This window comes from Salvia miltiorrhiza, chromosome 5 (genome assembly GCF_028751815.1).
Source record: "Salvia miltiorrhiza cultivar Shanhuang (shh) chromosome 5, IMPLAD_Smil_shh, whole genome shotgun sequence".
NCBI classification, from domain to species: domain Eukaryota; kingdom Viridiplantae; phylum Streptophyta; class Magnoliopsida; order Lamiales; family Lamiaceae; genus Salvia; species Salvia miltiorrhiza.
In genome coordinates this window covers 3,043,562-3,283,976 of record NC_080391.1, presented here as the reverse complement: position 1 = coordinate 3,283,976, position 240,415 = coordinate 3,043,562, and the positions used below count along the sequence as shown (strand labels likewise).

General features: G+C 36.1%; 29 protein-coding genes and 2 long non-coding RNA genes across 49 annotated transcripts; 23 read left to right on the top strand and 8 right to left on the bottom strand.

Moving 5' to 3' along the window:
• Nucleotides 1-5,003: 5,003 nt before the first annotated feature.
• Nucleotides 5,004-6,867, top strand: LOC130985154 (phospholipase A1-Igamma1, chloroplastic). Its single transcript, XM_057907959.1, has one exon. It carries the CDS (start codon nucleotides 5,167-5,169, stop codon nucleotides 6,712-6,714), a length of 1,548 nt encoding a protein of 515 aa, XP_057763942.1. The 5' UTR covers nucleotides 5,004-5,166; the 3' UTR covers nucleotides 6,715-6,867.
• Nucleotides 6,868-21,118: 14,251 nt separating this feature from the next.
• Nucleotides 21,119-23,067, top strand: LOC130985153 (tyrosine decarboxylase-like). Its single transcript, XM_057907958.1, has one exon. The coding sequence runs from the start codon at nucleotides 21,193-21,195 to the stop codon at nucleotides 22,714-22,716; it is 1,524 nt and encodes a 507-aa protein (XP_057763941.1). The 5' UTR covers nucleotides 21,119-21,192; the 3' UTR covers nucleotides 22,717-23,067.
• Nucleotides 23,068-30,263: 7,196 nt separating this feature from the next.
• LOC130985152 (uncharacterized) lies at nucleotides 30,264-31,685 on the top strand. Its single transcript, XR_009088904.1, has 2 exons — nucleotides 30,264-30,495; nucleotides 30,611-31,685. It is a non-coding gene; the product is annotated as an uncharacterized LOC130985152 (long non-coding RNA).
• Nucleotides 31,686-38,229: 6,544 nt separating this feature from the next.
• On the top strand, nucleotides 38,230-40,046 carry LOC130985151 (tyrosine decarboxylase-like). The gene has a single exon (XM_057907956.1). The coding sequence runs from the start codon at nucleotides 38,390-38,392 to the stop codon at nucleotides 39,911-39,913; it is 1,524 nt and encodes a 507-aa protein (XP_057763939.1). The 5' UTR covers nucleotides 38,230-38,389; the 3' UTR covers nucleotides 39,914-40,046.
• A 13,265-nt stretch (nucleotides 40,047-53,311) lies between these two features.
• On the bottom strand, nucleotides 53,312-57,740 carry LOC130985148 (pentatricopeptide repeat-containing protein At4g01570). Of its 2 annotated transcripts, none has more exons than XM_057907953.1 (2): nucleotides 57,538-57,740; nucleotides 53,312-56,112 (listed from the first exon to the last, which is right to left on the bottom strand). In XM_057907953.1, the coding sequence occupies exon 2, from the start codon at nucleotides 55,919-55,921 to the stop codon at nucleotides 53,435-53,437; it is 2,487 nt and encodes an 828-aa protein (XP_057763936.1). In that variant the 5' UTR covers nucleotides 55,922-56,112; nucleotides 57,538-57,740; the 3' UTR covers nucleotides 53,312-53,434. The 2 variants fall into 2 exon arrangements, with proteins under 2 accessions (XP_057763936.1, XP_057763937.1); XM_057907954.1 differs by having other exon boundaries at nucleotides 53,312-57,192; nucleotides 57,538-57,720.
• Nucleotides 57,741-57,864: 124 nt separating this feature from the next.
• LOC130985147 (protein BREAST CANCER SUSCEPTIBILITY 1 homolog) lies at nucleotides 57,865-62,802 on the top strand. Its single transcript, XM_057907952.1, has 14 exons — nucleotides 57,865-58,021; nucleotides 58,133-58,186; nucleotides 58,286-58,356; nucleotides 58,687-58,800; nucleotides 58,927-59,354; nucleotides 59,515-59,625; nucleotides 59,695-60,645; nucleotides 60,756-60,853; nucleotides 61,151-61,337; nucleotides 61,418-61,518; nucleotides 61,640-61,772; nucleotides 61,862-62,027; nucleotides 62,177-62,295; nucleotides 62,382-62,802. The coding sequence occupies exons 1-14, from the start codon at nucleotides 57,966-57,968 to the stop codon at nucleotides 62,727-62,729; spliced, it is 2,937 nt and encodes a 978-aa protein (XP_057763935.1). The 5' UTR covers nucleotides 57,865-57,965; the 3' UTR covers nucleotides 62,730-62,802.
• A 60-nt stretch (nucleotides 62,803-62,862) lies between these two features.
• Nucleotides 62,863-64,353, bottom strand: LOC130985150 (uncharacterized). Its single transcript, XM_057907955.1, has 2 exons — nucleotides 64,016-64,353; nucleotides 62,863-63,921 (listed from the first exon to the last, which is right to left on the bottom strand). The coding sequence occupies exons 1-2, from the start codon at nucleotides 64,098-64,100 to the stop codon at nucleotides 63,110-63,112; spliced, it is 897 nt and encodes a 298-aa protein (XP_057763938.1). The 5' UTR covers nucleotides 64,101-64,353; the 3' UTR covers nucleotides 62,863-63,109.
• Nucleotides 64,354-66,306: 1,953 nt separating this feature from the next.
• Nucleotides 66,307-71,315, top strand: LOC130985146 (F-box protein SKIP19-like). Of its 3 annotated transcripts, XM_057907950.1 has the most exons (6): nucleotides 66,345-66,907; nucleotides 67,849-67,961; nucleotides 67,992-68,010; nucleotides 69,037-69,168; nucleotides 70,297-71,033; nucleotides 71,116-71,315. In XM_057907950.1, the coding sequence occupies exons 1-5, from the start codon at nucleotides 66,414-66,416 to the stop codon at nucleotides 71,006-71,008; spliced, it is 1,470 nt and encodes a 489-aa protein (XP_057763933.1). In that variant the 5' UTR covers nucleotides 66,345-66,413; the 3' UTR covers nucleotides 71,009-71,033; nucleotides 71,116-71,315. The 3 variants fall into 3 exon arrangements, with proteins under 3 accessions (XP_057763932.1, XP_057763933.1, XP_057763934.1); XM_057907949.1 differs by having other exon boundaries at nucleotides 66,307-66,907; nucleotides 67,849-68,010; XM_057907951.1 differs by lacking the exons at nucleotides 67,849-67,961; nucleotides 67,992-68,010.
• A 1,468-nt stretch (nucleotides 71,316-72,783) lies between these two features.
• On the top strand, nucleotides 72,784-75,281 carry LOC130985145 (putative F-box/LRR-repeat protein 23). 2 transcript variants are annotated; one of them, XM_057907947.1, is made up of 3 exons: nucleotides 72,784-73,297; nucleotides 74,253-74,988; nucleotides 75,072-75,281. In XM_057907947.1, the coding sequence occupies exons 1-2, from the start codon at nucleotides 72,924-72,926 to the stop codon at nucleotides 74,956-74,958; spliced, it is 1,080 nt and encodes a 359-aa protein (XP_057763930.1). In that variant the 5' UTR covers nucleotides 72,784-72,923; the 3' UTR covers nucleotides 74,959-74,988; nucleotides 75,072-75,281. The 2 variants fall into 2 exon arrangements, with proteins under 2 accessions (XP_057763930.1, XP_057763931.1); XM_057907948.1 differs by having other exon boundaries at nucleotides 72,828-73,297; nucleotides 74,253-75,281.
• Nucleotides 75,282-77,631: 2,350 nt separating this feature from the next.
• LOC130985143 (putative F-box/LRR-repeat protein 23) lies at nucleotides 77,632-80,026 on the top strand. Its single transcript, XM_057907945.1, has 2 exons — nucleotides 77,632-78,200; nucleotides 79,204-80,026. Exons 1-2 carry the CDS (start codon nucleotides 77,830-77,832, stop codon nucleotides 79,727-79,729), a joined length of 897 nt encoding a protein of 298 aa, XP_057763928.1. The 5' UTR covers nucleotides 77,632-77,829; the 3' UTR covers nucleotides 79,730-80,026.
• Nucleotides 80,027-84,005: 3,979 nt separating this feature from the next.
• Nucleotides 84,006-86,321, top strand: LOC130985139 (F-box protein SKIP19-like). Its single transcript, XM_057907942.1, has 3 exons — nucleotides 84,006-84,527; nucleotides 85,394-86,085; nucleotides 86,169-86,321. Exons 1-2 carry the CDS (start codon nucleotides 84,148-84,150, stop codon nucleotides 86,058-86,060), a joined length of 1,047 nt encoding a protein of 348 aa, XP_057763925.1. The 5' UTR covers nucleotides 84,006-84,147; the 3' UTR covers nucleotides 86,061-86,085; nucleotides 86,169-86,321.
• Nucleotides 86,322-87,048: 727 nt separating this feature from the next.
• LOC130985142 (putative F-box/LRR-repeat protein 23) lies at nucleotides 87,049-88,892 on the top strand. 2 transcript variants are annotated; one of them, XM_057907943.1, is made up of 3 exons: nucleotides 87,050-87,584; nucleotides 88,068-88,599; nucleotides 88,683-88,892. In XM_057907943.1, exons 1-2 carry the CDS (start codon nucleotides 87,151-87,153, stop codon nucleotides 88,573-88,575), a joined length of 942 nt encoding a protein of 313 aa, XP_057763926.1. In that variant the 5' UTR covers nucleotides 87,050-87,150; the 3' UTR covers nucleotides 88,576-88,599; nucleotides 88,683-88,892. The 2 variants fall into 2 exon arrangements, with proteins under 2 accessions (XP_057763927.1, XP_057763926.1); XM_057907944.1 differs by having other exon boundaries at nucleotides 87,049-87,584; nucleotides 88,068-88,892.
• A 729-nt stretch (nucleotides 88,893-89,621) lies between these two features.
• LOC131024789 (cytosolic Fe-S cluster assembly factor NBP35-like) lies at nucleotides 89,622-90,903 on the bottom strand. Its single transcript, XM_057954326.1, has 3 exons — nucleotides 90,564-90,903; nucleotides 89,879-90,009; nucleotides 89,622-89,819 (listed from the first exon to the last, which is right to left on the bottom strand). Exons 1-3 carry the CDS (start codon nucleotides 90,901-90,903, stop codon nucleotides 89,622-89,624), a joined length of 669 nt encoding a protein of 222 aa, XP_057810309.1.
• A 3,011-nt stretch (nucleotides 90,904-93,914) lies between these two features.
• LOC130985144 (uncharacterized) lies at nucleotides 93,915-94,920 on the top strand. Of its 2 annotated transcripts, none has more exons than XR_009088902.1 (2): nucleotides 93,915-94,585; nucleotides 94,674-94,920. It is a non-coding gene; the product is annotated as an uncharacterized LOC130985144 (long non-coding RNA). The 2 variants fall into 2 exon arrangements; XR_009088903.1 differs by having other exon boundaries at nucleotides 94,658-94,920.
• A 10,067-nt stretch (nucleotides 94,921-104,987) lies between these two features.
• On the bottom strand, nucleotides 104,988-109,170 carry LOC130985137 (F-box protein SKIP19-like). The gene is made up of 4 exons (XM_057907940.1): nucleotides 108,579-109,170; nucleotides 107,078-107,209; nucleotides 105,263-105,959; nucleotides 104,988-105,180 (listed from the first exon to the last, which is right to left on the bottom strand). The coding sequence occupies exons 1-3, from the start codon at nucleotides 109,070-109,072 to the stop codon at nucleotides 105,290-105,292; spliced, it is 1,296 nt and encodes a 431-aa protein (XP_057763923.1). The 5' UTR covers nucleotides 109,073-109,170; the 3' UTR covers nucleotides 104,988-105,180; nucleotides 105,263-105,289.
• Nucleotides 109,171-116,049: 6,879 nt separating this feature from the next.
• Nucleotides 116,050-119,228, top strand: LOC130985138 (F-box protein SKIP19-like). Its single transcript, XM_057907941.1, has 3 exons — nucleotides 116,050-117,576; nucleotides 118,288-118,934; nucleotides 119,018-119,228. The coding sequence occupies exons 1-2, from the start codon at nucleotides 117,056-117,058 to the stop codon at nucleotides 118,907-118,909; spliced, it is 1,143 nt and encodes a 380-aa protein (XP_057763924.1). The 5' UTR covers nucleotides 116,050-117,055; the 3' UTR covers nucleotides 118,910-118,934; nucleotides 119,018-119,228.
• Nucleotides 119,229-120,795: 1,567 nt separating this feature from the next.
• Nucleotides 120,796-123,394, top strand: LOC130985136 (putative F-box/LRR-repeat protein 23). The gene is made up of 4 exons (XM_057907939.1): nucleotides 120,796-120,983; nucleotides 121,385-121,731; nucleotides 122,413-123,113; nucleotides 123,199-123,394. Exons 2-3 carry the CDS (start codon nucleotides 121,385-121,387, stop codon nucleotides 123,086-123,088), a joined length of 1,023 nt encoding a protein of 340 aa, XP_057763922.1. The 5' UTR covers nucleotides 120,796-120,983; the 3' UTR covers nucleotides 123,089-123,113; nucleotides 123,199-123,394.
• Nucleotides 123,395-129,218: 5,824 nt separating this feature from the next.
• Nucleotides 129,219-131,303, bottom strand: LOC130985135 (protein kinase PINOID-like). Its single transcript, XM_057907938.1, has 2 exons — nucleotides 130,366-131,303; nucleotides 129,219-130,082 (listed from the first exon to the last, which is right to left on the bottom strand). The coding sequence occupies exons 1-2, from the start codon at nucleotides 130,890-130,892 to the stop codon at nucleotides 129,320-129,322; spliced, it is 1,290 nt and encodes a 429-aa protein (XP_057763921.1). The 5' UTR covers nucleotides 130,893-131,303; the 3' UTR covers nucleotides 129,219-129,319.
• A 7,834-nt stretch (nucleotides 131,304-139,137) lies between these two features.
• LOC130985134 (two-component response regulator 24-like) lies at nucleotides 139,138-140,084 on the top strand. Its single transcript, XM_057907937.1, has 3 exons — nucleotides 139,138-139,368; nucleotides 139,467-139,678; nucleotides 139,769-140,084. Exons 2-3 carry the CDS (start codon nucleotides 139,475-139,477, stop codon nucleotides 139,934-139,936), a joined length of 372 nt encoding a protein of 123 aa, XP_057763920.1. The 5' UTR covers nucleotides 139,138-139,368; nucleotides 139,467-139,474; the 3' UTR covers nucleotides 139,937-140,084.
• Nucleotides 140,085-144,803: 4,719 nt separating this feature from the next.
• On the top strand, nucleotides 144,804-146,748 carry LOC130985133 (uncharacterized). The gene is made up of 3 exons (XM_057907936.1): nucleotides 144,804-145,483; nucleotides 145,565-145,681; nucleotides 146,295-146,748. The coding sequence occupies exons 1-3, from the start codon at nucleotides 144,941-144,943 to the stop codon at nucleotides 146,454-146,456; spliced, it is 822 nt and encodes a 273-aa protein (XP_057763919.1). The 5' UTR covers nucleotides 144,804-144,940; the 3' UTR covers nucleotides 146,457-146,748.
• Nucleotides 146,749-147,537: 789 nt separating this feature from the next.
• Nucleotides 147,538-150,276, bottom strand: LOC130985132 (phosphoribosylformylglycinamidine cyclo-ligase, chloroplastic-like). Of its 3 annotated transcripts, none has more exons than XM_057907935.1 (9): nucleotides 150,065-150,276; nucleotides 149,457-149,653; nucleotides 149,207-149,301; nucleotides 149,033-149,134; nucleotides 148,896-148,955; nucleotides 148,408-148,580; nucleotides 148,195-148,297; nucleotides 147,969-148,127; nucleotides 147,538-147,888 (listed from the first exon to the last, which is right to left on the bottom strand). In XM_057907935.1, exons 2-9 carry the CDS (start codon nucleotides 149,599-149,601, stop codon nucleotides 147,718-147,720), a joined length of 1,008 nt encoding a protein of 335 aa, XP_057763918.1. In that variant the 5' UTR covers nucleotides 149,602-149,653; nucleotides 150,065-150,276; the 3' UTR covers nucleotides 147,538-147,717. The 3 variants fall into 3 exon arrangements, with proteins under 3 accessions (XP_057763918.1, XP_057763916.1, XP_057763917.1); XM_057907933.1 differs by having other exon boundaries at nucleotides 149,457-149,815; nucleotides 150,065-150,275; XM_057907934.1 differs by having other exon boundaries at nucleotides 149,457-149,815; nucleotides 150,122-150,234.
• An 867-nt stretch (nucleotides 150,277-151,143) lies between these two features.
• Nucleotides 151,144-153,534, top strand: LOC130985131 (photosystem I reaction center subunit psaK, chloroplastic). 2 transcript variants are annotated; one of them, XM_057907931.1, is made up of 3 exons: nucleotides 151,144-151,469; nucleotides 152,837-152,914; nucleotides 153,253-153,534. In XM_057907931.1, exons 1-3 carry the CDS (start codon nucleotides 151,386-151,388, stop codon nucleotides 153,478-153,480), a joined length of 390 nt encoding a protein of 129 aa, XP_057763914.1. In that variant the 5' UTR covers nucleotides 151,144-151,385; the 3' UTR covers nucleotides 153,481-153,534. The 2 variants fall into 2 exon arrangements, with proteins under 2 accessions (XP_057763914.1, XP_057763915.1); XM_057907932.1 differs by having other exon boundaries at nucleotides 151,266-151,473; nucleotides 152,841-152,914.
• Nucleotides 153,535-154,367: 833 nt separating this feature from the next.
• Nucleotides 154,368-162,388, top strand: LOC130985129 (DNA damage-binding protein 1). The gene is made up of 19 exons (XM_057907929.1): nucleotides 154,368-154,737; nucleotides 154,913-154,961; nucleotides 155,330-155,389; nucleotides 155,531-155,622; nucleotides 155,916-155,967; nucleotides 156,074-156,136; nucleotides 156,264-156,313; nucleotides 156,530-156,605; nucleotides 157,034-157,243; nucleotides 157,323-157,429; nucleotides 157,556-157,664; nucleotides 158,213-158,413; nucleotides 158,492-158,707; nucleotides 159,529-159,639; nucleotides 159,773-160,048; nucleotides 160,141-160,415; nucleotides 160,602-160,953; nucleotides 161,173-161,457; nucleotides 161,579-162,388. Exons 1-19 carry the CDS (start codon nucleotides 154,634-154,636, stop codon nucleotides 162,158-162,160), a joined length of 3,270 nt encoding a protein of 1,089 aa, XP_057763912.1. The 5' UTR covers nucleotides 154,368-154,633; the 3' UTR covers nucleotides 162,161-162,388.
• Nucleotides 162,389-162,571: 183 nt separating this feature from the next.
• On the bottom strand, nucleotides 162,572-164,901 carry LOC130985130 (cytosolic Fe-S cluster assembly factor NBP35). The gene is made up of 3 exons (XM_057907930.1): nucleotides 164,576-164,901; nucleotides 164,396-164,497; nucleotides 162,572-163,779 (listed from the first exon to the last, which is right to left on the bottom strand). The coding sequence occupies exons 1-3, from the start codon at nucleotides 164,616-164,618 to the stop codon at nucleotides 162,845-162,847; spliced, it is 1,080 nt and encodes a 359-aa protein (XP_057763913.1). The 5' UTR covers nucleotides 164,619-164,901; the 3' UTR covers nucleotides 162,572-162,844.
• Nucleotides 164,902-179,454: 14,553 nt separating this feature from the next.
• Nucleotides 179,455-181,426, top strand: LOC130985128 (salt tolerance receptor-like cytoplasmic kinase 1). 4 transcript variants are annotated; one of them, XM_057907927.1, is made up of 3 exons: nucleotides 179,456-180,271; nucleotides 180,414-180,478; nucleotides 180,780-181,426. In XM_057907927.1, the coding sequence occupies exons 1-2, from the start codon at nucleotides 179,863-179,865 to the stop codon at nucleotides 180,470-180,472; spliced, it is 468 nt and encodes a 155-aa protein (XP_057763910.1). In that variant the 5' UTR covers nucleotides 179,456-179,862; the 3' UTR covers nucleotides 180,473-180,478; nucleotides 180,780-181,426. The 4 variants fall into 4 exon arrangements, with proteins under 4 accessions (XP_057763907.1, XP_057763908.1, XP_057763910.1 ...); XM_057907924.1 differs by lacking the exon at nucleotides 180,414-180,478 and having other exon boundaries at nucleotides 179,455-180,271; nucleotides 180,777-181,426; XM_057907925.1 differs by lacking the exon at nucleotides 180,414-180,478 and having other exon boundaries at nucleotides 179,455-180,271; nucleotides 180,780-181,425.
• A 2,089-nt stretch (nucleotides 181,427-183,515) lies between these two features.
• On the top strand, nucleotides 183,516-199,869 carry LOC130985126 (ABC transporter C family member 2-like). 4 transcript variants are annotated; one of them, XM_057907920.1, is made up of 28 exons: nucleotides 183,516-183,689; nucleotides 184,391-184,834; nucleotides 185,184-185,362; nucleotides 186,012-186,051; nucleotides 186,406-186,562; nucleotides 186,831-186,945; nucleotides 187,049-187,129; nucleotides 187,269-187,293; nucleotides 188,272-188,328; nucleotides 188,488-188,553; nucleotides 189,102-189,176; nucleotides 189,429-189,536; nucleotides 190,216-190,350; nucleotides 191,401-191,507; nucleotides 191,598-191,691; nucleotides 192,205-192,372; nucleotides 192,853-192,993; nucleotides 193,262-193,465; nucleotides 193,626-193,724; nucleotides 193,831-193,983; nucleotides 194,313-194,695; nucleotides 195,806-195,989; nucleotides 196,158-196,481; nucleotides 197,373-198,129; nucleotides 198,225-198,346; nucleotides 198,618-198,863; nucleotides 198,950-199,364; nucleotides 199,440-199,869. In XM_057907920.1, the coding sequence occupies exons 2-28, from the start codon at nucleotides 184,502-184,504 to the stop codon at nucleotides 199,535-199,537; spliced, it is 4,866 nt and encodes a 1,621-aa protein (XP_057763903.1). In that variant the 5' UTR covers nucleotides 183,516-183,689; nucleotides 184,391-184,501; the 3' UTR covers nucleotides 199,538-199,869. The 4 variants fall into 4 exon arrangements, with proteins under 4 accessions (XP_057763903.1, XP_057763904.1, XP_057763905.1 ...); XM_057907921.1 differs by having other exon boundaries at nucleotides 183,526-183,739; XM_057907922.1 differs by lacking the exon at nucleotides 183,516-183,689 and adding an exon at nucleotides 183,734-183,875.
• Nucleotides 199,870-201,175: 1,306 nt separating this feature from the next.
• Nucleotides 201,176-209,655, top strand: LOC130985125 (ABC transporter C family member 12-like). Of its 2 annotated transcripts, none has more exons than XM_057907918.1 (25): nucleotides 201,176-201,547; nucleotides 202,153-202,520; nucleotides 202,602-202,780; nucleotides 202,868-202,907; nucleotides 202,975-203,125; nucleotides 203,217-203,331; nucleotides 203,423-203,503; nucleotides 203,584-203,608; nucleotides 203,683-203,739; nucleotides 203,830-203,895; nucleotides 203,990-204,064; nucleotides 204,140-204,247; nucleotides 204,344-204,478; nucleotides 204,579-204,685; nucleotides 204,774-204,867; nucleotides 204,961-205,128; nucleotides 205,214-205,354; nucleotides 205,439-205,639; nucleotides 205,714-205,812; nucleotides 205,911-206,461; nucleotides 206,537-206,717; nucleotides 207,026-208,106; nucleotides 208,185-208,306; nucleotides 208,703-209,363; nucleotides 209,471-209,655. In XM_057907918.1, exons 2-25 carry the CDS (start codon nucleotides 202,185-202,187, stop codon nucleotides 209,560-209,562), a joined length of 4,866 nt encoding a protein of 1,621 aa, XP_057763901.1. In that variant the 5' UTR covers nucleotides 201,176-201,547; nucleotides 202,153-202,184; the 3' UTR covers nucleotides 209,563-209,655. The 2 variants fall into 2 exon arrangements, with proteins under 2 accessions (XP_057763901.1, XP_057763902.1); XM_057907919.1 differs by having other exon boundaries at nucleotides 201,322-201,557.
• A 4,831-nt stretch (nucleotides 209,656-214,486) lies between these two features.
• LOC131024788 (uncharacterized) lies at nucleotides 214,487-215,641 on the top strand. Its single transcript, XM_057954325.1, has one exon. It carries the CDS (start codon nucleotides 214,487-214,489, stop codon nucleotides 215,639-215,641), a length of 1,155 nt encoding a protein of 384 aa, XP_057810308.1.
• A 5,085-nt stretch (nucleotides 215,642-220,726) lies between these two features.
• Nucleotides 220,727-225,011, top strand: LOC130985124 (uncharacterized). 3 transcript variants are annotated; one of them, XM_057907917.1, is made up of 13 exons: nucleotides 220,727-220,908; nucleotides 221,273-221,359; nucleotides 221,457-221,575; nucleotides 221,798-221,827; nucleotides 221,912-222,048; nucleotides 222,428-222,607; nucleotides 222,687-222,750; nucleotides 222,846-222,953; nucleotides 223,322-223,475; nucleotides 223,784-223,873; nucleotides 224,140-224,195; nucleotides 224,500-224,557; nucleotides 224,691-225,011. In XM_057907917.1, the coding sequence occupies exons 2-13, from the start codon at nucleotides 221,278-221,280 to the stop codon at nucleotides 224,837-224,839; spliced, it is 1,227 nt and encodes a 408-aa protein (XP_057763900.1). In that variant the 5' UTR covers nucleotides 220,727-220,908; nucleotides 221,273-221,277; the 3' UTR covers nucleotides 224,840-225,011. The 3 variants fall into 3 exon arrangements, with proteins under 3 accessions (XP_057763900.1, XP_057763899.1, XP_057763898.1); XM_057907916.1 differs by having other exon boundaries at nucleotides 220,727-221,178; XM_057907915.1 differs by having other exon boundaries at nucleotides 220,728-220,942.
• A 136-nt stretch (nucleotides 225,012-225,147) lies between these two features.
• Nucleotides 225,148-228,817, bottom strand: LOC130985123 (protein ALTERED PHOSPHATE STARVATION RESPONSE 1). Its single transcript, XM_057907913.1, has 6 exons — nucleotides 228,336-228,817; nucleotides 226,976-227,843; nucleotides 226,652-226,836; nucleotides 226,238-226,458; nucleotides 225,808-226,138; nucleotides 225,148-225,711 (listed from the first exon to the last, which is right to left on the bottom strand). Exons 2-6 carry the CDS (start codon nucleotides 227,775-227,777, stop codon nucleotides 225,277-225,279), a joined length of 1,974 nt encoding a protein of 657 aa, XP_057763896.1. The 5' UTR covers nucleotides 227,778-227,843; nucleotides 228,336-228,817; the 3' UTR covers nucleotides 225,148-225,276.
• Nucleotides 228,818-235,843: 7,026 nt separating this feature from the next.
• On the top strand, nucleotides 235,844-239,956 carry LOC130985121 (BTB/POZ domain-containing protein At1g30440). Its single transcript, XM_057907910.1, has 4 exons — nucleotides 235,844-236,891; nucleotides 237,450-237,519; nucleotides 237,778-239,001; nucleotides 239,214-239,956. The coding sequence occupies exons 1-4, from the start codon at nucleotides 236,833-236,835 to the stop codon at nucleotides 239,778-239,780; spliced, it is 1,920 nt and encodes a 639-aa protein (XP_057763893.1). The 5' UTR covers nucleotides 235,844-236,832; the 3' UTR covers nucleotides 239,781-239,956.
• The last annotated feature ends 459 nt before the right edge of the window (nucleotides 239,957-240,415 follow it).

Genomic DNA, 240,415 nt, shown 5'->3' with positions numbered 1-240,415 from the left:
TTGGCTTTGTCTTTGGTTTTGTGGTAAGCTCACGGCGACGGCGTATAACCGGCTGTGTTGCTTATTTTATTTTGTTTCGTTTGTTTCCTTTGCTCGAGCTAACGGCGACGGCGTATAACCGGTCGTATAGTTCCTTTCTCTTGGCAATTTGGCGACGGCGTCTCACCGGCCTTTTGCCTCTGTTCTGTCTGTTTTGCGGGGTAAGAGCCGGGTTGGTTTGGGGACGATGGTTAGGCCGGAGTTCCGGAAACTTTCTCTTCCGCTCTTTCCCCTTTCTTCCTTTTTTATACGGGTACTCTTTTTCCTTTTTACGGTTTTTCCCTCTGGGTTTTCCGTAAAAAGGTTTTAACGAGGCTCGGCCCTTAGTCTGCTTTCTTGTGCTTTCAAGGGTTTTAGGTTTTTCTTTTTTCCTTTTTTAATAAAATTGCATTTTAATAATAATCCTACATTTGAAAGAGATTGTCCCTGATTTTTATTTATTTTCATAGCAAAACAAACACTCACAGAGAATTGTTTTCTCTAAAATCGAATTGAAATTTTAGTGAAATCTGATGGACTCATAATCATTCCAGCTATAGGAAACTATTTGCCTGCATTTTTTTCTGAAATGAATTTGTCTTCAATTACGCGTTCCCCAAGTTTAGTTACTATTAGCCTAGTGTCATTGCAAAGCTCATTAGATGGATCAATATTTCTAAAAAGCATGATTATGCATCCCTCTTAATTTCATGACTCGGCAATCGTGAACACTTGATCGTGTTTAGATATTCATCTGAGAATACATGTTCATCGAGGTCCACTTGTCCATCTTCTTTACGAATGTTGTTTGAACTTAGGCAAACCCTTTTTTTGATAGACATTAAAGACATGACGTCATCATTTATCGTATCAACCATCTCATTGGTGGGGGCCAAGATAACTCTATTCTTAAACATTTATAGGTCAAATGCATGATATGTGTTTTCCACTATAGCTGCAATAGGATTTGTTGCATCACGTATAAGAATATCTTCTGATAATGTCACAACAGATTCTCCATCACCAAGACTTTGATCGGCAGTACAGTCACCTATTTTAAGTATTCATTCTGCAAATTATTTGGTTTCTTCTATATTCGAACCAGAAGCATTTGCCTATTTCTTATGAGAAAATTATTATATGTAATATGTATATTTGAAATCAAAATGTACTTTTATCAATTGTGCACTCATTCATTTTCTGTACAGAGGAAGACAATTAATCAAAACTTAAATAGAAAAATAACGAATTTTAGCTAATGAGAAAAATATATATATTAGACCAACCATTCTGACCATATAAATACATACATACATACATAAAGACAATTAGTAATTTTTATATTTTAATACTTTTTCTATTTTCTAAAATGGAGGATGAACTCAAAACAAAATAAACTTGCATTTTTTTAATTTTCAAAATTAATAGCTATAAAAAATTACACTTTGTGGCAATCTAATGGTATACCGAATCTAGAGCGTGTAGTACTACCCCTAGACAACATTATTGATGCTATACCACTCGAAGCTACCTGGAGTACTACCCTTCCTACGTATGATCGAGTATAAGGTGTTCCAAATATATGTCTTTCATATACCACTATATCCATATAGAAAGAAAAATCCTCCCTACACCACTATCAACCACGACCATTATTTTTTCATAATCATTCTTTGCTTATCTGTCAAAGAGGGATATAGACATATAGTTTAACGTTGTCTTTTTTCATTTCTTCCATATTGTAAAACATCTCTTCTAATATCAGTAGATTCTCTTAATCAAATATGACAGTTTCTTTTGATAACGACATTCTAGGAAAATTGGTTAAACTGGTGAAATTAGAAGCAACTTCTCAATTTCAACCAATGCTAAGTTTTTTATTTGATCATCTGTGAACTACAAATTTGTTAAAGAAAAAGTCATTAGAACAATGTAATATCCAAATCAAAACTATAAACTATAAATCGTAGACATATTCATAAATTATTTTTATTAAAAATTAATTAAAATTTTGAAAAAAAAGAATGAATGATTATTGAAATAAAAATTTAAACTTGGGATATGTAATTGAAACTCAGATGTTTCTGACCATATACATACATACATACATACATACATACATACATAAAGACAATTAGTAATTTTTATATTTTAATATTTTTTTCTATTTTCTAAAATGGAGGACGAACTCAAAACAAATTAAAGTTGCATTTTTTAATTTTCAAAATTAATAGCATTAAAAAATTACACTTTGTGGCAATCTAATGGTATACCGAATTTAGAGTGTGTAATACTGCCCTAGACAACAATAATGATGCTATATCCATATAGAAAGAAAAATTCTCCCTACACCACTATCAACCACGGCCATTATTTTTTTCATAAATCATTATTTGCTCATCTGTCAAAGAGGGATATAGACCTATAGTTTAACGTTGTCTTCTTTCATTTCTTCCATGTTTTTTCATATATCATTCTTTGCTCATCTGTCAAAGAGGGATATAGACATATAGTTTAACGTTGCCTTTTTTTCATTTATTCCATGTTGTAAGACATCTCTTCTAATATCAGTAGATTGTCTGAATCAGATATGAAAGTTCCGTTAACGTTGCCTTTTTTTCATTTATTCCATGTTGTAAGACATCTCTTCTAATATCAGTAGATTGTCTGAATCAGATATGAAAGTTCCGTTTGATAACGACATGCCATGAAAATTGGTTAAGCTGGTGAAATTAGCAATAAGCAACTTCTCAATTTCAACCAATGCTATTATTTGATCATCTGTGAACTGCAAATCCGTTAAAAAAAGTCATTAGAACAATGTAATATCTAAATCAAAACTATAAACTACAAATCTTAGACATATTCGTAAATTATTTTTACTGAAAATTAATTAAAATTTTTAAAAATAAAAGAATGAATGATTATTGAAAAAATAATAATTAAATTTGGGATATGTAATTGAAACTCAGATGTTAACTAATTAGTATTTTGATTTATATGATCTGCATATGAATGTAAAATTCGTTGGAATAAGTTGATGTATATATTCTGCATATTAATGTAAAATTCGTTGGAGCATTATATTGTTATTAATTGTACAACTTGAAACTCAAAAAATGCATATTAATGTTATATTCGTTGGAGTAACTTACATATATTATATAAGTGATATATACTATTGATTGATTTTATAGATTTATATATTATCGATTTTTATAAATTTTTTAATAGATGGAGTTTGATTAGAGGTGGAGATTGATTAGAGATATTGAAAAATATAAGAATGAATGAGAATTGAGAAAAATTGAAATAGAGTGATTATATGCCGCCACGTAGGATATAGTTTATTTTGCTTTTATATATATATAGATTACGCTGTATTTTTTCTTTCAGTATTATTATTATTAATTGTAGTACTTATTTTATACTATTAATTATGATAAATTTCACCTATTAACTAAGAATAGATTAATTAAAATGTAGAGATGAGATCTTTTGTGCAGACGTTCGCATTCAAATTGGATCCAATCCTCTATCCCACAACATATTGTGTCCGACTCTTAATTTAATATATAATTCATTAGGATTCCCTCGTTCAATTAGAGTTTATAACTATTTTTTATATTTATTTGAATTAATAATTTATTAGTGCTTGATGATAAATACAATTAATTAGAGTATAATCTATAATACTAATATTTTTTTTATAATAAACAATTATAAACTATTGAAATTAAAATGAGACACAATGAGACGCAATAAAAGAAACGTTAATGCGTCGGACTTGGGGAATGGATGTTGACGGCGAATTGTACTTTCTTTATTTTATTTTGCTTATTATTATTATTGAAAGTCGCAATCCGTCATGGAAAGTGATTAAAACGTTTATTACGTAATCTAATCTAATTTATCTAAAGCAGAGTGGATACACTTATCAATCATCATGCATACGTCTGCTTACGATTTTTTATTACGTACGCTACGCTAGGGAAGTTGGTGTACTCGCTTTCACTGGTCTATTTATATATGGTTGATTCTGATTTTTTTTTTATCATACTTTGATTTATTTTTAGCTAAAATTAATTGAAATTTTAGATTAAGAGAAGACAAAACTAAAAGCTAAAATTAATTGAAATTTTAGATTAAGAGAAGACAAAACTAAACAAATAAATATAACACATACACAACGATATTAGTTGACTGTCAATTCTATGCATGTGTTGCATTGATTTGTTCATTCTGCTATCTCTTATTCACGAAAATTAAATATACTTATTTTATTAAGTCATATAAGAAAAATAGTCATTCATATAAAAACATATTTCCTCGGCTTCGAAAGAACATGGTTAGCTTATTCAGCATAAATTTTAATATCTGATGAATCGAAATCCAAATATTAATTAATACAAGTATGTCAAAGTTGCTCAAATTTGCAGTTGTATCTTTACTTTTTTTTGTTCTTGTTGGTTGAAGCACACCTTTGTACTACTCCTTCCAATTGAAAGTGACACGTATTTTAATAAAATAATTGAGTGTATTGTGAGTGTAATAAGTGGTTTTATTTTTTATGTAATTTTTAAAATAATTAAAATAGAGTAAGGATCCCATTTATTTTTACTAAAAATAATTTCATCTACCAATTACTCCCTCCGTCCACGAAATGAGTACCCATTTGTGGACGACACGAGTTTTAAGAAATGTATGGAGTGTTGTGTGAATAGTTTAAGGGTCCCACTTTTTTAGTGTATTAATTAAAGAGATGTGTGAGGTACACTTGCCAAAAAGGGAAATGAGTACTTATTTTGTGGACGGACGAAAAATGAAATATGGGTACTTATTTCGTGGACGGATGAAGTATTTAATTATTTTAGTCAACTGTTATAACTGTTTTTTGATTGAGTTCCTCTACAGTGATTGGAGCCTTTGTGCTCAAGTTTAGAATAAGAAACCGAAATTTCGTAGTCAGCCCACGAGCCGTGACCCAACCGCGTTTTTCAATTTGTACCTTCAAACAGCATGACTCCTTCCAATTTCTTTATTCAAAAATCACCCTAATTTTTCACGAGTCAACAAAACAAATTCGCAGTTCCCGTCTCTATATATATATATATACACACCTCTATCAAAACTCAAATAAAAACAAAAATGGCTACAAACAATTTGTTTCTTCTCCACCACCACCTCCCCACCGCCCAAAAATCCCGCCGCGCCGCCAACGCCACCGCCGCCGCCTTCTCCTATCAGGATTTCAAGATCGGTAAGCATCCAGCCTCACACCGCGCCGTCAAACTGGCGGAATCCATCTCACACATGCTGAATCTCCAGATCGAGAAGACGATCCAGAAGAACCTCGAGACCTCAAATTCCAACATCTCGAGCTTCAAGGAGAAGCACGACACCCCGACGACCTCCCCCAAGGAGAACATCTCCGAGAAATGGCGCGAGATCCACGGCTCCGGCGACTGGGACGGCCTCCTCGACCCCCTCCACCCCTGGCTGCGGCGCGAGATCGTCAAGTACGGCGAGTTCGCGCAGGCGACCTACGACGCCTTCGACTTCGACTCCTTCTCGGAGTTCTGCGGCAGCTGCCGCTACAACCGCCACCGCCTCTTCGAGAAGCTCGGCCTCGCGAGCAGCGGCTACGCCGTCACCAAATACATCTACGCCATGTCGCAGATCGATCTCCCCAACTGGCTGAAGCGATCGCGCCTCGCCGATTCGTGGAGCTCCGATTCGAACTGGATCGGGTTCGTCGCGGTCAGCGACGACGCCGAATCGGCGCGGATCGGCCGCCGCGACATCGTCGTGGCGTGGCGCGGCACGGTCGCGCCGGCGGAGTGGCTCGACAACATGCAGCAGAAGCTGGAGACGATCGGGCGGGGCGACGCCAAGGTCGAGCACGGCTTCCTCAGCATCTACGCTTCGAAGTGTGGTACCACGAGGTACAACCGGTCGAGCGCGTCGGAGCAAGTCATGACCGAAATCAAAAAATTGGTCGACCACTACACCAGATTGGGGCAGCGCGTGAGCCTCACCATCACGGGGCACAGCCTCGGCGGCGCCCTGGGCCTACTCAACGCCTACGAGGCCGCGAAGAATTTCCCCACGCTCCCCATCAGCGTGCTCTCCTTCGCGGCGCCGCGCGTCGGAAACATCGCCTTCCGCGACGAGCTCTACCAGATGGGCGTCAAGACCCTCCGCGTCACGCTGAGGCAGGACGTGGTGCCGCGGATGCCCGGGATCGTCTTCAACGAGGGATTGCAGCGGTTCGACGACATCACCGGCGCGTTGGAGTGGGTCTACACGCACGTCGGCGTCGAGCTGAAGGTCGACGTCAGATCGTCGCCGTACCTCAAGAAGGGGCTGAATCTGATAGGCTTTCACATGTTGGAGACGTATCTGCATTTGGTGGACGGATTTCACAGTGCGAAATCGGATTTTCGGATCGAATCGAAGAGGGATTTGGCATTGGTGAACAAGGATTGCGACATGCTTGTTGATGAACTGAGGATTCCTCCGAATTGGTATCAATTGGCCAATAAAGGGTTGGTCCAAAACCATCATGGTAGATGGGTCAAACCGGAAAGAGACCCGGAAGATATACCATCGCCGACGGCGGAATCACACGCAAATAATATTATTCAAGTTCGAGATAATCAAAAGTTTGAATCACTATATGGTAATTCATTATGATTTAGCTAGACAACTAAGTTTTGTACATGAAACATATGTTATAGGGTGTTTGGTTAAGCTTATTTTAAAGAGCTTACCCAGCTTCAAAAACCTATAATAAATATGATCTATGTAGTTTTTTAATAGCTTATAAGCTGTCAAATTATTGGATAACTAAACTTATAAATTAGAGAAGGAATTTATTTGCTAAAGAAAGATAAAATCGAAGAAATATGAACTTGGAAAGATATCTGATGAAAAATAAAAATTATAGCGGAATAATATTTGTTCACTCGATTCACGAAAAGTATGATATGTTTGTCATTTTGAGTGTTCATAAAAACTTTGGTACTTTCTATTTTAAGACATGACCTCACTTTTTTTTTTTAATTCTTACAAATACTTCTTATTAACAAAAAAAAAATCATCATTAATTCAGCTTCAACCACTCATTTTTAATTTTGATGGGTTCCAATCTCCACTATATAAAAATCACCATTTATTTTATTAGAATTTGTGCCCATCAAAAGTATCATATTTTCAGTGGACGAAAAGAGTATAAAATAATTATTATATATATATAAGATTATGAAAAAATAAGTTATAGTAGAGAAACTTATTTTTAGAGTTTATAAGCTGTTTATGAATTTATTTTGTCTAACACTTTGAAGGAGCCGAGCTCCTAAACAACTTATAAACTGTTTTCAAGAGCTTGTAAGCTAAGCTAAACACGGATTGTCTTCGAAGAGATTATACATTGTATAAAAGCATAGAATTTTTGGTGTCCCATAAACTTTTCAAGTTTTCTTATTTAATAGTTTAATGTTTTTATACTATCCATACATATAGATGCTTGATTCAAAATAAGCAATTAACTTGGTGTATGATCCATGTATAATATTACCCGTAACTAACCTTGAAGATTATTTGACGAATAAATTGTATTTTTCTACATGTCCAAATATATAGGTTTACTGTTACAATTAACATCCACAAGTTGATAGAAAAAGCAAAGTTCTTGGTTGATGGCGAAATATGTTTTGACAATTTTGAACTACATTGAAATCTATGAATTTGGACGGAAATTGTACGCCAGCAACTCACGCATTTAAAATATGAAAATTGTCTAGTACACAAATCTAGGTTAATTTAATTTTTGACAATTATCATGCATGAATTGATACTATAATTTTTGTACGGAAAAAAAGGTAAAGTTAATTTGTCAATGATGAAGAAATATGTGAACTAAATATTTTGACAAATTTGGACGGAAATTGCATGCGAGCAGTCACATGTGTGATGTCTCACTCTCACACCTTTATTATAGACCGGATGCCTAGGCTAACAATTTTTGACACGATACGAAATCGCACGAAATTAATTGGTTAGTGACACGAACGATAAGGTTCGGGTCCTTATCGGGTCGACCTGATAATTTCGTATCGGGCTCGTGTCGGGTTCGGATCGAGTTCGGATAACTCGATAGAATTAAATTTTTATTAAATATTTATTTTTAATTTTTTATTCATGATTTATTTCTACACTTTAGTTTAGCCTTTATTAAATGTTTACTTGTATTTATTATTATTATTATTATTATTATTATTATTATTATTATTATTATTGATGTGAATGAACTTTGGCAAATCAGATCAGGTTGTTATCAGATCAGCCACAAATTCGTGTTGTTATCAGGTTGTAATCAGATCGTGTCGTGTCAACACGCTTTGAATCGTGTTGTTATCGGGTTCGTGTTGGATTCGGGTTTAGGTAAATCATGTCAGGTTCGTGTCGGGTTCGGGCATTCTCTTAATAGGTCGTGTTCGGGTTTGACCTTATCAGGTCGGATCGATATCAGGTCTACCCGATAACGATCCGACCCGCACGATTTGACAGCCCTATCAGCATGCCTAATCTACTTTAGATAAATTGTATAATCATAATTAGCTTAAACTTTTATTAGCCAAACAGTTTTTAAGTAATCGAAGACTGTGTTGCACTATGTGGCTATAAATATTCATTGGACTTTACTTTATCATTGCAATTTTAGTTATCATTTACGGTGACAAAATTTGATGTTTGGACAGAAAAGGGGTAGATCCAATAGCAACGATACAGAGTCGAAATCACAGCGTCGAGCAACAAACAACTTGATATTATAAACGATAAATTGAGCAATTGTAGACGTGCGAGGTGGTGTCGATGAAAGAAATCACGAACATGGAGGGAAGAGGGCGGCGACAATAGAAGAACTGTGGAGAGGGAGATAAAGACGACAATTGAAGGAATATTAGTTTATTTTTTAATTATTTTTTATTTATTTTTATCTTTATTTCATTAAAGATATTTTGTCAATTCATTCAAAATGTGAATATATTTTATATATTAAATTTTTAGATGAGTAAATTTTATCTTTACGTTTTAAAATAGACATCATCGGATTATCTACTATTAATTATAATATTTATATATTTTAAATATAAAGAAAAAAAATACAAAATATAATCTGAATATAACAATTATTCTCCATTAAAATTCGACGGATTACATATTAGTTCAATTATAACTCACATCCCTCTAAAAGAAAAACATTCAAATTCATATTTAATAACACATATTGATATCGTGACATCGTTGCATTCGAGTCTTGACTCATTTTACACATTGTATGAAAGAAAGCTATCATCTCTCCCCAAAAGGTAAAGTTGTAGATAATTAGAAAACTAATCCAATTCATGTAATCTAATTCTTATATTTAATTGCGTGAGCGACTAATTAAATTAAATATTTCCACACGTTCCCCTTCTCATAGTAGTGGGGAATGACAAAATATAATTTGGCTTTTACTGATTAAAATATATAGTAATGAAAGTGGGGTAGGATTTTAAAAAATTATACATTTCTAGATGATATAAAAATATATGCCAAATTATCTGACGAATGGACAACCATATATTCAAGAAACTCCATTTCTGTGATGATTCGTAGCAATTCGTTCTACATATATAGTGAGCCCATTCAATTTCAATAAATTTCTCATTAGATTTTCAAGAAGGTAATTTTTCTTTAATGTTTATTTCGCCATTATAAATTTATAATAAATAAGAATTAGAATCAATTTCTTTTAAACGCACGTTTATATTTATCAAAACTTGTATTCACTTATGGCTAATTGTACGTTGGTCATGACTCAAAATTTTAATAGGTGACGAGAATGATTAAACACACAAAATAATAACTAACGTAATCTTTAATGATATTTTCGATAGATTATAAAGTCGGTACACTGTAATTTTGATTATCTTCTAGACATGTATTTTTGTCATTGACAACTATAAGACATTTCTAATTCATTTGAATTTCTCATGTTTGATGTTTTGAAATTTAGGATATAGCTATAGAAAATCTAAATAATTGAACTAAGCTTATCAGAAACTTAAATATCCTCTTCTATTGGGCATATAAAATAAGTTCTCAACTTAAACTCGTACTCCTAAAACTAACCTTAATTAATTTATCTTAACTTGTCATCAATTGCTAACTAATTTTTCTATATCCGGATTTTTGTATATATATATATATATAGAGAGAGAGAGAGAGAGGTAGAGAGAGAGAGGTAGAGAGAGAGAGAGAGATAAAGAAAGGTTAAACAGATAATGCTAAATATTTAGAGAATAGAGAATTCGTTAAACAAAAACGAATAGATCTATAAATTTGATTAACAAATTAATGTACCGCATGAACAGAAATTTGCCCCGGGTTCGAATCATGCTGGGGGCGAGTTTTTCTCTTTTTTTACTAAATACGTCTGTTCGTTATGTATATATATATATATATATATATATATATATATATATATATAGGGGAAGACTAAAATAAAAACGCTTCTTAAAATATAAATTAGGAACCATTTTCAGCCCTTAGATCATCAAGATCTACGGTTGATTCATCACCTTGTTGGATAAATTCATGGTCCTGAGTTCGAATCCCAAAGGTAGCAAAAAATTATTTTTCGCAATTCATACCTTTATACAATTTATTCATGTGCGTTATACATAAAATTCATGCATTTTTGCTGGTTCGTAATTCTTAAAATAAGGGTGGTTTATTGAATAACCGCCCCTATATATATATATATATATATATATATATATATATATATATATATAGGGGGAGGCTAAAATAAAAACACTTCTTAAAATATAAAATATAAACAATTTTCAGCCCTTAGATCATCAAGATCTACGGTTGATTCGTAATCTTGTTGGATGAATTAGTAGTCCTGGGTTCGAATCCCAAAGGTAGCAAAAATTTATTTTTCACAATTCGTAGCCATATTGGATGAATTCGTAACCCTGTTGGATAAAATTCGTACATTAAAAAACGTTTATATTTATATTTTAAGAAGTGTTTTCACTGTAGCCCCTATATATATATATATATATATATATATATATATATATATATATATATATTGTTCGTTTTTTACTGTTAAAACTTACGTAAGAACTCTTCCATTCGAAATAAAACTGCCGCCCAAACATATTTTTACTTAAAGGCCCAGATTAATATAAAAAATATGTGCAGCCCACTTTATTTATTATAAAAGCCCAAAATAAAATTAAATAGATAAGGCCCCAACACCATTAATAAAGCCCAACACAAAAATTATTAAAATGATAGATTTATGAATGAAGAAAGAATTTTATAAATTAAAAAATGATAGATTTATGAATGATAAAAATTATTAAAATATATTTTTATAAACAGATAAAAATATAAATTATGTTCTATTTTCGTAGACGGATGTATTAAAGATGGTAATGTGGAGGAGGCTGGGAAATGGACGGAGGAAGGGTGGGTGTGGGATCTTAAGTGGCGAAGGGAGCTGAGGGAGAGGGAGAAAGAGATGGAGGAAAATTTGCGGTCAGTCATTGGGGCGCTTTCTCCTTGCCCAGACCTCAAGGACGGCTGGAGCTGGAAGGACGCAGCGGGGGGAAAATTCTCGACTAAAGAGGCCTATGAGGAGTGCGCAAAGGCGGAAGGTGATCATTTTGGGAGACACATTGAAGCTAGCGCACAACTGTGGACGGCACCGGCCCCTAACAAAGCCAGAGTGACAGCTTGGAGAAGCATTTGTAACAGGCTGCCAACATGCGAAAACCTTCTCAAAAGGAATGTCCTCATCCCAGCCGAAGAACAGTGGTGCAATGCGTGTGTGTGGAGGGAGGAAACAACTGAACATTCTTTTCTCCATTGTCCGAAAGTCGACCGCGTGTGGGACAAAATCAATCAATGGATCGGAATGAAAACGGCTAAACCCCAAAAAGTCGAACATCATTTCATGTCTTTCATTGGAGGAGGAAGAGGTAAGAGAAACAAGAACTTCCTTAAAGCTCTTTGGATCGGGACTGTTTGGCTGATCTGGAAGTATAGGAATGAGAGTAGGTTTGAGAACAAGAATTGGGAGGTGTCCAATCTTGTTAATGAGGTCAAAGGGAGGCTTTGGAGCTGGAACAAAATCTTTCATGTGGTCGAGTCCAATGTTCCTTTTACCTTGTGGTGCTATAACGAGTACGCACCACTTGTATGATGTTTTTGGTACTTCTGGTACCGCCACAGTTTTTTAATAGATTTTTAATTGATCAAAAAAAAAAAGACGGATGTATTAAATGATGGGCGGTAATGGTATGCAGACTCTCGACGTAGCATAACGCGTCCCTCAATAATGTTATTTTACACTCCCTCAAAAAAAACAAAAAATAATGTTATTTTACACACGTTTAATTATCAACCAAAAACGCACGTCACCAATAAATTCAACCATACAAACTGACATACTTAAATGTCATTAAAGAATGATGATATATATATATATATATATATATATATATATATATATATATATATATTGATTCGCCAAAACCCAGCTAGTTCCCTGCCAAGCAATAAAGGGAAAAAAAAATCTCACACAATACACACCCAAAAAAAGCAATAAATGTAGTTGCGTTCTAGCCACTCACAATTTAATTTAATAGAAAAAATTTTAATTTATTTTTTAAATAAAAATAGAATTAAACTATTATCTTATATTCTTATTTTTTATTTTTCATTTTATTTTATTTTTTAATAAAAATAAAAAAGTTACAAAAAAATAACTACAATACAGAGAATACAATAAAATAACTAAATCTTATTTTTATTTTTAAAAAATAAATTAAATAAATTAATTTATTTCTATTTAAGTAATTTATAGGTGGCCACAATGTGGCTGTTTAGCATCACTCAAAATAAAGAAAATAAAAGGGGAATATTATGACAATTGTTGAAGTAATTACAAAACCTAAATGAGAGCGCTTTTGAAATAGTCATTTTGAAAAAGAAAACACAATATATGGCCACTAATTGAAAAAACACAAAATTTGATCATTTATTACGTGTAAAGACTGTTTTGCCCTTAATTAGGGCGGACCAGATTCAGATTGAATTCGGGTTTGCGCGTGGGTTAGGCACATATGGCACTATTAGTGTCATATGTGCCAACCGGGAAAAAAAAATAAAAATCTAAGTATACGATACTAATGACACTAATGTGGCCATAAGTACCATTCGTGCAGCACATTAAATGGATAATCTAAACCCTAAATGAATAATCTAAACCCTACGGGGAAGTGTTCAAAATGGTCATATAATTATACCCATCTAAATAATACAGTATCTTTTTGTGTCAACCCATCTAAATAATATCAGCACACGTGTATATGACACTAATATGACCATAAGTATCATTCGTATAATACTAATGGCACTAATATGACCATAAGTATCATTCGTGCAGCACTGAGTATATGGCACTAATGACACTAATAGTGTCATATGTAGGGATGGCAATCTACCCGCGGGTAGTGGATATCCACGAAAACCCGAACCCATTAGGGTGGGTTTGGATACCATTTGATATCCACGGATAGTTTCGTGGGTACAATTCACTATCCATTTAGTTCGTGGGTATGGGTTTGGATACTTACTATCCATACCCGCGAAACCCGTTTACCCACGAAAAATACCCGCCAATTATCCGTCAATTACCCGTCAAATATCCACAAAAAATTCTATAAAATATGGGCTTTAAATACATATTTTAAGATTATGGGCGAGTATTTTATATTTTAAAATAGGCCCAAACAATAAGGCCCAAAGTCTAATACTGAGCTAAATGAAAGAAGAAGAGTTCAATGAAGAGGGTTCTATTTCTACTGTCGAGCAATTATAGACATTGTTCTTTGTTGGATTTTATATTTTAGTTGATGAATTTGAACATTGTTCTTTGTAAATTTAAATTTATACATTGTTCTTTGTAGATTTGAACCACGCTATTTGTGTTGATTTTTTTTTTCTATTAAATTTGTTGTAAATTTATATTTAAATTCTATTTCGTGGGTATCCAGCGGATAGTGGGTATCCGACGGATAGCGGGTATCTGTCGGATAGTGGGTGACGGATACCCGTCGGATAGCGGGTTTTGCGGATACCCGATGGGTAGCGGGTATCCGCGGGTAGCGGGTTTGGATACCATTTGATATCCATGGATAGTTTCGTGGGTAGCAACCACTATCCATTTAGTTCGTGGGTATGGGTATGGATAGTCACTATCCGTACCCGTCGTACCCGATTGCCATCCCTAGTCATATGTGTCTAACCCACGCGCAAATCCGAATCCAACCCGAATCAGGTTCGCTCTAATTAAGGGCAAAACAGTTCTAAAACGTAAAAAAAATTGACAGATTTTGTGTTTTTTCAATTAGTGACCAAATATTGTGTTTTCTTCCTCAAAATGGTCATGCAAGTATATTGTTTCAACATAAATTATGTGAGGCTAAGGCAAATAAGATACATTCTGATGCTATTGTGGAAAAAGGAATATGAATAATACTTAACTATTATGCATGTTTTGATATAATTATATAGTGTCTTTCCTCATAATATGAATGTTTTATATTTGTAGTCTCATCATTATACTCCCTCCGTCCACTAATTCAAGGCCTTCTTTCTTTATTGGTCCGTCCATCAACTCAAGGCCTATCTATTTTTAGTAATTTTAATTCATATTTTATTTGATGGGATCCAATAAACAATACACGTTTTCTCCACTCAACTAATAAACAATACACTTTATGGGTCCCTTTCTCCACTCAACCAATAAACAATATATTTTGTGGGTCCCTTTCTCCACTCATCTAATAAAAATGCATTTTTTTCTTAAAACCCGTGTTTGCCTCTTAGGTCTTGAATTAGAGGACGAATGGAGTATAATATAACTTGAGATTTGGGACGGAGGGAGTACAAACATCAAATGAAACAAATTATTGTCTTAAAATAACATTTTAGTATTTTTTTTAGTGGTAGTAAATATTTAGATTATTAAAATATTAATTACATACTGGGTATTATTATCGAGATTGAAACATGAATATAAAATTTTACATAATTTCATATTATTAATACATATATATTATATGTGATGTATTAATGTATAATAATATTATTTAGGCGATATTGTCTTAATATAACATTGTAGTACATTTTCATACTTCTTATAGTAAATGTTTAGATTGTTAAGATATTATTTAAATAGCATATATTAATATTCGTGATTGAAACATGAAATTGATAGAAAAATCACTTTTTAACTGTATTTGGGATTAAATGAATATATAAATTATAAACGAGTAAAAATTATATAAACTTGTAACAATTATATTTATAAATAAATTAAATTAAATGGGTTCGTATAACTAATCAAAATTGGGACGTGTATGAATATATATATTTAGATAGGTACGGACATTTATTGACATGGCTTCATGGAACTTTCTCTAATTTTAAGTGTTTTGTAATTCAAATTATTTGGGTATGAGTAACATACATTATTCACGGGTACGAATATTTATCAACATGCCTACATGATTTTTTTTTTATATATAAGTTATCAATCTTTTATATATATATATATATATATATATATATATATATATATATATATATATATACATAGGGTGCGGTTATAGTGAGAACCACAATTATCGTGAGAACATAAGAACCAATAAAATTACTGCATCTGCTATACAAATTAATGCATCCGCTATTAAATTTAATGCATCCGAAAAAAATAATTTTTTTGCTCCCTTCAGGATTCGAACCCAGCACCTGCATCCATCCACCAAGATGATGCATCCACCGTAGATCTTGATGATCGAATGATTTAAAATGGTTCTCCGTTCTTATTTTATTAGTGGTTCTTATTTGAACCTCTCCCTATATACATATATATATATATATGTATATATATATATATATATATTAATGTTTATAGTGTAATATTCAAGTCTCTGTTGAGATGAATAACCAATTATTGTGAAAAAATATTTTTATAAATTTAAATATATCTAAATAGTTATCACGTATTATTATACGTTTAGTGAATAGTTATCAATCTAATTTAGATATATCGTTGTGATATAAAAATTATTATTTTTATTATAACTATGAACACAACTAAAGTAATTATTCTTCGAATTTTGACGGGTTACACACTAGTTAAATATTAGTACTTTTTTGATAGATTAATAATATTAAATAAAAAAATTTAAAGGTTGCGAAACACACGCACACTACACTAATTAAATATCATGACAACAAAATGCAACTCAGTTGGTAAGATATTTTTCCTCCAACTAGTAAATCGGGGTTCGAGTCATCAAGGGAAGAAATGGTGAACCATATTGATCCTCTTTAATTAAGAGAGAAAAAAATATCTCATTAAAAACCATGTCTTATCTTCATTAGTATAAAATATTATATATTTCAATACAATTATGAAATGAAGAATTATACTTTCTCCGTCCAACTCTAATAGGCTCGTTTTTTTTTTTTGGGATGTCGCACTAGAATAGACTCGTTTTTTATTTTGAGTTAAAAAAAATAAATTTAATTGGTGTGGATAGTGGACCACAACACTTTCCTCCTAAAAAGTAAATTTGTTAATCTTCGTGCCTAAAAAGGAGGGAGTCTTTTAGATTGGGACGGAGAGAATAATAATTAAAAAAGAAATAATATATTCAAAAATACTTTAGAAGCATCTTAATCATAAATTATTTTTATATAATATTAAGGGTACGTATACTATTTTTTGAGAATATTAAGGGAATATTATTATGACAACAATAACTATGGCCCCATAAAAATATCTTGAAGTAAACATTTTTAACATGTGTGATGTTCACTCACACTGTTATTATTTCAACCAACTTGTTGGCTCTGAATGGAAAAGAATCATTCACGTCGGTGCAAACATAAACGTGTCTATAAAATATATATTAATTTAATAAATTATATATATTATTTAAAAATTAAAATGATTAGTATTATTATTCTATAAAATAGTCAATAATTACTCTTAATTTAATCTCGGTCAATTTAAAAAAATTAAAATAATTTTTCTTAATTTATACTCTTAATCTTTGGTTAAGTTGTTTTGAAATTTTGGATTATTGTTTTTTACGGATTTCGAATCTTGTATATATTATTTAAACTTTAAAAAATATAATGTATTTATTTCGGTTATTTGGTTTTAACCGAAAACCGAACCCAAATATTTCGGTTCGGTTTTGTTTGGTTTTAAGCATGTTCGGTTCGAATTTGGATATTAATTATATAATTCGGTTTTAATTTAGTTTTTGTTATTGGGTTCGGTTCGGTTCGGTGACCGAATAACCGAATACTCACCCCTACTCCAAAATAGAAAATGTTGTAATGAGACATGGGCTCAATTGCTTAGATTAATGGACTTTAGCGCTATATTTGTTTTGTAATCTATTAATATGATTCTCATGTGTAAAATTATTAAGTCATTCTCTACGCATTCAGCCCATTCTTCAGATTTTTCAATCTTATTATTTTTCTTAAATTTGCTATTGAGATTCAAACCAGACCCGACTACGTTGTTGTTTCAAGAGTAAAAAATCAAAGTTGGTTGAAGATTTTAGCATGTAAAAAAAATGATAATAACATAACAAGTACAATGAATGTTCTTTTTCAAAAAAAAGTACAATGAATGTTCTCTGTAAAGAAGTTCTTAAAGTATAAATTTACTAATATGTATTACCATGCTTTAGTCAATATTACAAGTAATGTTAGTTTTTTATTTTTTATTATTGTTTCATCATAGACCCCCTATTTATGTACACAATATTTTTTTAGGACCAATTTTTTTTTTATTCATTAAAGATTATGTATTTTTATAGAATATAACACAATATTTAGCACAACACATGATTAATCAATATATAATTAATTCTTTATAAAAAAAATTATATCAATTTACTCCGTGCATACTTATTATGACAACAATAACTATGGCCCCATAAAAATATCTTGAATTAAACATTTTTAACATGTGTGATGTTCACTCACCCGGTTATTATTTCAACCAACTTGTTGGCTCTGAATTGAAAAGAATCGTTCACCTATTCACGGTGCAAACATAAACGTGTCTATCAATTATATGGCAATACTACGTAAAAAAGAGACTTAGCATATTTAATTCCAATAAAAATTATCATTTATAGTTAACATAATTCTTATTTGGTAAAGCATATTGATAAAACTCAGTTTTTATGGTTTTTAATATTATCAAGACGTCAATTTTATATGGAATTCAGTGATTGATGAAATCTACAAAACTATTGAAGTTGAATTTGGATAAATGGTCTAGATAAAAACTGTGGATTGTTTCAATACGAGTTCATGGGTGCAAACGGATTGTAAATTGAAATTTGGACGATGGAGATATGACTGAAATAAAAAAAAAAAAAAAATTGTGCGCAGTAGTAAATAGTGGTCGCTGAGATTTACGGGTTTTTGCAAAATTTTGAGATTTTATTAGTATTTTCGAGTTCTGTACTGTATTTATTCCATGTGTCTATATATAAGTCATTTATTGGCCCATTAGACATTTCTCTTGTCCATCTTTTCATATTTTTTAGTTTTTAACTTTAAAATTTATTACTTTTTCATAGCTTAGATTTATTTAGAATTTATTACTTTTATAGTTTTCATAGCTTAGATTATTTTATGCAAGATTGAAGATTACAACTATTTATCCTGAATTCTTTATGTGTTCTATCAATTTTATTTATTTTAATTTCTTTCTTTTTAACTATGTCTTTTAATTTATTTATTTTATTATGCCTAGCTAGTTTTATTTTATGATACTAGGGTTTGCATGTAGTTGATTAAATTTATATGATTTGATTTATTAATACCTTATTGTCTTCCAATTTTTAATTTACAATTTCTGATGTCTATTTCTTGTGAATTATAATATGCATATTTAGCTATTCTGTTTGAGACCTAACGGAAATAACTATTTAACGGATTTCAGAATGTGTGATATGATTTTAACCTGAAACATAGTGGAGATAGGTGAATCATATTGACTTAGAGCATCTCCAATGGAGATTTTAGCACCTCAATAAGAACTTGGCATTGGAGGGGGGGGGGGGTGCTTAACGTGGGGACCACATTTAAGCACCACCTTAAGCACCTCCCATTGGAGATGCTCTTAGAGGGCTAAGCTTATTTTAAAGAGCTTATAAGCTTTTGGAGCTTATAAGATGTTTCAAAAACTTATAAGATATAGTATTTTCTTAAGAGCTTATAAGTTAACAAAGTGTTTGGATAATGAGCTTATAAACTAGAGAGAATTTTTTTTGTTAGAGAGAGAAAATCGAATAAAATGAATTGAATGATATATGATAAAAATAATAAATTATAGTTGAAAAATATTTGTAAAATGATTATTGCATATAAGATTATAAAAAAATAAATTGGGTAAGAGGAACTTATAAGTTGTTTTACAGCTTATTTTGTCAAACTCTTTAAAAGAGCTTATAAGTTGTTTTGAAGAGCTTACAAGCTCCGCCAAACACCATATTATTCTTATGTGCTTTCGGAAGTTAATAGATTTTGTTGATGTGTGATTATTTCTGTGATCTCTCATCAGGACTGAATTAAAGTGGTAATTAAAATTAATAAGTTAATTGTGTAGATTTAATTAACGAAATTATATTCCCTAGGATAAGTTTTTTATATATATTTGATTTTTATCTGATTTTATTTACTTGCAGTATTTGAGTTTATTATTCATCATATTTTTGTTTGGTTGTCTGAATATTGCACTCAATATTTATTAGGATTGTTTATAATGTTTTTAATTTTTTTAGTCATTGTGGACACGATAATCTGCTTGCTATATATGTTACAATTATAATGTGTGTTGCTATTAAAATAATAATCACATATTATACTTGTTCACGGTGACTAGGTGAACGATTTTGCTGAATTATTTTAGGGTACCGTAATAAGCGTTGTATATATACTGCATGCCTAGCTAATCTACTTTAAATAAATTGTATAACTACAATTAGCTTAATTAAAGTTTTACGTAACGGAACACTAGGTTGCACTATGTGGCTATAAATATTCATTGGACTTTAATTTATCATTGCAATTTTAGCTAGTTATCATATACTGACCAAATTTGACGTTTGGACAAAAAAGGGATAGATCCAATAGCAACGATACAGAGCCGAAAGCGATCTATCAAAACAAATTATTTCAAATATTTCTCAAAAAAAAAAAACAAATTATTTCAAATAGTTATAAAGAATAACAGACGATATTCATTTTCAAATTATTTCAAATAGTCAGATGTGAATATTCACATCTCTTTTAAAAGAAAGAAAAAGTTATTCCTCCCTCCTTCCACAAAACAACTTCTAATTTTTTTTTGGGAGGGATATTTATAAATTAATTTTCTATCTATTTTGTACTACTACATCTCACCACTTATAAATATCTCATTTACCTTTAATTTTTATCTTTTCATAGCTCTCAATTAATGAAAATATCTTTTTCATTACAACATGTGTCGTCCCATTCTATAACTATTTTTTGTGGACGGAAAGAGTAAAATTTATTAATATATACTACTATATCACTTCATAATATACATTTTTAAGAATCTGTTAAATTTTATATTTTATAATTATACCCGTCGAATTTGGTTAGTTACATATTAATTTAATTAAGACTAGGTTGTAAAATAGGAAATTCGGACCGAGTGCCAAGAACGACGAGTTCAATTCAAATTTACATGACATGTCAATTTATTAAAGAAATTAGCAAGACAAATCGAAAGGAAGAAGTGAAAGAAGAAAATATACAAATATAATTAAATTATATATTACCGTCCAACAACCTAAATTTATTATAAAAATATTGCAAATTAAAAATTAAATCCCTCTACTACGTGTATATATACATGCATTCACCACAATGTTTTCTTCATCAACAAACAATTGTTATTCATCTCTCATCAATTTCAAAACATTTTCTCCCGATTTCTAAATCGAAGATTCGAATCCAAACTCATATCCGATGAATATTCCGAACAACGATAAGCCAGAAAACGGCAACGCCGGAACAATCAAGCCACTCGACCCGGAAGAATTCCGGAGACAAGGCCATCTAGTCATCGACTTTCTCGCAGATTACTACGAGAACGTCGAGAAATACCCGGTTCGCAATCAGGTCGAACCGGGCTACCTCAAGGACCGGCTACCCAGCTCGGCTCCAAACAAACCGGAGCCGATCGAAGAAATCCTCCGCGACGTTCAGAGAGATATCGTCCCCGGCTTAACACACTGGCAGAGCCCTAATTACTACGCCTACTTCCCGTCGAGCGGAAGCATCGCCGGATTCCTCGGAGAAATGCTCAGCACCGGATTCAACGTCGTCGGATTCAACTGGATGTCGTCCCCGGCCGCCACCGAGCTCGAGAGCATCGTCATGGACTGGCTCGGCAAGATGCTCAAGCTCCCCTCGGAGTTCCTCTTCTCCGGCGGCGGCGGCGGCGTGTTGCAGGGCACCACCTGCGAGGCCATACTCTGCACCATGGTCGCCGCCAGGGATCGGGTTTTGAAGAGGATCGGGAGAGATAACATCAACAAGCTCGTCGTCTACGGCTCGGATCAGACGCACTCCGCGATCCAGAAAGCAGCTCAGATCGCGGGGATAAACCCTAGCAATTTTCGCGCCATCGCGACATCGAAAGCGACCGCATTCGGGCTCACGGGGGAGGCATTCCGAGCGCAGGTCCAATCCGAGGTGGAATCAGGTCTGGTGCCTCTGTTCCTATGCGCGACGATCGGAACGACGTCGTCCACGGCGGTAGATCCGCTCCGCCCGCTCTGCGCGGTGGCGAAGGAGTTCGATATTTGGGTGCATGTCGACGCCGCCTACGCCGGAAGCGCATGCATCTGCCCGGAATACCGCCATTTCCTCGACGGCGTCGAGGGCGCCGATTCCTTCAGCTTCAACGCGCACAAATGGTTCCTAACCACGCTGGATTGCTGCTGTCTGTGGGTGAAGGATCCGAGCGCGCTGGTGAAGGCGCTCTCGACGTATCCCGAATATCTGCGAAACAAAGCTTCCGATGCGAAATCGGTGATCGATTACAAGGACTGGCAGATCACTCTCAGCCGGCGGTTCCGATCGCTGAAGCTGTGGCTCGTCATCCGCAGCTACGGCGTCGCGAATCTGAGGAAATTTCTGCGGAGCCACATCAAGATGGCGAAGAATTTCGAAGGATTGATCGGGATGGACAAGCGGTTCGAGGTGGTGGTGCCGCGGAACTTCGCCACCGTGTGCTTCCGCATATCGCCGATCGAGATCGCCGGAAACCACCAGATCGTGTCCAAGGAGGAGGCGACGAACAACATAAATTCGAAATTGCTGGAGACGATAAACGAATCGGGGAAGATTTACATGACGCATGCAGTGATCGGAGGGGTTTACGTGATGCGGTTCGCCGTCGGCGCGAGCTTGACGGAAAATCGTCACGTGATTTTGGCTTGGAAAGTTGTTCAGGAACATGCAAACGCGCTCTTGAACAGTTCGTAAATCACCGACTTTACGACCTATATATATATATATATATATATATATATATATATATATATATTTCTTTTATAATTATTTTTGAGGAGGTCTCGTGTACACCGGTTGCATGGTTCGACCGGATGGTGCAAGAAAGCGCATATATGATAATGGCCGGAGGTAATCACCAGCTCAGTATCTAGGTCAGCTGGTATAACCGCGCCTTGTATCAATAAGGTGGCTTGTTCAAAACTCACAAGCACCATATTTTCTCATGCTTGTAGTCCAGTCCAGTTCGGTTCGATTCGGTTCGCCTAGTTCGGTCGAAACGGATTCAATAAAAGTGTGGTTTGTAATGTAATTTATTTTCGGGATGAGATTTAGGTATGCGTTCCATAATTTTATGTGTGCCAATATATATGTCCCACGCTTACAATTATTATTTTAATAATTAATACTATATTTTATAAAAATAAAATTTGTTGTAATACTATGAATTATTCTTAACTTTTATTTAAAAAAAATCATATATTGTAAACTTTAATTTATCAACCTATTATTAGCTAATAAAAGTGAAATCAAATGATAAAAAAATATTATATACCCTAATTAGATGGAATAAACCCTAGTTAATAATCATAAAATTGAACTAAAGCATATAAAGTTGAGATTGGAGGTAAAAATTATAAGAAAATAAACAAAATTAATAAAAAAAATTAGGATATTAAATGTGGTACACGAAATACTTTTTCACCAACATAAGTGAATACTTTAGACCAACGAAAATGTTACATTTACTAACAACAAATGACAATTTTATTTAATACAAATGATACACATCAATGATATTTTTTTATAAAAATAAATGATAGTACATTACAAATAATACTTTTAATAACATAAAATTATATTTTTAATGTATGCAAATAATAGTACTTTGTAAATGATATTTTTTATAAAATCAAATCATATTTATACAAATACGTATACTCCCTCCGTCCCACGAATCTTGACACGTTTTCCTTTTTGGGCCGTCCCACGAGTCTTGACACGTTTCCTTTTTTGGTAATAATTATTACATTCTCTCTCCTACTTTATCACCTTTATTATATTGTCTCTCCTACTTTATCACTTTTATTACCTTCTCTCTCCTACTTTATCAATTTTATATTTTATTAATTACACACTTAAAACACTAATCTACATCTCCTTAATTCCCGTGCCGAACTCAAACGTGTCAAGACTCGCGGGACGAAGGGAGTACGAATTACCAACACGAAACACAATATTACAACCTAATGTACAATAGCTACAAAGTAACTACAATACACAACAGGAATTTACAACGTGAATGGCATTAAAAAAAATCTAAAACGACTCGAAACAATACCTTTACCGTTTGAACGCGTGTACTTTTTGGGCTCGCAGTGATTGTGATTATTGTTCAATGACTACATCGACTGTTGATATGATTCTTCGCAACAACAAATACAAGCGTTTACAATCGGAATTTCTAACGAGACAAATACAACGAAAAACGTTGTAATAATTTTAACACCTGCACATAGCCGCTTGAACAACTGCACATTCTGCACGAACAATAATAGAAAGAAAGTTTCCTAACAAATTCAGCAGATTATAAAAGCAAAACTCACTAGTTAAAAATTAATTATTTTGTAACATGTGTGCGTGTGTTGACCTAACGATAATAAAATATTAATGTTTAAGACCTAAGGTCCTGGATTCAAGTTCTTCCTAGCGCGTTCTTTAAAAATTTCTTTATTTACTAATTTATCAAAAAAAAATTATTCTGTAACATGTCGGCTCGATATATGTTCTTCAAAGATATAACAGCCTTAATGGCTACTACCTATTCTTGCAATTCATGACATCAGCAATTTAACTAAACCTCAGCATACACTAACCATGGTAAACATGCTTAAACCGGTCTGATTTGACATAGCCGGTTGGTTTAATCGATATCAAAATTGGGCGGAGACGCAGCGGCTCGACCTAGCATAAAGTGCCCCTCATTGCCATTGGTGTTATTTTACACACGTTTATCCATTGATTGAAAACGTACAAATTTGGCAAATCTTAGAAGCTCATCATTACTAATTTATTAAATGAGCTAGATACTTGAATATCATTAAAGAGGGTGATATATATTGATTCGCCAAAACCCAGCTACTTCCCTCACAAGCCATAAATGGACAAAAAAATCACAACACCCAAGTTCAAACAAAAAAGATGTCGGCTGGGGAGGGGAGGGGGGTTGGGCGTGTATTGGACTAACGGTAGAAGATTAATGTCCAAAAAATCACATGTGTGATGTCTCACTCACTCCTTGATTATTCCAACTAACTTGTTGTCTTTGAATTGAGCAGAATCGTTCTCGTTCACCTACTTGCTCATCAGTCATGTGGCAATGCCACGTAAGAAAGAGAGTTAATATATTTAACTCCTACTTGGCATTGTCACATCGGTGGTGGACACGTTTATGCTTGCCCACCGTAAATAAGTAAACGGCTATGCTAAATTATAGGTTCCATAATAAGCACCGTGTAATGTATGTCTAATCTACTTTAAATAAATTGTATAACTATAAGAGTTAATTATATAGCATGAACTTTCAACAAATTTCAATGTATAGCCTTAACTTTATTTATTTTTTGTATAACTTAAACTTTGAGAAATTATTTAATTATAGCCATAATTGCACCAAAATTTGTTTGCCTATTCTTTATAGCAATTACAATTAAAATGATGATCAATTGCCACCAAACTAGAGCCTAATGTATTCTACATGAAAAGAGGTTTCCAACAGTAGGTAGCACATCGTCATCGGATCATTGCTGTAGTCGGAATCACGCCTGAAAGTTAGTGCAACGATGCCGACTTTCAGACGTGATTCCGACTTCACAGGTGGTTCGATGACAAAAATCTCTGATAGAGTACAATATATTAGTATCTGATTTCGTGACAATCAATCACCGTTTCATGTGTAATACTATTATCATAATTTTGATGTGATTGTGACTATAATTAAACAATTTCTCAAAATTCAGGTTATATAAAAAATAAATCAAAATTGAGACTATAAATTAAAATTTGCTAAAAATTAAAGCTATAAACAATAATTAACCCTAACTATAATTAGCTTAAACTCTTAAGTAATGGAACACTAGGTTGCACTATGTGGCTATAAATATTCACTGGACTTTACTTTCTTTATCATTGCAATACTTTTAGTTATCATATGGTTACCAAATTTGATGTTAGGACAGTAAAGGGATAGGTCCAATAGAAACGATACAGAGTCGAAAGCAATCTATCAAAATACACCAGATGATATTCATTTTCGAATTTCACACTACCATTCACATCTCGTTTAAAATAAGAAAAAAAAAATGTTAAATATATTCCATCAACTCAAACTCACTTTATACATTAATTACATTTTTTTCTTAATCTCAATGTCCAAAATTAATGAGACATTGCTAATAAAACGGAGAAAGTATTATGTAAATCTATTTTGAAAATGTCACTTATATATGTTGTAAACACAAATTTTTGTATTTCAATTTGATAAAATACAAAACGCGTTACAAAGATAATTTGATAGATTTGAAGATAGATTTATGCGGGTTGTAATCTCTAGTTAATCCTCTGATTCTTCTCTTCCATTTGATTCTTGAACAAACTCGAAGGTTATTGAAATACTTGATTTGATAACGCCAATCCAAGGGACTTAAGTCATGATTTTGGATTGAACGTTGAACTTGATTTGATTTGATTTGAAGAACGTCCTTAGAATTTGTAAGAACGCCTTGAAGCTTTGGGACTTGGTTGATTTGATTTGAGGAAGATCGTTCTTGGAATTTGTAAGAACGCCTTGAAGCTTTCGAACTTGATTTCTTTGGATACTTGAAGATCACTTCAAAGATTTGCAGGAATACTTGAAGAGTTTGAAGGATACTTGAAGATTTGAACGCTCAAATACTTGAAGATTCGAATGATACTTGAAGATTTGAATTCTCAAATAATTGAAGATTCGAAGGATACTTGAATGTTGGATAGAATTCTTCAAGATACTTGAATATTTGAAGGATACTTGATGAATACTCGAAGACTTGATAGAATTCTTTGAACTCCTCAATCTTCCACTTCAACTTGTGATACTAGAGAGAATTCTTTATGCTCTTCGATCTTCCGCTCCTTCACGTTGTCATTTATGAGCTCTCAACACCTCTATTTATAGATTTTAGAGATGGGCTTCGTGGGCTTTATGGGCTTTGGGCCTTCATGCATGGGCCTTAGGGCCTTAAGTGGCCAATAAGCCCATTAATTCATTTTATTAAATATTAATTATATATCTATTTTAATTTAGGAATAAAATCCCATTTAATAAAATAGAAAATATAATTGAATATTTAATTCATGAATTTACACGTGGCGCGATTTAATTCGACGACAATTTAATTGTCTACAAATTGCCCCATCGAGACTTGTTTATGGACGAAATGTCTTTGGTAATAGACGAGTCTCGAAATATATCTTGATAGTTTAAACTCTTATCGCGGAGTTCTTGATTTTGAATTTTGTAAATAGTTTATACTCGTATTTAGGAGTTCTTCATTTTCTTTGAATTTATAAATAGTTTATACTCGTATTTAGGAGTTTTTGAATCTGGCTTTAACTTTGTAAATAGTTTATACTCGTATTTAGGAGTTCTTCATTTTGAATTTGAATTTGTAAATAGTTTATACTCGTATTTAGGAGTTCTTCATTTTCTTTGAATTTATAAATAGTTTATACTCGTATTTAGGAGTTCTTCATTTTCTTTGAATTTATAAATAGTTTATACTCGTATTTAGGAGTTTTTGAATCTGGCTTTAACTTTGTAAATAGTTTATACTCGTATTTAGGAGTTCTTCATTTTGAATTTGAATTTGTAAATAGTTTATACTCGTATTTAGGAGTTCTTCATTTTCTTTGAATTTATAAATAGTTTATACTCGTATTTAGGAGTTCTTCAATTTCTTTGAATTTATAAATAGTTTATACTCGTATTTAGGAGTTTTTCATTTGATTTTGAAATTTTAAATAGTTTATACTCGTATTTAGGAGTTCTTTGAATTTCTTTGGATTTATAAATAGTTTATACTCGTATTTAGGAGTTTTTGAATTTCTTTGGATTTATAAATAGTTTATACTCGTATTTAGGAGTTCTTCATTTGATTTTGAAATTTTAAATAGTTTATACTCGTATTTAGGAGTTCTTTGAATTTCTTTGGATTTATAAATAGTTTATACTCGTATTTAGGAGTTCTTCATTTGATTTTGAAATTTTAAATAGTTTATACTCGTATTTAGGAGTTCTTTGAATTTCTTTGGATTTATAAATAGTTTATACTCGTATTTAGGAGTTCTTCATTTGATTTTGAAATTTTAAATAGTTTATACTCGTATTTAGGAGTTCTTGAATTTCTTTGGATTTATAAATAGTTTATACTCGTATTTAGGAGTTCTTCTCTCTTTTCTTTTTTTTTTTTTTTTTTTTTTAAAAAAAAAGCAATTAAAGATTAATTGCTTAATTACATTTTGAGGTGTGCAACTACCACCCCTAGTTAATATTTGGGACCATTTTCGGTCCAAAACAAATATATGTGGGCTAATAAAATTATCAGCCCAAACCACATTTTCCTTAAGCCCATTTTCGAAAACTTCACATGGCACTTCTCATTTCAAGTTTGCCTTTTTCTGCATGTACTGTAGAATATTAACTGAAGTCAGAATAGCTCTTCAGCCATTTGCCTATTCAACACATTTCATTTAATGCTTTGCTATTTCACGCCATTTCTTATACCACTATTTTTTTTTTTTTTTTTTTTGCAACAACTTTGCCTTTTTAGGCATATCAAAGTCTGCGAAAATGGAGCCTCTGCAGAAAACTATAGAAACAGCTGGGGTGCTTTACTCTTTGATACAGCTGGAGTTTTGTTTTTTTTTTTTTTTTTTTTTCGTGTACAGCTAGAACTCCACCATTTTTTGTACCACCATTTTTCTTTGCAACAACTTTTAATTCATGCGCACAAATGTACCATGCTCAGCTATTGCCAGCTATCATTTGCACCACTGCTAGCTATGTGAGAACTTTCCCTTGCCTATAAATAAAGGAGCCACTCTTCCTTTCTTTCATTCACAAGCCCAATAGCCTCCTTTTCGCAACCTTAGCATTCTTTAGCAGCCATCTCCCTTCAGCTACCCTCCTCTCCTTCTGCAGTAGTTTTATCCTAGAAAGCTATAGCATCCTTTGAATACAATAGCAGTAGAAGCAATCTCCTTCAAAGAAATCCTTCTCTCTTTCTTTCATCTTTCTTGTCGCCATCTTTGATAGAGTTAGCTGTAGCTTGTCTTCCACTAACAGCCCTTCTATTTCAGTCGGCGTCGCTACCTTTTCCGGCTCGGGCTCGGGCTGTGGGGGCACGTCCTTCTCCGGGGCAGTAGGCTTCTCCGCCAGCTTGGCCTGCCTCCTCAACAGGTGCTTCTGTATCTTCCCAGTGGCCGTCTTCGGCAACGGCCCGAAGACGACGGACTTCGGGACCCAGTACGCCGGCATCTTTGCCCGACTGAACTTCATTATGTCGTCCGCCAGGCCGGATACGTCAACGCCCGGCTTGGGCGTCACGAATGCGCAGGGCGACTCGCCCCACCTCTCGTCCGGTCGGGCCACAACCGAGACCTCGAATATCGCAGGGTGCTGGTAGAGAATATTCTCCACTTCGACGCTGCTGATGTTTTCGCCTCCAGATATGATGATGTCCTTCGATCGATCCTTGATCTCGATGTAGCCGTCGGGGTGCTTCACGGCTAGGTCGTTGAGAGAAGCAGCGGCGGCTTGCGGCAATCGCCTGCTTCCTCGTAGTGGGCTGCAGCAACCAGAACCGGCTTGGAGCGCGGAAGGGATGGAGCTTATCGGCACGTGACGGTGGTGATACGAAACGACGGCGGCGGATCCCACCACTACCATCATGCAGAGAAGAAGGACAGGCGATGGCGGAGGCTGTTGCTGCTCATGCCGGGAGATAGCGGTGACCGCGGCCGGAGGGAGAAGGGCCGTTGCTGAAGCTCTTGCTGTCGACAAAGGCGGTCAACCGCGGCGGTGCTCTTTCAGCGGGTGGGCTGTTGTCGGAGCTATGCGGCGGCGCGACGCCGGATTCAAGAAAAGGAACGGATCAGCGTCGTGCATGTATGTACGATGATGGCGGTGAGAGTCTGTTCGTAGACTTTGCTTATCCAGACGCGAGCGGAGGGTCCTCATGTTGCTCTCAAAAAAATTGACGAGGCCATTGAACACACTCCGACTGTCATTGATTTATACTCGGTGAAGAGCCGGATACTAAAGCATGCTGGTGATCCAGTAGCAGCTGCTGCATTGGCTGATGAAGCTAGATGCATGGATCTTGCTGACCGCTACGTGAACAGTGAATGTGTCAAACGTATGTTGCAAGCTGATCAGGTTGCATTGGCTGAAAAGACAGCTGTATTATTCACTAAAGATGGAGAGCAGCAACGTCGGCGGAAGGAGAGTAACGGCGCCAACAGACGCGCCTCGCCGGATTCAGAGGCGGCGCAGAAAGAAGGAACTTGAGGTCTGTGTACGCATCCTTCTGTTTCAGCGTGGATAAAATTAAGAGAAGAGAGGCCCACTAAATCATGTCTATTTGGAGAAAGCCCGTCTCAATTATACCAAGCCCATTTCTATAAATCAAATAAATCGGGCCCAATTTTGGAAACAAAGTATGGCCCAAGTTTTGAATTGATTTTTTTTTTTTAATCGAACCACTTATTGTTATTCAATAATTTGTATTCACTTTTTTTTTTTTTTTTTTTTTTTTTTTTTTTTTTTTTGCAGCTGGTAGCAGCGAAAGCTTGGTGATGGCGATTTTGGAGGGTTATGTTCAAGATTGGCGCAGTCTTATCAACCAACTTCATGACGGATTTTGTCCCAAACGAGATGCTTTGAGTATTTGCAAAGTTTGGAATCTATTGTTATTTTTCTTCCAGCCTTGACATCTCCATTAGCCCGACTAAAGACCATCCTCAGAGAGTTTATCCAAAATCTGGCGGCCACTCATCTAAGACCTTATTTGAGTGATGTTTACTTTGCACTTCAGGTGGTTCAATTGGCTTTTAATCAGATTTCGGGTGCGCTCGGATCTGGGCCATTGTGAGACCAACCTTTGAAGATTGCTGGTTACATCTTCTCTTTGCGCGCATTCGAGCAGGCTAGATGACTCAATGGTGTTCTATTATGTTTGGCGAACATGTGTTTCAACTCCACGAGCGCATTCAACTTTAGCTTGGAGAGAAATGAATTTGTCGATGCATAGCCGACCTCAATGCCAGATGACTCAATTCTTTGACAGGTCTTGGGTGCGCTCAGGCCTGGGATTGTTTGAATCTGGTTTGAGTGAGGTTGTTGTTATGTTTGGCATCTCACGAAGTTGGGAGAATTCTGCACAACGGCTCGAGAAGATTGAGTATTTTCTTCTTGATGCTTAAGCCAAGGAGAATGAAGCCATCGTCCGAATTGCTTTGATCAAGGAAGTGCTTTGCTATGATAGAGAGGTGGAAGACAGAGATGACGTTGTCCTTCAAGCAAGATAGTGCCTCCTTTCATATTGTCCGAGGTGCAATCCCAGAATTCAAAAGAGATTTTGACAAACATAAAGTTGCACATGTTGATGAGGAAATGCTGCGGAATTTTGAAGACTTCAGAGTCACTTTTGATCTCTGCTCAGAGAACTCTGGAGGATCAAGACCCATTTGCTTAGTATTGGTGTAAACCGCAGTTTCTATCATTTCTCTCTTGATGATTCTTATTTGGTTTGTGATGGATATTTTGACATCTTCTCCAAATGCTTGTGCTTCTTTTGATGGCTTGATTTTCTTCCCAATTTGAGACATATTCGGCTTCACATAATCAACTTAAATCATAACTTTGATGATATAAATTGAAAAGAGTCAAACACAGCTTATGACTGAACTTAGAAATTATCTAAGCTGCCTACGTACCCTTTTGAAAGGGATCAAGTCAAAACGTAGTTCATAGGATCAACAAGTGTTTGAGATTGGGTGCCGTGCACAGTTTATACTCATGCGGGCCAGGAGTAACATGCAGTTTAGGCTCGTGCGTCAAGGAGCTGTCTTCATACACTCCATTTTGTTGCTTTTCTTCATTTCTGGTTTTTCATCTGACTATCTTTTTGGCTTTTCTGCTTTTCATTTTTTTTTTTTTTTTGGCTTTTCTGCTTTTCTATTTTTTTGGCTTTTTTTTTTTTTTTTTTAAATAACTATACACATATATACATGCTTCAACTTCTACCACCCTTCAAGGATAGTAGTACTTCAAGAACTTTCCGTTGAGAGTGATAACAATTGGCCTCCTTGCAGCGAGGGCCATGTCTCCAATTTGAAAAGAGGGCGCTCGCACTGCTTTGTTGAAGGATCTTGAAGGAAGAGCTTGATAGTATTCCAGTTTTTGTTGGACTTCTAATCTCTCTTCATCCGGAGTTTTCAGTTCATTGGGGCTCAAGTGTGAATTCCCTTCTCCAACGACCATTTTCTCGCAGGAGGTGATATGGTTTGCTGTGACAACGTCTTCATCTTTTCGGCGAGGATCTTTGCAATCAAAACACGTCTTTATGCTTTCATTTCTCTGGCGTATGAAGGCTATATTCTCTGCAACGCTTGTTGTGATAACGCCACTTCTAACGAGACTTGCAATTTCACGGGGCTCTTGACTTTGAGTAGTATGAGGAACTGGATTACTAGCACTATTAGTAGTGTAGTAAGAGGAAGCCATACTCTCTCTATCTTCTTCATCTATGGCATCTCGTGTGAAGATGGTGGTCTTTATTTGAGCTTTCATTTCTTTCCCACATGGCATAAGCAAAGTGGTGTATCTTTTCATTCGAGGAGGGATCAAACTTCTCCATTTCTCTGTTATGTGTAGTTCATCACTCCATTTTGTCTTGCTTCGTTTCCATGATTTGCCTTTGCCAAGTCTTTTAAAGACAGATACTTGTTGAGCTTCTCTTCTACCCATCCTATTGAAAATAGAAACCCTTTGGGTTCTCCGATTGCTTGAAGATTCCAGGATTTGCTTGGTGCTAGCATAGTTAGCAGTGGCTCTCTTGATGGCAATTCGAATGGGGCTTTGCACTGTATATCCCAAACTTGCTTTGGAGTTTTGGCTTGCGTTATCAGTCTTTTCCAAATGAGACCTTGACATAGAGCTTTCTTGAGGATTGTATCCAGCATTCACGAGGAGTTTATATGCCTTCGGACCAAAGTGCTTTGAGAGTTCTTTGTCTGAGAGATCTTCATGCTCTGTGATGCTACTTTGCTTTGGTCGGACAAACCCTTCAAATGGTTGGTGAATTGGCTTCTTGGCATCAATCTTCGTTAAAGGCATGGTGAATCCTTCCATCTTCAGAAAAGATTCTTCTTTCTTTTTCTCCTGGCAAGATCTCAACTCGTCATGTGATGTATCATCTTTCACCATTGAGACTTTGGTTCTTTCCAAATAGAACTTAGCATCAGCAAAATGTGATTCTGCTTCCGTAAACGGCTTTTGATCACCAACCACTTTTCTTATGGCACCATTTTGATAGTACTTGAAGCATTGGTGCAATGTAGAAGGAACAACACCATTTTCATGAAGCCATGGTCGACCCAGAAGCATATTATAGGACGTCTTGGCATCGATAACATGAAGCAACGCTGTCGAATCCATGTCCTGCATCAGCAATCGCAACCTTATAGTTCCAAGAGCTCTTTGCCCTTCATGATTGAAACCTTGGATCATCAATCGACTGTTTGACAGCTCATCTACTTGGATTCCCAATTGCTTCAAAGTCCTTAGTGGCAAAATATTGACCGCCGAGCCTCCATCGATGAGAATTTGATTGACCTTTTGCTCCTGTGTATAACAACTCACGAACAATGGCCTGTTATGAGGTTCAGATCCAAGCTGCAAGTCTTCATTGGAGAATGTGATTGCCAATGCATCATCGTCTTCATCCATATTTAGCTCAGGTTCTTCATCTACTTGATTGGATGTATCATACAGAGCTCCAATACCTTCTATTATGTCATTCAAGTCGGTGGAGACCATATTTACAGCAGTAGCGTCTTCTTCAAGAGATATTTTCCCTTCTCGAGCTAACCGCATGACCCTGTCTTTGAAGATGAAGCAATCATGTATGGGGTGCCCAACCAGACGATGGTATTTGCAGTAACTTGGATCATTTGTCCTCCCTGCTTCATTTGGTCGCTTCATTTCTGGCAACTCGATAAGCTTTTCTTTGAGCAGGTCATCAAAAATTCCTGAAACATCAGAGTCTAAGAAAGGGTATTGCTTTTGTTGCATTTCTTTCAAGGTAGATCTTCTTTGCCCCATGTCTCGGGAAGAGTTCTGATTGTCTCGTGGAGTGTTCTGGTTGTCTTCTTGTCTAGCTTCCTTTTTTAGAAATTTCACGGAAGTTGCTTTCACTGCCATGGATTCCTTCTTTGGTGCTTTGTCATATGGTTTTCCTTCTTTCTTGAATTCTGGCTTGAATTTGCTAGACTCCTGGATTGGTGGTCCTTCGATCCCGCTTGCCATCATGCTCAACTCCATATCATGAGCTCTAGTGGCTAGTTCCTCGAATGTTCTTGGCTGGATTCCTCGCAAGATGTATTGCAAGCCCCAATGCATCCCTTGAATACACATTTCGATGGCAGATGATTCAGACAATCGGTCCTTGCAGTTGAGACAAAGGTTTCTCCATCGGTTGATGTAATCAATGACTGGCTCTTCTTTGAATTGACGCGAACTTGTGAGCTCCACCATGCTGACAGTTCTTCTAGTGCTATAGAAGCGGTTGAGGAACTCATGCTCCAGTTGTTCCCAACTATCAATTGAGTTTGATTCTAAATCGGTGTACCAATCAAAGGCATTACCTTTCAATGAGCGAACAAACTGTTTGACCAAATGATCTCCATAAGTACCAGCGTTGTTGCATGTTTCAATGAAATGAGCCACATGTTGTCTCGGATTTCCTTGGCCATCAAATTGTTGGAATTTGGGGGGCTGATAACCAAGAGGCATCCTCATACTGTCAATTTGCCGAGTATATGGCTTGGAGTAAGTTAACGATGACTTGGAGCTTCCATCGGAGTTATTCTTCATTGTTGCTTCGATGAACTCTTTGAGTTGGTCAATGGGAATGAGGCCACCAGACGAGAAGAGAATGTCTTTTCCTGAAGGCCTTTTTCCATCACTCTTTGATTTGTCTTTGGAGATTTCTTCATCGTTATTCTCTCCATCTTCTTCGCTTTCTTCGCCTTCCCTATCGTTGTTGGCGTGGCTTGAATCTCCTTTTTCTCCTTTGAGCTTTGCAATCTGGGCATCTTGCTCTTGGATGTGCTTGGTTAGAGATTCAACCATCTTTGTCAAGTTCAAGAGTTGTTCCTCCATGGTGGAAGTGTTTGTCATCATGACACTTGCATGGAGTTGATAATTTTCAGTGGGGAATGTGAAGCTTCTCTCAAAGTTGTCATCTTCTTCATGGATAGATGGAAGATGAAAGATCGGCTTGGACACTCCTTGCAATGATTTCGATTTGCTTCGCGTGATCATACCAACGTTTGCCGAAGAAGCTTTGGATGAAGCTGGAGCAGCTGCATTTGATTGAGTAGACATAGTTCAAGATTTTTGGTGAAGAGTATATATGTGTGTATTTGTTTGTTGTAAATATATTATTGTCAACATAAATATATTAGTTAATATTTTTTAAATAAATTTTTGAGCCCAATGAGTTAGCTCAAAACCCGAACATTTAGGGTTATAGTCGACTAAATTTCTAATTTGAAAAATTTTCAATTCAATGGATTGGCTCGATTGACGTCCCTATCCACGAGGCACAGATTTATTCCAATGTATGGGCTTCGGCAACTTCTTCAATCTTCAGTGTGCTGGTTGCGGCCCATTAACTTTCCGTGGTCCGGCTTAAATACTAATCTGAAATATTATTTATTGGTGGGCCGGCCCATTTATTTTTAAGTTTTTCAGAGGAATATTAGAAAGTGAGACACAGCGCATTCCTCTGCGAAGACTGAGTTTTTATTGGAGTAGTAATTATTTTAAGGGTCTGGTGATTACATTTTTCTGAAAATTTATCTATAATTAAGAAACAAATATTCCTTAGAAATTTAGGTTGTGTGTGTGTGTGAGAGAGAGAGAGACAGCAAATATATGAGTGTCTTCCATTTTTCAATTTGTTGATGAAGTATAAGCTTGCATGATCTTCTAATTTAAGTGTATTTTATGTATCACTAGCTAGGGGTTATGTATTGTATAGCCAGGAAAAATATAAATAACCTTCGAAATAAAATCCAATAATCCTATAATGTGATTGCAATAAATTAATTGGTTTTCCATATATACATTATGAAATTACTATTGGGCAATCATCTTTTAAATTGATCTCCCCTTTGGATGGTTTCAATCAAAATGAAACTAAATGGTTAATTTGATAAATGAGTTGAGTTAATTAGCTTAGATGGGAAATTAAAGGAAATAAATAATTGGTTGGGAAAATGATTAATAGAAAAATTATTAATTTATAACATATATAAATCATTTACTGTATCTGAAATTAAAATTTAGTGGAAATGCTTTTCACCCAAACATAATTAACCCGTGGAAGATTAGTCATATCGTTTTCTCATTTATAACACATCTATATATAAATAAATATAATCGTGAGTCAAAATTAATTTGGTATTAAAAAGCGTTTGACATGTAAACTATATTTAATTAACCCAACCAATTGAATGGAACATTTATATGTACATAATGATCTCAAAATGAAAATAATTAAGCTGTAATTTATTTTGACTGAGGCAAAACGCGTTTGACTGTGCCTCGCCGGTGCATTGCGCAGAATGGTGAAGATGCGGATACATATTTAATGTTGTATAAATTAATTATCCAAAAAAAATTGATCAAATCAAATAAGACATTTCGAAAATTAGTACTACAAATTAAGACCAGGTAACCAATGAGGAACTCAAGTGGCAACGTTGGGACAGTCAAAGATTCTTTTTTTGTGAGAAATCTTGGGTTCAATCTCGTCTGTATGCGGTGTAATTTCTCGACCTTTGTGTGGTATAGTGATCCCGGCTACGTGCGATTTTTGACCTTTATGTGGTATTGAGATGTGGGTGCTTATTTAATTATATTTAGATCCTTATTGTAATTCTAATTAAAAAAGAAAAAAAGAAAAAAGACCACGTAATTAACACCATACATGTCTTGCAAGATTGCTTCAAAGTAGCTTTATTACATTGAAAAGATATAGTCAACTTAGCAGAGTGAGATATATAAGATTTCATCAACTGATTCCTTGTTATTTTATAATTATATGAAATCAAGAAAAGAAGAATCTAGGTCATTAATTACTATAATTTATAACCAAGAGTAATCATCAATATTTATAGTCATTAATTATCGCTCATTATACTAATAAGGTTATTTGATCGTCATTAATTATCTCTCATTACTAATAAGGTTTAATTTGATTGGCAAGATTGAGACATCCAAACTCTTATTGCACTTATTGAAATGATTTCTGTGATATTTAGCCAGTTATGAATTATTTATGATATTGAAAAACTCTCTCATTCTGCTGTGCCAGTTGCTTTGTTTCTATGCTAAAAATAGTTTGTTCACTCTTCATAGCTATAATTATCTATGCTATAATCTATATATATATATACTGCATTGTTCATCGGTATATACTACTATATTATAGACAAATTTTCATCACGAGTTCAAGGAATTTTATAGCCATAAAAAATTCCTTATGCAAAAATAAATAAATATTCAATATATATAAATATTAAATCAGTATATACTATTATTAAAGATAAAAATAATTAAGAACATAATGTGTACATCAAACTTCGAACAAAATACACACTTGTATAATAGTGAAGTACTCTATTCTTTAATAAATAAACGAAATCACTAAAAAATTTGCATTGAAAACTATATACATTTTCATTATTTTAAAATAAGACATATATTCGAGTACAAAGAGATAGAGTAATAAAATAAGTTAATTATACTTATGCACGGTCGAACAAACTATATATACTGCTCTAATTGAAATGGTGTGGGGGAGACTGAATCAAACCAATAACCCCACACCCGATTTTATCATTGTATCCACTTTTATTTTCTGTGTCAAATCCAAAATTAATTAAATACAAAAAATTAAACTCTGACTGAGTGTTAATCCCAGAACAGTTCTAGGGGGATAGTTATCGATACTAACAATTAAGTTAAAATATATAAATATATATATAAAAAAAGAATGTTAAATTAAATTAAATAAAAATAATAATGCCAGTAATGCTGTCCAACAACCCCACTCGATTTTACGACCAAAAGAAACCCCATCTACCAGTACCTCAAATTCCTCTCTCTTTCTCTCACCTCTCTCTATTTCTATATATACATAGCCTCCCATTACACATTCAATTCAAGAAACCCCACAAAAACAACAACATTTTATATTTTTGGCTCCTTAGCTACTCTTTTTCCCTTGGTAGCAAAATTTAAAAAGAAAATTCAAAATTCATGGGCAGTTTACACAATCAGAAACCGGATACCGGCTTCGCCGGTACCATAAAGCCACTCGACCCGGAAGAATTCCGGAGGCAAGGCCATCTAGTCATCGACTTTCTCGCAGATTACTACGAGAACGTCGAGAAATACCCGGTTCGCAGTCAGGTCGAACCGGGCTACCTGAAGAAGCGGTTACCCGAGTCCGCTCCGTACGACGCCGAGCCCATCGAGGAAATCCTCCGCGACGTTCAGAGAGATATCGTCCCCGGCATCACGCACTGGCAGAGCCCCAACTACTTCGCCTACTTCCCGTCGAGCGGAAGCATTGCCGGATTCCTCGGGGAAATGCTCAGCACCGGCTTCAACGTCGTCGGATTCAACTGGATGTCGTCCCCGGCCGCCACCGAGCTCGAGAGCATCGTCATGGACTGGCTCGGGAAGATGCTCAAGCTCCCCTCGGAGTTTCTATTCTCCGGCGGCGGCGGCGGCGTGTTGCAGGGCACCACCTGCGAGGCCATACTCTGCACCATGGTCGCCGCCAGGGATCGGGTTTTGAAGAGGATCGGGAGAGATAACATCAACAAGCTCGTCGTCTACGGATCGGATCAGACGCACTCCGCGATCCAGAAAGCGGCTCAGATCGCGGGGATAAACCCTAGTAATTTTCGCGCCATCGCGACATCGAAAACGACCGCATTCGGGCTCACGGGGGAGGCATTCCGAGCGCAGGTCCAATCCGACGTGGAATCAGGTCTGGTGCCTCTGTTCCTATGCGCGACGATCGGAACGACGTCGTCCACCGCGGTGGATCCGCTCCGCCCGCTCTGCGCGGTGGCGAAGGAGTTCGATATTTGGGTGCATGTCGACGCCGCCTACGCCGGAAGCGCATGCATCTGCCCGGAATATCGCCATTTCCTCGACGGCGTCGAAGGCGCCGATTCCTTCAGCTTCAACGCGCACAAATGGTTCCTAACCACGCTGGATTGCTGCTGTCTGTGGGTGAAGGATCCGAGCGCGCTTGTGAAGGCGCTCTCGACGTATCCCGAATATCTGCGAAACAAAGCTTCCGATGCGAAATCGGTGATCGATTACAAGGACTGGCAGATCACTCTCAGCCGGCGGTTCCGATCGCTGAAGCTGTGGCTTGTCATCCGCAGCTACGGCGTCGCGAATCTGAGGAAATTTCTGCGGAGCCACATCAAAATGGCGAAGAATTTCGAAGGATTGATCGGGATGGACAAGCGGTTCGAGGTGGTGGTGCCGAGGAACTTCGCCACCGTGTGCTTCCGCATATCGCCGATCGAGATCGCCGGAAACCACCAGATCGTGTCCAAGGAGGAGGCGACGAACAATATAAATTGCAAATTGCTGGAGACGATAAACGAATCGGGGAAGATTTACATGACGCATGCAGTGATCGGAGGTGTTTACGTGATGCGGTTCGCCGTCGGCGCGAGCTTGACGGAAAATCGACACGTAATTTTGGCTTGGAAAGTTGTTCAAGAACATGCAAACGCGCTCTTGAACAGTTCGTGATTTTTTTTGCTGCAGAAAAAAACAGACGGCAAATTAAATTACGAATTGTTCATTTAAAAAAAAAAGATTATTCTGATTACGATAATCTGTTTTTAATTTGTGAATTTCAATAATCGATATATATTCTGATTTATATTGCGTTTTTTGATTTCTTGTGTGTATATATATATATATATGTCGCAGTCTCAACTTAAATGACGGGAAAGAAATGGAAATTGATTTGTTGAAATTGTAGATTTCTTATACATTAGCACTTTTACGATGTTACAGCGGAATAAAGTGAATGGTTTATCTATGTTTGGAGTTATTAAGATGAAGTGAAGCTTACTACTCCATTAATTAATTAAACTTTTAATTTTTTTTGTACGTGAATTAGGTATCGTGCTCATGCGACATTAATTGCAACAGTACTAGACGTCATGGTCGTGCTTAGAATTAGTCGTTAATTACTTAATTTTCATAAAAGGTGCCATTTTTTATAGTATTTATTAATGATGTTTAGGAGATAAATCACTATCTAAACTATGAAATTGCAAGAAAATCCTTTGATTGGGTCCATGTAGGTTAATTAATTATTTATTCAATTAGTTTCGTTAATGCCTGCCAGATCGTAGCCCATTCTCTAGTTGAGATTTGATTTGGTGTGATGAATGTGTTTACTAATAGAACTGCTGTGCATGTTCTTCAATTCGTGTGATCAATTATCGAATGAAGTGTGAGATTTAATATATTTGGTGATGAGAATTCAACGAAGAAATTTATGAGTAGGGATGATTAATTGATGAGGTACACTTAATTAGATGTAATGTATATATATAATCCCAAGCATAGTCGACATTAAATTCTGGAGTAGTTGATAATTAATGATATTTTTGATCAATTGAACTGCACCACCCATTTGGCCCAAATATTCAAATTCTTTCTATTTTGGTTGTCATTGGTGAGTGTCGTAAGGCGGGTGGCAGCTGCCTCAGATATGTAGGCTTTTGTCTGTTGATGAAAATTAAATTAAATATTACAATAATATAATATATATATATATATATATAGGGAGATGTTCAAATAAGAACCACTAAATAAAATTAGAACGGAGAACCATTTTAAGTCATTCGATCATCAAAATCTACGGTGGATGCATCATCTTGGTGGATGAATGCAGATCCTGGGTTCGAATCCTGAAGGGAGCAAAATTTTTATTATTTTCGGATGCATTAAATTTAATAGCGAATGCATTAATTTATATAGCAGATGCATTGATTTTAATGGTTCTTATGTTCTCACGATAAGTGTGGTTCTCATTATAATCACACCCTATATATATATATATATATTTCTACGATTCATATTACAGTATACGAATATCACTCCAATCAAGCTAACATATATATGTAGCAAAAATATGTATCATAAGTTCATAACTAATTAAAGAAATTATAATAAATGAGTTATGAAAGGGGTTAGATTGTAAACCATTATTTGAGTATATATAAATTACGAACAGACTCATATATATGACTCATATATATTTAACATTTGGGTAATCGCAGTGCAAATATCTGAATTTGATGTATAAATTTCTTAGCTTTGGGTAGCATAGTAGAGGTGCTGAATAATGTAGAGATGGGATCTTGTGCGTTCAAGCGCACGGTGAGAAGTGAGAACCATCCAAATTAATATTAACTAGTTATTAATAATTAATTAAGTATTATTTATTTTTTTCTTATTTTTAAGGAAGATTACTACGAAATAAATGAATTCAGCTATAATCAATATATTTGCATAGTATCGGGTAAAGAAAATTTCTTAAAGGCTAATGAACTTGGATAAGATTGATGCTTTTGTAAATATTATATATTGACACTTTTCTTTAGAATATTACTCATCTTTATATTTAGTGCGTAAATGACGTTTGTGGATGATTACGCCTAAAACGTTTGGATTAACGCACCGTATATAACAACAAAGTATTATTGTAAATTTAGATTAATTATATATCGAAATTTCGAATTAAAATAAAGAAGTTAATGGAGTACCTATAAGGTGTTAATTCTTTTATTCTATATTACAAATACCAAACTCCAGTCCTTTTTAATTTCGAGGAGCAAATTAATTTTATGATGATGCGTGGTTAGTATGTACGTATAAATAGTCAAATAATCCTAATTAAAATACAAATGTCACCAAACCCATATGTCCTATTTTTTTGGTTTCCGTTGAAACTTTCAAGTGCAGTTGACTTAAAATTAAATAGTCAGCACAAAGGTTTAACTCATAGACCAACTATATATATAAATTTAGATATAAAAGACAAAAATGAATTTTTCTTCGTTTAATGTATATTTAGTGCGCACGATATTGCTTGTCAATTTACGGGACATTATCTTTTATCAATCAATTAATAATTATCATCAGTTTATTTATTTACTGATGTTTATGTTAACAATTTAAGTATGATACTGTGTCTCATTGTGTCTTATTATTATTTTTTTTTAATTTTTTCAATAGACGTGCATTGTTATTAATAAATATTAGGTATTGCGAATTTATAATAGGTTTAATGGCAAAAAAATACACGAACTTTGAAAAAAAATTGCAATTTTCACATGAAATTTCAATTAAGCTTAAAAAATACATGAATTTATATTTTTGTTGCAATTTTCACTTGAGTTTGACTTTCGGCAAAACTAGAGCTTAATTGGCAATTGATTCACTTAATGTTGGTCTAACTTATGATAATGAGGAGTATTTAGAAGTTCGGAGGTCTAAGAAGGCAAAAAATTAATATATTTGACTTAATTTCGACTGTCAATTAAGCTCTAATTTTATTGAAACACAAATTTAGGTGAAAATTGCAAAAAAAATATAAATTCATGTATTTTTTAGCTTAATTGAAAGTTCGGGTGAAATTTACAACTTTTTTCTAAGTTTGTGTATTTTTTTTGCCATAATCCCTTTATAATATATATGCACTTTATATAATTGCAATGAAGTAGACGATTCAATTAATAAATAAGTAGATTTTCACTTTATTTGAAATATATAAATGGTGGTATTTTATAGTGTCTTACGTTGAAATTTTACCGCACTTTTCTCAAAGTCAAGAGAAAAAAGAAAAATAAAAGCAAACAAAATTAAAATATGCAGTCTCGAGTGATTAGGCACGGAATATATTAACGTTAGTTGAACTATCTATATATACCCTCTAAAAATTAGTAAATTTTAAAATTAAAATTATTTCGAATTTTGCTTGATAGCTCAAAGAAATGGAAAAGAACAAGTGTTGAAAGTCGATAGTCGCATTTTAAAAAGAAAAAGGAAAAAGATGGGATGGCTCAACTAACTCATAGGAAGTGAAATTTGGAAAAAGTCGTGCTTGCCTAATCAATAGTCCAAACTAATTTTCATCGAAGAATTATTCAAATTATTGTGCAATATATTTATGGGATATACGTTGATCGATGATGAGCGATGCAATACGTCTTAATACGTGGGCACAAAATATCGATATTTAATTAGACACATAAATAACCTCCATTATTTATTGAAAATGGTATAATGTGAGTTGCCTAGGATTAGGGGCCGGGTGTAATCGAATAGAACTGAATAGCAGTTACGTTTAAATTTAATTTATTTAGTATTGAGTGAAATTTCAAACTCAGTTTACTAAATTTTTTGAGACTCATGAGCCTAAGCAAATCCATACAAACCTTTTAAATTTATATTTATATTTAAAATATTGATTATATATTTTAGTTTGAAAATAAACTATATATTTCATTCAAAATAATATATGTATATATATATATATATTGATTATTTTCTTATAACAGACAAAGTTAGTTAGAGATTTAATAAAAATTTGATTAATTGCGGTAGATAAATATAAGTTGTACATATTAATAATTAAAATTTTTCATGTTGAATCACTTAACGAACATGTTCACAAGTTAACGAGTCGAATATTATAAGAATATAAACCAAGTTTGTAACACTATATTTTGATATGATATTTATTTATCTATATATCAAGATTGATTATGTATATATCGAAATGAAGCTGTTCGAGTTTAAATTCCATCAACACTTTAAAATTGAGCGTAGATTTTTATATTTGTTTTTAATTAGTTAGTCTACTAGAGCACATCTATGAAAATTTTCATTTTAGGATATCCTTACTTGTATAACCTCTATATAAAGAAAGGTAATTTTGATTTAAGAACTCGTACATTTTAATAACAATTTAAAGAGTTAACTAAATTAAAATAATGGTAATTACTTCGTCAATATTGCATTATAATATAACATGCGTGACGCATTGCACTACGGATCATAGCCAAATGACAAATTATTCCCTTATTATTTATATATGTATAGGAAAAGACTATTTCCTCTGGAATTATAGTAAATGTTAATAGAGTTAAATTTCCAAGCAGTTGTACCCGATTATATTAATTATTGTTTAAATATATAAAAGTAGCTATTGTGGATAAAGATACGAGTTTTTCACTGTTGTAAGTTTGGATTTACTATAATTAGAAACTTTATTAAATTTGCAAACAAACCTGAATTTGAACGAGTACACGATCCGTACTTGAATCACCAACTCTTGGAAGTTTCTCGAGTGTCGTTACTCTGTTAATTTATCTATCAATATTTATTACATATATTCTAAATTATTATTATTATTATTATTATTATTATTATTATTATTATTATTATTATTATTATTATTTCATTTAGACTTTTTGGCGCAATCCTCAACTAATTTGAGTAAAGGATATGCAACAATACAAATTAAATTGAAGACTATGTAATTGAAGTATAAATTTATCCGTCACTGTTGAGGATGCGTTGAAAATCGATCAATAAATAGACACACACGCACGCATGTATACAAGGTTGCTTATTTATTTATTTATTATTTATTTATTTCACTCTAATGCCTTAATTGTTAGCACTTAGCAGAGTAAATGGACTTGCGAATAAAATTAGAGGTGAACAAAATAATCAAAACTGAATAATCGAATCAATTTGAATCAAAATATTAAAATATGATTCGGTTTTTTAGGTTTGGTAAGATTTCATTTTTGAAAATAATTTAACTTTCTGGTACAATTCGGTTTGGTTCTGTATAAATTGAACAAAATCGACTATCGAATTATATTTATATAATATATACATATACTTTGTCTTTTCTATTTTTTTCCTTTTTTTTTGAATTATTTTGGTTTTTCAGTTTTAATTCTAAAGATTTCGGTTAATTTGGTACGAATTCAGTTCGATTTTTTTTAATCAAATATAAATTTAATTTGATCTGGTTAGATTTGGTTTTAGTTGAAAATCGAATGCACACCCCGGAATAAAATGTTGTTGTGGAATTGAATTTTATTAATATCCTTTGATTTCCAGTTATAAACTTTTTTATGTGTTTGTGCCACGAAAATACCAACTTTACTATTAGATCGTTCTAAGGGGATCGACACTAATATAAGAAAGGGTTAATCATGATTTCTGCTCTCTCTATTCCAATTATATATATATATATATAGGTTGATTGGAATTTACATAAAAATTAATTAAAAAATTAATGACCAATTTTTCTAATACATTCATATTTATTCTTTGACAATAAATTAATACTAAAGTCATTTAAATAGTTAAATATGAGATGTTAGTAAATGAGTTTTTACTTTTATAAAATTCAGTCTATGTATTTAGGACAAGTGATAAAGGAAAACAAAATTATATAATTAGAACAAGTATCTCTTGTTATATAATTTGCAGGCTAATATAAGAAATGAATGAATTGTTTTTTATGGACCAGTCTTTAGGCCGAATTTTAAAATTGGTATCGCCATTAAAATATATATTTTTTTAAAAAGTAATAATCTTTCAAAAGAGTTGTATATATATGACACAAGATAAAATTTACGAGTTACGACGCTCGAAAAGATAAATTGTATATGCAAACATTTCCACGAAATGATCATGTGATGACGTTCAAATATTTTTGTCTTTAGTTATATTAATTTAAATTACACTCAGCCCCAATTAAATCAGGTCATATAATGTGGTTAGTCTTTATAAAAAATGAATTTATCCAAAATGCATGCACAAGTGTAATATTTAGATAAATTTTGTCACAAAATAAATAAATAAAAAAAATTACACATGTTCACGCGGGGAAATATTTATCCAAGTCATGGCTACTCCACCAACCTCCTACAAAAATAATGACAATTAATTAAAGTGGAAACGTCATATTGCATTTAATTAAATCTAATTCTATACTTTTAACTCTTATCGGTTAGGTTCCTCATACACTCAACAATTACAATAATAAAATTCAATAAATTTTAGTCAATCAATTTGGATTTTGAGTTATAAATATATATATGAAGTTCCTATCATAATTGGGAGTTAAGATGTTCTTATTAATTTTGTTAGCACAACTACTATTATCGAGGGACCCTTTTCATTGACATGAATAATTAGATTAAAATTTGGCAGCATTCAATTAGCAGCTAAACTTGAAAGGCGACCTTAATTTCACATTAATCACTTCCAACAAGAAACAATAAATTCATAGGCAGAAAACTGTCGTCAAATTCCTTTTCCATTAGAAATAATATTTGTGAGCAATTAGTCAATTTAATTTAAGTTAAATGTACACCAGCTAGCTAGGTCAAGAATAAGTAGGTGAAGAATAAAATATGTAAATTATTTTTTGAAGTTGAAATATGGCATGATTCCTTTTGCAAGAAGTTTCTGAAGATATGCTGAATATATACCAACCAACTTAAAATGTTTTCTTTAATTTTTGACATTTGTTTTCTATTATATAATTATATTAATTAACACCAAACTTATAGCTGCAAGAAAGATACAATGAATTTTCAATGATGGCATAATTCAAGCTTATGTATGTATATGTAATATATTCTTCATTTATTATAATGTAAATAATCTTGGATACTAATTCAGGTACAAATACATTACTTATATAGAGGAATGTTATGTTATATTGTTCATATGAGCACCATTACCGTTCTCCTTTAATTCACATTAGCATAATTTTTATTTTATTTATTTATTTTGATTCTAATACCTCAAAAACTATCATTGATGTTATTAATTTACAAATACATAAAAATCAAAGCTCTATTTGTTCTATTATTTATTTATTTGAAATTATAATGAAAGTGAATAAATCAAGTTTTGATATTTATATAATTTATAGATTAATGACACAAATAATAATTTTTGAGACATTATATATATATAGGGATGTCAATCGGGCTAGCCCATCGGGTTTTCGGGCTAGCCCTATGGGGTTCCGGGTTAATCGGGTGCGGGCTAATCGGGTTGGAGGTTTTTTCGGGTTGTAAATCTCCAACCCTAACCCTAAACATTCGGGTTTCGGGAAGAGGATGTTGCTAAAGAATATAGATCATTATAATTTTTTACTTTTTCAATACAACATTGAGAAAATGCAATCAAATTGATTATACAAGTCCAGCATTATATGAACAAAAACTTGATAGTCGACAACCAATATTCAACAAATCAAAATTATATGAACAAAACAATATTCAACAAGTTAAAATTATATGAACTCACTCCACAGTCTACGACTACAATCAATATTCAAGAACAAAAATATAACAATGCAGCAAGCGGCGATGGTAGTTTTAATTTAGTAAGAGACAGCGGCGACGGGAAGCAGCAGACGACGGCGACGGGAAGCAGTGTGGTTGCCCGGTGGGAGACATATTGGATTGGATGCCCCGGAGGGGGGAGGCGCGGCGCGGCGGCGCGACGGCGTGGCTGGAGGTGGCACTCGGCAGTGGCTGAAGGAACAAGGAACTGAGGAAGAATGGAAGAGTGGAGGCGCGCGTGAAGGCTGAAGCAATTCAGTTTCAATTTTCAAGGGTTGAAGCAAACCCTAGAAGTTTAGTATTTTTAATTTTAATTTTTTTTAATAAAAAATTCAGCAGCCCGACGGGCTGGCCCGCTTCAACCCGCCAGCCCGAACGGGCTGGCCCGATTAGCCCGATTTGTAATCGGGTTGCAATTTTTCAGCCCTAACCCTCTAATTTTGTTGGGTTATTCGGGTCGGCCCACGGGTTTCGGGCTGGATTGACATCCCTATATATATATATATATATATAGGGGAGGGATAGAATAAAAATATAAATGATTTTCAGCCCTTAGGTCATCAAGATCTACGGTTGATTCATAACCCTGTTAGATGAATTCATGGTCCTGAGTTCGAATCCCAAAGGTAACAAAAATTTATTTTTCGCAATTCGTAACTCTGTTGAATAAATTCATATGTGTTCTACATAAAATTCGTACATTAAGAAACGTTTATATTTATTTTTATTCTATCCCAACCCTATATATATATATATATATATATATATATATATATATATATATATATATATATAATTTATAAAACATAAAAACAATGCTAACATACATTAATTGAGAGTGGCGATCATAAATGGTACTCGTATAAGATATGTAGTTTTTCCATGAGAGAATTTTCTAGTCATAACTATATTGAACTATCTGTTTATTCAGATAGATTGAAATCCATACATACACTATAAATATATTTAAGGGAGAAGATCAAATGAGAATGGACAAATATATGTGGTGAGAATGAAAAATGACTGCATAAGTCAGTATATATGTTGCATAAAATATTTGTAATTTGCATTAGCTGGATTCGAATCTAGGTAAAAAAAAAATTATGCAGTAATATACTGCAGCTTATGCAATCATTCTCATTTCTCACGAAAGATAGCATTTTCAATATAACACATCCCTATTTATGGATATGTTATTACAAATATAATATTTTATAAAATGATGAAATATACACAAGTATTCCCCTCGTCCCGTTATTTACAATTCATTAACGTGATATGACTCAACTTTTTATGAAAATAAATTATAAATAGATAAATAGTGGGATATATATATCAGAATGAAAACATGTCATGAATAATGAGACATCGAGAGTAATTGCTAATTACTTAAAAAATAAGTGAGTCAGACCATAATGAAATTGATGTCATTTCGATGTAAATTTCAAAGAGAAAAACTAAAAAAATTGACTCAACGTCTTATTTCTTCAAAACTATCAACTCAAACAGTAACAACATCGAACAAGTTGAAAAGGAATTTAACAGAACAAACCGAAAGACAAGGACTCGCCGCCATTCTCGCCAAAATGTCTTCCAAAATGAACTCAATTACTCATTCTATTTATAAATAATATTTAATCAAATTTACATTAGCAACTTTATTCATTGTTTTATTCAAATACTAGAAAAGTATTGAATTAGGGATATGATATGATGGAAAGAATATGGATAATTTATTCTAAAATTTTAAAATTAAATTCTTATTGAAAAATAAAGAAAATAAATAAATAATTAAGACACTTATTAATATAGAGAAGGAGTCAACAAGTTGATTATGAAACACCAATAACTAAAAAAAGCTAATCCCATTGAAATCAATAACCAAATAACCTAAAGAATTAAATAGTACTCTCCCCATTTTATTTTTTATTTTGTTTTAAAAAAAGATAAAATTATATTAAATCACGATGAACAATATCTAAAAGCCAGGATGAGAAATTCGACTTCCAAATCATTACACCATCAGACCAAGCTGCAAAATTAGTTAAACAATGAGTAGTTCTATTCGCCTCACGACGAACGTGCCGGAAATCTAAAACAATGTGTTCCTTGGCGTGCGCAAACGCTTCGAGCAAATCATCACATAGAGAATTCGTTCCTTTGTTTTTTTATATTTTAATTATTTTCTAAACATCGTCAAATTTGATTCATGAAAAAAATATTCAATATGCATCGTAAATTTAATATAGTACTCCCTCCGTCCCAATAATCTTGTCCCACTTTCCTTTTTGGGTTGTCCCAATAATCTTGTCCCATTTCCTTTTTTGGTAATAATTAAAAAATGTTTAGCATTCTATCTCTCTCCTAATTAACACACTCACATCTCTTTCATAACTCTCTCTCTCTAAACCCCTCTCTCCTACCCACCGTCTGGACTCTCTCTCTTTGCCGGAAACTCACGGCCGCCGCCTATCCTCCATCCTCACGGCCGCCGCCCACCCTCTGGACTCTCTCTCTTTGCCGGAAACTCACGGCCGCCGCCCACCCTCTGGACTCTCTCTCTTTGCCGGAAACTCACGGCCGCCGCCTATCCTCCACCCTCACGGCCGCCGCCTCAACACCACGGCCGACGCCTTCTGTTCTATCTTCTCCATCCTCACGGCCGCCGCCTATCCTCCATCCTCACGGCCGTCACCCCTTATGCTTCATCTTCTCCATCGCGCCACTGTGCCCAGATCTAAGCCAAGGGAGGGGAGATCTGTAAAACCGTTGTGGTGAAAAGCCCATGAGAGGTCGACGGAACCCTAATCGGCACCGTAGAAGAGCCTCAATGCACCTGCCGCCCTCTCACCTGAATCTGAGCGCCACATCCGGCGCTCTCCCACCTCCACCCTTTCGAGCTCCTTCGCCCTCTCGAATCCACCCATGCGCCGCCTTCACCCTTCTCCCACCTCCACGGCCAGCGCGCCATGTTCTCCCTTTCCCGCACCGCCGTGTCGCCACCTTTCCTGCTTCATCTTCTTCGGCTGAACAGCCGGAGCCACCGCCGCCGCCACCTGTAGAAATGAGGGTTAGCAATTTGGGGGTTGGGGTTTACAGAAATGGTGTGTTTCTTTAATTTCTTGAATTTCTATAAACACTTCTTTAATTTAGGGGAAATTATGTGTGTTAAATTTATCTGTTGGTTGTTGGAATGATGGTGTGTAAGGGAAGGGAGCGTCGGCGCCGGCGCCGGCTTGCCGGAGTTGAGAGCGGCAGCATAATTTTGAAGAATTAGCTGTTGCTTTGTTAACCATACTTAAATCAATTAATAATATAATTAAACATGTGGGTCATACAACTTAACCTCTAATACAACTCTCCTTAGTCTCCGTGCCCAAAAGAAAGGGGACAAGCTTATTGGGACGGAGGGAGTATAAAAATCATCAAAAATAATTTTAAAATGTATAGGTTATGAAAACTTTAAATTTTAAATTATTTTATTTTCTATACAACTTTTATATTTATGTTTTTGTACAATGAAAATATTTATTTTTTTATTTATTATGACGCGTAAACTATTTAATAATACGCCTAATGCTAATTTTCATTATCGATAATTTTATATTTATTTTATAATTATAATTATCATTACACTCTATACAAAGTTAAAAATTTTACATTTTCAAATTCATAATTTTATTGAACAATTGATGTGGATTATTATATTATATTTTAAAAAATATATTTTATATGAATTTATATTTCGATCTTATTTAATATTTATATTTATTTATTTAAATATACGTAAAGGGTAGTAACAAAAAAATGTAACCACGTGATGTGAAGTTCCATTTACGCACGTGAGCAAGTGGCAACACATTGACCTCTGGAATCCATTTCCACCTAAAAGGTCAATAAAACGGCGTAGTTTCATCGTAGCGACAACTTTGCCTTTGTGCTTTCGTGTAAAAAGGAAAAAGAAAAACGCTACTAGTTTTCGTACGCGTATCTCGCGGCCAGACACATGCGACTTATGTAATAATTTTATGTAAATAAATATACACTTTTTTTTGAGAGGATAAATATACACTTTTTGCTACCAACCCACTTTGTATTCATTGTGCGTAATTTTTATTTATGGAGAAGCCTCCAAATTCATTTAACCACATTTCTTTCTCTTCATTTGTGACATTGATTACATAGCTCTATAATGACATTCGTTAGTGAAAATATAAAATATAGAATCATGATATAGCATCTAGGAAAGTTAAAGTAAATAAAGCAAAAAAGTATGCAAGTTCAATATTGTAGATTCTAATTGTTATCATTATTTGCTAACCTCAATCGCCTTTTCTCGAGCACTAGATACAATCACCATTAAAAAAAAGGGAGACTACTATTAAAATTATTTACTTTCCAACATGTTTTAGTTACTTCCAATTTTTTTTTTTATATATTTTCTCAAAATGAAATTTATGAATTTGAAAGTGCATTGTGATTTAGTGGGCTATGGCTGCTTAATTGAGATATGCTTAAGTAATTGTCCATTAGCGTACAATATATATAATATTTTGGAAGGATTGTAATTATTTATTTATTGGAATGATGCCAAACTTCATTTTTTCTACTACCATTATGACTTTGGTATATCATGTCATGTCGACACATTAGCTTTGTAGGCATTTTTAAAGAAATAGAACGTGGAATAAAACTCTAGGTCAAGTTAAATGGGCAAAGCTACTTTTTTATTTGTAGTTCTTAATTTTTTGTAATAAATATTCACACACCAATGACTAAAAAATCATTATTCTGCATATTATTACAATTTTTTTTTCCTATACGCGTTAAATTGGTTAAAAATATGATTTCTTTTTTATCGATTCCAAATTTAGAACATGTCTTCGACTTTAATATATTTGTACCCAATAGATGTATTTTATTTTCGTTCGTCCACAAAATATTTTACTAGTCCATTTCTAGAAACAACTCCACTAACTATTACATTTATAATTCTCGCGTATTTACACACATTATTTCTAATGGACCTGTCATTCTTGAAATAAACAAATTAATTATTATCATTTTTTCTAATTTTTGGCACCTTTCTTCACTCATTACATAAACAACTTAAAAAAAAAAAAATCAGTTTCCACTCTTATTAAGAAGATGTTTCGGAAGAAAGTAATTTATTTAATTTTGTTATAGCATCTGTCTAAGGTCCAATCGAGTTATAGAAAATTATAAAATGGGCTTGTTACAAAAAAGCGGCCCATTAGACAGTTGGTAGCATAATTATTTAAAATGGGCCATTAGATTCCTATGCTTACCACTTAACACTGTTTATACTTGTATGTAGTAGTATAGATAATACTAATTACGTTTTGTAGCATATAATTATTCATTATTCATCTTTTTATTTAAAGAATATATATTTACTTTTACAAGCCCAAAACCCCCATATTTTGCCTTGCGGAAGGCAGTAATTAGTTATTAATCCAGATATTAATTAATTAGGGGGTATTGGAGTTTTAACTATGATTTAGTATTTAGCAATTAGTGTTCATATCTATGCAGAATTTTTAGCCTTCAAATATCGTATATATCAAAAAACATAAACTCTCACAAAAGGCCCCCAAAAGAACTATGTTTATAAACATAGATGACTACCAAAGAGGCTCATCTACACTATTATAATGGTGATGCTAACTATATATAGCATCGACATTTGCAGTTAAGTTACATATAGCAATAAATCTGGTTTGAGCAGAAAAAAATCAGCTTTTATATAATGTATAAATATAGTGAATGCATTTACATATATTTTGTTACATGAAATTCCAAGATAACAATAAATCTTTGAGGACCAACCTTGGATTGATCCTCAGCAAAGATCATCGGATTTGGACCGTATGATCGAAGCCTTGTCGTACCTCCGTCTCTCGATTTCCTTTTCTAGAAAATCGAGACACGTATCCGTCACGTGATTAGGCGCGCACCCAGCATCCAACATCATCTTCAAGAACTCGTACGCCTCCTTGAGCCGCCCGGCCTTGCTGTGCACCTCGATGAGAGTGTTGTAGGTGAACACGTCCGGATTTATCCCGCTGCTCTTCATCTGCTGAAACAGCTCGACTGCTTCACCAAACCGGCCAGCCTTCCCGAGGGCGTTGATCAAGGTGTTGTACATGACAATGTCGAGGTACCCGCCTTCATCGTTCAGCTTGTCGAGAACAGCCTTGGCGAGATCCGCCCTCCCCATCTTCCCTAAACCTTGGATCACAACGTTGTACGTTGCTATGTCCGAAGGGGTGACCGCCTCCCCCATCGCGTGGAGGACTCCCCACGCTTCCTTGAAATACCCTTTCTTGACAAAGGAGCTCATGATGGAGTTGTAAGTGTAGCTCACAGGGTTCACACCCATACTGGTCAGAATCTCGAACAATTTACATGCTAAACTCAACTTCCCCTTGGCCAAGAAGATGGATAAGTAGGTATTCACCATGTCAACATCAAAAGAATCCTCACCCTTAGCCAAAACACGAACCCCTCTAGACAGCGTGAACGGTTGTGAACCACGGCTTTTGTCAGAGGCGAAGTGATTTGCAAGCGAATCCATGTATGGAGAAGACGACCACTCGTCTACTTCATCACTGAGCTTCTTGGTGTCATCTGCACCATCACCATCACCATCACGATCCGGCTTTGTCAGATTCAAAACCTCGGCTACATCACTTATGGAAGGAAACATTGGTGAAAAGTCTCTCTTCTTGCTTTGTGGACTACTCATTGAAGCTTCCATGGCTGATTTCCACTTGATAAGAGAAGGGACTAAATTCCCATCTCTAATATGCCTCAGGAGCCTCTCAATTGAATCCCACTGACCACGTCTGTAAAGCGCGACCACTAGTGAAGTTATAGTAACCAAATCAACTATAAAGCCCCTTCCTTCCATCTCCTCCACCAGCTGCAGTGCTTCCTCAACCCGGTTTTCCCGACATAGATGCAAAGTGATGATGCTGAACGTGACTCCGTCGACAAAACTATTACCTTTTCTCTTCAAGTCACAAAACATGGTATAAGCTGCTTCTTCTCTTCCATTCTTGTACAAACCATCAATAAGTATGTTATAGGTCCAGCACGAAGCCCTCACTCCGTCATCATCTACCATTTTCTCAAACAGATCGCAGGCTTCCATCAACTTCCTCGACTTCATCAAACCATCAAGAAGGGAGTTGTAAACAACAGTCCCTGCTCGTATGCCGTTGTACTGCATCTCACTGAAGATTCTCAACGCATCATTGATTCTATATGATTTGGCACAACCTTGGATCATAATCCGGTAAGTGAACTCGTCCGGCTCATGACCTGAGGAAGCCTTCAGCTCCTCCCACACGATGAGGGCATCCCTAACCTTCCCAAGCAGGCAAAGCACATGTATGAGGCTGTTATACGTGCACAAATCGGGTTCAAATGGACCATTCCTCTCCTTCATCTCTTTAAACAAGCCCAATGCAGTGCTCAACTCGCCCCAACATCCTAATGCATGAATGCATATGTTGTAACCCCATATGTCCATCGGATAAAGCTTCGTTTTTCGTAGATTACCATAAACTTGTCTGAATTCATCTCTCATGTCCGCCTTCTTGAGACCAACAAGCATCTCATTACAAGCAATCGCATCAGGAATGACCACATTCTCACTGTTCGCCGCGAGCAGTGCAGAATCCATAAGCTTCAAGAAAATCGATAATGCTATTGAAATCTGATCCTTCCTCACGAGTGCAACAATAACAGGGCTATATACATCAGGGCTAAAACAGCTGGAACCAATCAATTCCCTCTCAACATAATCCAAAACTTCCAAAGCAGAATCATACTTGCCAGCCCTGATGAACCCATCAAGAATCATCTTCAAAGTCATTGAATCCAGAGCCACCCCATCACGCCTCATTGAGGCCACAAGCTCAAGAACGTCATCATGATGCTGGTGTGGCAAAAAGCAGAGGACTTTGAACATCTGTGTGTATGTGCACGCTGAGTGTTTGTAGTCTTGCCTGTGAGAGCACCAATGGAAAAAACCCAACTTTCTTGACGAATCAAGAGAGCCACGGCGGAGCACTCGAAGCACAAGCTCTTCAGATAATGGGATGGCATCTCCATTCTTCTCTAGATCGTGAATTCCGCCAGGTTTTGAGAGAGTTTTGGCAATGGAAGCAACAACTAGAAGGTCGCCAAGTTCAGATACACTTGCTGACTTAACAGCTTTTTCTGCCACCGCAGTGAACCTGAATCGTGTGGTGATGGGGAGGAGTGATGCAATGGAATTGTGAAAAATAGTCGATGCTCTTGGTACGCCGCCATGGCGCATTATCCTTATACAGTTAGATTTTGTTCAACGGTGGGCGATGGGGCTGGAAACTACCCGTTGTACGTATGCCCCGGGGGTTGATTTCGAGTGCACAGATCGTCCGAAGGGTTACAAAATCACTGTGGCGCTAAAGACATTTCAGATTAGCAATGCCTGTTGGTTCATGGAGGAGTTCGCTGCTGGTATCAACACTGAAAAATCATGAGTAAAAAGATCAGTAGAACACTCTAGTACTAAACCACGCATGTATGCATATCTTCCCAAGCCTTTCAAATTTGAGAAAAGCTTGTGGAAATATCAGTTTTGCGGCAAAAGCAATTAAAAAATGATAATTGTCATGGCAACAATCTCAACAACCAACACCATCCAAATCTGAGAGAGCTGTACCCCTGCAACCGCAATCCAAACTTTTTGTCAACAGGGAGCACAACAAAGATTCAACCACATTACCAAACCCTGTAAACTTTCTATTTTGAAAAACAATTTTTGTGTCCACAATACGAAAAGAGGCCTGAGACAATGTGCACTCAAGACCTCTCACATTAGACCAAGACTCGGAGTCAAATCCAAATGCTATTCAAGTTCACTGTGGTAAAGAAAATTTGAGTCTTGGGGATACCCTTACCAGTTGCCTTGTGTACTAGAAAGGATGTTAGATCTTTTATACTTATTGCAAAAGTTTGCATAATAATTTTGATCATCAAACATATGTAGGTTATAGGCAACATTTTATCACTTTGAACAATGGGAGAAAATGCAGATTTGAAATTTTCGAGTCGGTGTCAATCTAAGACATTCGTCAGCTGATCATTTCAAGATCAGCAGCATCTTTTACGACTCCAATATCACTTTATCACTGGTTTAAACCTCACGAGAAATCCTAACCACCGTGAGGCTCTGATACACAGTGAATATTTTATAGTAACCTAATAAAAAGCGGAGTTCAGAATGTCCAGATAACTGAAGAAACGTACAATGTGCACATCAACAAATGTATTAATGCATTATTTGTTTGATTATCCACTATGGCTATACATAGGTTCACACATACGAATCTGTATTTATTGTAGTGTGTTACATATCCTACATCTCATGCATTTCTCGGGTGCTAGCGCTTGGATTAGGCCAATGTAAAAAATAGGATTGACTAGGGTTGTCTAATCAGAGCGGGGCAGTAACCCAACTCCGATTTAGGGTACCCAAAATACCCGATTTTTTTTAAAAAATGTGCGCCTCCATGGTAATCTGTTTGCTACTGCAGCTTGCTTTTCCTGGGGAAAGCAATGTATTCCAGATATCCCAATCATGTATTTGACAGCAGAGAAGAATGATAAAATTAAGACTACACGCACAAGAAGTGAAGAATGATATCATAAAACCCACACATTTAGCAAGGCAGCAACACAACCAACCACATTTCTACAAAATATTAGTTATTGCACAAAAATTGCATAATGTTCGGCAGTAACAAACAGTAACAAAAAAAAATTAAGTTTTTGAGCCATAAAACCTAAAGAATTGAATGAGTTGAAATTGTATAATATCGGCAGTAACAAACAGTAACAAAACAAAATTAAGTTTTTGAGCCATAGAGTCTAATGAATTGAATGACTTACCTGCTGGCTGCTGTTGCGAAGGCTGGGCGGAGCCGGACTGCTGTAGGCTTGCAGCGCCGCTGCCGGAGCAGGCGGGGTAGGGCGGTCCGAGCGGCGGCGAGAGAGATGCGCTGCGTTTTTCTGATGACTCACACGAACACGATTTTAGGAAAAGGTATTTCTACAAACAGTGAAGAAAAATGAGTATTAGACTTTAGCGACTTTAGGTATATTAGAATGCGAAACACACGACTTGAAAATTTGGAGGCGGTGAAAAAGCGGAAGCGGGAAATTAGAATTATCCGAATTTATTTTTATTTTTTTTGGCGCGGCTCAGTAAATAATTCAAAAACAAACACGAACTCTATTAACTTCTCAGATACTCACACACAACAGTGTTCATCACTCCCAAAGAGAAATAGGGATAGCGAGAGAATCGGAAGAGAATAATGGCGGACGCATCGCATTTGGAAAGGATGGGAAGGGAGCTCAAGTGCCCTATATGGTGATAATTTTCATACGGTTTCATTATTCTCAATTGAAATTGTTAATCTCTTCTTTTTCACGGTCTGGAATTTCAGATCGTTAATTGATCCTTATTTTCCTCTGTCTACAGTTTGAGTCTATTTAATTCAGCTGTTTCACTCACCTGCAATCATGTATTTTGCAAGTAAGCCATTTAGTTCATGCGAATAAGTTTTTTGTGTATTTAGGGTTGATTTCAACATGTTTTTGCTGCCTATTATATAGTGTTTTCTAATTGATGCAGTTCGTGTATCGAGAAATCCATGAAAGCAGCATCGAGTTGTCCTGTTTGTAAAGTTCCATATCGGCGAAGAGGTATATACGTTTTACTTTTGATTGGCATGTTATTTTCTCAATTGTGCTACCGTACACGATGCAACATTTTCTCATTTGAAGGTTGCCTGTTGAATGATTTTTGAAACTTTTACCAGGAGATTATTCACATGTTAGGTTGGCATTAGAATTTATCACTATTTTTTTCGTGAGATGTGTCACTGTACTTGTGAGATAGTATGATATTGTTCATCTTGATACAATACATTAAGGTATTCTACTTATGTCATGACAGCTAAACCATATTAGTTGTGGATGAATTCATGACTTGTTGTATATAGATTGCTTACATTTTTTGTTTTCATTTAGCAGAAATTAGGCCTGCTCCTCATATGGATAACTTGGTTAGCGTTTACAAAAGCATGGAAGTAGCATCTGGAGTCAGTATTTTCGTCACGCAAACTGAAGCTTCGACTGGACCTTCTGGTAATGATCTACTATTCTGTTGGTTAATGTATGGCAATTTTCCATATTTTTACATTAGATAACTTATTGACAAACCTGCCTCTATATGTTGTCCTGCCATAAATTCATTGTTTGCCTCATTTATAGGGAACAAAAATGATAAAACTGGTGTTAATGTAAATGAAGTCCAAAATAATGTCCAAACAAAACTAGAAGTTTCAGAATTTGGGAATCGGAAACAACATCAAAGGAAAGGATCAAAAAGCGCATCAGTTTTTCCTACAAAGAAAAGGGTTCAGGTATCACCACATACAAGTACAAGGACTGACATGAAGCAAGGCAAGCTGAAAGATGGAATTGCTGAAATCAACAGAAATGAAACTAAAAGCAGTCCTGTTTTACAAAATGATGTGCCTTCTATATGTGAAAATGGGGGACCGAAATTACCTCCATTTTTCTGGCTGAGAGAGCAAGAGGACATGGAGAAATCAACTCAGCAGACAGATGACAATTCGGTCATGTATACACCGCCAGAAGCTCCTTGCTTCAGCGACATCAAAGATTCAGATGATGAGGTTTGCTCCCCCCAGATACAGCTTTTAATATCAATGATTATGAACCGATGGTATAGTAATTAGGATTATGAAATTTGTTAATAGTCTGCTATTGCCTGATTGATTCTATTATTCTTCTTGGCAACACACTATTTTTATATTTCATTTTTGCTTTATGCAGAGAGGAACTTGTAAATTATCAAACAATGCAGATTTCATTGATAGTGAAATGTTTGATTGGACACAAAGGCCTTGCTCTCCTGAACTTTGTTCAAGTCCACCAACAATACAGGTACGTAACAATTTTTACTATTTCAACAATCTGTTATTTACCAAGTTTGATCTAATTATGTTGGTGTAGCTTGAAGAACACACTGCTGAAGAGGATGTGGCCTTAAAAAGTGTAGAGGCTACCCCAACAGAAACTGCTGGTCCACAGAACAGACCTAAGAGCACAGTAGGCAAGCGTAAGAGGACAGAAACTTCTGAAAGCAAAGGCAGAATGAGAACTTCTAATAAGAAAGCCAATTCAAATGAGCCTGAAAAAGACAAGAAAGCTAAAAGGATTTCTAAAGTATCTGCAGTCGATGCTGGATTAGGCAATGTAATTTATCAAGATATGCAAGAGGGCAATAAAGACACCCGATTGATTCAAAAAGGAAAATCCAGAAAAGGCAAAATGGTTCTCTCTGATGCCTGTGTTCAAGAGAAAAATGTTATATCATTATCTGATGGGGGAGAGCCTCTAGAAAATGGTAAGGGTGTGGCATTCACTCATGTTTCACCTTCAGAAAATAGTGGAAATAGCAACAAAGGACGTACAAAGTCAAAGAAGAGTGGTGAAGACAACAAAAACTCTAAAAAACCAACTCAGCTACCAAAATCTGGTAGTAAAGAAAAAACAAAAAAATGCTTAGATACTGATCAAGACAAAGAGGGGTTGATTTCCGAGAGGCATACTAATCTGCATCCACCAGGAACTAATGAAGAAATTTCAGATAGATGCATCAAAAGGAAGGATGGAAGAACATGTAGAAAGGCGCAGCCAAGTTCTTTAAAGAAAGTTAAATTCTCTGTTGAGAGCATATGCAATGACAACCATGATGGTAAAGCTTTAGGTGCTAATGAAAAGGATGCAACCAGAGATCAATCATTTCAAGAGATTCAAGTTGAAAGTGATCGATCGGACATGAAAACTCCATCAAAAGTTGATAAATCAACTTCCTCCCTCAGTGGGCATACTTTGCTAAAATGCAATACATCTCCACGTACAATTCATTGTGCTTTCTGTCAATCATCTGAAGAGTCAGAGGTATATCTGTCTTTTGATATATTGCTTATGCTTTATTATTTGTGTTACATGTTTATTAATTATCCAAGACAGGTAATATTTTTGTGTATGTGGTTTGTTACTGAAATCAGGCTTCAGGGATCATGGTTCACTACGTCAGTGGGAAGTTGGTGATAGATGATGCAAGAAAGAATGCTGCTATACACGTTCACAAGAATTGTGCAGAATGGTATGACATTTGGAACACTTTCTGCACAATTTTCTAGTATAGCAACTAAGGTGGTGGTGGATTAATAAACTTTATGTAGTTTGCTTCATCAACTTGCTGTCTCAGGCTACTATTTATTTGTTTATGCTTTGTTAGTGTAGTCATCAAATTACTAATTTAAAGATTTACTGCTAAACTAATTTGAGAGCTCTTTGTGTCTTCCAACTGATTAGATAGTTATGGAAGTTGTTGAGGTAGAGTTTAATTTGCTATTTTCATTGTAATACATAGCAAAATAAGGTTGTCCATCTTTTGTAGGGCGCCTAATGTGTATTTCGAAGATGATACTGCTGTCAACCTTGAAAATGAACTGTCTAGAAGTCGAAGAATTAGATGCTGTTGCTGTGGCATCAAGGGAGCTGCTCTTGGGTGTTATGAGAAGAGTTGTCGCAAGAGCTTTCATGTTCCTTGTGCTAGGTTGACTCCAGAATGTCGATGGGATTCTGTAAGTATAAACTAACAACTATTTCTTGAAATCTGGGGAAAAAAAATGTAATTAATGTTGTGGTTTTCAATATGTGACAGGAAAACTTTGTTATTCTATGTCCAATTCATAAATCATCTCAACTGCCTATTGATATGCCTCAATCTCAATCAAGGAAGAAAAGTAAATCTTCTGCTGAAAGGTTTGTTCTGATTTCCAGCAAATGTGTATATTGACATTGTGCAGCTTCCAGATTGACTATTCCTCTTTCAGAGTTGTTTATATCATGATTTTCTTTTCTTTTCTTTTTTACTTCCCCCCAGAAAATCTTGCCTCCGTCAAGATAAAGTGAAAACCAAGGAAGAATGCAAAGATAGTTCACCTTCTCACTGGAAGTCCCAGAAGAAGTTCAGGGATTTGGTTTTCTGCTGTTCAGCTCTCACCAATGCAGAGAAAGTAAATAAACCATTAATTACTTTATTTATTATTCTGTATAAAATCAGAGGATAATATTTTTATATATAATCTCTATGGTGTAAATTTAGGAAATTGTTACTGAATTTGAAAACTTGTCTGGAGTACCGATTCTGAAGAACTGGGACTCGACTGTCACCCATGTAATTGCGTCTACAGATGAGAACGGGGCATGCAGACGGACACTCAAATTTTTAATGGGTGTCTTGGAAGGAAAATGGATTTTGAGTGTTAAGTGTGAGTAATTTTCTATGTACAACTGAATTTGAATTGACTGTATATTCTTTATTAGAAGTTCCAAACATATTTCAAAAATTTCTATGTTGCAACTTCAATCTATTTGGTTATTTTTATTTCATGTCGTTCATTTGTTTCCACTGATTCAGGGATCAAAGCTTGCATTGAAGCTGGAGAGATAGTTGATGAGGAGCAGTTTGAGATCTCAGTCGACATTCATGGAATCAGTGATGGACCAAAGCTTGGAAGATTAAGACTTCTAAACAAGGTTAATTTTTCGCTTCTGATCTACCCTCTTCACCATTTCTTATTTCCAAGTTATTCACATGATTTCCACTTTCTTTGATTTTGCAGCAACCAAAACTATTTGATGGTTACACATTCTATTTCATGGGAGATTTCGTGCCTTCGTACAGAGGATATCTTCATGATCTTGTGATTGCTGCTGGAGGAAAAGTTCTAAACAGGAAACCCGTTGCAGGAGACCAGACAGCTGCATCAAACGGAAGCTCTGAGACGAGCTTCATCATTTACAGTGTCGAGCTTCCTGAACAATGCAAGCCATCCAGTGGAAGTTCAGTCATGGACCAGAGACGTACACGCGCAGAAGCTTTAGCCTCTTCCACTGGAGCCCTGATAGCTAGCAATTCATGGATCATGAATTCGATTGCAGGTTACAAACTGCAAGCAGTTAGTAAATAGTTGTGTCTGATCACCTATCCCACTAATGATTATGACAAAAAATAGGTTATTTATGCACCATTATTGCCTCCAATTTTCTCTTGTGAACTTTGGTAAGTGTTCATTTATATATATATATATAAAACAAAGTTGCTAAAACAAAAATATCATCCTTGCCAAAATGCAGTATCATATTCACATATTCACATTGGTTACAGGTTCTTAGCCATATATCTCTCTAGTTGGGAATGCTACGTTCAAGAAATCTCCTCTAAGGTACCTTTTTCCACCTGTTTACATCTTCGTAAATCGTAATGACACTGCCATTTATAGCAAAAGATAAACCATGTGAGAACTGAAGAGAAACATCATAGTATTCCACACACAATCCTCTCCTTGTCCTAACTTGTTTCTTCTTCTTCTTCGAAAACTCCTTGCTTCTTATCATGCTTTGCAACCATTGTCTGGAAATGCTCAAACACATTCTCCAAACTCTCTATATCTTCATCAGCATCAACCGACGAACTGCTGGCCACCACGTGTTCCTTCAACCTCTGCACTCTGCTCAAGCTCGACTCAATCTTCTCCCTCATCTCATCTATGGTGTTACACAATGCCACGTTCTCTTCCCGTGCTTGGCCGAGCTTCTCCTTCATCGATTGGTACCCCTCGTGTGACCTCACGAGCATCTCCCTGAGGAACTTGTTCTGCTCTTCCAAATCCATGCTCCCTTCCGATTCCCCCCCTACACATTCCTGCACTTTCCTCACCAAGTTCTCATTCTGCGCCTTGAGGCCGTGCATGAGCTCCTCCATCTCGGACAGCTCGTGCGCCTTCCTGGAAAGCTCCGCGGCCATGATCTCCTTCTCCTTCCCCAAGCTCGAGCACATCATCTCCAGCCGCTTCCTGGCTGCAGTGCACGCGCTCAGCTCCCTCCTCAGCTTCTCCTTCTCATCCGCCACCGCCTCGACTCTGCCCTTCTTGTCCTTGGGCGGCTGGCTCAGCCGGAGGTCGGTGTTGCACCGCCTCAGGGCGGATTCGCTCGTCTTATTGCCAAATGATTGGCATTTTTGGATCCTTGTCCGAACAGTGTCCAAGATTGTCATCATCGTGGCCACCCTCAGCATTCTCCTGCTGTCGCTTTGCCCTTTGCCGCAGGCATCTTTGTGATCTTGGATTAGCTTTAGCAACAGCTTTATAGGTGCTGCTGCCCCTGCACCCACACAAAATCAATCAAAATCAAATATTTACTTACATATTATCAACCTTAATGCATGCATGCATGATTTTTTTTTTTTTTTTGTTACCATCTAAACCAGAATCATCGTATTGCTGTTCGTATATAATCGGGGCAAATTCAGGAGCTGAATTTGATCGATCCTCGTTTCTCATTTCCTCAAAATATGATGTACCCAAGAATGCAAGGATTTTTTTTTTTTTTGTTCTTTTCAATATGAACACAAAATCATGATAGGGGTGATCAAGGGGAATGAGGTAAAACAGAGGCCACAAAAGAGAAGATAAAATGTTATCTTCTTTTTTCTACATGTATTGCTGAGAGATGCAGCTAAGAGAGAGCGCTTGGCATGCCAAGCCCTCTCGTTCTGTCTCTCTCTCTCTCCTCCTCTCTGTCTCTCTCTCTCTCTCCTTGTTTCTGTATTTATATGTCTGATGAAGAGGAAAGGAAGAGCGGGGAATTTTTGGGCGGTTAATATTTGCCGCATTTTTTGGGAAAGTGTGAGAGGCTATAGTTTAATTTTTAACTTCGATAGATAAATATAGTTGGATTCCTCCATTTCCCAATCATGACTTTTTTCCTTCATGTTTTTTAAAAATTTGATTTGATATGGTTTTTTTTTTTCTTTTTCAAAAAAGCATTTTCAATAATATTACCACCTCTACTTTATATTAAAATAATAATTATTTTAAAAATTCAAATTATTTGCACACTATCAATTACATCTTGAACTATTAGACACAACTTGTTATATATTTAAAGAGGATGTTTAAAATTTAATCCCCGCTATCTAAGGGTGAGCATTTCATATGGGTCGATTCTAAACCCAATTAATCAAAATAAAATTAAATTAAATGGCCAATTAAACCGATCAATGTTTTTTTAAGCCAATATGGATTGAAATTCAATGTATCACATTTGATGTTCCATTTTATGATTTCAATTTTAATTTTGTATGATTTAATTTAAATTTATGATTATTAATTAGAGCTTATTCCATTTAATTAGGTTATATAATTATTTTTTATTATTTAATTTTACTTTTATTAGCTAATAATAAGTTTATAAATTCAAAGATATGGTATACTCCTATAATTTTTAAAATTTTAATTTGTTGAAATAAAAATTAATTATAATTCATAATATTATGATAAATTTTATTTTTATAAAAAATATTAAAATAATCGATTTAATTATGAGACATATTGGTACACATGTAACTGTGAGATGCTGGATTCATGCCAACCGAACCTAACTTCAAATTTTGATAATCAAATTTATCCAAACTGTGAATAGAGGAATCTACCCACTTTTATAACATGTCTTACAAAACTACCCACCCAAATCCAAAGTCAAAAAGTCAAAGCCTGACATGCTTGGTTTTTTGTAATGAGTCCAACTCACGTCACTTTCACAATGGATTTGGTTCAAAATCTGATGAAAAGACAATAAATGCCCAACTCACGTCACTTTCACAATGTATGTATACTTTATGTTTGAAAAGTTATAAAAAAATTAGGTTACGTTTGTGTTATAAAAACATTAGTAAGAGGACTAAAAATTTTACTATTATGTATATTATGCAACAAAAAAATATGTTGAAACAAATGGCGTAATTAGCCGGCGGAAATTCATAGCCGCTACTCAGTAACCGCGCATAATATATGATTCTATAAATTTTTTATCCAACAATTGTTATTATTTTAACGTGTCCTCAGATTTAGAGTCATATTTAACTACCTCTTTTACACATTATCTTACACAATTGTACTTGTGTAAGAAAAGTGTAAGAACTTTTACGGAAAACTATGCAAACCTATCACCATCAATTGCAAAGTGGGTAGTTTTATAAGACATCTTATATGGGTGGGTAATTTTATAAGATGAGTAATCAAAGTGGGTACTTTAAATTTCGACCACAATCCAAAAATATAATAAAATCAAAATGGATTCACATCAATCAAAGAAATAAAATAAATATATTAATATATTATATATCTTAGTCTATAACTATAAAATGTAATAATTAAATATTTTTCAGGCTTGTGCGGAATACTAGTAAATTTATATCTTAGGCTTTGAAAATATCTTTTTTGATTATGGTATATTTTGCAATTATAGACCAAATTCTTTATTCCCAACAAGGATCAGTATGCGTATCATTTGTTGATCATGTATTTGAAATAAAAGATATGTTTTTCAGAATCAGATAAATCTAAAATACAAGAACTGAGGATCATGTATTTGAAATAGAGAGACGATAATTGGTCTCTATTCATTGTATCTAATGCAATCTAGGTAAAATTTTGGTGTTTTTGGGCTTATATTATGCGACTAATCCCATCCAAAAAAAAATGGGCCGTACACTACCAAACACGGCCTTAAATACTTTGCCCCTAAATATTCACCCAAATAAACAAACCTTTTCAAAATCCTCTCCTTACCATTATTCTGCGTTTTCAATCGCCATGGGAAGGAGGAAAAGCAGAAACCTAAAACAGTGGGTTCCAAAGAAAACTCCGGCGCCGGCGCCAGCTGCTTCATCCTCGGCCCCTCCTCCGCCGTCGATCGAACTTGCCAGAGATGTAACGGCCAACAGGAAAAGCAGAATCCGAAAACAGTGGGTTCCAAAGAAAACTCCGGCGGCGGCGCCAGCTGCTTCGTCCTCGCCCCCTTCGCCGCCGTGGATCGAACTTCCCGGAGATGTAACGGCCAACATTCTGCAGAGGTTGGGCGCGGTGGGGATGCTGAGGAGCGCGCAGCGAGTGTGTAGTACCTGGTGGAAAGTTTGCAAGGATCCCGCCATGTGGCGAGTGATCGTTTTGCACTACCCTCGTATGATCGATACGTACACTGCCATGTCTATGTGCCGCCCCGAAGTCGATTGGAACCAGAGGCAATTGGTCGACCTCGCCATTGACCCCTTCGGCAACGATGAACTGCTAAACTACGTCGCCGATCGGTAGATATTACTGCGCTCTTGATGTTCATGGATATGATATGATGTTATAGTTTTATAATGCTGCTTGTGTTGTTGTTGAAATGCGCGTTCATTATCATATTTTATTATTATTATTTTTGGTTCAGAGCTACTCCTACTCGTACGATCGGAAGAAAAATCGTTCGATTATCTCAAGCCTCGGTGTACTACATGTTCGGATTCGTTTGTTCGAATCAAGCCACTGCACAAGCCTTTTATGAGCTCGAGCTGAGAGCTCGAACACTATTTATATGAATATAAGCTTGAGCTCAAACTCGAATATGGCATTATCGAGTATCATACTAGCTGAGCTCGAGCTCGTCTAGTATTCGGCTCAGCTAGTTTGCAACTCTACCCTGGACATGCGATTTGGCATGTTGCATTTGCTTTGTGAATTGTGAAAGGTCTTTGCTATTCTCTTAGTTAGTAATGGAGATAGAGTGTTAACACTAGAGGATAGTGAGCTACTGAAAAATCAAAAAGTTCTATCTCTCTCTCAGAATTTTCACCCTTTTTTGTTTCGTCGTTGCTTTGAACAAGAAAGAACTTCTTGCAAGTATTCACAAGGCTCCTTTTAGCCATGGTGACTCGAAGTTGCAATCTCTGTTAATGATATTTTGTTGGTCTGGAACCTTTTTGGTTGCATTTTGAAGTTGTATTTGCCTGTGTTTCAAACACCTCTAACATAAATTCAATGCTAAAAACATGTGCTGAGAGGCTTATTTGTACAAAAGAAGAGGATATTGTGCTGGATTGAACATTTTGTAATCTTGTTGGATGAAAGCGTTAATATATGTTTGTGATAATATGCTCCTTTTACATCTGAATCATTTTATAGCTTAAAAAAATTAGTTATTGTCTAATCTTGTGCACTTTGCAGATCATGATATCTCAAACGTCTTAAACTTGTATCTTGCATTCAGATATGACGAAATGTCACAAATGGACTTCACTGCCATGTGCCGCCGTGCAGTGGATCAGAGCGTGGAGCAATTTGTCGACCTCACGATTGACTCCTTGGGCAAAGGGAAACTGACGATTGACTCCTTGGGCAAAGGGAAACTGATGAACAACGTCGCCAATAGGTATATATTACTGCGCTCTTGATATTACTTGAAGAATGATGATTTGTCGTTGTTAAACGACTTATATTTGAGGCGTCACTGTTCATGGATATGGTATGATGTTTTGTTTTATACAGCTGCTTGTGTAGTTGTTGAAATGCACGTAGATTATCATTTTTTTTTTTATCATTTGTTTTCTTTTTTTGAGTGATTGGAAAATTTGAGTTGTTTTCGTTCAAAGCTCAAATTTGGCGGTGCCTGCCTTGGACTAGTTCTGTAAATGAACAGAGCTACTTGCAAGAGAGACTCGGCTCGGAAAAAGCTCGTTCGATAGTAATTAGTAAAGGAGTCGGTCTCAAGCCTTGCGGTTTACTACTTGTTCGGATTCGTTTGTTCAAATCAAGCCACTGCACTAGCCTTTTATGAGCTTGAACACCATTTATACGAATATGATTCAAGCTTGAGCTCAAACTCTAATATGACATTATCGAGTATCATACTAGCTGAGCTCGAGCTTGCCTAGGTTACGACTCTACCTTGGACATGAGATTTGGCATATTGCATTTGCTTTTTGAATTGTGAAAGGCCTTTGCTATTTGCTTAGTTAGAAATGGATATAGAGTATTAACATTGGAGGGGAGTGAGCTACTGAAAATTCAAAAAGTTCTACTTCTATCTTTCTCTCAGAATTTTCACCCTGTTTTGTTTCGTCGTTGCTTTGAACAAGAAAGAACTTCTTGCAAGTATTTGAAAGGCTCCTTCGTTTAGCAATTGTGACTCAAAGTTACAATCTCTCTTATTGATATTTTGTTGGTCTGGAACATTTTTTGTTGCATTTTGAAGTTGTATTCAAACACCTCCAACATAATTCAGTGCTAAAAACATGCGCTGATAGGCTTATTTGTACAAAAGAAGAGGATATTGTGCTTCATTGAACATTTCCTAATTCCTTTGTAATCATGTTGGATGAAAGCGTAAATACATGTTTGTGATAATATGCTCCTTTCACGAAATCTCAAACGTCTTAAATTTGTATCTTGCATTCAGATATCGCAAAATCTCAAACGAGGATTACACTGCCATGTGCCGCCACGCAGTGGATCGGAGCCAAGGGCAATTGGTCGACCTCACCATTGAATACTTTGGCGACGGGGAACTGATAAACTACATCGCCGATCGGTAAATATTACTCCGCTCTTGATATTACTTGAAGAATGATGATTCATTGTTGTTAAACGGGTTATATTTGAGGCATCACTGTTCACGTATGTGATATGATGTTATAGTTTTATAAGGCTGCTTGAGTAGTTGTTGAACTGCGCGTTGATTATCTTATTTTTTTGTATCATTTGTTTTTTGTTTTTTAATGATCGAAAAATTGAGTCTTGTTATGGTTCAAAGCTCAAATTTGGCGGTGGTTGGCTTGGACTAGCTTTGTAAATAACAGAGCTACTCGCAAGAGAAACTGGCTCGGAAAAAAATCGTTTGATAGCAAACAAGCCGTTGTCAAATTTGGCAGTTTACTACATTTTTGGATTCTTTTGATTGAATCAAGCCACTGCTCAAGCCTTTTATGAGCTCGAGCTGAAAGCTCGAACACTATTTATACGAATATGAGCCAAGCTTGAGCTCAAACTCGAATATGACATTATCGAGCATCATACTAGCCGAGCTTGAGCTCGTCTAGTATTCGGCTCGACTAGTTTTAAACTCTACCTTGGAGTCTTGGACATGAAATTTGGCATGTTGTATTTGCTCTGTGAATTGTGAAAGGCCTCTGCTATTCACTTTGTTAGAAATGGAGATAGAGTGTTGACAGTGGAGGTGAATGAGCTACTAAAAAATCAAAAAGTTTTTTCTTTCTATTAGAATTTTCGCCCTTTTTTTTGTTTCGCCGTTGCTTTGAAAAAGAAAGAACCTCTTGCAAGTATTCTGAAGGCGCCTTTTAGCATTTGTGACTTGAAGTTGCAATCTCTCTTAATGATATTTTGTTGGTCTGGAACCTTTTTGGTTGGTTTTTGAAGTTGTATTTACCTGTGTTCCAAACACCTCCAACATAAATTCAGTAAAACATGTGCCGAGAGGCTTATTTCTCATTTTAATATCACTAAGGCAATAAATCTTGTTAGTCATCAAAAGAAGAGGATATTGTGCTTGATTGAACATTTTCTAATTTGTACGACTTCCTTTGTAATCCTGTTGGATGAAAGCGTTAATACTTGTTGTGATAATATGCTCCTTTTACATCTGAATCATTTTCTGGCTTAAAAAAATCAATATCTGGTCTAATCTTGTGCTGTTTGGCAGATCACGAAATCTCAAACGTCTTAAACTTGTATTTTGCCATCAGATGTCTGGAGGTCCTTTAGTTCAAGCGATTGAAAAATTTGAACAGTTAGAAGAATTACACCTTACTATGCTCCCATGGATTTCACCTCACCAGATTGAAGCTATTGGCAATTCTTGCCCTAAGTTGAAATCATTCTCATATAACGAACGTGGTTCAAAGTACCCTCATCCGCCAGATTTGGAAGATGATGATGATGATGATGATATTATTGAAGGATTTGATCGGAATGTTACTGCTAGAGCAATCGGAAAATGCATGCCTAATTTGCATCATCTTCAACTTTTTGCACATGAGGAGATGCAAAACGAAGGACTTGAAGCCATCCTTGATGGCTGTCCACGCCTCGAATCACTTGACATCCGGCAATGCTTTGGTCTCGATCTTAGAGGGGATTTAGGGAAAAGATGCCGTGAGCAGATAAAAGATCTGAGACTCCCTAATGACTCGATTAGTGATGCATCATGGCTTGTTGAGGAACCATCTGAATCGGATTATGAATGTTACGGCGACTATGATTACTGTAACTATTATGAAGATTTAGATTATGAATCTTACGACGACTTCACTAATCCTCTTGGCTATGAATCCTTCAACGATGACTTTTCTCCTCTTGGCTACGGATTCTTCAACGATGACGGACCTGGGATTTTCGACTACGACTTCTTCTGAGCTAGGAACAAGATCATAGCAGAGGGTAAAGCTTTCTTAATTTCGTTTGTTAGATTTATGGCTTAAGATACATTGCCAAATAATACTCCTCACCTATTTTTTTGCAGGTTTTTGTGTAGCTAGTTGATTTCAAGTGGTTATGGCTGCATTTTTGGGACTTTGATTCTCTCTAGCGAGATACCAATGGCAGTAGCAACATACATTTTTGGAATTTCACCTAACTTTATGCATAAGAATATTTAATCGCTATGTCCTTCACTGTTTATATATGGTTTAAATATTTGATGATTCTTGCTTTTGTTCTTCATTTTTGTTGTTATATATATCAACGTATCTTTCAAGCACTATTCGAACACCTAATAAAATATTCTTATAGTTAATGAATAATGATTTTGGAATTTCAGGATGCAGGTATGAGATTATGTTTAAGGGTTATGTGCAAATTTTGATGTACTACTATTAATATTATATTGGATTATTATTAGTGTCAAAATATACGAATTTTGAGGTCATTTTGATTTTATCACGAATTTTACAAGTTGTTTGAAATTACATAAATTTTATGTCACTAACAATTTTATAATAAGTTTAATTTATGATCAACCCATCTTTCAAGCAACTATTCGAATGGCTTCTTTGTCTATAGAGAGATGATTAAAATTTAATCCCCATCGTCTAGGGGTGAGAGTGTTTTTTTTTTTTATCGCTCAATTCTTTCTACTCTCAAGTTTTTCCACCAATTTTTCTCTCTTTTCTTTCTCCTTTTAAATTCTTTTCAAAAATTCGTTAACTTTATTCACAAAAAAATATTCAGCAGGGGATGCTAAATTAAAGATTTTTTAGTATTTAGTTTTGAGCTATTTAAATATAAACTCTTAATAATAATATTGTTTGGACTTTGAACTTTGAAGAGTCCAAAATTGTTATACTAAAGTCTTTTACTTTTATTATATTAATGATTTAGTGTTATTTTCTTAAAATGAGATTACTTAAATTGTTTGCTTTATAGTCTATGAATTTAATTATTACACGTATTTAGTTATTATACACTACTCTATAAATGCAAACTTTTTCATGATTGTTAATAATTTTAGATTTCTTTTAGAATTATTTGTATTGAATATAGGAATAAATAGTCAAATACCCAATCAAAAAAATTAAAAGGAATGACAAATAACCCACAATTTATGTTCAAGAAAATGAAATATCAAGAGAGGTGATTCTCCTACAAATGAGTCACCTCAAGCTCAAGAAAATGTCATGAATTTGATTGGTTCAAATAACACTAGTGTACCATTAGAAGATAAAGAATTTATTTATGAGATTATTCTTTGGTATCCACAATTTAAAAATCTTCGATCCGCCACTCGATCGCAAAAAGAACATAAAAAAATCAAAACGAATTCAACACTAATTCAAAGAAATATTACTCCATATTACATATCTTAGTCTATAACAGCAAAATATGGTAAAGAAATATTTTGCAGGCTTGTATGGAATAATATTAAATTTTATATCTTTGGTTTAGATTTATTTATTTATTTATTATCATCGTATATTTTACAATTTTAAACAAATTCTTTATTCCCAACAAGGATCAGTATATGTATCATTAATTGACCATGTATTTGAAATAAAAGATAATGTTTTTTGAATAAGATATATCTAATCTAAAAGAAATCAAGAGATACTATCTTTTCTTAAAGAGTTATATGCAATTATGCATTGTATCTAAAGCGCAATTTAGGCCCTAATTTAGGGTTTTTACTTTTTAGGGGTATATTATGCGAGTAATCCCACCCAAAAATATTTTTGACCAAACACGACCTTATATATTTTCCGCCTAAATATTCACCCAAATAATAAACAAATCTTTTGAAATTCCTCTCCTCCCTATTCTGCGTTTTCAATCGCCATGGGAAGAAGGAAATGCAGAATCCGAAAACAGTGGGTTCAAAAGAAAGCGCCGGCGCCAGCTGCTTCACCGTCGCCCCCTCCGCCGCCGCCGTGGATCGAACTTCCCGGAGATGTAACGGCCAACATTCTGCAGAGGTTGGGCGCTGAGGCGATGCTGAGGAGCGCGCAGCAAGTGTGTAGAACCTGGTGGAAAGTTTGCAAGGATCCCGCCATGTGGCGAGTGATCGATTTGTGCAACATTGATGATATGAATATGTTCGAGGACTACAATGCCATGTGCCGCCGCGCCGTGGATCGGAGCCAGGGGCAATTGGTCGACCTCACCATTGACTTCTTCGGCGACGGGGAACTGATAATCTATGTCGCCGATCGGTAAATGTTACTGCGCTCTTTATATTACTTGAAGATTGATGATTCATCGTTGTTGAACGAGTTATATTTTAGGCATCACTGTTCGCGGATATGATATGATATGATATGATGTTATAGTTTAATAAAGCTGCTTGTGTTGTTGTTGAAATTCGTGTTCATTATCATTTGTTTTCTTTTATTTTTTTATGATTGAATTGAGTCTCGTTTTGGTTCAAAGCTCAAATTTGACAGTGCCTCTTGGAGTAGCTCTGTGAATGCACAGCTATTCGAGGCTCTGCTCGAAAAAAGCTCGTTCAATACTAAACAAGCCGATCTCATCTCATCGTCTCGTTTGACTCACGTTCATGTTTGGATTTATTTGTTCACGAATCTTCAATCTAGCCAGTGCACGAGCCTTTTGTCGAAATAGTGTAGTCTTCGGCTCAACTAGTTTACAACTCTACCTTCGTCATGAGATTTGGCATGTGTATTTGCTTTGTGAATTGTGAAAGGCCTTTGCTATTCACTTTGTTAGAAATGGAGATAGAGTATTAACAGTGTAGGTGAGTGAGCTACTGAAAAATCAAAAAGTTTTATCTTTTTCTCAGAATTTTCGCAATTTCTTGTTTTGCCATTGCTATGAATTGTGACTTGAAGTTGCAATCTCTGTTAGTGAATTCTTGTTGGTCTATAACCTTTTTTGGTTGCACTTTGAAGTTGTAGTATATACCTGTGTTCCAAACACCACCAACAGAAATTCAGTGCTAAAAACATGTGCTTAATATGACCAAGGAAATCATCAAAAGAAGAATATATTGTGCTTGATTGAACATTTTCTAATTTGTACAACTTCCTTTGTAATCATGTTGGATGAAAGCGTTGATACGTGTTTGTGATAATATGCTTCATTTACATCTGAATAATTTTCTAGCTTAAAAAAATTCAATATCTGGTCTAATCTTGTGTTTTTTGACAGATCACGAAATCTCAAACGTCTTAAACTCGTATCTTGCGATGAGATGTCTGCAGATCCTTTAATTCAGGCGGTTGAAAAACTTGAACAGTTGGAAGAATTGCACCTTATTATGTTTCCATGGATAGAAGCTCACCACATTGAAGCTATTGGCCATTCTTGCCCAAAGTTGAAGTCATTCTCATATAACGAACGTGGTTCAAAGATCCGGCTTATGCCAGATTCAGAAGAAGATGATTATTACAGTGAAGGATTTGATCGGAATACTTATGCTAGAGCAATCGGGAAATGCATGCCTAATTTGCATCATCTTCAACTTTTTGCACATGAGGAGATGCAAAACGAAGGACTTGAAGCCATCCTTGATGGCTGTCCACGCCTCGAATCACTTGACATCCGGCAATGCTATGGTCTCGATCTTGGAGGGGATTTAGGGAAAAGATGCCGTGAGCAGATAAAAGATCTGAGGCTCCCTAATGACTCGGTTAGTGATGTACCATGGCTTGTTGGGGAACCATCTGAATTGGATTTTGAACGTTACAGCGACTGCTATGATGATAATAGCTATTATGGTGATTTTGAATATGAGTATTACGACGACTACTTTTCTCCTCTTGGCTATGGATCCTTCAACGATGACTTTTCTCCTCGTGGCTACGGATTCTTCAACGATGATGGACCTGGGATTTTCGACTACGACTTCTTCTGAGCTAGGAACAAGATCATAGCATAGCAGAGGGTAAAGCTTTCTTAATTTCGTTTGTTAGATTTATGGCTTAAGATACATGGCCAAATAATACTCCTCACCAATTTTTCTTGTAGGTCTTTGTGTTGCTAGTTGATTTCAAGTGGTTATGGCAGCATTTTGGGACTTTGATTCTATCTCTAGTGAGATATCAATGGTAGTAGCAATATGCCTCTTATGACTCTGCCCTCAGTTTGCATGTTTTAGTAGCTGATCTAACTCTATGCATAAGAATATTTAATTGTTATGTTCTTCACCATTTATATATGATTTAAATTTTGATGATTCTTGCTTTTGTTGTTCGTTTTCGTTGTTATATATCAACCTATCTTTTAAACACCTATTCGAATGGCTTCTCTATCTACTGATAGTGTATAATATTCTTATAGTTAAGTGATTTTTTGGAATTGGATGTAGATGTGAGATTATGTTTTAACAGTTTAAGGGCATGTGCAAATTTTGATGTATGGTCTGCTATTAATAATAATATTAGGTTATTAGCGTCTAAACATATAAATTTTGGACTCATTTTGATTTTTTTTATGAACTTTGAAAGTTTTATTTGAAAATAAATAAATTTTATGTCTCTAGCAATTTTATATAAAAAAATTAAACTACGTTCAAATTAAAATTAACATGGCATTTCAAAAATTTAATATAGATTAATCGACCAATTTAACAAACGACGCTGTACAATGTATTTGATAGACTAGTTGGATTCCTGCATTTCCCAATCAATCATCACACGCTTACTAGTTCTTTTAAATGACCAATGAAACCGACAAATCAAAGAGAACATAATAAAATAAAAATGAATTCAACATAAATAAAAAAAAATAAAGTATATATTAAAATGAGTAATTCATTTGCAAATTACTCTATCTATCCTATCCTTATAGAAAATAACCATACATGAATAGCACAAGTTTTAATAAGGTAGTTGAATATATTGTGAGTGAAAAAATTTACTAAAAAATAAATTGGATACATTTTATGAGGACTGATGAAAATGATAAATTTGATACTTTTTATAAGAACGAGGAGAGTATATTTTTACCTATTTGATGTGCGAACTTGTTCATGATTTGCTAATAATTTTAGTTTTCTTTTAGAATGATTACATTTGTGTATTAAATATAAGAATGAATAACGAAATACCTACATCGAAAAAAGTTAAAAGGAATAACAAAAAACCCACAATTTATGTTAAAGAAAATGAAATCTCTAGAAGTGAGTCTTCTAAAAATGAGTCACCTAAAGTTCAAGAAAATGCTACTATAAATTTAATTTGGTTCAAGTAGGGTATACCATTAGAATATAAAGAATTGATTTACTAGATTATTTGTTTGTACTCCCAATTTAAAAAATGTGAGTCCACTACTTGCTAAAAGAACATAATAAAATCAAAACGAATTCAACACCAATCAAAGCAATAAAGTATATTTATGTCCTAGTTTAATTGGTCAATTTCTTTTCGACACGTGATTTAAGATAATTTTTAAGTGTGTTTGACAATAAAATGAATAAGTAATTAGATGTTTCATTGTTTATATTTATTCCATGTAAGAAAATTGATCAACTTAATTGTGATGACAAAAAAAATTGATCAAGTTAGTTAGAACAAAGATAGTAATATATTACTCCATATTACATATCTAAGTCTAAAATTGTAAAATATGGAGTAATAAATATTTTTAAGACTTGTACGGAATAATAGTAAATTTTAGATATTAGGTTTTGAAGATTTATTTATTTATTAATATCGTATATTTTGCAATTTTAACCAAATTCTTTATTCCCAACACGGATCAGTATATGTACCATTTTTTTAAAGACGGATCAGTATATGTATCATTAATTGGTATACACAAAATCTGGGTTACACTTGGGTGTACCGTACAATCGGGTTGATCTGTATCCATAATAGTGTTATTTATATGGGTTGGGTCAGGATATGGATTCAAATCAGGATATGGGTCAAAATTTTAGTGAAGATATAATCTGGTTGTTACGTACACCCGGGTGCAGTGGCGGATCCAGGATTTAAAAACTGGGGGTGCAAAAAATAATCTTATAAACATTGACGGAGCCAGGATTTTTTTAAGGGGGTTGAACTTTTACGGGGGTTCGGGGGCGGTAGCCCCCGAGAAATTTTTTTTAGGCCTTCAATATATTTTAGACATTTTTTTTTACTAAAATACAAATATAATTAGTAATAACTCTGCATTCCAAATACAAAATGTGTACATTCAATTTTTTTATTTAATTAAGAATTGTTGTAAAGGATTGATTATACTATGTTAATTTGTTAATTTGGCGGAGCTAGGATTTTTTTGGGGGTATGGGGATTAGAGAAAGGGAGTTAAAATATGTTAATTTGGTGTTTGGTGTCTGTAGGCGTGTAACTTGTAAGTTGCTTAGGGAACACTCCAACCTTTGTATCTAAATATATTATACTATGTATATATACTAAAAAAAAAAATTTTTTTTTTGGGGTACAGCTGTACCCCCTTGCACCCATCTGCGTCCGCCCCTGCCCGGGTGTACCCAAGATTACCTCATTGATATATATGCATTGTATCTAAGTACAATTTAGGCAAAATTTTAGCACAAAAAAACATATATGCATTGTATCTAAGTACAATTTAGGCAAAATTTTAGCACAAAAAAATCGGTTTAATAGGAAACCACCTCAAATTTTACGGGTTTTGGGCGTTATTTTTGGGCCGTACGCGACCAAACACGACCTTATATATTTTCCGCCTAAATATTCACCCAAATAATAAACAAACCTTTTCAAATTCCTCTCCTTCCCATTCTGCGTTTTCAATCGCCATGGAAAGAAGGAAAAGCAGAAAACGAAAACGGCGGGTTGAAAGGAAAGCTCCGGCGCCAGCTGCTTCATCCTCGGCCCCTCCGCCGCCGTGGATCGAACTTCCCGAAGATGTAACGGCCAACATTCTGCAGAGGTTGGGCGCGAAGAGGATGCTAAGGAACGCGCAGCAAGTGTGTAGAACCTGGTGGAAAGTTTGCAAGGATCCCGCCCTGTGGCGAGTGATCGATTTGTGCAACCCTCATGATATCTATATGAACGAGGACTACACTGCCCTGTGCCGCCGCGCAGTGGATCGGAGCCAGGGGCAATTGGTTGACCTCACCATCGACTGCTTCGGCGACGGGGAGCTGATAAAATACGTCGCCGATCGGTAAATATTACTGCGCTCTTGATATTACTTGAAGCATGATGCTGCATCGTTGTTGAACGAGTTGTATTTGAGGCATCACTGTTCCTGGATATATGATATGATGTTCTGGTTTTATAAAGCTGCTTGTGTTATTGTTGAAATGCGCGTTGATTATCATTTGTTTTATTTAATGGTTGAATTGAAGCTCAAATTTGGCAGTGCCTCTTGGATTAGCTCTCTGAATGCACAGTTATTCGAGGCTCTGCTCGAAAAAAACTCGTTCAATAGCAAACGAGCCGATCTCATCGCCTCGTTTGACTCACGTTCGTGTTTGGATTTATTTGTTCGCGGACCTTCAATCTAGCTAGTGCACGAACCTTTTAGGAGCTTGAGATCAAACTCGAGTAATACATTATCAAAAATGGACATAGTGTAGTATTAGGCTCAGCTAGTTACAACTCTAGCGTGGACATGAGATTTGGCATGTTGTATTTGCTTTGTGAATTTTGAAAGGCCTTTGCTATTCACTTTGTTAGAATCAGAAATGGAGATAGAGTGTTAACAGTAGAGGGGAGTGAGCTACTGAAAAATCAAAAAGTTTTCTCTTTTTCTCAGAATTTTCGCCCTTTCTTGTTTTGCCGTTGCTTTGAACAAGAAATAACTTCTTGCAAGTATTCAAACGGCTCCTTTTAGCAATTGTGACTCGAAGTTGCAATCTCTCTTAATGAAATTTTATTGGTTTGGAACCTTTTTTGCTTGCACTTTGAAGTTGTGTTTACCTGTGTTCCAAACACCTCCAACAGAAATTCAGTGCTAAAAACATGTGCTTAGTATCACTAAGGCAATCATCAAAAGAAGAGTATATTGTGCTTCATTGAACATTTTCTAATTTGTACAACTTCCTTTGTAATCATGTTGGATGAAAGCGTTAATACATGTTTGTGATAATATGCTCCTTTTACATCTGAATCATTTTCTAGCTAAAAATAATTAATATCTGGTCTAATCATGTGCTGTTTGGCAGATCACGAAATCTCAAACGTCTTAAACTTGTATCTTTCAATGAGATGTCTGCACATATAGAACCTTTAGTTGAAGCGGCTGGAAAACTTGAACAGTTGGAAGAATTGCACCTTACTATGATCCCATGGATAGAAGGTCACCACATTGAAGCTATTGGCAATTCTTGCCCAAAGTTGAAATCATTCTCATATAACGAACATGGTTCAAAGTGCCGGCTTCCACCAGATTCAGAAGATGATGATGATGATGATGATATTGATGGATTCGATCAGAATAGTTATGCTGAAGCAATCGGAAAATGCATGCCTAATCTGCATCATCTTCAACTTTTTGCTAATGAGATGCGGAATGAAGGGCTTGCAGCCATCCTTGATGGCTGTCCACGCCTCGAATCACTTGACATCCGACAATGCTTTGATCTCGATCTTGGAGGGGATTTAGGGAAAAGATGCCGCGAGCAGATAAAAGATCTGAGACTCCCTAATGACTCGGTGAGTGACATATCATGGCTTGTTTGGGAACCATAGCTATTATAGTGATTATGAATATTACGATGAATATTACGACGGCTACTCTTCTCCTCGTGGCTATGGATCCTTCAACGATGACGGACCTGGGATTTTCGACTACGACTTCTTCTGAGCTAGGAACAAGATCATAGCAGAGGGTAAAGCTTTCTTAATTTCGTTTTGTCGTGTCTTAATTTTTATTTTTTTTGTAGATTTTTGTGTTGCTAGTTGATTTCAAGTGGTTATGGCAGCATTTGGGACTTTGATTATATCTCTCTATTTGGATGTTGAATGGTAGTAGCAACGTACATTTTATGACTGCCCTCAGTTTGCATGTTTTAGTAGCTCACCTGACTCCTTGCATAAGAAAATTTAATCGTTATTTCCTTCACCGTTTATATATGGATTTTGATGATTCTTGCTTATGTTGTTCATTTTAGTTGTTATATATCATCCCATCTTACTAATTTATATTAAGGTTAAATATCTCTTTAAAACTCAAATTACTTTTGTACTATCAATTACATTTTGAATTATTAAAAATAGTGCTGAAGCACGGGGCTAGAGCCCCCAAAATTTTGATTTATATCTATAAAAGAGTCTTGTTTTACAATCTAGAAACATATTAAGATTTATGTTTTATATTTTAATAATCTATATATATATAAAAGTAAAATAAACTCTATCCTACGTGGCGGCATATAATCACTTTATTTCAATTTTTCTCAATTCTCATTCATTCTTATATTTTTCAATATCTCTAATCAATCTCCACCTCTAATCAAACTCCATCTATTAAAATATTTATAAAAATCAATAATATATAAATCTATAAAAATCAATCAATGGTATCACTTATATAATATATGTAAGTTACTCCAACGAATATAACATTAATATGCATTTTTTGAATTTCAAGTTGTACAATTAATAACAATATAATGCTCCAACGAATTTTACATTAATATGCAGAATATATACATCAACTTATTCCAACGAATTTTAGATTCATATGCAGATCATATACATCAAAATACTAATTAGTTAACATTTGAGTTTCAATTACATATCCCAAGTTTAATTTTTTTTTCAATAATCATTCATTCTTTTATTTTTAAAATTTTTAATTAATTTTCAATAAAAATAATTTATGAATATGTCTAAGATTTATAGTTTATAGTTTTGATTTAGATATTACATTGTTCTAATGAATTTTTTTAACGGATTTGCAGTTCACAGATACACACTCTAAATTCGGTATACCATTAGATTGCCACAAAGTGTAATTTTTTTATAGCTATTAATTTTGAAAATTAAAAAATGCAACTTTAATTTATTTTGAGTTCGTCCTCCATTTTAGAAAATAGAAAAAATATTAAAATATAAAAATTACTAATTGTCTTTATGTATGTATGTATATGGTCAGAAACATTTGAGTTTCAATTACATATCCCAAGTTTAATTTTTTTTTTCAATAATCATTTATTCTTTTTTTTCAAAATTTTAATTAATTTTTAATAAAAATAATTTATGAATATGTCTTCGATTTATCGTTTATAGTTTTGATTTGGATATTACATTCTTCTAATGACTTTTTATTTAACAGATTTGTAGTTCACAGATGATCAAATAAAAAACTTAGCATTGGTTGAAATTGAGAAGTTGCTTCTAATTTCACCAGTTTAACCAATTTTCCTAGCATGTCGTTATCAAACGAAACTGTCATATCTGATTAAGAGAATCTACTGATATTAGAAGAGATGTTTTACAATATGGAAGAAATGAATCTATATCCCTCTTTGACAGATGAGCAAAGAATGATTTATGAAAAAATAATGGTCGTGATTGATAGTGGTGTAGGGAGAATTTTTCTTTCTATATGGATATGATGGCATAGGAAAGACATATATTTGGAACACCTTATACTCGATCATACGTAGGAAGGGTAGTACTCCAGGTAGCTTCGAGTGGTATAGCATCAATAATGTTGTCTAGGGGCAGTAGTACACGCTCTAGATTCGGTATACCATTAGATTACCACAAAGTGTAATTTTTTATAGCTATTAATTTTGAAAATTAAAAAATATGCAAGTTTATTTTGTTTTGAGTTCATCCTCCATTTTAGAAAATAGAAAAAAGTATTAAAATATAAAAATTACTAATTGTCTTTATGTATGTATGTATTTATGTGGTCAGAATGGTTGGTCTAATATATTTTTCTCATTAGCTAAAATTCGTTATTTTGCTATTTAAGTTTTGATTAATTGTCTTCCTTTGTAGAGAAAATGAATGAGTACACATTTGATAAATGTACATTTTGATTTCAAATATACATATTACATATAATAATTTTCTCATAATAAATAGGCAAATGCTTCTGGTTAAAATATAGAAGAAACCAAAGAATTTACGGAATGGATACTTAAAATAGGTGACTGTACTGCCGGTCAAAGTCTTGGTGATGGAGAATCTGTTGTGACATTATCAGAAGACATTCTTATACGTGATGCAACAAATCCTATTGCAGCTATAGTGGAAAACACATATCATGCATTTGACCTATAAATGTTTAAGAATAGAGCTATCTTGGCTCCCACCAATGACATGGTTGATACGATAAATGATGACGTTATTTCTTTAATGTCTATCAAAGAAAGGGTTTGCCTAAGTAGTTAAAACAGCATTCGCAAAGAAGATGGACAAGTGGACCTCGATGAACAGGTATTCTCGGATGAATATCTAAACACGATCAAGTGTTCACGATTGTCGAGTCATGAAATTATGAGGGATGCATAATCATGCTTTTTAGAAATATTGATCCATCTAATGAGCTTTGCAATGACACTAGACTAATAGTAACTAAACTTGGGGAATGTGTAATTGAAGGCAAATTCATTTCAGGAAAAAATGCGGGCAAATAGTTTCCTATAGCTGGAATGATTATGAGTCCATCAGATTTCACTAAATTTTCAATTCGGTTTTAGAGAAGACAATTATCTGTGAGTGTTTGTTTTGCTATGAACATAAATAAAAATCAGAGACAATCTCTTTCAAATGTAGCATTATATCTACCGAAATCTGTTTTTAGTCATGGACAACCCTGCGTGTCAAATTTAATAATTTGTTCAAACTTTGATAGTTTAAGTCATTAATGACTTTATTTAATTTATTTATTGTTCTTATTTTTTCAGTTGCTGGTTTCAGCTACATGTATCTAATTTAGGTACGTTTCAAATAATTGTTCCAATTTCTCTTTTAATATCTTGTGGGTTGAAACTATGCTTACATATAAATTTCATAAAGACATTTAAATTAGATCAATTTCAAATAAATATTACAGCCTTTCACTTTAAAGTAATTTTATTAAATTTTCTATTTTAGTGAAAAGAAATTTATAAAACAAAAAATATAATATTAAATAATTTTATAAATTTATATTTTAATAGATCCCGTCGAAATTCGACGGGTGACTTACTAGTTGTTTGAATAGTAACATCTATTAGAACTCTTCATTCATGTGCATAAGTTAGTATTTTTTTTAGTGTGTAAATTTAATAACAATACAAATGATTTATTTAACAATATAAAAAATTTGTGTTGTTAGAGTATAATGTAGTAAAAAATGCTTGATTGTGGTGTTATTTTTTCAAGCACCATAATATTTTCTCAACAATTGATAGTGAGAAAATATTGCAACGTTAAACTAGAGCCTCTCACACTTTCCCCTACAATTGCGGCAAATGTTAATCGCCTAAATATTCCCCGCACTTCCTTTCCTTTTCATCACAATTAAAATACATTGTAGTATAATATTTTCTTTGGCATTTAGAGAGTATATTTTAGATATTTTTTATTAAAAGATAAATATAACAATAATAATAGCAAATAATATTTTATTAAATTATACTTCACTCATGTACGATATCATTTCCATTTTTATAGTATTATTTTTGTTTTTATTTTAAAATTACAAGAGATTTGTATTATAATCAAATAAGTCACTCATACGCACACGGAACCTCTACACCACATAAATGTGAGAAAATAATTGCACATGGACGGGACCTCAACATCACAAAAAGGTGAAAAAATAATTGTAAGTAAACTGAACCACTATCTACATAAAGATGAAAAACTACTATTCAGTATTCACACAAAAGTGAGAAAATTAAGTTAGATTTTGAAGAGTCTTTGGGTGCTATCATATAATTTGAAATAAAAGATAATATTTTTTAGAATAAGATAAATCTAATATAAAAGAAATCAAGAGATACTATCATTTCCTCAAAAGAAAAAAGAAAAAAGAAAAAAGAGAGAGATACTATCATTTCTTAAAGAGTTAGATCATGTATTTTGGAATAGACAGACGATAATTGGTATCTATATGCATTGTATCTAAGTGCAATTTAGGCAAAATTTTAGGGTTTTCAATCGCCATGGGAAAAAGGAAATGCAGAATTCGAAAACCGCGGGTTCAAAGGAAAACTACGGCGCCGGCGCCAGCTGCTTCATCCTCGGCCCCCCCTCCGCCGCCGTGGATCGAACTTCCCGGAGATGTAACCGCCAACATTATGCAGAGGTTGGGCGCGGAGGGGATGCTAATGAGCGCGCAGCAAGTGTGCAGAACCTGGTGGAAAGTTTGCAAGGATCCCGCCATGTGGCGAGTGATCGATTTGCGCAACCCTTATTATGTGGAAGAGACTGAGAAATACACTGCCATGTGCCGCCGCGCGGTGGATCGGAGCCAGGGGCAACTGGTTGACCTCACCATTGACTCCTTCGGCGACGGGGAACTGATAAACTACGTAGCCGATCGGTAAATATTACTCCGCTCTTGATATTACTTGAAGAATGATGATTCATCGTTGTTGAACGAGTTATATTTGAGGCATCACTGTTCATGGATATGATATGATGTTATAGTTTTATAAAGCTGCTTGTGTTGTTGTTGAAATGCGCGTTCATTATCATTTTTTTTAATGATTGAATTGAGTTATATTTGAGGCATCCTTTGGATTTATTTGTTCGCGAATCTTCAATCTAGCCGGTGCACGAGCCTTTTACGAGCTCGAGATCAAACTCGAATAATACATTATAAAAAATGGAGATAGTGTAGTATTCGGCTCGGCTAGTTTACAACTCTACCGTGGACATGAGATTTGGCATGTTGTATTTGCTTTGTGAATTGTGAAAGGCCTTTGGTTTGTTAGAAATGGAGATAGAGTGTTAATAGTAGAGGGGAGTGAGCTACTGAAAAATCAAAAAGTTTTATCTTCTTCTCAGAATTTTCGCCCTTTTTTGTTTTGCTGTTGCTTTGAACAAGAAATAACTTCTTGCAAGTATTCAAAAGGCTCATTTTAGCAATTGTGAATCTAAGTTGCAATCTCTCTTAATGAGATTTTGTTGGTTTGGAACCTTTTTTGGTTGCATTTTGGTGTTGTGTTCCAAACACCTCCAACAGAAATTCAGTGCTTAAAACATGTGCTTAATATCACTAAGGTAATCATCAAAAGAAGAGTATATTGTGCTTCATTGAACATTTTCTAATTTGTACAACTTCCTTTGTAATCATGTTGGATGAAAGCGTTAATACTTGTTTGTGAAAATATGCTCCTTTTACATCTGAATCGTTTTCGAGTTATAAAAAATCAATATCTGCTCTAATCTTGTGCTTTTTGACAGATCGCGAAATCTCAAACGTCTTAAACTTGTAGCTTGCAATGAGATGTCTGGAGGTCCTTTAATTCAATCGGTTGGAAAATTTGAACAGTTGGAAGAATTGCACCTTGCTATGATCCCATGGACTCCTCCTTACCGCATTGAAGATATTGGCAATTCTTGCCCCAAGTTGAAATCATTCTCATATAACAACCGTGGTTCAAGGTGGCAGCTTCCGCCAGATTTGGAAGATGATGATGATGATATTATTGAAGGATTAGATCGGAATAGTTATGCTGAAGCAATCGGAAAATGCATGCCTAATTTGCATCATCTGCAACTTTTTGCAAATGAGATGCGAAATGAAGGACTTGAAGCCATCCTTGAGGGCTGTCCATGCCTCGAATCACTTGACATCCGGCAATGCTTTGGTCTCAATCTTGGAGGGGATTTAGGGAAAAGATGCCGTGAGCAGGTAAAAGATCTGAGACTCCCTAATGACTCGGTTAGTGACATATCATGGCTTGTTGGGGAACCATCTGAATTGGATCATGATTGTTACGGCAACTATGATGATTATAACTATTACGAAGATATAGATTATGAATACTACGACGACTACTCTTCTCCTCGTGGCTATGGATCCTTCAACAATGACTGTCTTGGGATTTTCGACCGCGACTACTTCTGAGCTAGGAACAGGACCATAGCAGAGGGTAAAGCTTTCTTAATTTCGTTTTATCGATTTATGGTTTAAGATACATGGCCAAATATTAATCATCACCAATTTTCTTTGTAGGTTTTTGTGTTGCTAGTTGATTTCAGCTGGTTATGGAAGCATTTTGGGACTTTCAATCTATCTCTAGTGCGATATCAATGGTAGTAGCAATGTACATCTTACTACATAAGATTATATGGTTTAAATTTTGATGATTCTTGCTTTTGTTCTTCATTTTAGTTGTTATATATCAACCTATCTTTCAAACACCTATTCGAATGGCTTCTCTATCCACAGATAGCGTAAACTACTATCTAATAAATTATTCTTATACTACATCTCCACAAGTTCTTACACATATAGAACATATATAATTTCTCCAAAAAAAATTGTAGTATGATAAGTGCTATTGAAATCCACATACTTTTTTTCTAACATCTCCTCCAACAATAATTCAGTCTCTTATCTTTTGAGAGTCCCGCTCCCACTACCTTCATATATCTATATAGACATTTCTCGATTAATTTTATTTGAATTATTATTTACATATTTTAATTATATATTTAGTTTAAAATTTATATTTTAATTACGTAACATAATAAAATAAAATCACTTTAAATTCTAAATAATAACAAAAATTACTACATTAATAAAAATTTGCTAGGAGTGATTCAACCAAACAATATAATTTTTTTTGAATTAACAAAGCAATATATTTATCATACACAAATATTCATGTGCAATCGATTGCATCGTACAACTGATTTTCAAAATAACACTACTTTATTCGATAAATGACACTTGAATATTAGTGTCATTTGTAGTAGTTGCACAGGAGAGCGCCTCTTTATTATAATATGCACATTCCAAAGGAAAAGCCAAAACAAAAAAAATTGGGAAACACTCATATTCAGCTGGAAACAAGAAATTAAAGGAATGGGACCCGCGAAAAAAAGATAGAAACTGAATTTTTTTTTCCCGTTTTGCGCCTAAATATTAATCCAAATAAACAAACCTTTTTCAAATTCCTCTCCTCCTTCGCATTCTGCTGTTTCCAATCGCCATGGAAAGAAGGAAATGCAGAAAAATTCCTCTCCTTCGCGTTATGCGGTTTCCAACCGCCAAGGAAAGAAGGAAAAGCAGAAACCGAAAACGGCGGCTTCAAAGAAAAACTCCGGCGCCAGCTGCTTCATCCTCGGCCTCTCCGCCGCCGTGGATCGAACTTCCAGAAGATGTAACGGTCAACATTCTGCAGAGGTTGGGCGCGGAGGGGATGCTAAGCGCGGAACTAGTGTGTAGTAGCTGGTGGAAGGTTTGCAAGGATCCCGCCATGTGGCGAGTGATCGATTTGTGCAATCCTGATCCTGGGGCTACGAATTTGAGAAGGAAGTATACCGCCATGTGCCGCCGCGCAGTGGATCGGAGCCAGGGGCAATTGGTCGACCTCACCATGGACTCCTTCGGCAACGGGCACCTGATAAAATACGTCGCCCATCGGTAGATATTACTGCGCTCTTGATTTAATTTACTTGAAGAATGATGATTCATCGTAGTTAAACGAGTTATATTTGAGACATCACTCTTCATGGATCATATGATATGATGTTATAGTTTAATTTGGCATGTGAATTGTGAAAGGCCTTTGCTATTCGCTTTGCTAGAAATGCAGATAGTGTTGACAGTGGAGGGGAGTGAGCTACTGAAAAATCAAAAAATTTTACTAACTCCTTCCACAAAAAAATAGGCCTAGTAAGAGATGACACAGTTTTAAGTAAAATGATTATTGCATTATGATTGAGAAAAGGGTACATGTTTGTGATAATATGCTCCTTTTACAGTTCTAATTTGTACAGCTTCCTTTGAAATCATGTTGGATGAAAGCATTAATACATGTTTGTGATAATATGCTCCTTTTACATCTGAATCATTTTCTAGCAAAAAACAATCACTTATCTAGTCTAATCTTGTGCTCTTTGACAGATCACGAGATCTCAAACGTCTTAAACTCGTATCTTGCATTCACATAGCTGGATGTCTTTTAGTCCAAGCAGTTGAAAAACTTGGACAGTTGGAAGAATTGCATCTTAACACGAGCACATGGATTTCTGCTCACCACATTGAAGCTATTGGCAATGCTTGCCCAAAGTTGAAATCATTCTCGTTTAGCGAAGATGGTTCGTGGTGTCAGCTTCCGCCATATTTAGAAAATGGTGGTATTGATGACAAATCTGATTGGAATCGTTATGCTCGAGCAATAGGAAAATGCATGCCTAATTTGCATCACCTTCAACTTTGTTCATGTCTGATGCAAAATGAAGGACTTGCAGCCATCCTTGATGGCTGTCCACGCCTCGAATCACTGGACATCCGGCAATGCTTTGGTCTCGATCTTGAAGGGGATTTAGGGAAAAGATGCCGTGAGCAGATAAAAGATATGAGACTCACTGACGGGCCTGGGTTGTTCAACTTCGTCTATGACTATTTGTGAGCTAGGAAAGGGTCACAGCAGAGGGTAAAGGTTTCTTGACCTTTCTTCTATCGATTTATGGTTTAAGATATATGGCCAAATAATACTCCTCACCAATTCTTTTGTAGGTTTTTGTGTTGGTAGTTGATTTCAAGTGGTTATGGCAGCATTTTGGGACTTCCAATCTATGTCTAGTGAGATATGAATGGTAGTAGCTATGTACATCTTATGACTCTGCCCATGTTTTAGTAGCTGAACTAACTCCATGCATAAGAATATTTCTATATATGATCGTGGTGTTCTTCACCGTTTATATATGGTTTAAATCTTGATGATTCTGGCTTTTGTTGTTCCTTTTAGTTGTTATGCATACATCAACCTATCTTTCAAGCACCTATTCGAATGGCTTCTCTGTCTACAGATAGTTAATTCAATTGATTTTGGAATTTCAGGATGTAGGTGTGAGATTATGTTCAAGGGTTATGTGCCAAAAAAATTACTCCCTCCGTCCCGGCCAAGACGCTACATTTGCTTCTCGGCACGGGATTTAAGGAGTTGTAGATTAATATTTTAAGCATGTAATAATAAAGTGATAAAGTAGGAGAGAGAAAGTAATAAAGTGATAAAGTAAGAAAGAGAATGTAATAAAGTGATAAAGTAGATGAGAGAAGGTAATAAAAAAATATTTAGGGGGGTGTATTCGTTGTGGATTTCCACAGACTTTAAAAAGTCCATGGAATTTAAATTCCATGGAATTCACATAGATTCCAAACGACTTTCAAAGAATTCGTGGTTGGATTTCGCACTGATTTTCACTGAATTTTGAAGACTTTACGGGATAATTTTGGAATTGAATTCCTTGAAACCAGCGCCCGCGGAGTCCCAGCACCTCTGGAAACCCAGCAACCGCTGGGTTCCCAGAAAGACTAAACCCAGCGAGCGCTGATTTTATGCATTGCCACAACCAAATTTAGTATCCCAGAAAATAGTATCAAACACTTCACTAAAAGCAACCAAATTTAGCATTTCTGGGACTTTCTCTCTCATGTATTGAAGAACCCACTCCGTCATGTCTTTTTGTTCACCAGCTTTAGGAATTTGAGATCTGACATGGGTTGGCATAGACCACTCATGTTCTCGACAACTCCGAGAACCTGCAACCCAACCTTCTTACAGAAACTCACTTCTTTCCTTACATCAATAAGAGACACCTGCTGAGGAGTAGTAACTATTATGGCTCCATCTATTCCAGTTGCTTGGAGAAACTGAACGATAGAAATATGCTCGTCTGAGGACCACATATATCAATATCAAGAAGGCCCACCTGGAAACCCATAGCTGCCAGGGCAAAAGATAATTGAGCTGAACCTGTACTCTTCCCAACACCACCCTTTCCAGACAAGACTAGTATTTTGTGTTTAACTGTTGCCATTCTTTCAACGATAGTGACCAAGTCTGCAAAGAAAAATAGCCAGATGTTACAGTGCTAGCATAAGAATGCAATCTGTTGAATGTAACCACAAATCAATAAGCACTTATACCTCGACAACAATAAAAAAGACGAGTCTAAATAATTTTAGAGATGATTTACATCAATTCTATGCAAGATGCCATGAATTAGTCCACAAAAAACAGAGCACCATACTTCACTTCCAATAAAGATACAACAACCGATCAAGTACAACAGATAAAACAATTATCAACAAGATCAAGATCAACAGAAATAACAAAATCCCAGTTGCAACATAAACAACGTGGTAGCTGGACACATTGGATCAATATCTCCTATGCAAATTCATTAACTAAACATATCATTCAGCTTCTTCTATAATAGCATAGTCTGGAAACACCTAAATTAGCTCTACAAAAGTCATAATTCAGTAAAATTCTGGTAGTAGCTTCGATCCTCTCAGACATGAGAGATCATTAATCTGCAGAGCAGGGTAGCATTGCTGAAGAATGCAATTTCGCAAGCAACGAATAACTACTCCATCCTCATCTAATCACACAGTAACAATTATACCACAATTTTTGAATCTCGATTAAGTTCGGCGATTTAGGCATCGAGTTTATCGGGGTCTGATTATTCGCCGGAGAAAGGGTGAAGGACGCAGACAGCGCCGGAGAACCCGATCCAGGGAGGGAAGAAGAGTAAGTAGAGGAAGAATTTGAAGTGGAGCCATTGAAATTCTCGACTTCCACGACGGGAAAAGTTCTTCTAGAAGCTGATCCGGCGCCGATCGAGCTGTCTCTGCCATTAATGGAACCTTTAGGAGAGTAAAACTCTTCGCTCTCATCATCCTTACTCGAAATAACTTCGGCACTGTTACCAAAGTTTTGCCGCTGCATGTTCAGCGGCGGCAAAGGGCGGAGCTCCGGCAAGTCCAATTTCCGCGGATTAGCAGCATTACTGAAGTTGATTGTAGCTGCGGTGGCGGGGGCGGGGGCATGTGAATTGACCAAAGTGCCCAGGTAGAGGAACTCCGCTCTGGATTGTGAAGGTCTCTGGAGCTTCGGAATATGGTGCCGATTCGGAGCCTGATTGAACGAAACCACTCTGCTGGTATCGGAGTTTTGGGGTTTCGATTGATCGAAGGAGGACGATCGGCGGGAGGCAGTGCGGTGGCGGAGGTGGAGGAAGACGGCGAGAGAAACGACGGTGATGGCGGCGATGAGGGTTTGGGGGTGGAGGCTAAGGAGCGGAGGGTGAAGGGTAAGAAGAGGAGAAGGCGGAGGGAGGGCGCTGGAAACTCTCAATGATTGCTGAGTTCCAGCGCTCGCTGGCTTCTTGGCCGCGGGCGCTGGAACTCAGCGCTCGCTTAAAACTTCATGGATTTCAATTCTCGTGGTTCTTGGCCGGATTTTGTCGTGTGTATTTTTTGGATGAAATCCATGAAAGTCATTCCGGATTTTAAGTCAATGGAATAACGAATACACCTAGATTTGTATGGATTTTAAAAAGTTTGGAACGAATACACCCAGATTTATATGGACTTTTAAAAGTCTGGAACGAATACACCCAAATTTCTGCAGACTTTTAAAAGTCTTGAACGAATACACCCAGACTTTTAAAATCCATAGAAATCCATCAAATTCCAGAACGAATACACCCCCTTAATTAGTATTAATTAAGTGTTTAAAATTTCTTATTTTTGCCAAATATAGAAATGTAGCATCTTGGACGGAACGGAGGGAGTATTATATTGAGTTATTAGTGTTTAAAATGCATAAATTTTAACAATAGCCCGTGCTTAGAAGCGACTAATCAGATGCCCTTTCGCGTGGTTTTTAACTTTTTATACTTTATGGTCCGTTATTTTGATTATAATTTATTGAAAAAAAAAAGATGAATAAAAAAAATGTCACAACAATCTTTTTTTATCATGTATTTAAAAGGATAAAAAAATATTGAAAAATGTTTTCATACTTCTATCATGGTGTAATATTATCCAATATTGAAGAGAATATTAAGAGCTGCCGATAAAATGTTTCACCATGTTTGAATAAAATTTTCAATCGTAGTAAACATTGGAAAATGATGAAAACTTGATGAAAATATATTTTTTCTCTTCTTTTCCATCGAAGTAAGCACACTATTAAGCGGTAAATTTTTTATACATATCATGACTTTTTTCCTATATGTTTTTTCAAAATTTATTCATTTCTATTTTATACTTACTTTAAAACTTAAATTATTTTTTCATTGTACATCTTTATCTATTATAATCATTTTTTTAAAACCATGAAATACCAAGTTTGTATCAATTACATTTTTTTAATCATAAATTATCAAGTTTGTATTACTTTAAAATTCAAATTATTTTTGCGTTATCAAAGAATTAATTACATCTATTTTATTTTATAAATTAGCCTGCTATACATGTAAAGAGTGATGCTTAAATTTTAATCCCCACCATCTAGGGATGAGCATTTGATCGATTCTAAAATCCAATTAACCAAATCTATATATTATATAAAAAGCCAGTTTAACAGAATCTAACCTACCGTCATTTTTTAACAGAATATTCCACAAGTTTAAGTCTGTTTGTTTAGATCGTTAACAGATTCAACAAATGCAACAAATTAAATATATTATATTTTTTGTAATGCATATCCAATAAACCACGATCATTAATGGAGTTCAGTTACGTATCACGTACAAAAAAAACTAACCTATAATTGTTTATAAATACCAAATTTATTTACCGCTTCACACTAATCTCTGCACTTCATTTCTGAAAAATCACGTTTCGAAGCAAATCACTTTCGGTGTTCTCAAGATCACAGATTGCTTCAATAAGTCGATGCTCTCAAAGCATAGCAGTCGAAAAAATTCAAAAATTCACAAATCCCCAGGATCACAGCTTCTATGTAGTTAAAATTCGTGGATGAAGAAGGAGAAGGAAAAATGGAATGTTTAAAGACATAAATGAGTTACCCAACTGCTGTTTGGAATGCCGCACAGAGGAGCCGAGGCGAAGCCACAGAGAGTGATAGGCGAGAGAGACAAAGTGAAAGAAAGGCGGAGATAGCGAGGGAAAAAGGGCATGTGTCGTGCTGCGGCCAGGGGCGGAGCTAGGGGTGGGGCAGGGGGGTCACTGGGCCCCCCTGGGATTTTAAAAAATAGTAGGGGTATTTTCATAATTTTATATTAAAAATAAAAAATATATAATTTTGTCTGCATTATTATTATGTTGAGCTATTTTAAATTGTAATTGGTATGCAATATTTAGAGTTAAGACGTTTTGAAGAAGTGAACACATAATTAATTTATATATATCATGATTGGATTGGATTCTAGAGATTTATTTTTTTAATTTGATATTGAAAGTTACTTTGTCTTACAAAGTTTTATGAGATTTTTGCAAATAAAATCACAAACTATTTCAAATTTGTAATTTTAATGTGACTTTTGACTGTGGCGAATTAAATCACTATTTTTTCAATTTTTTCAATTACATCCCCTATTTTTTTTTTCGATCGTCAGAGTGTTGAATTGCAGCTTACGTGGATTAGTAAAGACGACGTCGTTTTTGTGAGGCCTAGACGACGTCGTTTCGTACAATTTCAATTATTTTTTTTTTTCAAATTAGAAAGAGACTGTATCTTGTATTTGCACCATAATTTTCAATATGTAGTAATTTTATTGCAAAATACATCGTAACATGAATATTACATGGAGAAATAATTCACACAAACTTCAAGTCAACAATTCGACAATCGAAAAAATTGGGGGATGGAATTGCAAAAATTAAAAAAGATGAGTGATTTACTTCGCTACACTTTCAAAGTTACGTTAAAAAAATTTTGGACCCCCCTGAATCAAAAGTCTGGCTCCGCCCCTGGCTGTGGCTACTGCCACAGACGGCGGGGCGGGGTGGTCCGTGCGGCGGCGAGTGATAGGCGGATAGAGCGAAGGTTTTTTTTTTGTGAGACAGAGACGGCGAGCGATGACTATAAGTTTTTCACAGTGGTGGCTACCGGATCTTTTCTCCTTACTGCTGCTCTCCTCGGTGCAGAAAGAAGAAAACGACTTGGGATGATGAAACCCCAGCGGCGCTTGATTAATTGGGATGGGTGAAATATGTTTAGGGCTTTCATTATTTTACTTTTTATACTATTTGGATTTAAGTACTCCGTGTTAGGGAATTTTTGTGTAATTTAAACTTGAGAGAAAATATGTGCGGATGACATCCAGTGTACCACAAATTGTGTCCCACTCCATGTCCCACAAGCAAAACTACGTAGTTTTGATTAGTTTTGATTATAACTAAAGATCATACGTATATATCTGTATAAGAAATCTCAGCTCGGCTCATCGGCTTGAAGATCTTCTCTTTTCCTTGATAGATATGCTTCCTCCGTATCTCAAGGAAAGTTTCCAAATTTCTGCCGAAAATTATCTAGCCATGGAAATTAGATATTTTTTCGCCCAGTTCATACGTTCTCCTGCTCAAATCCAAAATTCAAACTTCAATCTGGTTCTACTCTTTTCTCTCGCCATCCGGAGACGACAATCGAAATCACGCCGGTGAGTTTCGATGTATTTTTATTGGTTGATTTTGACATTCGCATTTTTATTTCTGAACCTAATTGTAATTAGTCAATTTTTTTGCAAGAACCCAATTCGAATTATCGGTGAAATGAAGAATGACGACAACATTGGCTTTCGATTTTTTTTATCAGACATCAGTAGAGAAGCACTTTTTATAGTAATTAGAGTCTGTGATTAATCAAGATTCAGCCTTTCTGCTGCATTACATTTGAGTGATGAGACCTTGAATGAGATGAGTTGATCTTGTATTTACAGATTACAGAAACTCTGAAACTTCTACTAACATTAAGAAAGCCTCAACCTTTTTGTGGTGGAATAGTGTTCTGATTATTCTGTTTGGACATGCCTAGCATTATGTGAATCCATCAAATGACCTTAAATTCAACTCCAAACCTGAAGTGATTCGGTATCTCAAGAATGCTGAGAAAGATGTCAAACTCAGGAGCTGAATAAGGTAGAAACTAGCTCGAACCCTTCTGGAAAAATAGTAACTCACTTCTAATCCCCCATCATCAGAGCATTCCACACTACAATCATGAGATTTATACCACTCTTGTTCAAAGATTTTGTATACCTCAGGCGTATAAATACCTGCTGCCTGCTTTAAAATCTGAACCGGATACATCAAATGTGAAACACTTGTACTTGCATCAAATGAGTCCGGCATGAGCATCGAGGAAGTGATGGAGGAGTGCAAGCTCTTCTACTTCGCCGGCCAGGAGACCACGTCGTCTCTGCTCGTTTGGACAATGATCCTTTTAAGCAAGTACGACGACTGGCAAGCCCGTGCCAGGGACGAGGTTCTACAAGTTTTCGGGAGAGGGAAGCCCGACTACCAAGAGCTAAACCATGTCAAAACGGTGAGTTACAAACTTTTTAAAACAACTTATAAATTATTTAGGAGCTTGTAAGCTTTTTCGAAGTGTTTAGCAAAAAAAATATATCTTAAACAACTTATAAACTTTAAATAAGTTTCAAGAGCTTATAAGCTGTCCAAAAAATAAGTTCAAATGTCCAACTTATTTTTTACTCCCTCCGTCCTAATAATAACTGTTGGTTATCCTTGACATCATCTAATGATACGCAGCGGAATATACATTCAAGGATTAGATCTAGATTTACAAATGCATCATGTGTAGAGATAGGCACACAACGAAAAGAATAACTTACTCGTTGTGCGGTATGCGTGCGTCTCGATTCTTGCCGTGAATCCACTACTAAGGTATCCACGTGTATGTCGATTCGATGCAGGAACAATTCCAAGTGCACGATTCAATCTTCGACAGCTAGGAAATCTCCGATTGAAACTATAGTGCTCTCTTAGTGTTTTGCAAGCCAAAGCTCCTTTCTTGTAAGACTAAGACTCATACTTATAAGCCAAAAGGATTGGCTTACCTTGTAAGCCAAAGAGTTGTCTTACTAAGGAAGTCAATCCAACTCCAATTAATAGGTCCAATAGTTCAACTAATTCCCAATTAATTAAGTGTTATTAGAATATATCAAATATATCCTAATCTAGTCCATAATATCTTTCAAAAATATATAAGGTCGTGTTTGGTCAAAAATATTTTTGGGTGGGATTACTCGCATAATATACGCCTAAAAAGTAAAAACCCTAAATTAGGCCTAAATTGCGCTTTAGATACAATGCATAATTGCATATAAGTCTTTAAGAAAAGATAGTATCTCTTGATTTCTTTTAGATTAGATATATCTTATTCAAAAAACATTATCTTTTATTTCAAATACATGGTCAATTAATGATACATATACTGATCCTTGTTGGGAATAAAGAATTTGTTTAAAATTGTAAAATATACGATGATAATAAATAAATAAAAAAATCTAAACCAAGGATATAAAATTTAATATTATTCCATACAAGCCTGCAAAATATTTCTTTACCATATTTTGCTGTTACAGACTAAGATATGTAATATGGAGTAATATATATTACTTTATTTCTTTGATTAGTGTTGAATTCGTTTTGAATTTTTTATGTTCTTTTGGAGATCGGGTGGCGGATCCAAGATTTTTAAATTGTGGATACCAAAGAATAATCTCATAAATAATTTCTTTATCTTCTAATGGTACACTAGTGTTATTTGAACCAGTCAAATTCATGACATTTTCTTAAGCTTGAGCCTTGAGGTGACTCATTTGTAGGAGAATCACTCTCTTGAGATTTCATTTTCTTGAAAATAAATTGTGGGTTATTTGTCATTCCTTTTAATTTTTTTGATTGGGTATTTCACTATTTATTCCTATATTCAATACAAATAGTTCTAAAAGAAATCTAAAATTATTAACAATCATGAACAAGTTTGCATTTATAGAATAGTGTATAATAGTAATAACTAAATACGTGTAATAATTAAATTCATAGACTATAAAGCAAACAATTTAAGTAATCCCATTTTAAGAAAATAACACTAAATCATCATTAATTATTAAATGACGATTTTATATAATAAAAGAAAAGAAAAAACCTAAAAAAACCCTTGAAAGCACAGAAAGAGCAGACTAAGGGCCGAGCCTCATTAAAACCTTTTCACGGAAAACCCAGTGGGAAAAACCGTGAAAAGGAAAAAGATTACTCGTCTAAACACAAGACGAAAGTAGGGAAGAGCGGAAGGAGATACAACTCCGAGATTCAGAATATCAACGAAAAAATCAACTGAATCCCCTAAAGAAAACGTCCCCGATAAACAGAGACAAAAACCAACGGAGTCCGACCAGTAGCGTCCTCTAGCCGAGCGTACACAAACCCGGAAGCACTCTACCGACACTCCATCCCTCACCAAACCAGGGCAGCACAAGCTCAACTTCATCCATCGCCTCAAAACCCACGCCTCCATCAGCGCAAGAACCAACGTTTCTGACGCAGATGGCTATGCGAAGCCATGTCAAGTCGAACCGTAGCCCTAATCTCATCAATCTCGTGCGGCCACCACCCTTCCGAACGTTGTTGGTTAGCCATTATATCTGCCGCCTTGTTTCCTTCTCTAAAGATGTGAGAAACCTGCAGCGAGAAAGCATCTAACATCTTTAAAATCCTATTCCATGCCGCCTTAAAACGCCAAGGCACATTCAAAGAACGAGAATTAAGAATGGATATCACGTAGGTGGAATCGGCTTCAATCCAAAGCTTGTGCCAACCACGATTGTGAGCAATTTGAATCGCCGAGATAACAGCCAGGAGTTCCGCTTCAAAGGCAAAACCCGAGCCACCTTTGAAGTGAAAACAACCACGCACCACATTCCAGTTATCTCTAAACACCCCACCTGCAGCAATAATGCCCGGAGCTCCCGTCGCCGAGCCATCAGTATTCACTTTGATCCACGGCGCCACCGGTGGCCACCAATGCACCTCCACAAACTCCGGAGGAGGAGCACTCCTGGTAGTAACACCCACTGCCCGGAGAATCAGATAATCCGACCAAGAATTCCACATGTATCCTAATTTAGCAAAGTTATCATCAATCTCTTTGAAAGCAACTTTCACAGTGTGGATGACACGACTTGCTTCGAACTTTTGATTATCAAAGATACAATTGTTTCTCTGCATCCAGATGGCCCAGATGACCGTGATGATACCCGCTTTCCAGAAATTACCGGTGAGGGGACTAAGTTTATACTGCCAAGCTGCCACCAAAAAACTATGAATATCATTCTCTTGCAACCCTTGCGTGAAATTAAACCACCCAAGAAACGTAGCCCAAATATTCTTCACGCGTTCACAATTCCAGAAAAGGTGATTCTGAGACTCACTTCCTTTTAAGCAAAGCAAACAGACGTTAGGCGTGATCATACCGTAGCGGATAAGGCGATCATAAGTCGGCACTCTATTATGAAGAAGACGCCAACAGATCAAAGAACGTCGAATCGGAATAAAAGATTCCCAAAGCCAAGAACCCCAAGACACCTTCGGAAAATGATGACAATGCTTGTTGAAGGCCAGCGCAGTAGTGACATTTCCGTGCAACGATGGTTTCCAGAAACGCACATCTCCCTCAGTACCAAGAGGAGTGAGTAAAATATCACACACTATCTCAGGAAAAGCATTAATAAAGGCTTGCGTGAAATGCCAGACCCCATTGTAGAAATAATCAGCCACCGATTGAGTAAGAAACGGAAGCATGAAATGCGGAATACCGCATTTATTCATAAGATTATACCCAAGCCAGTCGTCATACCAGAACGAAGTAGAAGCCCCGTCACCAATATACGAGTATGAATCCGCCACCAAACCATCAATTTCCTCGCGTAAGCTCATCCAGATAGAAGAAGCAGCCACCATAGATTTACTACGCCCAAAACGATCGAGATATCTATCTCTAATCAAATCATATCCGAACTCACGCCCACCAATCACCTTCCACGCCATTTTCATGAGATAGCTCTTATTCATGAGCTCGAACGACCTTACCCCGAGACCGCCCTCCTCCTTAATCGAGCAGACCCTCTTCCAACTCACAGAACAAGATGGCGTCTGCTTGATGTTGCCAGTCCAAAGGAAATTACGGCAGCACGCATCGAGCTCCTTAATAAGAGCAGTCGGCCATCTATAAACCATCATGGAGTGCGTCAGGGAGCTTTGGATAACCGACCTGATCAGGCAAATCCTCCCAGCCATCGACAAGTGTAATCCATTCCATCTCGCGAACTTGTTGATCACACGATCATGTATCGGTCGAAGATATGAGGCATGCACACGACCCTTAAAGATAGGAACCCCAAGGTAAGTAATCGGAAAGTTGCCCTGAGAAAATCTCAATATGCTCCGAATAGCCCTGCAGGTTTGAGAAGGAACTTTGCTAGTAAAAAAAATTTGCGACTTATCCGGGCTCACAATTTGATCAGAAATTTGACCATAATATTCCATAATTTTCTGAATGGTATGAGCATTCATGACCGTGGCGTGACAGAAAACCAGAATATCATCCGCATATAACAGATGAGTGGGAAAATTAATTCCCTGTCTCATTTGCATCGGGGTAAGGGTGCCCGCGCTAACAGAATTTGCAAAGAGCCTACCAAGAACATCCTCGGCGATTCCAAAAAGAATCGGAGAAAGAGGATCGCCCTGACGAACACCCCTTGAACACGCAAAATAACCTTTAAGCTGACCATTGTACAGAATAGAAATCCTAGCCGAGTGAAGCAGAATCTCAATCCAACTAATGAACTTTGAATCATAGCCAGCAACACGAAGAACGTTAAGCAGGAAATCCCAGCTAAGAGTATCAAAAGCTTTTTTGATGTCAATCTTGCAAGCCATGTTTTGACCACGGCTCGTACGATGCATACAGTTCACGCCTTCCGACCCAATCAGAATAGAATCGTGAATGGAACGGCCGCTAATAAAACCAAACTGATGACGGGAAACATAAACAGCAGCAACCTGGCTCAGTCTAGACGCCAACACCTTAGTAATAATCTTGTAAAGAAAGTTGGACAAAACAATCGGTCTCAGATCCGAGACCGAATTGACGACATCTTTCTTAGGTATCAACACCAAGGTATTAGAATTGCAGCCTTGAGGAAGATAAGAATTCCTGAAAAAGGCTTGAACAGCACACCAAATATCCACTTTAATAATCGACCAACAATGATGAAAGAACTTACCCGAGAAACCATCAGGCCCAGGCGAGCTGTTTGGCTCCATCTGAAAAACCGCAGCAGAAATTTCCTCTTCATCCGGCAAACGAATGAGCAAATTATTATAACGATCTTCGACCATCTCCTCAATAACCGCCTCTACCGCCGTAATATCAGTATTAGTATGACTGCTAGTCGAAAACAAAGAAGAGAAGAAATCCACGATATGATCCCCAATAACCTTCTGATCGTAATTCATATCTCCATTGATCTCCATGTGAGAAACGATGTGAGGTTTACGACGAAACCTAAGCATCGCATGAAAGAACTTCGTGTTCCTGTCTCCATCTTGAAGCCAAGACACCCTGCTTTTTTATTGTAAAAGCGAGCTCTGCCTGGAAAGCACAACGTTGATCTTAGCTTGGGCTTCCACTTCTTTATCAAAGAGATCCTCCGTGTAACCATCCCGGGCAATCTGATCTTGAATCTCCAAAAGCTCTTGTTGAGTATTCATGATACAAGAATCAACATTTCCAAAAACATTCCGATTCCACGCGCGAAGAACCTGCCGAAGACGCTTTAATTTATGCATAACTTTAAAAATCGGGCAGCTAATCTCGGTATCCATCTGCCAGGACCCTTCCACCGTATGGAAAAAATCCGGATGTAAGGTCCACATATTAAGGAACTTAAAGAAACGATGGCGAGGAGGAGCATCCACCATGCAATGAAGAACAAGCGGAGAATGATCCGAGGTAATACGTGGAAGAGCTTTAACAAAAACCGAACTCCAGAGATTTGCAAAAGAGTCAGCATTAATCGCTCTATCCAGACGAGACTCCACATGGGTAGGCATAAATCTACGACCAGACCACGTGTAATGCAGACCAACCGTAGGCGCCTCAATGAAACCGGTGGCTTCAATGAAATCACAGAACTCCGCACAAGCAGTAGAGTTAGGCATACAGTCACTACTTCTTTCATGGGCGCCTTTCACCGCATTAAAATCGCCAATAAAGACAACATTACCATCAATATGATCCAGAAGATCCAACCACAAACGCCGTCTGCCAGCATACGTGTTAACGCCATGCACCACCGCGATTTTAAAATTCCACGTCAACCATCTGCAGTTCATGATAACCACCTGCTCCGAGGAGAAAATCACATCATGAGTAACAGAAGGATGAGAAAAAACCCAAATATTCGAACTCATGTTGTCTCTTGAATTTTGAAAACAAGGAATAAGATTCAGAGAACGCCAAAATCTAGAATAAGTCTTCTTGAGATTCGTCTTAGGCTCAATAATCCCAACAATAACAGGGGAGAAGGAGTCGCAATGCTCCTTTAAAACTCGTTTGGACTCGTCCGTAAGGCCCCGGACATTCCATACGAGGACATTCATCATAAAGACTGAGAATTCGTGTTCGGGTTTTCACCCGATTCCACTTCGGCTGCCCAACTCTTGGCCGCCACATTATTCAGGGCTCTATCATTCTTCGAGCTCCCAGACGTAATAATGAAATCTCTAGGTTTATCTCCTGCTTCCCAAGCTTTGTAAAGTTTATTTTTGATGAAATCTTCAGCCTGTTGATTAGGTTGCTGGTTAGGTTGCTGCTCCACCGACTTCCGGAGACGACTCTTGATACTATCTTCCCCACGAATCATCGGTTTGTTTGTCGCCAAATCTTTCGGCGGTCTCCCCCTTTTTTTCACCTGCGCCTCCGCCTCACAATTGCTGAAAGTTTCCACTATCCGCTGAGCTTTGATAGCGCTTTCCATCATCCTTTCCTGTTTCTCACAATTTTTATCCCGATTTACCGAACTTTCAAAAATGACGATCTGTAGTGAATCTTCTTCAGCCCGTGTCTTGCCACCATCCGACTGCCCATCAGACTCCTCTCCCAAATCTATCTCTTCCGAAACCGGCACTGTGATCGCCTGTAAGATATCCGGACCCGACGTCAATCTGTCTCCATTGACATCCTCAAAATCAACATTTCTATCAGTTAAAGCCAACGACTGATTGTGGTTATTAGTTCCCCGCGGTGTCTGAATCTGCTCTTCTTCAACAGCAACCTGTTCCCAAACCCCCAACTGATTTAGAGTCTGCTCTTCTTCGACAGCCACCTGTTCCAAAACCCCAAACTGATTTTCAGTGATAATCTGCGGTCTGTGAGCTTGGGCAGTCCTATTCTGGTCCCAAGATTTTGGGTTCCAGTTAGGTGCCCTAACCTCCTTGGCAGCTCCCTTATTAATTATTTCCTTGTCTTTACCCAGCGACATATCTTTGGCCTTCCCATTCCTGCTGTCCTCCTTGTATTTGTTCTTCATTCTATTGCAGTTATCAATAGAATGTCCAGTGATCTTACACTTAGAGCAGAAGGCCGGTAGTTGTTCGAATTCAAATTCGACGTGAAAGGAACGTTCTTCCCCGTCAACCAGCAAAGCCTCCGGAAGAGGACGCGAGAGATCAATTTCCAACAAAATTCGAGCATAATGTCCAGCAGCACCACGTGCAGAAGCCCCATCAACTTTAATAGGCGATCCCATCGCCCTTCCAATACCCGTAATGACATCCAGAGTCCAAAATTCTAAGGGCAAATAATAAATGCGCAGCCAAACTTCACAAAGTGAGGAAATTTCTTTATAGGGGTCGAAGAATCTCACCCATTCGCGTAACCGCATGGTTCCGAAAGGTAACTCCCAAGAAGTGCTTTTCTGAACTAACGCCTTGTCTTCAGCGGTATTAAATTTAATAGTGTAGAAGCTCTTTCCCATGGGGATGATTTGCCAATCATTGTCAATATTCCAAGCCACCTGAAGATCACGTTTAAGATCCGTGAGAAGACGCGGCTTCTCTCCTTTCCTAAGAAGAAGACGACCAATTAAAGCATGCTCAAATTGGTTTATTTTGGGCAACAGATGCTCTTTTGGCACCCTAAGCATGGGTATTTCACCCGAGAAATCCGGTTGCAGCGAAGTGAATCGATGAACAAGCACATCCGGCGTACGTTCAATTTGTCTGGGTCTCCTCAGAAGCGAAGCAAAAGAAGTGGTGCTCGGCCGGTGAAGCTCCGTCGCCGAGGCCTTCTTAGTATTGTCTTCCTTGATCAAATCCGGAACCTTAGTATTGGATGTAGTGAATTTTTGATCCTGTGAATTTCCAGAAGCTGTACCAGCAAAAGACGTTGGCGTAGATTCCTCAGCCACACCCTTTAAAGATTCAGCATCAATTTTCTCTTTGTCGTGACATTCTCCATGGCTATGACGTTGAGTAGAGAAATTATTGGAAACTTGCGGCAGATTCAGCCCTGCCTTATCAACCATAATCGGCAACTGTTGTTGGTTGATTTGCATCGTTGGCGTCGGAGGCTTGCTCGGCGACGGTGGCGGCATCGGTTGGTTGACGTTCGACGGCGTGCCGGCGATCTCAGCAAAGAACTGCATTTTCCTGAAGCATTGGGAGATCCCTTAAAGATGAAAGCAGAACCTGAATATGCGAAGTGGTTGTTGGCCGGTGTGGAGTCGCGGCCGGCCGGAGCGACCTTCGTGGCAGGCCTAGCGGCGTGGTGTCGCCGCTGACCGGAGCGAGGGTCCAGCGGGCAGTCTGCAGCAGCTGCGGAGTCGGCAGATCGCCTTAGGTACAGCAAAGATCTCTTCTTCAGCGGCAGTCGGCAGCAGCTGCGGAGCTTCTTCAGCGGCAGCGGCGGGAGCGGACCAAGCGACGGCGACGGTAGAAGATGATCCCCTTCCTCTCTCAGATCACCAGATCGCCTTAGGTACAGCGGGAGCGGATCTGTATAGGCGACGGGAGACTGGAGCGGCGACGGGCTGGGTGTTTGCCGGAGGGGAATCGCGTTCAGCCGGAGCGAGATTCGTGACTGCGCTTGCTGCGGAAAGGCGCGAGCGGCGGAGGTGCGTGACTGCTAGGTGCGCCTTGTGGGGTGGCGGGCCGCCTAGCGGCGTTCGTCTCCGCTGACCGGAGCCGGGGTCCAGCGGGCTGCCGGCAGCAGCGAGCGGCCTGATGCGGCGCAAGATTTGGGAGAGAAGTCAAACACGCGTGCTTCTGACTAAATCGTATCTAAAAATATAATAAAAGTAAAAGACTTCATTTAATATAACAATTTTGGACTCTTCAAAGTCCAAACAACATTATTATTAAGAGTTATATTTAAATAGCTCAAAACTAAATAAAAAAATCTTTAATTTAGCATCCCCTGTTGAATATTTTTTTGTGAATAAAGTTAATGAATTTTTTAAAAGAATTTAAAAGGAAAAAGAAAAGAGAGAAAAAAATGGTGGAAAAACTTGAGAGTAGAAAGAATTGAGCGATAAAAAAAAAGATCTTTTTCGATGCTCCTATTATATATAGAATTGGTTAGAATCGATCAAATGCTCACCCCTCGACGATGGGGATTAAATTTTAATCATCACTCTATAGACAGAGAAGCCATTCGAATAGGTGCTTGAAAGATGGGTTGATCATAAATTAAACTTATTATAAAATTGTTAGAGACATAAAATTTATGTAATTTTAAACAACTTGTAAAATTCGTGAAAAAATAAAAATGACCTCAAAATTCGTATATTTTGACACTAATAATCCAATATAATATTAATAGTAGTACATCAAAATTTGCACATAACCCTTCAACATAATCTCACACCTGCATCCTGAAATTCCAAAATCATTAACTATAAAAATATTTTATTAGAAGTTATTCGAATAGTGCTTGAAAGATAGGTTGATATATAACAACAAAAATGAAGAACAAAAGCAAGAATCATCAAACATTTAAACCATATATAAACGGTGAAGGACATAGCGATTAAATATTCTTATGCATACAGTTAGGTGAAATTCCAAAAATGTATGTTGCTACTACCATTGGTATCTCGCCAGAGATAGATTGAAAGTCCCAAAAATGCAGCCATAACCACTTGAAATCAACTAGCAACACAAAAACCTGCAAAAAAATAGGTGAGGAGTATTATTTGGCCATGTATCTTAAACCATAAATCAATAAAACGAAATTAAGAAAGCTTTACCCTCTCTGCTACGATCCTGTTCCTAGCTCAGAAGTAGTCGTAGTCGAAAATCCCAGGTCCGTCATCGTTGAAGGATTCATAGCCAAGAGGATTAGTGAAGTCGTCGTAAGATTCATAATCTAAATCTTCATAATAGTTACAGTAATCATAGTCGCCGTAACATTCATAATCCGATTCAGATAGTTCCTCAACAAGCCATGATACATCACTAACCGAGTCATTAGGGAGTCTCAGATCTTTTATCTGCTCACGGCATCTTTTCCCTAAATCCCCTCTAAGATCGAGACCAAAGCATTGCCGGATGTCAAGTGATTCAAGGCGTGGACAGCCATCAAGGATGGCTTCAAGTCCTTCATTTCGCATATCATGTGCAAAAAGTTGAAGATGATGCAAATTAGGCATGCATTTTCCGATTGCTCTAGCATTAACATTCCGATCAAATCCTTCAATAATATCATCATCATCATCATCTTCCAAATCTGGCGGATGCGGGTACTTTGAACCACGTTCGTTATATGAGAATGATTTCAACTTAGGGCAAGAATTGCCAATAGCTTCAATCTGGTCAGGTGAAATCCATGGGAGCATAGTAAGGTGTAATTCTTCTAACTGTTCAAATTTTTCAATCGCTTGAACTAAAGGACCTTCAGACATCTGATGGCAAAATACAAGTTTAAGACGTTTGAGATTTCGTGATCTGCCAAACAGCACAAGATTAGACCAGATATTGATTTTTTTTAAGCCAGAAAATGATTCAGATGTAAAAGGAGCATATTATCACAACAAGTATTAATGCTTTCATCCAACAGGATTACAAAGGAAGTTGTACAAATTAGAAAATGTTCAATCAAGCACAATATCCTCTTCTTTTGATGACTAACAAGATTTATTGCCTTAGTGATATTAAAATGAGAAATAAGCCTCTCAGCACATGTTTTACTGAATTTATGTTGGAGGTGTTTGGAACACAGGTAAATACAACTTCAAAAACCAACCAAAAAGGTTCCAGACCAACAAAATATCATTAAGAGAGATTGCAACTTCAAGTCACAAATGCTAAAAGGCGCCTTCAGAATACTTGCAAGAGGTTCTTTCTTTTTCAAAGCAACGGCGAAACAAAAAAAAAGGGCGAAAATTCTAATAGAAAGAAAAAACTTTTTGATTTTTTAGTAGCTCATTCACCTCCACTGTCAACACTCTATCTCCATTTCTAACAAAGTGAATAGCAGAGGCCTTTCACAATTCACAGAGCAAATACAACATGCCAAATTTCATGTCCAAGGTAGAGTTTAAAACTAGTCGAGCCGAATACTAGACGAGCTCAAGCTCGGCTAGTATGATGCTCGATAATGTCATATTCGAGTTTGAGCTCAAGCTTGGCTCATATTCATATAAATAGTGTTCGAGCTTTCAGCTCCAGCTCATAAAAGGCTTGTGCAGTGGCTTGATTCAATCAAAAGAATCCAAAAATGTAGTAAACTGCCAAATTTGACAACGGCTTGTTTGCTATCAAACGATTTTTTTCCGAGCCAGTCTCTCTTGCGAGTAGCTCTGTTATTTACAAAGCTAGTCCAAGCCAACCACCGCCAAATTTGAGCTTTGAACCATAACAAGACTCAATTTTTCGATAATTAAAAAACAAAAAACAAATGATAAAAAAAATAAGATAATCAACGCGCAGTTCAACTACTCAAGCAGCATTATAAAACTATAACATCATATCACATACGTGAACAGTGATGCCTCAAATATAACTCATTTAACAACAATGAATCATCATTCTTCAAGTAATATCAAGAGCGGAGTAATATTTACCGATCGGCGATGTAGTTTATCAGTTCCCCGTCGCCGAAGTATTCAATGGTGAGGTCGACCAATTGCCCTTGGCTCCGATCCACTGCGTGGCGGCACATGGCAATGTAATCCTCGTTTGAGATTTTGCGATATCTGAATGCAAGATACAAATTTAAGACGTTTGAGATTTCGTGAAAGGAGCATATTATCACAAACATGTATTTACGCTTTCATCCAACATGATTACAAAGGAATTAGGAAATGTTCAATGAAGCACAACATCCTCTTCTTTTGTACAAATAAGCCTATCAGCGCATGTTTTTAGCACTCAATAAGAGAGATTGTAACTTTGAGTCACAATTGCTAAAAGAAGGAGCCTTTCAAATACTTGCAAGAAGTTCTTTCTTGTTCAAAGCAACGACGAAACAAAACAGGGCGAAAATTCTGAGAGAAAGATAGAAGTAGAACTTTTTGAATTTTCAGTAGCTCACTCCCCTCCAATGTTAATACTCTATATCCATTTCTAACCAAGCAAATAGCAAAGGCCTTTCACAATTCAAAAAGCAAATGCAATATGCCAAATCTCATGTCCAAGGTAGAGTCGTAACCTAGGCAAGCTCGAGCTCAGCTAGTATGATACTCGATAATGTCATATTAGAGTTTGAGCTCAAGCTTGAATCATATTCGTATAAATGGTGTTCAAGCTCATAAAAGGCTAGTGCAATGGCTTGATTTGAACAAACGAATCCGAACAAGTAGTAAACCGCAAGGCTTGAGACCGGCTCCTTTACTAATTACTATCGAACGAGCTTTTTCCGAGCCGAGTCTCTCTTGCAAGTAGCACTGTTCATTTACAGAACTAGTCCAAGGCAGGCACTGCCAAATTTGAGCTTTGAACGAAACAACTCAATTTTCCAATCACTCAAAAAGAAGGAGCCTTTTGAATACTTGGAAGAAGTTCTTTCTTGTTCAAAGCAACGACGAAACAAAAAAGGGTGAAAATTCTGAGAGAGAGATAGAACTTTTTGATTTTTCAGTAGCTCACTATCCTCTAGTGTTAACACTCTATCTCCATTACTAACTAAGAGAATAGCAAAGACCTTTCACAATTCACAAAGCAAATGCAACATGCCAAATCGCATGTCCACGGTAGAGTTGCAAACTAGCCGAGCCGAATACTAGACGAGCTCGAGCTCAGCTAGTATGATACTCGATAATGCCATATTCGAGTTTGAGCTCAAGCTTATATTCATATAAATAGTGTTCGAGCTCTCAGCTCGAGCTCATAAAAGGCTTGTGCAGTGGCTTGATTCGAACAAACGAATCCGAACATGCAGTACACCGAGGCTTGAGATAATCGAACGATTTTTCTTCCGATCGTACGAGTAGGAGTAGCTCTGAACCAAAAATAATAATAAAAAAATATGATAATGAACGCGCATTTCAACAACAACACAAGCAGCATTATAAAACTATAACATCATATCATATCCACGAACATCAAGAGCGCAGTAATATTTACCGATCGGCGACGTAGTTTATCAGTTCGTCGTTGCCGAAGGGGTCAATGGCGAGGTCGACCAATTGCCTCTGGTTCCAATCGACTTCGGGGCGGCACATGGACATGGCAGTGTACGTATCGATCATACGAGGGTAGTGCAAAACGATCACTCGCCACATGGCGGGATCCTTGCAAACTTTCCACCAGGTACTACACACTCGCTGCGCGCTCCTCAGCATCCCCACCGCGCCCAACCTCTGCAGAATGTTGGCCGTTACATCTCCGGGAAGTTCGATCCACGGCGGCGAAGGGGCCGAGGACGAAGCAGCTGGCGCCGGCGCCGGAGTTTTCTTTGGAACCCACTGTTTTCGGATTCTGCTTTTCCTGTTGGCCGTTACATCTCCGGGAAGTTCGATCCACGGCGGCGGAGGGGCCGAGGATGAAGCAGCTGGCGCCGGCGCCGGAGTTTTCTTTGGAACCCACTGTTTTAGGTTTCTGCTTTTCCTCCTTCCCATGGCGATTGAAAACGCAGAATAATGGTAAGGAGAGGATTTTGAAAAGGTTTGTTTATTTGGGTGAATATTTAGGGGCAAAGTATTTTGGGCCGTGTACGGCCCATTTTTTTTTTTTTGGATGGAATTAGTCGCATAATATAAGCCCATAAACACTAAAATTTTGCCTAGATTGCATTAGATACTACCATGAATAGAGATCAATCAATACGATCACCTACCTACCGTGGGCATTCATAACATGCCCATCATGATGTGATAATTATAATTATAGTAAAATAATTTTAATTAGAGTAAAATTTATTAATTCTCTTTTCTAATTAAAATTGTCACATCAGTGGTGAGCACGTTATGCTTGCCCACAGTGGATAGGTGATCGGTTCTGAGAGATCAATTATCGTCTCTCTATTTCAAATACATGATCCTCAGTTCTTGTATTTTAGATTTATCAGATTCTAAAGAACATATCTTTTGTTTCAAATACATGATCAACAAATGATACGCATACTGATCCTTGTTGGGAATAAAGAATTTGGTCTATAATTGCAAAATATACCATAATCAAAAAAGATATTTTCAAAGCCTAAGTATAAATTTACTAGTATTCCGCACAAGCCTTAAAAATATTTAATTATTAGTATATTTTGCAGTTATAGACTATAATATATTAATATATTTTAATTGTTTCTTTGATTGATGATGAATCCAATTTGATTTTGGTGAAACGAGAAACCAACACCTAAACTAGAAAGCAGTAAACGACACCGGATTTACGTGGTTCGGTCGAGAAGACCTACGTCCACGGGGTGTTGGGGATTTTTTCACTATACTTGGAGAGAATTACATTTTACAAGAGATGAATGAATAATGAGATGAATGAATAATGTGAGATGATCCCCTTCTAACCCACTATTAAGTCTCTATTTATAAGCATGTAAATAAGCCTTAGGGCCTCAAGCCCATTCCCTAAGATAATTGGGCCTAAGCCCCTTTAATACATTGACCTTAGTCCGAGTCGCCTATGCTTGCTTGACTACGCCGGAAGCTCTATTATTTCTTTTATTACCCCAAGTCTTCAATTAAACCTGCACTGGTTAGCTTAATAATAATAATACTCCCTCCGTCCACGAAATGAGTACCCATATTTCCTTTTTCGTCCGTCCACGAAATGAGTACCCATTTCCCTTTTTGGCAAGTGTACCCCACACATCTCTTTAATTAATACACTAAAAAAGTGGGACCCTTAAACTATTCACACTACACTCCATACATTTCTTAAAGTGGTAATATATAAAAGTACCCATATTTCTCAACTTATATTTACACTATACCCACTTTTTGTAGAAGATTCACTCCATATCCATCTTAATATTTTATTATTTTTTTGTACACAAAGTTGATTCCCCAATTTCTATGCATGTCATAGTTTTATGTGCATGAACTGACACAAAGTGATTTTCCTTAGAGTGAAGAGGTGGGTAGTTCATTTTGGCATTATTATGTCTTAATTTGAATATTTATGAATATCTTGAGTCCATAATTCAAAATTGGAAAATTTTCTGGGTTTGTTTCTACACACAAATTCTTAGAGTGTTAATTATTTTATTTCCCCCCCCCCCCCAAAAAAAAAATACTACTTTGTGTTGAAATTGCGCAATTTGTTGCAAAGGAATTTTAAGGAGTTTTTGCGCAATTAATTTCAAACACTTGTAATGGGATTTAAGAACAAATTGCGCAAATATTATTATCAATTAAATGGTGTTCAGTTTTTAAATTGCGCATAGTCTATGAATTTGCACATACACTATTGAATTTGCGCATAGTGCAGAAATTCATTTATAATTTGAAAATTGTGTAATTTGAGAATTGTGTAATTTGTTTATTCGTTTATATATTTTTTTTATCTTTCTGAAAATTGTGTAATTTGAGTAATGATAAAATATTCAATATGCGTAGCAAATTAAATATCATGAAATTAGCTTTAATTTTATATATAATAGGTATAAAATAGATTAAAGATAAAATAGATATTGAAATTTAAAGTTTCAAACTAAATTATTTGTTTCTCTCTCATCTCTCCATTTTACTTATTTTTCTTAAATTTCATTTGATAATAATAATAATAATATGTAACGCTGAATTTATCAAATAATTTTTAATTATTTAATAATTATAATTATCATTACACTTTATATAAAATTGTAAATTTATTTTTTTAAATTTAAATTTTTATTGTGTAATTGATGTTGATTATTATATTTTAAATTATTTAATCATTTGATGTTGATTATTATATTTTATTTTTAAAATATACTACTATTTAGCATTTGCTTATAATTTGCGCATCTCGTACTGTATGAATTTGCGCATACTATAGTGTATGAATTTGCGCATAGTATATCAATTGTACATAGTTTATGAATTGCACATAGGTGTTTCTAATTGGCGCATAGGTATTTCTAATTTGCACATAGTAATTGCATAAAGCATAAATTAAGCATAGTAATTGCATTGTTTCGCATAGTAATTGTATTGTTTAAATTTGCGCATTGTTTGAATTATTTCTTGCGCATAGTATTTCAATTTGCGCATAATGTATCTATATTCGTATTTTATTTATTTTTTATTTAAAATTGTTATTGAATTACTTTTGTCTTGTAACAGGGGGCTCATACTCTTTTGAGACCGAGCACTAAATAATGTTTCTTATTTATTTATACATTTCTAATCAATTTTTACATTTAAAAATTATTAAATAATCATATAAATTTATAGATAAATTATATACGATTAAATAATGTATAAAACTATTAGATGAATCCAACATATCTATTTAATTATAAATCCTACATATCCATTTGATTACCAGAGCCATTATATAACTACATTAGTACGTGGCATCGTATAATCACTCAATTCTAATTTTCCTCAATTTTCATTCATTCTTATTTATTTATACATTTAAAAACTATGAAATAATCATATAAATTTATAGATAAATTCTATACTATTAAATAATCGTATAAAACTATTAGATAAAGTCTGTACTATTAAATAATCGTATAAAACTATTAGATAAATCCAACATATTCATCTAATTATAAATCCTACATATCAATTTGATTATCGGAACCATTATATAACTCACGGCCTTCTATTTTTCCAGCCAAATTAAAAAACATTAGCACTTCGAGGGTGCATTCGTCTGTTTTCAAACGCATGAAATCCCTCTTAACCTCATACCAACTTTTCTTATATATATAAACTCAATGACCAACAAGAACTCATCATGTCTCACAATTCATCTTTTTTTCACCCCAAAAATTTAACTTAATAAAATGATGGCATTCAGAATAGGAATCCTTATACCCACTTAATTGAGATTTTTCCAAGTGTGACTAAAACTTAAATAAAGTATACCAATAAATTAATCCACAAAAAGCAATCAATTCAAATGTCAATTCATTTTTTAGAAAATATATTCTTCAACTAAATGTCATAAATAAATAAAATACATGGCTATATATATATATATATATATATATATATATATATATATAATAACAAAATAAACCATATCCTACGTGGTGCCGTATAATCACTCTATTTTAATTTTCCTCAATTTTCATTCATTCTTATTTTTTTAATAAATTTTTAATCAATTTCCATATCTAAAAAAATATTTATATTTGTATTTTATTTTATTATATAATATTAGTTTAAGTTTATCACATCATACTCACAAATTAATATGTATATAATACGTTTATATATAGATGTATTCACTTAAATAATTAACTATATATATATGATTGAATATGATTTCAAATTTGACGATGTTGTATAAAGTTTGAGACGAGATGATACTCGTAACTCAAATTTTTGTCTTTCAAGTTTTAGAGATGATGCTCATAAGTAAGAGGCGAGATTACCAAGACTCAATTATTTCTATTATCATAATCTACATTTAATTGGCGAAAGTGATTAAGATTAATATTATTTCAAATATTGTATTACTAATTTAATTTGATCATATCAAATTAATTAAAGAAATAATTTATATATAAACTATTTCATATGCTATAGTAATAAAAATAACATAAAATAATTATAAATGATGACATAAAATAATTCTCGTCAAATTTCGACGGGTTAAACGCTATTACATGTTAGATACATTTTGCACATAGAAATAAAATGCACGCATAGATTGTTTTAGTTCACTAATTGAGACTCAATTGCGCATTGTCTAATTTTTATGCCTTTAATATCTTTAATTAAAATTCATTTCTTTATTTAGTTTAATTTAAATTACAATTACCTCTTCACCAAATCGCTTCACTTCGTGGAAGGAAGAAACTTCAATTTTTTTGGTTTTCGTAAGAACCGGACAAAAGTTTCGATCATTTACTATGTTTCAATAGAATTACATTGTCTCGTATAGCAAACACCAAACCAATTTATGATAGTATCAAATAGCTAACATGTACTTTTTTTTATGTGGATAATTCATTCACAAGATATTTAATGTAGGTGTTACAGCTACACTACATTTTCACGGAAAAGTTTTCAAGAAATAATTAAGAAAATTCTTTTTTTTTTTAATTCACAACTCATAACAATGCACAACTTAGGAAATTAAGAAATTTCTTTAAAAAAAATGGCGGATCAAAAAATAGGGAAACAAAATTAGGTAATTGTATTTACACTATGCGCAACTAAAAGGTTTTAAAAAAAAAATAATGCACCACTTAGGAATTGAGGGAAACAATTAAGAGAAATTTTTTAACAAAGTAATGCTTATATTAGGATATTGGTTTTCAATTATGCGGAAATTGCTCATAGGACAACAATGAGCAAAAGATTACAACAATGCGCACCTATTATGCGCATAACATTACAACAATGCGCAAATTAAATTTGCAACAACTATACGCCATTTCGAAAAGTGCGGAACTTTGTAAAATTATTTCAAAGATTCTGCACAATTTGTGCAGGAAAAAAAAACAATGTAACAAGTATAGCGCATACTAACTTAATATTTAGAATTAAATGCGCAAGTCAATTGCGCATAACATAGATACATTGCGCAAATAAAGTTTCTGAAAGAAAGTACAATTCTATCTAACACGGAAAACAAAATACTTTCAAACACACCCAATCATTAGCGTACGAAAATGATTGATCGACAGCTTTTAGTAACCGAAGAAGTATTAAAATAATAGCATGGTTATGAGGTAAATGTATTAGAAAAAGTGGGTATTTTCAAAATTGAGTTTGAGACATATGGGTAGAATAGAATTCCTCCCTTTCTTAAAACCCGTGCCGTCCACAAATGGGTACTCATTTCGTGGACGGAGGGAGTACTAATCATAAGCATAAATAGAAATGTTCCCATTATATAGTGCACAGCGCTGGTGCATATTTCAGTCCTCATCAGATTTTCTAATATTTTTGGATAAATTTGAAGTTAGGTTCGGTTGGCATGAATCCAGCATCTCACAGTTACGTGTGTACCAATATGTCTCATAATTAAATATATTATTTTAATATTTTTTATAAAAATAAAATTTATCATAATATTATGAATTATAATTAATTTTTATTTCAACAAATTAAAATTTTAAAAATTATAGGAGTATACCATATCTTTGAATTTATAAACTTATTATTAGCTAATAAAAGTAAAATTAAATAATAAAAAATAATTATATAACCTAATTAAATGGAATAAGCTCAAATTAATAACCATAAATTTAAATTAAATCATACAAAATTAAAATTGAAATCATAAAAATGGAACATCAAATGTGATACATTGAATTTCAATCCATATTGGCTTAAAAAAAACATTGATCGGTTTAATTGGCCATTTAATTTTATTTTATTTTTGATTAATTGGGTTTTAGAATCGACCCATATGAAATGCTCACCCTTAGATAGCGGGGATTAAATTTTAAACATCCTCTTTAAATATATAACAAGTTGTGTCTAATAGTTCAAGATTTAATTGATAGTGTGCAAATAATTTGAATTTTTGAAATAATTATTATTTTAATATAAAGTAGAGGTGGTAATATTATTGAAAATGCTTTTTTGAAAAAGAAAAAAAAAACTATATCAAATCAAATTTTTAAAAAACATGAAGGAAAAAAGTCATGATTTGTATAAAAAATTATGGCTTAAAAATAAATAAATAAAAACACGCAAAAGGGCATCTGATTAGTCGCTCCCATGCACAGGCTATTGTTAAAATGATTAATTGGGAAATGGAGGAATCCAACTATATTTATCTATCGAAGTTAAAAATTAAATTAAAAATTAAACTATAGCCTCTCACACTTTCCCAAAAATTGCGGCAAATATTAACCGCCCAAAAATTCCCCGCTCTTCCTTTCCTTTTCATCAGACATATAAATACAGAAACAAGGACACCAAAATAATACATTTTGGGAAGTGCGAGAGGATCTAGTTTAATTTTTAACTTTTGGGAAGTGTAAGAGGCTCTACTTTAATACTCCATTTCCCAAATCAATCATTTTAAATTTTTAATAGTAGCCAATGCATGCGAGCGACTAATCAGATGCCCTTTTGCGTGGTTTTTATTCTTTTAAGCGATAATTTTTATACAAATCGAGACTTTTTTTCCTACATGTTTTTTAAAATTTTATTTGATTTCTATTTATATTAAAAATAAATATCACTTTAAAATTCAAATTAATTTTATCAATTACATCTTTTCACTATTATAACCATCTTTACTTGGCACAAAAATTGATGTGAAACCGATTTTAAAAAAAAAATCACCTTCATAATAACACTACTTCAATATTATAATGATACTTTATCATTACAAAGTATTATTTATACGTTGAAATAATGTCATTGTAAAAGTAGTTTTTTTTTTAAAATTCTTTACTTAGAACATCAGCAGTGAGGGTGACCTGATAGCTGACCTGATAGAGGGGGGGACCGCATTGGGTGGGTCAGTGAGACTGCAGTGGGATGACATGATAGCTGACCTGATCTTTTTAGTTTTAATTGTTGTATTTTTAATTTAATTTTAATTGCAGAAATTTAAATAACACAACTTACTTCAAATTAAATTTCATTAATTTAAAAAATCCTAAAGATTACGGTTAAAAAGCAACGGTCAAATGGCAAATTTCCTTTAATTTCGAATTTGATTTTTTTTTTAATAGGCGCGTGCATGACACGCACCCGAATTTTTGTCCATCGTATCTGCTCCGACGTATCAGGTCAACCTCATGTCGCTCCAGACTGCAGTGGACGACCCGATAAGAGTCATGACTCGAGACCCCCTATCAGGGCGCCCACTGCGGATGCTCTTAGGCAAGTAAAATCACAAAGTCTAGTAAGATTTCAATAAAACAACAAAGAATACTATTAGCAAACTGCCATTCTCCCGCCAATTTTAGCCGAACAGGTCCCCTTGTTGAATTTCAAATTGCAGCAACAAGATCACCACATTTTTTTCACTCTCAAGTATTTCCATTGTCTTTTCTCTCTTTTCTTTTTTATTTTTTAATTCTTTCTAAAAAGTCGTTAACTTTATTCATTAAAAAAAATATTAATATGAGATGCTAAATTAAAGATTTCTAGAAAATCTTTAATTTGATTTAAAAAGTTTAAAAAATAAATTTGAAATACATAAGTTTTTAATCATTTGAAGGGACATAATTAATTTTTATTTTTTTCTCTCTAACATTAAACATCGTTCTCTTTTTCATTCCGCTATTTCACGGTTTAAATTGGAACCGTGAGAGAGCTTTTCACGGTTAAGTTTTGATTTCAAATTATGAAACTGTTTCACGATTCAAATCGGAACCGTGAGGCAATGAAGGGGCTTTCACGGTTCAGCTCCGATTTCAAATTCTGAAACCGTAAAACCGCCTATTCGATTCTAATTCGAACCGAAATCAGAACCGTGGCCACCTCTACTATCATTTCTTAAAGAGTTAAATCATGTATTTTGGAATGGATAACTGGTATCTATGCATTGTAGGCGACCAAACACGGTCTTGTTTTTTTCCCGCCCAAATAAATATTCACCCAAATAAACACACCTTTCCCAATTCCTCTCCTTCCCATTCTACATTTTCATTCGCCATGGGAAGACGGAAAAGCAGAAATCGAAAACGGCGGGTTCAAAGAAAAACTCCGGCGCCAGCTGCTTCATCCTCGGCCTCTCCGCCACCGTGGATCGAACTTCCCGGTGATGTAACGGCCAACATTATGCAGATGGTTGGCGCGGAGGGGATGCTAATGAGCGCGCAGCAAGTGTGTAGTACATGGTGGAAAGCTTGCAAGGATCCTGCCTTGTGGAGAGTGATCGATTTGTTCAATCCTGATTCTGATTCTAGGACCGTGGAAAAGAAATACGTTGCCATGTGCCGCCGCGCAGTGGATCGGAGCCAGGGGCAATTGGTCGACCTCACCATTAAATTCTTCGGCGACGGTGAACTGATAAACTACGTCGCCGATCGGTAAATATTACTTCACTATTTATATTACTTGAAGAATGATGATTCATCGTTGTTGAACGAGTAATACTTGAGGCATTTATAGATTTATAAAGCTGCTTGTGGTGTTGTTGAAAAAAACGTTGATTAACATTTTTTTTAATGATTGAAAATTTGAGGTCTTGCTTCAAAGCTCAAATTTGGCAGTGCCTCTTGACCTTACCTAAGCATATGCAAAGACACCTTTGACTAACTCTGTGAATGAACAGCTATTCGAAGCTCTGCTCGAAAATAGCTCATCGCCTCGTTTGACTCGTGTTCATGTTTGGATTCATTTGTTTACAGTGGAGGGGAGTGAGCTACTGAAAAATCAAAAAGTTATATCTTTCTCTCCCTTTTTAGTTTCGCCGTTGCTTTGAACAAGAAAACTTTTTGCAGGTATTCAAAAGGATCCCTCTTTTAGAAATTGTGACTTGAAGTTGCAACCTCTCTTAATGAAATTTGGTTGGTTTGGAACCTTTTTTAGTTGCACTTTGAAGTTGTATATACCTGTGTTCCAAACACCTCCAACAGAAATTCAGTGTTAAAAACATGTGCTTAATATGACTAAGGCAATCATCAAAAGAAGAGTATATTGTGCTTCATTGAACATTTTCTAATTTTTACAACTTTCTTTGTAATCATCTTCTAGCTAAAAAAAATCATTATGAGGTCTAATCTTGTGCTGTTTGACAGATCACAAAATCTCAAACGTCTTAAACTTGTATCTGGCAATGAGATGTCTGTACGTGCTTTAATTCAACCGATTGAAAAATTTGGACAGTTGGAAGAATTGCACCTTACTACCCCATGGATTTCTGCTCACCAGATTGAAGCTATTGGCCATTCTTGCTCAAAGTTGAAATCATTCTCCTATAACAAACGTGGTTCAAGGTATTATACTTTTGAAGGATTTGATGAGAATGTTTATGCGGAAGCAATCGGAAAATGCATGCCTAATTTGCACCATCTTCAACTTGTTGCACATAAGATGGGAAATAAAGGACTTGAAGCCATCCTTGATGGCTGTCCACGCCTCGAATCACTTGACATCCGGCAATGCTTTGGTCTCGATCTTGGAGGGGATTTAGGGAAAAGATGCCGTGAGCAGATAAAAGATCTGAGATTCCCTAATGACTCAGTTAGTGATGTATCATGGCTTGTTGGGGAACCATCTGAATTGGATTATGATTGTTACGGCGACTATGATGATTATCACCAAGATATAGATTTTGAATATGACGACGACTACTCTTCTCGTGGCTATGGATCCTTCAACAATGACTGGCTTGGGATTTTCGACCGCGACTACTTCTGAGCTAGGAACAGGACCATAGCAGAGGGTAAAGCTTTCTTAATTTCGTTTTATCGATTTATGGTTTAAGATACATGGCCAAATAATACTCCTCACCTATTTTCTTTGTAGGTTTTTGTGTTGCTAGTTGATTTCAAGTGGTTATGGCAGCATTTTGGGACTTTCAATCTATCTCTAGTGAGATATGAATGGTAGTAGCAATGTACATCTTATGACTCTGCCCTCAGTTTGCATGTTTTAGTAGCTGAACCTAACTCTATGCATGAGAAATATTTAATAGTTATGTTATTCGCCGCTTATAATATGGTTTAAATTTTGATGATTCTTGCTTTTGTTGTTCATTTTAGTTGCTATATTTCAACCTATCTTTCAAACACCTATTCGAATGGCTTCTCTATCTACAGATAGCGTAAACTACCATCTAATAAATTATTCTTAATTTCTTATAGTAATTGATTGTGGAGTTTGAGAATGTAAGTGTGAGATTATTTCTAAGGGTTACGTGCAAATTTTGATGTATTGTCTTCAATTAATGTTACTCCATATTGGATTATCAGCGTTTAAATATACGAATTTTGGGTTCATTTGATTTTTTTATGAACTTTAAAAGTTGTTTCAAAATATAAAATTTTATAATTCTAGCAATTTTATCAAAAGTTTAAATTACATCTATATAATACTCCCTCCGTCCACGAAATGAGTACCTATTTGTGGACGGCACGGGTTTTAAGAAATGTATGGAGTGTAGTGTGAATAGTTTAAGGGTCTCACTTTTTGAGTGTATTAATTAAAGAGGTTTGTGGGGTACACTTGCCAAAAAGGGAAATGGGTACTCATTTTGTGGACGGACGAAAAAGGAAATATGGGTACTCATTTCGTGGACGGAGGGAGTATATAAAAGATGAATTTTCCCTCCATTTTTTCTCTTTTTTTTTTCTCTCTCTTCTTCCACCAATTTTTCAATTATTTTTTCTCTCTTCCTATCAATTTTTTCACTTCTCATTTTTTTTCTTCTAAATATCGTCATATTTGATTAATGAAAAAAATATTCACTATACATCTTAAATTTAAGTTCGTGAAAAGATCTTTAATATGATATAAAAATCATCAAAATAAATAAATTATGAAGTTTTTTTTAATATGTTATTTTCTCTCTCCATTACTTTTTACAACTTTCTTTTTCTATGTTTGTATATGAAATATTTATTTATTAAAATATGTTTTGCATTTATTCATATTTTGATTATATTTAATATTTATATTTATTTATTTAAATATATTAATTAATTTCGATATTCGTCGTGCATCGCACGAATGGAAGTACTAGTACAAATTAAAACTAACTTGATACTAAATAAATCAAACTTAAGCAATTGAGCACAATGTTATTCGGTTCGACTCGATTCGATTAAAGCGCTACCAATATACCAACTCATTAAATTAAAATCGCTTTCTATTTTTTGAGGGGTATTGGCCTATAAATACCCGACTTTTGCATTTTCTAGTTTTGCACTTCAACTTTAAAATGGGCCTATAAATACCCGAACTTTGTATTTTTTCTGATTTTGCACCCGACGAATTTTTACTCTCAAATTGTTGATGAGATGACAAATTGACAACCATATTGGGAGAAAAGTTTGAAGTTCATAACAAAATAGATAAGTTTGTTGTCAATGTGAAATTTAGAACATGTAATTGTGAATTTGGGATGTCAATTCAGCTATCATGTTAACAATAATTTGGGGATTAAAATTTATTGGGTGCAAAATAAAAATAAAAATACAAAATTCGAGTATTTATAGGCTGGTTTTAAAGTTGGGGTGCAAAATCAAAAAATGGTAAAAGTTTGACTATTTACATGCCACTAAACTTTTTTTTTTTTACTTTCCTTTTTCTTTTCAAAATCATTGTATATCCAGTTTATCTCTCTCACAATCCCCATCCCTTTGCTCTCTCTCACTTCTCTCGGCCGTCTGGCGAGAAATCTGTCACCGCCGCTGCGCTCCTCATCCGGTCGCGTCTATCCGCTGACTCCGCCGTAGCAGCAGTTTCCAACGCCCACATTTCGGTATTGCAGGTAAGCCGGCAGCCTATTTGTGTGTTTTAGAAGTTCGATTTTTGAATTTTTTTTTTTCCTTCTGTAAATTAGGGCAAATTTGTTACTCTTTCTAGAATAAACTTTCTTTATAGATATATAGATAAAGAGCTACTATGATATGTGGAAGATAGATATGCATTACTTATCATTTTTTCTTCTTCTCTTCAATTAAGAAAGAGGACAAAAGCTTTTCACAGTAAATATATTGAAATGAATATTGTTGGCTTAAATCTTTGTTTACACATGACTTTGAAATTTTGAAATTGTTGTTAATATCACTGTTGTTTGAATATGCATGAAATTTTGGAAAAAGAAAACTGACAAAATGTTTGCCGAAAAATATTACTAACATTCAAACTGTGGTTCATATATATATATAGATGGAAAGAGGGAAAACTCCGCCGCCGCCGCCAGCTGCTTCATCCTCGGCCTCTCCGCCGCCATGGATCGAACCTCCCGAAGATGTAACGGTCAACATTCTCCAGAGGTTGGGCGCGGAGGAGAAGCTAAGCGCGCAACTAGTGTGTAGTAGCTGGTGGAAAGTTTGCAAGGATCCCGCCATGTGGCGAGTGATCGATTTGTGCAACCCTGATTCTGATTCTAGGACTGTGAAAAAGGAGTACGTTGCCATGTGCCGCCGTGCAGTAGATCGGAGCCAGGGGCAATTGGTCGACTTCGCCATTGACTCCTTCGGTGATGGGGAGCTGATAAACTACGTCGTTGATCGGTAAATATTACTGCACTCTTGATATTACATGAAGAATGATGATTCATCGTTGTTAAACGAGTTACTGTTCATTGATATGATATAATGTTAAAGTTTGAGCTCGGCTAGATTACAACTCTACTGTGGACATGAGATTTGGCATGTTGTACTTGCTTTGTGAATTGTGAAAGGCCTTTGCTATTCGCTTAGTTAGAAATGGAGATAGATTGTTAACTGTGGAGGGGAGTGAGCTACTGAAAAATCAAAAACTTTTATCTTTTCTCAGAATTTTAGCCGTTGCTTTGAGCAATAAAATAACTTCTTGCAAGTATTCAGAAGGCTTCTTTTAGCAATTGTGACTCGAAGTTGCAATCTCTCTTAATGAAATTTGTTGGTTTGGAACCTTTTTTGGTTGCACTTTGAAGTTGTGTTTCAAACACCTCTAACATAAATTCAGTGCTAAAACATGTGTTGAGAGGCTTATTTCCCATTTTAATATCACTAAGGAAATAATTGTTGTTAGTCATCAAAAGAAGAGGATATTGTGCTGGATTGAACATTTTCTAGTTTGTACAACTTCCTCTGTAATCATGTTGGATGAAAGCGTTACTACATCTTTATGATAATATGCTCAATTTACATCTGAAACATTTCTAGCTAAAAACAATCACTAATCTGGTCTACTCTTGTGCTGTTTGACAGAGCACAAAATCTCAAACGTCTTAAACTTGTATCTTGCAATGAGATGTCTGGAGGTCCTTTTATTCAAGCGGTTGAAAAACTTAGACAGTTGGAAGAATTGCACCTTACTATGATCCCATGTATTTATGCTCACCACATTGAAGCTATTGGCAGTTCTTGCCCAAAGTTGAAATCATTCTCGTATAACGAATGCGGTTCAAAGCATCAGCTTCCGCCAGATTCAGAAGATGAAGATATTGATGAAGGATTGGATGTGAATGATTATGCTCGAGCAATCGGAAAATGCATGCCTAATTTGCATCATCTTCAACTTTCTGGGTATGAGATGCAAGATGAAGGACTTGAAGCCATCCTTGATGGCTGTCCACGACTCGTATCACTTGACATCCGGCAATGCTCTGGTCTCGCTCTTAGAGGGGATTTAGGGAACAGATGCTATGAGCAGATAAAACATCTGATGCTCCCTATTGACTCTCTATCACGCCTTTATAGCTCTCTATCTATATGGAATATTGTTAATATTAATGATCTTGATTTTAACCCTGATAAGTTTGCCTTTGTTGGTGAAGATGACCCTTCTGATAGTTATGATTGTTTCGAAGAATACTTTGATCCTTTTATCTATGGATCCTTCAATACTGACTCACCTGGGTTGTCCGACTCCGACAATTTCTGAGCTAGGAACAGGATCACAGCAGAGGGTAAAGGTTTCTTGATCTCTCCTTTATCCATTTATGGTTTAGGATACATGGCTAAATAATACCCCCTCACCAATTTCTTTTGTAGGTTTTTGTGTTGGTAGTTGATTTCAAGTGGTTATGGCTGCATTTTGGGACTTTCAACCCATCTCTAGTGAGATATGAATGGTAGTAGCAATGTACATCTTATGACTCTGCCCTCATTTTGAATGTTTTAGTAGCTGAACTAACTTCATGCATAAGAATGTTTCTATATATGATCGTTATGTTCTTCGCCGTTTTTATATGGTTTAAATCTTGATGATTCTTGCTTTTGTTGTTCCTTTTAATTGTTACTATCTCTCAAGCACCTATTAGAATGGCTTCTCTATCTACAGATACTGTAAACTACCTTCTAATAAATTATTCTTACAGTTAATTGATTTTTGGAATTTCAGGGTGTAGTGTGAGATTATGTATATTTTGATGTATTGTCTAATATTAATATTATATTGGTATTAAAATTTTGGGTTTATTTTGATTTTTTTTTATAAACTTTAAAAATTGTTAAAAAAATATGAACAATTTTATCAAGAGTTTAAATTACATTCAAATTAAAATTGACATGACATGTCAAAAAAATGCGATGCAAATGATATTGTTCAAATGGCATATATAAAATTAAAAACGGGTGTTTCATGGGCAAGTGAAAATAAAGTACTATAATGTTTTTTTATAATTTCTTTCACGTGCTCTCATGAAACGATGCCATTTTAATGAGTATTTTGGTAAACGGATCGTTTCTGGAAAAATTGTTACAATCATTAAAATTTTGTATTATGTAATAATGTTCAAAGTTTGTGAAAAAATCAAAATAGGTACAACATGCTTTGTATTTAGGCCAATTCCTTTGAACAATTCAAACATGGAATTTTATCTATCTATTTATTTATTTATTAATAATTACTTCCTCCGTTCACAAAGTATTGCCCCATTTACAGTTCGGCACAGGTTTTAAGAAAGCTGATAAAGTGGTTGTGAGTGAAATATAAGGATAGTTGACTGAAGTGATAAAGGTAGTTGACTAAAGTGTTAAAGGTGTTGTGTGGTGGTCCACTGGTAATAAAGTGTAATAAAGTAGAATATAAAAATGAAATAAGTTGTTGTATGGTGGGTCCATTAGTGGCAATTGATGGTAAATAAATGAAAGAAAAAAAAAGGGTGTAGTGATACATAAAACAGAGTATGACATTACTTTGTGGACAAGGAAAAATGGGTAAGTAGGGCAATATTTCGTGGACGGAGAGAATATATTATTTTGTACTTCATATTTATATATAATTACTCTCTTTATTACTAGAGTTCTAACTTATGATTTTAATGTGGATCCAACTTTAATCCATAAGCATGAAATTTCAAGTTATTGGTCTCTTTCCATGACACCATCCGTTTAGATTCTTCTCATGGCTCGAAAATACAAAGCTTAAATGCTTAATATAAATAATACGGATTTACTATAAATAATAAAATTGAATATAATTTGTACTAATAAAGTCAAAATTTTGAAATTTGTGTGTAAATGGAGAATAATAGGACAATAAACCTGAAAAAGTGAGATATTTAATCCCAGTAAATGCTCTGGAATTATGTGAGCCCCGAAGCAGCAGATTATTTTTGTCATAGGCCACGTAAGACAACTACGTCCTACACCTAGGCACAAGTTACCAAGCACACAGTACCTCACGTGATGTCCTCTTAAATTTTCTCTCTCCTTGGTACGGCGTCGTATTAGGGACCGCTGCCAGTGGTAGTGTGGACCTTCCCACAGTGGATTTAAGAGCTGACGTGGTGCAGCAGAGCTTTTTCACTTGGGACCTGAGGAATAACATGTTGTACCTCACTGCTTGTACCTTCCACCATATATGTTTTGTTACTGTTAAGCTTATTTCTGGATTTTTGCCTTCAAAATTTGTGATCTAATATCTATATATATATATATATATATATATATATATAGGGGAAGGCTAAAATAAGAACGCTTCTTAAAATATAAATTAGGAACCATTTTCAGCCCTTAGATCATCAAGATCTACGGTTGATTCATCACCTTGTTGGATAAATTCATGGTCCTGAGTTCGAATCCCAAAGGTAGCAAAAAATTATTTTTCGCAATTCATGCCTTTATACAGTTTATTCATGCGTGTTATACATAAAATTCATGCATTTTTGCTGGTTCGTAATTCTTAAAATAAGGGTGGTTTATTGAATAACCGCCCCCTATATATATATATATGCTTTTGTCGCTATTGCAATAAGTGTTTCAATCGTCCAAAAATTTACATAAAAGGAGTCGAAAAAAGTATCCTTTTTAATCCTGATTATTTGAAAAGATATGGAGACTTTGTAAAGTTTTAGTAATATTAGAAAACAGAATAATGATAAATTTGATAATTTGGTTATATTATCTGTATTGAATTCTGAAATAGTGTGATTATTTGATGATAAAATTTCTTTTAAATAGGATATATAATAGGGGCGAATGATGTATATTTCTGTATACTTGAACAGAAGTTGTCGCATATGAAATCATTATTTAGAATATGAAAGATCCATGAAATAAAAAAGTTAATATTTTTTAAAAAAATAGCTATTTGACTGTGTTTCCCTATTATAATTATTTAAAAAATTACAAAAGTAATTATAATATGAACAATATATTAAAATAGCTAAATTATTGTATCATGTAAAAAAATTATATTAATTAAGTCAAAATTTTCTATTTAATTAAATTATGACTGGTTCTATGTGATTGCATAGATTTCTTTTATTACCAAGGATGTGAATGTGATTATATAGATTTATTATTTTGAATTTCTATCCATTGATGTGGAACGTGGATTAGATAAGCGACAGATGGATTAAGCTTTGGAAACTGCAGATATAATATGGCAAATTGTTCTGAAAAGAATGGAAAAAGAAAAAGTGGTTTCTCATTTAACATGAGCCAACCATTCTATCGATTTTATCACATTTCAAGTTCCCACCAATGTGACAATACTACAATACTTATATTCAATGTCAAAGTCAACTCGTCGTCTATTTTCTTCATCGATTTATTTAACAACAGTTTTTTTTTTTTTTTTAAGTAAGAGGAGATAGGGGTTGAGATTTTTAGTTTTTCAAAAAAGGTATTTCTACGTAATGAAGGTAATGTTATTCGTGAGAGGTCTGGTGTTCAATCTCATCTGCGTGCGAGTAGTTTTTCCATTTTTACGCGTGGAGGTTGTTTATTTGATTATATATTAGATATCTCTAATAATTTTTTTTAAAAAAAGTTAATGTAATTGTTAGTGAATAACCTTATGTAATCAATAGCATTAGATAAAAATTATATGCAGCGGGATCTACAAAGACAAATCAATCAGATTCCATGAATTTTTTGATTTGGGGTCAATTTAGTTAACTCAATTTCGCGGGCCAAATTTTCAATTATTGATATATGATAAAAGAAAGAAAAAATTGGTATCAATTTTTTTTTTTTGGACATATAATTGGTATCATTTTTAAATTATTTAGTGGGCCACAATACTAAAAATATGGGCCATGAGAAAAGAGAAAAAGGCATATAAAAAGGAATAGGCTTTGAAGGAAAAGATGCTATTCTTTCACATTATTTCATCCTTCGACAGTTCTTTCTTCTTCCCAATAATAATAATAATAATAACAAAAAAATTACGAAAAAAGTAGAATTCAATACGATTCAAAAGTCGCCTACAAAATCCATACCATGGCAATGTGGCATCATGATTTTAGGTTATTTTCGCCAAGATGAATATAATCGCTTAAAATCTTTAAAAAAAAAGAAAAAAAAAAAGAGAGAATATAATGGTATAAAAGTTGTATCCACGTGGCAGAAGATGGGTGCCACGTAGGAGAGACCTGGCCACGTGGTATTGGGGTTCGTGGGCCCCAGAGTTGCGGTAAGAAGGGGACAGTGGCTTAAAGGGGTGTGGTGGGGCTGCCTGGTGGGCAGGTGCCCACCTGTCCACCCCATGTGTTGTCAAATTTCCCAACTTCCATTTCCTATTTTCCTCTCCTTTTTTGTTTTCTTTGTTTTTTTAGATACTCTCCAATTAATTTCTTAAATTAGCAATTTACTCCCTCCTAGACCTTTTTATTGGACACGAAAATTAAAAAAAATGTATTTTATTTATAGGTGAAAATGTGAAAATGTGTTTAAAGGATAAAATCTTTACCAACAAATGAAAGAGTCTCACTTACAATGGGACGTCTTAAATAGAAAGAGTCTCAGATATAGTGGGACGGACGGAGTATAACATTAAGTATTTCCTCCGTCCCACGAATCATGACCCAATTTCCTTTTTAGTCTGTCCCACGAAGTTTGACCTGTTTTTAAAAATGATAAAAAAAATTATCTTTTATTCGTATTTTCACTTTTTCACCTATCATATATAATACACAAAATATCAATTTTTTAATTCTCGTGCCAAAAAGAAATAAGTCATGTTTCATGGGACGGAAAGAGTACTTTGGATTTTGGAAAACCATCCAAATTCAGAAAACTAGAAATCCATAATCTTTTCATCACAATTTCACCATTCCACTAAAAGCTAGCTCTCTTCTATACTATACTAACTACATTCTCGAATAATTATCGTATATGAAAAAAAAAAAGAATTATTTTTCAAATATAAATCTCATATATTACAATTTTAATAAAAAAATAATGTCACGATTCACGTTGTATACCCGTCCATGATGCAGATTCTTTATTTGTTCGATTTTTCCTACAACAATTTTTGGTAGCAAAGAATATTTATTCTAGAATAGATAAAATCAATATTTTAACCAGTCAACTGCTTCGAGAGAGAGGCTAAAAAATCATAATTGAATTATTTAAAAAGAAAAAAAAAAAAGAAGAAGAATAATTATGAAAAAAGAACAAAAATGTGCAGTTTGACGTCAGGGAATGGGAATGCTCTCCGGTTGTTCAAAAACATGATCCAAACGCGGCACATGGCGGCGATTCCCGCTGTCCCCCGCCGGCGCATCTTAGAGGAGCTCCGAGCCATGACGTGTGCACAACCAAACAAACTATTTCTGGAACAATTTCTGCACACTTTTTTTCCTTTTTTAAATTAATGGCTGAATCAATGGAGTCCCCACTGCCCACTGGGATTTTGGAATCTTATTCGGGAAATTTATTTTTGCCCATATTTTCGTTTTTTATTTATTTACTATTATTATTTGTAGCTAGTTTACCCCACTTGAAACTTACGGATCCCAAACAATTAATGAAAAAAAGATTATCAATTTTGATGTCTTACACATATACTGTCATAAAACATTAATTATCTTCGTTTTGTTTCCATTAGTTTCAGCTTGTAATAGATTTCATTCCAACTGCTGCATGCATGTAAAAATTAGAAAGACATCTCACTCAGTATATGATAATTCAACTCAAATATTTTATTTTATTCCAACTCGACCGCCCAATTAAGGATCCATCTTATTTTATTTTATTTTATTTTATTCTGTTGTTGCTTTCACGATTAAAATTATATATAGAAAAATTATCATTTTACACTGTATGCTTGATTTTTGTAGCGTTTTTCTCTAAGCATTATATATATTTCGTTTTCTTTTTATTTGAGAGAGACAAGTCGTATTATTTGGGATGTTGCTATCCTACACTAAATTATGCCAAGAAAATAAAATATTATATCTATAGAATATTAAATAGTAGTACAAACTTTTTTCCCACTTTCTGATCATAACACAGATATTGTTTGATGCATCTGGCGTGGAAGCATCTAAATAACAAGATTCAAACCGTAAAATATTCGAGATGGCAGAATGTACAGCTACAAATTCAATTAACCAAATGTCACACACACATTATAATAATCATTTATTTATTACTTAACTTTTGGATTTGTATAATATACATATCCACCAATCAAAGTCAAATAAATAATTAAACTAATTATCACCGCCATTATAAGTACTATATATGAAAGATGATGTTCAAACCGTCATAACAATGGCATAATAATGTGGAAATGCTAGTAATATCGCCGCATAATTTACGTCAACTTTCTATACAAACTTTCCTTTTTCTCATCTAATTTTGTTTCAACCTAATAATACATACTAAGTTAATATCATCATCAACCTAATTAATGACGTGGCAATCAGCCACCCCAATCCTAGAACACACCAAACGACGACGGCGCCGCAGTCCGCCGCGGCGCCGTCGTCGTCTTTTGCCGAGGCATCCCCGCTACGCACGGCGGGGAGACCGTCCGGATCAGCGCGAAGTTGAGCCCCTTGAAGAACGGGTGCGTCTTCACGTCGGCCGCCCCGCGCTTCGACCCGAGCCGCCGGGTCGGGTCCTTGGCCAGCAGCCCGGCGATGAGATCCCGCGCGTGCGCCTCACTGGGGTCGCGCGGCGCGTCGGATGGGAACGCGAGGGGGTTTTTCAGGATGTTGCGCAGCGTGGCTTCGTTGTTTGCACCCGCGAAGGGGGTTCGGCCGTAGATCATCTCGTAGATGAAGATTCCGAGGGCCCACCAGTCCACGGCGTTGCCGTGGGACCTACCCGACGCCACCTCAGGCGCCACGTACTCGTGGGTCCCGACGAAGGAGCACGACCGGGCCGCCACCGGCTCGGCCACGAAGAGCCGGTTCGCGGCGAGCGTTTGGATCTTCCTGGACCGGAAGAACCGGTCGGAGATGCATGAGAACGGGGTGAAGGCGCGCGGCGCGCCCCGCGGCGACGACAGCGAGTCCGGCGAGAAATCGGGGGATTCGACGGCGGGGGTCGCGTCGGAGCAGAGGCTGAGATCGAAGTCGGTCAGCATAATGTGGCCGTCGGATCTAACCAGCACATTTTCCGGTTTCAAATCTCTGTAGATTATTCCTAACATGTGGAGATACTCCAATGCTACGAGGACCTCGGCGGCATAAAACCTGCAAATTATTCGATAAAAAATAAAATTCGTAAGATTGCTTGTTGGGGAAGATAAAGAGAAAAGGCGCTTATGTGGTAAATTTGGATCGGATAAATCCAGATACAGAATTTTGCTGCTAAAATTGATTTCAGGAGAAAATTTTGAAACTTTTACAACTTTTATCTTCTCGAAACATCAAATCGGTATAAAAATCCAATATTTGCAGAAATGAGAGGTCGTTTTTGGCAAAAAGAAACAAAAGTAGATTAAAAAATAATGAAATTGAAAGGAGAGAGATTCACCTAGCTGAGCTGAGAGAGAAGCGTTTGTGCGGCTGTTTATGCCTGAGAGAATGCAAATCGCCGCCGGCGCAGTACTCCATGACGACGCAGGAGAAATGAGAAGCCTCGAATTCAGCGAAGAGCGTGGGCAGAAAGGGGTGGTCTAGCAAGCGCATGATTTTCCGTTCAGTCTCCGCCCTCTGCGTCTTCTTCTTCAGCGCCAGCACATCATTGTCCACCACTTTCATGGCGTAGAGGCGCCCTTCCTCCGCGCCGGCGCGGAGGCGGCACAGGTAAACCCTCCCGATATCGCCGCTGCCGATCTGCCTGACGAAGCTGAAGTCGCGGAAGCTCAGGTTCGGCTTCAGGCGGATCGCGAGGAACGAGGAGTCCGACGAGCGGTGCGGCCGCAGCGCCGCCTGCTGCTCCGGCGAGCTCGACGGCATCTCGAACGAGAGGCGGCTGAAGCTCGCGCAATGGCTGACCGTCGTGTCGCTGCTCATTGAACTCTTGCTCGAATACACGCCTTCGCAATCGTCGACTAACATCTTATCCCCGATTTCATCCACAATTAAACAATTAATGGCGCAATTTGAATTTAATTACCTTTGTCTTTTCTTTTGTGGTGTGGAATTTTTGGGGATGAATGAAGTGTGGAAAAAGATGAGAAAGGAGATGCGGCAAGTCAAAATTTAGGCAGAAAAGAGTGAGACAAGGGCTCGAGCTGAGGAAGAAGATATTAATGGAGGCATTTGTGAAAGTAGGAGAATTGGTTGAAGAGAAGCAGGCTTTTTTCTGTGTATATATTAATTGGATTCCGTACACTCACAGAAAACGCATAGGGTAAGCTGTAATGCTATTGCTAGCTTCTGCTTCTTCGAGCTCTCTGTGTGTATTTTTATTTTATGATTTGAGAGAGAGAGAGAGAGAGAGATGGGAAAGGAAGGAAGGTGGAAATTGAAAGTTTTGGTCGTTGGGGACTATTTAAACGAAGTAGTACGGAGAGCTGTAATTTAATGGAGTAATTTCGCTTCAATTTCTATTTTTTTTAATAAATTAATAATTAAATAAATAAATTTATAATTGCCATACAATGTACTCAAAATTTCAAAATGTTTGATTTTAAACATTAACCACTTTATCATTAGGATTAAGTAAAGACTTATTATTAGAATTTTTTAATATTGCCTTTGTACAGAGTGTATCAGGCATGGAATGGTACGAAATTTTAAAAAAATTAATAGATAATATGTTGAGTGAAAATGAGTGGTTCTGATAGAATTAATTAGCTTGAAAGCAAAAAGTATAAGATTAGGATGGAAAATTTTTAGCCCAAAAAAATAAAATTTGAATTACTCTTAATCGAATTGCCTTATAAATCGACAAGATTGGGCCAAAATGTTTGGCCCAATTAATATCCTTAGATAGTGCTCTCTCCATCCTATAACAAATGTCTACTAGGTATACTTTCTAAAAATTAAAAGTGAACTTCATCATTTTTTACCTTTTAATCATTTGCACTTAAATTATATTCTTCTTATTATAAAATGAATATGAGTTCCACCACTTTTAATCTTTCTACTTTTTAAATATACCCATTTAAATTTTCGTGTCGAAAAAAAGTTAGACACTTATCTTGAGACGGAGGAGTTTTTTTGATTTAACATAACAATAGTCTCATATTGCAAGGAAAAAAGCAACATAATTTCTTAAAATACCTTAAATTTTAATAATTTTAGGTACAAGTTTATTATTGTTAAACACCAACGTGTACAAACAATTTCATCTCTATACATATATTAACAACTTACTATTCTCAACAAAATTTGATCTTTTCAATAAAAATAAACTGGCGATTGATGTAGTAATGCTCTTTTACTTTAAAGAAAGCACTTTTAAGGTTGATCGAGGATCAAATTATGATTAGGGGTGTATTTGTAATAAGGGATATAATACTATAAAATAGAAAGATTCACACTTATCAATTCATTAAGACAACTTTGGGACTTCTGCTCTATTGAAAATATCGTACCAATATGCTTATGGGGCATGTGCTCAGACACATGTAGTGTCTTATTGAATAATTAGCCAAAAATTTCAACTTTTGATGAGTAATTATAGTTAAAGTATTGCTCTTTTCTAACCCTCTTTTATGACAACGTAAAATTGTCAATCTCTTCACAATTTAGTTATTATATATGATGGCATGCTCTCGATGTAATAACTAATAAACATAAATATTGTTTTCAAAGAGACACCAAACGATGCAAACTGTTATCTATACACAAGGAGGTCTAGGGTTCAAACCACATTGCTTTCTTTTTTTTAATAAAAAAATGGTAAGACTTCGCTTGTCATCTTCTATCCCACCTTTTCATGTCGAACATATATTTATAAGTATTAATATTTTTTATTTATCTTATTTTAATTTTATTTTATTGTTATTGTTTGGATTCATTGTATTAAAATAGGATTAATTTGTAATTCTTTTTGTCATTTATTTTTATAATTAAATTTAAGAGTTGATTTTTTCGAAAATTTATACTAATTAACTATTATGATCGATTATTTAATTGACATGATATATTTAATTAGAATTAATTATATTATCTTAATATTTTCTTTCATATATAAATACCAAAAACAACAATTCAATTGTGAGAAAATGGACTAGAGACAAAGATAATTGTGGGATAATTTTATGGAGTAGTTCTTTTTTTTTCACAATTCCCCAAAACCTTACTCTAAAAATGTGCACGCAAATAAAAATTCGGATCCTTTTTTTCTTATTATAGTTCCCAATTAAACTACAATTTGTGAATATTACACCTTTGTTTGTAGCTGGCACGTGAGGCACTGCGCCACACGTGCTGAGTCCTTCTTAATTTCGCGAGTGATGACGTAGGTCGCGGCACGTGCTGGAAGGGCATCGAGAAGCGGCACGTGTCGAAGGAGAAAAAAAAAAGGATTTCTTTGCCTTATTTTTTGGTAACTTTCTTATTTTTATTAAAAATAAATTAAAAATAAAAAATGCAAAAAAAAATAAAAAAAAATAAGTACAATGTAGAGAATATAGTAAAATAACTAAATCCTATTTTTATTTTAAAAAATAAATTAAATAAATTAAGATTTTCCTTATTATACTAGTGTGTGGGTGGCCACAATGTGGCTGCATAGATTTATTGATTTTTTTACTCATTGCCTCGTCCAGACAGAATGTACAGTACGCGTGATTTGGACTTGGTGTCTGAAATTTACCTTTTGATACGAAATGACGAGACTACCCCTTGATGTACTAGTGGTTGGCGTTGAAGCTGCGTCGGATTAGCGGTACTGTTTTTGTAATTTTGCAGGGGTCGATAGGGACCTCAAAGTAAGGGCCATATCCGCAGAGAAAAAGTTGGGGCAGGTATTTCAGAGGCAATAAAATTTACAGATTGACTATCTTCATTTAATATTCTTTCATAATTACTTTTATACATTTTTTTTCCCTTCGCATAATTGCATTTTTACCTTTTCCTTTTCCGGATTAAGCAAATCGGTTGTATTATTGAGCTCATGAAATTCTTCTTTCGGTTGCAATAAGTTTTTGTTTACAATTTTAAAGAAAATTTTGATTATGTTATTGTTTTATTCTTTTCCTAAAGCCAAGTTTTAATTTATGACAAACAATGATTTAAAAAATGAAAAACTTTTATATCCCCATAGTACATAATTATGGGAAAATGTCATGTTAAATTTCAAATTATACTTATTTTATGAAAAATGTCTTGAACTAAAAAAATATATATTTTCAAAACTCCAAATATCAAGTTTATGAAAAATTGATTTTTTTTTTCGTTGTTTATGCATGTTTTGAGCAAGAAAGTGTCATATCTATCTCTTTTATGCAACTCTATAAAATAATAAAATATTATCTAATCTTGGAAGAGCCTCGTCACGATTTTTGAAGGCCGAAAAATGGACATGAGACATTTTAAAATACAAACCTGGTAATTTGAAATTTTAAAAATGATTTCTTATAATTTAAGATCATTTTAATCAAATAAATATAATTTAAAATTTCAAGTGATAATTACTCCATAAAATTTACGACAAGCAACAGTTTTATACCATGAGACGAATCTCGGATCAAGGATAGGGGGACGACGGGAAGATAAACACCACGTACTCCGGCCCTCCCATATATTAAATAATTTTAACCTTATAATTTTATATATTATCATAGGTTTTTTAATTTATCATTTTTAATTTGTAGTCGATTTTTTCAATCTTAATTCCCGATAGTCTTTTTTTTTCTCCTTATTCTGCGTGGCCCACCGTGAGGATCTAAGCTTGCATACATACACACTAACATTCATATAATCTTATACTATATGTCAATTAAGTAAACTCATGTAATGAATTGGAAAAAACATGGTGGCAGAAATCAGAACAAATGCATGCGCATATCAGTATTGGGAGGGGAATGAGATATTTAAAGTTGGATTTAGAGAAAAAAGCAATTTCATCATAGAAAGGGTTTGTAGGTCCAATGTAATGAAAATATATTGCCCAACTCATATTATGATGATGGAGTCATTAATTAGAGCAGAAATTAATGGCATTTGTGCTATCATACCATGCAATGATGGTGAATCCATATAGGTCCCATTAAGGTAATTGAAACTAGTAAATGATGTTTTGTGGATAAAATGACCTCAAACATTATGAACCACTTTATTATAAGTATAACTTGGAAAATAATTAAAAGTTAATTTATACTCTCTTCGTTTATGAAAGAATTTTCTGAAGGGGAGTTAACATAAATTTAAAAAAAAATTATTACGTATATTGAAAATGAAGAAAAAAATATCGAGTACATTGAGAATGATGAAAATGAAGTTTTATAAGTGGTGGGTATAATCCAAAAATAAACGGAAATTTTTTTTGTGGATGTCCAAAATTAAAAAAATAAAAAGTTATTTCAGAAAAGAGGAGTAACTATTGTGATCAAATTAATTAATCAAGGTGGGACAAGTTTAATTCCACCCTGCAAATATGAGATGCTATGTTTTTTTGTTTTTTGCTGGTCAATGCCAAAAATTCTTTTGACCTTCGTAAGGAATGGTAGGTTTTTTACTATTATCTGACACGAATTATTATACCTAGCTAGGAATGGTACAATAATACAAAAATGATGATACATGAATCTTCAATCAAAATTTTGTCAATTAAATTTGCAGTATGTGGGAAGAAGCATCCCAAAAGCTAATTATTAAATTGGCCATTCAAAAAACCTTAACTGCTTGATCTTTTTAGCCAGATCACACAATCATGTTAGTGTTAATAGGGAAAAATGCCCCCTTCTTATAAAAACTTGTAAAATTGTCCACTTTTGTTTATGAAAGTGGGCAATTTTACACGTTTTTATAAGGATATGGGCATTTTTGCAAATGTCCCGTTATGTTATCCAACTGCGTTAGAAAATATTAAATTAATTTAAAATCACTAACCAATTGACAATCAAAGTTGGAGTATATTAAACTATATACTATAATGTGCTAAATTAATTCCAACTATTTTAGCTAAAAATTTCACTCGTTTACATTAATCGATACGTTATTCTTGATGTATTTACACATGAATGAATGTAAACGAATTAGATTAACGTTAATTTGATTAATTAAAGCTTAATTGCTACATTTGATAATCCAAATAGGAGATTCTGTGGGATCCGTCGCCTCTTTCATGGATTTGGAATCTTGTGATGTCTCGCTTTGTTATTTCATAAGATCAGTTTGGAACTAATCAACTGCAATTACATATCTAAATATTGTACTAATTAATTACAAAATCAAAGTTAATTAATATTTTGAGAGAGGGTGTCAACTCCTCGTCGTCATTGATGACAAGATACAATTATTGTTTGGATTTTATGTATTATTTTTTCCTCGTAAAGTATCATTTACATACTCCAAAATATCTTTATGTGAACAATAATGTTTTTTAATCTCATTTCCACAACTTTAACGTTTAATTAAACTCTGATTCGATATAACGTTTAATTAAACTCCACGTGGCCTTTTTAGAAAAATGAAAGTATCTAACTTCTTTTTTCCCCTTTTGCATGTTAAACCTATTGCAGTTCAAAGTAAACTAATAAACCAATAAAAAATTTGGAGTGATGTTAAATAACCACGTTGTGACTGTCTAATTAGAAAAAAAATAATAATTTATTTTATAAATAAAAAAATAGTCATTTTATTGTATTTTATTTTAAAAATATAACTACAATGTAGATAATAGAGTAAAATTATAACTATTTCTTTTATTTAGAAAAATAAATCAAACATATTAAGTAGTGTATGGACATTCACAATGTTTAATTCTGCATAACTTTATTAATAAATTTGTCATATTGTGAACTACATAAATTTTAATAAAATATGAATTAAGTTGTTAGTGAAATAAAGATCACACTTTAAATTTTAATGAAATTGGGCGGACCCTATTACTATAAATGAAAGTAACAATTTTTTTTATGGACGGACAAAAAAAGATTATAACAAATTTTTCGGTGTAAAAAAGAATAATAATTTATTGATAGAGATTTTATTGCACCTAACATGATATTCAAGAGAAAGTATAAATAAAGAATCGTATTGTGCTAGTGTCAAAAGCAATTAATGTAGCTATCTTTCTTAATTATTCGCTTCCAAATCTCCCACACATGGAATCTATTTAATATACTTAAGAAATTATCAAATTATTTAATTTGAAGTTACAACAATAATAAAACACAATAGCAATATTCTCGGTGTTTTGATAGGTAGACAAACAGACAAAATATGTTGTCACTTCGACATATCCTACTCAATGCTCGCAAAGACATTAAATTAAATAATTACCATAATCACCAAATCAAGAACAACCCAAAATTAGGAATAAATAAATAGATTAATTTTCGGTGATGAATCCAAGAATTGGAATCTAACAATTTAAAAAATATTTTTGAAACTGTTGGCTGTTGTTTACATGTCCGGAATTTGGCATCACGGTATGAACATTAAATTATTTCTTCATATTATCCCTAGATTTGGTACAACTATTCAGCAAATGTTTCAATTTTTTAAATTTATCTGTAATTCTCTTTAAATATAAATTCGTGCCTTCTACGTATTTTAATTTGATTCTTTGACAGGATTTGCCAGAGTTTTTCATCTCTGTTTTTGTGATGGAAAACTGGCATTTGGCATAAAAAAGTCAACTGCTATGTCTCTTCAAATTTCATGCAATTTTTTTTTAAAAAATAAATAAAATGTAAAAACGTTTAGGTTTGTGTCCTTTTATTTTATTTATGAAATTGGTCTATGTACTTGTCTGGTCCCTCCCAATACTTTTCTTAATATTTTATTCTTTTGTTTTGTGAAAAATAAAGCAGGTTTCCGCAGAACAAAAAATAAAGAATTACCCTTACTTTTTTTTACCTTTTTTAAAATAGGGATGAGAAATAATTCATCTTTATAAAAGGGAGAAATATCAGTAAACTACGATGATAGGATAAAATTGCATTTATTCAAATTTGTATTTATTTATTTATTTGGTTGAAAGTGATAACCTTGAACTATTAATATTCGAGTAATTTAGTATAGGACGAAAAGCGATAATTGACTCCTTTTTTTTCTCTCTATTTTATTACTTTTGGATGAGAATTAATAACCAATTACAATCTTTTATTCGTTTAATCAAACGGTTATTTTTTTTAATTAATAATTGAATCGTGATTTTTCGTAAATTTCGAATCACTCATGCGAGAATCTCACGTAATTAGAAAATATCACATTCATATAACTATTTAATTTATGCATATATAATATATTCATGTGCACCCAAATAACTACTTTATACAATAAGGTATCACAAGAATATCGCATAATCAACATAGGCCTTTAAAAAAAATAAAAAAAATTGTTACACCTAAAGACAGAAAAACACACTCACACTTTAGCCTTCTAGGTGACTTGAACTTTCGACTTATTAGTTGGAGAATAAGCATTTTACCAACAGACTGCGTTTCATCGTTGTAATCAACATACACCTTATTCGTACAACAACTTAACTTATGCAGATATGATGTGTTCATGTGCACGCTAATAACTATCTTTTTTTTCAAGATCATGAATCTTATTCGTCCAATTTAATCTACATGCTGGTTGAACTTTATTCTTAATTCTTATCTAAGTGGATATTATCACTATATCTCAATCTTATAATAATATTTTTTTTATACATACAAAAGCATCAGATAATTCAAAATATTTTTTTATGATAATACTCTCTATAATAATAATAATAATAATAACACTTCTTTTATGTTGATATATAATTTTTTAACAATGATGAACCCAAACTAAATTTAAAACAGTCGAGATCATAAAAACCCAAGACACTAAAAATCAATAAAAAAAAGTAACCAATTATTTATGAAGGCCCAAAACAAACCCACAAAATATAAGCCCATTAGAAACCAATGGGCCCATATTCGGTCCAAAACATGGGCATCACTATCTACATCTTGAATTACGCAGAAATGAAATTATCTTTCAAAGATAAAAAGGAAACAAAAATGATGTGATTTCACCTGTGATTTCCACATGCCACCGTAACAAGATTCTGTTTGAAAAAGTGCTAAATCCCAATATGAAAAATAGATCACACAACATGAATTCGTAAAGCTACAAAAAGTTTCAACTATAAATGGCAGATTTCATAACTAAACACTGCAAATCCACCACACAGATTTCTCCCACACTGAAAAATCATGAATGCCAATCCCCATTCAAATTCATTACATCAAAATCTCCAAATTTTAGACCATAAAATCTTGGAGAAAAATCAGAAAAAATTAACCTAAATCCATCATGCAAAAAGCCAACAAAAGGCAATAAAAGTACTTGACCATAAGCGCAGAAAATTTGGTTGAAGCTAACACTTTCATATCCTCTCCAAAAAGTTGCTTCATCCAAATCTCTTCTTCCAAAGGTTCTCTCTCTCCTCCCTCTCTCTCTCTCTCTATATATATATATATATACATGCCTACATGTATACTCAACATGCATGCATGGTGCTCTGTTTTGCAGGAGGAAAAATGGAGGAAGGGCGAAAAAGAAGGGCGCTCGTCGTAGACGACGATCCCTTGATCCGTCGAGTGGAGGGGATGCTGTTGTCGGGATATGGACTTGAGACGAAAGCAGTAGAAAATGGGAAAGAGGCTATAGATTTGTTCGTGGCGGGGAAGACCTTTGATCTCGTGCTCATGGACATGGAGATGCCGGTCATGAACGGGCCCGAGGTAGAGATATCGTTTGATAATAATGTCACCACCTTTTAATTTTATTTTTATTATTTTTTATTTTATATAATGGTGTGGTGGCCCGTGCAGGCCACCCGTGCCCTGCGGGCACTGGGGGTGAGCTGCATGATCGTCGGGGTGACCGCCTGCGGCGACGAGGCCAAGAAGGCGGCGTTCGTCGCCGCGGGATTGGATAGTTGTTGGGATAAGCCGTTGAACGCTCGGATCGTCGATGAGTTGGCCAAGAAACTGATTTGAACAATCAATACTGTTGTTGTATTAAAATTGTTGTCGTTGATAAAATAAAAAAAGATGGAACATATGTACAAAGCAAAATGAGGCGTGAATAAAGATCAACGAGGAATAGACTGAAAACAACAATAATTTGATTTAATAAATTACTTGTTCAGCGAGGTCAATTTAATTTTGCTTCAGTCTTCTCTTTTCCGTTTTCCCAAACTGAAGAAAAAAAAAATTAAACGGATAATACATAGAGTGTTTCTAAAGAAGTCACTATAAGAAAATGCGTCGATTTTAAATGAAAAAATGGCACGATCAACTTAACTAAACGATCGATTTGATCGATCGTTATTTACATAGTCATTCCGAAAATTAACGATCGAATTTAATTCGGACATTAAAATTAATAGTAAAAAATTTGATCGTTATAAATAACATTATCTCGAAATGACATTAACACTAAATGACACTATCACATTATCGAAATGACACTAATACTTTGAGTGTACCGTACACCCGGGTGTACAGGAGATTTTGTGTAAGTTATTTTAATACGATTTGTATATATTATATCATCTTTAATTTTGTCATATATTTTTAAAATTTGAACGAAATGAAAATTTAGTGCAAATTTTGAAATGGGCTAAAGTTTATGTATTTATATTACAATTTTATATAATTGAAAAAATACCAAAATTCACTAATAGATTGTGGATTTACAGACAATTAACGCCTCAAAAAAATATGTTGTTAAATGAAAATCAGTAAAAATGTAATTAAAAGTTCCAAAAACTCTTTCAAGACTAATAGAAATTTTGAAAGAAAAATATCTAGATATTTTGGTGAGAATTTTAAATAAATAATAATAATCATTAGATAAAAAGTTTTTGTCAAAATCCTCGTCATTCATTTGATTAGCCTCCAACTATAAGATGGTTTCATCTTCATTTAATGTTATTATCGTTATTAGAGCTATTTTATAAAATAATATAAGTAATTTATAGAATTTTATAAACATAATATTTTTTAAAAAAATTACTATTTTAATTAAGTAGATATCACCGTGCATCGCACGTGAGTAATACTATTTTTTTAAATAGATAATAATAATTGTTAGTTAAAAAGGTTTTGTCAAGATATTGGTCATTCATTTTATATGCCTCCGTGCATCGCATAGGAGTAATACTAGTTATGTATAGAAAAAGAGCTTAAGAGATTTTAGATAACATGGATTTGAACGATGTCGTAGATGATTTTGCAAGTAAATTTTTTTACTAGATAAAGTCATTTTTTATAAGTAATGAAAAATTTTATTTTTCAATATATTGATGCCATAATATATTGAGGGCTCGTTTTTATAATTTCGTCCAGGGCCTCATTATTCTCAGGACTGGCCTGTGTGTATCCAGTCGCATCATACCCCAAAAACGAACCGCTCGCTGGTAGATTTGCCACATAGTCGATTCTTGAATCAGTTGAACGTACCGCCGGTAGAATGGATTGGCAATTGCGATGTTGATGCAGGGTTGACATTCCAAGGTTCGACATGGGCAAGCCAAGATTCGATATCGGGAACGGCTGATTGTCCATTATCAGAAAGCTGTGCATGCGCCACCGACGACGAAAAACCCTCAGTCGCATCGTACCCAAAAAACGAACGGCTCACTGGCGGTGGGTTGTCGATTTGATCAGTCGGCAGATTAGGTTGAAGATTTTCCATATCTTGTATTGCAGCGTATCTGAGAAGAAGTAAATGCGCGTATCTTAGAAAAAGTAAATGAGTAAATGCGGCTTGTTTAGTTTTGAGTAGGGCTGTCAAAATGGACCGAAAATGGCCCGGCCCGCCCGTAGTTTTGGCCAGACTGGGCTAGTATTTTCAAGGCCCAAAAAAAAACCGGGCCTCCCTGGCCCGGCCCATGCGGCCCACCGGGTCACCCGGCCCGCGGGCCAAAAAGCCCGCCGGGCTTTCGGGCTAAATCGGCCCGTCAATATAGAAGGTGAAAATTTCGAAAATTTATATCTCCTCCCAAATTCCAATGGACCCAACCCAATCCAAGTCCATTTCTTCAATTGACGACAATGACGAGTCGAAGTCTAACTTAGGATTTAAATTAGCAATCAACAATCAATATTAAAATTATTTTTACTTGAAAGATTTATTTATTTTTGGTGGTTGTTATTTGATTCCAGTTGATTTGATTACTGTATTAATTAATTTGTGAATTAATCGTTTTCAGTTTTTGTTGTTTTTGCAATTAGTTTTTGTTTTTTACTTGTATTCATATTGTTTACATTTAGTTTTAGTCATATTTGTTTGCATTTAATTTTAGTCAATTACGTAATTTAGATGTAGATTGTTTAAGGCCATTTTTGTTTCATCGAATCTGTCTTCAATTTTTTTCTTTAAATTTGATTTAATTTATTTATTTTTGGAACTAAATATATATATATATATATATATATATTAATTTATCAATTTTTGGCCCGTTTTGGCCCGACCCGCCCGACGGCCCGTATAGGCCGGGCTGGGCTTCAATGTTCAAGGCCCGCTGAAATTTTGGGCCGGCCCGACCCGGCCCAAAAAATTGCCTAGGCTCGCTGGGTTGGATCGGCCCGGCCCGGCCCGCAAGGTTTGACCGCTCTAGTTTTGAGTAGTGTATTTATAAAAGCAAAAAAGAGGCGCTATATATTGTTTTTCTCGCACTCTCCCTCTCCCTCTCCCTCTCTCGCACGTAGTTGAGAAGTAAATGCAGCCAAGTGTTTTGTGTAAGAATTAAATCATGCGTTTTTCTTTTACTAATTTTCTAATTTCCAGCACCTCCCTCTCTTGCACGGTCTCCTTCTCACTATTGCCACCAGCTGCTCACCCCAACCCAGCCCTAATCTCTGTTTACCTCGTCGACGTCGAATTCGCCGGTAGTCGACGACTAGCGAGACTCGAGTTTTATTTGAATTTTCGTGCCATATTTGCATATGTATATATATATATGTACGTATTAACATAAACACACATACATATTATTTAACGTTTATAATTTGATAATGAACGAACCATCAATTTTGTTGAACATTTGGTGAACATATCATGGAGTGCAATATTGTTAATTAACAAATTATGAGAACTAAGAAATAATTAAGCACGTTCACTAAATATTGTCTGCATGTTCACAGCACTTGTGAGTTATTTTCATCAAAATCAATATACCAATTGTTTTATCTTACTTTAATGTAATAAATTAAAATGTTAACTATTACAATAATTTTATTTTAAATTTTATTGTATATACTTAGGTGCTACAGGTAACCCGAAAAACGATTTTGTCAAACATATAATAATTTTTTGGAGTTATATTTGTTAATAATAAAACAATATTTAACGTTAATAAATTGATAATGAACGAACAATCAATTTTGATGAACATTTGGGGAACATATCATGGAGTGCAATATTTGTAACAAGTTGCGAAAACTGTGAAATAAGCACGTTCCATATTAAATATAGATTGCATGTTCACATCAATTGTGTATTAATTTCATCGAATTTAATACCAAGTGTTTTGTCTTATTTTAATGCAATCATTTTAAAATGTTAAATATCAGAACCGGTCACCTACCCATCGTGGACAAGCATAACGTGTCCACCATTGATGTGACAATTTTAATTAGGAATAAAAATTAATAAATCTTGCTCTAATTAAAATTATCTTACTATAATTATAATTGTCACATCATGGTGGGCATATTATGCATGCCCGCGGTGGGTAGGTGATCGTTTCTATGTTAAATATTACAACAATTTCATTTTAAATTTCATTATGAGTCGTCATCTACAAGGAAAGACGAGAAGATCCCGCGATTTGATCAAAATACCATATCTGCAATAAATTAGATTGACGAATTTAACCTTGTTCGTATAAAAAATTGATCTGTGATGATATAAGTAATTATTAAGAAAATTCGAAGGAGTAGTGGTAAATGCACATATATAATATGTGCACACATAATTGGACCTTTTTGTGAATTTGCATATTTTTATTGGTTGAGGAATTAATTTAATTTTAATTGAATTTACAATTTACCTCATTACCCATGGTAATTATTAAGGAAATGATTTCTCATAATATTTCCTTAAAATTCAAAATCTTATTGCCTTTCTTCAATAAATGAATTTTAAGAACAAATATTATCGATTTTCTCTACAAGATTTCATTAGTTCATGAACAAGATTCAAAAACATATAATTGGCAAGCTTTTGCAGGCAGGCATGAATCCTTCCTCAAAAGTTACAAGAGGCTCATGGCCGAGGAGGCTGCAGGCATTCGTCTCAGAATTTTGGTTTAGTCACTGAACTTGAGCTTCTCCTTCAATGTGATCAAGCTTGATGACATGATGAATCTTCTTCAAAAGAAGTGTGATTGTGATTAGAAAATTATACTTTAGTGAATTTGAAATAAAAAAATACTAGTATTAATGAATTTTAGCAAGTATCAAAGTTAGAGTTCACAGCTAAGAGTAATCGTGATTGTGAATTCCACTTTCAAAGTTAGATCGAGTCATATGTTAATTGTGAATTACGGGGATAAAATAATAAGAACGATTTTTTTTTTATTTTTTTTGTGTTTTTATATGAGTGGATACTTTTTATTTTTATTTCGAACTTAATTTGGATAATTTTTTGGAGGACAAGTAAGATCGATACGAATAAAAGAATATCTATAAAAATTTAAAATAAACAGTACTAAATTTGTCGAAATTAATTACCAATACTTTTTCTTCATCGATCTAAAAATAATAAAATATCTCCCAAAGTAGCACTCCAATCCAATAGAAAATTTTGATAATTAATTTAAATCGTTATAAGCGTTTTCTTTAATAGTGGGTAAATATTGTACTAACTATATAAATTAATCAAATTTCGAACAAATTTTCTTTTCTTTCCCTCCTTTTCCCCCTCTTTATATTGTTGGCGGTGAAAAAAATTATGAAAAAAATCCAACAAGAAGAAATCATAATTCAGCAGAGATGGGTGATGAAGAAATCAACTACCTCCAAAAAATCCAACAAGAAGACAACATCTGCGACTCCATGCACCACCTCTCCACCGCCTGCGACCAACACCCCGCCGCCGCCGCATGCGGCAACTCCGGCAAGAGACAGTCTCCGCTGTCCCGATCCCTTTTTCAAGAACCGCTTCCCAAAAGGGCCACTTTCAACTCCCCCTCCTCCGCCGCCGGCTACAAGAAACTCTCGCTTCCTCGCTATTCCGCCGCCGCGCCGCCGCTCCTCCGCGCGAATTCCGAGCCCATATATTCTCCGTGCACCGCCAATTCTGCGGCGGCGCCTCCGCAATCGTCGGAGTTTCCTACTTCTCCGGTTCCAATCAGGATCCAGCCGCGCCAAGAAATGTTGAATGTAAATGTTGATCAAGAATCATATCAACTTCAGGAAAACCTGCGGCGGCCTTCTCTATGCCGCACAGTGTCCGCTCCGATTCCCGCCGGCACTCCGCCGCGTCCGCCGGCCAGGAGGAACCCTAGTTCAAGGTCTCCCAACTCCCATACCAAGGTTGGGTTTTTTCTTTACAAAATTGTGAAATTTGATTGGGGAAAATTCAATTCGGTTAATTGGGGTTTTCTATTACTGCAGAGGTTGAAGAGAATCAAAAAGCGGCTGAGAGAGATTAGCGAGTGGTGGAATCAAGTCGCCAGTGAAGACGACGACGATGACGAAAATCTTGAATCTGAAAATGTCTTCACTGATAAGGTCTTGATTCTCTTCACAAACTTGTAGTAGTAATTTTTATTCATGTTTTTTGTGTTGATTCATAGCCCACCAAACAAGTTCATTTGCTTGTATTTCTTTAGCTTAACTCTATCGATGGGAAGAATCTTTTAGTAATTTGTTTGCAAGTATAGACTTAAGATTTATTTATTTCTATGGAAATACTCTGTTTTTCCATAGTATTTCTGTTTGCTTTATCATATTAATATTCTTTGTGGTGTCTGCTTAATTTAGAGCTTTACCTTTTTATGATCAGTTAGTCTTAGCTTACTAGTTTACAAACGAGTTAAAGGAACTTTTTAATATTTCAGGATCTGTAAAAATAAGTTACTACTTTTCAAAGTGATTCAGATTTCTGTTAGTGAACTTTTTAATGTTTTCTTACCTTTGAAAGTGATTGCATTTGACCTTTGATCATACTTTTTACTTTCCTCAACTCTGGATTTTTGCAGTTTTTTCATATTCAGTTGAACTGTGTTAATGTACATTATATTTGAGACGATCTCAGAGCACGCCCGTATCGCCTTTGTGTTTGTCATCGTATATATATGAGAAGCTAGTTATGATTCCGTTGTCGTTGATGTTAACATTGCAGGAAGAGTGTGAAGAACAAGTGGAAAGTCCGTTAGAAGAAGAAGCTGTGCTTGTGGAGAAGACGGGAGAATGCCTAGCCCTCCATTTCAAGTGCCCTTGTGGTAATGGTTACCAGATTCTGCTTTCTGGAAACAACTGCTACTACAAACTCACGACTTTTTGAACATCTTCTTCTTCCCACGAAACCTTTGATCTCGAAGATTTTCTGGTCTTCGACTGACTGACTGACTGCACGAGCTAAACATTAGATATATGTGCTCGGTCTCTTCTGTAATCTAGAGCTCATACGTACATATCTTGTGATTTTGCTGTACAAACAATATTGCTAGAATACTATGATTCAAGATATTTTGTTTGCTTAGGCTCAGTTTATACTTTCTTTGATTTGTTTTGTTTGCTGATAGAAATGTAAACTTGTTAAAATCAGCTAAATTTAGCATTGTGATTTTGCTGTTGATCTGTTTTGTTTGCTGATAGACATGTAAACTTGTGAAATCAGCTACATTTAGCATTGTGATGATTTTGCTGTACAAACAATATTGCTGTTGATTTGTTTTGTTTGCTGATAGAAATGTAAACTAGTTAAAATCAGCTAAATTTAGCATTGAAAATCAAGTGAAGAGTTAAGCTTCACTACTTGCATTTTGGGCATAATTTATAGGCCCTTTATAGGCAGATTTCATGATCAATTAATTGATGAAAGTTTTATAGTTGTTGATATTAGACTAGTATATAATAATAAAACTGTTGTGGGAAAAATAAATTACAATTAAATACTTAAATTATATAAGTACAATTAAATACTTAATACTTAAATTATATAAGTACAATTAAATACTTAATTTATTGATTTTATAGAAATATAGCAAACCATATAATATTATAATTAAACACCTAACTAACAAAAATATTCCAAATTTCAGTTTTTAAGTACAGGAAAAAATACATTGTTTGTTAGAATTATTTTTTGAAAAAAAAATCAATATTTAACAAGCCATATAATCTTTCTGACTTTCTGTGATCAGCAATAAGATTTTGAGATAGTATTTGCTTTTTTGCTAATTTTTGTAATAATTTGAGCATTTAATTATACACATTTTTGTTTAAATGTCAATAATTTGGATATTTTATTGCAAACATGTGTAAATCAAGAGTCAAGATACTTTAAAATTTCTGTTTATTCAATTAAAAAAAGGATAATAGGAACCTTCTTAATCTAGTTCAGAAATAATGACAAACGCGACTTCAATAGTATGTAGTTGATAAATAATAAACACGATTTAAATTTTATATTTCATTTCACCTCAGAATCCTGCAAAAAACGCTAATCACGATGGATTCCATAACTTCAACAGAAACAAAAAAAATTCTGCAATCTCAGCAACCTTAGAGAACTTCTCATGGCTGAAAATTCGAAACATCGATTATCGGTAGCTCACGCCATCTCCGCTTACAACCTCACCAATCCGGTACACCGAGTTCTTGCCATGATCGTCTCCGAGCAGTCTGAGAGCCGCCGCCTCCTTCATCACGAGCACCATCCCGATCCCCATGTTAAAAGTCCGGCTCATCTCCGCGCCTTCTATCCTTCCAGCCTTGAGATTCATCAAAGTTCAAAGGTGTGAGTAAACAGAAAAAGGAGAGATGATGCCTAGACAAATTTGATGATGCTGACCTCTTGAATCCATTTGAAGACAGGGGGGACAGCCCACGAGTTCTCGTATACGAGAGCCCCGAGACCCTTTGGGAAAACACGAGGTATGTTGTCGGTGAAACCACCACCGGTGATGTGGGCGATCCCTTTGACGCCACCTCTGCTAATGATGTCGAGAACCTGTGTCGAGAACGAGTGAGTCGAGTGACAAATGGTATTACGTCGTATGCTAAGCTTGGGGCGTTACCTGCTTCACATATATAACAGTCGGGGCCATCAGAGCTTCGCCCAGAGTAAGAGACGAGCCGGGAAGATTGTCGTTCAAAGAAAGGCCACTTCTTTCTAAAACCCTGGATTAGTGCAATCGGATTAGGCTATTAACTCATTCTGTTTCCGGAGGTGTACAGAAAAGACGACTCCAACTGAAAAAACGAGCAATCTCAGAGAAACGGATGCGAACCTTCTGACAAGAGAGAAGCCGTTTGAGTGCACTCCACTGGAGGGAAGACCGATGAGGACATCCCCAACCTCGATGTTTTTTCCATCGATAACAGAGTCCTTCTTCACGATGCCAACAGCAAAGCCGCTCAGATCATACTCACCATCAGCATAAAAATCAGGCATCTCTGCAGTCTGAAACAGTGAACAGACGTCGGTTTTCTTATTCAAAAGCACATTTTACGCAATAAAGGAGTTTGTATAAATAAGGTCACGACTTTATAACTGAATGGAGCAAATGAAAATTCATAATTTGCTTATCTCGTAAAGAAACACTATGAGTGAACAGAAAAAATAAACATACTTAGCAATTCAGCATAGATACCAGCTAAGTTTTGGTAAACAAACAAAAAAATGTACAAGTTCGAAAACCTTTGAAGAACGATGTAGTTAATTATATCCGGAGCTAGATGGTGGCCGAAACAGATAGAGATAGAAGGCCAAAAGTACCTCTCCCCCTAGAAGAGCGCAATCAGATTGTTGGCAACCGTCTACAATGCCTTTAATGACCTGCATTTGTATATATATAATAAAATTACTGAATTTTCATCGGATAATGCAAGAAGTCGACTGATAACAACCGATACCTTCTCTGCAAGGTCAACATCCAGACGGCTTGTGGCGAAGTAATCAAGGAAAAACAAAGGCTTAGCTCCAGATGTGATAATGTCATTAACACTCATCGCAACCTGAATAAAGAGAATTGCACATTACCACCAGCATAACTAACAAATAACGTCCAAAGACTGAATTTTTTTTACCAAATCAATGCCGATAGTATCATGGATTCCAGTCTCGAAAGCCAGCTTAAGCTTTGTTCCCACTCCATCCGTACCAGCAACCAAATAGGAATCCCCTAGTACATGAGCCAAAGATAAATGCAGGTAAACTCATGCTTCAAATCCAACTATAATCAAAACTTTAAAACGAGGCAATTCATGCAGTTTGAGTGAAAAAAACATCTCAGCATCGACTATTGAACATAACGATTACTAAAGGCGAGAACAATACCCAATGGGAAGAGCCCTCCAAAGCCTCCGATTCCGGGAGCCATCTTAGCTATTCTCTTAACAAGCTCGGAGCCAGCATCGATGTCAACTCCGGCATCCTTGTAAGTAAGTCCATCACTCTTTTCTGCAGCCTCAGTTGTCGACATAGAAACCACACCTCTGCCTTTCCTAGTTCCTCTTCTAATCTTAATTTCATTCCTGCAGTTCTTGGACAAGAAAGGCAAGAGTCCTCTTGTTAACTGGTCTTTACCAATCTTGAACAAGTTATGATTAATCGAACTCGAGATACAGCGGGAGAGCTCTGTATTTGCTTTGCAGGAAGTATTCATGGTTTATTTTTCTTGACAAACAAGCAAATCCCTTCAAACAAAAAGAAGATAACAATTATCTCTGAACACCATGAAATTCAATAAAGGATTTAAGTAACTAACAAAGAAAATATAGCTTTTTTGAATAAATTAACCAAAACACTCGAGATAAAAGCAACCCTTTTTGATAAGTAATTCCAGAGTACACAAATGGATATTAATCTGAGCAAGTGACATTCAATTTAGTAGTAAAGAGAAACAAGCAATAAAGTAATTAGTTAATAATGAAAGAAACGCTAACCTCGGAAAATTTAAAGAGCTTCTTCTGTGGATTCAACTGATAGCTTCCAAGAGTTACCCAGTTAAAAAGTTAAGATTTTGGGGTTGACGGCGGAGGAGAGAGGCGGCGGTCGGCGCGGCGGAGAGGTGCTCTCGCTCCTTTTCTTTTTCTTACTTCTGCAGTATGTATTTTCCACTCTTCTTTTCTCCTTTTTTTTTTTTTGCATTTTCAAAGTTATACAAATGGGCTTATTTTGGACGGGCTTTTGAAGCCCGAATTCAGCCGCAGTAGTGAAAGGCCCAATAGATTAAGCCCACTAAGACTTGCCCATTACAGCATAATCAACGTTTTGTTTTATGTTAACGTAATTTTATTTTATTTTATAACCCTCCAAATATCGTATACACATAATTTTACTTTTTAAATTTTAAATATCATACAAATTTATACACGCCAGATTGTACCTAAATCAGTAGTATTTTATTTTCTATTTCAACAGTGAGATTACCGTCACATTTTTTTTAAATAATTGATATTACCAAATTGTTGTCACATATTTAAACATGAACTTCAATGTTGTAGCAATAGTACCACAAAATCAATTTTCGCTCAAATTAAAAGTTAACGTGGCAAGTAGAAATGTTGACGTGTACTCATCAGACGTTTTAAAAAACAACATCGTATATGATATCTCTAAACCACGTCGTTTTAAGAGGATTTATAAAACACTAAACGTTGTGTAAAGTTCAAATTTCTATAAATTAAATTCATCGTAAAATTGTTACAACATTAAAATTTACAAATTTTTACACAATTCATTTACAAAATCAATAACCGACCCTTAAAATTGATGTATTTAAATGTTAATAACTCAATACATAATTATGTACGATCTTGAAGTCACACATTAAGACTTTACACATATTCTAGTAATGCAATTTTAATTAAATTATCCGCTTTGACTTTGTAATAAAAGTGACTTAGTACTTTTTTTTTAACCTGACATAATACTTATTGTTACCCGCATTATTTTTTAGAAAAATAGTAGTATGTACAAAAACAAGAATATGTAAATGATCATATATGCACCAATTGAATTATTTGTCACACATCACAATCTTATCTATCTAGAATCAGCCAACCATGGGCTCCCACGTCAGCAACAAGTATCTAAGTGTATCCAAATCAGCTATTCTGAGGCCACAAGCTCTTCATGTGGTTGAAACCAGATTTATTTCTCTCTCCCAAAACTTATAATCACTCTACCAATTTCATAAAATAATATTCACTCACAAAAAAAAGAGAGGGGAAAAAAAAAACTAGCATTTTGAATTGGCAAAAAATGGCATCTGTTGTGATGACTTCCCTTCCACAGTTCAATGGGCTGAAGCCCCAAACACCAACTCTCTCTCCTGTCAAGAATTTGGTTAGTTTCCATTTTTATTTTCCTCATATTTTATCTATTTTATTTGGATTTGTTGCGATTTTTTTGGATAATATATTATGTAATTTATTATATTAACCAAAGTTATAGAAAAGTTAGCGTGTGATTATTTAATTAATCTTTTGATGCAGAGTAGAATTATTAAAAGATACTCAAAATCTACTGATGCGAAAATTTGTAATAAGAAAGTATGATCCGGACAATAATGAGCAAAATACTTAATTTATTGAGGTATATGTAAATAATTTACAAGAGGAGTATCGGTTTAACATCAATGTGAAATTATTAGATATTTATTGTTTCATAATATTGTTCTTACATAATGCAAATAGATAGATAATTTGTAATTATTGTAGTTAGTATTTAAAAAAGTGGTGGAGATGTTTCACATTGTAATATGTATGCATGACTGTATGTATACTGCATACAGTGGCGGATCCAGGGGGGGGCTAGGGGGGGCTTCAGCCCCCTCCCAATTTTTGAGTTTTTTTTTTTTTTTTTTTAATTATAGATATATATATATTTATTATTTTGTTTTATATCTATATATATGTGTATATAAATAAAAAAATACAAGAAAAAATATAGTAATACATTATTTATAGTATCCAACTATCCATATTAATTGCTCAACACATTGAGTTGTTACATTTATAGTATTATTTTTATCATTTTTTCTTTCTTAGTTAATTTTTAATGTTAAATTTGAGTCAATTCTAAAGGTAAAAGTAAAATTACTAATTACTAACAATGAAAATTAGTTTATTTGTTTAGAAGATGAAACAATTTTTTTTTAAGAAAAATGAATAAAAGTACGTTTTTATATGCTTTCAATCTACTTGATGTTGAATTAATTGAATTGCGAACAATTATCTTATTATATTAAGTGATTGTTGAAAAAATGTATGAAATGAAGTGTACGGAATGCTCAAAAAAATTTGCTTCGGGGGCTCCCGCCCCCGAACCCCCGTGTAAATATTTTCAAGCACCGTAGTCCAATAGATTCAGCCCCCCCTAACATTAAATCCTGGATCCGCCCCTGACTGCATATGTGGTGGTTTATCTTTTTATTTCATTTCATGCATAATTTATGAGAAATTGGTTATCTAATATCAACACTATATGAACATTTTAAATTAGAAGGTTTGTGTTACATCGCCTTATTATAGTCCAATTTTGTAAGACGAGTTTTGGATTTGTATACTCATTTTAACCCCTCATTGACTTATAAGATGATCTTACACAAATTTTTCTATACCAAAATTGAATATAATGATAGGAGATTTAATCGAGTTGTTTTAATATTGATAACGTGATTAAACGTTAACATGTAAAAATGTTCCTCTCAGGTAGCTGTCCCGATGAGGCGTAGGGGACAGGGAGCTTTGGGCGCTCGATGCGACTTCATCGGCTCACCCACAAATTTGGTAACAATTTTACAACTTTGGTTTATAATTTATATTTGAAATAAATGAATAATAAAGATTGTAAAAATTAAATGTTATACTTAAGTCAAGTTTTTACCATTTTGAGATGTCCACAAAATTTAGCTATTTTCATTTTTGTAATTTTTCTATCACGTGGTGAGCTCCTTTTCCACTCTCACGACACAATTAATTATCATTATTAATATTTTTTTAGGTGAAACCCATTCCCCACTCACATTTTCTTCATAAATTTATTTTTATTAAAACTCATATCGTCTTCTTCTAAGATTATTTTTTGATGATGGATGAAGTATTAATTAATGGTTTAAAATATGCAGATAATGATTACCGCAACGAGTTTGATGTTGTTTGCGGGCCGGTTCGGGTTGGCTCCATCGGCGAACCGAAAGGCGACCGCTGGTCTGAAATTGGAGGCGAGAGACTCGGGACTCCAGACCGGTGACCCGGCCGGTTTTACCCTAGCGGATACATTGGCTTGTGGGACCGTGGGTCATATAATTGGGGTTGGAGTTGTACTTGGCCTCAAGAACATTGGTGCTTTGTAAATCACATATTTCTGAATTGTTTGAGTAACTTTTCAACTATTTGTAGTTGTTCAAGTGTTTTTATGGTTGTGTTATTTTTACATCAAGTCATTGCAAAATCTAGTATAAGATGAATGGGCAAAAACTATTGTATCTAAAATCATTATGGTCTATCATAATCCTAAAATAAGACTTTTCGAAAGTATTTGGTTTGAATGATCAGACACGATTTGATAAAATAATTCATCTTAATTAAGTGTTGATTTATTATTCGGCGTGTGATGAATAACTTGGCTCGCACTGTAATCAATCGATTGAATGATTATTTAATTATTCTCCAACCTCATCAATTCTATCTATCTTATTCATCAAACCAAACACTCTGATCATATTTCAGTATGGATCAAATGGGTCTTGAAATTACCCATGACCTAGGAATGTGCCACAAGCTGACATAAACTTTCAAAACTGATCATCTTAGTAATCTCAACTAAGTACTCAATCATCTTAGTAATCTCAACTAAGCGGCAATAATTCTACGTCGTGGAGTGATTTTTAAATTTTTTTATTTACTTGTGTAATCAAAACAAAAAAATCTTCATAAACGAAGCTAAATTAATAAAACGAGCCTCGATCCTTATAAACTACATTTGCTTTTCAAATAATAATAAGATAGAATAGTCAAATTCAGAAACCAATTTACTACAAACTTTGATAAATGAACAAGTTTTTTGTAACCTTTTTTTTTTCTTTTTTCTTTTTTGGTTTTCTGGTGAAAATTAACGAGTAACCTTATAGTTCTGCTGGCCCAACAGTGAATTATGGGCCAGATAATAACTAGCCCAGATTTAAGCCCATTTAAAAAAGCCCATAATAAGATGGCGCGGTTTTGGGATTTATTTTAGGCAGGAAAACTCCAATGCCCTTTCACCGTCTCTCTTCTCCTTGTCTCTATCAGGCCCGACTGCGACGACGTCGTTTCGCTCATCTCTCACTCTGCATAAATCGATACTGCAAATAACCGCAGCTTCTCTCTCTACATTTCGAGCTGTTTCCGGCTGCTGAACCTTCCTCTCTCTACACTTCACAGGAATTGGAGTGTTAAGGGTTTCTATCCATCCAGCCGAAGTAGGAAGCTACACACACACACACATTACAGATACAGTAGGTGAAGATGAGTACATGGAATTACGTGGTGACGGCGCACAAGCCCACCAACGTAACGCATTCGTGCGTCGGCAATTTCACCGGCCCGCAGGAGCTCAATCTCATCATTGCGTAAGTTTCCCGCTCCTTCCTTTCGCGCGCGCTCTAAACCCTCACATGCACGGGGAGTTTAGCGCATTTGAGGGGAAATCTGAAGTTCGGTTATTTCTTGTGCTAAAATTAAAAATTGTGGTTTTGAGTCTCCTCGCCGAAGTTTGAAATTTTGGTAATTGAAATCTGTTTGCAGGAAATGCACCCGGATAGAGATTCATTTGCTCTCGCCTCAAGGCTTACAGGTATATGTCAAGTTACATTAGGCAGTTAATGAGAGATTGGTGGCCTGTTGTAATGATTTAGAGCCCACATAAGAAATTGATGCGATTCTTCTTTACATTTTATTTTATATGATAAGACCTCAATTTGCGGGTACATGTTAAGTTTTCATTTCTGAAATTGATGAAAATCCCTTTATAAAGGGATGATGGAGAGAGGGAAGCGAGCTTTGTGCTAATTTATACTGAGCTTGTTTTATGTTTAGTTATAAATGAGCGCTTGGGAAGTCTTAGAAGGGGGAAGTGCAGGCTGTTCCAGCCTATTGAAATGATATGCACTTGATCTTCGTTAAGCACGTCTTGTTTAGAATTATTTTGCTCATCTTTTGCAGCCTATGTTGGATGTGCCCATATATGGGAGAATCGCCACGCTCGAGCTTTTTCGCCCACACGTGAGTCTCGTTCATACATAAAACTTTCAGTGGTTAATTCTTGATCTGATAAAAACTCATGCAATCTTATTACTTCTCTCCATATACTTTTGTCATCCAATTAAGAGAAGTGTTGTCTAACGAACTTATCTAAATCAACAGGGAGAAACACAAGATCTCCTTTTCATAGCTACAGAAAGATACAAATTCTGCGTTTTGCAGTGGGACGCCGAATCTGGCGAGGTTATCACAAGGTATGACCTTCTTAAGTCATTAAACTTTATTTTTATGTGCTCATATGTAGTACACTTTGATCCTAACAATAATTTATCAGAAAATAAGTATATCTCAATGGGTGAGTCCGGTCTCCCCGCCTTAATGAGTCTGCATGAAATAAGTTATGCATGAGGCAGTTGAATGAGGACTTAAAACTAGTTTTTGATTATACCCGATCTCATTTCAATCATTATATTTGTTGGTGTGTCTGTCTTTAATAGATGATTCCAACTTACTCTTTTTGTTGGGTTGGCTTCTGTTTCTAAAATAGGGCCATGGGTGATGTTTCTGATCGAATTGGTCGCCCCACAGATAATGGACAGGTACTTTCTTGCATGTTAGGAAAAATTGTGCTATTGTCTTGATCTCAAATTTGTTAGTTTAAGAAAATATAGCCAGCCCGTGACTTCTTTATTGATTTCCTTGTAGATTGGAATAGTTGATCCAGATTGTAGGTTGATTGGTCTTCATCTATATGATGGATTGTTCAAGGTATTGGTCATCCTGATGTATCAATCTTAGTTCTCTGTTTTTAACTTTTGGAGTGTTTAGAACCGAAATTTTTTAATGGTATCCCAGTGGATTTGAACTTTTTGTTTTATATGTTTTTACTTTTTAGGTCATCCCATTTGATAACAAAGGCCAACTCAAAGAGGCATTTAATATCAGGTGCACTCTTTTCCATAGTAAACTCTATAATCTACATATCTAGAACAAAAAATGGAGCCTCTCGTGTTTCATATATGGTTTTGTTGTTTATATTTCATTTTGTCAATAGAAGATAGCTTTTAACTATGCTCATCTTTTTGTTGTGATATTTTAATATTTAGAAGATTTTTGATTGCCATCTCTAACGTACAAGCAATTTATTTGTTACTTCTTCAGGCTCGAAGAGCTTCAGGTTTTAGATATCAAGTTTTTGTATGGTTGCCCTAAGCCGACCATTGTTGTACTTTACCAGGTATATTTTTACTTTTCACTTAAGTAATAGCTAGTGTTTATCTTGTCCTATGGCTTTCCTTACATTGAGGATATGATCTGCTTAAACTGTGGAAGTTCAGAATATATGGTTTATTTTACACATTAATCAGATCTTGTCTTACACATGTCTGCTCTAGACTATGATATGTATGTCTGTCAACATTGATGATTTTTTTTGTTGGGGGTGCTTCAGGAGTAGTACTAAGATGTTTCTAACTAATGTCCCTTTTCATTTCTCACTCTATTCTTTAGACCATATATGCTTGTCCAAGTAAAGTATATTTATCTTGGAGCCTTTTGGATTACGTGGATAATCTATCTTTTGTATTTGTTTGTACTTGAGCAAGGTGTTGGCTGCTTACCTAACACTCTGTTTCTTGTCCTTTGCTATTGTTGTTTGACGAGCAGGATAACAAGGATGCTCGTCATGTTAAAACTTATGAGGTTGCTTTGAAGGATAAAGATTTTGTCGAAGGTCCGTGGTCCCAAAACAATCTTGACAATGGGGCAGATTTGTTAATACCAGTGCCACCTCCACTTTGTGGCGTCCTCATTATCGGTGAAGAAACCATCGTGTATTGCAGTGCCTCAACTTTCAAAGCAATCCCAATTAGACCTGTAAGTCGTGTTTATCTTATACTAGGTCTATGCAAGCCCATGTAGATCATGCCTGATTGTTGTTTGTTTATCCTTAAAGTCTATTACGAGAGCCTATGGAAGGGTTGATGCAGATGGTTCACGTTACTTATTGGGAGATCATAATGGGCTTTTGCATCTACTTGTTATAACTCATGAAAAGGATAAGTAAGTTTCTTCTACTCCATTTTATGCTCAAATAAGTATGTCATTGTTGTTTTCAGGTTTTTTGTTTATATACCACTTTTTGACAGATTCTGATATTTTGTTTGTTTGTTTTTCATGATGTACTAGAGTAACTGGACTCAAAATTGAGCTCTTGGGGGAAACATCTATTGCATCATCCATATCATATCTTGATAATGCTGTTGTTTTTGTTGGCTCAAGTTATGGAGATTCACAGGTTCAAGATACTTCTCTACATATCTATCTAATGGTGTCTAATTCCTCGGAACTGAATATGTGCCCCGTTTTATCATGTAATAATGTGAGACTGATTATGAACTACTGAGATTATGAACCATGTTTCATTTCAGTATTCAGTGGCTTGAAAATTTGTGTCGTTGGCATGTCTTTGTAAACCACTCTTGTGGTCAATCCAAATATATGTTTGCTCCCTTCCTACTTTTTGTTGATCAATGATTTTGTAGAAAATATGAAGTGCACCATTGCTATTGTTTGTCAGATAGCCCTTTTATATTTTCGAGAATGTTGGTTTTGCTTATTTCAAGAAAAAGTGAGGTGAGAAATTTGGTTTTCCTTCGAATTCACATTTGATTTGTTGGCGCTTGAGTTTCTTGCATTACTTGATTTATAGTGAAGACTACTGAGTTCTAGACTCGTCTTGCATAATCTATGACTAAATAACTATAGCTACTGCTCTCACTGCTTCTATTTTATTTTCATATTATACGGTAATTTTAATATATCTATATCTTGTACATAATCCAGCTCATAAAGCTTAATCTTCAACCGGATGCAAAAGGTTCTTATGTGGAAGTTCTTGAAAGATATGTTAATTTGGGGCCAATTGTTGATTTCTGTGTGGTTGACTTGGAGAGGCAAGGGCAAGGTCAAGTTGTAACTTGCTCAGGTGCCTATAAGGATGGTTCATTGCGCATTGTGCGTAATGGTATCGGAATAAATGAACAGGTAATTGTGGCAATTTTCTCTTGCAACAAATTTATTTTCTGTTATTCTCATGTATTTTGTGTTCAATGTCATGCATAGGCATCTGTAGAGCTTCAAGGCATCAAAGGCATGTGGTCGCTGCGATCAGCTACTGATGATGTATATGACACTTTCTTAGTCGTCAGCTTTATCAACGAGACACGTATTTTGGCAATGAATATTGAGGATGAATTGGAGGAAACTGAGATTGAAGGTTTTTGTTCCAATGTACAGACGTTGTTTTGTCATGATGCTGCATTCGATCAACTTGTGCAGGTATGGTTGATGCAGCATTTATAATCCTTCCATAGGCCTTCTAACATTGCACTAACAGTAACAGAGATCTTTGAGACTCTACAGTATCTAAATCCTCAATATCATTATCATATAAAAGTATGAATTCTTATTTGTTTTACAACTGATTAGTATTCTTCTTGCTTTAAATGAATTGGATTTAAGATTGAAAAGAACTGCCGCAATTTGTTGCCACTTGATCATAGGTGAGAACTCAAGTACAGTAAAATAATATATGGGCATTCGTTTGTGTTATTTTTCGAAGAGGGTTATTTATTGATAAAAAAATTCTGACATATACTTCATCTAAAACCTACAACTTTGTCGAGAGAATTAGAACCCAGAGGTTTAAATAAAGTATTTTCAGCTTTCAATGTCTCAAAAAAGTAGTTCAATTTTGATTCATTATCAAGAATTCTGTAGCATACAATATGGGTGACATATAGAATTTGTCTGAGGAATGAGTGAAATACTTTCACCTCTAATTTCCTTAATGGAGTAGTTAAAATAAGTTTCAGTCCTGCATATAGAAATACTAATAAAGTCATGGTAGTGATGTCACTCAAAATAAAATATAAGTTGATATGTGGAAATGTTTAGCAGGAAATAACTGAGTTTTTATCAGAAGAGGACTGCAGTTGAACTTTGTTCTTTCTAGTATTGTGTTCTATCTACTTATTTTTGGTAATTAGAATTGTATCTGTTATGCTACCTAATTCTTTTGTATAGTGGTACTGTTCTGCCCTATTTAGCATTTGAGTTTTTGTCCTAGCTAAATTTTCACTAGAAGATGTATCACATAGGTTACTTCAAGTACAGTGAGACTTGTCAGTTCTACCACCAGAGAGCTTCGTAACGAATGGTTTGCACCGGAAGGTTATTCAATTAATGTTGCCACAGCCAATGTCACTCAGGTATATCTTCCATCTTTAGCTATATGACTAAATTTGGTTATCTGACAAACTTAGAAAAGAGCCTTAGCATCCAATTAAGTTATCAAACATCAAAATTACTTATTTTGGGCCTGAGTGTTTTTCGCTTTAACAGGTTCTATTGGCTACTGGCGGTGGACATTTGATTTATCTAGAAATTGGTGATGGTGTTCTGAGGGAAGTGAAACATACTCAGTTGGAGTACGACATCTCATGCCTGGACATTAATCCAATTGGTGATAACAAAAACTGCAGTCAACTAGCTGCGGTGGGAATGTGGACAGATATTAGTGTTAGGATATTTTCACTTCCAGACTTGAACCTTATAACAAAGGAGCCTTTGGGAGGGGAGATAATTCCTCGTTCTGTACTCCTGTGTTCTTTTGAAGGGGTTAGTTGCATCTTAATTCTATTAATTTCACGCGTAACAGTATATTTATTCTGTGGGACTGATGGACACTATTTACTGCTTTGCAATTTCAGATATCTTATCTGTTATGTGCTCTTGGGGATGGACATCTCTTGAATTTTGTGTTGACTACCAACAATGGTGAGCTGACAGACAGGAAGAAAGTTTCCTTAGGGACCCAACCAATTACACTGCGTACTTTCTCATCAAAGAATGCCACACATGTATTTGCTGCTTCTGATAGACCGACTGTCATCTATAGCAGTAACAAGAAATTGCTGTACAGCAATGTAAATCTCAAAGAAGTCAGTTATATGTGCCCTTTCAATACAGCTGCTTTCCCCGACAGGTACAATATCGCTACATTCTTGTATTATGGTTCGACAAAACTTGCTTTAGTTTTATCTGGTCTTACATAATACCGGCATCATAAAGGGCGTAACTTGCACTTGCAAGACCTATCACTTCTTCCTTCTTGTTAGGATATCATATTAGTCACAATAAGAGTTCTGAAAAGAAAGTTTTCTGATAACAGCCTTGCCATTGCTAAAGAAGGCGAACTAACAATTGGAACCATAGATGATATTCAAAAGCTTCACATACGCTCAATCCCACTTGGGGAGCATGCACGGCGCATATGTCATCAGGAACAAACACGGACCTTTGCCATTTGTAGTTTAAAGTATAACCAATCAGCTGCAGATGACTCTGAAATGCACTTTGTCCGCCTGTTAGATGACCAGACTTTCGAGTTCATATCTACTTATCCGCTGGACCAATTCGAGTGTGGTTGTTCTGTCCTTAGCTGCTCGTTCTCTGATGACCCTAATGTGTACTACTGCGTGGGGACTGCCTTTGTAATGCCAGAAGAGAATGAACCTACCAAGGTTAGTCTTTACTGTTTTTAGCTGTGTCTGCCCACAAGAATGTCCGCTTGTATGTTTTTGGTGCATGTGATTTCCGTCACTTCAATTGTGGTTCAACTTCACTTTTCATTTTCTTCCCCTTTCTCTCCCCAATATCTTCTCCCTGGGATTCATGGAAGTCACTTTGGATATGCTACATCTATGATGTTATCGTTGCTAACTTTTCTTTTGTTTCGTCAGGGTCGGGTTTTAGTTTTCGCTGTTGAAGATGGAAAACTCCAACTAATTGCTGAGAAGGAAACCAAAGGCGCTGTTTATTCTCTTAATGCTTTCAACGGGAAACTGCTTGCTGCCATTAATCAAAAGATTCAGTTGTATAAGTGGATGCCACGAGATGATGGCACTCATGAGTTGCAATCCGAATGTGGACATCATGGCCACATACTTGCCCTTTATGTACAAACTAGAGGGGATTTCATTGTTGTTGGTGATCTGATGAAATCAATATCTTTGCTGATTTACAAGGTGAATTCTTTTGAACTCTAGAATATAGCTAGTTTCCACCTATTTTTTGTATTTCCTATTGGATTGCATGTATTCCATTTTCAGTTTCTTCTTGACATTCTTGGGTTGTTATTATACGCAGCATGAGGAGGGTGCTATTGAGGAGCGAGCTCGTGACTACAACGCGAATTGGATGTCGGCTGTCGAGATTCTGGACGATGATATTTACCTTGGAGCTGAGAACAATTTTAATCTCTTCACTGTCCGTAAAAACAGTGAAGGAGCAACTGATGAGGAGCGTGGGCGCCTGGAGGTTGTTGGCGAATACCACCTTGGCGAATTTGTCAATCGATTCCGACATGGTTCGCTAGTCATGCGGCTGCCAGATTCTGATGTTGGCCAAATCCCAACAGTCATATTCGGCACCGTCAATGGAGTTATCGGGGTCATTGCCTCTCTCCCCCAGGAGCAGTACATTTTCTTGGAGAAGCTGCAGATGAATCTGAGGAAAGTGATCAAGGGCGTCGGCGGGCTCAGCCACGAGCAATGGAGATCCTTCTACAACGAGAAGAAAACCGCTGACGCTAAAAGCTTCTTAGATGGCGATTTGATCGAATCGTTCCTTGATCTCAACAGGAATCGGATGGAGGAGATTTCGAAGTCGATGAGTATTCCTGTGGATGAACTTATGAAGAGAGTGGAAGAGCTGACTAGGTTACATTAAACTCCGCTACTGCTTACTTTTGGCATCTGAAATCGCTTTATGTTCTATTTTTGCAGATCTTGTATGCTTGATTTTTTTTTTGTATGTCATGGAATTCAGTTTAAACACTCTTGCATTTTAGAGTTGTGTAACGGTGCAGCCATTTAATTACTTGTTCCCTTTTTTTTGTGTAAATTATAAGTGGCACAAACAAACGTATACATTGGTAATATATTATTTTATCTGTTACTTTTAGTTCAAAATAAAAAAATCTTTCACCAATTCATTTTATACATCAACTAAACTTTTTTTTTAATTTATGTGCCCAAAAATAATGGGACAAAAGGAGCATCAAGTAATGTTATATATCGAAAAACACAATCACCGATTTAAGATGTTTCTTCAAAATAGCTACCTAAATGGACATCGAGAGAAACAAGACGACAAATATATAGATATGATAGGCCTCAAATATTACTACTCAAACAACATAATACTATACATTAACATCATAATACCGTGCTGAAATGCAACAGTTTCATAAATAATCATCACTCAACTAAGCCTAGTAATCAATCTGTAAAACTGAGACGCCTCAACACAAAAATATGGAGGTGTGGAGATGTGTTGTGAACGATAGCTTTAAATAGAAATCAGAATCAAGGTGAGCAGAGTATGGCATATTTAAACAAATGTGTAATACAATTAAGCTCCACCCTCCATTATTTCCGGTCTCGATACCTTTAGTTCTGACAACAACTTCTCTATGATGGTTTTCAACGCAGGGGCACTTACGCTGCATTTACCATCATCAAAGCAAGATCTTCCTTCTTCGGCGGCTTTACATAGCTGAGGATCTAGAGGAACTTTCCCGAGGAAAGGAACACCCATATCCATACACATTTTAGCACCACCACCAGCACTAGTATCAAACACTTCACTAAAAGCAACCAAATTTAGCATTTCTGGGACTTTCTCTCTCATGTATTGAAGAACCCACTCCGTCATGTCTTTTTGTTCACCAGTTTCGGTTATATTTAGGAATTTGAGATCTGACATGGGTTGGCATAGACCACTCATGTTCTCGACAACTCCAAGAACCTGCAACCCAACCTTCTTACAGAAACTCACTTCTTTCCTTACATCAATAAGAGACACCTGCTGAGGAGTAGTAACTATTATGGCTCCATCTATTCCAGTTGCTTGGAGAAACTGAACGATAGAAATATGCTCGTCTGAGGTCCCAGGTGGTGCATCAACTACAAGAAAATCCAGATCCCCCCAGTAGACATCCTTCAGAAATTGCTTGATGATTCCATTCTTTCGAGGACCTCTCCATATTACAGCATCATCAGGGTTGGGAAGCATGAATCCAATTGACATGACTCCAAGGTTGGACTCGACATAAACGGGGGACCATCCAAGGTTGCTTTGGTGGATCTCTTGTCCCTCAAGCCCGAGCATCTTTGGGATGCTTGGACCACATATATCAATATCAAGAAGGCCCACCTGGAAATCCATAGCTGCCAGGGCAAAAGATAATTGAGCTGAAACTGTACTCTTCCCAACACCACCCTTTCCAGACAATACTAGTATTTTGTGTTTAACTGTTGCCATTCTTTCAACGATAGTGACCAAGTCTGCAAAGAAAAATAGTCAGATGTTACAGCGCTAGCATAAGAATGCAATCTATTGAATGTAACCACAAATCAATAAGCACTTATTCCTCGACAACAATAAAAGAGACGTGTCTAAATATTTTTAGAGATGATTTACATCAATTCTATGCAAGATGCCATGAATTAGTCCACAAAAAGCAGAGCACCATACTTCACTTCCAATAAAGATACAGCAACCGATCAAGTACAACATTCAATGAGTGCCAAATACATCAATTACTCAATCATTAAGTCTATGCACACCAGAACTCAAAAACTAATCTGGTAGATTAGATAACAAAAGAAAATAGCAATCATTTCATTATCAACAAAGCGATTCAAATAATTACAAGTTCACACACGCATACCAGCCAATTACAGAAGCCCCTCGATGACTTATATCTATATGTCCGATATCAGGGCAAAAACAGGGGCACAATTTGACTACACAGAGGCGGCTTAATGATTACAAATCAATCGCCTCTAAATTGATTGCAAATAACATATTAATCATTATCATAATCCTTAGAAACGAGGAAACCACACCGAATAATCCGAGTAAGCAATAACCACCACAACAATAATAATTGAAACCAACCTGGATCGGGTCCTTTGGGAGCAGTAGCACAAGCTTCCTGATTAGGGCATCCCGCGCAAGCTTCGGATTTGCCAGCCGATTCCGACTCCGTTCCTGGGCAATCTGTAATTCAACGGAGAAAGATAAGAGATAGGAAATTCTGCAGCTCGAAAAGTTCAGAATACTTTGGGTTATACATACCTTCATTGGCGTTTTCAGGTACTTCGTAGCCTCCGTTTTCCATGTCTCTAACTCCTCACGAGCTGCCGGCGACGAGTTCCTGCGAAGTATTTCGGTCCAAAGATTTGCTAAAGAGAGAGAAATTAAGCTCTCAAAAACCCTAGAGAGAGAAGGCCGCCAAAGTCAGACTTTTCTTCTTTTGTGGGGTTTGCAACACTTTTCGTTTGTTAATCTTTTTATTGTGAGGTTTAAAAAATCATCATTTAATTTCTTATACGAAAAGCTGTTTCAGAAAAAATTTCCTAAAAGAAAAGGTCATCATTTATCAGAGAAAAAGGGCAAAAAGAAGATAAAGAAACATCATGACCAAAGAAGGGTACTTTGGTCATTTATATACTTCCTCCTTCCATGAAATAACTTCCTGAAAGGAAGTGACACGCATTTTAAGAAAAAGATTTTTAAATGTATTAAGAGTGGAGAAAAATTTATTGAGTGTATTAGGAGTGGTGAAAATATGTTATAATTACTATTGGGAGTTGTGAAAACGTGAAAATAAGAATAATTATGAGTGGTGGGGTATAGTCCAAAAATAGGTAGGAAGTTTTTTTGTGGACGTCCCAAAAAAGAAAGATAGGAAGTTCTTTTATGGACGGAGGGAGTATTATATAAAAGAGCAGTATAACGAATACTTTTTCTAACCAAAATTTCTCTCTCCTTACTTTTTTTTATTCTTTTTTTAAAAATTATTAACCTTGATTCATAAAAAAATATTTAATATAAATGTTAAATTAAAAATGATGATAAGATCTTTAATTTGATGTAAAAATTATAAAAAATAAATTTAAAATAAATAAGTTATTATCGTTTGAAGTCACAAATTTTTTTCTCTCTCTCCTTTCTCATTTATCCTCTCCTCTCTCATGTCTTCTTTCTTTAAATACCACAGTTCTTCATTTTTTTTCTATTTCATTCCTTTTTTTATTTTTTTTATTTTATTTTTTTGTTAGAAATTATTTTTAATATTTTCTATTTATATTTTTTCTATTATAACAGTTTAATATTTAATGCAACTAAAAAGATTAAACTTATATTTGTTCATTTTTATCAATTATAAATAATTAATTGGGAGTTCAAAATTTTAAAATTCAAATATTATCAGATTCATGTGTTTATTGAGATTATGCCGTTCATAACTTCGATTTTTTATTGAGATTTATATTTACATTTATTTATATTTAAATTATATTTAATATATGTATTTATTTATTTAAAATATCGTTTAATTTCAATATTGGTCGTGCATCGCACGAGCATGCATACTAGTTTGCTTAAAATACAACAATTTTTGCTGATTTTTTGGCGTGCGTTTATTGTCCAAGTGGTGAGGGGTTAATGTCTAATATCAAAGGTCTTGGATTTGAGGTTCGAGTCTCCTGTGATGCAGTTTTTAAATTTTTTTTATTTAATATTGTTAATTTAAAACATATCATATCAAGTCGGAGTACAAATTAAAGTAGATATCACACAGGGCCATACCTTTGCTTCACGGGGCCCTGAACAATAATTTAAAAATAGGCTTCTATGATGTAACTTCTTTTTACATAATATTTGATATCTAGAAAAATATTTTAACACACAACTTACAAGAATTGCAAGAAAAATAATAGACAAAAGTTTTTTAGTTTTACACAAATACAATGCAGTTTTAAGAACAAAAGTATCTATCAAGTCGGTGTAATTTAATTAGTGCTGCTATGGGCCAATCGGGCCTGTCGGTTCGACTCGAAACCGACCCGGGAGTCAACGATTCCGACCCGAACCGTTGACCACGGGCCAGTTCCGAAACCGGACCGTCAAAATCAAAGGGCCGGTTCAAGTTCGTAATATTCCAGCCCGTGGCCCGCCGGAGTCAACGGTTCGACCCGAAATCGGCGATTTCTAAAGATTATCAATTTTTAACATTTTTTATACATAAAATTAATTCAATGAAGATTATCAATTTTTATACATTATTTTGATTGTGAATGTGTTAGAATTATTTTTTCCTTTATCATATTTCAATATTTCAACACAAGTCATTTAATTTCAAAAAAAGAAGATTTTTAACACTTGTAAGTTATAATATTTTTAACACTTGTAACTAATTGCATTATTTGGTTATATATGCTAGTTGTATATGTCATATATGATAGTTAATTTATGTTTTTGTTGAATTTACGGCATGCCTCTACGTCACGGTTTCTTATTTCCACACCCTCGGGGCTACAGATTTGGTACATTCTCTTTATTTTTAACTAACAATAAATTTATTACTTTTTTTAAAGTAAATTAATCTCTTTTTTTAATAGTTTTTCATTTTGATATAATTCTATGTGTCCAATGGGAGCCAGACCGTGGATGTTTCACAATCCACGACCTATGGCCACAGCGGCGCGGGAGTAGGCGACGTCGGCGTCGGCACGGACGTCAATTTGACTTGGTATATTAACTTCAAATTTATTTCTTTTTTGTATATTATATAATTTATTTATCTTTTGTACCGTTAGAACATTGTTTCATTTTTAGGATACATGGATCCCGTTAGAGTTCCTTTACGGGATCTACTCAATAAATATTGACCAGATCTATAATTTTTTAACAATGTCGACTTCTGGCAGAAGGAGTGAGATAAACACGGTGCATTTAGCAGAATGGACGGCTACGAGTACTTCTACAGTGCAGTTACCCTTTTCCGGCGCGCGGGTTTGGATTACTCTAATTTTGGCATTCAACGTGGAAATGCTATGAGAGTGAGATAAGCACGGTGCATTTAGCAGAATTAGCAGAATGGACGGCTACGAGTACTACTACAGTGCAGTTACCCTTTTCCGGCGGGCGAGTTTGGATTACTCTAATTTTGGCATTCAACGTGGAAATGTTATGAGTGCACGTAATGTAATCAGGAAAGTTTATGGTCGCATCAGAGCTTATGCTGTAATACCCCGCCCATTTCTATTAAGTTTAGAATTTATTTTAAACTTAGATATTAAGTTGATTCACGCTGGATAAAAGAAAATGAATTTATTTTTAATTCCAACAAAAATGATTTACAAAAACATTTGTAAATTTAGTTATTGAATTTATATGCATTGCATATTTATTTAATTTAGCATTCAAGTATTTTCACGAGATATTTAACGAACCCTGAAGTATTATTACAGTCCCGATATTTTATCCTGAGGGATTTATTTTATTAGTTCAATCAACACCCCATCTCACACCATACCCTATGTTCCTAATAGCCACCCTATATCATGATTATTTTTTTCATACATGTCTTTATGCAGACAATCAAATCTCCCATATATTATCAAATTTCTTTTGCTTTAGGCTGTCCACTTTCTTTTGCTTCCACTTTCAAATTCCACTACACCTAACTTCACCACTACACGATATCTTGTCCAATTTCTTTAGCTTTTAGGCTGTCAATCTTCCTTCTTTAATGATTCAAGGCAGCAACTACTTCACCATTCTTCACTAACTCCACGAGAAGAGCAAGTAGGAGAACTCCATGCATTTTTCTGCCATTATTCAAGGTAAATCTTAGCTTCAATCTTCCACATCCTCTTCATGTTTCACCCTGCATTTGTTGAAGAATACAAATGTATTTCAGAAAAATCCTCATCATCCATCGTTCCCATCAAAAGCAAGCAAACAAGTCAAGAGAAAATTCAGCAAGTGTGAGTCCTTCTAAAGGTTTAATCTTTGAATATTTATACCCGTACCATTTTACACATGACTTACACACCTTGGTCATCAAACCAATTTCAATTACACCTAACATTTTTATACAGTATATTCATGGATTTGTTAGACACATATATATGTATATAATTACCATCACCATTCTGCATATATGAGATATATATATATATATGATTTGAAGAAGATTTATTGTTTTCGTTCTAAACAAGAGCTCGAGTTTTAAAGAAAGGATATTTCTTGAGTTTGTCTCTCTTTTTAAGTTGTTGTACTGAGTCGGGTAAGAGAGAGATTTACCTTGCTGTGGTGTAGAGTCGAGAGGTAGAGGGAGGCTAGGGCTCGGCGGCGGCTCCACCGCTGTTGTCCGGCCGAGGATGGAGCATGAGAGATGAGGGTGGTAGCTGGTCTGGGTGGAGGCCAGAGCGCGGCAGCCTTGCTGTTGCTGTCGCTTGGCCACGGTCGGAGGGAGATGAGAGTCGGAGTCGGCGGACGGCGGTGGTTAATTCTCGCTGCTATCGCCGGAGTTCCAGAGGGAGGATCGGTCGAGAGAGGTCAGAGAGAGAGCTGGTGGCGGCGGCTCGTCGCTGCTACGTCTCCGGCGAGTTTCCACGGCGGCGGGTCAGTTTGATGAGTGAGGATGAGGGAGAAGGGGGTTTGGTGTGAAGCGAGAGATGAGGGAAGAGGGAGAGAAGTTGAGGAGAGGCGGAGTCAGCCGCCAGCGTCCGGCGGCAGCACTGCCGTCCGGCGCGAGGTGGCAGGGAGCCGAGAGAGAGAGAGGAAGGCGCAGCTGCTATGTGTGTGTGAGTGTTGTGCGGCTGAGGGAGATAAGAAGGTGGAGTCAGTGGGCTAGGGTGAGGGTTGGGCTTTGGGGTAGGGCTTTGTTAGAGTGGGCCGATTTTAATTAGTAGTGGGCTCGAGTCATGGGCCGATTTTTATGAGTTTATGGGCCGAGATTTTATTTATTTTTGTTTCAGTTGGGCTTTTAATTTTTAAATCTGCTGGGCCTTTATTAATTTATTCAATTGGGCTGTGCAGCTTCTTTATTTAAAATGGACTATACTATTTTAATTAATTAAACTTTTTAAGTTTGATTAATTATTTTAAATTTTTATAATAATATTAAATTATTATTATGTGCATATTTTAAGTAAATTACTTATTATATGCTAAGCATGACAAGATTTGCATTATATTTTGCAATAAGAATATTTATGATTTAATTGGTTTTATTTATAATTCCAATTATTAAAAAAAGATGAGTAAGAATATTGTTGGTGTTCTTAACTCAAGAGAAATGTTTTCAATTATTTATTCATTAAATTTTGAAAACCCGGCTAAGTGAATCATAGAATATTAAGCACTTCACCATGACTTAAGATTAGAATTCAAGGAGACCTATTAAGAATAGACTTCTTGTAGGCTTTGAGCATCAGGAGGATTAGCACTGCTATTCCGATTCAGAGATAAGGTTAAACGACAGGCTTTGCCTAGACAGGTGGGCTTATTTTTCAAATGTATGCTTGAGTTATTAAGCTCTAAATGTTTCATGAATTGAATACTATTTATCCAATAAATATTTTTGTGCGCTCTGTTATGTTTAAGGCTCGCAATTCATGGATCGATCGAGGTTCTCTTATGACCTAACACGTTGTTTGAGAATTGTGTACACTTGTTAGTTGTTTCGGTGGGTTGATCTCCATCGGGCACTAATTCATGTAAGAGGCGTTATAAGGGTGCTCGGCTGGATGTGTTCTGGAGCATGTATCATGTAAGGCCTGCCCGGGTAGCGTCCCGAGGTCAATTCAACTTGTCTGAGTTACGTCCTCAGGGCAAGTGTCATGGGAGAAAGCGATACGTCGGTGGCTAAAAGGTCCGGTATCACAGCGAGTAACTAAACAGAGTGTGACAATGGCGCGCTAATAAAATGAAATATTTTAACATGCTTAGAAGTTATTTTTGTTTTAAAACCTTCTAAGTTATGTCAGGAATGATTGGATAAACTGCTTTTACGAATTGTGAAATGTTTTAAAAGTTGCAGCCCACTAAGTACATTAGTACTTAGGCCCAAAATACTTTCAAATGTTTTTCAGGTTGATGGCTGGTGCTGACAGGGGAGAGCTGAGGCTAGGGTTCAACTCCGTGTTTTGACTTCCGCTGTAGTACTAGCCCTTATTTGTCTTTCGTTTCCTTGACTTAAGACTTTTATGTTATGACTCTAAATGATATCTTTTGATGAGCTTAGACTCTTGACTCTTAAGTATTACGATTAATGAATGTTGGTTATCCGAGACATGAAACTAAACTTGTGATCCTGAAGTTGTTATGTTTGTCGATTGATTAGTATCATTCGGATATCTGTCTTTCTTCATTCAAAGGGGCGATGCCCGATTTATCATTCCATTATTCGTATTTTACAAGGTTTTTCCCTTGTTCATTTCAATGATTTAGTTGCACCTCAGTTATAGTTATTCTTTCAGAAATTGGGGTGTGACAGAATGGTATCAGAGCATAAGTTTTCTTTCATGTCTCTGATAACCAAAAGCTTCTAATGTTGAGTCTAGATTAGTACCTCTAGACTTCTAAGAAAATTGTTGAACCTCAGCTCGCCGTCACACTGCCGCAAGAAAAAGGTACGATTTAAAAGTTTCAAAGTTATTAAATGTTTTAGAATTTTCAAGAAGTGCGCGCTTCAGTAAATGATGCTATGTGAATTGCTTAACGCTTTCCATATGCTATAAGTTATGAATTGCTAATCGCTTTCATATTGTTATTTTGAGTCTCCGACTCATATAACCAATCTATGTATGTCGTGTTTGGGACTACCCGAGCCCTTAACGAATCAATGAATTTATGGTCGAGTTAGATTTCCTAAATCTTTCCGAATTGAGAAAAGTTTTTTGAAAGGGACATGCACTGTCCAAATGTTTTTAAGGTTTCAAAAGAAACAAATGATTGAATGAATGAAAGGTTTTATGTTATCGTTTTAGGTTCATCGCCTATACGACTTGAATGATAAGTCCTCTTACAAACCGTTTGGGTGCTACCTAAGGATACTTTAGAAATGTTAGTCGTGATAGCCCCGCTTGATCGATTTAAGTAAGGAATGATAAGATAGCAACGTTTAACATAGATATGTTACAACGTAGAAGCCATGTCATGAGATCAAGGATCCACCTAAGTTAAGATTTGTTCCTGTGTTGAACTAGTCTTTCACATGGTTACACCATAGATGCGATATATCTTGTATATATCTATGAATGTATGTATGCAGAATGAGTCACACTGATGTGTTGATATAGTCCGTAAATCAGAATGGAAGACGCACCAAGAGGACGCGGTAGGGGACGAGGACGTGGTCGTGGTCGCGGCAGGGGATTCATCCCTGAAGAGCCAATCCAACAAGTAGCACCAAATTGTACTGCTGAAGAGAAGTTTCGCAAGGAAAAACCTCCAACGTTTGACGGGCTGGGCGATCCAACAGATGCCGAAAAATGGGTTAGGGCTATAGAGCGTATCTTTAACTACATCTGTTGCGATGACGAAGACAAAGTAACTTGTGCAACCTACCAACTGGTGGACGAAGCCGATTTCTGGTGGGAATCAGTGAGACGCACAATGACTGAGGAACAGTGGGAAAATTTCACTTGGGAAGATTTTAAGATTGTGTTGTATGAGAAGTACATACCAGGATGCTATAGACAGAAGAAGCAGAATGAGTTCTGGAATCTGAAGCAGAGGGCGTGGACAGTGACTGAGTACGATAGAGCCTTCAATCAGCTATCAAGATATGCTCCGACGCTGGTGGACACTGATGAGAAGCGTGCAGAAAAATTCAGAAATGGATTGCGCCATGAGATAGCGATTTCTTTAGCAAGTCAAGGAGGTCTCACCTACGCGCAAACATTGAGCAGAGCCCTCACCATTGAATCACTGCTGCCAAAAGAGAAAGGAAAAGCTTCCGGACAGTCTGGATTTGTACCACCTCAAGATGGTAGTAAAGGAAAAAGGAGATGGAATGAGGGAACTGGGGGAAACTCTGGAAATGGAAGTGGGAAGAAACCATGGGTTGCTAATCAAAATCTGAATGAGCATCAGAACGAACAGTCGCAAGCGATAACTCCACCACCTTGCCCAAAGTGTCGGAAACCCCATTTAGGGGAATGCATGAAAGGAACGAATGCTTGTTATTATTGCGGAGAAACAGGGCATTTTGCTTCATCATGCCCAAAGAAAAGAGGAGGAGCGCCACAACAACAAAATCCCGGAAACCGACAGCGACAGAACCAAAGTCCTAGAGGATACCAGGGACAACCACGATACGCTAGGGCCTATGCCCTTAACCAGCACCAAGAGGCCAAGAGAACAGGGAAACCTGAAAGGTTCGATTAATGTTTTCGACGTATCAATTATAGCTTCTTTTTTTATACTGGATGCTAAAGACGTTTCTCGAACTTAAAGCTCGATATAGACGCTCAAACATTTAGATAGACTTACGTGTTAATTCTACGATAGAATTCGACGTAATCCTAGAATCGATAGATTCATACAAGTCAGCGCTACAATACCTTGTAGCGAGAGAAAGACCTCGCTCCAATCTCCAAAAAAAAAAGAGAAGACGAACTCCACCGCATAATGATGTACCAGATTTTTGAAGAGAATTTCTGGTTGAAGAACGATATCGCGCTGTTAGAATGTTAAGACCGTGTATGATTCAATGCCGCCTAAGAGTCATGGAATGAATGCCTAGTGTTCTAAACTAGAAGACTCTTATAAGAAATTTCGAGGACGAAATTTTTATAAGGAGGGAGGGATGTAATACCCCGCCCATTTCTATTAAGTTTAGAATTTATTTTAAACTTAGATATTAAGTTGATTCACGCCGGATAAAAGAAAATGAATTTATTTTTAATTCCAACAAAAATGATTTACAAAAACATTTGTAAATTTAGTTATTGAATTTATATGCATTGCATATTTATTTAATTTAGCATTCAAGTATTTTCACGAGATATTTAACGAACCCTGAAGTATTATTACAGTCCCGATATTTTATCCTGAGGGATTTATTTTATTAGTTCAATCAACACCCCATCTCACACCATACCCTATGTTCCTAATAGCCACCCTATATCATGATTATTTTTTTCATACATGTCTTTATGCAGACAATCAAATCTCCCATAAATTATCAAATTTCTTTTGCTTTAGGCTGTCCACTTTCTTTTGCTTCCACTTTCAAATTCCACTACACCTAACTTCACCACTACACGATATCTTGTCCAATTTCTTTAGCTTTTAGGCTGTCAATCTTCCTTCTTTAATGATTCAAGGCAGCAACTACTTCACCATTCTTCACTAACTCCACGAGAAGAGCAAGTAGGAGAACTCCATGCATTTTTCTGCCATTATTCAAGGTAAATCTTAGCTTCAATCTTCCACATCCTCTTCATGTTTCACCCTGCATTTGTTGAAGAATACAAATGTATTTCAGAAAAATCCTCATCATCCATCGTTCCCATCAAAAGCAAGCAAACAACTCAAGAGAAAATTCAGCAAGTGTGAGTCCTTCTAAAGGTTTAATCTTTGAATATTTATACCCGTACCATTTTACACATGACTTACACACCTTGGTCATCAAACCAATTTCAGTTACACCTAACATTTTTATACAGTATATTCATGGATTTGTTAGACACATATATATGTATATAATTACCATCACCATTCTGCATATATGAGATATATATATATGATTTGAAGAAGATTTATTGTTTTCGTTCTAAACAAGAGCTCGAGTTTTAAAGAAAGGATTTTTCTTGAGTTTGCCTCTCTTTTTAAGTTGTTGTACTGAGTCGGGTAAGAGAGAGATTTACCTTGCTGTGGTGTAGAGTCGAGAGGTAGAGGGAGGCTAGGGCTCGGCGGCGGCTCCACCGCTGTTGTCCGGCCGAGGATGGAGCATGAGAGATGAGGGTGGTAGCTGGTCTGGGTGGAGGCCAGAGTGCGGCAGCCTTGCTGTTGCTGTCGCTCGGCCACGGTCGGAGGGAGAGGAGAGTCGGAGTCGGCGGACGGCGGTGGTTAATTCTCGCTGCTATCGCCGGAGTTCCAGAGGGAGGATCGGTCGAGAGAGGTCAGAGAGAGAGCTGGTGGCGGCGGCTCGTCGCTGCTACGTCTCCGGCGAGTTTCCACGGCGGCGGGTCAGTTTGATGAGTGAGGATGAGGGAGAAGGGGGTTTGGTGTGAAGCGAGAGATGAGGGAAGATGGAGAGAAGTTGAGGAGAGGCGGAGTCAGCCGCCAGCGTCCGGCGGCAGCACTGCCGTCCGGCGCGAGGTGGCAGGGAGCCGAGAGAGGGAGAGGAAGGCGCAGCTGCTATGTGTGTGTGAGTGTTGTGCGGCTGAGGGAGATAAGAAGGTGGAGTCAGTGGGCTAGGGTGAGGGTTGGGCTTTGGGGTAGGGCTTTGTTAGAGTGGGCCGATTTTAATTAGTAGTGGGCTCGAGTCATGGGCCGATTTTTATGAGTTTATGGGCCGAGATTTTATTTATTTTTGTTTCAGTTGGGCTTTTAATTTTTAAATCTGCTGGGCCTTTATTAATTTATTCAATTGGGCTGTGCAGCTTCTTTATTTAAAATGGACTATACTATTTTAATTAATTAAACTTTTTAAGTTTGATTAATTATTTTAAATTTTTATAATAATATTAAATTATTATTATGTGCATATTTTAAGTAAATTACTTATTATATGCTAAGCATGACAAGATTTGCATTATATTTTGCAATAAGAATATTTATGATTTAATTGGTTTTATTTATAATTCCAATTATTAAAAAAAGATGAGTAAGAATATTGTTGGTATTCTTAACTCAAGAGAAATGTTTTCAATTATTTATTCATTAAATTTTGAAAACCCGGCTAAGTGAATCATAGAATATTAAGCACTTCACCATGACTTAAGATTAGAATTCAAGGAGACCTATTAAGAATAGACTTCTTGTAAGCTTTGAGCATCAGGAGGATTAGCACTGCTATTCCGATTCAGAGATAAGGTTAAACGACAGGCTTTGCCTAGACAGGTGGGCTTATTTTTCAAATGTATGCTTGAGTTATTAAGCTCTAAATGTTTCATGAATTCGAAAACTGTTTATCCAATAAATATTTTTGTGCGCTCTGTTATGTTTAAGGCTCGCAATTCATGGATCGATCGAGGTTCTCTTATGACCTAACACGTTGTTTGAGAATTGTGTACACTTGTTAGTTGTTTCGGTGGGTTGATCTCCATCGGGCACTAATTCCATGTAAGAGGCGTTATAAGGGTGCTCGGCTGGATGTGTTCCGGAGCATGTATCATGTAAGGCCTGCCCGGGTAGCGTCCCGAGGTCAATTCAACTTGTCTGAGTTACGTCCTCAGGGCAAGTGTCATGGGAGAAAGCGATACGTCGGTGGCTAAAAGGTCCGGTATCACAGCGAGTAACTAAATAGAGTGTGACAATGGCGCAGCTAATAAAATGAAATACTTTAACATGCTTAGAAGTTATTTTTGTTTTAAAACCTTCTAAGTTATGTCAGGAATGATTGGATAAACTGCTTTTACGAATTGTGAAATGTTTTAAAAGTTGCAGCCCACTAAGTACATTAGTACTTAGGACCCAAAATACTTTCAAATGTTTTTCAGGTTGATGGCTGGTGCTGACAGGGAGAGCTGAGGCTAGGGTTCAACTCCGTGTTTTGACTTCCGCTGTAGTACTAGCCCTTATTTGTCTTTCGTTTCCTTGACTTAAGACTTTTATGTTATGACTCTAAATGATATCTTTTGATGAGCTTAGACTCTTGACTCTTAAGTATTACGATTAATGAATGTTGGTTATCCGAGACATGAAACTAAACTTGTGATCCTGAAGTTGTTATGTTTGTCGATTGATTAGTATCATTCGGATATCTGTCTTTCTTCATTCAAAGGGGCGATGCCCGATTTATCATTCCATTATTCGTATTTTACAAGGTTTTTCCCTTGTTCATTTCAATGATTTAGTTGCACCTCAGTTATAGTTATTCTTTCAGAAATTGGGGTGTGACATATGCTGGGATTGCCCCCTACACAACCTATATTCCCAATAATCACATGATAAAGGACTTGCGTATAAAGATCGACTTGCATGGTAATTTGCATGGTAATTTCATATCGATTTAAGAGCCATACCTTTGCTTCATGGGGCCTTAGACAAGAATTTAAAATTAGGCTTCTATGATGTAACTTCTTTTTACATAATATTTGATATTTAGCAAAATATTTTAACACACAACTTACAAGAATTGCAAGAAAAAATAATAGACAAAAGTTTTTTAGTTTTACGCAAATACAATGCAGTTTTAGGAACAAAAGTATCTATCAAATCGGTGTAATTTAATTAGTGCTATCATGGGCCAATCGGGCCCGGAACCGGCCCGGGAGTCAACGATTCCGGCCCGGACCGTTGACCATGGGCCAATTTCGGAACCGGACCGTCAAAATCAAAGGGCCGATTTAGGTTCGTAATATTCCAGCCCGCAGCCCGCCGGAGTCAACGGTTCGGCTCGAAGTCGACGATTCCTAAAGATTATCAGTTTTTAACATTTTTTATACATAGAATTAATTCAATGAAGATTATCAATTTTTATGCATTATTTTGATTGTGAATGTGTTAAAATTATTTTTTTTCCTTTATTGTATTTCAATATTTTAACACAAGTCATTTAATTTCAAAAGAATAAGATTTTTAACACTTGTAAGTTATAATATTTTTAAAACTTGTAAGTAACTTATTATATTTTTAACACTTGTAAGTTATAATATTTTTAACACTTGTAAGTAAGTTATTATATTTTCAAATTTCAACACTTGTAAGTTATTATATTATTTAAGATTTTTAAGTTAAGTAATTTCAAAATTAAAAAAACACAACATATATTTATAACTTAAAAGTAATTATATTATTTAAGTTGAGTAATTTCAAAAAAATTCAACACATGTAAAGTAAAAAATTTCGAAATTTCAAATTTGGGGCCCTAGGCAGATGCATGCTATGCATATGTCAAGTTACGGCCCTGATATCACATTTTCGACGTTTTGCGATATCCTCCGCCATTGTTATGTATGGCTAATTCTTTAGCCCCCATTCACGAAGTGTCAGTGTTTAAAATCTGGTGGTCGAGGGCGTCATGCTTCACTTGTTTTATATCTCCGAGGTGGTCAATGACATTTTTTCATTGATTGGAACCATTTTTTTTTTCTAAGCTCGTGAGATCGTACCCACCCCCGATTTGAACTCGGAGGCACGGCAGAGTGGGGCGGGATTTATTGGCGTAGGGCTGAAGCCCGTCCAATAAGCCCCCGCTACAGATGTTGTAAAGATTATGGACAAACATTATGGCAATATATACATATTTAATAATAATAAAAATGATTGATGAGACAATTGCATTACATATATAGTATCATTACCTAATGAGATTAATATTTTCAAGCCAATGAAGCCTAGCTTAAGTGGCAAAGCTGAGACATCTAGAGACTCTCTTTTGTGAGAGGTCTTGCGTTCAATCTGCGTGCGGTGTAGTTTTTCAGTCTTCCCACTTTTTATGTGGATAGTGAACGCTGACCGTTAGATTAGATAAGACCAACGGCTAAGATTTGGTCTTATTTCTCTGAAAATATTTGTATTTCTATCGAACTTTCTCCTATATATATATATATAGGAAGAGGTTTCAATAAAAACCTCTGTTAAAATGAGAACTAGGAACCTAATCTTGACCTTTTAAATATTAGATCTAATGGTTAGGATTTAGTCAACAAAAGAAACTGTGCATCTATTATATTTTACTGTACACTTAAAAAATATGCAATTTATGCAATTGAAACCAACAATGCAAAATACTCAAGCAAATCGAAATTGTGCATCTATGCAATTGAAACTGTGCATCTATGCAATCGAAATTGTGCATCTGTAGTTTAATCTCAGCCCTCTATTTTATTTAAATCAAAGGCTTTAAATTGGTTCCTAGTTTTCATCTTAAGAGGGGTTTTTATATTAACCCTACCCTATATATATATATATATATATATATATATATATATATATATATATATATATACATACATACATACATGGTTAGGTTCAATGAAAAAGGCCTAAATGTAAGAAAGAAGAGAGAAGTAATCTCATCCATTGATCTTATTTAATCTAACGGACATGATTTATTCACGCCATGTTCAACGGATTTTTTCGTTGAACATTCGTGAACATATACAATATTTTTGGGGGTTCTGGGTTTCGACCCCCCATATGTTCAACGAAAAAATCCGTTGAACATGGCGTGAATAAATCATGTCCGTTAGATTAGATAAGATCAACGGATTAGATTACTTCTCTCTTCTTTCTTACATTTAGGCCTTCTTCATTGAACTTTAGCCTATACATATATATATATATATATATATATATATATATAAAGAGAATGAGAGAGAAATGTTCAACAAAAAATACTAAATATTTAGATAATAGAGAATTCGTGAAACAAAAACGAACAGATCTATAATTTTGATGAACAAATCAATGTACCGCATGAACAACAATTTGCCCCGGGTTCGAATCCTGCTGGTGGCGAGTTTTTTTTTCTATTTTTACTAAATACGTCTGTTTATTACTTATGTTTATCTATTTGTAAAATGTATAGATTTGTTCATTACTATATATATATATATATATATATATATATATATATATCATGTAACTACCTTTTATCTAACAAAAAAAAGAATTTTGCGTTTCAATTTTAGTTAAACATTTTAATATCAACTTAAAATTCATGTAATAGAAATAGTGAACTTATTAGAGGTCCAAAGGTTGAAATACTATTGAAACACTTTAAAAATTAAGTTTAATTTGCAACAAGATCCAAGATTTTGAATTTAAATGTCATTTATATTTTTGAAAAACTATCAAAATATCTTAAAATTTTCTAAAAACAAATACTAATATAATGAGTAAATATATAAAACTGTCCACTTTCATATTGTAAAGATAAAAAATGTCCACTAAGATAAAAATAATAAATTTTGTCCACTTTATGGTTGAAATGACGAAAATGCCCCTCAGCCTAAAATAGGCCATTTCATCTCACCTCCCTCTTTCACGGTTTCACTCACCCTCCCCCCTCTCTCTCTCTCTCTCTCTCTCTTTCTTCGAGCTCAGATCGCCGGCGAAGCGCCGCTGCCCCGGCCTCGTCGCCTCCGCCATCTCCTGCTTCACCCCCCGCCGCGACTTTAGCCTCCGCCCGCCACCAATTCCTTCGAAGCAGAGGAGGATGAGTGCGGTGGCGCTTCGAGTTCCGCGGGGTTTTCCCCCTTCGCCGCCAGCGATTCGGCGTCCTTGTTGCCGATTTTCAATTTTCCGGTCATCTTCTACGCAGAACTAGGGTTGAGCTTGAAGTGGAGGCACGGCGGTGGCACAATTCAGAGGTGAGGAATTGCTGGCGAAGCCTTTCTCTCTCTGAAATCAAATTCGAATGGGGGAATTGCACAATTCAGAGGTTGAGCATGAAAGACAATTCAGACGTCGACGCCGTGGGAGAGAGGGGCGGCGGCGTCGGAGACGGTGATTGCGAGGGTTTGAAGCGGCGGAGAAGACGTGAGGTTGAGGAGTGGCGGGACGAGGGGGAGGTGGTGCTCGGAGAGGACGAGGCGGCGGTAGCGACGGACGGCGCGGATGAGGTAACGGTGGCGGGGGCTGGAGATGGTGAATTTGGGGGAGAGGCGGATTGCTTGTGGGTGGGGCCACATGATTTGAATGTGAACGGGAAGAAGGAGTTTGAGCAGCAAATGGAGGTGTTGGGCCGCCTACGCCACCCTAATTTGATCGGATTGAAGGCTTACTATTTCGCTAGGGATGAGAAATTGTTGGTTCATGAATTCATGCCTAATGGAAACTTGTTTTGGCTACTTCATGGTAAGAAAATTTCACCTCTTTTGTTTTGGATTAGATGTGTTAGAAACTGCAAATTTCTTGGATTGTGTTGAAAAATGGCTTGTTGTCACATGGGCTTTGAATTCTGATTGATTATGTTTTGCTGTTGTTTCTTGTCTTTCAGTTTGTTCAGTTTGGGCTCTGAATTCTGATTTTATGAGCATCTGGAATAGGTTCCCGTAGGGAAAGGTAATAACTGTGAAACTCTTAGATGGAACTTGGGTTCGGTTCGAGTTGATAGTGAAAGAGGAGGAACATCATTACATAAACAAATTTGTGGCTTGTTGAGTGGCTAGGAGCTTACTTTTCTGATACTAGAAACATGGAAGATCCAAAATTGATTTGGCTTGTGACTTAAGAGTTGAGAGTTAGCATTGTCTTGATGATTTATTCTCCTCTCCCAAGTCATAGTTGCTTGCATTCAATTTTTATTTTTACTTTGAAAAAGAAGAAAAGCTTGTGTGTTACTCTTTCACCGATCCATTAGCAGAAGCAGTGAAGATGAGGACGATGATGAGGCTAACTCTGGCTTTGGCCAACTCTGGAAGCACAAGAGGATTAGTGGGTGGAACTTTAACGAGGAAGGCTTGGAACCTGTTTTCCCAGCTGATGATGCGGCTGCCAAACAAGTTGTAATTCAAGAGGAGGATGAGAGCTATGATGATGCAGGAGGCGGAGGAGGTGGCGGCGGCGGCGGTGGTGCAACGGCAGTCTTGCGGAGAATGCTGGTTTTGAAGGATAGTGTGGATGATCAAAGACAGAGGGTGGGGCAGATTATTGCATTCCTTGGAGGTGGGGAAGTGGTGGAGGCGACGAGGGAGGAACAGCTGATGCAGGAGATTGTGAATCTGAGGATAGAGTTGGAGAATCAGAAGAAGAAGAGGTTTGATTTGGAGATGGATGTGCAGTTCATGAAGATGCAGCTTTCCAATCAATAGAAGCTTGCTCTGCTAATTAAACGTATGACTATTTTGCAATCACTAGTGTATCAATTTTTCATCATTGCTTGAGATTGAGTCTCTTTTGAACTGCAGTGCCCCACCAACCTCTACTTCCCGACATGTGTATATGTATATGTTGAGTCTCTTTTGCAAATTGTGTATGGTTTCAGTTTTTTTTTTTTAATGTTTTTAATGCCGTTTCTTGAATTCACAGCTATATTTATGAATTCACAACTTAATGTTATAAATTCACAATTAGATCTATGAATTCACAATCAGTTCGATGAATTCATAACTTATTGTTCTTGAATTCACAACCAAATTTATGAATTCACAACATAATATTCTTGAATTCACGCTCAGATCTATGAATTCACAACTTAATATTCTTGAATTCACAACCAACTCGATGAATTTACAATTTAATATTCTTGAATTCACAACGAGATCTATGAATTCACAACCAAAATAAATTCTAGTTTTAGTTGTGAATCCAAACTTTAAAAACTCAAATTCACAACTATTTGAATTCACAACCAAAATAAATTCTAGTTGTGAATTGAATTCACAACCAACATAAATCTGGTTGTGAATTAAATTTTGGTTGTGCATTCACAACCAAAAAATTCTAGTTGTGAATTAAATTTTGGTTGTGAATTCGACTGGTTGTGAATTAAATTTTGGCTGTGAATTCGACTAGTTGTGAATTCACAAACAAAAAATTCTGGTTGTGAATTCGACTGGTTGTGAATTCTCAATTCACAACCAGTGTGAATTCACAACCAAAAAATTTTGGTTGTGAATTCACACTGGTTGTGAATTGCGGGATTTTTTAAAGGGGTGATGTAAAGTGGACATTTTTTTAATTTTTAATGTGAAGGGTATTTTGGTAATAGTGGACATTTTTTAAGTTTTTTATTTTAGTGGACATTTTTTATCTTTACAATATGAAAGTGGCCATTTTAAAAATCCACTCTAATATAATTCCTTTTAAATTTTCCATCGAAGGCGGAAAATGAAGTGGAGCCAAAATAAACACCCTCTCTTTGTTTCTACCGTAACTTCCTGAATGAATATCTTTATGCCTTTGAAACAACTTGCATAAATAAAATAGAATAATTCGTCAATATATATGTTTAAAAAAAAACTTTGTCAATATAATTTCGCTGTTAAATCATGTTTATTCACAATCGGTCTTTGTGTTGTGGGTTGTGGCTAGAAGACAAAAAAAATAATTATAAGAAAAAGATAAAATTATAAATAATGAATAATCGATCTTTTGATTATGTATTATTCATGACACTTGTCATATTTATATTGGATGAATAAATTTATTTTAATTAATATTTTAAGTTATACTAGTAATAATTTATTAATAAAAAAATTATATATGAAAGAGAGAAAAATAAATTTTTAATTAGTAAAAAATTGGATTGTGATAGATTATTGAAAGATAGTTTTAGGTCGACGACTCCATTTTTCCACGTGTATTATTTCACTTTCCAAAACTCATCATATTAATGGCCAACAACCACATCTAGATTTGCAATGACTAATGTAAGCGGTGACGCCTTTGTTTTTGTCGAGCATTAAATACTTTAGCATTTACTTACTGTGTTCGTCTCAATTGGTAGTCCCACTTCAATAGTCAAAGATTTTAAATATTTTATTTTTTAAAATAAAAATTAAATACATAACATATACACAACAAATAATTAATTATTTACATTAAGTATTATTGTGATCATAAATAATTACATCTCTTTTATTTTAAAAAATATCTTTTTTTTCTTTCTCATTTTTTGACAAATATCTATAAAAAAGTTGGTATATTATATTTGCACTATTTACTATAGATTATTCATTTTTCAACCTTCATGCTCAGACCTTGTAGCTCATTCAATTGGAACTAAGGGAGTATAATTTCAATGTTTCAAATTAGTCCTTATATTTTAAACTTGATTCATATTAATATTCGCTCTATGTCATTTTAAGTACCTATTTTTCTTTTTGGGTTGTCTCACTTCAAATGTCTTGTTTTATTTTGTAGAAAAAATTATTCTCGAAAATTAAGAATTCTTGGGATCCACAAGGACCACAACACATTTTCAAGTTTCAACTCTACACCAAATAATTTAATAATCTAATTAACATTTTTTTAAACGAGACACTTGAAGTGGGAGAGAGAGAGGGATTTATGGTTTAATAATCTAATTAAATAATTGACTGATTGGTGAATAAATTGTGGAGAAAAAGGGTATAAGATTCCATATTCCTCGACTCCTCAGTCCCCACTCCCCACCCCACGCACTACTATGAAAACATTATTTCTCGATCATCAGCTTTTTCAATCCTATCGTTAAAAAGGAGCATTTTCTCCTTTTTATCTGTGCCCCAGAAAATATTGCCTCACTTTTCATATCTACTGAGTACTGACACGAGTCGCACCTTTTCGCTGTGTAATACTCCATTTTCCTTCCTTTTTTGTTTTTCCTCTTTTGCTGGATTGGTATGTATCATCAATCATTTTTCTTGTTTGTTTGTGTTTCGGCGGAGCTTGCAACGTCCTGTTTTTGTGGGTGTCAGCTTCTTTTTCTACCATATACTTGAGATTGTGATCTTATCTTTTTGTTTTGTTCGTTTCGGTACGGTATTGGATTTTATGTGCTTATTGAAGTTTCGATTGGTTGATGTTCATTTGTTTTTTTTTTTTTTTTTTTTGATTTTTGGGTTTATCCAACGTTGTATTCTCCAGTTCCAGTAGTTGATAGTTGATTTTCCCGCTGTGATATGAGGAAGGCCTAATCTAAAGTATTTTGGGAGGTTGGCGTTTGACTGTTTGGAATGTGGAGATTCATGTAGAAGAATGATCTTTATTTTTCCCCCAACTTTTATATTTTTAAGTTTTTTCCGATGTTAAGCTGCGTCGCTCTGTATTTTCTTGCGTAGTGAGTCGAAATCTTATGCAGTGTGTACTTGATAAGTTGAAACTATAAATGGTTCTTGTCTTCTCTAGTTGACTTTAATCTGGTTTCTGGGAAGTTAAGGCGTGGAGATTTACAACTGGTCTGACTTAAATAGGATTGAGAGTGTAATATTACTGATATGTGCTGAATTTCCAGACTACATATTCTGATGATCTTGACTTGAATCTCGGCAGGAGGACTAGTAGGTTTCATACTGAATCACAGCTTGAGAAAGCTGGGGAGAGTGGAGGACGGGGATATATACATGTGGACTTGAAGAATAGTAGTGGTCATAGTTGATTAAAATGGCTTTCAAGTCATTTGAGTGGTATTGCCAACCTGTTGAGAATGGGGTCTGGGCAAGTGCAGTGGACAATGCATTTGGAGCTTATACCCCATGTGCTACTGACTCTTTGGTTATCTGCATTTCCCATCTGGTTCTTCTGGGGTTGTGCATAAATCGGCTATGGAGGATGAAAAGAGATTTCTCAGTTCAGAGATTCCTCCTTAGATCAAATTATTACAATTATGTCTTGGGTTTGCTGGCCCTTTATTGTACTGGAGAACCTTTGTTTAGATTGGTAATGGGAATTTCAGTATTCAACGTGGACGGTGAGCCCGGGCTTGCCCCATATGAGGTACATTGCTTTCTTTCTCTTACGATAGTGTTTGCAGGGATTCACATAGTCTCCCTTAAGAAATGGTGATTTTTCCCCTTAAATGAAACTTCAGTGTTTTAATAGCCCATGGGTCTTAAGCAACTCAAAATGCCGGATGACTTTTTAAGAAATTAAACTGAAGAAAACTACTAAATATAACTCAGAGTGAGTAAATATTGATCAGCCGTGTAATTTTAGTTCAAATATCTGCAATGAGTGTGTCTGTCGACTGCCGCATGTATTGCTTATTGCAATCTGTGATTTAATTTACGATGAGCTCAACAACTTGCTCTTGTTTGGCTATTTAAACTTATATTTATGCATGTAGATGGCTTCTCTAATCATTGAGGCTGTAACATGGTGCTCTATGCTTGTGATGATTGGACTGGAGACAAAGGTGTACATCCGTGAATCTCGTTGGGCTGTGAGGTTTGGTGTTCTTTATGCACTTGTAGGAGATTCTGTAATGCTGAACCTTGCTCTTTCTGTCAAGGAGTATTATGATTGGTTAGTCTTCTCTTTAGCATTTTTAATGGAGCTAATATCTGTAATGCTAAAATTTAGAGTTTTGTGGCATCTCAATTTACCTTCAACTCTTAAAAAAGACTGTACGGTCTCTGTATTTGCTTCACATTGGTTATTGAATTTCAATGCAGTAGGTGTATTGATTGTACAGTATAACTGTCCTCATCTAGTTTGAATTTTCATTCCAGGCATGATTAAAGTATTTACTGTGACCTTTGAACTATGTTTTACATCTATGTTCCTTATTTTACAAATGTAACTCTATTATGATCAACCCCATATGTAGTTAACCTTTTCTAAACGCAAATGTATTATCCAATCTTTCTATGCAATTCCATGAAACTAGATAGACTAGTCGAAGTTCATTGCTGCACCAATCATGAGAATTGATTGATCAAATTGTGCATGTAAATAATATTACTTGGTGCATCTCTCTTCACTCCTGGATTTGGGACAAACTAAGTGATAGTCTGTCTTAGGGTGGAGGAAACAAAGTGATATAATGTATGAATTAGAGTTTTTCTGCCTCACCTCCCGTATTTGTTTCCTCTTTCTTCCATCTTAGAAGAGGTTGTTGCTTTGGAGTTATATCATGCACAGATTGCATTACAATGTATTTTTTTATTTGCAGGTCTGTTCTAGCTTTGTATGCTAGTGAAGTGGCTGTCCAGGTTTGTTTCACTCTACCTCTTCTTTCTCAAATATTAGTTTTCAATTGGAAATTCGAGACACTTTTATGAGCTGAGGCTTGCTGGCAATACCCTCCTTTCAGATGTGTTGACTGTCAATTTCATTTTGATTCTGCATGCCACAACTTTAAGATTACATGAAGCATTGACATGAACTGAAAAACTAAAAGGAAGCAAATATGAATTAATTTTGGCCTTGGTAAAGTGGGTCATCGATGAGTAGGTTCCATAGAATAATAGGTTATCTGGGCTAAACAGTGACCTGGGAAGTCTTTCTTAATTTCTTATTCTGCTTGTCCCTGCAGAACTCCAGTTTATTCTTTGTTAGCCATGCAGGTTTTATTTGGTGTCCTCTTGCTTGTGTATGTCCCTGACTTGGATCCTTATCCGGGATATTCCCCAGTGAGAAATGAATCTGAGGACAATACTGCATATGAAGAACTTCCCGGAGGGGAGCAAATTTGTCCTGAGAGACAAGCCAACTTTATCTCTCGTACGTTATCATAGTGTGCTTATCAAAAGTTGCTATTACATTTTACCTTCATTGCTTGATGTTTGATGCTCTTCCAGATGCCATTATGCCATTTCATCTATAATTCCATCATCTGTGTGCTTGTATAGCATTTTTCTATGAGATCCCTGCATCACTTCCTTGTATCCTTTTCCCCTCTTATATATCATTTCCTCCAATAGTGTAATAGTAGCCTTGTTTTGAACATGTTTCTTTCAATAATTATTGGTTATTGCTTCTTGTGCTTCAGAAATTACGTATGCATGGATGAACCCGCTCATGAAACTTGGCGCTAGAAGGCCTCTCACGGAGAAGGATGTTTGGCAACTCGATTCTTGGGATAAAACAGAAACACTTAATGACTCGTATGTTTATAAATGCTCATCTCTTTCTTTTATTCTCTTCCTTTTTATCCCCTCTCCCCTCTTTTGCCTATCAGCTGATCATTATGTTTTATAAATTGTTTAGATTCCAGAAATCTTGGGCTGAGGAGAAAAGGAGATCCAAACCTTGGCTTTTAAGAGCTTTAAATCGTAGCCTTGGTGCGAGGTTAGTCTTGGAAGCCAGTGCTTGCAAATTATATGTTCATGACATATGAATCTGTTCATACAATTTTCATATGGCTTCATCTTTTATTGTTTGAAGACTTGATTATTTGCCTTTCTTTGTTTGTCTTAAATTTTCTCAGATTTTGGTGGGGAGGCTTTTGGAAGGTAGTAAACTGATCTTGGCTTTCTTTTTGACATTTTCATCATTTATTGAGACTCAATACATTTTCATATTATGGAAGTGTTATTGCACAATCAGAACCGGAAAATGTTTCAATCATTTTCTACATGCACTTTCTGACCTGTTGTAGACCAAGGAGTAATATGTGGATTCAGCCATGAAACGACACGAGTATATAACTAATATACATGGGCACACAAGTATATACTTCTTGTTTGTCTGTGTTTGTGTTTGTGTTTGTCTCTCTCTATGTATGTGTCAGTGTTAGTGTAAAAAGATATTGTGCCAAGAAGTGTCTTTCAGCGACTAACTAAGTCACTCTGTGCACTTTTATGTTTCACCTAACTTTTTCCTTTTTAGTTAGAAACATGAATCCATAACTTCATTCATGGAGCAAAATTTTAGTTTATTGATTTTGGCTTAAGCTGTAATGATGAAGTCAATGAGCATCATGTTTTTTTTTTTTTTTTTTTAAATTTTATTTTATTTTAAATTGTTACCCCAAAGAAAGGAAAAACACACTCACACTCTAGCCTTCTAGGTGACTCGAACCCCCGACCTATTGGTTGGAGGAGAGAAGCGTCTTACCAACAGACTGTGCTTCATCGTCTCAATGAGCATCATGTTACGTAGGTCAAATGTTGGTTTTGGGCACTTCTCCATATATTGTTTATATTTTGTGTGCTTATGTGATTTGGCTAATTGATTTGACCATGTTAGTTATGTGTTACTGTGATTGTGTAATTTGGATTAGCATATTATCTTTAAATTTGGTTATTGCATAAATCTCTTTCATCCATTACAGTTTTTGGACTCATGTTTCGAATGTAGATTGAAATAATTATCCACAGAATTTGATGTGCTGCTATGATTCACACTAACATGTTATCCTTTGAGTTTGGGGTTATTTGTACAGTACTCCTTTGCATAACATGAGAACTTTTTTTTCCTCCATCATGCAGATAGGGAATGATCTTTCTCAGTTTGTTGGTCCCCTTATATTGAACCTTCTCCTACAGGTTAGTTTATTTGCATGTTACCTTTCAGGACCTGCATGCACACTTTGTTGACCTTCCCCAAGCTTGCTCACTTTGAAAGTTAAAAAAAAATAAAAAAAATTCCTGTCCCCTTGAGCATGTAGGAAGTTAGCTTATTTTTGTTATTGGTGACATCTACAGTCAATGCAACAAGGAGATCCAGCTTGGATTGGTTACATCTATGCATTCACAATCTTTGTTGGAGTGGTACGTAATGATGTCACCATTTATCTTGTCATACTTTAAAATATTTACTGCACTCGTTACTGGTTGATTTTCTGATAACTTTGATATTGATTTTCCATTATGCTTTGCTCGTTATTTTGGAGAAAGTTCACTAATCATGCTTGTGGGTTGTAAGAAGTCAGCTTTATATTTTGTATTATTTCGACTTCTATGTTAATGGTGGTGCCGGGAATCTACATAGGAGGATACCGAGACATAATTAAATAAGCATTCCACTGGTTGTGAGTAACTAGAGAAAGGGGATTCAGGACCTCACCGTACATTCACATTTCATTGGATTAAAGGCCGTCCTTTGTATTCAGATAGAGCTTACTTAGTTTATGATTTTCTGTTGCAGGAAATTTGATACTTTTGCTGCACTAGACATTGTATCCTTCTAAGCAATCATGTATCTTGATGCTCATGTTATATGTGCTTGACACATTCTCTTAGTACCATTTCGCACTTATGAAGATCATAATCTGTTACTGATGGCTTTTTACACCTTTCTTGTCATTCATAAATTTTAGGTACTTGGTGTGTTATCTGAAGCTCAGTATTTTCAGAATGTCATGCGTGTTGGCTATCGTCTAAGATCAACTTTGGTAAGCTACCTTTCTGGAGTTTTTTATTATCTTGTGATCCTCATTGTAGAACCTACTGCTTGAGTTATTTAAGCTTGAGTCCTCGATATTTATTTGGTATGAATATCCTTAAGTTTGGGAGTTATCCTCTCGGTTTCCATATTGAGTTTGGTTTGGGTGGGAGGAGAGTTTTACTGTTTAAAAGGGCACTGTGTTTGCCGTGGGTAGTTTTTCGTTCTGCAAAGCTCTTATTAATTTTAACATGATTTATAGGTTGCTGCAGTATTCCGCAAATCTTTAAGGCTGACTCATGAGAGCCGCAAAATGTTTGCATCTGGTAAAATTACTAATTTGATGACTACAGATGCTGAAGCTCTTCAGGTATATTTCATTTTCCTGTTTGGAAGCATAAGCTTTGGTTCATTATTGCATGCATTGAAATGTGAGGACTGGGTTTTATATGATTAGTAATATGAGTAATTCCTCAAAGCAGTACAATCAATGTTTCTGTAAGGCAAGACGATTCGTCATATATAACGTACAAAGGTAGGACTTCCCATGTGCACCAATTGGTCTTAGATATGTATAAATTTGTTTGCACAACATCTCAGCATGAGGTGAATGAAGCTGAATTTCTTCTTGATGCCTAAAAACTTTTTTTTTTAATTATTTTATTATGATGCCCAAAAACTTCTCTGGAAGACATTTTTTTTTATTTTGTGCTATTTCTTATATTATAGCTCTGTAATTAAGGACTCTTGATAATAATTTTGTCAAAACTGGACGGTGCTGAGGTGAGTTAAGTTATGAATCTGAGATGAAGATGCCTTTTCTGTTGGTTCCATTGCCTTTGTGTTATCCTTATGCTTACCACGCTCTAGTTCTTGAATGTTTACCTGTTCATTAAAGGGTTAATTTTAATAAGTGAGAAAACTCAAAAGGAGCGCATTATACATGAGCTCATGTTTGAACGCATACTAAAATGCTTTAATTATTACTTTGTAATATTCGATTGTATAATTATTGCTTCATATTACTGTACATTCGTTTGTTTTTGCAGCAAATATGTCAATCACTCCACACTTTGTGGTCAGCTCCTTTCCGAATTATTATTGCCTTGGTTCTTCTTTACCTGCAACTGGGTGTTGCTTCTCTTCTCGGGGCACTGTTGCTTGTTCTTCTATTTCCTATACAGGTATAGGGTCTCGAGCTAATGATTTCTTTGACCCATTCATCTTTCCCTCAAGGTAGTCGTGGGTACTGATTATAATATATTGAGTTTTTCTAGGAGGGAGACTCTTACAGTCACTCCTTTCAAGAGTACGTATAAGTCTTAAGTCTCTTTGCAAATGGGGAAAAGGGATATGCAATGTCAGTACAGTCTTCCTACTTAGGAATTTAGTCCTTGTTAGCTTTGACATCAGATAGTAAAATCAACATTTCTTTTGACTGGCAGAGTTTGGTGCTTTGGATTGTAGTCTGATTTGTTTGTCAAAGCCCTATCATTCAGTCAGGTTCTGGGAATATGTTATCATGTTCTAGCTTGTTTAACAGTCGAAGGCAGTCCAATCAGATTTATGTGGATATCATTTTACTAGCAATCTAGATTATTTCATTGTTTGGTTGGATACCTGTTACCTGATAAGTGATCAAAGATATACTGATTAATAGGTTGAATTGATCGATGTTATGGATATGAGTTTGCCATCCATGTTTTGTTGTAAGAATGGAATAATTAACAAGATTAAGAAGGCTATGAGCCTGTAATATTGAAGCCTAGATGTCTTTGCATAAATTGGATGGCCGGAATAACAAGTACATTTGTATTGCATGGGATGCTATTTGTATTGCATGGGATGCTCTTCTTCTTGAAACTGGTTAATTTATTTAACACTGTATTATTATGACTCAGTAAAAGCAATGTTGTTAATTTGGCTTGTGATCTTCATCCATTGAAGCCTAGATGATTATAACTAAAGACATAGTTATTGTCTGCATTAGATCTGGAATTGTTTACATGTCTTTTATGCTTTTAATCTCAGTTGGTGATTTCTTTTCAAATTTCAATTCATTCTTACATGTTGACTGAGGTCTAGAACAAAATATCGCCAGAAAGTTGCCTGTTCTACATGCATAGTTCTTAATATTGCCTCTTTGGTTTTGGGAGCCCTTGTTACTGTAGTCTGTTAAGTCCTTTCATATTTCTTGGGAGTAACTTCTGTCTTCAATTGACTTGATTAAACAGACATTTATTATAAGCAAGATGCAAAAGCTGACAAAAGAAGGATTACAACGTACAGACAAGAGAATTGGGCTCATGAATGAAATATTGGCCGCTATGGATACTGTCAAGTAAGGTCTACACACTGTATAATTTATTAATCAGTGTTTCTTATTATGCATCTATTTTACCAGCTTCTTGTAATGCCAAAATGGATGCAGATGTTATGCATGGGAGAATAGTTTCAAGGCAAAGGTTCAAACTGTCAGGAATGACGAGTTATCATGGTACCGGAAAGCTCAGCTGCTTGGAGCTGTATGATTTCCTCAAAAATCTTTTTTGACACTCAGTATTCTCTTTTATCCATTTCATCCCTTTAGATACAACTTAGATGTTAAGTGAGAAAATAACATTATACATTTGGACTTGAGGCCATTTCATCAAAAGAAATATATTTATCGATCAAAACAGTTGCATAGATGAATTGAGGACATAAGTTCATATGGTTGATTGCGTATTACATATGGACCTCTAGATTATCTAAATTTATCAAAAGTTTATTCTGCTTTTAGCTCTCTCGTCATAACCTGTTTTTTGACACAAACTGAAGTTCTCTCCTCTACCCATGGGTTTCCCGTCTTTTATTTTCCACGTACAATCTGTGTCATTTGTTTCCGTATTTGCTTCTTTATCGTCATGACGTCATCTATTTTATAATGTATCATTTGATTTTTATTGTCATCTATGGTTTATGTTTTCCCCAATTATTCTTTTCATTGTGCTAAATACTTGATTGTTGTTTTCTGACACTATTTTCTTGATTTGCAGTTGAACAGTTTCATTCTTAACAGCATACCCGTTGTGGTGATTGTAATTTCATTCGGGTTATTCACTTTATTAGGAGGAGATTTGACACCTGCAAGGGCCTTTACATCTCTGGCATTGTTTGCTGTCTTACGTTTCCCACTTTTCATGCTTCCAAATATAATAACACAGGTATCTTCTGTCAAAATTTTCTCTACTCATGTGGACTACAATGTCTATTTGCAGTTCCATCTTCTTTATATATCATCAATTCCCGATGACATTCCCTGTGTGAAAATGTAAATTTATGGTTTAGTTCTGATACTTCTGTCTAACTTCTTTCGGGATCCCAGTGACGTTTAAAATTTGTAATGTAAATCTCTGTAAGGATCCTTACGTTTTATTATAGACTTCTAGCTCATACTACCATGGGGTTACAAACTCTTGACATGACATTGTTTGGTAATACTGATACAAGTAGATGTGATTCCATTAGAATTTCATGATTCACCATGTTTTATGAATTTCATTGGTTCAAAATAGTCTAGTATAGTACTATTTGGCTCAAAACTTTTTGAACATTGATGGGATATCAATTCTGACTCTATTTTCATGTTTTGGTTCTAAGACATAGAACCATATTTACAATGTTTTCCTATGTTGATTACCCAGGTTGTTAACGCAAATGTCTCACTGAAACGTCTGGAGGAGCTTCTTCTAGCTGAAGAACGAACTCTCTCGCCTAATCCACCCATTGAACCAGGATTACCAGCTATCTCAATCAAGAATGGAGACTTCTCTTGGGAGGCAAAGGTTTGTTAGATTGACACTTGCTCGTATGGTTGTATCGCTTGTGTAGTTTGAACCTCAATGGTCAATGGTGTACTATTTACTCATTTGATCTATCCTATGAGTGGAACAGGCTCTCACCATCTTTCTACTTTATCATATGACATGATGCTACTAGAGTCATTTTTCTTCAGTTTCTCTTCACGTCCTTCCTTGTTTTAGATAGCTGGTTAACATATACAGAGTAATACTTTTTCTGACCCTTTGGGACTTAATTAAATATCTATTACAGGCAGAAAGGCCAACTTTGTCAAATATCAACTTGGATATACCAACCGGTAGCTTAGTCGCTATTGTTGGCGGCACTGGGGAAGGAAAGACATCACTCGTGTCAGCAATGCTTGGAGAGCTTCCTCCAGTGGCAGATGCAGCAGATGTGGTCATCAGAGGAATGGTTGCTTATGTACCACAAGTTTCATGGATTTTTAATGCTACAGTGAGTTAATTAGTGCTTTGTTTGCTAGTCTCATGCTTGTTCATGTGTCAAGCTTGGTTTTGACACATGTCTGTCAAGTTAGTGACATTGTTACTTTGGAATATGTACCATTTTAACTTTAGTTGACTCGATCTCATCGAATAAAAATTTCTGTTCTTAGGTCCGCGACAACATACTTTTTGGTTCCCCATTTGAACCTGCAAAATATGAGAAGTCGATAGATGTGACCTGCTTGCAGCATGACCTTGAAGTACTGCCAGTAAGATTCTTAGAAACATCATTGCACGGTTAACTTCGTCTATTGATACTGAATTGGAGAAATTTATATTCTGACTTATTTACAACCATGAATATTCCCATGATAGGGTGGTGATCTTACTGAAATTGGAGAACGTGGGGTCAATATCAGTGGAGGACAAAAACAGAGAGTATCTTTGGCTCGGGCTGTATATTCTAATTCAGATGTTTACATATTTGATGATCCTTTAAGTGCTCTAGATGCTCATGTGGGACGCCAGGTAAGCCTTCCAATATGAGCATGTGTCATTCAAAATCACCCAACTGCAACTTGGTCATGACAGGAACGTCATTGTCGTGGTTGTGCACTTTTAATATTTTGGCTGTGATTTCTGTTTTTGCATATGTAGACTGAATGAGTATTTTGTAATCTGAACAACAATATAATCGATAGTTTTGTATAAAGATTAATTATGACCACAAATTTTCTTTTAAAATGCTGATCAAGTAGTAGTATTACTGATCTTCCATCACATTGTCTACTCAATTTGTGTTTTGCTATAGAAACATGTTTTCATGATTTATCATTTGTGCTCATCTGCTTCTCTAGGTTTTCGAGAAATGTATCAAGACAGAACTAAGAGGGAAAACAAGAGTTCTAGTCACGAATCAGCTACATTTTCTGTCAGAAGTGGATAGGATTCTCCTGGTGCATGAAGGTACAGTGAAAGAGGAGGGAACATTTGAAGAGCTCTCAAACAGTGGCGTACTATTCCAGAAATTGATGGAAAATGCTGGCAAAATGGAAGAATATGTTGAAGAACCAGAAGATGTTGGAAAAGTCAATGATATAGATTATAAGCCAACTGTTAATGGTACGAACGACGAGATGTCTAAAGATGAAAATCAAACAAACAAAAAACAAGGGAAGTCTATCCTTATAAAGCAGGAAGAACGAGAAACTGGTGTGGTGAGCTGGAATGTTTTGATGAGGTAGAAAACACAGTTCTCTTACTGACACGAATGCGTTTAAAACATTACATAGAGCTTACATATTTAGCTTGGAAAACACTTTCTTCCTTTCCATAAGAATCATACACGATCCTCTATTTTCTAAGGAGGAAGGTACTCTTAGGTCTAATATAATTAGTAATTAGAAGCTATATTCATTTCTTTCTTATAAAACATTGTTAATTGATATATTGGGAGTTACTACAAAGCACATTACTACTATCTCCATGTTATCAATATTATAAAACACAGCTATGTAACTTAAACTGTACATTTCAACTGATCAATAAGAAATTTATGTGACCTTCTTAGTGAGCACAATGAGGATCCCTAATACATTTTTATCTCCATTTCTTGTAAAACTTTAGCCTGACTAACTGTCTCTCCATGCTTTCGCTACTGGTGAGACTATTTTGACAACATTGAATGGTCATTTTGAAGAACCAAAGTATGCTGAAGGTTCTATTAATTAATCTGGATTGGTCTTATGTTGTTGAGTTTTACTTTCATGCTTTATGTTTTTGGATGTTTTCTACTAAGTACATGCATTAGTGGAAATATGCTTTCCATTTCTTGCTTTGCAATTTTGTGATCTTTGTACGTTTTTCTTTGCCCCCTGCCAGTTGTGACTTTAGATGGCTCTGTAGGTCTTACCTTCTGATCATGAAATGTGATGGTTAATAATCATTGAATGCATGAGAATCTACTAAAGAGTTTTGAGAAAAAAGACTGATTGAAAAATTTAATGTCACTATGGTTTACTTATTAGTATGACTTATGTCTTGTGTCAAGTTATAAATATGTGCTAAAATTGTGGAAACTGCATCTGCTAAAATAATACTCTCTCCGTCCCAATATTCATGGCCTGTTTTCCTTTTTGAATTGTCCCAAGTAACTTGGCCTGTTTCTTTTTAGAGTAATCGTTTTACACTACAAACTATATGGTCCCACACACCTTTACACTCATTTACACTACATTCTTACTCTCCTAAATACTCATGCCCAAAAGAAATGAGCCATGAATATTGGGATGGAGGGAGTAGCATTTCATCTGCTGATTTGTGGATTATTATTGTTTTTTTACTGCTGCAGATACAAAAATGCTCTAGGAGGTGCTTGGGTTGTTATGATTCTGTTTACATGCTATGTTTCAACGGAAGTCCTGCGAGTTTCAAGCAGCACATGGCTGAGTTATTGGACAGATGAAGGCAGCCACCAGGATACGCATGGGCCTTTATACTACAACTCGATCTACTCTCTCCTCTCATTTGGTCAAGTAAGTTTTATGCTAGTCTTTCTGTTTATATTTTAAAGGAACTTCATCATCTTGTCATGCCTACTTATAATGATGTAGTTATCTTTGTTCACTTTTGCCTTTTGTTTTAACATTTGCTATATGATAAAAATTAAATATGTTGCTGGTTCCCTAAATCTCAAATCTCAGGTTGTGGTTACTCTAATAAATTCATTTTGGATGATCACTTCGAGCCTTTATGCTGCCAGAAGATTGCACAATGGCATGCTAGATGCTATTCTTAGAGCTCCAATGGTGTTCTTTCACACAAATCCACTTGGACGAATCATCAACAGATTTGCCAAGGATCTGGGTGACATTGATCGAACTGTCGCTCCTTTTGCAAACATGTTTCTGAGTTCAGTGGCACAGCTTATTTCAACCTTTGTGCTCATTGGAATAGTTAGCACAATGTCTTTATGGGCCATTATGCCTCTTCTGGTCTTGTTTTATGGAGCCTATCTATACTACCAGGTATGTACTTTCCATGTTAAATCACACTTCTGGTGATGGTTACTACTTTGTCATTCAATGTTTAGGAAATGTTATCTATTTCATATTTCATGCTATACCAGACTACAGCATGTTACCACTTTACAGACTGCTGGAGTAGTTAATATTTTTGTGATGTATGGCCACCCGGTTTATCATAAGTTGTTCTAACTGGACAGTGAAAGAAAGTTAGTGGTGTGATCTAGGCAAAGATTAGGCAATACATCATATGCAATATTGATGCTGAGCACTTAGTAGTTGGTGCATTAGGCATATGGAGGCTATCTAATATAGGGGTAGGTTCCAATGAGATTGCTATTTTTCGTGAGATCGTGAGACTAATGAATAAGGCAATATAAAGTGTTGAATAAGGTATATAGTGTTGAATAACAACTTTCGCTCCCTCCAGGATTCGAACCCATGTAAAAATTTTCCCCCTTCAGATAAATATCACCAATAGGATACATTAAATCAACACTTACAAATCAATCTAAGATCTCATCACATATAGAGGATCTCATTGGAATGCTCCCTATATATATATATACATATTAGGATGGCTTATAGTGAGAATTACACATGAACAAACAACTAAAATCCATGAACCCGACCGAGATGAAGAAATCAATGTAACAGATGAACAACTGCATTCAACTAATGTGGTTGTTCATGTCTTACATTGATATGTTCTCAGGTTCATGGATTTTAGGTGTTTGTTCATGTATTCTCATTTCTCATGAAAGATGGCCATTCTCATTTGATCCATTCTCTATACATATATATAAATATATATTGAGATTATGGCTTCTGATTCATTTACTTGTCATATTGACTGGACTCAATATTTATGATGATGTGTTTTGTTGTTTGCAGAGCACAGCCCGAGAAGTGAAACGGTTAGACTCCATTAGTAGGTCTCCTGTGTATGCCCAGTTTGGAGAAGCACTGAATGGTGTTCCAACTATCCGTGCATATAAAGCATATGACCGGATGGCCACCATCAATGGGAATTCAATGGACAACAATATCAGATTTACTCTTGTTAACATGAGTGGAAACCGCTGGCTTGCCATTCGTTTGGAGACGGTAGGAGGCATTATGATTTGGTTTACTGCAACCTTTGCTGTTGTGCAGAACGGAAGAGCAGAGAACCAAGAATCTTTTGCCTCTACAATGGGATTGCTTCTCAGTTATGCATTAAACATTACAAGCTTATTGACTACTGTTCTAAGACTTGCTAGTCTGGCAGAAAATAGTTTGAATGCTGTTGAGCGCGTCGGCACTTACACAGATTTGCCCTCAGAAGGTCCAGCCATAATTGAGGACAACCGTCCACCTCCCGGCTGGCCTACCGCTGGATCCATTCGTTTTGAAGATGTTGTTCTACGATATAGGCCTGAACTCCCTCCTGTTCTACATGGAATATCCTTCAGCATTTCTCCAAGTGATAAGGTTGGAATTGTCGGAAGGACGGGGGCTGGGAAATCGAGCATGCTTAATGCTTTGTTCCGAATGGTTGAGTTGGAGAAGGGAAGAATCTTGATTGATGATTATGATGTTTCAAAGTTTGGATTATTGGACCTCCGACAAGTTCTTGGCATCATTCCACAGTCGCCTGTTCTTTTCTCAGGTTTGTGCAATCTCGAACATTTATTTTACTTTAGTGATATGCATCACTTTTGCATGAATTCGTAGGCTGACGATCCCTTCTTATATTTTGGAAAGGAACCGTTAGGTTTAATCTCGACCCTTTCAATGAACACACTGATGCTGATTTGTGGGAGGCTTTAGAAAGGGCACATTTAAAAGATGTCCTTCGGCGGAATGCTTTGGGTCTTGATGCTGAGGTAGATAAATCTTCATCTCTGCCTCTGATTCCTTTTTCTTTTTTTTAAGGCTTAGTAGAATTACCTCTTTACTTTTACAATCTGAGTTCTTGATCCAGGTAGATTCTGTATTTGTGCGACGGTATCATTTATGCTAAAACCTTAGCACCATCATGAAATTAAGCTATTAGATTGAGTTCAAGATTTCCCCATAAAAGGGCTTTTGATGATTGTTCATTTAGCTTCATTCTTGAACTTTTGTTTTGCTCACTTCTGTACTTTGTGTCTCAAGGTCTCTGAAGCAGGGGAGAATTTCAGTGTCGGACAGCGACAGTTATTGTCTCTTTCTCGAGCATTGCTCCGCAGATCGAAGATTCTCGTTCTTGATGAAGCAACGGCTGCTGTGGATGTCAGAACTGACGCACTCATCCAAAAGACTATCCGCGAAGAGTTCAACTCCTGCACAATGTTGATCATTGCTCATCGTTTGAATACTATCATCGATTGTGACACAGTCCTTCTACTCGATGGTGGCAAGGTGTGTAGCTATCGAGTAGCTGTCCAGTTCGGTTAGTGTTTTTCCTTTTACATGCATCGTGTTGACTTGTCTGCCTCGTTTGCCAGGTTGTCGAATTCGACACTCCTGAAGCACTGCTGCAGCAAGAAAGCAGTGCATTCTCTAAGATGGTGCAGAGCACAGGGTCTGCAAACGCCGAATATCTGCGCGGCCTCGTGCTTAGAGAGGTCGAAAAGCGCACGAGAGACAAACAGCTGGATGGGCAACGGAGATGGCTCGCCTCGTCTCGCTGGGCTGCGGCCGCACAGTTTGCGCTCGCGGTCAGCCTCACTTCATCGCAGAACGACCTCGTGCAGCTGGAGATCGACGAGGACAACAGCGTCCTCAAGAAGACGAGGGACGCCGTGATCACGCTCCAGGGAGTGCTGGAGGGGAAGCATAACAAAGAAATCGAAGAAGATCTCGAAAAGCACAACGTTTCTAGGGAGAGATGGTGGTCGTCTCTCTACAAAATGATCGAAGGTAAATAACTCTTGAAACCACTAGGTTCACACTTTTAACATCGTTGTCGATAAACGTTTTGAGCTCCTCGTACAGGACTTGCCACGATGAGCAGGCTCGCTCGCAACAAGCTCAATCAAGGGGATGATTTTGATGATCGGACAACGATCGACTGGGACCAAGCCGGCATGTAGGCCGGATCTCGGCCCCGATGCCGCCTGCACGGACGATTTCGGATCGAATGAAACCTCCTACCCACCGGATAAGTGGCGGTTCTTGCAGGGAATTATTGAACGTGAGATGAATCTGTTGCTGAGAATTTCCACAGTTGTAACATCCTAATTTTTTGTTAGTGACTTTTTGATTGTTATTATTGTACTAAATTCATGTCATTTTCCACCAACTTTTAAAGGTATGTTTGAGTGACCACTTTTAGATCCTGTCAGAAAATTTTGGAGGGAAAATTGTAGTTCAAGAATTCCCCTATTTTTTTTTTTTTGGTAATTAGAATGAATTTTATTACCAAGTGAAGTAGTGTAAGCAAAACTTTACAATCAACAATCCAACAAACTACTCAAATCTATCATCTACTCTAACCTTTATGACTTCAAATACTGTATCACTTTGCCATATTGATCCCCTACTATGACAATGGATAATTGACATTCCCTTACCACTCTTTCCACTGTACTATTCTCGTCACAAAACTTTCTTCTATTTCTCTCTTTCCAAAACCAATACACCACTGTGGACACAACCAATATGTAAAGGAACTGTTTACTAGATTTGGTTGTGCATTGGGATTTCATATATTCCAGCTCATCCTGTCAATCATAGACATGAGCATGCAACCCACACCAATCAGCAATCTGTCTCCACACGGACCACACCATCGAAGAGAAAGAACACTTAAAAAATAAATGATTATGGGACTCATTTTCTTGTGGACAAAGACAACATTCTTGCTCACATTGAACCCCAAACTTCTCCATACGATCACATGTAGACAATCTTTTCATAATTGCCAACCAAGTTATAAACATGAAGTTGGGAGGAGCAATGTTTCTTGTAATCATCATGTGCCATGCCATTCTTGGAGCTTCTCCCTGCATTTCCAGATATAGTGTCCTGATGGAGAATTTAGCCTGAAACAAAGTATTAGAGCCAATAGTAGTGTTAAAGAAATGAGCTCTAGAACTCAAGATTTTTTGAATTATCCATGAAGCTTGAGTTGGAATTCCCCTATTTTTGATTGTGCTATATTTGACATTTGTTTTCGGTTGAAACCTGTGTTATCATATGATTCATATTCATACCAAAATTCCATTACTATATTTACTTAAATAAGATTTGAATTTGAAGTGATTAATCTGGACTTACTAAAATGATACTTTTAGTTTTAGGCATTCAATTGGAATTAACTACTAGAAAGGTCAATTTTACTAGCTTGAATAATTATTAGTCTCATTGAGCTTGAAATCGACTCAATTAATTCTAAAGCCACCTCTATCAAATAAACAAAATATGATTGATTGGTTTTATAATTTGATATGCGAACTGGAGTTTTGTTCCTGTGTTCTTGACACATTAAAATTGAAATAAATTTGTTATTTCGTATATGTATAACCAGATATCAATTATAAATTTTACGGCAGATTATGAAAAAAATTACTATTATACGCAGCAAGTCAGATTTTTCTGAAGATTTGAGATCTCAAATTCCCATTTTACTATGTAACTGTCACAAGTGTTATTCAATTTTGGGGTGTAGAATTTGCCATCTGTAGCGCACTGTATATCTCTTTATTCATCAGTCTTACCGACCATATCATGATTTTTCGCCTGATTCCGTAAGAAAAAAAAAACAAAACAAAACAAAAAAAAAAAGTCTTTTCTTCTTAATCAATCCGAAGTAGAAATACAAATACTAGTGACTAATCTTTTATGACAATCTCCCAAAAAAGCCTCTATTTTTCAGCGTAGGAGTTCGTAAGCAATGACGCTCGCGAGTTTTTGTCTCTTTGTCCTTTTCTATAGCCTCGTAGTCTTATGTCGTTTTCTTAATTATTTCGATTTTAGCATTGGAAGTATCTTTTGTTTATAAGAGTGTTCCAACCATGTGATCGTTGGCTGTGAAGAAGAAGTGAGACTGCTGCTGCAGCGTTCCCACTTCTCATGCAAACAACTTCCTAAGACTAGTGCTAGTGAGTTTATGTCTGTTTCCTTTTGTTGATAGTTGCTCTTGTCTACCTATTTGGATCATATAATTTTGAATTCTTGGATATTATGAATAGGAATAGGAGTCCTATTTGATTTCTTGAAATCATTCTTGATATTTGGAGGGAAATTTGAATGTGGGGTTGTTCAACTTATCCTTCTGTTTTTTCACTTCTAGTCTATGTTGTTTGAGAGATATTCATCAAAGCTACAGCAATTCTTGATTTCCTGCTGTGGGAGAAAGCAGCTTCTTGATATGGTTTTCAATTAGTATAACTGAATCCTACATTGTGCTCTAAACAACTTCCTAAGACTAGTGTTAGTGAGTTTATGTCTGTTTCCTTTTGTTGATAGTTGTTCTTGTCTACCTATTTGGATTATATAATTTTAAATTCTTGGAGATTATGAATAGGAATAGGAATAGGAGTCCTATTTGATTTCTTGAAATCATTCTTGATATTTGGAGGGAAATTTGAATGTGGGGTTGTTCAACTTATTGTTGTTTGAGAGATATCATCATTCAAAGCTACAGCAATTCTTGATGTGGTTTCAATTAGTATAACTGAATCCTACATTGTGCTCTAAACTGCAGCGCTTATCGCGTTGATTGCGCTCTAAACTTACATGGATTCCGACGGCCCCTTAGTCTGGTTTTGCCGGCCAGTGGCGAATGGCGTCTGGGCTCAAGAGACGGACAGCGCCTTTGGTGCTTACACGCCCTGTGCCGTTGATTCTGTAGTGGGGAATGTCTCCCACTTAGTTCTTCTTGGGATGTGCCTCTACAGAGTGTGGCTCATCAAAGTTAACCCCAAAGTCCAGCGCTACTGCTTGAGATCGAATCTCTGCAACTATGCATTGGCCGTGCTCTTCACTTGCTGCGCTGCTGAGCCTCTCTGCAGATTGGTTATGGGCTTATCGATCTTCAGTTTTGATACAGAGTCTGGTCTTGCGCCCTTTGAGGTCTGCAACGATCTTTTTCTGCGCGTTGTTGTGATCTTCAACACTTCTTGTTTGTGTAACTGCTGCTTGTTTACTCTGCAGATGGTGCATTTGGGCATTGAGATTGTGTCATGGTGTTCCATGGTTGCAATGCTGCTTGTCGAAACCAAGATCTACGTGAAAGAGTTCAGATGGTACATCAGATTCGGGTTGATGTATGTTCTAGTGGGAGATGCAGTGATCTTTAACTTCATCTTCCCCCTAAGAGAATTCTACGGCGCGTAAGCCTCTCAATCCTTCTGCAGATATGCTTTAACTTCCATCAAGAATGTCACATTCATACCCAGATTTGTTTTGTTGAAATGCAGGTCTACACTCTACTTGTTCTTCAGCTCAGTTTTCTTCCAGGTAAAATCTTATGTTCATTTATGTCAAATGCAGAGCTTCCATGTTTGTGTAACTATCTTCAATGCAGGTTTTGCTAGGAATACTTCTTCTTGCATATGTCCCAAAACTGGACTCGTATCCGGGCTACGTTCCTCTACCAGGCTCCGTGGATGACACCAAGAACGAGAAGCCTCTCGGGGAGCAAGTATGCCCCGAGAGAGGTGCAAATTTTTTTTCTGGTGAGTGTGATGATGTTTGAACTTGATACTTGTTTCTTGATTCATCCATGCTAGTCACCTTCTCACGGCTACTATTCTCGTCCGCGTGCAGCAATCTACTTCGACTGGATGACTCCCCTTATGCAGCAAGGCTACAAAAGACCCATCACAGAGAAGGATGTTTGGAAGTTGGACTCGTGGGATCAGACAGAGACGTTGAGCAGAAAGTTCGTGTCTCGACGTTTTCTTTCCATATCCATCTATGCAAGCATGAGGTGAACATTTTTGTAACTTCACAAAATCTTCTGAGTTTTGCAGATTCCAGAAATCTTGGGAGGAAGAAGCTCAGAGATCAAAGCCATGGCTTCTGCGTGCTTTGAATCGTAGCCTCGGTGGCAGGTAGAAGATCTGATTCTGCAGTTGATTTTGTCTGAGTTTAATCAAACCTATAAGCTGTCTGAAACTGTGTTTTTGTGCAGGTTCTGGTATGGAGGCATCTTCAAAGTAAAAACCACTTCCATTTCCTTGCCATATATGGAAAAGATATTCATATTAATTCCTTTTTTGGAATCTTGCAGATTGGTAGTGATCTATCCCAGCTTGCAGGACCTGTTATACTCAACCATCTTTTACAGGTACTTCAAAAAATTGCAATCTAGTTTGAAAACAACATATATTTCAAGAACTACAATAAGCCCACATGCTTTAAACTATCCTTCTTGCAGTCTCTTGAGCGAGGCGAGCCAGCTTGGATCGGTTACATCTATGCTCTGTCAATATTTTTCAGCGTGGTACGCTTCTTTTTCCTTTTCTTTCTCCTTCAATCTAGTGAATTCGATCTTCTGGATAGTTGTTTATCTACTGAGGCGAACTTTTGCTGTTCAGTCAATCGGAGTGCTTTGTGAGGCTCGTTACTTCCAGAACGTTATGCGCGTTGGCTTCAGGCTAAGATCCACTCTGGTAAATTCCTTCACTCGATGAGAACTCTTTCTAGAAACGTTGTACTTGAAAACTCTATACTGTTTTTACATTTAGGTGGCTGCGATATTTCGCAAATCCTTGAGGCTAACACACGAAGCTCGTAAGCACTTTCCATCGGGAAGAGTTACAAATATGATCACCACAGATGCCAATGCACTTCAGGTACTCACACAGAGCTAAGATGCTATCAATATTCATCTTTACTAATGTGATCAGCCAAGAAAGCAATTTCTCTAATCTAATTATTGCATCTTTCAGCAAATATGCCAACAGCTTCATGGTTTATGGTCTTCCCCGTTTCGCATTATCATGGCCATGATTCTTCTATACCAGCAGCTAGGAGTATCATCGCTTCTTGGTTCGCTTATGTTAGTCCTGATGTTCCCTATCCAGGTAACTGCCAACGACATTTCACCCTCGTGCTCTCTTCTTACTATCTGTTTCTTTTATTTTATTTTCAAATTTGCTTATTGCTAATTGTACTGGCAAGCAGACTTTTATCGTCAGCAATATGCGAAAGCTATCCAGGGAAGGACTGCTACGAACTGACAAGAGAGTCGGCCTAATGAACGAGATTTTGGCAGCTATGGATACTGTCAAGTCTGTAAAAAAAAACTGTATTCCCTTAAACCTCAGTGCTGGTGCCAAATTTGGTGCTAACGCCCTTTTTCCTCTCAATGCACGACAGGTATTACGCGTGGGAGAAGAGCTTCAAGTCCAAAATCCATGTTCTGAGAGATGATGAGTTGTCGTGGCTCAGGAAAGCACAGATGCTCCAAGCAGTATGATATGATCTTGATGGAAAATGATTTTTCCTACATTAAACTTTTATCAAAATTGACATTGTGTTTATGTCCCTTCTCATGGCTGTGCAGTGGAATACTTTCATACTAAACAGCATACCAGTCCTCGTGACAGTGATCTCATTTGGAACGTTCACGTTGCTCGGTGGGGATCTCTCGCCTTCCAGAGCTTTTACGTCTCTTGCTTTATTTGGCGTTCTGCGCTTTCCTCTAAACATGCTGCCTAATTTGATCACTCAGGTTTGCCACATTCTTCTCAATGTTTTTTCAATCAGTGAAATTTTTCTTGATGTGTCATAGTTTGCTTTCCTTCTCATCAATTCAGGTTGTGAATGCAAATGTATCCCTTCAACGTCTCGAAGAACTACTGCTTGCAGAAGAGCGATTCTTGTTGCCGAATCCACCTCTTGCACCGGGGCTTCCTGCCATCTCGATCAAGGCTGGAAACTTCTCGTGGGACTCGAAGGTCCTCTCTTTTAACTACTTGTTAGTATTTCTTCTGCTGCAGAATTTTGCTCTGTTTAAACACCAAGATTTTGACAATAAACAGGCTGCACGGCCCACGTTGTCGAATATTAATCTGGATATACCAGTTGGCAGCCTAACTGCAATCGTTGGTGGCACCGGAGAAGGAAAAACCTCGCTGATATCTGCTATGCTTAAAGAGCTGCCTCCACTCGGAGATGCAGAGGTCGAAATCAGAGGCTCTGTAGCTTATGTGCCTCAGATTTCTTGGATCTTCAATGCATCAGTAAGCTTCAAATCTCCAATCCTCTTCTTCATGCTAACTGGTTGTATTCATGTTGGTTTCGATCAACTGTATAGGTACGCGACAACATATTATTTGGATCTGAATTCGAGCAAACGCGGTATTGGAAGGCCATAGATGTCACTGCAATGCGGCATGACCTTGATTTGCTTCCTGTTAAGTTTCTCACTGGTTCTGTTCCGAGCTTCGTTTCTGGTTATTCTTCTTCAGCATCCGTGACAGAAGCTCGTCGTTCTGTTTTCCTTTTCCTCAGGGCCGTGACCTCACCGAGATTGGTGAAAGAGGAGTGAACATCAGTGGAGGCCAAAAGCAGAGAGTTTCAATGGCCAGGGCTGTGTATTCCGACTCAGATATTTACATTTTTGATGATCCGTTGAGCGCTCTGGACGCCAACGTTGCACGACAGGTCTTCAACAACTGCATCAAGGAGGCGTTGGGAGGGAAGACGAGGGTCCTTGTCACGAACCAGCTGCATTTTCTTCCCCAGGTTGACAGAATAATCTTGGTCTCCGAAGGTATGGTGAAGGAGGAGGGCACGTTCGAGGAGCTCTCCGAGAAGGGTGTGCTGTTCAAGAAGCTAATGGAGAATGCAGGCAAAATGGAGGAGCATATGCATGATAACGGAGAAGGGCTCGATCTTTGTGATGAATCGCCTTCGCCTTCACCTTCACCTCCACCTTCAGTTTCTTCCGATCCTAATCCAAAAGATGCAGTCTCAGCTAGGAAAATGAGAGAAGGCAGATCAGTTCTGATCAAGCAGGAGGAGAGGGAGATGGGAATTGTAAGCTGGCATGTTTTGATGAGGTGATGATCAGATCAGAACCTAAGCTTTGGTAGATCTTCTGCAACACCTAACAAGCTTATTGCTTCGTGTTTTAGGTACAAGAATGCGTTAGGCGGCTTGCTGGCTGTATCGGTGCTGCTCACGTGCTACACGTTGACAGAAACTCTTCGCGTTTCAAGCAGCACGTGGCTCAGCGTGTGGACGAAGCAGAGCACCTCGGCGGGTTATAGCCCCGGCTTCTACATCTTAGTTTATGCGATCTTGTCTTTTGGTCAGGTGAGTCTGAGCTTCTTCAACAACAAATTTTTGTTGTTATGTCTTGAATTTCCCGCTTCGCACGTTTTATCTCAGTACTATATATACTTGAGATCTGTAATCTGTAACCCTAGCCGCATAATAAAATCTGTTCTCCTCTCTGCTCGTAGATGTAGCCAAATTGGTGAACCACGTAAACATGTGTCTTCTTTACGTTTTTTGTTTGATTGTGCTCTTTAATCCTATTCCGTCACAACAAATTTGTTTATGTTTTAGAGGTTTCTTGCAACTAAGAGACTGCATTGCATCCCATCCATCACTGTATGCAGGTATTAGTGACACTGACAAACTCCTTCTGGCTGATCAGATCGAGTCTGAAGGCGGCCAGGCGCCTTCACGACTCGATGCTGGATGCCATACTCCGAGCTCCGATGGTGTTCTTCCACACGAACCCCATCGGCCGCGTGATCAACAGATTCTCCAAGGATCTCGGTGACATCGACCGCAACGTTGCAGGCCTCGTCAACGGCTTCCTCACCCAGCTGTGGCAGCTGCTCTCGACGTTCGTGCTCATAGGCATCGTGAGCACCGTGTCTCTGTGGGCCATCATGCCCCTCCTCATCCTGTTCTACGCGGCGTACCTCTACTACCAGAGCACGTCGAGGGAGGTGAAGCGCCTCGACTCCATCACAAGGTCGCCCGTGTATGCACAGTTCGGGGAGGCCCTGAACGGGCTGTCCTCGATCCGTGCATACAAGGCGTACGACCGGATGGCCGGGATCAACGGGAGGTCCATGGACAACAACATCCGGTTCACGCTCGTCAACATCAGCTCCAACCGGTGGCTCACCATACGGCTGGAGACGCTCGGAGGGATCATGATATGGTTGACGGCGACATTCGCAGTTATGCAGAATCAGAGAGCTGAGAATCAGGTGGCGTTTGCATCCACCATGGGATTGCTCCTCAGTTACTCTTTAAACATCACCAATTTGCTCAGCAATGTCTTGAGACAAGCAAGCAGAGCAGAGAACAGCTTGAACTCGGTGGAGCGCGTTGGAACGTACATAGACTTGCCATCCGAGGCTCCGGATGTGGTTGAAGGAAGCCGGCCTCCACCCGGATGGCCGGCCTCTGGATTGGTGAGGTTCGAAGATGTGTTCCTCCGGTATAGGCCCGGGCTTCCCCCGGTCCTCAAGGGGCTCTCGTTCACCATCCATCCGCACCAGAAGGTGGGGATAGTTGGGAGAACTGGCGCTGGTAAATCGAGCATGATCAATGCGTTGTTCCGGATCGTGGAGCTCGAGAGAGGGAGGATCTTGATTGATGACTGCGATGTTGCGAAATTCGGATTGACTGATCTTCGCAAAGTCCTCAGCATCATCCCTCAGTCCCCTGTTCTTTTCTCAGGTACACTTTTTTAGCTGACTTTGTTGCTCTGTAGTTTCTGTTTCTCACCTTCGTGTGGCTCGATTCTGGCCCGGATAGGTAACGTCCGGTTCAACCTCGACCCGTTTGGCGAACACAACGACCCGGACCTCTGGGAGGCTCTCGAGAGGGCTCACTTGAAGGATGTCATCAGAAGAAATCCTTTAGGTTTGGATGCAGAGGTAAACACTACAGTGTGAAGATTACCGTAGAGAATGTATTACTATCCACGCACATACACCGTAGTAGAATAGTCTGTACCGTAGTCTATAATCATGAAAAACACACACTATTGTTTTGGTTCATTGTTGTAGTCTATTAGTATAGACGACCATAGTATAATCACGAAAAACACACTACGCTTCGAAGATCACGTAGAGAAATGTTACGTTTTGAAGATAATCGTAAAAAAAGGCTCATATACTGCATTTTGATCGTAGACTATTCTTATGATAGACTACATTGCAACGACGTAGTCTATAATCACGAAAAATACGCACATACACTACGTTGGTCCACACGTGTAGTCTATTAGTATTGACAACCGCTTGATTAAACTTTGTTTGGGATGCCTCAAGGTTTTGGAAGGCGGCGAGAACTTCAGCGTGGGGCAGCGGCAGCTGCTCAGCCTCGCTCGAGCGCTGCTTCGCCGGTCGAAGATCCTCGTGCTCGACGAAGCAACCGCCGCCGTCGATGTCACCACCGACGTGCTCATACAGAAAACCATCCGCGAGGAGTTCAAGTCGTGCACCATGCTCACCATCGCTCATCGCCTCAACACCATCATCGACAGCGATCGGATCCTCGTCCTCGCGTCGGGCCAGGTGATCGAGTACGGCACCCCCGCGGAGCTCCTCGGGGACGAGGCGGGCGCCTTCTCCAAGATGGTGCAGAGCACGGGGCCCGCCAACGCCGAGTACCTCCGCGGCTTGGTCGTCGCGAGGAGGGGGCGGGGGGAGACGACGACGATGCCCCCGCCCCCACCGTGGCTCGTGTCCTCGCGTTGGAGCGCTGCCGTGCAGCACGCCCTCGCGGCCAACCTCGGCTCCGCGGTGAAGGACCTGCAGCTGCTCGGCCCCGGGGAGATCAGCGGCAATGTGATCGGCAAGACCACGGATGCGGTGGCGCTGCTGCAGGGCGTTCTGATGGGGAAGCACGACGACGAGATCGAGGAGACGCTCGGGCGGTTCGAGGCGTCGAGGCACACGTGGTGGTCGGCTTTCTACAGAGTGATTGAAGGTGTGTTTGAAACAGTTCAAGTGATGCAAAAGAGAAGCATGTTTTGTGTTTTATTTTCTGATTTGGTTTGATGTTTTTTTTTTTTTTTTTTTTCTCTTGCATTTTAGGCCTTGCAGAGATAAGCAGATTGGCAAGAAATGGGATGCAGCAACACAGAATTGGAGTGGAAGATGCCTCTGAAAATTGGGATGATCTTTAACTTTAATGAACTTAGTTACAACTTAGTTATAATGTAACATTAAATTCCAAAAAATCTAGTTATATAGTAAAAGGAAAGCTCATGTTACATAAAGGCTCTGATATTCATTTCTGGTTAATTAGCCACAATACTCACAATACAATTATTAATTAGCTTTTTAGATTATGTAAAATGTGCACAAAAAATAATCAAAAGGCGTGGATATATATTTACACATAAAAATAAGAATTTAAAATATTAATCAATCTTTAGCATATTTTGATTAATTGTGTGATATTCATCTCAAAAGTTTAAATTACAAACTAAAGTAATACTATTAATTAAATTACAAACTAAAGTAATACTATTAATTAAAACTCTATATCTAGAGAGCTAGAGTTGTATCAATTTCTTCTGTTTCATCCCTACATTGGCAGTAGTCATCTTCTTCATCAACCAATGTCGGCATTTTCCCAATATCTCCTTCCTATATTAAAAAAAAAAGATAAAAAGATGAAAATGCATGACAAAAAAAAAAAATAATCATGGCTACATATATTCATATACATGTGTGTTGTGTTAAACCTGTTTCCGATGGATTGTGCCGTCGTGTTCGACGTGCCAACCGGCTTCCTCGCAGAGGGCTTTGAGGAGGTCGTTGGAGTCGGCGTGCTTAGGGAGACTGTAGTTGCCGTGCGCCTTCAAGCCCTCGAAGATGTTGTGCCTCACGGAGCGGCGGTGCTGCTCCCTCCGCTTGTTGTTGAGGCGCTCCTGTTCCGACGGGAACCGGTACCTCATAACGTGGCCGCCGCCCTTGGTGGGCCGTCGCACCACCCACGGCCCCTTGGTCGTCTTGATGCAGCCTTTCAGCTTCACCACATTGCTCCCTCTCTCTCTCTCCATCTCTATGTCTATGTCTCTGCCTGTCTTCTACTTGTGAAACTATGATATTTGCATGAGATATATATGGAGAAAAGGAAAGTTTTTAGGACAAGAAAATAGAAAAAAAGGGAATAAGAAAAGGACAAAATTTTTAAGTACTGTTTGATTCCATTAGTAAAGGTGGTGAGATTTTCATTTTTGTTGCTTTTTGTTTTTATGGGATAGGAAGATCAGCAAAAGTAGCAGTGTGTGTAAGTGTTTGAATTTTGGTTGCTTTAGTGTTGCAATTAGGAATTTCTTAAAATTTGATAAGTTTTTTATTTTATTTGGCAGTTTATATTCCCTGCAGAGAGATATGCAGAGCTTGCTTTTCAGATAGGAACATATTGCTCTTGCTATTAAACACCAAAAACATTCTAAAATATTGAAGGGAAAATAGGACAGGCATGCCAAATGTATGAAAAGGTTGTGTCGGAATTGAGGTTTTGGAATTATCTAAACTCGGTAAAATATTTATATTCTATATGGAATATATAATAGTAAATGCTAGTATTATTTTGGAGTACAATTTTCTCAAGAAAAACGCAATTTACAAATGGTGTATGCCTTTGAAGTAGCACCTTATTCTTCCACATTTGAGAGACTACACAAAAAATAACTACAAACTACAGTTTTCGATTCTCAAGTTAAAGACCCATCAGATCAAACAGATGACTCCTCTAAACATACTCTAATTTTCTCCACCCACATTACTGATCTCCCATATGAACATAATCTCATCACTTGCTGAAGTGATTCTTATTCCGAGAGCAGAGCAGCAACACAAGTTGTGCCGCTTGCGCTGAAACCAAAATACATGTCGTCGTCTAAGGTATTTAGCGACGAAGATGTAATACCGCTGCTAAAGTGGCTTGTCGATTTCTGGGTTGATGGAAAAAATAACAAGTGGGCTGAATTCTACAAATTCGTCAAGAACGATATTTCAAAACCATATTTCAAAACCAGATTTCACGCGCATTCAAATATGTGAGAGGGCAATCTTTAAACTCTAAGTTGTGCATTGAGTTCCATCCACTCGTGCTCAAGCTTCTCTGCATTGTCTCCCAATCAAAACACATTTCTCCATGGCAATCTTGGGATACCTAAACATGTTAAACAAGACCAACAAGTTTGGAGATTTCATTCAAATATCTGAGTGCGCGTGAAATCTGGTTTTGAAATTGTTCTTGATGAATTTGAGGAATTCAGCCCACTTATTGTTTTTTCCATCAACCCAGAAATCGGTGAGCCTCTTTAGCAGCGGTACTACATCTTCGTCGATGAATACCTTAGACGATGACGACATGTATTTTGGTTTCAATGCATGCAGCACAACTTGTGTTGTTGCTCCGCTCTCAGAATCACTTCCTTGCATCTTGCTTTTTTCTGCTTGCTTTCGCATCTCGCTTTCTTCTGCTTTCGCTGCCAGGAAAATACGGAGAATCACATATGCAAACATAAAATAAAGTATAAGAACAAATTAGATCTCACATAATAATATTGCTAATACTTTCTTAATCGTTGTCGTAATTAAAAGAAATTAACTAGAACTCATAATAAAAATAAATAAATAAGTGCGAAGAAAAGATGAAGAGAATATAACCTGAAATATTGCTCCAAGAATTGCGTCCACAATCTGCCTTCAGAAATTGGCGTGAGCCGTGAATAATAATCTAAAGTTATACGATGACTCTAATATATAAACTAAGGAAATAATAAAAACCTAATCTAATTAAGGTAAATAAGAGGCGCACAGGCCCATAAAGCAAAGTTAAAGCTTTAGATCAGCCCAAAAACAAATAAAATAAGTTTAAGCCCATGATAAAGTTAAACACGACAGTCCACTATGTATCTAAGCCAATTCAGCCTTTAATTTCGGACATTCGAGACGGTATGGGCATCTCGTCCAGCGCACGCGCAACAGCTTCAAACTTCATAATTCAAGACTTCAAAATTTTTCTCAAAATCAAGTAATTCCTTTAAAATCTATCAAAAGCCATCAAAATTCATATAAGAACTGAATTCATGCTAAAATAAGATAAATATCAACAATAGGACATAGAAATCACACAAAAATCCCTCAAATAAATGCGTATAAATACGCCTAATAAAAAATATATCAAATTAAAGCTCTTATCGTGATCTTTAATTTGATATGCATATTAAATATTTTATAATTAGCTGAATTTCATAAATTTAGAAAGAAATAAAAAATAAAAAGATAAAGAAAATGGAAATAAAAAGAAAAAAATACAATTTACAAATAATTTTTAGAACTACAAAATTGCCATTAAATTTTGAATTTGATTTCCAATTGAAAGTTGCTTTTTTAATATAGTACTAACATTTGCATCCTGTGCAAGTGCAATACATAGAAAAATATTTTTATATTTATATATTAATATAAAATCAAAATCAACTCAATTATCATATGTATAAATATGTATATAAAACATGCACGAATTTTCTCTAAGAAAAATTCTCTCTTTACTTTGCATTTTTTGTTTTGATTCTTTTTTAAAATTCATCAACTTTTACTTATAAAAAAATATTTTATATGGATGTTAAATTAAAGATAATAATAAGATCTTTAATTTGATGTAAAAATTATAAAAAACAAATTTAAAAATAAATAAATTATTATCATTTAAAGTCACAATTTTTGTTCTCTCTCTCATCTTTCATCTATCCTCTCCTCTCTCCTACCTCCTTTCTTTGAATAACATGTTCAATTTTTTTTTTACTATTTCATTCATTTTTTAATATTTATTTTATTTTTTATATTTTTGTTAGACATAATTTTTAATATTTTCTATTTTTTTTTTGCTATAACAATTTAATGTAACTAAAAAGATTAGACTTATATTTGTTCATTTTAGAACTCTTTAGCTTAAAAATAAATTTTAAAGGTTGAAATTTATATTAATATATATTTATAGATAATTAATTAATTAAATCTTAAAAAAATAATTTCAAATATGATTTAGATTTATTAAATTTTTGTATGAATTTTTATATTTCTTTATATTAACATATTTGTTATTATTATGTCTTAATTAAATTTAATATTAGATTGAGAATTGACGATCTATATCTATCTATATAGTACATAAAAGAGGAGTTTTTCCCCTCCATGTTTTCCCTCTCTTTTTTCTCTCTTCTTCCACATTTTCACTTTTTTTTTTCTTTTTATGTTATTATTATTTATTTTCTAAACGTCATCAAATTTGATTCGTGAAAAAATAATCATATGTATCTTAAATTCAATGTAGTATATAAATAATCAAAAACGAATTTAAAACGAATAAGTTATGAAAAGCATAAAATATTTTATTTTTTGTCTCTTCATTAAAAAGTTACAACTTTTTATTTATGTTTGTGTATGAAAATATTTATTATGATGTATAATACTATATAATAATATGCATAATGCAAATTTTCATTACACTTTGTATAAATTGAAATTTTATAATTTTATATTCAAGATTTTATTGAGTAATTGATCTTAACTATTATATTATATATTTTTAAAACATATGTTGTATTTGTTTATTTGATTATTATTATTATTATTTATATTTATTTATTTAAATTTATCGTTTGATTTCGATGTCCGTCGTGCATCGCACGAATGGGCGTATACTAGTTCTTAATTAATAGTTAAAACTATTAAATGTAACTATAAAATTAAATTAGTTTATAAGTAAATAATTAGTAATAATCTAATATTGGTTCTCAAAATTTAAACCAACAGTTACTTAAAATCTATGGCCCAATTTGCTGATTAAATAAATTTCAGAATCAACCCAACAATGGCCCAATTAATAAAAAATTCCATACTTATAATAGCAATTTTGGGCCCTTAATAAAATTAAACAAACTAAGAGCCCAAAAGAAGAGGAATAAGAATTTTATGCTTTTTTTGGATTTTCTCTCCCTCGTTGAGAGCCGTCGTCCCTCTCTCCTTCGTTGAGAGCCTTCGTTTTTCATTCAAGTTTCTACCAGTTTATCAACCCTTCCACTCATGGAGGAGCGCATGGCCGGACTAAAACTATCTGCTGAAGAGGACGAACTCCTCATTGATGATGATATCGCTGACGACACCACGGTAGCGGTTGAACTATGCTTGGTGGGCCGGTTTCTCACTGAGCAGCCGATAAACTTCAATCTCATGCGAAGCAGACTGGCAAGCATCTGGCGACCCGGGAAAGGAGTCTTCATGAAAGATATTGGGGACGGCAGATTCATATTCCAATTCTTTCATGAACTGGATCTTCAGCGTATCTTGGATAATGGCCCTTGGTCTTATGGAAATTTCCCTCTCATTCTTCACAAACTAAAGAAGGGAGACTTACCATCGAAAGTCCCCCTTGACACCTTACCTTTCTGGATACAAATCCATGATCTTCCGGCAGGCTTCCTAACTGAGAAAGTAGGGAGACTCCTTGGGAACTTCATCGGAAACTTTCTTGAATATGACAGTACCAACTCTTCTGGAGTCTGGAGGCAATACATGCGAATCAGAGTTGGCATAAATGTCACAGAACCCCTCAAAAGATTCAAGAGATTGAAGAACACAGACGGAACCTCCTTCCAGGTTTCTTTCAAGTATGAACGACTCAACATCTTCTGTTTTCTCTGCGGAAGACTTGGACATTCCGAAAACTTTTGTAATCTCCGCTTCACGCTCGAGGTCAAAGAGGTCGAGAGGGAATGGGGTGCTTGGCTTAAAGCAGCTGATCGGCGGAGTGTGTCTCTGGCCGGTGACAAATGGCTCCGAGCTGACGATGGAGGCTCCAACCCTAGCGGGGCGGCGGCGGAAGCTAGGGTTTCAAGCGAGCCGTTACAATCCGACCCGAAACGGAAAGCACGTGATTTCGGGAGCAAATCTCTCCCCATAATGGGATCACGCCACACCAGCGATCCAATCCCTCAAATCACGCACAGCCTGGTGCTACGGGATATCAGTAACGCTCCTACTGATCGGGAGTTAATGCAATTGGATGACTCATCAATTATCAATTTTGAAGAAAGGAAAAGACGACGTGGCACTAACACTCATGCCATGATTACCTCCACATCATCTGAGATTTTCCCGGCTGGAATCCACGTGGATGTCTCTGATGAATCAGACCTTGTATCGGCGGGCTCCAATGGTGGAGTCGGCCAGGCCCAATGAATTGCATCAGCTGGAATTGCAGGGGATTGGGCCATCCCCTTGCGATTCCGACGCTCATCGAACTCGTTCGAGTTCACAAGCCCAATTTTATCTTTCTCTGCGAAACATTATCCCAACGTCAACGAATCGAGGAGATCAGAACTCGACTCAACTTTGAAGGCTGTTTCTCTGTGGACTGTGCAGGCAGGAGCGGGGGTCTATGCATGCTTTGGGAAACCACTTCTTCTTGCAAACTCACAGGCTACTCTCGGAATCACATCGATATGCAGATCAATGATGCTATTGGAAACTGGAGACTTACCGGCTACTACGGCTTCCCCGATAGGCGAAACCGTCGAGACTCCTGGAATTTATTGCGAAGGCTCTCAGGCTTGAACACTCTCCCTTGGATCATCATAGGAGATTTTAACGACCTCCTCGATCCCGGAGATAAACGTGGACGAGTCGACCACCCAAATTGGCTCATGCAAGGCTTTCGAGCTGCTGTTATGGAGTGCGAACTTTCAGACATACCTCTCAGCGGATACCAGTTCACCTGGTCTCGTGGATTGGGGACAAACCATTTTGTTGAGGAAAGGCTTGATAGGGGCATGGCTACGAACAATTGGAAAAATCTCTTTCCAGAGGCGGTGCTGCTCCCGGTCTCGGCCACTATCTCAGATCATGTTCCACTCCTGCTAAAGTGCAAAGGTTCTGCTCATCCTAGGCATACTCGCAGGTTTCACTTCGAGAACAAATGGTGCTACGAACCTGACCTCCCCGTTGTGATCCGCGACTGTTGGACCAACCTCTATGATATCAATATACTTGAACGGTTGACGGCGGTCTCTGAATCTATTTCTGTATGGGCGAAGCATCTGGACAGCAACCAAAGAATGCAAAAGAAGAATCTTGAGCGACAGATCTCCTTCTACCAAGGGAAATTTGATGCGCGTTCCATTGAGAAGCTCAAGAAGGCGAGGAAAGAGATGGCTGAACTCCTCCTTAGAGAGGAAACACACTGGAAACAACAGGCAAAACAACACTGGTTGAGGGAGGGAGATTCAAACACAAAATTCTTCCATAATATGGCTTCGGCGAGACGCAAGGTTAACACCATTACCAGGCTTCAAAGAGACGATAGTAGCTGGGCGACAAACACCAGTGATATAGGCCAAGAGGCTAAGAAGTATTTTGAAAACCTTTTCGATGATTCCACCAGCCATATCAACTTTGCCCAGGTCCTTGATCGGCTTAGCCCGACCATTGATGACTCCATGAATGATGAGCTTACTGCCCCTTTTCGGATGGAGGAGTTCAAAAAGGTAGTGACCCAGATGCACCCCGATAAATCGCCCGGCCCCGACGGCTTCAACCCGAAGTTTTTCCAAAAGTTTTGGAATGTGATTGGAAACGAGGTGTTCCGCAGCTGCTGCGATTGGCTTACAACAGATGAGTTCCCTCCCACCCTCAATAACACTCTGATTACTCTCATTCCAAAAGTCGAGACCCCAACTAACATGAAAGAGCTTAGACCAATAGCTCTTTGTAATGTAGTTTACAAGATTGTCTCGAAGGTTTTATGCAACAGGTTAAAGAAAGTCCTCCCCTACCTCATTGATCGCTCTCAATCGGCCTTCGTGGAAGGGAGAGTCATCCAAGACAACATTCTCATTGCCTTTGAAGCCATCCACACGATGAAGAGGAGAACTAGAGGGAAGAATGGCAATCTAGCTCTCAAGATTGACATTAGCAAAGCCTACGATCGCGTCGATTGGAACTACTTGGACGTTGTCCTACAGAGGTTGGGCTTCTGTGAGAAATGGAGAAAATGGATGAAACTGTGTGTTCGCACCGTTTCGTATGAGATCCTTGTGAATGGCGCCTCTGTCGGCCCTGTCATTCCGGGCAGGGGTCTTCGTCAAGGGGACCCCCTTTCCCCTTACTTGTTTATCTTGTGCACCGAGGGACTTTCGGCCATGATCAACCATGAGATAGCAAGAGGGGATATTCATGGCATTCAACTTGGGCGTCGCGGCCCCGCTGTCTCCCATCTCATGTTTGCAGATGACTGCATTTTCTTTTGCCGCGCCTCGGAGACGGAATGTATGAACCTGAAGAGAGTGTTGGGAATCTATGAACTAGCTTCTGGCCAGGCCATCAACTTCCAAAAATCTGGAGTGTTCTACAGCTCCAATGTTAGTGAAGCTGGGAAAGTTGCGATCTCCTCTATCCTAGGCGTCACTTCGCCACTTGACACTGGAAGATACTTGGGCTTACCATCGCTTATTGGGAGGAAGAAAAAGGAGATATTTCAGTACCTCCGGGATAGATTATGGCAGCGTATACAAGGGTGGAACGGCAAGAAATTATCGAAAGCTGGAAAAGAGATTCTGCTCAAGGGTATCGCCCAAGCAATACCCTCGTACTGCATGGGTATTTTCCTTCTCCCCACCAGCCTTACGAGTGAGATGGAAAGGCTTATGAACAGCTTTTGGTGGAATAACAAGGGCGGATCGGATCGGAGCATCAACTGGATGTCGTGGGAACGAATGTCTGTTGACAAGAAACTCGGTGGCATGGGTTTTCGTAGTATGCAGCTGTACAATCTTGCTTTGCTGGGAAAAACCGGATGGAGATTAATCGAGGAACCAAACGCACTTGTCTGCCAGATTCTCAAAGCCAAATACTTTCCCAACGACAACTTCTTAAATGCAAAAGTGGGGAACAGCCCTAGCTTTACTTGGCGTAGCATATGCGCTGCCCAAGATCTGGTGAGGAGCGGAGTAAGATGGAGAGTTGGCGATGGCGCCATCATTAGAGTTTATAAGGATCCTTGGCTCCGCCGACAAGGAAGTTTCCATGTCTCCTCGAGCTGCCCGCCGGAACTCTCTGATCTCACCGTGCAAGACATCATCATTCCTGGACCTAGAGATTGGGATGTGGAGTTCATTGAATCCATTATGGATGAAGCTGAAGCTCGTGAGATTATTAGCATTCCGCTGCTGCCGATGCCCAACCAAGACAAACTCATTTGGCACTACTCAACCACCGGGCGCTTCACCGTGAAGTCAGCCTACCGGCTGGCCAGTTCACTCACGCTTGACTCTACTTATGCTGCGGAGGGCCAATGGGACCGTCTTTGGAAGATCAGAATCCCACCAAAAGTGAAAAACTTCCTCTGGCGAGCTGCTAGAAACAACCTTCCCACAAAGGAGAGACTTTTATCTAGAGGAATCGCGGTTGGGGGCGAGTGCGGCACTTGTAGGACGGGCTACGAAAATCTCTGGCATGTGTTCTTCCATTGCATTTTTGCGGAGGACTGCTGGAGATCAAGCGATATGGCGCCTTACATTGAAGCCGTCATGAATCGATGCGACTCCTTTCTGCAGGCTCTCTTTGAGATCATTAATGACAAAGATGAAGTTCGCAAGGTCAGAATCTGCATGCTTCTCTGGCAGATGTGGAAAGATCGCAATGCAGCGGTTTGGAGAGGCGTGAATCCATCCCCCGCAAGCTCTATTCTCCTGGCTGTGAGCGCCTATGAGGACTGGTCCACGGCTCAGTCGACAGTCAACAACCACCGCGCCGCGCCTCCTCCCGACGCTGACTGCAAAGGATGGCACCATCTCCCTACCGGGAGGTTCTGCTGCAACGTCGATGCAGCGTTCTTTCGTGAGTCCAATTCCATGGGATTGGGGCTGGTGATTCGGGACCACGAGGGGAATTTCATGGCCGGCAAATCCATCAATGTTCCAGGCTTGCGCGCTGTTGAGGAGGGTGAACTGATGGGAATCAAGGAGGCACTCTCTTGGATTAAAGAGAAGGGACTAACTCAAGGAAGGGTGGAATCCGACAGCAAACGGGCTTGCGACACGATCAGCTCTCAAGAGGAGAATATTTCTGAAATTGGGGCTCTGGCGTCCCATTGTAGAGAAGAGTTGCTGCAGTTACCAAATGTCCGGGTCTATCATATCAGGAGAAATAGAAACGCTATAGCTCATTGCTTAGCGAAGGAGGCGAGAGATATCACTGCACCTCATGTTTGGAATGAACCCCCGTCTCTTGTGGTGGGTCATCTCCACGTCCCATGTTCGTGTGCTCAATAAAATCCTCGCTTTTATCTCAAAAAAAAAAAGAGCCCAAAAGAAAAAGAAAAAAAAGAAAAGAAAAAAAAAGGGAAAATTGTACCTAAATACACAAACTTTGTCGAAAATCCATATTTGACGCGAAGTTAGGATTTTACATTTTAATACACCAATTTAAGAAGTTGTTCAATTTTGACACAATTTTGAATTCTGGCGACCGGAATATTGACGCGGCAGCCGGAATCGCCACGTCACACACACACACACACACTCCACCCTCTCTCTCTCACACCCCACTCTCTCTCTCTCTCCACACGTCAGCTTTCCCCCACCCCCCCCGGTCGGACCCTCCCCCTCCCCCAGAACCGTGTCGCACCGCCTCTTCCACCACCGGCTTCCCCCACCGCACCGCACTTGTTCTTCTCATAAGGCGGCATGCTTCGCGATGATTGGAGTTGGCCCATTTCCGCCGGCAGCTGCGCTCCCTCTTCCCCGTGATTTCCGCCGCCCTCCCTCTTCCCCCGCCCCAGCCACCGCCTAAGCCCTAGAACCCCAACCACTCGATTTTAGAAATCGACGAGCAGCGATTTTAGAACCCCAAACCCATTTCCGCCGCCCGCTGCGCTCCCTCTTCCCCGTGATTTTCGCCGCCCTCCCTCTTCCCCCGCGACTTTTCGCCGCCTCGCACTCTGGGGGCTCGACGGCGGCGGTTCGACGCGGTTCTGGGGGAGGGAGAGGGTCCGACCGGGGGGGAGGGGGGTGGGAGAAAGCTGACGTGTGGAGAGAGAGAGAGAGAGTGGGGTGTGAGAGAGAGAGGGTGGAGTGTGTGTGTGTGTGTGTGTGACGTGGCGTTTCCGGCTGCCGCGTCAATATTCCGGTCGCTGGAATTCAAAATTGTGTCAAAATTAAACAACTTGTTAAATTGGTGTATTAAAATGTAAAATCATAACTTCGCGTCAAATATGGATTTTCGACAAAGTTTGTGTATTTAGGTGCAATTTTCCCAAAAAAAAAAACTTAAAATCCAGACTTCAATGGCGCCCTTCTTCAGTCTCGTCTCTCAGTCTCTCGCGCATCGTTCCTCTCAGCTGAAGCGCCGCAATCTGTCTCTATCATTCTCTCGCTCGTCTCCGGCCTCTCCGCGCCGCCGCAGTAGCAGTGGCATCTGTGTGATAGTAGTTCCCTTGTCTTCTATCAAAGGCAAGCTTCAATCGAGCTGCCCTAAGGTTCACTGGTAAATTTCAGATGGTCCTAGGTGAAGAGCAGCCATGATTTGTGAGAGAGAGAGAGTTGTTGGAGAGAATCAAATTTCAGTTGTGAATATAGATTGCTTTATTTTTCTTGGAGCCAAAGAAGCAAAATTCATCCAATATAAGAGCAGACCCTATTTTGGCGCTAAATTGCTCAAAACATGCATTTTGAATTATAAACAAGACCTTCAGCAACATCATAGCTGCAAATCCAGCGACAGTTATATCACGCGCAATAAGCTGTGTGCATATATAAAATCACTATTCATTTGAAAACTGATTTATTGATTCGGACTGCCTCTCTGAAAATGTAGATTAGATGCCGCGTACAACGACGGTCGAGAGTTCCGGCTGCCCTCCACTACGAGCCCTAACCTTTGACGTTCTCGGCCTTGTCAAAGGTAAACGTGAGCTATCACAATCAGCCAACAACAGTTTTTATTTTTCAAGTTGCGTGCAGAAATTGGTTGATATCTTGATCCGAAATTTATCGCACAGTTTTGGAGGCACGCGGCGGACAGAATGGAGATGCTGCTAAAGTGGTGGAACGATGGGGTGACCCCGACGCCTCCAAATGTGTGCTTTCAGCTTCAATTCTTGATCGGGAGTCTGACCCGGTAACAGTTTTTGACCTCTTTGGCTATTGGTGTTAGGTTGTGATGGGAAGCAAAAGCTAATTCTAGTGTTTTTTTTCTTTGTGTACGGCAGACTTAGTTGAAGCTTGTTTGTTTGCTGGGCTTGTTGTATGTGGTTGAAACTAATCAACAGTGATGCTATTTTTTCATATCTTCTAATCGTTGTCTCTGTATTTGTATTGCATGGAAATTTGAATCTTGCAGATGGTTGGTATTGCAAGAAAATCTGGATCAGTAAGTGTTTATTTTCTCTATATTACAGGTTGCATACTGAACTTTTATGTGATTCGCCGACATGGTAATTTCTCTATATCACAGGTTGAAGTTATTAGTGCTATAAACGGGGATCTTCAAGTTCAGATTCCGGATTTATGTCAGTCTGCAGTCAGTCCTGAGGATGACTCCATTATTGGATTGCATTTGTTGCAAAAACATAAATCACAGTCATCATCTAGGTACCATGGCAATTTAGTGAATGTTACTTAAAGGGTCTATCCCAGTTTCGTTTTTTGAAATTGTTTCCTCAGAGTCCTGTTGTGCAAGTAAAATATGGATCTAACAGTTGTTAACAGCAGAAAAAAAGTTATTCATTATTTGAACTTCATGTAGTGATGGAATACTCCACATCCATTTGCATGTTAATGTGAAAGTTAAGAGTTACTCTTAAATTATCAGAAGCTTAGGAGTAAAATTGTTTATATTAAGCTAAGCAGAAAGATTCTAAACTAATGGGTCAAAACATTTTGCATTAAAACTCTTTCTGCTTCTTATCTGCACATTTTTTTGTGGTCCTCTTCTAATTATTACCTTATGAGAAATTAAATCTTGACTTAGGTCATTTACACTTCTTGCCTCTACAACAAAAGGACATGTGAGAATGGAATCTGTTAAATTCGGCAGAACTCCAGCAGAGTCTGTTCGTGATCCTTCTCCGACATTGTGGAATGTATGTGAATCGGGTAATATTTTGTGCTCAAAAGTGAGTGAAGATGAGAATCATGCCTTGTTTGGAGGGTAAGCTTCTCTTTGAGTTTCCAATCCTAAAAGTGAAATAAGTAGATCATTTACAGTATGCCCCTTTGTTTTATCACAGGAAGGGTGTTGAAGTTAATATATGGAATCTTCACGAATGCGTGAAAATATGGACTGCGAAGTCTGTAAGCATCAACTTTCTCCATTTCCATTATGATTGGGGAGATAAGCACAATTGTTTTAAGTAAACATATAAATGGTTTGATTTATCTTTGTGTAGCCCCCTAAAGACAATCTTGGAATCTTCACACCGACTTGGTTTACATGTGCAACCTTTTTGAGTAAAGATGATCATCGAAAATTTATTGCTGGGACCAACTCTCATCAGGTAATTTAAGCTATATTTTAACTATTTTATTTTTAAATTATTTTAGCTGTGTATTTTTTGTATTCAGTCCTGCTGATTACAGATGATACATCTGCATTTATCTTGCTTTTTGCTGAGCATAGAGCAGATAAATAGCATACAAAGATGTACATGAACCTTAATTATTCTTTTGCAACTTTTGTAAAGCTTTTTGGTTTGCTCATTGCCTTCAGCTAAAACTTTTATACTTGGTTAGTTGAGTACTGGTAACATGTTGCTAATGAAGCAAGTGATATATCTATCTTAATAGTATAATCTTGTGTGAAATCCAAGCTTTGTTCCAGCACATGAAACGTTAATAGCCTGAACTTACTTTATTAATTTGGCAGGTTCGGCTCTACGATATCTCTGCTCAGAGAAGGCCTGTGATTTCAATTGATTTCAGAGAAACCTCCATCAAGGCTGTTTCTGAAGATATTGATGGAAATACAATATATATAGGAAATGGCTCAGGCGACCTTGCTTCCTTCGATATTCGTACTGGTACTTGAATATCTTGTAGTGGTATAATAATGAGTTCTGTTACTTCTGTATATATCTATGTTTCTAAGACTTCATTTTTTTTACTTAATAAAAGATCTTTTTCCGACTCTTCTCTATTGTTGCCTATTTGTTATGAATATTTTGCATAATGTTGTTTTTTATTATCCTTATACACTTGATACTATTAGGTTTGACATCTTACTTCTACTATCACTTCCCTAATATGTGATCAACAAGCCCCGTAATGAAATTTTTTGGACCTATGGTGATGTCATTTTCTAATTTGATCTTTATTTTATATGTTGTAGGGAAACTTCTTGGATGCTTTTTAGGAAAATGTTCCGGAAGTATAAGATCCATAGCTAGGCATCCTGAGCTACCTGTGATTGCCTCCTGTGGTGAGTATTTAAAAATGACTAAGTTTTGTTGATTTGTTGTACTTCTTTTTCTTCTTCCAAGTCCTAGTTAGGCATTGATGTTCATTTTAATTTGTAGAGACTAAGTTTTCCTCAGGTCTGTTTTAGCATGAAAACTTAATGCTCCTTAATGTACTTTTCTTTGTTCTTGTTTCCTTATCACCCTTTGCTCAATAGCAATCTTTTCTTGTATTGTCCTATATGTCTTGGAGATATTGCTGACCTGGATATTTGGCTTTTTGTATCAGGGCTTGATAGCTACTTGCGAATTTGGGACATACAGTCACGGCAGCTTCTCTCAGCGGTATGTTCATGTTATGATTAGTAAAGAAAATGCTCTCTGTAACGGACTCTGTATTTGTAGACTATAGTTAAAGTGGTTCCCGTATATAGAAACTGTAATTTGTCAAATAAGTTGATTGCTAACTCTATAAAAAGATGCCAGTATATGTTTATACAGGTTATTCTGAAAATAAGAATTTCAAATTTCATGTATCTTGAGCTGGATTCAATAACTCTATTGGCTTTATAGGACTGTTTTTATCTAGCTTATGACATTACTTCTAGTTTGATGTTCGGCTAACTATTTTATTTCTAATTGATTGCAGGTTTTCTTAAAACAACATCTTACAACTGTCGTCTTTGATTCCCATTTTCGTAGCGAAGGTCTGTACTAACTCCTCTTACAGTGATGCCTTTTCTTAATCGTTGAATAGGAAACTAGTTGCTCCCCAAGTCTTAAGTTGATTAGCTAACATTTTGATGCTTTCTTGTGCTTTTGCATCAATGGTGGGTTCAGCTCCTGCACCACAAGTCGAAAATACCGCAGAAGAAGAATGCGTAGAAGTGACACCTTTGAAACGGAAAAAGGCGTCTAAAGAGCATCATGGAAGTAAGAAGGTGAAATCAAAGAGAAGTAGCAAGAGGTCGAAAGGTGAAGAAGATTGACACATTCTACATTCCATGAAGGAAAAGTTTTTTACACCAAATTTTGCTGTTGTGGTAAATTTTGTATTATTATGCCTTTGTAAAAGGCATAACTAGTCAGTGAATTCAGATGAGAAATTTGTTTACTTGCACATTTCACAACTATAGTGCTTTAAGATTTGTGTGTATTCCATATAACCATGTTATAGAGTTGGCAGCTAGAAATAGTCACACCATTTCCTAGAAAGGATCATCTTCACATAAGCTTGATTTTTGCAACATATCAAATTAGAGGATCTTTGATACACATAGTCTAAAAGAAGAGAGACTTTTGTTGCATATCAAGAATCCAGTTATATATCAAGAAAAGCTCATGTTACACAGAGAAGGTCTGTCAATTTCTAAGTACAATACTGTGATATTCATGTCTGGTCCTAACCAGAACTGCATCTTCCCAGTTAAAATTCAGAAGCTGTAGTCTGCATGTCGTCGGATTCTGACATCGTCGTGTAGCTGAGGATCGCCTCGAAGCTGTGGCAGTAGGCGCTCGAATACACGACCAGTGCTTGAAACAACTTTGGCAGGCTTGTCTTTAGGTTGCTCAGGATCATGACTCTCGTCGTTTTAACAGAACTCGAGTACTTAGCTTTCTCGTCTTCGGCTAAGCTCTTCAACGCTTCAGCTTTCGCTCGCCTGACTATTAACGGATGCTTGGTATCTTCGATGGAGATGCTCCCTGCAAACTTCATCTCCAATTCTGCAAGAAAAGTGAGTTCCCTCTCCAATTTCCTCACAAGCTTCTCAGATCTCTTGCGTAAGTCGCATTCGTGTTGCTGCTGCAAGATGATGGAGTGAACAACTGACTGTAAACCCCTGATGGCATCAGACACCATCTGCAATACAAAACATTGTGACAAATTATATATATGATATATCCACATTTTATTACAAGAGTTGCATCATTTCACTTAATTCTTCAAGAATTATACCTTATCCGGCAATTTATCCAGTGCTTGCTGCCATTTGTCCAAAAGGGTATGCAGCGTTGGTGATTCGCTTTGACGTGTATCAGAGCCTTCGATGTAGTTAGTGAGCTCAGTCCACTTGCAGAGCGTTCTTACGTATTCACGCTGGTACTTCACGAGCTTGCAGAAGCTGTGGTGCCACGACGTTACTTCTGTCTGCAGCTGACCAGCAGCCTGCCGCTGGGATTCAGTAGTCGGCTCCACGGTCTGCTGATCCGTGAGATGATTCAGCTGCTGAGATATGTGATTCTGAACTTGATGAGAGTTGTACATCGTTCGCCACATGTGCATCAGTCTGAGAAGACGAGATCACATCAGTATACGAGAGAGAATCATGGAACGCGTTACACATCATGATTATCATCAATTGGAATGAAAGCAACCCGGCTTTTACCCTGAAGCCAGCGTGATCAACTGAGGGTGCAATTCCTTGTTCACGAGCGTGAGTATGGTCGAAGAAGACCTGCCAATCGACTCTTGGAGAGACGAGATGTAAGATTGCAAACTTTCAAACGTGGAGCGTGTCTTCTCCGCCTTGGTCCAGTCGTGCTCTTCGTCTTGTTTCTGCAGCAGTAGAGATTTTCTCCCATACTCCACCTTAGAAATCTCTTCCTCCTAGGAAAATAGGAAACATCACAAGAAACATAAATGAAATATCACCACATAATTCCTCAACCAAAAACACAAAACATAACAGCCATCTCAAACAGAAAAGTTAGTAATATTTCTTCTTTCAATCAATGTATATACAAGTATTCTAAGTTCTAAGTGATGACTACATTCATATAGTTTACTTAGGGGAAATCACCTTAACATCCTTATAGAGTTTCTGTTCCTCTGAATAAAGTTTCTCGAGTGTAATACAGTGAGCTCCGGGCTTGCAGGGCTCACCGGATCCAAGCATATCTCCCGTTTCTCTATTGCATTGAAGCGATTTAGACGACCACGACCAATTTAAGGCACTGAAAACTTTTGCTGAATTGCTTCTCTTCCCTGTAAAAACCATCCATGTTTACTAAGCTCAGTCAATGCACAGACATGAAATCATGTTGAAAACACACAGTGCACAAGACATAGAAACATTTACTTGTAAAGTAAACTGATATAACTAAATAGGGACTAAAACAATTACTCTTGCTCTCATTGATGCTCTGGTAAAGGAAGGTGCCTCCTGCATTAATATCTATGAAAACAGCGATATCCTTCACCACAGCGGATGCTTTCAAGAAATACTCGTCCAAGTCCTTGACAACGCCCGTCAAGCTCTTCTTCCCCCTCCAAACCACCATGGCCATATCTGCCGTGTCCTTCGTGTGCCAGCTCATCATAGACGAGCTATCATCAACAAACTCGGTGTCCTGCTGCTCGGGAGGAGGCAGCATGTCAGTGTCATTGTCATCAACAGCAAAAGCTGCCTCTTCCTCATCTTCTTCTATGAACTCAGTGTTTGTATCCTTCCAGTTCTCCTCTTCGCCCTGCTCCACCGTCTCACTTCTCTTCTCACAGTGCACCGAGGCAGAGCCAAAGACGTCCCAATATTCCCAAGACGAGCTAGGAACTGGTGGGGGTGGCGTATGGCCACTCTCCTCATCGACCTCAATGATCTCCTCCACGGCAGATTGAGCCTCCCCCGACTTACTTTCAAACTTCCTTAGGTCGGGGCCGAAAGTGGGCGGAGGTGGTGGTGATGGTGGCAACGGGGGAGGAGGGGACGGAGGGAATCCAGCAGCAGAATTCGTTTCCTCGAATTCCAAAGATTCGGGCTCAGTAAACTGCCTAAGTGTCACTCCACTATTCCTCAATGACCTCAAATATGCTATCTGAGCATCAGCAAATTCTTTCCTATATCTCAACAACTGTTTCATCAGCCTCTTCCTCTCCTTACACATTCTCACCCTCTCTTCTTTATCAATTCTCGATGCAACACAACCCATTTCCCCCAAATCTTGATACAATCAAGAAACCAACCGATTTTCGCCTTTAGGTCTATAACATCCACACTATATGTAATAGTGAAGTTCAATCAATATTTATCAAATATGTTAGAATAATCAGAAACCATGGAAACAAAAAACAAATAATACAACCTAAGCTCAAATCAAAGTACTGCAACTATCCCAAAACACGACCAAACATGTTTGTACTACTAAAAAGTGCATGAAAATGGCATAAAATTCAACTCTCAAGAATTTCATCAACTTCCCAACAAAACATCTATTTTTTTGTTTTGTTTTTTTCCCACAGAATTATTAAGACAAAAGAGCATCATACATTATTACCCAACTCCAAAATTCTGCTGAGATCACAAACCTAGAGGCCATCTATCTAGAAAAATCCTACCAAAATGTGAAAACTCCTCAGATTGCAGACTAATAATTCAGAACAAAGACTACATTTGTGAGCTTAAGCTTGTAATGTGCAATGCGGTTTTCGTAGAGTTTAACTAAATACAAGAAAATGGGCAGTCAAAAAAGAAGTGCAGTGCAGTTCACCTTCTTTTTGGAATATTAAACCTCAAAAAAATCCAAATGTTAGTTGTCAAAGATCAAAGATTTTGGGCCAGATGGACCACTAAAGTTATCCAGATAGTAATTCTTTGTCCTTTTTAATATATTTATTTTCAAGAAACCGAAGAGAAAGACAAAGAAAAGAATGGTTCTGACACAGAACCGTCAAGGGCGACAATGTCGCAACAAGCTGCAACAATAAAATATCAAGAAAGAAAATGGGAGATAAATGAAGTGTAGCAAAAAGCATAGAACCAAGAATCTTGAATGTAGAAAGGAGTTAGAGTAGTCGGGTTTGTTTGTGTAGTGAGTTCATGAAAGAGAGAGAGAGAGAGAGAGAGAGAGAGAGAGAGAGGTAAAGAGGAGAAGCTCGAGACCCGAGAAGAGGCATCCAAAGCACTAGAAAGAAGACGACACCAATTTCCTATTTTTCCTTTGAAGATAAAAACTGTCTTTTTTCGTTTGTCGAATTTCCTATTTTTTCATGTTCATACGTCCCACTTATATAATACACGTAAATTAAAAATATATAAAAATAAAATAAATAAATAAAAAGAAAGATAAAATAATTTTTTTATATTTTTCTGAATTGAGACGCCCAAAAACAATTAAGACATTATAAACAAAACAAATAAAATGATTGTAAGTGAATTTCTTTTTTTAGTGAACAATTTATAAGATTTGTTCGAAGTCCAAAACAACATCTTCTGATAAAATTATGTTTGCTCGAATATGGTCATTTTAGTGTGCGTGTATCGGTCGAGCGGTAAAATGATTAATGTGTAAAGTCAAAAATTTTGGATTCGAGTTAATTGTGCCACGGCCTTTAAGTTTCTCCATATTGATCTTATTGTGATTTTGTATTTTATTAATTCGATATGAATGTTATTTTAAATATTACGTAAGATTATATGAAAATATAAGAACAAATAAATCCAAAATAACGATCCACGTCACGCTAAATATGTTCTATGAATTCTATAATTTCTATGAATAACATTTATGTTGAAAAATAAATACTATTAACATCATGATATAATTGGATAATGCACAACAAATCATGCAACAGCTAGTCATATTAGTTAAAGACAAGCTTAGTGGTGAAGTAATAAAACTTGTAGTAGTATTAATTGGCAACTTAATTAGAAATCCTTCTTTAACAACATTAAAGTAATAAAACTTGTAGTAGTATTAATTGGCGACTTAGAAATCCTTCTTTAACAACATTAAAGTAATGCAAGCTTTTTACGGACACCCTTTTTTACCAATCAAAAACGTTTTTTATTTATTCACTAAATATCCCAAAAAACGTGTGTCACCCAACTCAAAAACCCTAGCTTTTTTCACAGGCCAAACCAGTTGTATATTGTGATGATCTAAAACTTTATTCTTACCTTTTTTTTACTTTTTGGTTTATGAAAAAGGTATGAACATGAAAAACAAAAAAGATGATGAAAAGCGTTTGGTGTGAGTGTGTATGATGTGGCGAAAGTTCGATTTTTTTTTTTGAGATACAACATACATATTATATCATAAAATTATATGTTATATTAATAAATAAATGAGTTATTGGTACTTAAATACATTGAGGGTAGTTTAGTTTTACACATGAACTTTGAAAGGAGTAAGAAAATATATGAACTTTATAAATGTAGCAATTTAATTTTACCACAAAATATTTTTTTGCCAAAATTAAAGCTGGCGTGATAAGTCGAAATGTAGATACGTATTTCATCGTGAGTTTTAAAAATAACTCCGTCTACATATGTACTATACATTTCATTTTTAAAACGTCCGATGAGTATAGATCGACATTATGATTTACCACATAAGCTCTAATTTGGGAGAATTTTGAATTTACGGTAAATTTACTACAATATTATAGTCTGTGTAATTTTTTAAGTTAATGTGCAAAATCAAACTATCCTTAAAATAAATATATTTAGATGCTAATAACCCCAGATAAATTAAAACAACAATCAAATTTATACAAACTAAACTAAATATTCAAACAAATGAAAAGTTTAATATGTCAAAATGTAGCAAAGCGAATAACTAATCATCCAAAACAAAGTTTATATCTTCACGAATAACAAACTTTGTGAATCACATAAGAAAAAACAAAGTTTATTGAAGAAGCATCCAGAAAAATAAGTTGTTCGTTTCTCACCATCATCCTAAAATATTTGGGCCTATAAAAATTATGTGATGAAACATGTGGCCCACGGTTTTAGGAAAATGAAACATTAATTAAAAGGGTCAATAGCCGCCACACACACACACACATAGAAAAAAGTTAATCTTTTGGACTTTTTTTGGATTTCAAGTAATTCGTTTGATCAATTTAATTATGTGTTTGTCTAGTAATAAGTAAAAGTACAGAACTGATCACCTACCCACCGTGGACAAGCATAACGTGCCCACCATTGATGTGACAATTTTAATTTGGAAAGATAACTAATAAATATTACTCTAATTAAAATTATCTTACTATAATTACAATTGTCACATCATGGTGGGCACGTTATGCATGCCCACGGTGGGTAGGTGATCGGTTCTGAGTATACTCAAATTATTATTTAGTGAAAATAAATAAAAATGATAATGTTGAGAAGGCATGGGGTTGTTCAAATTGATTCCATTTTCAAGACGCAGTCCACTAATGAATTGGGCCCACATGAATAATACGGCCCAATATTGATTTATTGGGCCCACTGATGATTAAAAGGCCTTAAGAAATAAGAATTGTTTGAGTAATTAACACTCAAATTTCACAAGCAAAATTCATCCAATAAAAAGGAGTAAAAATCGTTGAATGAAATGAATTAAACAATGATAATAGAACTTAGAAAAGAAATATAATTAAAAATCATTGGTTGACTTCGCAGCGTCGGGTAACAACTTGGGTTCTTTATAATAATTTTAATTAATAGTATTGTTTAATTTTGATGTTTTATAATGCGCATAACGTTGCATGTACGTAAACAGCATGCTTAATCGCTTATTATATTTATTTAGTCAGTTTTCACTTATATATCTATTTTTAGGCAGATTCTCTGATATATTCCATTTAGTCAATGGAGTGACAATTCGTAAACTGAATACCAATACATAACTCACTTCTTCTTCTGAATTTGTGGGGGCTACGAACAGGGATGGATCTAAGAATTTAATTAGGACTGGGCGAGATTTCATCGGATGTTTTTAATGAATTTTTTGTAAAGAAAACAGACCGGGCGACCTCCGAGATTTCATCAAAATATATACATATATATACGTAATAAAAAAAAAATGACCGGGCGACCGCCGAGGCTGCCCGGCCTCTAGATCCGTCTCTGGCTACGAATTTATATTATACAACTACGAATTAATGAATCATTAACCATGTTTTAAAAAACCAGACAAATTTCCTCAAAAAAATAAAATAAATAAATAAATAACAGACAAATCATTGAAGCAAAGAGTAATGGAGGAAGAATTGAAAACGCGGCTAGCCTCAGCTAGATGGAGGAAGTCGATCTAGCCTATGACTAGGATAGTTACCGATTAGTCGGATTTGGATCGGATTTTAGTAGGTTCGGATTTAGATTCGAATTTTATTTGAGTTTGGATATGATCTAAATTTGTCGTGGTTAAAAGAATGGGATCCAGATCCACGAATCCAAACTCAAATTCATAATTTTATCTTTTTTTAATAAATTTTAAATGAATTAAAATTCACAATAACACCATAATAATTGTCTATAATTTATTCAATCATTCAAAACTAAATTTTTAACACCATAACTCATATATAAAAAAAGTTACAATCATCCAACATAAAGAATACTAGTAATACAATCATTCAAGTACTAACCAACACGACGCATTAAAATTCAACAATTTATACTTGTACCGAAAATCGAAACAGTCAAAAGTCAAGAAATAAATATGGTGAGTAATGCACATTTATTTCAATAGCAAAAGCATGAAAAGAAATAAAATTAATTATCATATCAATAAAATTAATAATATTAAGATTAGATTATCTAAATAAAAATAATACTAATATTAAATGGATCCTCGAATCAAATTTGAATATCAAAAATCCTACTCCAAATCTGGACCCGAATTCTAAAACAAAGGTTCAGACATCAAGTTTAATTTTTAGCATACTAAAATCCGATAAAAATTAATTTGAATTCGCAAATTTTTTCACTACCATTTCTACACATAAACAATAAATGGTGAGGGAGGGGAGTTGAAGCCCCCACGATACAAAGATTTTATATTGTATTATTATAAAAGTGATAAATTGTCATTTTTTAAAAAATAAAAACTCATCATCAAATAATCTCAGAGCAAAATTCTTTATAGAAAATTTTGAATTCAATATTTAAAAGATACAATATTGTAAAAGAAACTCTACATTCACCGACTAGATCGAGCCGAGCCGCACGCGTGGAAACATCTTCTCTCTTCCTTTTTCTAAACTATGATTTGATGGCATTGCGTGTGCGGGACGGTCGCGGCTCGTGACTGGCTCTCATCAATGGCGCGCTGATTTCGAGGCGCTTCGGTCTTTGGCCCTCAACACCCCAATTAATTAGTAATAAAATATGTCACTTTAATTAGACACGAGACTTATAAAATGATTATTAATTTTTATATAAGGGAGAAAATATCTCATTATTATATAAAATAAGTGATTGAAATTGAATAAGATGTAATTTTTTTTTTTTGTAAATAATGAATATTTTATAAGGATACATGACCAAAAAAATTATGGGATCATGTCCAAAAAATAAAAATGACACATTTTTTTGGAGATGTCTAAAATGACAGTTGTGATTCTTGTGACATACAGGGGAGTATTATTTAATGCTACTCACTAATTGGTGCGTAACCTTTTTCAATTTCCTTCCTCAATTTTTAGCTTAACAAAACCTGTTTTGCTAATTATTTTGTAAATACAATAAATACATATAGTAACATTATAACTAATCATAATGATTAAATAAAATAATTCAATTTGTTTAAATTGTTTTCAAAGTAATTTATTTTAATTATTTTACTCTATTGCTCACATTATTATTATTATTTTTTTAAATAAGTACAATGTGAACAATATAGTAGACTTCTGATAAAAAAAAAAACAATATAGTAGACTAATTAAATTATTTTTTATTAAAAAAATCAAGTATTTTCCCATTTGACTAGTTTATAACTATCCATGATGTAATTGCATATCATAACTCTTTTAAATATTGCTTTTCCTCAAAAAAAAAAAAAAAAAAAAAAAACTCTTTTAAATATTGCTATAATTCAAAATAATGCATGAACAATGACGTGGTTTAATTGATTTTGTAGTTGTAAATGCCATTACGTAGATAGTGAATGTTTAATTGCTATCGACAATAATTCACATTTAATTCTAGTGTATGGATGGGTACACTCTCCATCCTTAAAAGAATATTTTATTTAAAATTGAATTTTGTATTGAACATGGCGATATTTGGTACCCCAAATAGGTCATGATAGTTAAATATTTTCGTTTTATGTGGACATTTTTATTCAAGAAAGTGAGGGGTTCGAATCTTATTTTATTATTTTATTTTAATTTTATTTTAATAATTAATATCGTTTCACCCCTCGAATTATTTATCTGAGGCGAGATTACTAATTTTTTTCTTTATATTTTTATTTTTATATTAAATTACTTATTTAAATTTATAGTATAAAATTAAAAGGGTTAATAGTGTTTTATGTCTTGAACTTTCAACGTTTTTTATAAAATATCTCAAACTTTCATTTTATCCTAAAAAACTTTGAACTTTCAGTTTTTTTCTATAAAATGTCCTGTTATACAAAGTCTTATGACAAAAAGATGGCAAAAAACTCCGAACTTTCAACATTTTCCAACAATAATGATTCATAATATGATTTTTCAACAATAACAATCCCCGAAGTATTTCATTCGGCGAGATAAATCATCTTTCCGTCACCGAATTTTATATAGCAGGATATTTTATGGAAAAAACTGAAAGTTAGGGTTTTTTAGAGGAAAATGAAAGTTCGAGACATTTTGTGGAAAACGCTGGAAGTTCGGGACATAAAATAGTATTAACCCAAATTAAAATCATATTTTGTTAATTTAATCTACAATAGTATCTTTTCTATCAAATAAAAATATTAATTATGATATAATTATATCATACATATCAGACACATATAAAGAATAACAATTTCACCTAGATCATACTCCCTCCGTCCCTGAAATAAATTCCTCGTTTGCCTTTTTGGGACGTCCCCCAAATAAGTTTCTCTTTCTTTTTTTTCATTTTTGGACAACTAACCCACCACTAATAATACTTTATTTATTCTTACTTTTCACTTTTTCACTACTCCTAATACTAATTATAACACTTTTTCACATTTTCACCACTCTCAATACTAATTAAACATATTTTTCTCCACTATTAATACACTTTACCACTTTTTCTTAAAATCCGTGCCGTCCCCAAAGAGAAACTTATTTTGAAGACGGAGGAAGCATATATTATTTATTTAAAATTTTATTTATCACATTTTATCTCAACTCATATGCCGAACACACCTTAATGGTTCAATTTTAAATTTTCTAGTGAATTTTTTTCTTATACTCAATATTTTTTTTTACTTTTCATGCGTAATAATTAGAATATATGATTGGAGACACATGTCCAAGACAAATTCTGAACGTCTCGTATTTCACAATTTTGCACTTTTAGAGTGTTTCTTTCAACTTTTCATATTTATGGTCCAAAATGCACTAAGAAAGTTGGAACTCATTTTTTTTTTCAGGCACTCAAAACAATCATTTTTTTCCTATTACTTTACCTGCCTCATTCTCTTATTAATAAACTTTATTAGTAGGATGTTTTGGATAATTATCCGACTAACAACTGCAACATCATTCATTGCAAAAGACAAAACTAAAAATAATGATTAAATTTAAAATATAAGCTGTATTGTCCCTATTTGATTACAATAACATGTTTCATAATACGCATAAATTAGTTGAGTTTAGGTTTATCACATAATCATAATACCATAAAGTTCACCCACCAATTAGTGATATAGACAATGGAGGGTAGATAAATGAAATAATATGTTTTTGATTTATTATTATAGCGGCAATAACTTAGATCTCAACTAAAATCATTACAATTTTCACTATTGATCTACACCACCATAATTAATTCCACCATAAAATAAAAATGAAGGCTAACTACTACCACTTATTTTCAATCACATTCCTTTAATAGTTAATTTTTTTTGAAGCAGAAAACATCACACCACCAAATTCAATCAACAAATTTAATTTTCTACAAATCATTTAAAAAAAATTAAACAATTTAAGTGTACGTTATATTCCGAAGAAAAAAATCCAAGAATTCCCCTAAAATTAAAAAAAAAATTAAAGATTGAAGAAATAAAAAAAAAGAAAGCAACGCATCCACATGGCCTAGCTGGACTCGAAGCGGACGGCTGTTACTTTCAAAATTCATGGCAGGTAATGTATAGAAGAAAAAGAAACAAAATCGATTTTTAGTGATATTTCGTTTCTTGCTACAGATTAAGAAATTAAGCCTTTTACACACCATGATGCAGCAAACACTGTGACAAATATATAATTCTAAAATATGGTTACTGACTTTAAAGAATTTGGAATCTCTATGCAATGAGTGTGTTTGAAGGCAACGGACCCACATGGTAATTAATTTGTGTTTCAGAGCTGCCATTGATTACCCAAATCGAGTTTCCCCGAGTCGTTTCAGACTGATGGAAGAAAATAAAAATTTGATCTTTTTTTCAGACATAGTAATACATTAATTGGGGTTTTAGTGCAATTAGATTATGAACATTAGGCGACTTAAAACGGTTTTCTCTCTCCCTCTCTAGATTTTCTTAAATGGGTGTCTCATGTGTCGCAATGGGCTGAGTTTTGGAATCTTCTGGTGGTTAAAGAAGTGGTTTTTGTGTCAGAACAACTCTGTTTTTTTTTGGAGGGGTTGACCTAGATTTGTTGTCTGATTCCAAAATTTTTATAGTATATAATCGAAGGGTGTTTTGCAGTGGGACTGAGATTTTGGGTTGGTTGCATATGGGGCGTGTGACCTGTTGATTCGGGGCTGGGAGAGAGATAGAGAGAGAGTTATGAGAGAGAAGACATCACCTCTCTGCATTTTGCTGCATTGATTGCAGCTTTGATGAAATCAACAACTGGAGCTTTTTTTGCAGTTTTGTGTTTTTCTTGAGTTTTTGAGCTCTGGGATATTCTCTCTGTTCATAGAGAGAGAGAGAGAGAGAGAGAGAGAGAGAGAGAGAGAGAGAGAGTTTAGCTGTTCTTCTCGAAGATCTGTGCAAGAACTTTGGAGTTTTTGAGGAATTAGCTGAATACTAAGTTTGTAAAGTTTAATTTTTTTGTGTTTTGGGATTTGGGGCTGCTGGAGTTGAAGAGATGGCTTGTATGAAGTTGGGATCCAAAACTGATGCATTCCAGCGGCAAGGGCAAGCCTGGTTTGTTCTTCACTTAATCTTCATTTTATTTCTTATATTTTACAGTAGCATAATTATTGTTATTATTATTAATCTTTTCAAAAGCTGTGATCTTTGTCCGAAAATGAGCTGAATTCTGTGTTTTGGTTTATCTATATGAAAAATTTAGATGCATCTGAGATGTCAATCACTTGGCCATATTAGAGATTTAAGGTACTTGTAGTTGTGTATGGGAATATTGACTGATTCATTTGTTTTTAATTGTTTAAAAATGTGAGTTATTTTCATTGACTTTCTGAATGAAACATCCAATTTTGTGTAATAGTTTGGTTCTGTAATATCTGTCTCAGACAAAACCTTTATAGATTACATCTTTTTGGCTGGTAATACTGTAGAAACACAGCTCTTGTGAATGTGGCTTTGTGTAAATACAAATTCATAGGGAAATAGTGACATTAGCTTAGTCTAATGTTAATTCCAAATGTATGCATCTGCTCCTAAATCGCCTCGGTAGCTCTGATGCTTTTCGTTCGAGTAAAATGGTGTTTCGCCTCCTGACCTTTTCCGGTTTACTCGTAGGTTCTGCACTACTGGTCTCCCTAGTGATGTAGTTGTCGAGGTTGAGGAAATGTCGTTTCATCTTCACAAGGTATCGTTTCGTTTATTCATCTAGCCTTGGCTCTTAGGCTCTTGTCGACGATGGATGGAGGAGCAATGGTTTATATTTTGTTTCATGTTACATTGTTTCATAGTGTTGTATTTGTTTTCTGTAGTAATCTAACTTGAAATTGTGAGAAATGGATGTGAAGGAAACCATTGTGCAAGTATTTGATTTCTTTCAAACTTGTTTATTGCTGCTGAGATTGAACATAGCTTGATAGGATGTATTATTGGCTGCTCGTTGTAGTTTCCGTTGCTTTCACGCAGCGGGGTGATGGAGCGTCTCATTGCAGAGGCGTCCGAGGGAGACGAAGGCTGCGTGATCAAGCTCTCCGATGTCCCCGGTGGGGCAAAAACGTTTGAGCTCGTAGCTAAGTTCTGCTACGGGGTGAAACTCGAGCTCACTGCATCGAACGTGGTGTACCTTCGATGTGCTGCTGAGCATCTCGAGATGACTGATGAGTTTGGGGAGGGCAACCTCGTTTCTCAGACCGAGATCTTTCTCAATCAGACGGCTCTACGGAGCTGGAAGGACTCTTTGAAAGCGTTGCAGACGTGTGATGATGTGCTCTCCGATGCCGAGCAGCTCCACATCCCGAGGAGATGCATCGACTCGTTGGCTGCCAAGGCGTGCACCGACCCTGCTCTGTTCGGGTGGCCTATGATGGAGCGTGGTGGCCCGATGCAGAGCCCCGGAGGGAGCGTGCTGTGGAACGGGATAAGCACGGGCGCTCGACCGAAGCATTCGAGTGCGGATTGGTGGTACGACGATGCCTCGACCCTGAGCCTGCCTCTGTACAGAAGGTTGATCTCGGTCATGGAATCGCGAGGCGTAAAGCAGGAGATAGTTGCCGGCTCTCTCGTTTGCTACGCGAGGAAATACCTACCGGGGCTGAACCGGCGCCAGGGTGGCGGTGAGTCGAGCAGTCGTCTTGCGCCGGTGGTGTCGGGGGCCTTGCTCTCGGAGGAGGATCAGAGAGCTCTCCTCGAAGAGATCGATCGCTTGCTTCCCGTGCAGAAGGATCTCGTTCCGGCGAAATTCTTGTTCGGTCTGCTCCGAACGGCCCGGATTCTTCGAGCCAGCGCCTCGTGCGTGTCGAACCTGGAGAAACGGGTCGGGGTGCAGCTCGATCAGGCGACGCTCGAGGATCTCCTGATGCCGAACGTCTCTTACTCGATGGAGACGCTGTACGACGTGGACTGCGTTCACCGGATTCTGGAGCATTTCTTGGCCATGGATCAGGTGGTTGGCGATGCATCTCCTGGCTCAGTTGATGATGGCCAATTGATGGGATCACCATCACTAACACCCATCACCATGGTGGCCAAGTTGATCGACGGATACCTCGCGGAGGTCGCCCCCGACGTTCACCTCAAACTCCCCAAGTTTCACTCGCTCGCTGCTGTCGTGCCCGAGTACGCCCGGCCCTTGGACGACGGCCTCTATCGCGCGATCGACGTTTATCTCAAGGTAACTCTCCCAACCAGCCACTCATGGTTTGATGATACTTTTACCCCAATTTGCAGTTCTTCCGTCCCCTATATTTATGCATGGAATCTTTCGACACGAGTTTTATATTTGAAGGACGTATTAAAAAGGAAAGAAATGCATATTTTTAAGGGACAGATGGAGTATATTATTTCCAACATTCAATCAACTAACTATTCATTTCTTGCACTCAGTCTCACCCATGGTTGGCCGAGCCCGAGCGAGAGCAGCTCTGCAGGCTGATGGACTGCCAGAAGCTCTCGCTCGAGGCTTGCACCCACGCAGCTCAGAACGAGAGGCTGCCGTTGCGAATAATAGTCCAAGTCCTCTTCTTCGAGCAGCTGCAGCTGAGAACCTCCATCGCAGGCTGCTTCCTCGTCTCTGAAAACCTCGACGGGTCGAGGCAGCTGAGGAGCGGGCTGATGGGGGGGGCGAACGAGGGGGGCTGGGCCACCGCGGTGAGGGAAAACCAAGTCCTGAAAGTCGGGATGGACAGCATGAGGATGAGGGTGTCGGAGCTCGAGAAGGAGTGCTCCAACATGAGGGAAGAGATCGACAAGTTGGGGAAGGCGAAGGGGTCGAGCGCGTGGGGGAGCGTGTCGAAGAGGCTCGGGTTCCGGCTGAAGTCACAGATGTGCAGTGCTCAGGAAGGATCCGTGAGCAAGCAGAATAATGGGAGCAAAAAGGTTGAAAAGGTTAGAGAGAAGCAAGGAGGGAAGGAAAAGAAAAGCGTACATTTGAATGAACAGAAAGAAGACTAATTTTCTTGATTTTGATTGTTTCCTCTAACGTTGTTTTTTTTTCCATTATTACAGTTGTTGTTGTGTGATATTTGATGATCATTCTTGCCCCCATTGATTTCTTCTTCATCTGTAACTTAGGTAGTGTGCAAGTGTAATTGTGTGAACAGTTTTCTAATTTGTTGAGATTTTTTTTTTCCTTTTTCTTCTGTCGATCCGACTAATTTTTGTGGACATCTTGGCTTTGATGTGTGGATTAGTTATTTCTCTCTATATTAACGTTCTCTCGTTTTCAAAATATTTTTTTATAAAAATAAAATTTATTAGTATAATATTATGATTTATTCTTAACTTTTATTTCAAAAAATTAATTTTTTTTCAAAATTATATACCATAACTTAATTTACTAACCTATAATTAGATAATAAAAGTGAAATTAAATGATAAAAATTAATTATATACTCATGGAATGAATTCTAGTTAATAATTACAAAATTAAATTAAAATATAAAAAAATTATACGAAAAAATAAATAAAATTGAAAGTGAGACGTGTGATACACTGAGTATGAGTTTTGTAATTTCAAAACGACGACGTCACAAGAAATTTCTATCTCAATCTGTTTGGGCTTGAATTGGGAAGTTGGCCCGTTATGA

Excerpts from the sequence above, each read along its gene's own strand:
- LOC130985132 (XM_057907933.1), bottom strand. The coding sequence starts at position 149,784 with ATGAATACTTCCTGCAAAGCAAATACAGAGCTCTCCCGCTGTATCTCG. Across the intron at positions 149,135-149,206 it reads ATACTATCGGCATTGATTTG|GTTGCGATGAGTGTTAATGA; the intron begins GTAAAAAAAATT and ends CTCTTTATTCAG. Across the intron at positions 147,889-147,968 it reads TCTTCAAATGGATTCAAGAG|GCTGGAAGGATAGAAGGCGC; the intron begins GTCAGCATCATC and ends ATGAATCTCAAG.
- LOC130985153 (XM_057907958.1), top strand. The coding sequence starts at position 21,193 with ATGAATATTCCGAACAACGATAAGCCAGAAAACGGCAACGCCGGAACA.
- LOC131024789 (XM_057954326.1), bottom strand. The coding sequence starts at position 90,903 with ATGCAGCGGCAAAACTTTGGTAACAGTGCCGAAGTTATTTCGAGTAAG. Across the intron at positions 90,010-90,563 it reads ATTGTGGTATAATTGTTACT|ACTTGGTCACTATCGTTGAA; the intron begins GTGTGATTAGAT and ends TTTTCTTTGCAG. Across the intron at positions 89,820-89,878 it reads TGGCAGCTATGGGTTTCCAG|TTTCTCCAAGCAACTGGAAT; the intron begins GTGGGCCTTCTT and ends TCTATCGTTCAG.
- LOC130985139 (XM_057907942.1), top strand. The coding sequence starts at position 84,148 with ATGGGAAAAAGGAAATGCAGAATTCGAAAACCGCGGGTTCAAAGGAAA. Across the intron at positions 84,528-85,393 it reads ATAAACTACGTAGCCGATCG|ATCGCGAAATCTCAAACGTC; the intron begins GTAAATATTACT and ends GCTTTTTGACAG.
- LOC131024788 (XM_057954325.1), top strand. The coding sequence starts at position 214,487 with ATGGAGGAGCGCATGGCCGGACTAAAACTATCTGCTGAAGAGGACGAA.
- LOC130985124 (XM_057907917.1), top strand. The coding sequence starts at position 221,278 with ATGCCGCGTACAACGACGGTCGAGAGTTCCGGCTGCCCTCCACTACGA. Across the intron at positions 222,954-223,321 it reads CTGGGACCAACTCTCATCAG|GTTCGGCTCTACGATATCTC; the intron begins GTAATTTAAGCT and ends TTAATTTGGCAG. Across the intron at positions 224,196-224,499 it reads CACGGCAGCTTCTCTCAGCG|GTTTTCTTAAAACAACATCT; the intron begins GTATGTTCATGT and ends AATTGATTGCAG.
- LOC130985150 (XM_057907955.1), bottom strand. The coding sequence starts at position 64,100 with ATGAGAAACGAGGATCGATCAAATTCAGCTCCTGAATTTGCCCCGATT. Across the intron at positions 63,922-64,015 it reads CGATGATTCTGGTTTAGATG|GGGCAGCAGCACCTATAAAG; the intron begins GTAACAAAAAAA and ends GTGTGGGTGCAG.
- LOC130985142 (XM_057907944.1), top strand. The coding sequence starts at position 87,151 with ATGGAAAGAAGGAAATGCAGAAAAATTCCTCTCCTTCGCGTTATGCGG. Across the intron at positions 87,585-88,067 it reads ATAAAATACGTCGCCCATCG|ATCACGAGATCTCAAACGTC; the intron begins GTAGATATTACT and ends GCTCTTTGACAG.
- LOC130985137 (XM_057907940.1), bottom strand. The coding sequence starts at position 109,072 with ATGGGAAGGAGGAAAAGCAGAAACCTAAAACAGTGGGTTCCAAAGAAA. Across the intron at positions 107,210-108,578 it reads ATAAACTACGTCGCCGATCG|ATATCGCAAAATCTCAAACG; the intron begins GTAAATATTACT and ends TCTTGCATTCAG. Across the intron at positions 105,960-107,077 it reads ATAAACTACATCGCCGATCG|ATCACGAAATCTCAAACGTC; the intron begins GTAAATATTACT and ends GCTGTTTGGCAG.
- LOC130985125 (XM_057907918.1), top strand. The coding sequence starts at position 202,185 with ATGGATTCCGACGGCCCCTTAGTCTGGTTTTGCCGGCCAGTGGCGAAT. Across the intron at positions 205,640-205,713 it reads CTTGGATCTTCAATGCATCA|GTACGCGACAACATATTATT; the intron begins GTAAGCTTCAAA and ends TCAACTGTATAG. Across the intron at positions 209,364-209,470 it reads TTTCTACAGAGTGATTGAAG|GCCTTGCAGAGATAAGCAGA; the intron begins GTGTGTTTGAAA and ends CTTGCATTTTAG.
- LOC130985143 (XM_057907945.1), top strand. The coding sequence starts at position 77,830 with ATGGAAAGAAGGAAAAGCAGAAAACGAAAACGGCGGGTTGAAAGGAAA. Across the intron at positions 78,201-79,203 it reads ATAAAATACGTCGCCGATCG|ATCACGAAATCTCAAACGTC; the intron begins GTAAATATTACT and ends GCTGTTTGGCAG.
- LOC130985138 (XM_057907941.1), top strand. The coding sequence starts at position 117,056 with ATGTATTTTGGAATGGATAACTGGTATCTATGCATTGTAGGCGACCAA. Across the intron at positions 117,577-118,287 it reads ATAAACTACGTCGCCGATCG|ATCACAAAATCTCAAACGTC; the intron begins GTAAATATTACT and ends GCTGTTTGACAG.
- LOC130985134 (XM_057907937.1), top strand. The coding sequence starts at position 139,475 with ATGGAGGAAGGGCGAAAAAGAAGGGCGCTCGTCGTAGACGACGATCCC. Across the intron at positions 139,679-139,768 it reads CGGTCATGAACGGGCCCGAG|GCCACCCGTGCCCTGCGGGC; the intron begins GTAGAGATATCG and ends TGGCCCGTGCAG.
- LOC130985151 (XM_057907956.1), top strand. The coding sequence starts at position 38,390 with ATGGGCAGTTTACACAATCAGAAACCGGATACCGGCTTCGCCGGTACC.
- LOC130985131 (XM_057907931.1), top strand. The coding sequence starts at position 151,386 with ATGGCATCTGTTGTGATGACTTCCCTTCCACAGTTCAATGGGCTGAAG. Across the intron at positions 151,470-152,836 it reads TCTCTCCTGTCAAGAATTTG|GTAGCTGTCCCGATGAGGCG; the intron begins GTTAGTTTCCAT and ends TGTTCCTCTCAG. Across the intron at positions 152,915-153,252 it reads TCGGCTCACCCACAAATTTG|ATAATGATTACCGCAACGAG; the intron begins GTAACAATTTTA and ends TAAAATATGCAG.
- LOC130985148 (XM_057907953.1), bottom strand. The coding sequence starts at position 55,921 with ATGCGCCATGGCGGCGTACCAAGAGCATCGACTATTTTTCACAATTCC.
- LOC130985133 (XM_057907936.1), top strand. The coding sequence starts at position 144,941 with ATGGGTGATGAAGAAATCAACTACCTCCAAAAAATCCAACAAGAAGAC. Across the intron at positions 145,484-145,564 it reads CTCCCAACTCCCATACCAAG|AGGTTGAAGAGAATCAAAAA; the intron begins GTTGGGTTTTTT and ends CTATTACTGCAG. Across the intron at positions 145,682-146,294 it reads AAAATGTCTTCACTGATAAG|GAAGAGTGTGAAGAACAAGT; the intron begins GTCTTGATTCTC and ends TTAACATTGCAG.
- LOC130985123 (XM_057907913.1), bottom strand. The coding sequence starts at position 227,777 with ATGGGTTGTGTTGCATCGAGAATTGATAAAGAAGAGAGGGTGAGAATG. Across the intron at positions 226,459-226,651 it reads AACTCTATAAGGATGTTAAG|GAGGAAGAGATTTCTAAGGT; the intron begins GTGATTTCCCCT and ends CTATTTTCCTAG. Across the intron at positions 226,139-226,237 it reads TTGATCACGCTGGCTTCAGG|ACTGATGCACATGTGGCGAA; the intron begins GTAAAAGCCGGG and ends TCGTCTTCTCAG.
- LOC130985121 (XM_057907910.1), top strand. The coding sequence starts at position 236,833 with ATGGCTTGTATGAAGTTGGGATCCAAAACTGATGCATTCCAGCGGCAA. Across the intron at positions 236,892-237,449 it reads CAGCGGCAAGGGCAAGCCTG|GTTCTGCACTACTGGTCTCC; the intron begins GTTTGTTCTTCA and ends GTTTACTCGTAG. Across the intron at positions 237,520-237,777 it reads TGTCGTTTCATCTTCACAAG|TTTCCGTTGCTTTCACGCAG; the intron begins GTATCGTTTCGT and ends TGCTCGTTGTAG.
- LOC130985126 (XM_057907920.1), top strand. The coding sequence starts at position 184,502 with ATGGCTTTCAAGTCATTTGAGTGGTATTGCCAACCTGTTGAGAATGGG. Across the intron at positions 186,563-186,830 it reads ACAAGCCAACTTTATCTCTC|AAATTACGTATGCATGGATG; the intron begins GTACGTTATCAT and ends CTTGTGCTTCAG. Across the intron at positions 196,482-197,372 it reads GAGCCTATCTATACTACCAG|AGCACAGCCCGAGAAGTGAA; the intron begins GTATGTACTTTC and ends TGTTGTTTGCAG.
- LOC130985146 (XM_057907949.1), top strand. The coding sequence starts at position 66,414 with ATGGGAAGGAGGAAAAGCAGAAACCTAAAACAGTGGGTTCCAAAGAAA. Across the intron at positions 66,908-67,848 it reads CTAAACTACGTCGCCGATCG|ATATGACGAAATGTCACAAA; the intron begins GTAGATATTACT and ends TCTTGCATTCAG. Across the intron at positions 68,011-69,036 it reads ATGAACAACGTCGCCAATAG|ATATCGCAAAATCTCAAACG; the intron begins GTATATATTACT and ends TCTTGCATTCAG.
- LOC130985135 (XM_057907938.1), bottom strand. The coding sequence starts at position 130,892 with ATGTTAGTCGACGATTGCGAAGGCGTGTATTCGAGCAAGAGTTCAATG. Across the intron at positions 130,083-130,365 it reads TTCTCTCTCAGCTCAGCTAG|GTTTTATGCCGCCGAGGTCC; the intron begins GTGAATCTCTCT and ends AATAATTTGCAG.
- LOC130985129 (XM_057907929.1), top strand. The coding sequence starts at position 154,634 with ATGAGTACATGGAATTACGTGGTGACGGCGCACAAGCCCACCAACGTA. Across the intron at positions 157,244-157,322 it reads AAGCAATCCCAATTAGACCT|TCTATTACGAGAGCCTATGG; the intron begins GTAAGTCGTGTT and ends TTATCCTTAAAG. Across the intron at positions 157,430-157,555 it reads ATAACTCATGAAAAGGATAA|AGTAACTGGACTCAAAATTG; the intron begins GTAAGTTTCTTC and ends ATGATGTACTAG.
- LOC130985145 (XM_057907947.1), top strand. The coding sequence starts at position 72,924 with ATGGGAAGAAGGAAATGCAGAATCCGAAAACAGTGGGTTCAAAAGAAA. Across the intron at positions 73,298-74,252 it reads ATAATCTATGTCGCCGATCG|ATCACGAAATCTCAAACGTC; the intron begins GTAAATGTTACT and ends GTTTTTTGACAG.
- LOC130985130 (XM_057907930.1), bottom strand. The coding sequence starts at position 164,618 with ATGGAAAACGGAGGCTACGAAGTACCTGAAAACGCCAATGAAG. Across the intron at positions 164,498-164,575 it reads ACCTGAAAACGCCAATGAAG|ATTGCCCAGGAACGGAGTCG; the intron begins GTATGTATAACC and ends GTTGAATTACAG. Across the intron at positions 163,780-164,395 it reads TCCCAAAGGACCCGATCCAG|ACTTGGTCACTATCGTTGAA; the intron begins GTTGGTTTCAAT and ends TTTTCTTTGCAG.
- LOC130985128 (XM_057907924.1), top strand. The coding sequence starts at position 179,863 with ATGAAAGACAATTCAGACGTCGACGCCGTGGGAGAGAGGGGCGGCGGC. Across the intron at positions 180,272-180,776 it reads CTTGTTTTGGCTACTTCATG|CAGAAGCAGTGAAGATGAGG; the intron begins GTAAGAAAATTT and ends CCGATCCATTAG.
- LOC130985154 (XM_057907959.1), top strand. The coding sequence starts at position 5,167 with ATGGCTACAAACAATTTGTTTCTTCTCCACCACCACCTCCCCACCGCC.
- LOC130985136 (XM_057907939.1), top strand. The coding sequence starts at position 121,385 with ATGGAAAGAGGGAAAACTCCGCCGCCGCCGCCAGCTGCTTCATCCTCG. Across the intron at positions 121,732-122,412 it reads ATAAACTACGTCGTTGATCG|AGCACAAAATCTCAAACGTC; the intron begins GTAAATATTACT and ends GCTGTTTGACAG.
- LOC130985147 (XM_057907952.1), top strand. The coding sequence starts at position 57,966 with ATGGCGGACGCATCGCATTTGGAAAGGATGGGAAGGGAGCTCAAGTGC. Across the intron at positions 59,626-59,694 it reads CAAGTCCACCAACAATACAG|CTTGAAGAACACACTGCTGA; the intron begins GTACGTAACAAT and ends ATGTTGGTGTAG. Across the intron at positions 61,773-61,861 it reads CTCTCACCAATGCAGAGAAA|GAAATTGTTACTGAATTTGA; the intron begins GTAAATAAACCA and ends GTGTAAATTTAG.